At 37.8% G+C, this 288,358-nt stretch overlaps 14 protein-coding genes and 4 long non-coding RNA genes across 36 annotated transcripts; 13 read left to right on the forward strand and 5 right to left on the reverse strand.

Moving 5' to 3' along the window:
• The first annotated feature begins 25,444 nt into the window (after positions 1 to 25,444).
• LOC117992562 (venom protease-like) lies at positions 25,445 to 32,283 on the forward strand. The gene is made up of 8 exons (XM_034980286.2): positions 25,445 to 25,571; positions 26,349 to 26,449; positions 27,695 to 27,831; positions 28,508 to 28,638; positions 29,145 to 29,313; positions 29,947 to 30,191; positions 31,011 to 31,171; positions 32,017 to 32,283. Exons 1-8 carry the CDS (start codon positions 25,505 to 25,507, stop codon positions 32,176 to 32,178), a joined length of 1,173 nt encoding a protein of 390 aa, XP_034836177.1. The 5' UTR covers positions 25,445 to 25,504; the 3' UTR covers positions 32,179 to 32,283.
• Positions 32,284 to 32,670: 387 nt separating this feature from the next.
• LOC117992351 (glutamate decarboxylase 2) lies at positions 32,671 to 39,772 on the reverse strand. The gene is made up of 8 exons (XM_034980030.2): positions 39,457 to 39,772; positions 36,739 to 36,926; positions 35,927 to 36,149; positions 35,307 to 35,558; positions 34,916 to 34,980; positions 34,481 to 34,670; positions 33,973 to 34,206; positions 32,671 to 33,663 (listed from the first exon to the last, which is right to left on the reverse strand). Exons 1-8 carry the CDS (start codon positions 39,562 to 39,564, stop codon positions 33,472 to 33,474), a joined length of 1,452 nt encoding a protein of 483 aa, XP_034835921.1. The 5' UTR covers positions 39,565 to 39,772; the 3' UTR covers positions 32,671 to 33,471.
• Positions 39,773 to 41,151: 1,379 nt separating this feature from the next.
• LOC117992610 (adenylate cyclase type 10-like) lies at positions 41,152 to 48,059 on the forward strand. 2 transcript variants are annotated; one of them, XM_034980338.2, is made up of 4 exons: positions 41,152 to 41,494; positions 41,590 to 46,270; positions 46,947 to 47,111; positions 47,637 to 48,059. In XM_034980338.2, the coding sequence occupies exons 1-4, from the start codon at positions 41,196 to 41,198 to the stop codon at positions 47,829 to 47,831; spliced, it is 5,340 nt and encodes a 1,779-aa protein (XP_034836229.1). In that variant the 5' UTR covers positions 41,152 to 41,195; the 3' UTR covers positions 47,832 to 48,059. The 2 variants fall into 2 exon arrangements, with proteins under 2 accessions (XP_034836229.1, XP_069361811.1); XM_069505710.1 differs by lacking the exons at positions 46,947 to 47,111; positions 47,637 to 48,059 and having other exon boundaries at positions 41,590 to 43,568; positions 43,789 to 43,879.
• Positions 48,060 to 49,902: 1,843 nt separating this feature from the next.
• Positions 49,903 to 61,340, forward strand: DhpD (guanine deaminase). Of its 2 annotated transcripts, XM_034979884.2 has the most exons (8): positions 49,903 to 50,032; positions 50,639 to 50,899; positions 51,550 to 51,768; positions 52,861 to 52,968; positions 53,450 to 53,557; positions 54,677 to 54,842; positions 55,255 to 55,401; positions 55,866 to 61,340. In XM_034979884.2, exons 1-8 carry the CDS (start codon positions 49,916 to 49,918, stop codon positions 56,132 to 56,134), a joined length of 1,395 nt encoding a protein of 464 aa, XP_034835775.1. In that variant the 5' UTR covers positions 49,903 to 49,915; the 3' UTR covers positions 56,135 to 61,340. The 2 variants fall into 2 exon arrangements, with proteins under 2 accessions (XP_034835775.1, XP_069361751.1); XM_069505650.1 differs by lacking the exon at positions 52,861 to 52,968.
• Positions 50,031 to 103,054, reverse strand: RhoGAP71E (Rho GTPase activating protein at 71E). Of its 5 annotated transcripts, none has more exons than XR_011237954.1 (13): positions 102,581 to 103,027; positions 101,780 to 101,952; positions 100,358 to 100,453; positions 89,459 to 89,550; positions 82,136 to 82,245; positions 79,399 to 79,410; positions 78,327 to 78,510; positions 75,911 to 75,988; positions 73,242 to 73,396; positions 72,875 to 72,997; positions 53,890 to 54,076; positions 52,658 to 52,764; positions 50,031 to 50,260 (listed from the first exon to the last, which is right to left on the reverse strand). XR_011237954.1 is itself a non-coding variant. In XM_069505647.1 (13 exons), exons 2-12 carry the CDS (start codon positions 102,746 to 102,748, stop codon positions 69,850 to 69,852), a joined length of 1,419 nt encoding a protein of 472 aa, XP_069361748.1. In that variant the 5' UTR covers positions 102,749 to 102,777; positions 102,948 to 103,054; the 3' UTR covers positions 64,394 to 66,016; positions 69,828 to 69,849. The 5 variants fall into 5 exon arrangements, 4 of the variants coding, with proteins under 4 accessions (XP_069361748.1, XP_069361749.1, XP_034835771.1 ...); XM_069505647.1 differs by lacking the exons at positions 50,031 to 50,260; positions 52,658 to 52,764; positions 53,890 to 54,076 and adding exons at positions 64,394 to 66,016; positions 69,828 to 70,077 and having other exon boundaries at positions 102,581 to 102,777; positions 102,948 to 103,054; XM_069505648.1 differs by lacking the exons at positions 50,031 to 50,260; positions 52,658 to 52,764; positions 53,890 to 54,076 and adding exons at positions 64,394 to 66,016; positions 69,987 to 70,077.
• Positions 91,047 to 92,067, forward strand: LOC138403793 (uncharacterized). The gene is made up of 2 exons (XR_011237956.1): positions 91,047 to 91,385; positions 91,938 to 92,067. It is a non-coding gene; the product is annotated as an uncharacterized lncRNA (long non-coding RNA).
• On the forward strand, positions 95,931 to 98,240 carry LOC138403792 (uncharacterized). Its single transcript, XR_011237955.1, has 2 exons — positions 95,931 to 97,558; positions 98,111 to 98,240. It is a non-coding gene; the product is annotated as an uncharacterized lncRNA (long non-coding RNA).
• LOC138403794 (uncharacterized) lies at positions 100,191 to 101,989 on the forward strand. The gene is made up of 3 exons (XR_011237957.1): positions 100,191 to 100,340; positions 101,216 to 101,352; positions 101,857 to 101,989. It is a non-coding gene; the product is annotated as an uncharacterized lncRNA (long non-coding RNA).
• Positions 103,055 to 103,452: 398 nt separating the features above from the next.
• On the forward strand, positions 103,453 to 108,549 carry LOC117992315 (probable ATP-dependent RNA helicase DDX43). The gene has a single exon (XM_034979979.2). It carries the CDS (start codon positions 103,637 to 103,639, stop codon positions 105,677 to 105,679), a length of 2,043 nt encoding a protein of 680 aa, XP_034835870.1. The 5' UTR covers positions 103,453 to 103,636; the 3' UTR covers positions 105,680 to 108,549.
• On the reverse strand, positions 108,545 to 115,752 carry LOC117992513 (succinate--CoA ligase [ADP/GDP-forming] subunit alpha, mitochondrial-like). Its single transcript, XM_034980223.2, has 5 exons — positions 115,608 to 115,752; positions 113,554 to 113,921; positions 112,182 to 112,376; positions 111,685 to 111,864; positions 108,545 to 109,693 (listed from the first exon to the last, which is right to left on the reverse strand). The coding sequence occupies exons 1-5, from the start codon at positions 115,642 to 115,644 to the stop codon at positions 109,478 to 109,480; spliced, it is 996 nt and encodes a 331-aa protein (XP_034836114.1). The 5' UTR covers positions 115,645 to 115,752; the 3' UTR covers positions 108,545 to 109,477.
• A 765-nt stretch (positions 115,753 to 116,517) lies between these two features.
• Gmppb (GDP-mannose pyrophosphorylase B) lies at positions 116,518 to 123,729 on the forward strand. Its single transcript, XM_034980221.2, has 6 exons — positions 116,518 to 116,903; positions 118,540 to 118,782; positions 119,236 to 119,365; positions 119,879 to 120,040; positions 120,656 to 120,820; positions 121,370 to 123,729. The coding sequence occupies exons 1-6, from the start codon at positions 116,730 to 116,732 to the stop codon at positions 121,603 to 121,605; spliced, it is 1,110 nt and encodes a 369-aa protein (XP_034836112.1). The 5' UTR covers positions 116,518 to 116,729; the 3' UTR covers positions 121,606 to 123,729.
• Positions 123,730 to 125,887: 2,158 nt separating this feature from the next.
• Msh6 (DNA mismatch repair protein Msh6) lies at positions 125,888 to 142,260 on the forward strand. 2 transcript variants are annotated; one of them, XM_034980218.2, is made up of 19 exons: positions 125,888 to 126,159; positions 127,243 to 127,392; positions 127,784 to 127,910; positions 128,552 to 128,750; positions 128,957 to 129,091; positions 129,437 to 129,572; positions 130,152 to 130,291; positions 130,653 to 130,787; positions 131,190 to 131,379; positions 132,183 to 132,489; positions 133,092 to 133,247; positions 134,170 to 134,416; positions 134,851 to 135,006; positions 135,574 to 135,708; positions 136,168 to 136,389; positions 137,675 to 137,854; positions 138,426 to 138,603; positions 140,556 to 140,707; positions 141,249 to 142,260. In XM_034980218.2, exons 1-19 carry the CDS (start codon positions 126,012 to 126,014, stop codon positions 141,528 to 141,530), a joined length of 3,375 nt encoding a protein of 1,124 aa, XP_034836109.1. In that variant the 5' UTR covers positions 125,888 to 126,011; the 3' UTR covers positions 141,531 to 142,260. The 2 variants fall into 2 exon arrangements, with proteins under 2 accessions (XP_034836109.1, XP_034836110.1); XM_034980219.2 differs by having other exon boundaries at positions 127,787 to 127,910.
• Positions 142,261 to 144,155: 1,895 nt separating this feature from the next.
• Positions 144,156 to 176,916, reverse strand: LOC117992511 (palmitoyltransferase ZDHHC2). Of its 6 annotated transcripts, XM_069505682.1 has the most exons (9): positions 176,682 to 176,916; positions 176,486 to 176,607; positions 171,726 to 171,832; positions 169,866 to 170,103; positions 166,178 to 166,316; positions 162,876 to 163,002; positions 158,775 to 158,879; positions 147,250 to 149,615; positions 144,156 to 146,771 (listed from the first exon to the last, which is right to left on the reverse strand). In XM_069505682.1, exons 1-8 carry the CDS (start codon positions 176,845 to 176,847, stop codon positions 149,474 to 149,476), a joined length of 1,146 nt encoding a protein of 381 aa, XP_069361783.1. In that variant the 5' UTR covers positions 176,848 to 176,916; the 3' UTR covers positions 144,156 to 146,771; positions 147,250 to 149,473. The 6 variants fall into 6 exon arrangements, with proteins under 6 accessions (XP_069361783.1, XP_069361787.1, XP_069361788.1 ...); XM_069505686.1 differs by lacking the exon at positions 158,775 to 158,879; XM_069505683.1 differs by lacking the exons at positions 144,156 to 146,771; positions 147,250 to 149,615 and adding an exon at positions 149,639 to 153,242.
• A 772-nt stretch (positions 176,917 to 177,688) lies between these two features.
• On the forward strand, positions 177,689 to 179,024 carry LOC138403807 (uncharacterized). Its single transcript, XR_011237969.1, has 4 exons — positions 177,689 to 178,174; positions 178,299 to 178,422; positions 178,671 to 178,749; positions 178,862 to 179,024. It is a non-coding gene; the product is annotated as an uncharacterized lncRNA (long non-coding RNA).
• A 521-nt stretch (positions 179,025 to 179,545) lies between these two features.
• Dlc90F (dynein light chain 90F) lies at positions 179,546 to 181,254 on the forward strand. Its single transcript, XM_034979860.2, has 3 exons — positions 179,546 to 179,689; positions 179,765 to 179,930; positions 180,677 to 181,254. Exons 1-3 carry the CDS (start codon positions 179,654 to 179,656, stop codon positions 180,823 to 180,825), a joined length of 351 nt encoding a protein of 116 aa, XP_034835751.1. The 5' UTR covers positions 179,546 to 179,653; the 3' UTR covers positions 180,826 to 181,254.
• A 1,644-nt stretch (positions 181,255 to 182,898) lies between these two features.
• cic (Putative transcription factor capicua) lies at positions 182,899 to 230,888 on the forward strand. Of its 7 annotated transcripts, none has more exons than XM_069505680.1 (30): positions 182,899 to 183,305; positions 198,182 to 198,325; positions 199,651 to 200,346; positions 202,987 to 203,157; positions 203,599 to 203,767; positions 204,236 to 204,335; positions 205,758 to 205,994; positions 206,454 to 206,593; positions 207,082 to 207,217; positions 207,854 to 207,950; positions 208,443 to 209,087; positions 210,074 to 210,160; positions 210,723 to 210,813; positions 211,512 to 211,712; positions 212,212 to 212,351; positions 213,014 to 213,193; positions 213,892 to 213,993; positions 214,753 to 214,875; positions 215,365 to 215,528; positions 216,038 to 216,147; positions 216,756 to 217,115; positions 218,073 to 218,207; positions 219,263 to 219,359; positions 219,884 to 219,981; positions 220,352 to 220,529; positions 221,123 to 221,259; positions 221,629 to 221,775; positions 222,223 to 222,398; positions 222,871 to 222,991; positions 223,566 to 230,888. In XM_069505680.1, the coding sequence occupies exons 2-30, from the start codon at positions 198,227 to 198,229 to the stop codon at positions 223,619 to 223,621; spliced, it is 5,193 nt and encodes a 1,730-aa protein (XP_069361781.1). In that variant the 5' UTR covers positions 182,899 to 183,305; positions 198,182 to 198,226; the 3' UTR covers positions 223,622 to 230,888. The 7 variants fall into 7 exon arrangements, with proteins under 7 accessions (XP_069361781.1, XP_069361775.1, XP_069361778.1 ...); XM_069505674.1 differs by having other exon boundaries at positions 221,629 to 221,774; positions 222,213 to 222,398; XM_069505677.1 differs by having other exon boundaries at positions 206,457 to 206,593; positions 221,629 to 221,774; positions 222,213 to 222,398.
• On the forward strand, positions 191,811 to 194,251 carry LOC117992199 (uncharacterized). The gene has a single exon (XM_034979858.2). The coding sequence runs from the start codon at positions 191,843 to 191,845 to the stop codon at positions 193,289 to 193,291; it is 1,449 nt and encodes a 482-aa protein (XP_034835749.2). The 5' UTR covers positions 191,811 to 191,842; the 3' UTR covers positions 193,292 to 194,251.
• Positions 230,889 to 233,138: 2,250 nt separating the features above from the next.
• Positions 233,139 to 234,618, reverse strand: LOC117992341 (distal membrane-arm assembly complex protein 2). Its single transcript, XM_034980021.2, has 2 exons — positions 234,060 to 234,618; positions 233,139 to 233,676 (listed from the first exon to the last, which is right to left on the reverse strand). Exons 1-2 carry the CDS (start codon positions 234,455 to 234,457, stop codon positions 233,199 to 233,201), a joined length of 876 nt encoding a protein of 291 aa, XP_034835912.1. The 5' UTR covers positions 234,458 to 234,618; the 3' UTR covers positions 233,139 to 233,198.
• Positions 234,619 to 288,358: the final 53,740 nt, after the last annotated feature.

Consider the following 288,358-nt stretch of genomic DNA (forward strand, 5'->3'; position numbering starts at 1 on the left):
ATATTATAAATGCGAAAGTGTGTCTGTCTGTCTGTCTGCTAGCTTTTCACGGCCCAACCGTTCAACCGATTTTGATGAAATTTGGTACAGAGATAGCTTGCATCCCGGGGAAGGACTTTTTATCCCGGAAAATTAAAGAGTTCCCACGGGATTTTAAAAAACCTAAATCCACGCGGACGAAGTCGCGGGCATCATCTAGTAAGTAAATAATAAAATAAAAATATTTTTATTCAATTAAACTTTTACAAGTACTTTTGAATCGTCATATGCATCTACCACTAGTTCGGAATGCCTATCCTACCGAGAAGAACCAGCAAGAAACTCGGTGGTTGCTCTTTTAAAGATTTGATATACATAGTACAGTCTATGGAGAGACACAGTACTCCGACCCGACGGGTTGGATCTTGTGGTAAATGACGATCCCAATGACTCTGCCATATAGGTCCCGAAATTACTGGGACAGTCTCGGGTCGCTCTCTTGCCACAATTGCTCCTATCCTTACTATCTTACATACTATCCTTACTATCTTACATACTATCCTTATTCTGTCCTATTAGCTCAATGTGTTTTACTCTCATACAGTGCCAATTAAGGTTCTTTAGAACCTCAATAACGGCAAAAGTCGCGACTAATTTTACTAAGTACCTACCTACTGTTAGGTAGACGGATTGCTGGTAGTGTAGACACGTCCTAACCCTCTCTGACAGTTCTCTAGGTTCGTTCGTCTATGCTTTGGCCGAATCTAGGTACTGTCTCTGGTGACGCGCAGAATGGCGGCAGTTCATTCATTGGACTTACTTGTAAATTAATTTAATAAGCAAACAGTGATTAAAAGTATGTTAAAGTATATCAAAGTGATTTACCATTTAATACTACCTACTTTTTATACTGGTAGCCATCGCTTTTCTGTAACTAGTTGAGGAGTTCCGTCCACCAGCTCCGAAATTATTCATCAGTACCCGTAGTACAAGATTTTACGTCTCACCAAACCAAACCAAATTCGAGACTCGAAATACTTTCGCGTTACAGTAAACTGGATCTTAAATGCCTTGTTTTAAAGCTCAAGTTTGTCTACACTTCTACAGCCAGCACTCCAAGCGGAAACATTGCGAAATTAAAATCAGTGGCATTGAATATTTGACTTCAATTCAAGGCTGTTTAGGTCCATTTTATTGTAACGCGGAAGTATTTCGACTCTCGAATTTGGTTTCGTTTGGTGAGACGTAAAGTCTTGTACTACGGGTACAGATCTTCTCGAAATTCACGTGATATCTTACAGTACAACAATAATGAAAAAAGATGGCGGAGAGTTATGGAGAAACATCGACAAAAATTATCACTCACAATTTATCATTATCCCTATTAAAGTTTTCTAAATAATGTGCTTAGGTACCTATTTAATGTACAGAAATCACCTACTTAGATACAGTTTGTAATAAGTCCTATAGAATAGCACCTTAATAAAAACTTTGCACAAAATATCGATTACTAGCTCTCAGTCTTGACAAAACGCGAGTTGAATAGTCTTTCTATCATTGTAAATCATTCTAAGCAATAACTTGACTGTAGAATTGTAAAATCGTAATTGCTTTCGACTATTAAAATATAAAACTGTTAATTGGTGTTCGGGTGACCTGTCGATATGGAGTGAGTAATGACTAATGACATTTCTCCGTATTTCGTGTTTATCTTTCTTGACTCAAACTGGTTTGAGCTGGACTACTATCTCTCTCAAAAATAGCGGTGATAGTCTAGTGGTTCAGACGTCGCGTCGGCTGCCTATTCAGTGTGGTCCGGGGTTCGATTCCGGGTACCTATGCACCTAAATTTTTAGAGCAATGTGCGTTATCTAAATATATAAAAGGAAAAGGTGACTGACTGACTGATCTATCAACGCACAGCTCAAACTACTGGATGGATCGGGCTGAAATTTAGCATGCAGATAGCTATTAGGTATGACGTAGGCATCCGCTAAGAAAGGATTTTTTAAAAATCAACTCCTAAAAGGGTGAAATAGGGCTTTGAAATTTGTGTAGTCCACGCGGACGAAGTCGCGAGCATAAGCTAGTAAGAAATGAAATATTACTTGCTTTAACGGTAAAGTAAAATACCGTGAGGAAATCTGCATAAATGGTCTCAAAGTTGTGAAGTCTGCCAATCCGCACTTGACCATTGTGGTGGACTTTGGCCTAAACCCTTCTCATTCTAAGAAAAGACCCGTGCTCAGTAATGGGCGGGCGATGGGTTGAAACATGGATGATGAATAATTTGTTTACTTAAAAATAGCATTAAAAAAAATATCATTGTCATCGAGATCGAAGTCATCGCCGGCCCTCTACTAATCATAGGCCTTTTCGCAGATTGGCAAAATTGACATACTAGAGAACTCTCAGGCATGCAGGTTTCCTCACAATGTTTTCCTTCACTATTAAAAAATATAGTACCTATAATATGTATACTTAAACTCCGAAAGGTTGCTCGGAACTCCGAAACTTTACGTAATTAATTATCAGCGTACATCATGTAACGTACCTAATTACCTACCTACTTTGAATAAATTATTATTTGACTTTGACTTTGAACCTCAACTAACACCACAACGAGTAGTTATCACAATAATTATTGACAAAAGGGTAATGACTACTGTAACAGGATCACACACTCATCCGATCCGAACCGAATCCGTGAAAATACGGATATAAAAAATATCTACGACATAAATGTTATAAGCTACCACACAAATAGTTCGTAAAACAAAAAGGAACGTATTTTCACGGACTCAGATCGGATGAGTGCGTGATCGCTCAAGTCTGTAAAGTAGAATGGCACTAGTTTTATGTTGGTTTGAGCGGAAAGGGAAATAAAAACTACATGTCGGTGCCTAATATTCCTCCATAAAAATATCACAAGCTCGAACCAATGGCTCATTATCCACTGGAGTGTGCAACTTGGACAATTGATGTAATGAGGGTTTCTTGAACTCCTTAATGGTCCGCGTCCGCATGTCACGGGAGGAACGCACGCCGTTGCTTAAGCCAGCCACACATGTACCGTTCCCCTCCGGTCTTCCCACACTTTACTCTATCCATGGAAATAAGTTAGTATGAAGCTCTCTCTGTTACGCAATCCCGTACAAATGATAGAAGCAAAAACCTCAGTGTGCGCTAACCATTTTGAGTCACTAACCAATCACAAACGAAACTCGTGTTTTCTAATTTTATTTCGAATGTTTTTTGAAAACATGTTTGTGATTGGTTCATGACTCAAAATGATTAACACCCACTGAGATTTTTGTCTCTGTCATTTGTATGAGATTACTTTTTTCTATTGTATGGGTCAAAATGATTAACGCCCACTGAGATTTTTGTCTCTATCATTTATATGGGATTACTTTCTTCTATATTATGGGTCAAAATGATTAACACCCACTGAGACTTTTGTCTCTATCATTTGTATGGGATTACTTTCTTCTATATTATGGGTCAAAATGATTAACGCCCACTGAGACTTTTGTCTCTATCATTTGTGTGGGATTACGTAACCGAGGGAGCGCTATACTAACTTCTTTCTGTTAATTTGATTTTGCCCCACGACGCGATGGCTCAATAGATTTTTCGTGATAAAATGGCAAAGTATAATCTGGGTAGAACTAGACCATCGGTAGGGATCACCGGTGCGTGTGTGGCCGCTCTTATTGCACCTATACGCGCAGGAACTCTCAATGAGTGGAGTTGCACATCGTTACCGCTGAAAAAGGGCAAGACGGGAACGCTAACCACGCACTGAATTCTCTAGTACAAATCCGATTGATAAGGAAAAGTTTACTGTATGACAGTACCACGACGCGTGTGGCCGTGTAGAATAAGTGGGCTTGTAAATGTCTTGTAGGATTTACCGCAAGTATATCTAGCAGTAATTTTATTGGCGGTATTAGTTATTACCTACTTTATTTTCTCTTTTCTACTAATATGAAATTGTAATAGTTTGTCTGTTAATTTGATTTTGCCCCACGACGCGACGGCTCAATAGTTTTGTATTGCGTGATAGATTCACGCAAAAAACTCTGGATCGATTGAAAAGAAACTTTTGTAATGTAAAATGAAACTAACTCCATACACTCAAACAGTCACATCAATATCACTTTATACTTTGTGTGTTTGGATTTTTCAATCAGTTTAACCTACTGAAAAATTAATCTAAATATTTTTACTCAAATAGATAGTAGATAGGTAGATACACAAAAAGGTTAGATTCGTGATGCCTTTTTCTAAACAGAATCAATATAGTTACAAAGAACAATCTCAGAACGTAACAAGTAGTGACATTTAAAAATAGGAACCATTTGCGATTTTAAAAAATCTGTACTTACCTGCTTCTATTACTAAGCCATGACAATTCTCTTTTGAAATTTAATTTTCGGTAGATATCTAAAGATTGTTTAAGAACACTTCAAAGTTATACATATACTTAATACGTACCTAAAAGAAAGTACCTAGGGTACTAGAAATATCCAATGATAGGGTAACCAATTTAGTTTTACCTATATGGAGATCACGTCACTGCTTCGATCTAATTTGACATCGACGATTGGTATAGGTACTTATTCGATACCAAGGATAATAATTATTATTAAAACATAAAATAAGAAAGTCCATTTGAATATTTGAAAGTTTATTTTGGAATATAAATTTGAAAGTAAAACATTTCTTCCGGTTCCCATCACTGGAGACAAAAGCAAAAAATCGCAAAAAGTTATTTTGCGACTCTATTTTCATGTCATGTCAACACCCAGTTAATACAAGAGGTCTAAACCCGGATTTCCTTTTTAGTAAGTAGGTAAGTACATGTTACAAACAATTCGTCGAAGTAAAATACAATATAAAGTATAGAATTTATTGGATTTACAATGTACAATGGAATTAAAGATTGCAGATTAACTTTGACCTTATCAACGCGACGCGAATTCAAAAGGCGTGTCTTTTTAGCTAGAACAAACTAGAAAGCAGGCAGTTGACCGCGCTCTAAGCTTAAACATAGCTACCTCATCAAACGACAGACTTTTTGTCTTAAGATTTGTCTACTATCGTCTTCTCGACGTTTAACTTTTTTGCTTCTTTACTTTTTCAGGAGTTACTTATATTGTGAAGCAGTCAAAGTAAAAATATAAAATCCTACATCCCTTCGTCGCACTTGCCCAGCGATGTCAAAAGCAATTTGCTGATGCGATAATATAGGGTTAACTCAACTCAAAAGCATTTAAGTAAGTGGAACCTCCAGGATCCTATTTGAACTTGTATTTGAACACGACGACAATGCACGTTCCCGAATCCAAATTGCAGACCTTTGCACGTGCTTACATACTCGTATTGATAAAGGCTGCAAATTGCAACATTGTAACTCACTTAAGTTGCATAAATTATGGCTCTTAAGCAAAAGAAGCAAAAATCAAAATATTATAACCATGTTAGTCATTTATATCATTGGCAACCACTAATTTATGTGGTGTAGATGAGACGACAACGCTAAGCTGTCGGTGATTTAAAACTAGTTCTCTTAGTAATGTCGTATGCGAATAGATCTGGAAACGCACCACATTATTATCCCAAGAAAACTTCTACCATAAATAAATTATGAAAAGGGGTCACAACCTTCAGCAATGAAGAATGCGATGAAAAAGAGAGATGTGACGTCATTAAGTGATTTTTTTCTATTGATACAAAAGCTTTTTATCACGCCACATGTCGCAAGTACGATCAAAGCGTAGCGTCAAAGATGGCACAATATTGATACATACCAGCGACTCTGATAGGTCTCCTTGTAGAGAGAGAGAAAAGTGACGTCATCTATCAAATTTTTTTTCTTTACAAACTTTTAAGTAGGTAGACATTTTAACGCACCACATGTCGCAAGTATGATCTTTTAGCAAGGCATAGCGTCAATGGCACAATATTGACACATTCCTGTGACCGGGACGGGTCTCCTTGTAAGGAAGGCGCCCTGGACGCACTAACTGTAAACCAGCTTAGTAAAAAGACGTCTAACTGCTAACAATCCTGAACTCTACCGCTACGTACTTATTCCGGCTACTTATATGGTTTTTCTATTGACGACAGGTTTCCGATTGACTGGGTTCTTAGTTCTTGTCTGTACCACTGCTATCACGCTAGTAGGTACCTAAGCGTTGATGCATTCTGATGATGATCGCTAATTAATGTGGATTAACGCTTTTAATGACATAGCTTTGCAGGTTTCAAGACAAAAAGATAAAAGATCAAGAAAAGATTTATTATTTTGTCTGGTTCCCACCCCATCTTCAGGCAAGCTTCAGTGGTGGCTACTTAGCTGTTGCCCTAAGAAAATAGAAATTCTCTGAACCGCACAGAAAGCCTTGGAAACATAAGTTTATATTGAAAGCGTCATAAACGACCTAGATTTTTCGTCAATATCTGAATGCCGCCGTAATAGTAGGTAATTATTTATGGGCGTCTTTAAATCCTTATCTATCTAAAATTTCTAAATATAATACCTACCTATAAAAGGAAAAGGTGACTGACTAACTGATCTATCAATGCACAGCTCAAACTACTGGACGGATCGGGCTGAAATTTGGCATGAAGATAGCTATTATGACGTAGGCATCCGCTAAGAGAGGATTTTTGAAAATTCAACCCCTAAGGGTGTGAAAAAGGGGGACAAAGCCCTAAAAAAGCGAAATTCACAAGATCAAGAATCAGTCATCAACAAGATTTACAAAGATGCAACTTTTTATAGCCCGAGACCAGGATTTATTGATTTCGCACTTTATTGCTGGGCTTGCAATTCATAGAGGCATAAAAGCATTACTTACTCAGGACATAGCCCTAGTTGAAGAAGCTCAATGTTCATCTTAGGATTCCGTACCCGAAGGGTGCCAACGGGACTCTATTACTAAGCCTCCGCTGTTCGTCCGTCCGTCCGTCCGTCCGTCCGTCCGTCCATCTTTCAGCAGGTTATATCTCGTAAACCGTAATAGGTAGAGATGTGAAATTTTCACAGAATGTGTCTATTGCCGCTATAACAACAAATAGTAAAAATTTCAAAATGACTGTCATGAAAATTTAAAATAATAAAGTGGCCTTACGTAAACTTTACGATGCTACGGAACCCTTCGTGAGCGAGACCGACTCGCACTTGACCGATTTTTTATTAATTATGCCTGGCAATAAACAGATACCTTCCCTACTCTGACAACACCAAGCACACCACTGGCTATACCTAGTTGTCAGCAACAATCATTATTTACTAGCCAATACCCGCGACTTCGTATCGTAGGTACGCGTGGGTTTAGATCTTTAAAAATCCCGTGGGAACTCTTTGATTTCCCGGGAGAAAAAGTAGCATAAATGTCACTCTCCAGGTCTTTAACTATACCGATGCAAAAAATCACGTCGATCCGATGCTCTGTTGCGACATGATTGAAGGACAGACCAACAAACAAACAAACAAGCATACTTTCACATTTATAATATGGGTACTGATAGCACCTAAGGCCTAAGCTATGTACAAAAATTACAAAAAATCTCCTTGAATTTCGGCGTTCGTATTCTAATGAAAGCGTCAACAAGTTCCGGCGCTATTAGTTAACACGCATTAGAATAAATAATAGCGACAGCTAGCTCTCACGACTGATTGATCGTGTAATAACTATTCTCGAAGCTTATCGTGTGTAACTTCGTACTCGGTCATCGTTATGCCAGTTTCTAATCTCTCGAATTGAGCGCAAGATACGCAAATTGCATACATTAAAACATGCATAAAAGATTTTTACTTACTTATTAAGAAAGTAAAAGACAAACCTATCCCTACTAACAATGAAACTTCGTTAAAGTTATAAGCTTTTATCATACGTATAGTACGCGATATGTCGAGATGGCAATCGAGGAGAGAACGCCCCAACACACCCGCACAGCCCCCGCACAACCCCCGCGCTAACCCGGTGCGGACGAACGAGAGTTCCGTGTGCGTGTGCGTCCCCCCGCCTTATACCCCGATTATCATCTCAAATTCTCAACTTGTCGCGGACTATAGGTACTAGATACAGAAACTTAAAATACCTAACGAGACTAATTTAGAATTCATACCACACCACACAGTCAGTACAATCGTATCACCATGGTTAGCAAAGATTTAGTCTGCTTTTTATCTTGGAAAATCAAAGAGTTTCCACGCGATTTTTAAAAAACCGAAACTTATACGGACGTATGTATCTAGCCGTGGGCATCATCTAGTTTTAAATTTTAAAAAAAAGTAGAATGGATATACTAATATTAAGTAGGTAGTGATATTAATTTACTATTCTCAAACCAAAACTGTCAAGAATAATCCCGCAGGCATAATACTACCTGCAGCGACGAGCCGAGAGTCGTTATCCAACTTTTTTATTACAATCGTGATTCGCACAATAATGTCCCATTAAGAGGACAAAACCAGTAGCTGCTATAAAGAATCAATGAGCCAACCAATTGAAATTCGGGAATTTAAATGGACGAGACGCGAAACGTACAAAATACAAATACGGCCATCTTAACATTGAATGAAAGATACAGGATGCTACTTTTTACAACCACTAATCGAGACTCGGTAGTTCCCGACTCGCTAACTGAAGGGACACTGACTCTTAAGATCGGTTTCAGACTAGCGTTTTTTGTGCGCGTATCACGCTCGTTTTGGCTTACGCGCTTATACGCGTACTACATTTCGTGCTTCAATAAATCGAACGTACCGCTCATTCCGCTGTGGGCCAGTGAGTAACAATACGTGTGTACAAGAACGAGCTTAAACGTGCAGAAAAGACGCTAGTCTGGAACTGCTCTTAATTTACCTTCTTTAGATTTAGAGGGTAATTTTTTGTACGGAAACTCGCTGTCTACAGTTCGCCTTAAAAGACAATTTATTAGATTACATGGATAAAAGAAGATAATAATTAATAGCACCTAAAGCGCAAGGGCAGGCTATTTTAAAGTCCTACCGATTTGATAGAATCATGCCAATTTCAGTTACGACTTTTTTCAATAGTTAAAAGTAGGTAGCTGAGCATCTCCCCTAGTACCTACTTAATAAGTAGGAAGTGTCTAGCCTAGCTCAATCCATAGAATCGAACGTATCCACCTAAAATCTTAGGTCCTGTTTAAACGCAACCTGTACAGTACGCGGCCGAAAGTAATGTACATCGACCTTTAGAAGGAGATACCAGATTTGTAGAGCGTTGTCTCTGTGGTTGAGGCTGACAAAACGTCATATAGAGATGAGTGACAGAGACAACGCTCTACAAAGCCGAAATGTCACTATAAAGGCCGATGTACATTTATTTTTGCCGCGTACTGTATTACCTAGTTAGTAGGTAAAAAAATGTACATATTATTAGAAGCTACGTGCGAAAGTACTGAAAGTGGGTCACAAATAATATTTCCTCAAATAAAAGGAATGCATATGTAATTTGTTGTCCATCTCATGCAAATGTAATTTTCTATGGGTAAGAAAAAGATGGAATCTTAAAGTCAAGGTAAACTGAATGATGATGAGTGATAATGATGGGACGCTAACGAGACTGGTGGAGAAAAACACTGCGCTTACCGCTAGCGGCTATAGTGGCTACAAACTATCAACTAGGTATCCATACTTGGTACTTTACTTACAGAGTAGGTAATCATCTACTCGTATGAGCACCTTTCTCAATAAGAAATGTCTTTTCATGGGCAGGTCGCTTGTTTGGGATGCAACTTGTGTAGACACTTTAGCTGCATCCCACATTCAGGCGACCTCCTCTATGGCGGGTGCAGCGGCCATCAGCGCCGAACAGGCCAAAAGGCGCAAATATGAAAACCTCGATGGGAGCTTCGTATTCGTGCCTTTTGGTGTGGAGACCTTGGGGCCGTGGGGCCCGGGGGCTCAAGCTCTTTTTGAAGAAATTGCGAAAAGAGTTATCGAGTCAACCGGGGACCCTAGAGCTGGCAGCTACCTTGGCCAAAGAATTAGTTTGGCCATCCAAAGGGGTAATGCTGCCAGCATCCTGGGTACAATGCCTCGCTGCGGTGGTCTCGATGAGGTTTTAGATTTAATTTAATTTATTTTAGTTTTAATTTAATATTGTTTTCTTTTTTTTTAGATTTAAGTTTATTAATAGTTTATTTGTTTCCATCTTCAAGTAATTATTAAAAAATCTTTTCATGTTCATTTTAAATTGTTTTTGTTTGAAAATGTATTAACAATTATTTATTAACAATCTTAATATATCTTCTTATATCAATATATATTATTATATTATATATTATATTATATTATTATATTATACTTATAAGTCAAATTCTGTACATTGAAGATATTTTGAAAAATTTTTTCGAGGGCACTCTATAATCGATACTGAACCCAAAACTGTAATTTTTTTCATTTTTGTCTGTCTGTCTGTCTACCTGTCTGTCTGTCTGTCTGTCTGTCTGTATCACGGCCGCGCATCAAGCTGAAACTACTGAATGGATTCCAATGAAACTTGGTACGATTTGAGGTCATACTATGAAGAAGAATATAGGATACTTTTTATTCCGAAATTCAGCATGGTTCCCGTAGGAGAGGGGATGAAAGTTAAAATGTTTACTGAGTTGTAATTCATTAACGCGTAGTCCGAGTTTATTCATTTTTTTTTGTTAGAAAGGGGATATTTTAAAGATTGTTCCGTAAATATTTCAAGGTCATCGGTTTTTAACCGACTGCCAAAAAGGAGGTGGTTCTTTTTTCTACATCGATTTTTTCGAGGTTTCTGGACCGATTTGCAAAATTTTTTTTTTAAATCAACAAAAAAAGTTTTCGTGGTGGTCACATAAAAAATTCTGGATTCAACTCCTTAATCCTGATGCTGCAGGGTTACTGCCCGCCTGAGTTATCAAGATTCAGGAAGTGTTCATAGTGAATTCATATTGTAGGTACCAAGCAAGGACTTTATTCTCAGACTTCAAGTCCCAACTCCTCAACCCTGATGATGTAGGGTACAGCACTCCTAAACTATAATGTTTCAGGAACTGCGGATGATGCAAAATTAATTTAGGTACCAAGCATAGGCTACATCATTGAACTTCGGATCCTAACTCCTCAATCCTGATGCTGCAAAGTACTTAAGTCCAAAATCGTGGGGATTTTAGAATTTCTGATAGTGAATTGATATTTAAAATAAAAAAAATTTGAATCGACTGTTAGGCGGAACGAAGTTCGCCGGGTCAGCTAGTCTAAATATATAAAAGGTGACTGACTGACTGACTGACTGATCTATCAACGCACAGCTCAAACTACTGGACGGATCGAGCTGACATTTTGCATGCAGATAGCGATTATGACGTAGGCATCCGCTAAGAAAGGATTTTTGAAAATTCAACTCCTAAGGGGGTGAAATAGGTGTTTGAAATTTATGTACGCGGACGAAGTCGCGAGCATAAGCTAGTAAACAATAAAAATACATAACATAGTTTATGTGATAGTAACCTAGTATAAACACATAAATCATTTTAGATTTATCTCCAGGTGGTAGGTTCCTATTATATTTTTATAATTCTAATAGTGTTTTTACAACGCAACGCATCGGCGGCTTCTCTGGTGCTGCAAATGTTCATGGGCGGCGGTAATCACTTAACATCAGGTGACCCGCCTGCTCGTTTGCTCGCTATATCTACTAAAAAAAAAAACCTACACTTCAAGGAAATTTCCAAACAATTTTAAATATTTACATATCAAAAATTGCGGACCGGCAGGATTCAAAACCGCGTCTTCTAGGTAGGTTTTATAGCACAACTAAAGAAAAAATCCGAAAACAGCGAATTTGTGGTTACATCACAAAAAAAATTCAAATGTGTTCATGAACAAATAATTAGTGTTTTCAATTTTCAAAGTCAGATAGCTATGCTATACAAAGTAGGGTATCATAATATTATATAACTGATTTTTATTTATTTTTATGTACAATAGTACAAAATGTCGAAAAAATACCCGAGTACGGAACCCTCGGTGCGCGAGTCTTGCACTGGGCCGGTTTTTTTATTTGTCAAAAAAACCCAATTTCTAACGTTATGCCTAAGTACCCAATAATCTTAGGCAGAGATAGCATAAATGGATGAAGTCGATAAACTCTCCCGACAATCCGACAATCATTATTTCCCTTTCATACTCGTGTGTCAGTTTGAAATCCAATGCAATGGCTAGGTAAATCTAGATTGTGTGGATACTAGGGTCTAAGGTTTTGGGATCAAGCGGGGTCACGGGCGCGCGTGGTCAGGCGTGATTGGACCTCTTGGTTCGTATTTGGAAAACGTGATGCACTACATTTCCTTATGAGCCATCCATTGTTTGAAATGTTATTAAATGATTTTTGATAAGGAATGCTGGTTATTTTTAGGGTTAAGTTTTAGGTTAAATAGTGATGCGTTACTTTAAGGGTTCCGTACGTTGTTACGTCCGAATGAAAAAACGGAACCCTGTCTCACTATTTATATTATGTCTGTCACAGCCATTTGCTCTGAATCTACCTATCAGGTCTTGACCTGGGTTAAAAAATAGACATATTATTATGAATTTCTGTGACTGAAACACAGTCGTGCTACGTAACGTACGTACGTTTTTAAACACTTATTATCCCTAAAGTGATTGCAACCCAATATTCAATTACATTTTGATGAATGATTGCAGTAGAACTCCAATATATCAGCTGCCATCAATTATTGCCAGAAAGCAACACGGCCCTTCTTTTTATGGGAAGACGATATAAGCAATGATCCCGTCTTCCAAAGTATTTGACCAGTGGGTCAGTATCCATGAATTTTATCTTTTTTTGTTCTACTGTCAATGTAAAATGTAGAACAGAGTAGGTACAATGGATTCGGTAAGTAGGATGTTCCACGCTTTTCAATTTAGATACTTACATTAATATTCCACTATTCAATTTTTCCGGACATGTTTTGCAAGTTTCTTCAGAGTATTCACCTTGACTAAAAGTTAAATTTTTAGCTATAAGCACCCAGATAAGTAATTTAATAACTTCTAACTAAAATTTTCTCAGCGTGTTCTATGAATACTATAGTACAGCACAATGCATTGTAAAAAACGTACTACTAAGATGCCATCGTCCCACTAGGGTTTGTACTGCAGATTTTACGGAAAAGAAGTTAAACTAAGTAGATAGTTTGTTATCTTAATTTTATAAGACAAGTGTAACTTATCTTATAAAATTACGATCATGCAAAATGCAAAAAATTATGTACTTATAGGTAGGTACCTATATGATATAAATATCTACCAAGAAATGATAAGGCGCAAGAGTCACAAAACCACACGATTTGATTTTGTCAGTTAGGTATAATATGAGATAGTATCATTCCATTTAGTTCCAGAGTTACCGCCGCGGTTCGAAATGTCGACTTTACTGAGAAGGTACCGAGACACTCTATAGTAAACAGTGATATACGTAGGTACCCAATTACCTATGTGGTAGTTACACTCGTCCTGCCCCATGTCTAGATGTTACGCGTGTCGCTTGATGAGTTAGATATTGCAATTCACCCGCTGAATGCAATCGAGATTCGAGACGGCCTACGCGCTCCCTTCACTGCGTACAGCTTGTAACCTACTGTTCCCACCAAGGACGGCCACTTGTTGCTCACGAAAACCGTTTTATTCCATCATTATCACTAATATCTATTGAAATTTATTAATAACTTAAGTATTGAACGTGATTTTAATCTTGGTCGATAGAGCGGAACCTCGAGATTAACTTTTAACTTACGACTTACGAGCACATAACGAGTTTTCAGGTAGAACAGTATACGTGTCACTCAGAAAAACATGTAAAATTACCTACTATTACACTAGCTTAGATAAGTACCTACTATTTCAATAGGAAAATTAGCAAAGATGATAAATTAAAAACAAGTTTACACATTTGTAACTAATCTCAACATATTAACCACTACAGTGCAAGTATAATTTAATTAAGTAAAGGTCATTAATAGCCTGTAATAAAATGAATGATAAGGGATCATTTAACAAACGATTATACAATTAATAGACAGACGTTAATAAATATGTGACAGCAATTATCATTTTATAAACCTTAGGCCCATTCGAACGGACAAGTAAGATAGCGAACTTTGGTACAAGAACCTACAATTTATTTTCATGGTAAGTGAGCGAAAATGATAATACTTACTTACTTTTTTAAGTTTGTCTTAAATAGGTAAATAAAAGGAAGTGAACATTTGAAATGTAAAATAAGGTATAGACTTAAATATTTTGTATTTTCTATGGCATGTAAAAAAAGCTGTGATAGCCTAGTGGTTAGGACGTCCGCCTTCCAATCGGAGATCGGGGGTTCGATCCCCCACCACCTCTAACTTTTCGGAGTTATGTGCGTTTTAAGTAATTAAATATCACTTGCTTTAACGGTGAAGGAAAACATCGTGAGGAAACCTGCATGCCTGAAAGTTCTCCATAATGTTCTTAAAGGTGTGTGAAGTCTACCAATCCGCACATGGCCAGCGTGGTAGACTATGGCCAAACCATTTTCACTCTGAGAGGAGACCCGTGCTCTGTAGTGAGCCGGCGATGGGTTGATCATGATGATGATGATGATGGCATGTACAATAAGCCATTCATTATTTTTTTACTGAAAGTAGGTACATAATTCTGCATAACGCCATCGCATCCTCTAGAATTCACTACTTGACAGTCATTGTTTGAATATATATATCAGCTAAGTATATGTTCTAATAATAAGAACTTTTAAATTGAAGCTAAAACATATTAAAACATATACACGATAACAACTAGGGTTCGTACACAGACCACGGTTCGTAACTTATTAACTTACTCAGCTACTCTAGTCTGTCACTAGGTCTGTCGTTGTATCAGCTACTTACGCATCATAATAATTTATAACAGATAAATTATGCCGGTTAAAGAAGATATTCACAAGGCTCGTCATAACAAATCAGGATCCAAAAACTCGCACAGCTACAAGCTTGTACTTGACTAAGTTATATTCCAGTCGAGTAACCGGGCAAGTTAGTTCAAAGGCAGCACACATCAGTCATTAGGCAAGCCCTAGACGCCGCCCGCTCTGGCGCCCCAGCTGGAATAAATGTGGCCTGTATTTTAATTGCTACATAATCTACCTGCGTTCTGTACACAATCCACTTGATATTTGCATAGCGATTGCGGTTCAGTGACTATGATTTTGCTAAAATCCAATATGCTCTACATAAACTTGTGGAAATCACTTTAGGTCTTGCGCCATTTGCATCAGCTAAATATATCAGCTAATGTATCGGCAAGCGCGCTTTATCTTAGTACTTCATCAACTGTGGTTGAAGCCACGAGTCCCAAGAGTATCTAAATATTTCTGATTGATCAAATAACATTATCACGTGCCTTCTTTAAAACGAAATTGGGTGATTATCATCCGAAAAGCTTCTCTATCAAAAGTTTAAAGTAATTTCGGGTAACTAAGCCCTGTCCACCCTCTTATAGTCCAACCATTTGCGTCTTCGGTGACCTGGAGCCCTTTTGCCTTCAATTATTCTACCTTCCAGCACTAATCTTGGGAATGAGAGAATTGGGTACCTTTCCTTTGATTTTTTTTATTTGAATTTATCGCATAGAGAAATCCAAACATAGCTCTCGTTCTATCAGCCGCTGAGTTACTTTGCAGAGCTTTCTTGTGCTTGTGTGTCTGGGTCATAGTTTGCAACTATGTCCAGAGCCGTTCTGTCATCAGTCGCACACACTGTTCGAAGGCTTTTGTCTTCAAGCACTGAGGGATGTTGGACGCGAAGTGTTGATGTGCCCAGCTCGAAATATGAAAAAATTGCTTTACTGAGTTGAATTTGGCAGTGTACAAATTACAAAACCGTCCCATAATACTTCAGGCAGGTATTCCATAAAGTTACTCAATAAGTAATTATTATTCTTAATTGGTTTTGTAGAATACATGTGTTTACATTTTTAATATCTTAGAGAAAGAGCGTGCCAGACCTTCCTTTTTTTTATAAAAGCTGACAGTTTCTCTGTGTATTGTCCCTAACACTTGTTTGGATTATGGTGGCTTTGGGCAGTAATAATGATGTAAATAATCTTAGATACGTCTGTTATGAGTATACATAGTCTGTGTCAATCTTGATACAAGAGGTCCGTGTCATTAGTCTTGGTTAGAAAAAGTCATCTTGTGATTTGTGATTATTAAATTATATTATATTTTCTATACACTTGATGCAGGCTATTTTATTGTCATATTATTTATACTAAAGTATTATAAATTATACATGGTGTCAGAAGTGTCGTGGAAAAAACCATGCCGGACACAAAAGTTGAGAGACAGCACGAAGGACAAACAAATGTCACCGAAGTCACATCAAAAAGGCTCAATATAGTCGGAAACGTTAAGCCTATGAGCCTGGAGGGCAATTGTGCAGTTAATTGGAAGAAGTGGCAACAAGCATTTGGCATATTTTTAAAGGCAAGTGGCCTTTCCGAGGAATCTGATGCAAGAAAAGTCGCAGTATTTTTACATTTTATAGGCAGTGAATGCCTGGAAATATTCAACACTTTCAGTCTAGACATAGAAGAAATTACGTACAGTCAACTAATAAAGAAATTTGAAGAATATTTTGTGCCGAAAAGAAACATAACCTATGAATGCTACAAGTTTTTTACAACAAAACAAAATGTAGGTGAAAGTCTGGAAGACTTCTTAACACGTTTAATAAACAAAAGTAAGTCCTGCGAATTCGAGAGTTTACAAGAAAGAATGATAAAGGATATTTATATCACTAACATGCATGAAAATTATCAACATGTTCGGGAAAAACTTTTACTCGAAGAGGATTTGACCCTAGAACGGGCAAGGAATCTGTCAAAAACTATAGTGTCAGCAAAGTCTCATGCAGCCGAATTCAAGGAATCTACTAATGTGTTCTTCCAACGTCAGTCACTCAGTCAGTCTATGTCACAGTCAAGGGCAAGGTCGCAGTCAAGAACAATGGCTCAGTCAAGAAATAGATCACAGTCTCAAAATAGGAATAAATGTACTCGGTGTGGACAAGTTCATCGATTTAAATGTCCAGCGCGCAATGCAAGGTGCAAAAAGTGTTCATTTTTAGGTCATTATGCAGCATTTTGTAAGTCTAAACAAGTGAAATATGTACAACAAGAGGATAATGATACATATGAAGGTAATGAGTCAAACTGTTTATTTGTCGGGCATTTAAATTCAAGTCTATCTACAAATGCAGATTGGAGTGTTAATTTTTTAATTAATAACATAAATGTACAGTGTATTTTAGATACAGGAAGTGATGCTAATGTCATGTCATATAATTTGTTTCAGTCGTTAAATGTCATTGAGAATTTGTCGCCTTGTCGTGCCAAAGTAACGTCTTATTGTGGAAATAGTATCCCAATATTAGGTCAACAAAAGCTTGAATGTACCTATTATATAAATAGTCAATCTCAGTCAAAAATAATTAATTTTATTATAGCAAATGTGTCGTCTCCAACTGTCATTGGTAAAACTACATGTACAGAGTTAGGTCTTATTAAAAGAGTCTTTAATATAGCCAAGTCAGATGATTGTCAAAGTGTATGTCAGAATTATGAGTCAAACACAGTCACAAGTCATTGTCAAAGTATATGTCAGAACTATGAGTCAAATCCAGTCACAAGTGATAGTCAAACTCTGTCCGAGTCTCATAATTGTCAAGTTAACAATAATAATTGTCAGTCACAGTCACATTATAAAAATAATTGTCATGTTCAGTCACATTTACAGTCATATTATATTAATAATAATAATGATTTACAGAGTCTTTTGTCTAAGTATAAATCTGTATTCGATGGATTGGGCTGTCTACCTGGTGAGTGTCACATTACTGTCAATAAAGATGTCCGTCCCAAAATTGATCCACCACGGAAAGTTCCATTCTCATTACATGATAGACTGAAGAAGGAATTGGACCATATGGAAAGTCTGGATGTCATCACCAAGGTTACCGAGCCAACGTCATGGGTGAGTTCACTTATTTTAGTCGAAAAGAAAAATGGTCAACTTAGAGTCTGTCTTGACCCAAGAAATTTGAACGAAGCGATATGTAGATCACATTATCCAATACCTACTATTGATATTGTGCGATCCAAGCTACATGGAGCATCATATTTTTCTACGCTGGATGCTAGCAGTGGATTTTGGGTTATCTGTCTTGATTTAGAAAGTTCAATGTTGTGTACATTCAACACCCCATTTGGCCGGTACAGGTTTAAGAGATTACCTTTTGGTATCAACTGTGCCCCTGAAATATTTCATAGAATTATGACAGAAACATTTGGTGTACTACCTGGAGTCATGGTGTATGCTGATGATATTTTAGTCTATGGCAAGGATCGTCAAGAACATGATGAAAATCTACAAAGAGTGTTTAAAAAAGCTCAAGAAGTCAACCTAAAGTTTAATAAAAGTAAGTGTAAATTTGGTCATACACAAGTCAAATATTTAGGACATATATTTTCAAAAAATGGAGTGTCCCCCGACCCAGATAAAGTCAGGGCTATCAAAGATATGCCGTCGCCTGTCTGTCTCAAGGATCTACAAAGATTTCTAGGAATTTTAAATTATCTGGGAGGATTTATTAAGAATTTGGCAGAGGAAACTGAACCTCTACGTCTATTATTAAAAAAGTCAAGCGAATGGTCATGGAATGAGAGTCATGAAGCTACATTTACACGTCTAAAAAATATTATTTGTCAAGCGCCAGTCTTATCACACTATAATGTCAAAAAGTCAGTAGTCTTGTCAGTCGATTCAAGTCAGTCAGCAGTTGGTGCAGTCTTGCTTCAAGATAATCATCCAATTTGTTATGCTTCTAAAACATTAACGTCAAGTCAGAAGAACATGGCACAAATTGAAAAAGAACTATATGCCATTGTCTTTGGATGTATTCGATTTCATCAATATCTTTATGGTAAAATAGTCACAGTAGAAACAGATCATCGTCCATTAATTACTTTATTTAAAAAGCCTTTAGCTGAAGTCCCAACACGTCTGCAGAGGTTAATGCTGAGATTACAGTCCTACGACCTAAAGGTTGAATACAAACCTGGCACTAAAATGTATATTGCCGATTCTTTATCACGTGCAGCTTTACCTGAGTGTAGTGAAGATGAGTTGGATGAAGATGTCATGGTTCATGTCAATATGCTAGTAAAAAACTTACCTATTTCAGAAGAACGTCTTCAGTGGCTTGTCGAGGCTACGGAAAATGATGAATGTTTGCAGCTACTGAAAAAATACTATCAGAAAGGATGGCCTGATAGAAAGTCAGAAGTCAATAAACTAGTCCTACCCTATTGGAATTGTCGTCATGAAGTCCATGCTGTCGGTAATTTATTATTAAAAGGTAACAGTCTTATAATACCTACAAAATTAAGGTCAGAAATTTTGAAAATAATACACAGTGGTCATCAAGGCATCGAAAAATCAAAGAATTTTGCCAGAGGAGTTGTATATTGGCCCTTAATGTCACATGATATACAACAGTGTGTGGAAAATTGTGAAATATGTCTATCACACAGGAATGCTAATCCGCCTGAACCTCTTATGTCACATAAAATTTGTTCTTTTCCTTGGGAAAAAGTGGGCATGGATTATTTAAAATTCAAAAATCAAACTATACTTGTCGTTGAAGATTATTATTCAAATTATATTGAAATTGCTAATGTCAGTTCAACGGGAGCCAAAGCTCTGATAAATGCGCTGAAACCTATATTCAGTCGCCACGGAATTCCTGTATTTGCGAACACGGATAACGGTCCGCCTTATAATTCCCAGGAATTCAAACAGTTCTTAGAGTCATGGAATATAACTCATACCACATCTAGTCCATACCTGCCTCGTTCTAATGGATTAGTGGAGTCTGGAGTAAAAATTGTAAAACGCATACTTACTAAATGTGCAGAGTCAGGTGATGATCCATATCTTGCATTATTGCAATACAGAACTACACCTAGAAACAACCTACCGTCTCCATCTGAGTTACTGATGTCCCGTCGTCTCAGAACACTTATACCTACTGTTGTAAAACACCTTGAACCTAAAGTAATGAGTCATAGGATATATAAGAAAATAAAACAACAGAATAATTATAAACAAAAGTTTTATTATGATAAAAAGTCAAAAAAATTGCCTAGTGTCAACAAAGGAGATAAAATTATGTTTAAAAAGTCACCAGAGTCAAAATGGCAACCGGGAAAAATTGTCAAGGAATGTGATCAACCTAGATCATTTATAGTTGAAGCTCCAGATGGGTCTACATACAGAAGAAATCGCCAGCACTTGCTATCTTCGCATTCTTCAAGTCCAACTAAGGATACAATTCATGAAAACAAAGTAGAAAGTCCAGTCAGTAATAAACATGTCAGTCCAAAGAAGGAAATGAGAATGGAAGATTGTAAAGAAAGTAAAGATAAGGGAATAAAGACAACAATAAGTGGTAGACAGGTCAAACCCCCAGTTAGATTTCAAGATTGCTATGATTAAGGATAATTTGTGAAAGTAGATTTTAAGTTTTCAAACTATAGTTGTACCACTGTCAGTCTATAAGTTAAAATGTTATGTCAAATGTCAGTATGTAAATTTTTATAAAATTGTCACACATTGTGTTGGTCCTAATGTCTTCATAAGTTAAGTTAATGTTTTAAAAAACAAAACAAAATGAAAAAGGGAGATGTTATGAGTATACATAGTCTGTGTCAATCTTGATACAAGAGGTCCGTGTCATTAGTCTTGGTTAGAAAAAGTCATCTTGTGATTTGTGATTATTAAATTATATTTATATTTTCTATACACTTGATGCAGGCTATTTTATTGTCATATTATTTATACTAAAGTATTATAAATTATAAAGTCAAAGTATAAAGTCAATTTTTAAAAATATTTTCTTCGGAGTAGTATTAGAAATCACGTCATGCGTGGGAACTAAAGAAAATAAGGAAGGTTTGGCACACGCTGGCTCTTAGGCCAATACTTACATGATAGTTGATACACGATGCAAGCCAACTAGTTACGTAATTAAGGAATTCAACAACAACCAGATTGTTATTAGGTAGGTAACGGCCGCTTGTTATGAGAATATTTCCCATTATCTTTAACATTTATACAAATAACTCCCACTCGTCAGCACCAACTGCAGCTAACTAGTCACTTGTAGGCTATCATAATAAAATCTTATTACTACTGAAGTATTATAAAATAGATAATATTATTACCACAGATACAGACAGTGTAGTTATGAAACACAATTGATTCATGCCTCGGGCACGTCGCTATGTTTTTTATTAATATATTTAATGAGGTTTGGTCACATAATGAACATAATTTTACCCCTGTAGAAGCTAAACCATAGGTACAAAAATATTTACCTACTTACCTATTGTTGCCTGAAGGGTTGTATTCAATTCTGGTCTCTGAAACTGAAAGTTTTGCCAATGTACAAACACGCTTTGTGTCCAGAACACTAGGTACTAACACAGAACACTAATTAATAAATACAACCTACATACCTACTATTACTTTTATTGTAAGTGGTTCCAAACTTCTAACATAAGATATGCCTGAAATCCTTATTGATTTTGAAATACTTGCACCTCGAGTATCTAATATCTACTTGTGTGTCGATAGTAAGCACTGGGACATAATATCTAGAGATTTGAGAATCGCTCATTTAGGTTTCGGACAGGTTTCTTTACGTTTTCTACAAAATCGTATTTATAAAATTTAAATACCGACTTATGGTATTTTACAATTTACTCAACGCATATTGGGTCAAGTACCTACCTACCTACCTATCTATAATGCGCTCTGCGGTAAGCATTGTTACATAGTTACATAATTATGATTCATGATCTTGAGAATGAGATATTTATGTCATTTAGGTGAAACATTAAATTCGAGGAAGGTACCAAGGATTAGAATATGAAATAGTACCTAATTAGTTTAGGGTGCCTCTAATTGCCGGCCCTTTCTAATTGCTATAAAACAGAGAACTGTGGCACCTTGTGTTCTATTTATAGAATTTAGTGCGTCCTTAAGTCAACTGAGTTTATTCTCAGCCTGTTATTACGTGCACGCCACCGCACACAATCAAAAACCTGGTGACAAAATAGCTCATGCCAATAACGGCGTTAATTAATTGGGCTAAAGGCCATATCAAAGTGGCATATTTACAGTCGAAATGCCGTCATTTGGTGCGCTATTTGAATGGGCGTTTAAGATATTCAAATTATGCAGTACCAACCGCGCCGTAGCCAAAACAATTGCCTTCAGGAATGTTAACGTAATATTTCGACATGCACATTTTCCAAAAGCACTTAAATTCTTTGATATATACAGATAGATATATATATATATATATATATATATATATATATATATATATATATATATATATATATATATATATATATATAATTTATAATATATACAATAGAATTTAAGCGAGTCCCAGGTGTCCCAGGGAACCGCTGGATTCAGGCGGCCCAAGACCGTAGTAACGTGTGAAAGTGATCTGTGTCCAGCAGTAGAGATAAAAGTCGAAAAAATGTAGGTAAGTAATGTATCAAGATCATAAAAACAGTCTTTCGGTTACAACTGTCACTTAAGTACAATCAGTTTGAAGAAGCTTTTATTGAGAAGAAACATTTCAACAAGAACATTTTCATAGGGCAAGATTGATTATAGCGCCAGAGTCGAAAAGTGCCATGCACTTCTCATATCTCATCAATAAGCAATAGCAATAAGGGTACTTTAAAAATAATAATAATAATAATACAGATAATTTATACAGATAAAGAACAAATAATAACAATTAAGTATCATCATCATCATGATCAACCCATCGCCGGCTCACTACAGAGCACGGGTCTCCTCTCAGAGTGAGAAGGGTTTTGGCCATAGTCTACCACGCTGGCCAAGTGCGGATTGGCAGACTTCACACACCTTTGAGAACATTATGGAGAAATCTCAGGCATGCAGGTTTCCTCACGATGTTTTCCTTCACCTTTAAAGCAAGTGATATTTTAATTACTTAAAAACGCACATAACTCCGATAAGTTAGAGGTGCGTGCCCGGGATCGAACCCCGACCTCCGATTGGAAGGTGGACGTCCTAACCACTAGGCTACCACGGCTTTATCATATCTCATATTACCTACTTATTAAACTTTGGCTTCCATCGAGACGCTTGTGTGGGCGGCTTGGGCGACTGAACGGAAGCATTTGAGCTTAATTTGACCGTTTCATTTATTATTTTTAAGTATAACAATTAAACTCTTTGTTGGATGGAGGTAAAAGCTTAAACAACGCGTCTGTGGGCAACATAGTATAATATGTATATCAGTTCATTGAAACATTCTTGCAAATCATTAACTACAAGTAGGTATTAGAAAATGCGGCAAACGTCTGTCGCAGACATCTGTAGCAAACAACAATTCCAAGGATTTTGATGATCGCCCACGATAGGAATAGAAGATACCTGCATAATTAAACATACATATTATATGTATAATTATTTATATACCTCCCTACTTAATACACGCGTCTATTCTCGCTCGTCTGTTATGTGCGATTGATCAATCAACATAAACACCTACCTGCGAAAGTGTCTATCTCTCAGTATGTCTGTTTGCTAGTTTTTCACGGACCATCTGCATCCGTTTAACCGATTTTAACAAAAGATACAAAGATAGCTCGCATCCCGGGCAAGGACATAGGCTACTTTTTGTCCCTGAAAATCAAAAAATACAACGGGATTTTTTACGTGGATGAATTTTCGAGCATCATCTATTTATATAAATAGCTTGCAACCCGGAAATGGTTATGTTACTTTTCCTCTCATAAAATCAAAGATTTCCTGCGGAGTTTAAACCACAGTCGCGGGCTTCATCTAGTTACTAGTATACATAATATAATATTGCATTTAATGCATAGGCGGGTCAGAATTTGCTCAGTGGAACAGGTTGCTATATTCTTGGAACAACTGCAATAATTTTAAATCAAAGACTGGTTTATAAATAAGTTATCACTATTCCCATTGAGCACATAGCTTTTGAATTAGTTTATTCTCAGACTAGGCGCCTATATAGAATGTAAAGGTACAAGCTAGGTATAGCTTTTGGTAGGTACAACCATGGTAGATTAAAAAAATACAATATTTTCTTCCGGAGTTTCAACCGCATCTTCTCAATAGAATCTGTTTTCCGAATCGGGTGCAATGGTGATTCTAGCATTACAAGCAGTTATCTTAGTAGTAAGAAAATGCTGATTTAACTTTTCAAAATAATACATATTCCTATACTAAACATAAAGTTCTTAGTTAATATATTGATATTTAAAGCCTAAGTAGTTACTTAATATTAAATGATATTTCTTCGTATTTCCACTAAATTTCAACATGAGGCTATTCAAGGGCCGGGTCAACAGATTCCTGAAATGGCTGGCAACGCATTCGTGGTTCCTCTGGAAATGTTTGTGGGCGGCATTTGCAGCGAAGTCCAAAGGAGGGAGATAAAATTAAAAATATACTTAGTGAACCAATGAAACCTCAAGCTGACATAGATGACTACTTAATAGGTAGTTATCACTACCCCTATTATAAATGTGAAAGTGTGTTTGTTTGTTGGTTTAATGATTTGTCCTTCAATCACGTCGCAACGGAGCAACGGATCGACGTGATTTTTCATGATGATTTTTCACGGGTATAGTTTAAGACGTGGAAAGGGACATAGGCAACTTTTTATCCCGGAAAATCAAAAGCGCAATACACATTGAGCCGGCCGGGCCGCCGACATATGTCGGCAACTTTTTGTCGGAAGTCTAGTTGGCGGCTTCACATATTACAAGTCGGAAAATTTGGTCAGCGGCATGTCGGCGGCTTGAGATGAGAAATTTATTTGGCAGTCAGTGATTGCAGCGTGTCAATGCCGGGCAACTGAGCGCAGGCGTACCCAAGCCGCCAACATGTCGGCGGGTAACACGCGCGGGCGCATGTTGCCGACATGACATGATTCTTTTCATACAGGCCACCGGGTTGTGTCACCGGACTTTGTCGGCGGCCCGGCGGGCTCAATGTGTATTGCGCTAAAGAGTTCCCACGGGATTTTTAACAACCGAAATCCACGTGTACGAGATCGCGGGCATCAGCTAGTTCTTAATATTATTCATAGCAACTAGCAAGTAGCAACCAATTTAAAATCACAACTCGTTCAACCAAATTCAATCTAATACCTAAGTACCTACTAGGATTTTTTTCATTAAAAATTGTCAATTTTGCGCATTGCCTATCAAGCTAACATCCTGCGGATTATGTTATATATAATTATATTATCAGTGTTATCAACATCCTATGTCCTAAAGGTCTCGAATTGTTCAGTAGCGGGAAGAGCACCAGCCATGTGGCGTCTCCTTGTTTTAATTTTCGTAACTTCTACGAGTATTTGTGATGGACAGAATTACAAAAGTGAGTAATTAAAATAAAAATATCCTTAATAGGTACCTATACTTTACGTTACGCACCTTTATGTTTTTAATATCCCAATAGCTAAGCTATTATGAAAACCATTTCATGAGAACACAATCATTCTGAAAATACTTATACATAATATATGGATAGTTTTTCTATATGGATTCAATATTCGATCAACTGGTACTTAGTTTCTTTCTACCTTCGGCACTAAATACAACCCTTTGTGGGTCTTGTTGACTCTTGGCCTTTTCTATGGTTTTTTTTCATTCCATTCTATCCTTTACTTCTTTCTTCGATGATGTACATCATTAGGTAGAATAAGCAAACTGTTCATTTTTCTTTTCATTTTTTGTAGATTTTCTTTCACGCATGCATCAAACTTTTTTGGTTTTTTAGCAATTATTATGCAGGATCTTTTAAGCCCAATCGTCTAAAATATCTAATATTTATGTCGTAACTCGTAATCCGTCGCTATATATATCGATGTCGAGGCGATGCACGACTTTTGGTTGTCCATTGGATACTGGATTCTGGATTCGGTCGGTCTTTTGTACTGATTTCCATTTTTCATACTTCAGAGTAGTGAGCCTCTAGCTTCCTATAACTTTTTTGTTACGTAGTGTTAACAAATTGTATTTATTTAGGAACGGAAATGCACAGTAAAGTTTTAGTGAACTCTGATAGGTACCTAATCAACTTTTTTTTATAAATTTTACGTTCACTAGGTTGTTCATAGAAAGGATTAGTAACTATAGTCCAGTTTTTTTACAGCTGATTTGCTGGATCCAGAATGGCAGGAAGTGGTGTCGGCGGGAGGCATGCACATCGGCCACGGACGTACCAAGAGATTCGTAGAGCTAAATGAGAACCAGGTTTATATTTTCATTTACAATTTTTTAAAGATATGTTTTAGAAAGATATTCAACATCAAGTTGTTGCAAATACGTTAACGGATGACAGAAGTGAGTGGAAGAAAGACATATTGTTGTGCCGACCCCACGTAGCGTGGGATAAGGTAAGGAAGAAGTACCAAAAATCTTGAATTTCTATGGACCTGATAATAATAGGTTCCTATAGGACAATGCCCATTACCATCCATCCAGTGTCTATTGTCCATACCCTGACATTTTGAAATAGTCCTGCACCCAGCGGAAATTATAGCTCAGTGATTCAGTTCACAATTAATTTAGATTAAGATTGCCAAGTCTCTACGCAATAGCATCTTTACTCCCTTGAGTACTACACAACTACACACATCGATGGAAAAGAAACAAGACACCATTAACAGAGACATAAAAGAGACGACAAAAGACAGCTATAACATTTTCCTAACCATAAAAACAGCACTAAAAACTCTAGCGCTTGTAAATGGTGGTCATCGAATGACCGTAGCTTCATCACACTTAACCGTTGTGCGAAAGACATTTGAAATTTGAATGATTGTCGCATTCAAATGGGAGAGAGTATACAAATTCGATTATGTGAATTGTGACCATTTTAATTTAGCGAGACGACGCGCGGCGCCTGCGAGTCGCACCCACGCTCACACTTGGTACTTATCTAATACCTACCTATTGATATACCTCGAACAGGGGCCGAAATTTTTATGATAACCAGATTTATTATTTGTAGTTACCTACTACAATATCTATCTGGGTTTATGGTTTGGTTTTATTGCCTCCAAATTTTCAATTTAGATCTTCAATCGTCAACTTTATTTCTTGGCTACAGCTATTAGTTTCGCTCTTATTTATTACAGGTTTCTACTATATTATCTCCTTCTATAATAATTATTTTTATGTTATTTTCTTCACTTCCTTGCTATGGTGAGTTATATCCTAGTTAGGTAATTAGACTACCGCACACAGTTTCTATGCGACTTCATGATTTTCATAACATAACTTATGAATGCATTAAGTACCTAGGTATTAGCTATCTATTGTTAACTATCGTTGTTTCGTAGTTACGTAGTTTATGGCTAGTGTAGATATCATACTTGTAACCATCCAGTCGGCAGTCATCTCCAAAGGTAAGATCATAATCACCGTTAAATTACTTTATTCAATATATTTATATATTTTGCAAAAAGAAGTCAACAATTCAACTTTTGTTCCCAGCCGAATATACCTTACCAGGCCTGTCTCCTTCCCAACGGCGCCAGCGGTCACTGTCGCCATCTGCATTACTGCATTCAGGATGACTTCAAGAAGGATTTCATGAAGTTCATGGATTACCTTTGTATCATCAACCACGCGTAAGTGTCCTTAGTCAAAAACAAAATGTCTTTGTCCTTAGTGTAGGTAGTTTTATTTATTTTTGTACATAGGTACTTAATATTTCTTTCAAACTAATATTGAAATTAAGTAGGCCAAGGTGAACCTTGTGTCTCTAATAGAAGTTCCTTCCAGCCTCCCTTATAATTTGGGTAATTTCTCTATTCTATTACGAACTTATAATTTCTACATTGAGTCGAAATATTATGTCTAATCTGCTGGAAGGCTTCGTCTTTGACAGTACAAAGCTTCGTTGCCAAGCGATGTAGCCTTCCGGTAAAATTACACGTTGAATCGGAATAGGGGTGTTGGTTTAATAATAACTTCCATTTTAGACTGAATCCTTACTTAAAACCAGGCGAGATCGCAGTCAAGGTCACAAGGATTGACACTGAATAAATCAACGATATAACCTGAACTGAAATTCTTTGGTAATTTGTTTGGCCCTATTCCCTATTTTTGGCCGTATTCAAATGCCATATGCATAAACAGGCATAGTCAAGGAACTCTTTGGGCATGGCTTAAATAACATCTCCCGCTAGCTTTCCAGTTCCCGCATAAATTAAGTCGTGGATGAAAATAGCAGGAGGCGCAAAACTTCTTCTTTTCGCATTTGGATAGAGTAATAATTATTATGTAACATTCCTATTTTCGTAGAGCCATCGGTGTTTGCTGCCCTGACGGTAGAGGTGAAGGGAATCCTGACGCTTTAGCAGGAGACCTGCCTGCCACTGCCCCAAGGGAAGAAAATGATCTATCACTCAAGATAGACCGCGCTGAAAACAGAGGTCTGTAATGTTTTGATTAAAACGCATTATCAATTTGAACAGTTGTTTTATTTGAACACCCTGTATGTAATATAAAAAATCGATTAAGTTTAAAAATTATTATCATAATTAATTTATGATGAAAAATAGACAAGCCATATTAGTTCTGAGAAAAATGTGCACTAACAATCGTTCTATCAATTTGTGGCAGGACTTGATAAACAATTAGGATTTAGAGAATCACATTTCAGTTGAATAACAAGACATCATCAAAAAATTAAATATTCAATTATTTAGATACAAATAAAACAACTGGTGATAACGGAAGAATAATAATATTTTTATGAAAGCGAGATAAAAAAAATTAATAACAAATATTGACTTATATGAACAGTACAATTTACTAACAACAGACAAAACTGATATTAACTTCTTAAAAAAAGAGTAAGTTTGTATTTGAATTATAGGCCCTTATTGCTTTCGTCAGTAAATTTGCCTAACTTGTTAGAAGCTCTCGTAAATTGCAGGTTGCGGTTTGAGCACCCGAAACCAAGGCAGGATAACTGGCGCCCAGCAGGCGAACCCTCGCGAGTGGCCCTGGATGGCCTCCATCACCCCTGACGGCTTCGAGCAGTACTGCGGAGGAGCACTTATCACCGACAGACATATACTCACCGCCGCTCATTGTGTCATTAGGTAAACCACGTTTTTCCCTGAGAGAGAGATATTCTATTCAGGCCCTAAAATATATATATATTTTTTTTTTATTCAGATACAAGTTAGCCCTTGACTGCAATCTCACCTGGTGGTAAGTGATGATGCAGTCTAAGATGATAGCGGGCTAACCTGGAAGGGGTATGGCAGTTTTTATTAAACCCATACCCCTTTGGTTTCTACACGGCATCGTACCGGAACGCTAAATCGCTTGGCGGCACGGCTTTGCCGGTAGGGTGGTAACTAGCCACGGCCGAAGCCTCCCACCAGCCGATATCCCCAAGACCAAACGGCCTACAGCCAAATTCTGTACAGATCTGTTTTGTGGTTAGATCGTAAAAAGGTAACAGATAGACAGACAAAAACACCAAATACTCGCGGAAAATGAAAAATATCAGTCTAAGAAGTTCTTAATCTACTTTTTTATTATCAAGAACTTTGTATTTTAACTATTCAATTTATTAAAGAAAAGTTATAGAAAGTTACTGCCCCCGTTCACAAAAATATTCACAAGTTTTTAGAATGCTTTTAAGTACCCCCTTAAAAACATTCCGAAAAACTTTGAAAAATGTCGACTCACACTCGACATTAATTTCCCTTTTCGGATATCTACAGATGGACTGCTGAGGAACTGTTCGTACGTCTTGGTGAATACGACTTCAAACGTAGCAACGATTCCCGCTCCTACAACTTCAGGGTTATTGAGATACGTCGTCACGAGTTGTTCGACAAATCCAATTACCACCACGATATCGCCATACTGAAACTGCATAGGCCAGCCGTATTCAATACCTATGTCTGGCCTATTTGCTTACCACCACGTGGTTTGCCGATGGACGGCGAAGTTGCTACCGTTATCGGTAAGTATGTAAACTGGTAGTCCCCATTTGTGTTTATATTCCGTTTTGCACTATTCATATTTCAAAGATACTAAAACCGATTGAGCGTATGATCATACTAACATTGGTAAGCTATCGTATCATATCATATCATATGTATCTCGCGACAGGCTTGCGACAGGCGTAAATCTCGCTATCATTGCTGTCAAACGTCACACGTAACAGCGGCTAGAGAGAGACAGCAATAGCCACAAATCAAAATAAGAAGAAGAAAAGAAGAAAGAAAGAAAGAAAAGACGTTTATTAATACAAATTATGCCACACATCACAACTTAAAGCTAAGAGCTGGTTGTTCCGGCGCTTCTTCCACCTGAGAACAAGCAAAAGAAGCGCCGGAACAAACTGTTATATTGTGTGGCACAACCCGAAAAAAGGGTCCCAGCTCAGCATTATGCTGTATGCCTTGTTGCACAAGGACATACAGCGCTGATTTTCAGCTGGTACCCTGAACCGGGTGACGCCACGGATTATAAACTAATGATAACTAAACTAATGAAACACACGGAAACATAAAAAATTAATAAAATAAAAAATCACTAACTAACAACTATACTTATTAATGACTATACTAACACAGACTGTAACTATACTAGTTATTACTAAAACAAAGACTAAGCACACATACATAATTATATTATAGGTATATAAATATTATCTTAATATAAATGTTAACACCAGGTTAACAGAAGAGAGACAGCAAATGAATTGTTGCATTGCTACTGCAACGTTTCACGTAATCACCCCGCGGATCTTTTTAACGAGATTGTTTGGTTTAAAAAGGATGGGGCACGCAATGGTATGGAGGTCCACACAGCAAAATATTAATGGAAGTATCTGTACCAATTTGGAACAAAGCAAGCTGTATCACCTCCTTTACTGACTCAGTTTTCAATGAAACTATTTGTGCCGGTGGCAAGGAAGGAGGAAAGGATGCTTGTCAGGTAAGTTTTAAACCTATAGCACAGAATTTATTATTATAGTACTACGTACCTATAGGAGTAATGCGTTACTTATGGGTTAATCTAAATAAGCTTAACCGTAAACAAGGTCAATCACATCGAAATAGAATGTCAATTTAATTAATAAGTCATTATATTACATTACTAACTGCCGTACTCAGAGTCGCTTAATCATTACTTAAGTTTAGTTAAAACGAGACCTCTCACATAAATCCGTCTCGTTTTAACTCAATTTTAAGTAACGATTAGCGACTCTGAGTACGACAGTTAGTAGACTTCGTAATTCTACTCTGCGACTTTGCCTTTTTAAGGCTCCCACTGTAAACTTGCGCTATAGCTTGGGAAATCTTTATTTCAGTCACAAATAACACTGTGTTTAATAAATTAATTTAATAAGTTTCATTGGGGTGATCAAATATTTTTTTTCAAAAACTCTTTCAAATGGTTTGTAAGTATTATGTTGACAAATATAGAATTAAATATCAACACTACAGCAAATTCAAATCTTTGTGTAATTGCTTGTACCATTTACGAAGACAAACACTCAACTCAACAAAGCTATAATCCACAAAAACATTTTTACTAGGAGGATCTAAGACTTTCCCACATAACTTTAGTATATGGGATTATTCAGGGGAAACTGAAGGAAAATATCGTGAGGAAACCTAGTTGTCTGAGAATTCTCCATAGTGTTCTCAAAGGTGTGTGAAGTCAGTTGGCCAGCGCAGCGTGGTGGACTATGGTCTAAACTCATCTCATTCCGAGAGGAGACCTGGGCTCAGTAGTAGGAAGCGATGGGTTGATCACGATGACACACAATTTTCCAGGGTGACAGCGGCGGTCCCCTGATGTACCAGATGTCAAGCGGGCGCTGGGCGGTGGTGGGCGTGGTGTCGTGGGGCATCCGCTGCGGTGAGCCCAACCACCCCGGCCTCTACGCGCGCGTTGACCAATACCTCGAGTGGATCCTCCGGAACTCTATATTTTAAATCCCTTAAAGGGGATGTGTGACAAGTTCATAATTTGATCGCTTACAAGATTCAGTAGAGTCTACAGTTATATTACAATTTTTAGAAGTGCAATAAACAAATAAATAGATATTTGTTTCATTTATTTATTTTAACTCCGTTGTTGTTGTTGTTAATGTACAATGTTCCCAAATCAAGCAGTCGAATCTGAAGTTGTAACATAGCGTTCTGCGCAGGTAGCGCAGGTCATAGACTAAGGATTTTAAATACGCTAGCTCAGCTGAAATCTGTTTATTACAAAGCGTACCTAGTAATACGCATCGTCAGATTGGAGTCTACCTTCAGTAAGTAGACCCAGCACACTCCTATAAATATTTCTGTACTATTCTAATTTGTAAACCTTACCTACAGTTTTCTTACAAGAGGTATACTTGAATATTTTTTTGCTTCTGTAATTGTACGACAACTATTGTACAATTTTGACGCAATTTGGGAACAAATAAAACAAGACTATTTAAAAATAGACTATTTTTTACTCTTTGTCTTACAAAACTTCAGCAATAATATGAAATCAATCAGGCTATCTTATTTAAACAATTATGTAGGTGCCTAGTGCCTACTTAACTTATCTATCTATCTAATCAAATAATATTTATATACAGTTTTTACAGACGGTTAGTTACTACTACTATTATTATTAACTAAAAATGTGTTTGTGTCAACCACAAAAATCTAACTTACCACGATTGCCATCTCGACCTGTCGTATGTATGTATGTATGTACCTAGTTCAACAAGAAACAATTAAATATCTTACCAATTACCTTATGATTATTTAGATTTCAGTGGTTTTAGAATACACATTTAATCTAATATCATGAATCCATCTCAATCAATTCACGTCAGGCGGAAGTTACGTCACATGAGTAGATATTTACTCTTTGGTTAAGTAACGGTTACCGTTATTAGAATACCCGGCTGAGTTTGTTGTGGGCTCTTCTCAGAACTGCTGACATTCAAAAAGTGTACAATGGTACTTACCTAATTTGGATAAATGATTTGACTTTATAATATTGAACTTTGAACATTAAAACAACTAGGTACTTAATAGAAGGAAAATGGATTGTCAGGCTTTCTAAAAGTAGGTAGCAAAATTTTACCTTTGTCAAGGAGCTTTGAAAACTAACTTGCGCTACCCACATTGCTTTTTTGGTGGTCAAAAAGTTAACGGTAACGAAACATTTAGTTTAGCATAGGCTGTGTACAATAGAATTAGCTATAATATGTCCCGTCCCTGAAGTACCTAACGTTAAAGTCACAACGTAGGTAAGGTAATCAGTTCTCCGCACTCCTCTATGGCTTGTAATATGTCGAGCACCTGTTTCTTTTCGAGAATGGGGTGGAAGGTGAACGCCAATCGGAAGAAGTTCTTCCGTTTCCGCAGAGGGGAGTATGCTACCATAGCTCGAGATGTGAGCGTCAACTGTTCCTTGATTTTTGGGATGATCTGAAAGTTAAGAAAAGTTAAGCTGGTTTAAAAGCGCTGCAAATGGTTAATAGCTGATTCCTCAAAATTTCTTTGATTTCGGTAGTTATATTGTATGCTTAGCTAGATTAAAAATTAACAAGATATCCGTAACTTAAAATTCAAAATCTGAATCAAATTCTTTAGTGTTTCGCGTTCAAGCAGAGTGAACTAGTTCAAGTCAAAATAACTTATAGATATATACATGCTGACTGACATATATAAAAGCAGAAGATTTTTACTTGAAGAAAAGGGAACTAAAAAATTGGACAATACTAAATCGAAACCCACCTTATGCATAGTGTCCCACCACTCTTGATTTTCCTCTTTCTTTCTCATAAAACTCGGAATGTACCAGAAGCATACATTAGGGCACTGTAAAGACGCTGAGACAAGTCTGAAACCGTCTGTACGAGCAACAGTTTGGATGCAGAACTCTGCTATTTCCATCACATGGTCTGTGAGGAGATTGAGGCCTATATCTCCACGAGCTTTCCATATCATCCACAGTTTAAATGCATCGACCTGTAAAAATACATTATGACAGCAATTGATTGTGATATTAACAAATTGTGTGTGCGTGTGATATTTAAAATACAAATGTTGGTTTAAACTGAGTATCAGAACAAGCACAGTAGCTAAGAAAGATGTCATAACACTTCCTATAAGACAGGAGGATTCATCTGTCAAAGATTTTACAGAATAGTAAAATTTTTAGACCTAAGTAGTGGTTTAAACTGTATCGTGACTATAGCATGTCAGTCAGACTTCATCCTCGAACTTGAAGGATTATTTTTACCTTTCTTCCACACTGGATGCTCTTATCCCCAGTGTCATAGCTGACGTCATAAAACTTATCTTGTTGAAACAAGTACTGCGCAGCGGCCGCGTTTGCCTCGTGTAGTAAACCCTTTTCTCGAAGAAGGAATACTGAACATTGCAGTGGCACTCCCATCATTTTGTGTGGATTCCATGATATGGAATTGGCACTGTAATATATAAGATATTTACTTACTATATAAAGTGCACCAGAGGTACCTAATATCTCTTGATGAATGAAAAGACTTGAGACTTGAGAGTGGCTGCCATGACCAATGTTTGTTCAGAAGAATATTACTAGATTGGTACCAAACACCAAGCATCAAATAGAACTTAACCTTTAAAAATTAGTTAAAATACTATTTAGCATAAATAGAGCTCCTTAGTAAAGTATTCGAGAAAAAAAAATATTCACCGTTCTATCCCTTGCAACTTGTTTCGAAACTTTTTTGATAACATCAAACTTCCACCCCAGCACGCCTGAAAAATATTATCCGAATTTATTCGTAGGTATCTGAAAACTATTTTGTATTGTCATCATCAAGAAAGATGAAAATGTGCAAGAATCTAGGCTCTCTCTATCAACTTAAGGTAGATTTCAAAGTAGGTATAGGCAATGTTCAGAAATCCAAAAGGTTGGCGGTACAAATCTCCATCTATTACACTGTTGTCATAAGCGTGATATACTTCAAAAGGAAATGATAACAAAAAACAAATAGTCTCAGGTATTGTGAGTTGTGACACAGCATTAGCCACATCGTATAGATATTCGTAAGCGCATTTGATTCTTTTGTTTCATTACTTACATCAACATGCATCCACACACCATATTTTTCACAAATCGCAGCAACAGCGTTCAGATCATCAATGGCTCCAAGTACAGTAGTACCTGCAGTCGCATTAACCATTACGGGATGCTTCCCATTTACCAACTCCTGTTGGAGAGCTGACTCTAGTTCTGACGTTAACATCTGGCCTCGGTCGTTTGTCTTTATTACTTTGACATTCTCTGTACCAAAGCCGAGCCAATGTGCAGCTTTCATTATGGAATAATGGCTCTGAAAAATAAAAATATTTTTTAAATACTTAGTCGATATAATCGGGGCAATCTTTTTTATATTTGTCGACAAGTTAAAGTTCACTTGATCACGATCTCTGTAATGGTACTTAATTTACGATCCAAGCTAAGTTAACTAACAGGCTAACTTTTTGTTTGTACCAGAATGTTGTAACAATAAAGAGAAAAAGAAAGTAAAAGTGGACAGGAAAGCACTTGTTTCTTGTTGTCTAACTAGAAGCGCTTAGTTGGAAATGGAATGCCAGTATTATTTTAGTTAAGGCCTTTTATAGGTTCCAACGCGGTGCGATACCGGAACATTAAACTCGGTTTACACATAATTGATTAGTAAGATAAGATATTTCTTACATCCTCAGAAGTAAAAATGACCATCTCAGGCAAACCACGCATGCCTTTCCTCTTAATGTCAGGGAATGCTTTAAACCGGGCTGCGACTAGCGCGTACAACATCGATATGCTTCCTCCAGGACTGAAGATACCGTCTCCTTTAGGAATACCAAAAAGTTTGAGGATATGATCGAGAACTTTCAACTCTATGAGGGTGAAAACTGGCGCAACTTCAAATGTATATCTGGAATACAAAATTGAATTTCAACATACCGAGTACCTTATACTTACTAATATTATACGCTTTTCTACCTTACATAGTAAAAACCACATTTATTCCTCTTTAGGTATGCATTTGATATTACTTATAAGCATTCATATAAAAGAAACCTTGCATTTTTTCTAAATATAGAGATACTTCTTCTAATTATAATGTTTAAGTACTACCTACTTTCATGCTTTATAATATGTAGGTATCTACTAAGGAAGATTTATTCTCATATACTTAATATCATCTCATCTCTTATAATATTATCATCATCTCAATTCTTAAGCCATCGCCGCCGGCCCACTACTAAGAACGCGTCTCCTCTTAGAGGTCTAGGCCAAGGAGACTACCAGCTGGCTAAGTGCAGATTGGCAGACGTCACACTCACACACTTTTGAGTACATTATGTGGAACTCTCAGGCATATAAGTTTTCTCTCGATGTTTTCCCTTCACCGCTAAAACTTGGTAATATTTGATTACTTAAAACTCCGAACACCTTATCATATTATCTCTAGCGATTTTTTTAACATATAGAACTTGAGTTAATGGGATCACAGCACTTACTGGCTAGTATTAAACGCTTCTGCAATCCATGCTCCAGCGAGGCCGTAAGGATCTGTCCCGCCGTACAGTTGGTTTCTGAACGTTGGCTTGTTCGTCTTCACGCTGTATCGTAGCACTTTCCGCACGGCTGCCTCGAGCTCCCGGTCATTTAGCTGCTTCGATATGTCCAGATCTTTGCGTAATATTTCCTGTGAATCCATACTTAATATTATAAATGCGAAAGTGTGTCTGTCTGTCTATCTGTTTGTCTGTCTGTCTGTCTGTTTGCTAGCCTTTCACGTCCCAACCGTTTAACCGATTATGACAAAATATTGTACAGCTATAGCTTGCATCCCGGGAAAAGACATAGGCTACTTTTTATCCCAGAAAATCAAAGAGTTCCCACGGGCATCATCTAGTTTGTAATAAACTAGATGATACAATAGCAATGCGAGAAGGAAAACATCGTGAGGAAACGTGCATGCCTGAGTTCTCCATAACTACTCTATGTCCATAATGTTCTCAAAGGTGTGTGAAGTCTGCCAATCCGCCCTTGGCCAGGCGTTCCAGACCCTTCAAACATTCAAACCCTTCTCATTCTGAAAGGAGACAAGTACCTACTCAGTAGAGGGCCGTGGGCAGGTTGTGATGAGACAGTTATAGGGTCAGCGTGAGGATACAGTCATAATATTCTTGCTACCATTCCATGCAGCATAATTTGTGTTCCATACCTACCTATCAGTACCGAAAGTAGCGAAAGTGTGTTTGTTTGAAGGTTTGTTAGTTTATTGGTTTGTTGGTATGTCCTTCAATCACGTAGCAACGGAGCAATGGATCGATATGATTTTTTGCATGGGTGATTTTAAGACCTGGAGAGTGTCACGCTACTTTTTATCCCGGAAAATCAAAGAGTTCCCACGGGATTTTTAAAAACCTAAAACCACGCGTACGAAGTTGCGGGCATTAGCAAGTCTACAATAAATTAGATTAGGATATAGCTATAATGTTTATTGTAGGTAACATTTTCAGTAGGAAAAAATGGAATTGTACGCGACAGGTCGAGAATCGAGATGTTAATCGGAGCAGGAGGCGAGGGGACGCCCCGCACTATCTATCCCGCGCTATCCCGCACCGGGTTAGTGGGTGTGCGGGGCGTTCCCACCCCGATTGCTAAATATCGACCTGTCGCGTACTATAAGTACCACGATAAAATAGGTACCTAGGTAATAGTGGGAACCCTGAACCATAGAGGTTGTTGATCTGACCGGGTCAAGAATGGAACAAAGATTTATTAGCTTTAATTATTATTGTTATAATAAACGATATCAATTATATTAATATTATAATTGCATAGCCTTTATCAACCCGGAAATTGGTAGTGCATATTACTACTTATAATTACTATCACTACCCATATTATAAATACGAAAGTGTGTTTGTTTTTTGGTTTGTCCTTCAATCACAACGGAGCAACGTATTGACGTGACTTTTTGCATGGGTAAGTTCACTTACCTAGTTAAAGATCTGGAGAGTGACATAGGCTACTTTTATCCCGAAAAATCTAAGAGTTCCCACGGGATTTTTAAAAACCTAAATCCACGCTGACGAAGTCGCGAACATCAGCTAGTAAGTAAATAAAGTAAACAATCTTTGAGATACATTCTTATCGTAAGTACTTAGATGGTAAGTAGGTAGAACGTATTTGTACTGCATGCGCCTTTTTAGGGTTCCGTACCTCAAAAGGAAAAACGGAACCCTTATAGGATCACTTTGTTGTCTGTCTGTCTGTCTGTATGTCTGACAGACATTCGGGGAAAAATCTGAAAACCGTGAATTTGTGGTTACATCACACAAAAAAATTAAATTGTGGTCGTGAACTAATAATTAGTATTTTCAATTTTGGAAGTAAGATAACTATATCAAGTGGGGTAACATATGAAAGGTCTTCATCTGTGCATTTTGAAACAGATTTTTATTTATTTTTATGCATCATAGTTTTTGAAATATCGTGCAAAATGTCGAAAAATACGACTGAAGTACGGAACCCTCGTTGCGCGAGCCTGACTCGCACTTAGCCGGTTTTTATTTTTATTCGATGACAGTATAAATGTTAGCCTGCTGTAAGATAGGTTGCATGCATGCCTGCATGTGACAATGCAGTCTTGATTGAAGCGGGATAACCTGGACGTGGTATCACTTTCTTTCACCATCGTACTGGAATGCTAAACGCTTGAAGTAAAACCTTTGCCGCTTCTTTGCCGATTGTTTCTAATTTGTTTTATTGTTAGCGGCAGAGATGTGCCTTCGTAGGTAGGTACATAGTACATACAACAATTAGAGTTATGAGTTCAATTAAACTGCCATGCCCTTTCCATGTTACCCTGCTTCCATCTTAGGTGCAACGCACACCAGCAGAGCCAAGGCGCAACGACTTTCTTGATAATAACTCAAACTTACTAGCTGATGCCCGCGACTTCGTAGGTAGTGGATTTAGGTTTGTAAAAATCCCGTGGGAACTCTTTGATTTTTCTTGATAAAAAGTCAACGTCACTCTCCAAGTCCCATGCAAAAAATCATTTCGATCCGTTGCTCAGTTGCGAGGTGATTGAAGGACAAACTAACAAACCAAAAAGACTCCACGTTTGTATTCAATAACCACTAGGTAAAATCGCAGTCAAGGGTTTCTACTTGTCATTAAAAAAAATTAGGAAAAAATTACACTCTAAAATGATTACTTACCTCTAATTCCTTTGGATGCTTGAATTGGATAAGGGGAGTCTCTTGACCTGACTCTTGTTTTACGATACCCAGAACATTGTCCAAAAACGTGTGTCCATTCGCGTCCATTATACTTAAAAAATTTACGCAGCTTAACGTACTCGTACAATCTCGGTAAATTATATTTAAAAGAAACCTAACAAATACGTTAACCGTAAAATATTAACCAGGCTCACTGAATAAGTAAACAAGGAAACGTTTAGAATTCAAACATGTGCGGTTCGACCAAAGAACCGGTCGTGACTGCAGTGCTAAAGAGATGGAGTCGGAAAAGCTCCATTAGCGAGAATATTATACTTAGAACCTAATTGATATTACAATTTACAATCATATTATAAGAGTCGTATTCTTATACAAACTAGATTATGCACGCGACTTCTTCTGCGTGGATTTAGATTTTTTAAATCCCGTGGGAACTCTTTGCTTTTCCGTATCGATATATAAATGACAAGATATGGTCAAGCGAACAAATTCTTTCACGGTTTTGGAACCAAATAAATTAGCGCCACTTCTTAGATACTAATGAACGACCCGTTCGAAATCCAGACGTCACTGCAGAGGTTGCATTGGTGCTAAAGCACCACTGAGTCGGTGCCATTTTGTTTGTTCAATAGCCCTGTCCGTACGAAGTAATATGATATAAGTTCAATGCTTCGGGATTAAAAAAGTAGCCTATGTCCTTCCCTGTGATGCAATCTATCTCTGTACCAATTTCATCGAAGTAAGTCACGGATGAGCCGTGAAAGGACAGACAGACAGATAGACGGGCAGACAGACATACACACTCTTGCATTTATAATATTAGTATGGATATGGATTACGAAAGTGTGTGTATCTGTCTGTCTGTTACCTTTTCAAGGCAGATCCGTTTGACCAATTTTTCCGTTTAACCTGTATTTGCGCACACACTACTTACAATTATGTTCTCTAGAATTCTGTGCTAGAATTTCTTACGTCGTTGTTGTCGTGGTTGGAAATGATATTATGTTTCACTAGCTTATGCCCGCAATTTCGTCCGCGTGGTCTACACAAATTTAATACCCCTATTTAACATTGCATTTTCAAAAATCCTTTCTTAGCGGATGTCTGCGTCATAATAGCCATCTGCATGCCAAATTTCAGCCCGATACGTCAAGTAGTTTGAGCTGTGCGCAGATAGATCAGTCAGTCAGTCAGCTTTTCCTTTTATATATTTAGATAATTTATTTTTATATCCCCAAAAATCTTCCATATACCTTTCACCAAATCACATCTAGGAAATCAAGCCCCAATTATGCGTATATGTGCAAAATTGGACGAAATATCAAAAAAGATACCTGGCATCGACATATTTCATGACTCAGCTACTGCATTCAAAAAAAGCTTTTATCATTTTACGGTGGGTTCATCTCCTAAGTAACTTAGTTATTTGTTTAGTTAAGTAGTTAAGTTCTTTTTATTTGTCAAGATATTTTGCAAATGCTGTGTTCACATTTTATAGATACATTTATTTGCCTGTGTTTGTTTATAAGTGTCGTAGTTTGTGTTAAATTAATGTATTGTATGTGTTCCTAGTAAATAAAATAAAAAATAAAATAATAGGCACGAAAGGGGCGTTTGATGGTCCATCCATGACCATATTGATTTGACTCCATAGGTTAAGTTAAAGTGTTTACTCAATTTGGTTTTTGTAAGAAAAATTATTAGTAAACGTAAAAAAGATGAATTTTCGAAGATCACGCACTCGATCGCGTCGTAACTCAATGAATATCATTGTCACTACTGAAAAGTGGCGAACTTATGGAAAAAGAGTCTCTCTACGACGTGATGAAGATCTGAATGAAGACTCCGAAGACGAAATGCCTAGAGCAAGTGAACTTAAAGACTGGGTCGATGAGTTCTTTGTTCGAAAAAGCACGCTCTCCAACCAATCCGATCAAGATGTTGAAGTTAATCTAACAAAAAAACAAACTTTAGTTTTAGCCACTTTGGTACCTGATGAAATACTGCTCATGGAAAAGTAATATAGAAATCAACTGAGTAATTAATTATTGTTATTAAAGTATTGTTATTCATAATACTTATACTTCATCTCGATTTTGGTTTTAATTGCAGTTTCCAAACAGTCGAGACAAAACGATTCGTTGGAGTATTATTGATGGCCGACGTGTCGGGATATACAGCCTTGTCAGAAAGATACAATAATACAGGAAAAGGGGGCACATATCGGTTGACAGTAACATTAAATACATACCTTGGTTCCCTCATAGAAGTCATATACAGTCATGGTGGTGACATAATAAAATTCGCTGGTGACGCATTTTTAGCTCTTTGGAAGACGGATAAAAGGACTTTCTTATGCCACACGATACACACGGCGATCGCGTGTGCACTCATAATACAGCACTCTTTTGGTTCATATGAAACTGACGTTAAAGTAAATCTTAAGGTGAAGCTAGCAATATCAGCAGGTAATCTAATTTTTTCTCCTATCGGATCGGGAATTGACATGAATTACATAATAACTGGTTTACCTGTAATAGAAGCTAAAATAGCTGAGAGCCTCTGTGATTCCGGTGAAGTAAAGTTAACTCCTACGGCGTGGGGACATTGTTACTCGAGAAATTATGATCATGTTATCAGTGACGATGGACATGTTACAATAAAAGCAATTCTTTACGATCCACGCGAAAAGGATGTAAGTAAACCGTTCCTTGGCTTTGCAACTATGATCCGCCAAATTAATAAACCATTGGTCGCTTTAGCAAATCTACCAGATTTTCTTTTATATGATTCTGCAGAGCTAAGTGCGACCGACATGTCAAAGAAAAATGAGTTGCTTAGTTTACGTCGAACTATATTAAGTGCAGAGGAGAAAAATATTGGTACAGAAATAAGAAAATTTATGATTAGACCGGTTTTAACACAAATCGATGCTCATCAACCCTTGGAATATCTGACGGAAATGAGACAGGTCTCCATTCTATTTATTACCCTTAAGCCCAAAGAATGTCCATTTCCGCAGCTAATAACAATAGTTAATAATTCATACCAAATAACTAGCGATATTGTGTATAAATCTATGGGTTGCGTGAACAAAATTATTCTGTTTGACAAAGACGTTATGATTTTAGTTATTTTTGGTCTGAGAGGTTTTAAACATGAATCGGAAGCCCAAGCTGCTTTAAAATGTGCTTATAGTATTAAAAAAAGCGTCTCAGCTCTTGATGGCGTTTTGGAAGTTTCTATCGGCGTCACAAGTGGTCAGGTATATTGTGGTGTTGTCGGTCATCCATTGCGAAGAGAGTTTACAGTAATTGGTGCCATTGTTAATAAAGCTGCAAGATTCATGTGCAATTTTCGCAATAAAATTACTTGCGATGAGGCCACGTATATTAAAAGTAAAATGTCTAGCAATGGATTTACTTTACAACCACCTACAGAGCTCAAAGGAATAATTCAACCTGGTAAAATTTATGAATATACGGAAGAGATTAGAATTAAGGAATTGTTTAGTATCTCCCTGATGCCGCCATTGCTGAATCGCTGCGATGAAATGGAATACTTTGAAAATTGGCTTGATGATTTTCATTTATCTTATAGGGATTTTGATGCATTCCTACTTATTGGTGAAAATCGGATCGGCAAAACGAGACTATTAAAGTGGATGGCACGCTATGCCAGAAACAAGAATTTCAAAGTTTGCTATTTAAGTTTAACCTCGATACATTCTGCAACACCGTATTTAGCACTAAGTCAAATTATTGACCAAATAATGGATATTAAAGAGCCGATAGTCGGATTCGAAAAGGAAGAAAAGATTGTTCAGCTGTTACATCGGTATAGCGAAGACTTGTGCTATTTAAATAATATAATCAAAGTTCGTTTTGCTTATCATGAAGACGCTTATTCTCAAAATGAAGAGATTCGTAAAGTAAAAGCAAAAAGAATTTTTAAAAAATTACTTTTATCTGTACCTGATACGCATGTTATATTTCTAGATGATTTACAAAATTTAGATGCTTCATCGTGGGAATTTTTGACGATAATATTTGAAATAATGAAAATATTCACCGTTTTAACGGTCACTCGAGGTAAGTTTAGTTCAGAATACAGTTGGCTTTACGCAGTGTTTATTGAACATAATATACGAAAAATCCATTTGGGCTCTTTACATTCTGATTGGATTGCACCATTGGCATGCCAAATATTAGACGTAGAAGCCGTACCAAATGATTTATGTAACGCTCTTAAGGCAAAATGCAATGGAATGCCTGGCCTAGTTGAAAATTTTATTGTTCACTTGTTTTCGAGCGGTGCTTTAGAATTGAAAAAAATCCTTAAAAGTCAGTTGAATGATTGGCTAGATGAAGATTTACAGTTTCCAGATTCTACTTTTTTACGTCCAACTGCTTTGAATGCAAATGAACAATCAACTTTGGACGAACTAATCGAAGAAAACGCAACAGAAGAAATCTCGATATGTTTAGTAACAAACAAGAACGAGCTTCAAACCGACTTAAATATGCAAAATGTTGATGCTTTAATCATGATTCAAATAGATTCATTAACACCTTATCAGCAGCTACTTTTAAAAATAGCTTCAGTTATAGGAAACGTACTTTCAAGACAGCTTTTAGAATATATAATGTATGATAACAACCCTTTAACAACAGCAAAAGCAATCAAGAGATTGTTTGCAATGCGTATATTGTCTTGTGCCAATATCAAAAGAATCACTTCGTCAGGAACTATTATGTCGAATTATTCTGGAGGTTCAAATTTAACTTGCGAATGTTTATTTGAATACGAACCCGATACTTGTGATAATTTACCAAAGTATGCATTTTGCAAGGTTTTGAAATTTCGCAATAAAAAGTCCAGAAAATCTATTTATGAATTATTGCCTTTAAATCAGAAGAAACAATTTCACTCGCGCATCGTTAATTATTTCGAAAATAACAAGCAAAAATGCCCAGAATGTGGAGGTACAATTATGTGTGTCCAGTCAACAACGAATTTAGATAAAGATTTAACTAGTGGGAAACTTAAAGAAGAAGAAGAAGATGATGACCTTGAGTCTGTAATAACCAATACAGATATAACACAATACATACCAACCCTTGAAAAACAAGAAGCAATTGATATCCGAAGATCTAGATCGAACGCATATTCTAAAAGACAGATAAGAACATCAGCTCACGAAACTTCAGTAAAAAGTGAAATCTTTTATAAAAGTACGCCGATTTTAAAAATTAAGCCAAATGATGATAATGATGATATCAATATGCGGAGAAGATCTACTAAAAGGGTTACAATGTCTAATATGGTTTTTAGAAACAAGAGTTCTGAAGAAATAAGCAATCCAACGATATTTGATATGTTAAGAGATGTTACAGGAGCAAACAAAATAAGTCAATGGCATGATTTAGGTGTAGTAGATAGTGAAGACAGTGAGAAAGCTAATAGAAATGAAAACGAAGGCAAATCATTATGCATACATATTGAGAAGGGTGTATCTCAAACAAACTTTAATCGATGTTCATGTGCAGAGCTTAATATCATTATTCATGAGCAGCTTATTTACCACACCAAAGAAGCTGATCTTAAAACCAAAATGGTTCAATTCTTAATACAATTTAGCTATTTAAATATTCTAGCTAATAACTTTGATGCAGCAATACCCAAACTTGCAGAAGCTGAAAATACCTGTCAAGAAAAACATAATTCTGCTATCACAAAGTTTGACAGAGAACGATTTTTAGGCAAAATCTACTCTTTAAAAGCTGCTGCATTTTTAATGAGCGGTAGACTAGTGGCTGCTAAAATAAATATAGTCAGAGCGGCAAAAATTTATCACATTAATTTAAATAAAATATCAGATATTCTACAAATAAAAGGTTTGGTTACTGTCATTAATCTCAAACGCAAAAAGCATCGCATTCATAATGCGCATTTGAAAGCAGATTCGGTTTTTTTTCTGAATGTTGCAGCAGTATTGTATTCCACATTAGATGACGAACAAACGTCTAGAATAGCAGCTCATCGTTCTATTCATTTAGTACAAAGAGTTGAATGCAATGTTATAGACGTGTGTGATGCATTTACTATAGCCATTCAGATGGAACTTGATTGGGGAACGCCTGAAGCTACCTTAGACTTGGAAAAATTAGCTATAAATGCTCTGCGGAAAATACAACGACCTAAACAAGCAGAAGAATTATTTGCTTTCGGAAAGATATTTATGACCATCTTTCGTGCTCGACTGGCACGAGGTCAGCTTGCAGCTTCTATCCGATCAGGTTATCGAACGCTAGTTGTAAGTCGTTTTCTACATGCGCATAATATATCAATGGATATCATACCAGATTTATATTACTTGTTATTGTCAAGATGCCGAATTGAAGAAGCGGTTGCTGTCGTAAAATTATTGATACAATCAAATGAAAACCAAATCACTCTTGAGAATGAAACCTGGTATTACGCACTTTGTATAGATTTGATACTAGATGCTGGAATGCAATTGGAGTCTCCAAATGAAATCAGCCTCTACGCAGAATATTCTATTTATAAAGGGGCAGCAGCAGGAGAAAGTCGTCGAAGATTGGTCGTGGGATTGTGGAATTATTGGTTACGAGCTGATTCTGAGCGCAGAGCTAAGCGGTTTGAAACTGAAGCATTATTTTGGTCAAATCGCCATGAAGAAGACGGCACCCTGAAGACTATGATAAGTGCAATGAGACTCGCGGAAGGAATGTTAGAGAGTTTAGCCAGAAAAATGGATGATTTACGAAAGGTGTGTACATAATCTACGTAATTTTGTAAGCTAAACAAGTTCCTAATCTACACTAATAATCCTCCGTATTTAATACGTGTATCAAAATTATTGATACTTCTTGACGTATTGCAATAACTACGCGACCGATTTCAATTAAAGCTTTAACGTCCTTCCTTCGTTCTCTGTATTGGATAGGATACTTTTTATCCTGTGGAATAAAAGATTCCTACAGGATTCAAAACCCAAGTCTACGTAGAACGAGGTCTACTGAGTAAGAAGCCCGCATTACGAAATTTGTACAGTTCGCGATTTTTCCCACAGAATTCGGTGATAGGTAGTATATAATAACTGTGGAAATTGAGTGCAGCTTCATCTCCTTCTATCTCTATAATATAAAAATGAATCACTAAATGTGTTGCTCATCGCAAATCTCGAGAACAGCTGAACCGATTTCGCTAATTCTTTTTTATAATATTCCTTGAAGTACGAGGATGGTTCTTACGGAGAGAAAAATTTAATTCAACCTCCCTGCTCAATTTTCTAAACTCCACCCAAGCGAAGCCAGGTCAGCTAGTAATACAATAAATTCTACATAAAAATTGTGCGGCGAAATTTCACAGTAACACAGGCTTACCTTTGAAAGTGTTTTTCGAAGTTTCCATAAATGCATAAAATAAAAAAATCATTTTCGAAGGTAGTGGATCTAATGGAGTTACGTTCTTTGGCCGACCGAGAGCTTACAAGGCTAGAAAAAGATGCTCGCTTTTCACGCGTCGTTTACCCACGATGGATCCTGCTTAAGGCCAACTCTCTCGATCTATCCGGTCGACGATCAGCAGCAATGGCACTTTTTAACCAGGTACGATCATAGACTTAAAATCCTTCCCATAAAATTTGGTTTTGTTTTATACACGCACAACAGACGGAAACGTTTAAGTGCAGAAACCAGCCCAGAGCGAAGAATGAAGTAAATAATTACGTTGACGTGCATTTATTTAGCACTAAGTTGATGCCCGTGGTTTCGTTCACGTGGATCACGTTTTTCTTAATCCCGTGGGAACTCAGACTCTCCGTTGTTATAAAGTAATTGTACATCGGCCTTTAGAATGACATTTCGGCTTTGTAGAGCGTTGTGACTCTCCAGGTTTTTAACCGACTTCTTTATGCCCATGCTAAAAATGACATCGACGATCCGTTGCGACGTGATTGAAGGACATACCAACAAACAAACATACTTTCACATTAATAGATAAATTAAGCTTATTACTTCCTTGTGTTGTGTATCATGGACTTCCGCAAATTAACGCCTGTTCCTATCCAGATGAATACCTATCATGTAGGTAACTAGTAACTAGTAACTACATATCTATTCATATCTTTCCAGGCGTTAGAAGAGGCTCGTCGGATCCACAACCGTCTCGAAGAATCTTTAGCCTTAGCCGCTACGTCCAACTTTCACTGTTGGATACAAAATGCGCGAAGCGGCAACTTCTCACATTGGAGTGTTGGCGTCGAACAAGCACGAACATCTTGGCAGGAACTTTTATATAAAATAACAACCGATCGCCAAAAGCCTTAATTACCTAGATAATAAAAATCCTTTATTGACATATTTAACAGAATATTATTCGCTTTTACTCGAGACTACGTCCGCGTGGACAACACACATTTCAAACCACGATTCACACCCTTCGGTGTTGAATTGTCAAAAATCCTTTCTTAGCGGATGCCTACATTATAATAGCTATCTGCATGCCTTTCAGCCTGATCCGTCCAGTAGTTTGAGCTGTGCGTTGATAGATCAGTCAGTCAGTCACCTTTTCTTTTTATATATTTATATATTTTCACACCACTGGCTCTAGAATGCCTTATTAGTTATTACAGACCTGTTAGCTAAGTGTAAAGTACACGTCATGACATTGCTATGATTTAGCCGGGTTATAAATTGTAATGTTGTACTGAAGTCCATTCATTCCATCCAAGCTGTGATAGCCTAGTCGATAGGACGTCCGCCTTCTGATCGGAGGTCGGGGGTTCGATCCCGGGCACGCACCTCTAACTTTTCCGAGTTATGTGCTTTTTAAATAATTAAATATCACTTGCTTTAACGGTGAAGGAAAACGTCGTGAGGAAACCTGCATGCCTGAGAGTTCTCCATAATGTTCTCAAAGGTGTGTGAAGTCTACCAATCCGCACATGGCCAGCGTGGTAGACTATGGCCAGAACCCTTCTCACTAAGAGAGGAGACCATTGCTCTGTAGTGAGCCGGTGATGGGTTGATCATGATGATGATGATGACTTAAATCCATTACGTCTTAACAGCTTCCGAGCTTTAAGGCAATAACTAGTTGAGCTGTTCATGGTTACTTGATCACCACAAAAAAATGGCCAAAAACGTGATAAAGAAAATGAAAAAAAAAACCGCTGCGGATGATAATTATGAAAAAATCATTAAAAAATTCATATCTCCTACACTACTAAAAATCGCTGAACATACAACCCGTCGGAAATATCTGACCACCTCGCTGGAATGTGCTTCCCCTCGCGCTTCTCCGCAGCTAGCCCATTTTCGCCTATCCCGTACCCAAAGAGTATAATAATAAACACTACATTCTACCAGTACCGTTGCCAGTACCGTTGCCAACGCAAGCACGTTGCATGACGTCATTAAGCCAGGTTCTCAGATATTTCTGAAGGGTTGAATACATAGGGGTGATTTGGATACCCAAATATAAGTCATGCAACAGTTCAATTTGTTTCACGGCGCGGCGGCGTGGCGTCAACGAAAGACATATATACATCCTATACTCTATGACTTGGACTGCCCAGGCCCCAGCCCACCGCAATAACTTCCCAACGACGCACGGCGACGTCGATGTGAGTACAGATGCGAAAGAATTCATCTTGTTATTAATATCTATGTATAAAGTCTCAATAAGTACCTACCACTGTTTTGACCACCCTCTAGTTTTTTTTTTGCGCGGTAAAGTAACTACCTTCCTACCTAATAGAAATAATAGGAAAAAATAAATCTGCCATATTATTGTATAGCGAACACTGTGTTCACTGAACACTAACTGTACTCCGGCTGGACTGCAAGTGCGATAAAAATGAATGAATTTTTTTTGACTGATCATGCCCTTGGATCATGCCGCATGATGTGCACGTACACGCATGTCATGCCCCATGACATATGTCGCATGATAATAGGGACCGCTCGGACCGCTTAAGGTAGGTAATGTTCTTTTAGATGTCACATCCCTGATCCCAGCCACACTGTATATCATATCATGACTCTTAATGACTACTTTCTGAACGGTAAATACTGTCAACTTTGTAAATGTCATTTGTCAATCATCTACATCAATGTCACAATGTCACAATTGCTCAATGTCAATTAATTGTCGTGATTGTCAAATAAATGTAAATAAACTCAAAAGTTATCGGGATTATTTTATTTATTATAAATTGTATTACTGATAAAATAAAGTCAAGATGTTAATATAAATATTGTCACTTACACGTACTAGCCTGTTATCTTTTGATTCCATTGTTACTTACCGTACCCACGCTTATGTAAGAATTAGGTAAATAAAAAATACTTTCAAGGCACCACGTTGAATTGGAATAGTCTTAGCCTTTTTATAAGATTTACGTTTTGAAATGAATAGATCTTCTATAAATCATGATGAATTCATCATTGTGGGTGACATTGTCTCGCCAATTTCATTGAAAGAGCTACAGTGCTTTGACGGATACATACAAGTTAAATATGGAAAGGTGAGCTACTTGTTTCTTCTATCTGTTTGTATATAAATAAAATATTGTTATATTATTAAGTATTGTTTGCAAAATTGTATGAAAACACATATATCACAATATTTGCATTCAACAAATTGCAAACTTGTGGTAAACCACATCACAATTTTTGCTCCAAAAATGCAATTCTTCAGGCAGCTGTGATGAGATCATGTCCAGTCAACCACTGTCCCCAGTAGTTTAGTCCATCTAAGTGAAATAAGTGTTAATGTAATTTGCTATCTGCAAATGGCTTTAAAAAAAACTAGATGACACATAGTTTTTAAATTATCATCATCATGATCAATCCATCACCAGCTCATTACTGAGCATGTATCTCCACTCAGAAAGAGAAGAGTTTTGCCATAATCTACCATGCTGGCTAAGTGTGGATTGGCATACTTCACACACCTTTGAAAACATCATGGAGAACTCTCAGGCATGCAGGTTTCATCACGATGTCTGTCTTCAGAATTAAATCAAGTGATATTTGATTGCTAAAAATGCACAAAACTCTGAAAAGTTGGAGGTGCACGCTCAGCATCAAACCCTGGTTGTTATACTAAATTTCTGTTTAAATTTTTTCAGATAATAGAAATTGGCACTAGAGAAACGTTTACTGAAAACAAAAATGCAGGGCATTATAAGAACATTGTAGTTGGCCACTTGTCACAAGGCCAATTCTTATTGCCAGGTTTTGTGGACTGCCACACACATGCACCACAGTTCCCCAACCTTGGCCTGGGGCTAGATCGCCCTCTATTAGAATGGCTTGACAAGTATACATTTCCTTTAGAAAATAAGTATAGCAATAGACAGTTTGCTGCAAATGTATATGAAAAAGTTGTGGTTAGTGTCACATTCAATTATATGTTTTAAAAAAGCCCTGACGGCTGACTGACTCATCAACATTCAGTTCAATCTCTTGGACCTAGAAAGCTTAAGTTTAGGCCAGATGGTCCTTTTATAATATAGACATAGAATAAGCCTTGATTTTTATTTTCGCTGATTGAAACCACTAGTTTTCCTCTTAATGTATGATGAAATGTTTCCTTTTGTAAACTTTAATAGGCACAATTTAGCCTATAAGTATCTTAAAAAAAGATTAATACATAGTATATAAAATTGTCTATATAAATATTGGGGCCGATTCTTTAGTACACAATCTCTAAACTAAACTAAATTAACAGGTCTAAATCTAGTGCTTTCCTTTTCCGCAAGCAACATTATGAAAGGGATAGCAATAGATTTAGACGTGATATTTTAGTTTAGTTAAGAGATTGTGTACAAAGGAATTAGCCACAATGTGTTGTAAAATATTACTTAAATGATAAAACCAATAAAAGTATCACATTTCATCACAGATTAATAAATGATTTTGGTGACTTTACAGTACTTTCCAATTAAAAAACATAATATTTAGCTATTAGTATAAAAGTTATTTTAAGTATAGTTATTAAAATTATGTGTGTAATATTAAATTCTGGGCTATTTTTCAGAAAAGACTACTAAACAATGGCACAACAACAGCCTGCTATTTTGGTTCACTACACTTGGAAGGCACTTTGGAACTTGTGAAGAGTGTCATCGATCACAAACAGAGGGCTCTGGTGGGCAAAGTGAGCATGAACGTGGAGAATAATGCGGGATACTTTAACAAGACTGTGGATGAATTGAGAGATGTTGAAACTTTTGTTAAAAATGTGTATGCATATAAGGTTTGTATTTGTACCAATAATAAATTCCTTATCATATAAACAATAACAACCATTAAAAAAGTGGTTTAAAAAACAGACGTTTAAGACTAATGTCAGAAACACTGACTAAATTACTAGTTATTTTTAGCTTATTTTAAAGAATTGGTTGGAATTCAAAGTAATATGTTTGTAAGTGTACGCAAGTTTAATATGAGAGGACATTTTAACTAAACTTATCTAAAAATACCCAATAATTCGCCTGCTATTCTGACTGACTCTTTTACTAAGGACATTATTTAGCTGAATTATGCATACTGAATTTCTATTTACTCCTTAGTCTTAATATCAAACTTACTAAATGTGTCTCGAGTCTGCTCCACTCTCTACCAATAATAATAATAATAATAATAATTCATTTATTTAAATAATGCAGTACAGTTCATCTCTCTGGAATCCTGACCCCTAAACTAAGAAATCCCGTGTCTTAGGAGCCAGTGCCTTTCCAAACATAGAATATGAATAGTTACAGCTATTTAAAATAAATAAATAAACAAAACACAAGGTTTAAGAGTGAAACAAACTATGGGACGCGTCCGTAAACTGTGGCTAAGAACCGCGATTGATAGGCGTCCACAGTCGTCTTGCGAGATATTACGACTCGGACTGAAGCATCCGTCATCCGCGACTTTGGTTTCACTCTTTAGAATTTTATGTTATTTATGTTTTACGATTATACAAAAAGAAAAGAACATAGGATTAGAATTTAAAGTTTTAAGTTTAAAGTTTAAAAATATTGCATGCTCAATTTAGTGACTAAATAATTATATTGTGTGTGTTTGTGTGTGTGTGCAAGAGTGTGCGCGTGTTTAATAATTAATCAATATGCCTATACTGCATATAAATTGCTTACCCGTTACGTTACGTTACAGTAAGAGTTTGTTTGTAGTATACATCTAGAAAACTTTGGTAGCTTTTGTTGGTTAGTTAGTAGTAATATAACACCATAGTAAAATGAACCTAAAACAATAAAATGCATTATTGTGTGCTACAGATTTTTACTTAAGACCTACTTTATTTACTAACAAAAGTTTATGTTATTTGTTTTGGTTGCAGAATAATCTAGTTGAACCTATAATTACTCCACGGTTTGCATTAAGTTGTGATAGTGAGCTTATGGGAGGATTAGCGCAGATAGCAAAAAAATATCAATGTGCTACACAGGTAAAATAACCATTCCTACCTACACCTACCTGACCACTAAATATATATTACATACTAATAAGTACCTAAATATTTTCTCCTTTCCTACTCATATTCGAGAAAAAGACTGGCTTCCCATTGCACAGGGAATCCTAGTTTGGGGGCCAGGAACTTTGCGTTGCTACTACCATGGTTTATATAGTGCTTACCTTGTAAATTTTTATCAATAAATATTTTTTTTTTAAATATGTAAGTAGGTTTTTTAATGTTTGAGTATTTGCTACTTTTAAATTCGCGTATTGTATCATCCGATTGAGTACAAAACTTTGTAAGGACAGTTATTGTTGCTAGGTACTTTCAACAAATTTAAAGAGACATTGCAAAGTGCACTGTAATTAATTTGATCTACAGTTTAAAATGCAAACTATGTTGACTTTTAGGACAACAGATATTTTTGGTTTTTTCTTTGAATTACAACAATATTTTTTTATGTAAATTTCAGAGTCACATATCCGAGAACAAAGAAGAAATAGAATTTGTGTTAAAAACGAATCCAGTGTGTTCGCATTATACAGAAGTTTACGATCGATGCGAAATCCTGAACAATAGGGTAATGTTTGTAATGTTTATTCGTGAATCGTGATACATTGCGACAATTGCAATTGTTGTGATTGGCTGAATTTATGGTATTCTTGCTGCGACAGGGCATTTCAGCCAATAGTGAGAGTGTGTCTGCCAATTAGAGGAGATAGCGATCGTCTCGTATCTGTCAAACTAAGGCAATGTAACTCCAGCATGCCATATGCACCGCCCGCCCTAAAGAATCTAAACTAAAGAACTACTAAAGAACCCCATGGGAACTCTTAGATTTTTCGCGATAAAAAATATCCTAAGTTCGTTCCTGAGGTGCAGGCTCTCTTTGTCAAATGGTTCAGTACTTACCTGTGACACACATACGTACTCGTACATTTGCATCACTAGGCATACATGCGAAAGTATGTTTGTTTGTTGGTTTGTCTGGTCTGCTGGTCAGTGTAATTCCTCCCTCATCGCTCCTCTGTGACCTCGGAAGATTGCTCTGTCTAGAGTTCCAAACATCTCCGTCGAAAGACTATGGTGTATTTCTTTACTGCAAAAAAAAGTTAATAATATAATCAATCCATCTGTGATCTGTCGAAAAGTTACTTAACAACGTTGTTATTGTGTCAATAAAGCTTTATTGATGAATAACAACGTTGCTAAGTAACTTAAGGTACGCTAACACCGTTACACGGGCAATTGAAATTAGCAATTTCAGGGCAAACTAGTCAATTATGACGTCACGATCACATTAAGCAATTTACTGCAATATCCAGTAATGCTTGAAAATTTCAGCAATGTTATGCGAAATTATAGCTCCAGATTGCTCCACTTATTGCTTCAGATCGATCCTGGATACGTATAGCCGAACGACAATTGCTTTGTACGCGCACCATTACAAAAATTACATATACAGATGGACTGACATTAATTTCAGCTGTTAAGTATGGTGTACACGAAGCCAGTGCGCTGGCGCCAGTCCTACTGGCTTGAAAAATAGATGGGTGCTTTATTCTCGCCAGCGCTGTTAGCCAACCCTAACTTGGCTTGAAAAACCAAGCCAGTGCGCCAATGAGACTGGCAGCCAGCGATGGCTTCGTATAAACAATGCTTAAGACTTAAATTAGTATGGGGTTATTTTTGTACACAGTGCATTATGGCACACGCGGTATACCTGAGCGAATGTGAGATGTCTATTTTCGCTCGCAAAGGCGTGTCCGTGGCGCACTGCCCCGCCTCCAACACGCGGCTCCAGTCAGGGCTTTGCCCCGTCAGGACGCTCCTGGACCACAATGTATGCGTCGGTCTAGGAACAGGTATGCTTCAAACAGTGCATTTAAATTAAGAAATATTGTCATATTGGATTAGTAATGACGTCATATAGTGCGTAAGGGTATAAGGGCCAGCACAGATAGAACTAGGTACAACCCCTTAGCCTAGCGAGTATTTTTCTATGGATATTTGAGTTTTTACCATTATATCTGTACGTAATTACCTATTTTCTAAGGAAGCGGGATTTTGGTTGGGTAGAGTTTGTTAAAAGAAGTTAAATTAAAAATACCAAATTTACCGTACCTAAGTCGCCCAGCTGCTAATCAGTTTGATTCATATAACTTTATATAATTGGTTAAAGTCAATACATATTATTTCTCCGTAGAAAAGTCCTACGATTATACTGTACAATTTTTTTTGCCACAAGCTGATAAACTTGCCTATTCTGAAATCTAGATGTGTCGGGAGGAGACAGCACCAGTATTCTGGACGCGATGCGACGTGCCATGGATGTGTCGGAACATCTACTCATGACGGGAGGCAGTGGACCCACGCTCGACTGGAAAGAGGCGCTCTACCTGGCCACTGTCGGCGGCGCGAAAGGTAAAATTCCTCCTGAAAATTCACTACTACTCATTCTTATCTTACCTATTCATTTGGATTAATTTTTATATTGATGAAAAAAATAGTTCTTTACATTATTAATTTCTTGAAGTCTATCGATAATATCGCAAACTACCCACCTATTCAAGATAAAACTATCACAAGCTCTTATGAAAATTACTACTGTTACATAAATGATACCTGCTGCACAAAATATAATATTTACTTTGTGGACACTACGCAGTGTCACTTGTGTGCAAACACTACACATAATGCATATAAACATAGCATAAATAGTCCCCATAATGGACAAAGACTTTTCCCTTTTGTGCCCTGGTCTAAAACCCTGTGCTGTGCCCGTCACTCTGAACATACTTATATTTTTCTGTACGATCAAATCAGACGGTTAGATGCATACTTTGTTTTTGAGATAAAAATTCTTGACCCATCAAACATTCTTTTAGCTTTGGGCCTCCAAGATAAAATTGGTGCATTCGAAGTCGGCAAATCATTTGACGCCCTGGTCATAGACGTGAGCGACCCGCGCGGGCCCATAGACAACTATACAGATTCGTCGCTCGGAACTGAAGCTCTCGTGGACCTAGCACAGAAGTTCGTCTATTGTGGCGACGACAGAAACATCGTACAAGTGTACGTCAATGGCGAACAAGTTAAACATACACTACCCCCTTATGCGTCAGCGGCGACATATGCATTTTTCCTATGCGAATAAGATGCCCGCGATTTCTTGTTTTTTTTTTTAAATTACGGAGATATTCTTTGATATTGCGGTATAAATAGTCTCCAGGATGCAGGTTATCTCCATGCCAAATTTTTTCAAGATCAGCTTAGCGGTTGAGCCATTGAAAAGGTAACAAACAGACAGATACAATTTCAACTTTATAATTTAAAAAAATATGGATTTGCCTGTTTCATTTTATTACCATGACATTCCGATACCTAATTTAATACCCGTTGTTCTTGTTAGGTATTATACATTAATTGTAGATTTTGTGATCAGTCCCTATATTTTCCCTTTTATCCCTGTGAAAATTGTAAGCTAGTGTGATATTAATTGCATCATTGCATTATGAACTTTTTATAATGTACAAAAATTGTGATAATACAGAGCTATAAAAAAAACCTATTACAATATGATGGCTAATTTTTTAAATTATGTTCACTTATATGAAGCAGAGAAGCTGTAGGTATAATATGATGTGGTTGTGGATACTAATTTTATTAATTATAACTTTATTCAACACCTATATTTTCTTGAGTGATAGGTTAATGTACTATTGTACAATTTTTTATATACCTAGCTATTGCTATTTTAACTACATACTTAAATATTTACATATTTTATAGATTAAATATATTACTTATATTATATTTACGAGTGATTTATTGAGTTCCCGTTACTGTTTATCTGGCTCATATGACTGTTTACCATATTAAAACAAAATAAAGAACGTTGACTTGTATAGAATCCAATATAATAATATAGTATAGAATCTGGTAAACTACCGCAAATGAAAGTCAAAATTCTTTTATATTTTTTTATTTTTGTGTAATTCTTTATAATAATTTGTATAGAAAAATGTGCAAATATAATGTGACAATCTACCTATCAAAACTTAATACACAAAAGCGAATACCATACAATACTTTAAAAATAAATTAAATCTAATACCTACTATCTTTCTGACATAACATCTTAAAGAACTTCTCAGAAACTTTAACCATAAGTTTTTATCAATGTAACAAAATAACTTGAATTATTATTTACTGTAGAATGAGTTATTCAAACACGACAATTCAATTTATCTTATTACTGAATCAATTTTGTTGTAATAACTAAAAACTACTAACGGCCGAAAATTAATGATAGAATCAATCCTATAGGTAATATGTAAGTAACTAATCTGTCCTGTCGTTAAGTTACTTAGCAACATTGTTGATTGTCAAAAATTGTATGATCCTTTTTGACAAATAACAATGTTGCTAAGAACTCATTGACAAACTACAGAAAGTTTTAGCGTTTAAACTATCGTGAGTTATACATGTCTCACACAAGGCTTTACTCACGTGTTTAGTCCCTGTGAAAAATTAATTTTGACCGTTAGTTGGTTTAGATACTGTTAAACCTTCGAGATCTTATACTTCGTTCCGATCCAATTTTGTTTAGGTTACTCTACGGGTGAAATTATTAATAACTCAATCTACCTATCTGTAATCTGCTGATAAGTTAGTTAGCGGCATTGTTATTTGACAAAAAAATACCATACAATTTTTGACAAATAACATAGTTGCTAAGTAATTTATCGACAGATTACAGATAGGATTATTAATTATTATTAATTTCAGCCGTAAAACAATAAATGTATAAAAAATATAAAAAATTATACTACCCATCTCCCCCGAAAAGATCTGTGATGTTTTTTCTAAAATATTTACATTAACTATAGGTACTCCAAGCAAGCATATAGTTTAGTAAAATATTCTCCTTACGATAAGTTTTAGTAATATTGAAATTGGATCGGAACAAATATTGCAACATACTAACCTACTATTTATATATAATACTCAAAGTATCTGATTTTGTTCAATACTCAAGTCGGTGGAATGATTTTTAGAAACTGTAAATTTATATAGCGTATCCTTAAACATGAAGTGTGATATTTCCATACAATGATAGATTTACGCACAGTTAACGTTAACTTGAAAAGTTACACTATTACACTACATCCCTCAAATCACGTTGGCGCAACGCTTTCGCCGAATACAGCTTGTCCGTTCATCGTAACTTGACGCGTGAGTAATTTTTTTTTTTAAAGAATATTAGCTATGTTAAATGACTAATATTCCCCTTTCCTCTCCAATTAAGCGTCAGGCTTGTGCTAGGAGTAGGTACGACAATAACAACGGGCAACGGGCGGGGTTTGAACCGTCGACCTTTCGGTTTTCAGTCCACTCCTTTACCGGCTAAGCTATTGAGGCTCATATGTTGGCACCATTGCTTTGTTTCTTTATTGCTTAGAACTTAGTGTTTATTATTGTGTGATTTGCAATGGTGCCAACATAATTACTCACGCGCCAAGTTACGATGAACGGACAATACAAGTTAATTAGAACTTGCGCAATAAATGTGCAGCTCCCTTAAGCCGGGTCTCCACGCTCATGCTCGACGTGCAAGTTTATGAGAGCTTAGCAATGGAATAAACTTAAAAACGCCAAATACGCATGGGAACCTAGTATTATTCGAGTGTTAATATTTTAAAATTATACAGTAATTGAAAACAGTCTTATGCAAAAAAAATCTTTTTGTTTATTGTACGTACATAACTATTTATATATTTATATATAGTTTATAAATATATTTTATTCTGATATTAAACCCTTAGTGGTTTTCAATCATTGATCTATCAAAATCAAGAACGCAAAATGTCTTTGTCTAAGTCTATAGTCCGTACAAAATGACTCCTTACGCGCCATTTTAACTCTATGGGTCAACTATCATGTCAAAAGTACGGTTTAACTTTAAAATAAGGACTAAAATCGTACTTTTGACATGAAATTTGACACAAAAAGTTAAAATGGCGCGTGAGGAGTTAAATTTTACGCGTTATATAATCTATGGCCAAGAGCGTACTTTGACTTTGCTTAGATTTGAGATTAAATCGAGACATATTTACGTACTTATATTGTCTCTGACATAGACGTTGTATAAGGCGTATTTAACTTCTCACGCGCCATCTTAATTTTTTGTGTCAACGTACGATTTTAGTCCTTTTAAAGGTGAACCGTACTTTTGATATGACAGTTGACCCATAGAGTTAAAATAGCGTGTGAGAAGTCATTTTTTACGGACTATAACTCTAAGTAAAGTCAAAAATACGAAAATTCAATTATCAAAAGTTTCCCAAATAATTATTTATAGATAGGTCGAGAACATTTTATAAAGCAATACTTTCAATTCATGTCAATATAGCCTAGCTTTGTTAATACATATAACTAAATTGGCGTCAGTATACTTTTTAATAAGACCTTATTAGCTTTCGTAGGAGCGCGCCGACAAGTGCTATGCGTTATTTAAGAAAAAGCAACGTTTTATAAACTAAAAATTAACTATTACTCTATACATTTATCAATTAAACTATCCAAATCCTATATCTAATCAATGAACACAGGAACTTGGATGCCAAATATCCAAGAAAACTTTTACAAATAAAGAAAGGTGGGATTGACCTGGGACCTTTAACCCTTGGACTAATACAACGCATGACAACAGACCAACACCTCTCCCGCCTGGTCTCTCTGGTCCAAAGTCTGTCGACGTCGTAACGCATCGTACCACAGTACAGCGATTTCTATGTATGATGACGCAGCGGTACCGCTGAGGCGCCCCGCCGCTCCACCAACCTAACGCATCGTGTGGCTTCACTCTAAGCTGCCCACGAATTTGAGCGGCGCATATGGCACCAGCGGCGTTATGTGCCATTGCCCGCTAGATTACCGCTGATAACGAAAAAGTCGTGGACAAGCCGTAGACAGTTTCCTTTACAAACTTACATAGTAAAAATAATCGCAAACAAAATATGACAGCGTCATTTGATTCGCAATTTCGTATATAACGTAATAACTCGTCACTAAACAAGCAAATCAGGTCATCTCCACCTTAAAACATATATATACATACGCCGTTCGTCAATGACCCAGGCCGAAACCCCAATCATTCGACGACGTAGCCTAAAACACACAACGCACCACGGTAACTGAACGCACGCATTTGTAATAATGTTCAACCAATCCCAATAGCGACTAGCTATCCATAATATAGTGTACAAGTGAGTGTGCCGAGTGCCGACACAGACCCTCTCTATCAAGGCACGGCTATCTGACAAGACCGAAGAGAGATCAGACGGAGGACCAACGACTTTGCTGTCCGCCAACACCGCCAACTTCCCAACTCTGGACTGCTACTAAGAATACCTTGATCGAAAACCCAATATTTTTTGGACTTTCTACCTTCAGCTTTACAGGATGAATTATCAATTTTTTCTTAGTGCTCATATAAAGAAATCCTGTTAAAAACCAGTTTAAGCTGTCATTCAATCATTAAAAAAATTATTAAGTAGATTACAACTTCTAAGAGTCACATAAAAGTTCGATCGCGCGTTGTGTGTTTCAAGCTTTAATTATAATACTTAGGAGTGTACAAAAATGCTGATAAGAATGATTAGGTATCCTATAATATTATGGCCACCAAAAGCCTAACGCGTAGCTGCTACACCACAACCACAAGGAATTCATAAATACATTGAGCTGTCATTCGCGTGACTAAATTAAACTATAGCATCGAACTAAGAAATACTATATACACACATATTTTACTGTGTTGCGTTAACAATAATATAACCTATGAGCGACGAGCTCAAGCAATCGAGGGCTAGGGATAAATCTAACGGAAATGAGGCGAGCGGAATTTTGCGAGCTGAACTCTACTCCAAGCACTATGCAAGAAATCTGAGTGGAAATATTTTGTTGCGCTAAGGCCCGAATACATTATCACATTGATCTACCCATGAAATCATAGCTGGATGAAATATTTGTGATCATAGAAGAAGCATAATATATACTTCTATCATTCATAATTTTTTACAGCTTACATACAATGATCTTTTTTATATCCTGTTGCAATGGAGTCGGGGGTTGGCCATATTATGTGTTAATTTTTATTTTTATTATTAGAAAAATAAAAAAAATGAAGATACCTAAAAAAAGAAGCAGAAGAATTTGGGTAAAATCATGTATTTCAATGCGGAAAATAATGGGATAGAAACTTGTTACAAGGAATCAGAATAAATTAAAATGGTGCACACAATGAAGCGTCGATTTTTGCTATACGCCATCTTTGTCTATTGTATTGCAGGATTCAATCAGTCTTGATCGTATGACCGACCACGTTTAACGACATGCTGTCAAATAGGACAAGAATAGAACCATTAGTATGATAATGTAATATGGGCTTAAGTAAAAATTTACAAAATTTCGCGGTAACCGGACATTTTCCATAGATTTGGCCTTTCGCTTCCCTCTCCCTAGATTCCCTGGCCTTATAAATAAAACCTGCTTAGCTTCCTACTATAAGTTACTCTCATACTGAGCCACGATCACCGCAATGAACTTAGGGTGAGAGTAAATAAAGAAGCTATTTTTTTATTTATATGACCGTCAGTCTTAACAATATTTGACTAAAACATTAAAAACAAATTTTCTAAAAAGTGCATGAAAACTTGTAAATAATGAAAATATTTACACGAAATATTCCAAGCCTGCTTTAGCATTCCTTTAGAATCTAGTTTTCCCTTATATAAAAAACTACGCGACTATATTGCGAAAAGATAAAACAGGCTTTACTGGTACTAGAATTTTATCAAAAAAATTACATATTTATAAAGCTAAGAATCAAATATTATCTTAATAATAATAGTTTACATTAGATAAGTGTATGAATAAAATTAAAGTGATATTAATAACTATGTATGTAATTTATTTTTAAGAGATTTCACAATCAACTAGCACCTATAAATTGTATTATCAGAAAGTTGACACCGTCATCTAAAGCTGGGCATCCACTCAGTTCGCGAACCGAGAGGTCCGGTCTCTCTCTATAATGCGCTCCCAACTGCTCAAAATAGCGTGAAAACACAAAATATTTAATAGTACCTTACATTTATAAAACGACACAAAGACGTTTAAATAAATACCGATTGTTGTTATGATGCAATAAAGTGCAGTTCAGCTTGCACAGTGCTGCGGTCTAAAATTTAATAAACGCCTCTCTATCGTGTATACTCTTCTCTGTCTGTCAAAACTTATAAGCGATAATTAGTGCCGTGAAGGGGCGCGCCGTGGTAGGAATATATCTCTGGTCACGTGACTAAGTGAGCCGGGCCTGCTTATAGGCAGCACCCGCAGTTGCGTACGTTGCCTGCCACCAATAAATTACTTCTGCGCATTCAAGGACTCTACTTATACATGGTTCTATTATTTCGAAGCGCTAAGCGCCAGGATTCGCAAACATAGTGGATATTCATCTTTAGAGACGGTGTTGTTCTTAGAGCACAGTTCCTTATGGATCCTTAAATATCACCTACACGTCAAGAATATGGCGAACAGGGTTTCCGCCTTTTGTTTAATAAAAATCACACAAGGCATACATTTAATTATAATTTTTTACTGACTTTCGAACTTTTCTTGTACAGTACCCAGCTGGAAAGTAAGGACATCGAGCTTTAGAGGGAGATTTGGTCTTCGTAGAGCGTCATCTCCGTCACTCATACCTTAGATGTGACATTTTACAACGACAGCGTTATAAAATGTCACATCTAAGGTATAAGTGGCAAGTTCATACGAAACGTTATCTATTTCTAAAGTTCGATGTGTAATCTTTCAATCAATCAATGAGAGAGCAAGACCTTCGTTTATTTATAAAAGCTGAAAGTTTCTATGCTCATTGTCGCCAACACAGGGAGGAACGATCAGCGACTATGAAGTCCATCATGGTGGCTTTAGCAGATAACAGGTAACAAAGACGTATAAAATCTTTCGTCAAAGTATAAAGTCTTTTTTTATTATACATTTTTAGAAATCAAGTCATGCATTGCATGATACTTAGTATGGGTGTCTGGCAGGGGGTTGCCAGTCCTTCAGCTTTTATAACGAAGGACTGGCCCTCATGGGCTCTTATTTCATAATAATCAACGTCCAATTTCCAGTCAAAACACCGCAACATTTTCAAGCATGTAGGTGGCACCTAAGTTATATAAAACACGGACGCGTAATCGAAATTTGTACTATAATTAATAGACAACATACTGCAAATCCCTGAATTTAACCAGGTATCAGAATAAAGAAGAGAATGAAATTACATTAAGAAATTCGTAAAGATTCAGAGAATAATATTATTTTCATAGTTAATTTTCAGTCTTTCGTATGTGGCATAATTTTAAAAGAAATGTAGTGTATCTATAATTGATGTATGATGCTAAAATGTTATTGTTTATTAGGACTAGCGCAAACTTGACAATACTCGACAATCATATTGTTTATAATTTAAGACTTTGGTGTTCCTTTTATTATTGCTATAAGAATATTCAGTGTTGTTGTAAAATTTCAAAATTTAAATTAGTTTTTATCTACATTAATAAGTCTATAAAACTCCAAACAGATTTTGTTTAAAATGTTGTGTTTTCAAACACGACAGACCCCAGCACATTGTGCAATGGGACTTATTCTCTTATACACAATCTCTAAACTTAAATGACAGGCCTAAATAATAAATTGCTCTCCCTTTTACAGTTTTTCCTGCGGAAAAGGATAGCATTAGATTTAGACCTGTCAATTTAGTTTAGAGATTGTGTACAACAGAACTAGCCACAATGTGTGGCATGCCTTATTAAATTTAGTTTAACATTTGACATAATGAACAAGAAAAAATTTAGTTTTAATACATGAGGTAGTCTGAAATGCAGCGTTGTATATAAATACGATTAATTTTAGCAAACCTTATATAGTTATTATCTTCGTCGTCGTCTAAAAATAATTTCAATTACAAATAAACTAACTAGATAAATATATACAGGAATGTTTTTATATCAATAGTCCAAATTTCAGTTCTTATATAAAATCAAATTTTGCCATTGGGTAAGTATAAGTTATATAATAATAATTCATGGCACAGATTTATATAAAAACTAGATGATGCCCGCGACTTCATCCACGTGGATTTAGGTTTTTTTTTAATCCTGTGGGAACCTTTTTAATTTTCCGGAATAATAAGTAGCCTATGTCCTTCCCTGGGATGTAAGCTAACTCTGCACCAAATTTCATCAAAATCGGTTGATGGTCTACTAGTCTACTAGCTTTTCACGGCCCAACCGGCCGTGAAAAGCTAGTAGACTAGTAGACCATCAACCGATTTTGACCGTCACAATTTATTATGGGCCGTGAAAAGCTAGTAGACAGACAGACACACTTTCGCATTTATAATATTAGTATGGATGAATAATTGTGTGTCAATGTAGAAGTATATTTTATCTGTTTTGGTGCAGTCAAAGTTTATTACTATATTTTTTTAATTTCATTGGTAGAAATAAATTTATTTAGTTTTCTTTGGAGGTTATCAATCAAAAATCGGTGACTAAAAAGAAGCCTGTTTCTTATTACTTTGCTTGTCACTTTATAGCAAAGGCTAATTCTGTCGTTCACAATTTGCCTAAATTGACAGGTCTAAGTCTAGTACAAGCTATTTCCGCTGGGAGCATTATGGAAGGGATAGCATTCCATTTAAGGACCTGTAATTTTAGTTTAGTTTTGAGATTGTGTACAATAGATTTGCCACAATGTATGAGTTTAGAAAACTACTTGTTTATTAATATTTAACCCCTTGCAGACATGAAAAATTTTACCTGACAGTTTATTTTATTGTATATGGTAATTATTTATCAATTACGATTCTAGTCTAACCGCTAGAAACTAAGCACATAACATTATAATCCATAGACAATATTTTAAATTTTTATACTGAAAATATTAAGTTACCAAAAATATAATGAACAAATTGAGTTGTAAACTTTGTTTTTGCTGATTCTATGTAACCACAGAAATCAGAATAGGTATAGAAGTGTTATATTAAATTAAAAAGTGTCTTGTACATATCTGTCAATAACCGTTTTGTACGAGATGACAGCTGCTCGCCACTCTTGTGCGAGAATCGCTAAATTACAATTTACGATAACTTTCCAGCTCTGTGGTAGTTATATTTTGCATTTTGGAGGGCATTTAATTTATAGTACGCGACAGGCCGCGCTCGCCCACATCGGGTTAGTGAGGAGATGTGGGCGAGTGTGAGTGTGGGTGTGCGGGGCGGGGCATTCCCACCCCGATTGCCATCTCGACCTGTTGCGTACTATAGTTGTACAGTACGCAAAGTGTCCTAGAAATAACTGCCAAACTCATATTTTGTTAATGGGTAACTTGGGTTACCAAATAAGATAAAATCAATTTTTCGTGTCTCACGGAAAATACACTGAATGTGTGTTTATAAGTTTTAAAAAGTTATTTCTGATAACCTGCGTATTGTACGCCATGGTCTAGAAATAACTGTCTAACTCCATTTTATGTCCGTCTGTCCATCCAAAGCACTTTTCCGTGATAGACACTGAAAGGGGTAGCATGGACAGTGGACACAATAACACAGTTGTTTGCTGGACACTGGGTAGTCTACAACTACATAACATGTCTATTGACTATTGAGATCACGGTCAGCATACATGGAATAAACCTGACAACATCGTATAAACAAGTGTCATTTTCTTGTGTGACGCGTATGAAAGTGTGAACTCGTGTGACATGATGGTGGGGTGGCATGGTTACCGGTGACGGATGTGCGTGCGAGTGCGGCGATGCTCCGTGAGGGTCAGCCGGTGCGGAGGTCAGGGTCAGGGTCAGGCGGTCACTTGACGAGGCTGGAGAGCGAGCGGGACTTCAGTGTCGGAGTGCGTGAGGGCGCGGCACACGCGCGCGCGCCGAGAGCGACGCCGCGAGCCGCCTGCACACACGGACACGTGCGTTAACACGTTGCGGTCGAACGTGTCTATTGTACACGGGGACGGTCGATGTAAGATCACATAAAGGGTGAGGCAAATCGGAGTAGGGATATCAATGCGTAACATTAACAACATGACCAGTGACAACTCTTTTGCGTCGAGGTGTGACACAAACCGAACTTTTACAGATAGTCCAGTCCACGTTGACGCGGCCCGGTCTTAATCGGTCACAGTGTAAGTGTGCTGCTAGAGTGTGAGTGCTATCAGCGATGTGCGCACACCAAGAAAAAATAAATTACATATTATAGCGATTACCCCCGAAACACCGTGGTTACCCTCAGACGATAAATAGCGAGACACGTCTTCGTGGATTGAACTATCTGTAAGTATATAAAATCGAAATTAACGTAAATTATACAACTGGAAAAACGTGCCGTAGTTCATTATGCATTGCGTTTGAGCGCATCTAATACACTATACGTCAATAGTTTTTTTTTTTAATTTTTTTATTCAGATCAATCTCACTTGTGGTAAGTGATGGTGCAATCGAAGATGGAAGCGGGCTAGCCTGGAAGAAGTATGGCAGTTTTTATTAAACCCATACCCCTTTGGTTTCTACACGGCATCGTACCGGAACGCTAAATCGCTTGGAGGCACAGCTTTGCCGGTAGGGTGGTAACTAGCCGTGGCCGAAGCCTCCCACCAGATAAAATTCATCTTCTGCCTTTGTACGTTGCACGATAAGCACTGCGTTCGTACGGACCAAGGACCTCCTAATTTAATGCGTGCCAAACGCAGCGCATTTTTATTACTAAAAATGTAAAGACGTGAGCGGCATAAGTGCCTTGAGTACTTTTAAAGTTTTTTTTTTAAGTAAAAAAAATGCAAAAGCCGAGTATCAAATCACGACGTTTTCCAATCCATATTACATGAATCTACATCAACGCTCTCAAATATAAATAAAAACCTTAATGTGATCTTACGCTGAGACAGACCAATGGGCAGAACAATATGCAAGCAGTGTTCAATTTTATATCCAATTTGGGGGGGTCTATTTATTAGCCCAGTGTACTCCTCAGACCCCACGTCAAATAGACTGCTCGTATACAGTACAAGAGTGTACCAAAGTTTACACAAAATTACTACACACAACAGAAAAAAAGCTGTATATATTACGTCACAAAATTAAAGCTTTTTATCCCCGTCTTACTATAGATTTCGAAAAACGTTTCAACTCACATCAAGTCAAAATTCAATAATTATGAACAAACTGATTACCAGCTGAGCGATTACGGTAAAATTAGCATGTCGCAACTCGTATTGCAAACAAATATTTCAAATCATTATGGGGGCTACGTATGACGATCGCAATAACCTGTGATTGGCCGACACTCGCCCACTATTGGCTACAATTCATTGTTGCAACCAGCATACCATAAATGCAGCCAATCACAACAATTGAGATCGCCATAAATTAGATATTTCTTCTGGGATGCGACATGTCACTTTACCATAACCGCCAAGCTATTCACAATTTTTCAATTTTGACTTGAAAGTTGGTTGGAACGGTTTCAGAAAATACTTCCAACTGCAGGAACACAAAATAATTAATTTAATTTTCTGTGGGAGTGAGATTTTTATGTTTTTATTTAAGATAGCTGTGACGCAATAACTCTTAAGCAAATAGCCCGATTGAAACAAAAAAGTAGAGATTTAATTGCTGATAGTTAGCACATAAACTACTGTTTTGAATCTCAATCCATCGGACAAGACATGGCTAGAATAAACATACTCAAAAAGCGACTATAACATGTCAGAATATCGGCTTTACACACCAAAAATGACAAAAGAATAATATGATACACAAAAAAATCGATGAATGAAGGTTGTAAAATCACGATATTGATTTTCAGATGGTCAGGCTTCATTGTCTTTGTACACGACGATATTTTCACGCACAGTTGCCTGTTTACACGGCATTAGCACTAGGTACACGTTTTTTTGCAGGATAAGTCTTACCAAATACGTAGTAGCATATACTTTGAGTATAGAACCATTCACACGTTGTTTTGCGGCAAAAAACGTACAATTTTAACCGCGAGTACTGTTCTGTACTCAGTACATGCGCTACTACGTATTCGGTAAGTTTTATCATGAAAAAAACGTGCGCTGTTTAATGCCGTGTGAACGGGATTTTAATTGCAGCAGTTCCAACTAAATCGAATTGCTAATGCGCATAATTTCAGGAATCCAATCTACAATTGCTGCACTCACGCCTCGACTACGCGCGAAATTTTCGTCGCGTGCAAAGGCAAAAATAACATTAAAAACTTGCGCACCAAGCATCTATCTATGGGTCGATTTATATGTATGACAGATTTGCCAAGATGCAAATCATGCTATGAAGTTTGAGCAAAGATGTAGTGTATAACTTAACATTAGACATACATACACAACATAGTTAAAAACGTTTTAAATATAAAAAAATACCTAAACGATATAATAGTATAGTAAATAATGATGTTTTTACATAGATTATTTTTTCGAGTTATTTCGCTTGGTCTAATTAAAGGTGCTAGACAAAACTGAATAATATGATACGATAAAAATAAGCGAAAAATTCTTTTGTGACACTATGTAAGTATTACTGTCTAAAAAACATTTTACTAAGTTTACTATTAGAATAATTCAAATGATATAGTTTACGAAATATATATATATATATAATAATCACACTCACTTGTCATGAATTCAAACCAAGATGTCAAGAGATGATAGATTTATGTAATATAAACATTTTTAATACATTTTCAGTTATATAATATAAGATATGCCAATGATAAGTATTAGAAGATATGCTAATGATTGTACAAAAAGTTGTGAACAAAGTATAAAAAGTATGCCAATTTTGTTTTACAAATAAATGTTGCCAAACGTGCAGAAAACGTGCCTCACAGAATGTTACTCGGCATGCACAAGCTGAATAAGGAAAAGCAACCACCTTCGCCCATTTATTGTGTTAGTGAAGCGTTAGAGACGCCTCCCTTTCGATTCAAACATAGGTACAACCAAAAACATGGTACACACTAAGTAAAACATATCCACATCTATCATTTATGCCGATTCTAACTACCACAACCGAATAAGTAAATCAATTACCGATATTTCGGACTACTATTGTCATAAACAGTACCCGTATCCGTACTAGTTTCTTTACCACGCTTATTTACATAAATGCTTCCGTTGAAAGGCTACGTAAAAATATACAAGTAATAGATTTCAGCCCATATAGAGGAAAAGTGAAAAGTTAATGCCTGTTCCAGCTTTAAAGAAATACGTACATAATATTAAACAGACGGGAAAACCGCTTCATATAAAACCAATTCTCTCTTCAAAAAATTTGAATAACCCACAAATATGTAAATAAATAAAATAATAAAACTATTTTTTCTTTCGCTTTAAACGACAGTCTACAAACACTAGCAACATGACGAATAAATTCGTCATTCCAGAACGAGGAGGAGGAACTTCAAAGGAGATCGGCACAAAAGCCGAATTTTTAGTACTGAAAATCAACGTCAAAACTTCAGCACCGACGCCGTAAAAACGCGCGAGCTAAGGTAACGTCAGCTCTCAGCAATGATCTCTGTTGAGTTTTTTCAAGCATTTTCAGTATTGAAACAAAACGTCGAATCTTTTGCGGAGTCTATGGGTATGCGATCACCTTAACCGTCCCAAACAAACAAAATAAAGCGTCCGAAAGAGAAGCGTCCCCACCGTTAGTCTTCAAGCGTAACACATGATCTCAAGTACCGGTGGCACGAGGCATCCGATCTCAAAACAAAAACTCAAGGCAGGCGACGAGCACGTAGAGAGCCGTGCTCTCGTCGCGCTCGGCGCAAGTCACGCGCGGGCGCGGCTGGGGTGGCGGCGCGGGCGGCGGGGGCGAGGGCGGGAGGGGCGGGGGCGTACTTGCGCGCGCGCGAGCCGCATCCAGCGAGGCGGCGGGCTGCAGGAACCACTCGGAGCGCGTCCGCATCCGCGCCCGCTGCCGCTCGTGCACCTACGCACCGGGCGCCCGGGGACCGCCCTACCGTTACCGCTACTCGCTTGTCCGTTGCTACCCACACCCGCTCGCGACGAATAAATAAACAACCACAGTATGGATTGAATGATTGTTATTTGCTTCCTCTCAAAAGTTATTTAACAAATCATATTATTTCCCTTTGCCAAAGTATAACACCATTAGCTCCCAAAAATTATTATTATGTAAGTATCATGGAACTGTGCGTGAATTGCTGAAGTGTGTGGATGTGATTTTAAGTAAGCGTTCGTCTAGCAAGTAGCCGACTCGCTAGGCGAACTGTACCCGTAATTATCACGATTATAAAAAACAGTGTTGAAAAACAATAACTTTTGTATCGGACATGACTAACATATGATGTATTCTATGCTTGTACTGGATATATGGCAATACAGAAAAGGTTGTTTATATATTCGGGCGAGTTATATTTACAGTTAATTATAATTTTCTTATTTATTATTGGTTATATACATAACACTGAATGGATATTTAAGCGACATATTTCAGTGTCTTAACTAATTTAACTTCTTTCATATAAATTTGACTTGCTTATTTAATTTCAATATTATAAATATATTGATAGTAATAGTATTGTATCTATTTTATTCATCATAATTTATTATTGGTTTCGAAAGGTCAATTTATAGTTTAATCTAACCACCTTACAAGTACTTTTGTTTTTCCTAATTTAGTATGTTAAAATCAACCACATGTTAGAAGCATTAGTTAGTTATTAGATTAATATTAGAAAATAGTAAAAATTGACAAGTTAGGTTATGGACAGCAGAAAGAACCAACCACTACCAATTAAAATATTAACATAATTGTTAATAATAATAATGATTAATAATTATTAATATTATTCGATGATTTTGTACGAGACACAACCACAAATTGACATCAATTTTGGAATAAATTTTAAAAAACCGTAATTTTTCTAAAATACAATGCAATTGTATGTAAATACTCGTCGGAAAATAATATAAGTACATATAAAATTCACATATCAACTATAATAACAAGCGTTTCTTTTAATCCAATCCACACAAGTGTCTAACTAAAGGACAGCCAGCTCACCTTAAATACGTCAAGAGTGAACAGATATTTTACATGCTTTTCTGAGTATAAACCATAGTATGAGAACAAAACCGAAATAAATGAGTTAGAACCTGTTCACACGGTATTAACACCGCACGTTTTATGCAGGACAAATCTTACCGAATACGTAGTGGAGCATACTTTAAAAATATAATTATTCACACGTTGTTTGTACCGGAAAAAACATACACAGTTTTAACTATGTCATTGGTTTTTTACTGAGTGTATGCGTCACTACGTATTAGGTAAGATTTATTCTTTATTAAAAGAAACATGTGTGTTAATGCCGTGTGAACGACGTCCACTGCAATATATATCCATACGGCCATTTGTTTAATTTATACTACTACTACACAACTTAATTTTATTCGATGCTCGTAAAATGATTCTTATTTTAGCATTGTAAAAACTATTATTGCACTAGTACGATAAAGATACACGCACAATTGGTAGACTAAGACCGTACTGTCACTCGACCCTCGATCAATCGGTTATTGTCACTCGATGCTATGAGTACATAGAGCCCTTGGCGTGCGTCTCTCGACTTATTTGCGCACTAGTAACATAAATTAAATAAATAAATATGTTGTAATTTTATAAAAGTTAAAACCACAGATCAGATAATATTAAAAAACATGAATTTAAGTTCCCTTACACATCCAGTGGAAGTTAATATTGATCCAGTAAAAATTAACAATGGTCCAGTAAAATGCAATAATGGCTGACTGCCAAGACGCGCCAATGGTTCATACTCAGAAACAGAGAACACAAGAAATAAATAGAGTTCGCTTTTATTTATCAGTGTTTCTACAGGAGTTTACAGGTCAAAATCTCATCACCGTTTCTTTAAGAACAACCAATCCTTTAGTGTGCGCTAGAAGTCAAACATATCATATTTATAATGCCCGTTAAAAAATATTACGATTAAAAGAGTTAAAAACCTGCACATCAAGAACTTTTTCTCAAATTATTCGAAAGCTATAAAACCGTAGTACAATACTTTCAACTAAATCCTAACAATACTGATAGAATCTTTCAACTCTACATTTGATACAAATAGTAGGAGTAGCGATAGGAGTTCAAAATCTAAATAAAGGGAACATCTAAAATGTTAACTCACTTTTATCTACCAAGATCATCGGATGCAACAAAATAAAAAGATATTTGATCCAAATAAACCGTCTAAACTCCTCAAACACTACATGACTGGTTAAGACGCAACGCACACCAGAGTGGAGCAGAGTGAAATCTATACTTTGGCATAACATCGGGACGCTTTGTTTTGGCTCCATCAACCCCAAAAATTATTTGTGTTTTAATTAGTCTTTCAGTTAAATTATTTATTTCAACGTCCCGCACCAAACAATTTGCGTACACTCACTATCCCGTTATGCAGTATGTGTTCAACGACCAATCGTACGTAGAGAACGCCCGATTGCCATTTCAACCTCTTGTATACTATATATGTGCTAAGTAATATACTTTTATCCAATGAAAAATTGAATAAGTCACAATACTTTCAATTTTTCAACTATTTGAAGTACTGTACTTATTATAAGAGGTTATACGCGTCGAGCAATCCCTAGTCTGAAATTTGTCGCATCCGATGACCGCTGCAATGAGACGTTAGTCTACGGAACACACTCGGTCACAACAGCAGCCTGGAGGCGGTGGTTACCTGCGGCAGGTAGGAGAGGCTCTTGGTGCTCTCCGCGTACTTGTTGACGGCGCGCAGCTCGTCCAGCGTCATGTGCGGGCTGGAGTTGCTGCGCGACGACTGGGACGACGAGCTCACGGATATCTGCAACAGGGTATTTTAAAAAGTTGAAAAGTGTCATACTACTAAAAATTTATTCGATCGATAGGTATGTGCAATAAAAATGTGCATTTATTAAATTTTGCATTTCAAATCTCGCCGCGAAAACGCTACCCGCATCTTTTTAAATTCATGAGTACTTATAGTGGAGGAGAAAACTGATGCTAGAAGGAATTTCGACTAAGTCCCGGTGGAAACCTTGGCGATGCCTTGCGGTACGATAACTTACCTTAAAAATGCTCTCCTCGAGTGAGATGGAGAGACGCGTGCAGGAATCCAGCAGACTGTGTTCAGGGATGATGCCGAGCCCAGCGCCCGCGCCCGTGCCGCCCACAGCCCCCATCAACGCTGGCATTGACTGACACTCCTCCGATTTTGACAACCCTGGCCAGAATTAAAATGATCCTTAGAATACTCGACAGCATTTCTCTGACACCACGGCAGAAAAAAAAATCTAAATTTTGCCGAAACTTTTTAAAATATGTCTTTAAAATATATTTTTTATATTTTAAAAGATTTTAAATACTAGTGCTATCCTTTTCTGCAGAGAGCCTTATGAAAGGGATAGCAATATATTTAGACCGTCAGTTTAATTTAGAGATTGTGTACAACAGAATTAGCCAGACTATCATCTGCAAGCAAATCATCTTTCAGTGGATACTGGAAATGCGTGCTTGTGACGTCATCTACATTTATGTAAAATTATGAATGCGAAAATATGTCTATCTGTCTGCTAGCTTTTCACTGCCCATCAGTTTAATAGATTTTGAAGAAATTTGTTACAGAGGTAGCTTGAATCCCGGACATAGGCAAATTTTTATTCCGAAAAATCAAAGTTCCCACGGGATTTACAACCTAAATCCACGCAGCAGTCGCAAGCATCATCTAGTGTAAAATATAACAAGGAGTGTCAAAAAATCATCGGAAATTTGGTATTTAACAGTGGGCCAAATATACAATACTAGCATATTCCCGCGACTTCGTCGGCGTGGACTACACAAACTCCAAACCCCTATTTTACCCCCTTAGAGGTTGCATTTTCAAAAACCCTTTTTTAGCGGATGTCTACGTCACATAATAGCTATCTGCATGCCAAATTTCAGCCCGATCCGTTTAGTAGTTTGAGCTGTGCGTTGACAGATCAGTCAGTCACCTTTTCCTTTTATATATTTAAGAAGATTATCTTCGAATTTAATACGGCAAGAATCGAATAAATAAAACTGCACATTTGAAACGTGATGTTTAAATACATAAAATGTCTACCATTATAATAAAAGTGTACTTAATTCAAAACGGTGCTTAATTTGTGAAATGTTATTATTAGTAATACAGATTCTGATGGATACGGATGTTACTTGTTGTTTTTGCTAAACGATGAACACAAAATACAAAGTGCTACCATTTCCACGCCCAGTTAATTATGAAACTATGTGAAATATCAATTCAAGTATAATGCGAAATGATAACGGAAACTTCTTAACTCACCAAACTTTATATTACTATACGAAAACTTAACAAAACTTGCATTGTTTAACTTAAAACGTGGACTACTGTGGGTTTGGATTGTCACGACCTGTGAAAATTTACGATCTTTTGATGTTCTTACATTTACTTCCACTAAACATATAGGCTCTTTATGAATATGTTAACCTATTGACTCTACATCGTCCTAGTAAAGTTTTGACGACGATAGAAGTCTATAAAATGCTGTATGTTATAATCCTTCCTTTCTCTTTTCGATTTACAGCGATTACGCACTCATCCGATCCGAGTCCGTGAAAATACGTATAGGTATAAAAACTCGGACCGAACTCGGATATTGCTTACGCCCTAATCCGATCTCTGATCCAAATCTAAGCTAATCAGTGGACATTTTTAACATATCTACATCATATGTCCGATTTGAATCCGAGACACATCCGAGATAGACGGACAGAACTCTGATGACGGAAGTGCAGTGCGTAATCGCTATTAGGGTTTGAAGAATATTGCTATAAAAGGGTCGCTATGCGCAGTAGCTTAGTCGATATTAAAGCGTTTTAGTACTGCCTCAGAGTACACCTGCATTGATCATGAGGCCGTCAACACCGACCGAAATACAGCCCAAAGTAAAGCCTAACAAAGCTGATACGCTTAGTAGTATTTTTACAGCAGCCTAATTAGGATATTGACAATATTTAAAATCATTTCCAAATAAATGCCCGCAAAATAACATCCAATAACGGGATTGTCTAGAACTGGAAAAAAAAGGAATTTTTTGGTGCGTATCAACGCAACGCATATAATTTTATGTTGCGTAGGTTATATGCAGCGTTACGGTCAGCGCACACTAAGCAGCAAGATGTACGAGAAATTTTAATTGGTAATTAATCTAAACTTACTTCAAAATAAGTGCATCATCTAAATATATAAAAGGAAAAGGTGACTGAATGACTGACTGACTGACTGATCTATCAACGCACAGCTCAAACTACTGTACGGATCGAGCTAAAATTTGGCATGCAGATTATGACGTAGGCATCCGCTAAGAAATGATTTTTGAAAATTCAACCCCTAAGGGGGTAAAATAGGGGTTTGAAATTTGTGCAGTCCACGCGGACGAAGTCGCGTGCATAAGCTAGTTAGGTAATTATTTACCAATGAAAATTACTTGAGCATTTTGCTGTTAGTGTACGCTGACGCTCACGTTACGCAGTAAATTTGAGTTATCAAACAACCGGACTTATAGTATTTACTTCTGGTTGGTTGGAGTTGGTTTCTGTACGCACCAAGGAATCCCTACCTTTATTGTATAAAGTATGAATTTTTATCCAATAAGATGCAACGTGGTGTCACAATATCGGCTTACTGCGATCGCCTTGGGCTGTTGCAGTATATGGGATTGTATGGTTTCTTTACCTTCTAAATTAAACTTGTTGCCCCAACGATCACATTCGCACTGAAGCCATGTTTTCTCCGCCTCTAATGACAACTGTCCTGTAACAATCGAGAATGACTTAACACAATAAGAAGACAAAAGATCATCATCATCAGCTATCAGCTTATCATGATCAACCTATGACCGGCTCACTACAGAGCACGGGTCTCTTCACAGTGTGAGAAGGCTTTTGGCCATAGTCTACTATGCTGGTCATGTGCGGATTGGCAGACTTCGGACACCTTTGAGAACGTTTAAATAAGGTTTCTGTGGTGTAACCGTAGATTTTTTCCCCTTACGTGTACTAAAAGACCTACCTACCTGCCAAATTTCATGATTCTAGGTCAACGGGACAGACACGACAGACAGACAGACAACGAAGTGATCCTATAAGGGTTCCTTTTTCCTTTTGAGGTACGGTACACTAATAAGAGTAACTAAGAAGAATTCCGTTACTATGTTTCTATTTAATTTTTTTTTTCATTTATATTAAGTAAAATATTTTTAAAAAAATGTATTTCTCTGAAAGACAAATTACCTATCTTTCAGAGAATTGCAAATAAAATTAATTTCTACTTAGCCGTTCCCGTTCCATGAAAAAAACAGTAACCTTGCTCACATTACGGAAAAACTATAAAAAATTAGTGAAATAAAAAATTGTAACGCTCGAATAATTATCTCGAAACAAAAAGATCAAGGTCGCAACGAAATCTTTATGGTTCTGTAGATGCAAGCAAACATAAGATTAGATAAAATGAATATCTACTAAAACCAAGAAATGTATTCCGTTAACGCTGAACGCGATAATGTTGGAATCAGATTAATTATTGGTTTCGCTAGTTGGAATAAGATATCGTTTTAGAGTTCCCACTTTTTATTTCTCCTAATAACTTAATCTGATTATTTTCCTAATATAAATTAGTCGAAGTCCACTTTAGAGAAGGCGAAAGTTTGATATGCTGTTTTCTCAATTCATGCAACCAGTTCCAGGGTTCTGTACCCAAAGGTGCCAACGACCGTATTACTAAGGTTGAAATTTATAGAGCGCTTTTTGAGTTTGCTTAGAACTAAGTTTCAGTTAAAACAAGACAGATTTATGCCAGTCGTATAGCGCTATCTTGTTTTAATAGTGTCTTAAGTCTGAGCAAAGTCAAAATGCCGCCTCTAAGCCTCCGCTGTCCATCCGTCTGTCTGTCAGCGGACTGTATCTCATGAACCGTACCATATAGAGTTGAAATTTTCAGTTGCAAAAAAACTATAAAAAACCAAGAAGCCGAATTTCAAAATAGCCGCCATTCAAATAAAAAAAAGTACAATATCGTGTAATAGTCCAACTCGCACTTGACCGTTTTTTTTATTTGTTACCGTTTATTTTGATGAAGATTTAGCGTTTCATACCTATGTGCTAAATTCTGGTGCTATGTAACTCAAACGTCTGTAATTATGTTTGTGGAAACACGGCAATGTTGAGTTTCTTTCCGAGTAGCATCAACAGTTTCACAAGAAAATTGCACTAAGTGTCCGTAACAATTGATCCAAAACAATTGCGACAACAGGATTTGATCTCTCCGGCTATTAACTCGTTAATTGTGATAGCCCAGAATGTTTTACGACTGCACCAAATAACTCTTTATATACCGTCGGAATCGGCTTAAAACTGACTTTTCCCAGGGAAAATCGTGAACACAATATTTTCAGCACCATTGTAAGATACACATTCTACATAATAACCTATGGGTTCGACTATAACACGTGAGTAAAGCAGGGTGTGAGATAGGTATGTAGAATGGAAATCACTTACGATAGTTTAAACGCTAAGATACACATTATTTTAAAAGTACTTAATCCCGCATTTTTTCTGAGAGTCATCAAGAATTTCACAAGAAAATTACCCAAGTGTCGTGCCCAATTAATCCGATGCACTTTCAACAACTGGATTCGATGATTGTGGCTATTAACTACTTAAATTGATGTCCCAGAATGTTTTAATACGATACTCGAACGTATAGTACGCGACAGATCGAGATGGCAATTGGGGAGGGAACGTCCCGTACACCCGCACAACCCCTGCGCTAACCCGGTGCGGGCGAGCGCGGGTGACTTGCGGGTGTGCAGGGCGTCCGCCTGCCTCATACCCCGATTGCCATCTCAACCTGTCGCGGACTACACAAGCCAATCATAATTGACTTATGCCCATATTTACGTGGTTCTTATAAAGTAAGAATGATAATATTAGTGTTGCGCTTTAAGAGCTTATCGCGGAAAATGATCATACAGGGGCATATAAAAAATAAAAATAAAATTCTTGAAGTATTCACACATGCTCATGGTGCCAAGACGCTGGCGCTATTGGCAATCTAAAGCAAAGCTATATAAACTATATAAAACACTACATACTAGCATAAGCCTCCTGGTCCCGATGGTGACGCGGCGGCGGGGGGTCGCGGAACGAGCAGATCCATTCGTCCCTAACTCGCAGGATGCGGCCCGTGACCCGCGCGTAGTACTCGTAGTTATCCCTCCCAAACAGATCCCCTGCACTGAACTGCTCGATGAGTTGCCGCATTATACGCGTCGCCACCTGGTAGTAGTTGGACTACTGTTACATTTGAACCACTTGAAATATTGTCAAGTACTTCGTTTATGCTTTTACGTCACTAGTAATATTAAGACCTTTTACACACGGCATTCACGTGCGTGTAAATGATTTTATAGGTACTCAGTGTATGCGCCACTACGTATTCGGTAAGATATATCCTGAAAAAACGCGCTGTAAATGCCGTGTGAATGAGGTTTTAAGTAATCAGGAAATTCAATTTAGCGGAAAAAAATTAACAACTACAAATTAAATACAGGTAAAAGTTTCAAGATCGCTTTTTTGCTCATCGTTTAAGTGTATCTACCTAAATTGTATTTTTAAGGTCAAGTGACGATTCTTTGCAGATAACTAAAAGCTAACAATATGATCCGACAATTAATTAGTGTACCTATCTATACTATACACAAAGGCTTAATCGTGAATGCATAACATCTCACTTTACGCAATCTTATAAAAAAGCTATTTTGTCCTTTAAAATGAATGTCCTGATGTGAAATGATAAGTCGTATGGAATGGTAAAAAGACTATCCGTCCTGTGCAAGTAGCTCAAATTAAATCTACCGAGCCAGATGACTCAGGATGAGATGGGAAATGAGTAACTAATTCAATTTGGTGAATCAAGCGCTTATCTACACTACAGAATGTTGCAAAATTATCATGATACAAGAAAAAGCAAATCGTGACTAAAGTATGTGTGCGTAAGTATTTGCGTGGCTATTCGCTGCTGTCGCACGTTGTATATGCCCAAGCCTTTATAAGACTGGATTAATTATCTAACATAACCTTGTCGGCTTCAATAACATCTATATAACTAATTACGTACATAAAACTTATCCTATGAAGGTGTACAGTGCGTATTGTGGTACTTACAGAGACTTCAGCCTTTAGCAGCGTAATTTAAATTGATTAGTAAGCAAAACTATGTTAAGCTATTTACATATAAAATGTAGTAGTTGTTAGTAGGTACGTTAAATATATAGTCGCATTAAATGCACACTATTTTTAGGGTTCCGTACCTCAAAAGGAAAAACGGAACCCTTATAGGATCACTTTGTTGTCTGTCTGTATGTCTGTCTGTCTGTCAAGAAACCTACAGGGTACTTCCCGATGACCTAGAATCATGAATTTTGGCAGGTAGGTAGATCTTATAGCTGACATTTGGGGAAAAATCTGAAAACCGTGAATTTAGGGTTAGATCACACAAAAAAATTAAATTGTGGCCATGAACTAATAATTAGTATTTTCAACTTTCGAAGTGAGTGACTATATCAAGTGGGGTATCATATGAAAGGTCTTCACTTGTACATTCTAAAACAGATTTTTATTTATTTTTATGCATCATAGTTTTTGAATTATCGTGCAAAATACGACTGTAGTACAGAACCCTCATTGCGCGAGCCTGACTCGCACTTGGCCGGTTTTTAACTTTATACTTATTTAATTTACCTACATATGGAGAAACTCAACTCAATAAATAAATAATAAGTTTTTTAACTTCATCAAATGCGACTATATTTTAGAAAAAAAAAAATTATTCACACATAAGTAAAAATATATCACACATAGAATATAATATTAGTCATGTATATTTTTTATTTTACAGCCATATCCATACAATACATGTTTTGTACATTTTTTTGTACGGAAATTCTCATGTTCCTATTTTAGCGTTTTTATGTTATAACTAGCAACCGCCCACGGCTTCGCTTAGCGAAAATATAAATCAAATGGATTTGAGTATGTATTTTAATTATTATTTGATAGAATATTCCGTTGGAGTTTCGAAAAATCCGGCCTCAGACTAACGTAACGAAATGTGTTTGTAATTTGTATACCTTCCAGGAACCATTCCAATTAGACTTATGGATTCCAGAAAAATCCAATCTAAGTTTCCTATTATCTTAAAACATATAAACATCTGCTGAAAACTGGTCAAGATTGCAGTTATCAGATTACCTCAAGCGTTATAGCCATTAATAAGGCACTTTGAATTGAATTGTGTTGTCTGATAACAGGAAGGTACCGACGATCTAACTGTAACTTCTGATAAGGGAACTAAGACATTACGAATTTTTTACAGACCCGTCGAGAATACATACTAATATGATAAATATGAAAGTGTGTATGTCTGTCTACTACGTTTTCACTGCCCACCCTTTAAACCGATTTTGACGAAATTTGATACAGGGATAGCTTACATCTTGGGGATGAATATTGGCAATTTTTCATCCCGGAAAATCAAAGAATTCCACGGGATTTCTTTATACGTGCATCAACGTGAATCAACACGAATGAAATCGCGGGTATCATCTATTTGGAATAGAGATAGCTTGCATCCCGGAGACCACCATAAGGTCCTCCAAGAAAGTCCAAAAGTCATTTGTGGGTATGGATATAACCTTTTATAATTAAATCCCGCAAACTATTTTGGACTTACCTTTGCACAAGTTTAAAAAATCTATTAAAAATATGCTTCTGAAAAAAGCATATTACACAATTGAAGATTATCTAAATTATATAAGAGCGTGGATTTGACCTGCAGCTCATTCCAGCAACGCACAAGACTGCAAATACTATTTTATACATGGCATAACCTTGTACTTATATCAAATATTTGAAAAGAACAACCGCCGAGTTTCTTGCTGGTTCTTCTCGGTAGAAAAGGCATTCCGAACCAGTGGTAGATGCATCCGACTATTCGAAAGTACTTGTAAAAGTTTATTTGAATAAAAAAGATTTTTATTTATTTATTTAAATTAGGTATGTTGCGATAAAGAATTTTCTAGTTTTATTGTCAAATGGGTGTTGTATTGCTCATTGCTGACTAAGCCGTTTTACATTTTATCTAACGGCGAAATTCCACGGTTGAATTCAAAACTACTTCCGCTCATAACTGCAATTTGTATTGTCTGCTAAAAGTCCATGCTTAATGACTAGTGCTAAGTAATTTGTTTTTCTATTAGTCTGTTTTTTTTTAATAAAAATAGCGAGCCAACGAGCATACGGGTCACCTGATGTTGGTTTGTCCTTCAATCACGTCGCAACGGAGCAACGGATCGACGTGTTTTTTTTTTGCATGGGTATAGTTAAAGACCTGGAGAGTGACATAGGTTGCTTTTTATCCCGGAAAGTCAGAGTTCCCACGGGTATTTAAAAAACCTAAATCTATGTTGACGAAATCGCGGGCTAGTTTTAAATAAATGCTTTGATTTTGAGGGATTGTTTGACGAAATAGACACCCCCGACGACGTTGTGACTTATGCCTCACTGTGTATAAGACCCGCAAATTGCTAATGTGCGTGGACGCCATTTTAGTGACGTCAGCACTAGACCGAAGTGTCGAGCTGATGGTATATTTTATCAAATGACGTCAAAATGACGATGTTAATGAGACATGGTTCCAGCGCAATAACAATTTGCGGGACTTATATCACCAAAAATAGTTTCAAGCAGATTCAAGGACAACAAGTGTACATTCCGTCCCTATCAGTATCAATACCAGTCACACGGGATCGTCGCATTATCCACTTAACGAGTCAATAGTTGCAGCGGGTCGCGGGACTCTGTATCGGAGCGATATTGAGTTGCATCGGAACAATCAACTGACCTTGAATCTCTGAACATCCTCCATTGTGGCGGTCTTGCCGTCCGACACGCACGAGTGGAAGAACGACGGCGCTACCGACACGCCTAGGGCCTCTGATGTCATACCGGTGCCTATAAATTATTGGAAATGGGTTAGTGTTGCGTTGTGTAACTTTGTCTCTTGGTTTTACTAAGTACATTAGTTGCCTGTGACTTCCTCAAAATTCAAAATTCATTTGTTTCATGCCACGATTTCTACGTACGAGTAACAGACACCATGTTTTAAAACATGCTTGTTGCTTGTATTTAAGTAGTATGTTACACTACTCACATGGGTGCACAATTGCACATACACAAGCATTTCAACTTGTCGTCACTCTTTAAAATACGAATGTATGAGCTTTGCCAATCTGGAGATTCGTAATATGTTTGATTTCATGTAGGACAATTACCAGTTTGTCGTATGTTACGTCTGGAATTCTACAGCCTTTTGGGAAAGCAGAGTCCCGTAGTATTGTGATATTTCCGGGATAAAGATTAGCCTGGGAGCAAGTTGCCTCTAAGATTAGTTTAGTGATTGAGCTGTGGAAGGGTAACAGACAGCATTTCTAGCATAGAGCACTATGATTTTATAAGTGGAAAGTTTTGGGTTGAATTGCCGACTGAAAATTCGGGAGTTATAATTCACTTGCGTTGATAGATCAGTCAGTCAGTCACCTTATCTAAATATATAAAAGGAAAAGGCGACTGACTGACTGACTGATTGATCTATCAACGCACAGCTCAAACTACTGGACGGATCGGGCTGAAATTTGGCATGATAGCTATTATAACGTAGGCATCCGCTAAGAAAGGATTTTTGAAAATTCAACTCCTAAAGGGGTGAAATAGGGGTTTGAAATTTGTGTAGTCCACGCGGACGACGTCGCGAGCATAAGCAAGTCCTTTTATATATTTAGGTTTCGAAATGTTCTTGTAAAACCTTATCAGAGCTGAAATGTTACCGGCAATTTTAAATGAAACTCGAATTATCCAGGTAAATAACTCGAACATCAGTGAAATTGCAAGTAATTTGGCCACTTACGCAACCTAACCATATGCAGTAAGAATGATTGTTATTTATTATTCTTCGTATGAGGAAAATCCATAAACATTCTCGCGTGACCGCGGTTTCGCGTGTGAACAACTGATTGTTGGTATAATACTTTTCATGTTCCTGCTGTCTTGAATCATGTTTTAATAAATTTTTCAGTGGACTAGATTAGTTGAGTTAGCATAAAACTGATACAGTTCTTGCAATTCACGACGGCGAGTGAACTTTACTTGTGTGGTTACGTCGTTTACATGTGCATTCCGTAAGTGTGCGTGCATGTCGGACCAATCAGTCGCGAGCAAGCGCTCGCAAACGCACACATTTACTTTATTTACCTTACTGATACCGATACGACTTAAACATAAGCATGAGCCACTCGCCCTGGTAAAATGCAAGAACTGTACCTTGTCAATCTACTCGTAAACTATGGTTACTAATTACCGGGAAAAACAGTGAAAAATTAAAGCTTCAGCAAATCCCAAGTTTAGGCACCAAAATATTTTGAGCGCCTTTGAAGTTTCGTCAAGATTACTTACCAGGTTTTTGGAAGATTACGAGTATTGTTATTTTTATTAGTAGACTCACACTGTTCACCAAATCTTTAAAGCCTATGTTAAAGGCTGAAGCACTCTAGTCTAGAAGATGTTATTGCCTATTGTTGCAGGGGTCTGGTCTGATAAGACTACTAGGTAGATATAAAAAATGCATAAATATCTTTTTTTCGTATAATTAAACATCGAGTAAATGGTCATGAGGTCACCTGCTATTAAATGTAGGTATACCATGAACATGTTGCCGGCTTTTCATGAATTTGTTGATCCGCCCCATAATAACCCCATGTTGAAAACTGATAACACCGCCGAAGGGAGTTGGTTCCCCTATTTGCATGTGCGTGGAAATATTGAGCATTATTTTATTGTTTGGGATGAAAAAAATTACCTATAGTAGGTACACAGATCGAGATGGCAATCTCGACCTGTCGTATACCCCGCGCTATCCCGCACCGGGTTGAAGCGGGGCCTGTGCGGGTGTGCGGGGTATCCCCACCACAATTGCCATCTCGAACTATCACGCACTATAGTTATAGCGCCTGCATCGACAAACTCTCGTGTATTTTGCCGTAGATAACGATCGACTGTCATTCAGTTGTGTAAGGCTATAAAAGCCCACAGTATTTTCACACTAGATAACTCCACGATGTAGATGCACGCTCCATTAACTATGTCATTCAATCCCCCTATTCACTCGCTCGCCATTGGATGGCATTTCGTTTGAAATGTCGCTTATTGTTACATAAACGGCGGGTTTAATTCAATAAACCGAGGAAGGTTTATTGAATTTAAAACGATAATGCACGCAAGTGAAACGGTAAACATGCAGCATTTTCAGGCCAAGATAAACACAATGTACGGGAAAATAAAACTATAGTTACTTGAAGCTTAGATATTAAGAAATTAATGCATACAGCTTATAAATGTCTAGTTAACAAATTAGTTAATTCTATATATTATAAGAACTAGATGATGCACGCGACATCGTCCGCGTAGATTTAGGTTTTTTAAAATCCCGTGGAAACTCTTTGATTTTCCGGGACAAAAAGTAGCCTATGTCCAACCCCGGGATGTACCTAAGCTAACTCTGTACCAATCATCAAAATGGGTCAAACTGTTGGGCCGTGAAAAGCTAGCAGACAGACACAGTTTCGCATTTATAATATTAGTATGGAACACAGACATATATTGTACCTACGGCACTATGTCTGTGGTATGGAAGTATGGATAGTATGGATGACGATGCGAACAATTCCCTTTCGCCTTCCGTTTTACCGTCACTTATGAAATATCACCATCATCATCCCTACCGATCACCGGCTCACTACTGAGCACGGGTCTCCTCTCAGAATGAGAAGGGTTTGGCCACACTTAATACACAACACTGAATGATATTGAATTGCTTAAAACGCATATAATTTTCGAAAAGTTAGTGGTGCGTGCCGTCTCTTCATTTCGAATCTTATCCTTCAGGGAGAGTCCTATAACATAACCTCCTCCATAGCTCGCTGAGCGACTTTAAAGCGGTAGATCTAAGTTTCTATCTCTGCGCTCCAAGTCCTTTGTCATGTCCACGTTTTAGCGCCTTAAGTGAGGACGGGAAGGACACACTAATTAAAGACTAGTCTTCAGGCACGATATGGGTACTGAAATAGATTTGAAATAGGATCATATCCCAAGAGATTTTTTGCATGTATTCATAGCATTTCGTCTAACCGTGACATAATAAATTTGACGCAAACGAAAATAGTTTTTCCGAGAGCCGCTTAACATATCCGCTATTGATAATAACCGCCTATTAACTATAACAACATCCTGTACATTGAATAGATACTTACAGCTACATAAAAAAAATTATATAGTTTATTTTCAGAATTGGCGATGTTGCGATCTCCCTGCTGTTCCTGCTGTTGCTGACGAAACTGTCATGAAATTAAAATTATCATAGTGATAGCATATCTATGAAAACTATCCAATTTTGAGTTTTGAATTGTACTCGAAAATCCATCATCATACGCAATCAAAGAATTGTCACAGCCTCAGAAACTGTTATGATAAAAATAAAGCTACATATATTATCATTAATAATGCGATCTTTATACCGATCTAGTTCAACTAAAACTAGGTACAATGACTCTAATACAAAAAGACAATAGAAACTAAATAGGTAAACGTAACTTAACGAATAGCTAATTAATATGGAATTGTTCACTGAATTGTACACACCAAATAAAGTAACAGGCGGTATGAAATAAAAAAAAAACGGTCAAGTGCGAGTCGGACTCGCACACGAAGGGTTCCATATCATCGAACAAGATAATATAACACTATACTAATTTTAAAAAATACCTTGCATGGCGGCCATTTTGAATTTTGCCATCTTGGTTTGGCAATAGAATACACACTCTGTGAAAATTTCAATTCTCTACCTATTACGGTTCATGAGAGACAGACGACCGGACAGCTGAGGCTTAGTAATTAGGTCCCGTTGTTCAGATCCGGGTACGGAACCCTAAAAAGAATTGTGGCATACCCACGCAATAGATGAACTAATTAAAATATTTCGTTTGGCAATAGGACATCAAGTGGATTGACCCATAAATATGTAAGAACATCCGGTTTCTGTCACTAATTAGCGGTGCAATCTCGGATTTCATTTGATTTCTAATTATAATTTTTTACAGCTTCAATACTTTTAATCCTGCGACTGTAATGTATTCAACGCTCTTCTTACAAGTTGCAACACAAGGAACAACGTAGTCATTGACGCGAAACGCACGTAGAAGCCGCGCGCCTGCAGTCGCACTCGCATCGACGTCTTTGCCTCGTCGATCAGGGGGAACTGTGACATACGGCAAATCCAATTGCTCTTGGTTACAACTTACAATATTTTATCTCGTACAAAACTGTCATATTGACACCAACCACACCACAGTGCGTGTTGCCAGTGATGACATATGGATCCGAGACATGGTCGCTAACTATGGGCCTCATAAGAAAGCTCAGAGTCACTCAGCGGGCGATGGAGAGAGCTATGCTTGGAGTTTCTTTACGTGATCAAATCAGAAATAAGGAGATCCGTAGGAGAACTAAAGGAACCGACATAGCTCAACGGGTCGCGAAGCTGAAGTGGCAATGGGCAGGGCACATAGTTCGTACAACCCATAGACGTTGGGTTCCCAAGGTGCTAAAATGGCGATCTTTGCACCGGAAGATGCAGTTTGTTCATAAGAAAATTCACACGACCTTTAACCTAAAAGTATTTATTTGTACCTACTACTGATATCATCGTAATCGACGTATATCAAAGCTATCGTGAGATAGTAGGTATTGATTACTAAAAAAAATCGTAAAAAGTAAGAAGATAGAGAAAACAGCATACAAACACTACAGGGGGCTTTATGGTCCGAAATAGGCCAAACGGGGCATTAGCAGCCAACTCGCAACTAGAGATTATTTAATTGCACAACGCATGCTAAGTGTAACGACACACTAGGATCATGATACGCGATTTTATTTCAAGTAATTTTAGGTAGGTATGCGATAACCTTGGTATACGACGATAAGTTTTGTAGTCCACGAAGACGAATTGGGCAACCGTTTTGTCTGCCTGGATGTATGTAATCAATAAATAAAATAAAATATAAATAAACTATGGGTCTTATGAGAAAGCTCAGAGTCACTCAGCAGGCGATGGAAAAAGCTATGCTATGTAATCAAATCAGAAACGAGGAGATCCGTAACCAGAGCAACTGATATGGCTCAACGGGTAGCAAAGCTGAACTGTCACTAACTATGGGCTTCATAAGAAAACGCAGAGAAACGATATTGATGAAAACCTGACTGCAAAATACGCGACAGGTCGAAATACCAATCTTGCGGGTTACTTGCGGGTGTACGGGCCTTCCTCTTGCCTCATACCCCGATTGCCATCTCAACCTGTTGCGGACTATAGGTGCTTAGTTGCCGGAGTGAAGTGATCAGTCGAGCGATACAAATGGGCAACAAGATCTTATTGCCTAAGCTAAAGGTCACGCCACATTATTAAGTCACTGTTGTCCGATAAGTGCGCGTTAAAATGATAAGCCCAGATGCCCATACAGTGTTATGTGATATGTCAAAGGTCTGTCCATTTTTAATGATAATTGAATGTAACAAGCTAACAACCATTCAGATCCGGTTTTATACTGAGAAGCAGGAAAGCAAACTCGTCGGTCGCACTTTTTAGATTTTATATTTTAACTAGCTTATGCTCGCGACTTCGCCCGCTTGGACTACACAAATTTCAAACCTCTATTTCACCCCTTTAGGGGTTGAATTTTCAAAAATCCTTTCTGATGCCTACGTCATAATAGCTATCTGCATGCCAAATTTCAACCCAATCCGTTTAGTATTTTGAGCTATGCGTTGATAGATCAGTCAGTCAGTCGCTCATCTTTTCCTTTTATATATTTAGACTTACAAAGAAAGAAATTCAGAACTTCCCTCATTTCTCATGGAACATAATATGAAAGACAGTAAGTATTTTCAATAGGGGTAGGTAATATGCAAACTTATTTGCAAAAAAATAATCTTGAAATATCAGTCGCGTATCGTCCATTTGGTGTGTCGTTACACTTATGTTGTACAGTTGCATCATTAACGGGCTATTCTACACCTACGCGGGTTAATTGGCAAAGTTAGTCTCATTATTTTCATGTTCGACGAGCTCATGGAATGCATAGTTTTTCTGTAAGCGCATACAGCACGCGAATGAAATTGAGCGGCGCGAGAATATCGACATATTGCAGTTTTTTTTTCGATGTTTGAAAATTTAATCGTTTTTTTTTCAGCGATATTTGAAAACTAACGATGAATTATTAAAATAGTTATGACTTATGATTGACAAGAACTATGGTCGTTTACGCTTTTCTCCCGGTATTACGCACTTTTAATCGATTATTATTTATTTAGACTTGCAGTTTGCAGCAATTTAATGATTGTGATTACAAGCTGCGATGGAAATGCGTAATCTGGAATAAAACCTTTTTATAGAGCCATAGAGTATTTTTCTTTTCCCAGAAGATATTTTTTGAAAAATTCAACAAACCAATCAAACTCACTCAGAGTCACTCAGCAGGCAATGGAGAGAGCCATACTCGGAGTTTGTTTACGTGATGAAAAGTACAAGAGTAACCGATACACAATTCAACAAGTCGCCAAGCTGAAGAGTACTGATAGACGTTAGGGTCCCACAGTTCTGAAATAGCGAACTTACATAGGATAGGCAGGCCACCCCGCTAGGTGGACAAAGGACATCAAAATGAGTCACAAAGAGCTGCTAGATGCAGGCGGTCAAAACTGTGGCTTGTGGGAAGAAGTTATGTGCAGCACTGGACGTCTATCGGTTGACGAGGATGGACGTGATAATTTTATCATGCGAAACACAAACGTCTGCGCTCCGCTCTGAACTGTTTTGCTTCAGTAGAAACGCACAAAGCCTAAATGGACAAAGCGCGACACGCTGTAAGCGGAATCTATACCTATTGAACTGAAAATAGAGGTGCAGGAATTGCATTAAGCACGTCACACTGCTGAGCGCGACAGCAACGGGCGTGACGTCAGAGACTGAGCTACTATGCGCTTATTACTTCTAAAAGGGGCATTGGGCACCCATTAGGCACCTTTCTGTTTGCTCAAGCCTCTCCTTTGGACAACTTACCAGCTTTGTCAGCGTTGGAAGCCATCACCCGGAACGTCCCGAAGAGTAGCACCAGTAACTTCTGCGTACACACTGGCAACGCCAACAGAAGCCTGCGAACAAAATAAACGTTATTTCGTTGAGATTGCAGTGTACCACTTTTTATAACTTATTTGGCTTTGTTAAAGCTTTCAAACTACAGGATACCGTATACGTTATACCGTAGTGTGTAATAAGCTTAAGGTTAATGTATAGGCTTAAGGCAAACAACTTGTTTTGTATTGTAACTTAGATATGTATTTACATATTTACTAACAGAGCAATGCCTAGAATTTCAGATACTTTGAACAATTAGGATCTAATTTTTAAAAACTTTTTTTTGGAGAGTGACTAGTTTTATTCATGACTTGTATTACTTTATCAATTACTGTCATAATCTGTTTTGTGTCCAATAAATAAATTAAAAAAAAAAAAAAAAACTCAATTTTGACACCTCAATTTTTTCTAATAGATACTTGACTTATTTTAAACAGGTATGCGATGCCGATATGCCCCATGCAAAAGGTATTATCTAAAAAACTAAACAGGACAAAGTGCCAGAAGATCGATATTGTAGAACGTGATTATCTGCATAATCTTATACTTTGTATTGGAAACATCCTTTTTGAACTTGACTATGTAAATAACTGATTGACTGATTGATACATCGGCGATCCAATTTACCTATCAATCCGCTATTACATAGCCTAAGAATAAGATGAATCACAGTCATTGAATTTTGGTCTCGAATCGTGATATGAATTGACTGTGTAGCGTACGGGCGTCTTAAAACTGTACTGTTTGTATTGTTAATTTACGACAAAATCAGCTCAAAGCGGCAAAATATAATACGATCGTTACGACCTACTTTATAGGGAAAATTAAAAGATAGACACAACATAAACAAGGGGGCGACGACCTGACGCCATCAAAAACCCACACAAAATTACGTTAGATGAGACAAATAACATTATAATTGGATAATGGAGTCATATCTCAAATCAACGACGCCACAAACGCAAAAAGAAAAAATTACAAGAGAATAAATAATAATAATTGTTCTCGTCAGAAAAAATACTAATAAATGTTTAGAATTTTTCAGAATAATTATTTACAGACTTTCCAAGGTTTTAAATCTTCTTGTCATACTATGATTTTGAGTTTGAGTTTGATTTGTTGTAGACATTTATTTTAGAGAATAAGAGAAATTTTAGGATTTTGTAAGGCATTTATTTGATTTGGAAAATTGCATTACTGTTTACCTACACGGAATAATTCAGAGAATCATGACCATTATCAACGTACACATAATAACATCAGCGAAAACAATGGTAGATCTTATCAAATCAGAAACTTTAATGCAAGATAAAGAATAGGGTTGCAAGTTGCAACTTGCAATCGTTGCAACTAGCAGTTATCCGCGACTTGGTTCGCGTTATCATGATCACATCGCGGGCCAACACTGAATACGGGTCTCCTCTCAGAATGAGAAATGTTTAGATCATAGTCTGCCACGCTAGCCCAGTACGCGGATTGGCAGACTTCATACACCTTTGAGAATATTGTCGCGACGAACGTCGCGAAATAGTTAATTGTACAAAATATAAATAGTAATCATCGTAAAATTAAATCATCCAATTATAATATCTAATTACAATAACGAGCAAAACGAGATTAGAAGGAGAGGAATCCAGAGCCGGACGCTTAAAATACTATGGTAAGTTGTCTGTGACTTTACTCTGTGGGTCTAATGGTCTACACTTGAAACGCGACGCCGACTGTCTGTGGTCGAAGCCTCGAACCACGGCGCCCACCATTTTGTTAACTGACTGGATCCGAGCACGGCAGCCTCGCCTCAAAGCACGCCTGCCGTCATCAGTTCGGTGCCTCGCATCCTGTATTATTACTCGTAAGTGGCTAACTATAAGTAACTATATTTGATTGCTATTAATTGTGTGCATAAGGAACGTTTCCATGTAGCCAACGTCGAGAGTCGTAAGGGCCCTTTATTGGCAGGCCTTAGTCGGAATAGTAAATCGTCAGCGTCGGGAGCCATTGGGACCCTTGTTGGCAGGACTTGGCTGGGAGAAAGTAATCCGTCAGTATCGAGAGTCGTAGGGGCCCTCGGGTGGCAGGCCTTAGCGTCGAACCGCTAACTCTCGATACAGATGACGAGACCAGCTAGCTCTCGACGTCAGTGACGACCCCGGCTAACTCTCGGCGTAAGTAGCAAGCAAAGGTGTGGCACTTTGAGCCGGCACGAATAGCCAGTTACCTGACCGAAACGCGGTAGGTCAATGGGACCCAATTATAATCCTAATGGCTGGGCTAATGATGGAACCGTTCCTCCTTTAATTTAGCGCTAGTCAGCACTGGTCTTCCCCGCTTAGCGGCGAGGAAGACAGTAGCCCCGGCAGATTTCGTCTAGGCGAAATCTGCCCGTCCCATATATGTATTACAGAGTGCGAGGCAGTGGATTCTGTCCTATGCGACGGGGAGGAAGGCCGCTTCCTCGCCCGTCGCCTCAGTGCCGCGGAGACGGCGCATTAACCTGGTGTCGCACGCGCAAGCAGACTGCGCATCGAGCAAGGGTGAGTGCATAATCAAACATTCACAAACTAGCCTTCGTGACGTCTCTGGTTTCAACCCTCAAACCCGGGCGGCAAGCCGAGTCTAACTAAGCATAAACAGGAGGCGCCACGACATGGTGGAGATGCTGAGGATCTGATAAATCAGTAAATGAGCTTTCAGCAAAAAATGCTAAAAGAAAGAGGGTTGTCAAATAAGTTGTGAATGTTATTATGCACTGACCTAAATCAGACATGTCTCGACAAGTCTCGACACGTATAGAGCGGCAAAGACCATTAGACCTTAATAGGTTATTTTCATGTCTTGTTTTCTCGTAGCTATGTGATTTGTTCTGAATATGATTATTCTTAAGCGTGAATGACCTACCTACCTACACATGAAAATTATTTTTCCTACTATTGAGTTTTGATACCTACCTACAGGTGATGAATAATTCTACTTATAACTAACACTTTAAACTCTAATACCTACTTTAAATAAGCAAAGTTATGTTGCATTTCACTGATGATTTTAACGTTTTCTTAGACAGTTTTAATATAAATACCTACAATACATTGTAGTGAATAGTGACAAATGTTCAATGTTTAATTTAATAAAGGATAGGTACCTACCTAATGTAAAGAATAAAGGAGGATGCTGTGCGCATAGTCCTATAATAGAATAAAGGAAACCGAAAATTAAGAATAACCTCATTCTCTGTTAAAGTCTAATTGTAAAGATGCGACGGTATTACCAATGTTCTGAATTATTATATTCACAATAAAGTGACACTGTTACTGCAGTTTAGTGGAATAATTATTATAATTATGTTGATCCATGTGGGACTAAATCAATTAAAATAAAAGTTTGAGCTCGCATGAACTTTCTGACAAATTAAGATTATTGTAATATCATATTCAACTGAGACTTAAAGATGAGTCAATTTCAAAAGTGTTTAGGGTTCCGCACCTAGTAAGAAAGAAAATCAATTCTAAAGGTTATCGTTTCTTGTATAACAGTTATAAATGTGAAAAAACCCTTGGTTTCGGTGCGCAAGAAATTCTTTTTTTTTTCACAAATTTTATGAATGAAACAGTGAAGTGATATGGACATTAACAATAAACGATAGGTACCTAGAGCAGTCACCTGCGATAGTACACTGACCTTTGCCGGTGCATTCACACTGGACTTGCTAGAACGGTTAAATAGTTACACACACATACCTACCCGACTTGAGATTGCTATGATCATACAATTTTGATACGAAGGGGTCAATCATTGAATGCTTATACTGAATGGTCACACAGTGTGTGTGCCCACGCATACCTAGTAACTGAGATGATTAAATACTAAAATTGAGACCCGGTTTAGCAATGCGAACCTTAGGCATGAAATAAAAGCCAGTAGAATGTACAGAGATTTAAGAATATTTGTAGAAGTTTATTGAATAGAGGTATAATGCTACTCTATTTTACTACATTCTATATCTTGTTGCAAGGGTAGGCATAACCCTTCTAGCATGTTAGTGGAATTGTGTACACATCTGTGGGCAGATGACTGACAATTATTGATAAGGTCGTTGTCACACTATGACGACAGGGCCGGACTATGAAATTGATTTATGATAAAGTCGGTTACTTACTTTATCCGCGATACTAATTAATTTCATTCTACAACAACAACGGTACAAAATTATTTCGTTATAACTAGTCGTTGAAATTTATTTGATAAATTATTTGATGAATATATGAGATTTATAGAACAAGGGTCACCATGAATATTCAAACCATAGGACATTGATGTAACACAACAACTAAATAGAAGTTTTAAATGAACTTTAAAGTGAAATAAATGAAAGATGAACGATCATTTGAAAAATAGATCTACGATACTGACACAGATAAATAAAATTAAAAAAAAAAAAAATTTTTTTTTTTGTTTTGGCCAATCCGCTTCCTTTCTTTTTCTCTCGCTTTTCTCCTAAGCGGTGCTATTTCATTTATAGAGAGACGAGCCACGAAGTTCCCGGTCACATTGAAAACATAAACTAATAATCTAAAAAACCTTAAACCACTAACCCGTTTAAATGAAACTTTTATCTACTAATATTTCGAACATACCGACAAGATGGATCAAAGTCTCTTGGTGATGTTGCACTCAATGAAAACAAAATTACAAAATTTATCAACCAACGCATCTCAAATAATAGAAACTCTTGATGATCCAACCACTCAATCCCCAACGATCATACAAGAAGCAGAAATTATTTCTTCGAAATTACAAACTTTGTTAAATAGATTGAGCTCCGAATTGACCAACTACTTTCGATTAAGCAACGATCCTACGCCTGATGACATATCCGAGATATCTACAGTACAATTAGAAGCAGAAGATATATTGTGCGAACTTAAAGTCAAAATCAAAGAAAAAATTAAAGTAATTGAACGTGAAAATCAAGTCAACAGGGACACGAATCCGAATCCTATTTACGAAATGAAAATCGAAATGAGTACTAAATCCATCGAGGAGATAAGGAAATGCCTCGAAGTCATTATCACGGCTAGGGAAGACGCAGAGAGAGTTATCCAGGGAAAATCTGAAGACAATTACACTACCCAATCTCTACACGCGAATGCATCCGACGACAATAATATGAAATTAAAATCCAAAGGGCCAACAAGTAAAGAAATGTCCACAAAGAAACAAGATAAAAATCGGGGACTATTTCAAGGTCGTCAGGGAAGTTTTAGGAAACAATTCAAAAGAAAATGGGAAGAGCCAGTAGGAAACCAAGAAAGGCAACACGAAAAGAAAAGAAAACTTCACTGCATCTTCTGTCAGGAGAACCATTTTAACGATCAATGCAAAGCCTTTACAACGTTACGAGAAAGGAAAAATAAATTAATTAACCGATGCTACGCATGTCTTCGCATAGGACATACCGTAAAGATATGTGAGAGAAAAATAAAATGTGCACACTGTAACGAGATTGGATCTCACAATCGGGCACTTTGTCCTAAAAATCTACAAAAGGAGAGTGAAACAACTAATAAATAAATAAAAATAATAAATAAGAATGTAAATAATAAATAAGAATAATAATAATAAATGATTATATAAATAATAAGAATACAAACGAATCAACTAATAATTTAATGCAATTAGATACCAAGGATACTACGATACTTCAAACAGCAGTTGTGAACGCGAAATCTGAAAAGGAAGAACATCCTGTTCATTACTTGCATCATTGTGTCCATCAGAAGGAGAAAACCATCAGAATTATATACCGACTCCAAAAAAGCGTTTAAACAAATGTCTATGAACTTAAGGGAGTGGAGTTCTAATTCTTATGAATTTATGACACAAATCCCAGACTCGTCAAAGGAAATCCGTGTTAAGATATTAGGACTTGATTGGGATTTAAAGGAAGATCTACTTCAATTGAGATACAAGATCGACTCTAATGCGAACAATAAACGGGAAGTATTGAGAGTGATCGCTTCAATCTACGACCCTTGCGGATTTGTCGCACCACATATTCTACCTGCTAAATTATTTCTGCAAGAGCTTTGGAAAACCAAAATTAAATGGGACACCACCTTTTCAAAACAGATGAAGGAAGAGTGGTCGACAATACGTGAACAACTAGACAAGATTAAAGAAATATCAATACCCAGATGTTATATGGCGAATGCTCAAAATAACGATGTTCAATTGCATTGCTTTACCGACGCGTCTCTTAAAGCTTATGCAGCTACTGTATATATAGTGAATGAGAACAAGATCAGTTTCGTCATTGGAAAATCTAGACTTGTACCTATAAAGGATCAGGATAATTTGAAAATTCCTCGATTAGAATTACTCGGAGTATTAATTGGAAGTCGTCTTATAAAATTTATTCGGAACTTTCTTTCTGCAAAAGTAACACATAAATTTCTTTGGACCGATAGCCAAATTGTAATCGGATGGTGCAAGTCTTCTAAACTTTTACCACCATTCGTAGCAAGGAGAATCCAAGAAATTAAACGAAATAAAGAATTGATCATAAGATATGTTCCCTTAGAGCTAAATGCGGCAGATGTAGCAACAAAACCTTACAGCACTTGTGAAGAGAAAGCGAAATAGTTAGCTGGACCTCAATATTTGTTACAAGCATCTGATACATTGCCACAAAGGGCAACGAATAGTGATCCCTTTTTGTTTCGGGAGGCTCTTCCGAATGATAGTGAAGATGAGGAAGTTGAAATTAATGAAACTATTTCTGTAATATAGAATAAACGAAAAGGAACAAGAACATTATAAAAACACTGTCTTAAGGATCACGAACTATCTACAGTAATGAAGGAAATTGAAGCCGTGGTAAATACACGTCCACTCACCCATATAGATGCCGAGCTGGATCATATATTGAAACCAGCTGATTTCTTGGCTGTAGGAAAATGTATAACAGTAGAGACTACCCGGAAGGAACCTTTAGCAGAAGGAACCGTTACAAAAAGGTAACTAGTTAAAGGTTGGAAAAGAGCTCTTAAAATCCAGGAAGAATTTAGAGAAATGTTTTCTAATCGTTACCTTCTCAGCCTTCGAGAAAGATACCAGCATTCACATAGGGATCCAAGAGTCACTTCGAAATTAGAACCTCAAGAAGGACAAATAGTCCAGATAAAGGGGGAACATCCCAATCGGGAAAGCTGGCGAGTTGGGAAAATAACAAAACTTATGAAGGGGAAGGATGGATTTAGCAGAACAGCGAAAGTAAAAGTAGATAATAGCGAATATATTAGATCCATTTCACACTTATATCCACTGGAAATGGACGAACAAGAAGCTCACGCTCTAGCTGACAAACCTAGACCAAGTTACAACTATATACCTTCCGAACGCATAACAAGAGAAGTGCACGAAGAAACCACTGGAGAAACCAGTGAGATACGTAGTGGTGAAATCGATACACCTGAAAAGGAAAATGATCACACCATACAAGACCATAATGAGACGATGTTAGAGGATCAACTTCTGCCAGAGGAGATTACTAACGAAAACGAAGTAGACCTTTCTTCCGAGGAGCCAAGACCCAAGAGAGAAGCGGCTGTCAGGGCCCTCGAGAAGATTAAGGAATGGACGCAGAATCTTATCGTCTTATTGTAACTTCCGTTGTTGGGGAGTGTCGCGACGAACGTCGCGAAATAGTTAATTGTACAAAATATAAATAGTAATCATCGTAAAATTAAATCATCCAATTATAATATCTAATTACAATAACGAGCAAAACGAGATTAGAAGGAGAGGAATCCAGAGCCGGACGCTTAAAATACTATGGTAAGTTGTCTGTGACTTTACTCTGTGGGTCTAATGGTCTACACTTGAAACGCGACGCCGACTGTCTGTGGTCGAAGCCTCGAACCACGGCGCCCACCATTTTGTTAACTGACTGGATCCGAGCACGGCAGCCTCGCCTCAAAGCACGCCTGCCGTCATCAGTTCGGTGCCTCGCATCCTGTATTATTACTCGTAAGTGGCTAACTATAAGTAACTATATTTGATTGCTATTAATTGTGTGCATAAGGAACGTTTCCATGTAGCCAACGTCGAGAGTCGTAAGGGCCCTTTATTGGCAGGCCTTAGTCGGAATAGTAAATCGTCAGCGTCGGGAGCCATTGGGACCCTTGTTGGCAGGACTTGGCTGGGAGAAAGTAATCCGTCAGTATCGAGAGTCGTAGGGGCCCTCGGGTGGCAGGCCTTAGCGTCGAACCGCTAACTCTCGATACAGATGACGAGACCAGCTAGCTCTCGACGTCAGTGACGACCCCGGCTAACTCTCGGCGTAAGTAGCAAGCAAAGGTGTGGCACTTTGAGCCGGCACGAATAGCCAGTTACCTGACCGAAACGCGGTAGGTCAATGGGACCCAATTATAATCCTAATGGCTGGGCTAATGATGGAACCGTTCCTCCTTTAATTTAGCGCTAGTCAGCACTGGTCTTCCCCGCTTAGCGGCGAGGAAGACAGTAGCCCCGGCAGATTTCGTCTAGGCGAAATCTGCCCGTCCCATATATGTATTACAGAGTGCGAGGCAGTGGATTCTGTCCTATGCGACGGGGAGGAAGGCCGCTTCCTCGCCCGTCGCCTCAGTGCCGCGGAGACGGCGCATTAACCTGGTGTCGCACGCGCAAGCAGACTGCGCATCGAGCAAGGGTGAGTGCATAATCAAACATTCACAAACTAGCCTTCGTGACGTCTCTGGTTTCAACCCTCAAACCCGGGCGGCAAGCCGAGTCTAACTAAGCATAAACAGGAGGCGCCACGACAAATATTATGGGGAACTCTTAGTCATGCAAGTTGCCTCACGATGTTTTTCTTCACTGTTAAAGCAAGTGATATTTAATTGCTTAAAACGTACATAACTCTGAAAAGTTAGAGGTGCTTGCCTCGTAATTACCCTGACCGATGTTGTGCCACTGTTATTTGAAAAGTAAGTGAATACTAAAATCATAGACCGAGATTTAGAGCGTACTTAGACTCGCTCAGACTTCAGTGTATGACATAAATCTGTCTCATTTTAATCTAAGTAATCTCGAAATAAAATGGCTGGGGGCCCAAGGTGCTGGAATGGCGACCTGGCACCGGAAAGCGCAGCGTTGGAAGACCCCCCACAAGGTGGACGGACGACATCAGGCGAGGCCCAGAGAGCCGCTGGATTCAGGCGGCGCAAGACTGTGGCGTATATGAAAGTCCCTACAAGACAAGAGACCTATGCTCAGCAGTGGGCGTCTATCGGTTGATGATGATGATGAAAATCTGAGCAAAGCCAAAATGCGCTTCATAGATCGAGTCTTACAACCCTAGAGCGCAAAGTCATTAAAATTCAAGTAAGTAAACACTCATTGTTCTGCCCTGACACTGCGTGGATATGACGTGCAACACCATCTCCCATTGTGGCAGACAATGACCGAGCGCCATTGATGCATGCTTATTAAGTTTACGCAAAATATTACTTTTATTAACGTAAATACATTACAGTGAGACGACGCCCTTTGATGTTGTTTTTTTTTATTCTTTACTAAATAATGCCCCCGACTTCATCCGCGTGGATTTAGGTTTTTATAAACCCCGTGAGAACTCTTTGTTTTTCCGGGATAAAAGTCCTTATGTCCTTCCCCGGCATGCAAGCTATCGCTGTACCAAATTTCGTCAAAATCGGTTGAACGGATGCGCCGTGAAAACCTAGCAACCATCAGAGTCCGGACACAGGCACACTGTCGTATGTAAGATTTTTTTCAACAATATTAAGTAGGTATCTATCGTTAATTAGAAAATAACAATTAGCATGGACAATGGAAAAACTCAGAAGTCGTCAACATAAAGTAATTATTTAGGAGGAAACACAAGGCCAATGTATGTTAATGAACTCGTATGGCGTGATGTGCTAATTATCGTCGGCTATTGATATAACGTGAGAATTAACCAAACGGAATGATTGTTTTATTAATATGATAATTGGAAATGATATGCAATTATTTTATCATTTTTAGGGTTCCGTATCTCCGGAGAAAAAAGGAACTCTTATAGGATCACTTCGTTGTCTGTCTGTGTCTGTCTGTCGTATGATTCGATAATGATAATGATTGTATATACAATCACAATAAGGACTCAAACAACAATAAGTAACACAAGTAGAAAAATTAAAAAGTGTTATTCTAGTACCATGTATAGAAGATTACTAGTCTAAATATATAAAAGGAAAAGGTGACTGACTGACTGACTGACTGATCTATCAACGCACAGCTCAAACTACTAGACGGATCGGGCTGAAATTTGGCATGCAGATAGCTATTATGACGAAGCCATCCGCTAAGAAAGAATTTTTGGAAATTCAATCCCTAAGGGGGTGTAATAGGGGTTTGAAATTTGTGTAGTCCACACGGACAAAGTCGCGAGCATAAGCTAGTATGTACTAAAGTAATATACTTAGGTACTTATTAAGTAGGTAAAATACATTAATCTACTTACACAAGTAAATAAGTACATAGATGAATGTATGTAATGTTCACACTCAGTCCAAAATCTAGATAAGCGCATGTTTATCAAGATCTTCCACTGAAAGTGTAGACACTATTGTTGTGGCGTGTTGCAAGTTGCAACACAATCTATCGCAACCATCGACCATTCGCAAGTCGGAACACAATGCGCACCTCGAGCGAAACGCATTTGATCACCACAACAACCTTCTTACAAGGAACTTGATCTTTCTTTCCTGGGTTTCTTTTACGCACTAGTCGCAGCGGAATCGAAATAGTAAGTTTGTCACCAACCTTCTGATAGCGTCAACTTGCTGTTCAGCCGGCAGCTCCACAACGGCAAACAGTTCCATCTCACCATCTCTCCCGAACACACCTCCAGGTATTTTCCTACAATACAATATTTGTGTGACAAAAAGCTCATCACCAGCTTTTCTACCCCTTTGTCCCAATCTGTCACACATTTATAGATGTACAACTTGAGTGCGACAGCTTGTGGGGCAGAGTGCAGGTTGTGAAAATGCGACAGTCATTTTGGAAACCTCGATTTTTAGGGTTCTATAACCAAAGGATGCCTCCACTGTCCGTCCATCTGTCTGTCAGGGGACTGTACCTCATGAACCGTAATAGTTAAAATTTTATCTGAGTGGGTATTTTTATTGCTGCTACAAAACAATAAAAACCAAGGAGGCGAATTCCGAAATGGCACTCATACAAATTTAAAAAGTACATAGTTTTATATCTTTATGATGATAGAGACTCACACTTAAGCATTTACTTCAATGGGCAACCTGTGACTTCATGATTTTCCACAGTGAAATGGCATATATATACCTATAGGCTATAGCCCCAAAGTTGCATATACCTAATTATAATTTTATCATGCAATTTTTATGGTGGCACAGTTGGTAACCTTTTTTAATTTTCTCTTAGCAAGTACAGTTAATTCATTTACTTAAATAAATATTAATAACAAACTAATGATTAAAAATTTGGTGCTAAAGGAGTTGACGAACCTGTTAATTTCATCATAAAATAATTCATGTAAATACAGAGTAAGCCTAGATAAGCTAATATATTATGTTAATCTTTAATTACACATAATCCTTGCTTATTACCTTTACTCCATATTATCTAGATTAATGCTTTCAGATAAGTCACTGGAGTACAAAACACTTCAATATTACTGAGGAAGGAGATTGTTTGGTTAATTTTTGAAAGAGCTTCAGCTATCAATAAGTTTTTTATTCTATGAAAAGCTAACCCCTGACTGGAATCTCACATGGCTGGTAAATACAATGGATTCTGGAATGACAAAGCTAAACAGTGATGGAAGGGAGCTAGCTAACCTGGAAGGGGTGGGGCAGTTCTATTGAGCCAATACAGAATACCCCTTATGGGTTTCTATGCTCCAACAATAGTAATTAATGTTTAAGCAAGTTCATAACTAGCCTCAATCTTAACATTATATAAAAAGTCCCGACTAAGTGACGGACTCATCAACACCCAGCCCAAACCATTTGACCTAGAAAGCTGAAATTTTGCACAGATCTTCTCTTTATAATGTATACAATGAATAAGGCTGAACAAATTTTCAAAATTGGCTGAAAATTCAAAATTTGAACAAGGTAGTGATAAAGAGTATTTATATTTCTGCCAAGCTAAGCTGCAGGCAGTTGGTAGTTTTATAATAATAGACAAAGATGATTAACTTACCTTAGAAACTTTTTGAGTACACTAGCAATAGTGTAAACGGAATAATTATCAACATTGACTAGCCGGCCTGTTTGCAGAAAGTGAATCAACTTCTTCATGGCCCCCTGGTGGCCCGGAGCGCGGAAAACATCACGGCGGAGAGGAGCCTCTTTGTTTAGCTTTAAAATCAGCACCTACACAATACAACCTATACTAGTACTAGTATTTTATGATATAAATAATGGGTACATACCCCAATACTTAATGAGTCTATCTAACCTTTTCATGACCCATCCATTGAAACAATTTTGATGAAATTAAGTACAGAAATATCAAAGTAGCATTCAAAGGAAAGACAGTTTATTTTTTATACCAGAAAATCGATGAGACTTTCTGGGACATGGATTTAAAAAAAAATTAAACTCACTTGGTCATAGTCCATAGGTATTATTTGATTAGTACAAAAATATAATTAAATTTTCGAGGTGGATATAGACGAATTTTAGCCTGGAAAATCAGAGTTACTGCAGGATTTTAAAAAAACCTAAATCCAGTCTGACGAAATACTGGCACTCAGTCATTTCATCATTATCTGGATAATTAGTACTATACTTGACATAAAGCTACAGTAAAGTGTACAACTTGAAGTTATTAGTGCAATACAGATCTTTTTCGTAAATTTATTTTATAAGATTATACTTTAATAAATTAAATTTTAATTCAAAAACTATTTGAACTTCTCATTATAATTCAGAGAGAAAGAACTTTATCATACTCAATTAATAACTAAGCACAGAATAAATACATGAATAAATTACTAACAAGCAAGGGACCCGGTAAGTCATCCTTGCAAACTTCGTGGAGAGGTACTCCAAACTTTACTTTTTCAAGTCTTCGTGGATACGGCAGAGAGTTCGGATGCCCACAAGATGTGACTACATTGCTTAATGTAGCCGCTCGCCGGTGCATGCGCCTCGCCCAGTTGCTCATCTTACTTGAAGAAGTATTTATCCTTCGTACTGGAAGGATGAATCCGTTTAGTGAGTCGACTTGATTACAAGCATTTTCTGAATTCTTAACTTCACAAACAATACACCAGCTAATGCCGTTGTACACACATATTTACACATACAGTTTTATTATAAGTATTGATAATGAAAGGAATTCATAGTAAATGTTTTAAATCCACCTTCATTTTTGTTAATTTTTTACACTTTCGATTAGTTCCGATTCAAAAATCAGCTCGCTCGATCAAAAGAACAATTTCAATGGTTTCAATTCAATTTACTTTACCAAAGAGTAAAATAATCACTACATTTATACTTTACCACAGAAACAGATCACTTTCGTAGAGTGCAAAGAGCACAGAATACAGATCAAAGAGTGGCAAAGTCATATTTGTAAACTGGGTAAACTGGCTTTACGGCTCTGGATTCTAGCTCTTTTGAGTCTAGTAGCAACCAAAGACACAGCGGAGTCATAACTAGTCTGTGGTCCCTATATTTCGTATCCAGAAAATTGCATCAATCCCATCTAGTAGGTACTTACTTTGGTTCCATGACTGTACATCAGTGGATTTTATTAGTCTCTGGGTGATCTCTGGTGGATAGCCCATAGATTATCTACTATGGATAGCCGTTCAATATGGTTGAATCCAGACCCAGAGCCGTAAAGCCAGTTAAAAAAAACTACCAAGTTTATTAGTCTGTGAATACGATCAATCCATCTAAAAATAAAGCTTGTGGTGCTTTTGCCAAGCTTGTGCAACGATAAAAATATAATAATTTCGAACTCACAACAGTTTAATAAAACTGAAATCATCAACTTTTCGATTTAATTCGCGAAAATTAATATTCTGTGAATAGCAATTTTTAAAACATGGCGGACTTGGAAGATGATTGGGAAGAGAGCGCACCAGTTGCCGTAGCACCGGCACCGGCTACTTACAGCCACAATACAAGAGTGTACAGTTCTAATGTTTTTGTAGGGCGTGGAAATCGTAGAGGCACTGGAGGAAGAGGCCAAAGCAACGAAACAAACTGGAGAGCACGTGGAGGAGATGACGGTCAAAACCGGCGAGATGACGGTCAAAACCGGCGCGATGATTGGCAAACCCGGCGAGATGACGGTCCAAACCGGCGCAATTTTCGTCAAGACAATGGTAACAAAAAAGTTATATCAGTTCCCTCCAACAAAGTCGGTCGTATCATAGGCAAGGGTGGATCCAAAATACGTGATCTCGAATATGAATCTGAAGCTAAAATTAAGATTGGAGATTCAAATGGAAATGACACGCAAGTGACCCTTATTGGTACAGATGATGCGATATCTAAAGTAGAAGGCTTGATTGATGAGCTTATGCGAGATCGCAAACCTCCTCCACCTACATCTAATGCAAGCAATAATGATGGTGCAAGTGGCACTTCTAACTTTGTAACGGTCAATGAAAATGGTGATGAAGTAATTGATTGGGACAGGTTGAATGCTGAATATGATCGGAATCAAAAAGAGAGATGGAGTAAGTTGCCACCAATTAAAAAAGATTTTTATATAGAGGACCCGGAAGTGAGGAATATGCCAGCATCTGATGTAAAACGCTGGCGTTTAGCTAACCATGACATACAAGTTAAAAGGACATTCGATGACAAGCCTGATTTGCGACCTATACCAAACCCAGTATTAACGTTTGAACAGGCATATCAGCATTACCCAGAAATCTTAGATGAAATCTATAAACAAGGTTTCAAACAGCCATCCCCTATTCAGAGTCAAGCCTGGCCTATACTATTGAGAGGAGATGACATGATCGGCATTGCCCAAACTGGTACTGGAAAAACATTAGCCTTTTTGTTGCCTGCCTTAATACATATTGATGGTCAACCGACACCCAAGGAAGAGAGAGAGGGTCCCACTGTTCTCATTTTGGCACCCACAAGAGAACTGGCTCTGCAGATTGAGAAAGAGGCTTCAAAGTACCAATACAGAGGGATAAAATCTGTATGTGTTTATGGAGGAGGGGATAGAAAAGAACAAATCAAAGTTGTTGCTAAAGGTGTAGACATAGTTATTGCCACTCCTGGACGATTTAATGATCTTGTAATGGCCAGACATTTAAATGCAATAAACTTCTCATATATTGTATTGGATGAAGCCGATCGAATGTTGGATATGGGCTTTGAGCCACAGATAAGAAAGTCCTTGTTTGATGTGAGACCAGACAGACAGACGGTGATGACTTCGGCAACATGGCCATCTGGTGTGCGCCGTCTGGCAGAGACTTACATGAAGGATCCCATTCAAGTAAATGTAGGATCTTTAGATCTAGCTGCAGTTCACACAGTTACACAGAACATTATATTTGTAGAAGAGGAAGAAAAAGAAGCGGTACTATTTGATTTTATCAAAAATATGGAAGCGAATGATAAGATTCTCATCTTTTGTGGTAGGAAGGCAACCGCCTCACATATCTCTACTGAACTAATTGTGAATGGAATAAACTGTCAGTCCTTACACGGAGACAGGGACCAGGGTGACCGTGAAGCTGCACTGGATGACATGGTTGACGGTACAGTCAACATACTGGTTGCAACGGATGTTGCATCTAGAGGCATAGATATAAAAGACTTGACGCACGTAATAAATTTCGACTTTCCGCGTCAAATCGAAGAGTATGTTCATAGAGTAGGCAGAACTGGAAGGGCGGGAAGAACAGGTATTTCCTTGTCATTTGTCACAAGACAGGACTGGGCGCATGCCCGTGAACTCATAAAGATATTAGAGGAAGCAAATCAAGAAATACCTGATGAGTTATTGTCAATGGCTGAAAGGTTTGAAGCTATGAAAATTCGTAGAGACAGAGATGGTGGTGGTGGGAGAGGTGGGAGGGGGCGCGGCGGCAGAGGAAGAAGAGATAATTTTTAGTGTTGGCAATACTATTCATTTCTTGTATTTATTTTGAATTTAAATAGTTTTTTGGCATTCTTGTAGGATTATCCAGGACTTGGCAATATTTTAATTGCCTATAATTAATGTCTTATTTAATAACTATGGCTCATAAGCAACATTTGTCTCCCACAAGTCTGTATAAAAGTGTGACAGGCTGTTACTTTTCATGATAAGCCATAGACGTGTGAGATAAAACTGTTACAAAGACAATCTTGCTTATGTATTTCCTGTATTTATTACAGAACTTTCATAATATACTAAGTCTCAACAATTTATAAGATACTAGATGATGATGAATATCATCAGATATGGAACCCAAAAAATGAATATGAAAATTATTAAAGTTAAATTAAAAACGTCATATTTATGCTGCAATATAAGGTGTGATTGCCTAATGGTTAGGCCGGAGGACCCCAGACTCTTAATCGGAGGTCGGGGTTTGATCCTGGGCATGCACCTCTAACTTTTCGGGAGTTATGTGCGTAACGTTCAAATAATTAAAATATCACTTGCTTTAACGGTGAAGGAAAACATCGTGAGAAAACCTGAAACAATTAAACATTTAGTTTTAATAAACTTCGTTTTAAAGCTCTCCTTTTATTTGAAAAATGATGTATCAGGTCCAACAATGGATAGCATAATATTTATAAAACCCTGATAGTGTTCTTCCATGACGCGTGAATTTTGATGCATATGCTCAGTGCTCACCCTGCTCCCTCGCTCATATCTCCTAGATTTTCAGAAAATCTGTTTAGTTGACTGTGGAGAAAGTGGAATTTTATGCTCATATTGCATCCTAAATTTTTAATTGTGAAAGGAAGTGTTCCACAAGCCCAATATAATTTTTTAACAATTTTTTTCTTAGTAACTACTGGGGCCGATTCTCTTGTACGCAATCTCTAAACTAAATTAAAATAATACGTCTAAATCTATTGCTATCCCTTTCATAAAGTTGCTTACGGAAAAGGATAGCACTAGATTTAGACCTGTTAATTTAGTTTAGTTTAGAGATTGTGTACAAGAGAATCGGCCTCATTATCTGAAACTCAAAAGCTAGAGCTAATCAAAAAAAATTAATTGTATATTTGAACTTAGTATATCATAATATTTGCCTCAATAGCTCAACCGGTATAGGAGTGGACTGAAAACCGAAAGGTCGACGGTTCAAACCCCGCCTGTTGCACTATTGTCGTTTATTGTCGTTCCTACTCCTAGCACAAGCCTGACGCTTAATTGGAGAGGAAAGGGGAATATTAGTCATTGAACATGGCTAATATTCTTTTTAAAAAAAATATGTAGTCAGCAACTGCAAAAAAAATCCCGGCAACAGATGCACTGTAAACTAGTGTTATACTTAGATCAATGACTGCAGCATATCAGGCAACAAACGAGTAGGTAATAGACCCTGGAGAGATGAACCAATTAATTTATTTAAACTGCTTGCAAGGATCTTATTAAATGGAAATTAACCTGGTTTTAACTGTGATAAAATAAATACTTTAAAATTTTTAGTTTTAGGCAGCATTTGCAAATACCGGCGTCCGGCACGGATCTAAAGGCACGATCTTAGAAAGCGTCGGGTTCCCAGTCATTAGTTTAAATCAAGTCAAATAGATAATTTCAATAAGTACCTACCCAGTTTTTCATCAGGTCACAATTCGCGACTCGTTTTTCTTCCTTTTCAAGTCCTTGTTATTATGACGAGTATAAGGGATGATTTATGCCAACACGTGGCGGGCACGTACGAGACGTGGGCGGAGCACGAATTTAAAACATCACGAACATTTTATATGGAGCAGTTTATGCTTCACCGTGTGGCGTCCGTGCACCGGGCACGGTGAAGCATACACTGCTTCATATAAAATGTTCGTGATGTTTTGAATCCGTGCCTCGTCCGCGCCTTGTACGTGGTGCGGCTCGAGTTCGCCACGTGTTGGCATAAATCATCCATTAGGGCGCGCAACTATCGCCAATACCTCGAGATCCGTGCCTGTACATCTTTCAAGTATTTAGTTCACCTATAAATTAAGTTTAATAAAATTCGAATAATTTTATAAGTTCGCCGCCACAACATTTCGAGCCGGCACGTTCCATTTAGTATCAAATGGACTAAAAGTCAGCGCGTGCCAGACCTTCGTTATTTTATAAAAGCCGAAAGTTTCTCTGCGTATTGTCCCCAACACTAGGAGGAACGTTTGTTTGTGTACAACTAAACTAATTATTATGTATATTTTTGTTTCTTTATATTTTAAGACCTTTTGAGAGTTAAGTACTCCCTTACTTTCAGCGTTAGAATTACCGTTTCCCTCCCACGTGCATCTCTTTCTAAAGATCGATGTACACATGCCGGGTATTGTGCTCCCTTACTTTTAGCGTTAGAATTCCCACCCATGTGCTCTCACGATGTACCTACCTAACGGCCAAAATAAATAACCAACAATCATATCTGTAATCTATCGATAAGTTACAATACTTACAGTACCCGGCGGGAAATATTGTACATCGACCTTTAGACAGAGATATCGGTTTCGTAGAACGTTGTCTCTGTCGTTGAGACCGACAAAACGTCACATAGGTATGAGTGACAGAGAACGCTCTACGAAGCCGAAACCTCTTTCTAAACGTCGATTTACTATAATTCCTGCTTGCTGCTGTAACAATGTTATATTTGCCAAAATTTGTATGGTCGTTTTTTTTATACACAACTGTTTGTACCTAAGTTACTTATCGAGATAGATTGGTTATTATTATTAATGTCGCCGTTAATGATTGAATAGTGTAATGCATCAATCATTCCAAGTGATTAGAAATTTAAGTTTTTTCTTCAATAAAACCATTAAATCTAATATTTGTTTTTATTATTTCACATCAATAAAGTTTTAAACAGGTCTTAAAAGGCTTTATGCATGATTAGAATATACACATTATAATATTTAAAAATACAACAAATTCAAGCGTCCCCTACAATATATTGTATGGTAACTGAGGGTGTCTGTCCACTGAAGCGAAGATGTGTTGAACAGACCAATCAGATTGTCGGAAAATAATGTGATAATTTTATTTCGTCATCTAACAAAACTGATCGGTCAACTATACACATCTCCGCTCCGCTTCAGTGGACAGGCACCCTAACTGGAAATATACTAGTACGTCGTGATGCGTCAGAACTCAGAAGCATATCGTTTTCATAGATTTATATTATGGTTGCTTCTGATGCATCCCGACACGTCAGTATATTTCCGTTTTTAGGAGTGGATATTTTATCAGATTATGTACCACTTTAGGTACGTTACAATTATAATAATTGAGTGTTTTTTTATTAGGTAAGTATACCGTGCGTTATATAATGAGATTTTGAAATAAAATATTCAAGTATATCATGAGCGTAACCTGGCCAGATACCCAAAAACTGTAAGACGATTATAATACGATGATGGCAGTTTATAGCACCTATAAGTATCGCGTGTGCTTGGGCGCTAACGTGTCCCGCAAAATAAGTAAAACAGACCAAAAACATTTTTCGTAAATATTAAATTCTTATACATAACAACCATCAAATACGTTTTTTACACATCATGGCCCATCTCGGCTTGCCAGGTACGCCCATGACTCAGTTTCACAACTCGCACATCAATCCATAGATCCAAGTCATCGGATACTCGCGGACAGACAACGGTGGATAATAAATAAATTCTGTATAATTACTAAAAGTCTATACAAAGAAAATGGACAGAGCGTGTACAACTGTATAGTGTATAGTTTAGTCGCTATGAGTTAGACAATTTCTAATCGTTTCATTTCCTTGAATAGTTCGACGCCCATTTTAGCGGGCGAGCGTGTGACTATGACGTTGGCTTTCTCGAGCGCTTTGATCTTGTCCATGGCGCCCCCTTTGCCGCCCGAGATGATGGCCCCCGCGTGACCCATCCGCCGGCCCGGCGGCGCCGTGAGGCCTGCGATGAACGAAACCACGGGCTTGGCCTTTTGTCCCTGTAATTAATTACCACACGTGACAAATATGTTCGTCCATGATTTGCCGATATTTCCACCAGGTGTTAGTGATCGTTGACTACAGCAAACTTTGTCAGACACTTGGATGCCTTCATTGATGAAAAAGAGTTTATAGCTGCTAAACTATAAAAATTAAATCATGTTTAATACTTACTGATTTTTTACTACCTATGGTGGGTCGAAATATCGGCAAATCATTTTGAATTAAATTATAATTAGTCTCAACTAGTGGGAAACAAGCACTAGCACGGTATGAAACGGTGTATTCAACGCATTTTCTAAAAGTTTGTGATATGTTTTATGATTATTTCGAGTCTAAAATACAACACATCAAACAGTCAGGGTTTATCAATGTTCATTGGTAAGAGATGGGTAACGGTTTTGCGAAGCTCAACCAGCTCAAACATGCCGAGTTGTAAAAGTATTCTAACGCTGGCCATACACGATCTTTACCGGTCAAGTTTGCAGCGGACATTAAGCGGCGTCCAGTAAACTTGAGAGGATGCTGCCTCAAGTCTGTTGCAAACTTGACGGTATACTTGACCGTGTATGGCCAGCGTAATAAGTTGGTTTGATTATAATATTAAGTGAAGGATAAGTCCTTGCTTGGTGCCGACATGTCCGTATGGACGAAAATGCCTAATAAAAAATCATGTTTGGTAAAAAGAGCCATTGTCATTGTAACCTTGTGATTGACGTCCGCCTCCTATTCGGGAGGTTGGTCGGTTCGAACCCGGCCACGCACCTCTAACTTTTCGGAGTTTTGTACGTTTAGAACAATATTAATACCACTCGCACTTGGCCGGTTTTTTCTACCATAAAGTTTATTAGTTACCAATATTTACCTCCTAACACACTATTATAGTGTGCCTTAAAATACATCCAAATACCATTTTTTTAGAAATTGTACAATGCTGTTAGGTTGATAATTGATTCAATTTGACATGTCAACATACAAATGATAATGATATTTACATACAAACTATTATGTGATGTTCAAATTCACACCTAACAAACTTGTACTAATCTACTTAAATGGACTTATTTGAACTATGTATTCTATTTCAAATGAAATAAGGATGTAAATGCAAAATCAAGGAATTGTTGAATGAAACCTTTTTCTCCGAGCTATTTCCTTCTTACCTTGCTCTGTTAAAAGAAAATATTATCGTATAAGAAACTTAACATTGAGAAATGGAAAATATATTGAATTTATGCTGTACAAGAACTAGTAATATTAAAGTATCATTAAAGGTGAACGCACACTTATCCGAGCCGAACGCGTCGAACGAATCGAATTTTGGAATTCTGTATATAAAATCTCATTAAACCTTGCACACTTCTCCGCGTCGAATCGTTCGAATCTGCAAGAACCCCAGAAATACTAGACGAATTCAGATGACATCATCAGATTCGGCGCGGTTTATGCAGTTGACTCGACCGATGCGCTCACATTCTATCAGTTGCGTACGACAGAGCAACGCGCGGGTACTATTTCTTCGTTGTTTAAAAAAATTAGTGATTCTAATTTGAATAATTCTTTCGGCGCGGTCGATTCTTCTGGTGCGGATATGTGTACGAGGCCTCCTTAACTTCGATTCGTTCGATGCGTTCAGCTCGGATAAGTGTGCGTTCACCTGAAAGGGCTTCCGAGATGGCCAAATGGCTTGATGGCAAGCACGTAATTTTACTTTGCTTGCTTAAGCAGCTTGATACGCCCGTCAAGCAGCTTGATCTAGCAAAAGGCATTTTTCTCATTTCTCGAACACTGTCGGAACATGGTCGCGTCAACCAAAAATATAAAATCGCAACGATCACTGGCAAGCGCGTAAATGCTTGATTCAAGCATCAAGCAAACATTAAAAACGTTCAAAATGCTTGGTTCAAGCAAAAATCTAGATGCTTGCCATCAAGCCATTTGACCAAAAACTTAATGTTTATAATTAAGTATTAAAAACCTTGCAACTTACAGTGTTATTCTGAATCAAGTATTCAGACGCGAGTTCCTCCGCGTTTCCTCCGATCTCACCAATGAGAATAATCCCCTTCGTCTCTGGATCGTTCAGGAACACTTCAAGGCAGTCAATGAAGTCTGTGCCGTTGAACGGGTCACCTCCGATACCCACGCAGAGGGTTTGACCTAGACCAGTCTGGAAACAAATCAAAGAATTGCCGTAGATTAAACAAAAATAAAATAAGTCAGTGAAATGGCAAATCAGAAAAATAGTCTTGGAGAAGCTGATTTAAAAAAAGGATCATCATCGTCATCAACCCACCGCTGGCTCACTATTAGGCATGGGTCCTCTCTCAGAATGAAAAACTAAAAAGTCTGTCATGTTTAGTCGACGTCGACGAGAGTTGACTAAGTTCCCTTAAAAAGAACCCCGAATGGGTTTGAAACTAGTCAGGCTAACGTCGACTAAACACGTGAGTAAAGAAGGGTGTGAGACATGTAAGATATACTTACTTCAGTAGTTTGATGGCAAGCTTCGTACGTTAGTGTACCAGATCGAGAGACAACTCCGATGCAACCTTTCTTGTGTACCGCCGCCGGCATGATACCAATTTTACATTTCTCCGGAGCAATGATCCCTGGGCAGTTAGGCCCCACCAATCTGGATTTGTTCTGACGTAACAACGCATGCTTTACACGCACCATGTCCTGAAATTATTTTGTCATCTTATATTTTTAAAAAGGCATTTTTAAAGTTATGTACCTCAAAAGAAAAAAGGAATCCTTTTAGGATCACTTTCTTCTTTGTGTCTGTCAAGGTCCGTTAAAGGTATCGAAACCTATTGGGTACTTCCCGTTAACCTAGAATCATGAAATGTGGCAGGTAGCAATGTCTTATTGCACAAGTAGGTAAAGGGAAAATCCGAAAACCGTGAATTTGTGGTTACATCACAAAGAAAATTAAAGTGTTATTTTTTGTACGAAACTCTTCGATTGCGAGTTCGAGTCGCGCATGACTGGTTTCTTTTTTAGACGTGTTGGGCGATTTGGGATAGGTAAAAATCTTGATGGTTGTGCTTGTTGTTAGCTTTTAAAATTTGTTCCTTAACTCTAAGCATTAAGGTTTAATACACGCATGGTTACCACCTTTTCCCGCGACTTCGCGATTTCGTCCGCGTGGGTATAGATTTTTACAGGAATGCTTTGATTTTCCGGGATAAAAAGTTGCCTATGTCTTAAGTCAGGGCATCAGCTATCTCCATTCCTTTCAGGCAAATTGATTCAGTCATATTGGAAATAAAGCTAACATTTAGATTATTGGTTGTAAAATCTTTAAAATATCTGTGCTTCTAACATCAACCCCTATTGTTGCTTGCTTTTATGATATAGCAACATATCCATATTCATATAGTTGATCATTCAGCATTACGCAAATCAATAATCAACCAATTCAGAGCAGCCTCTAGGAATAGGATCAATTGGCTGACATTTTCTTGGTATTTACTAGTTCCATTTGTAGCTCAATTTAAAACCACTAATTATTGTATTGCAACTACAACACTGCAAGATAGACCTCATCATTGCACAAGCCTATTTTGCATTAAAACAATACAAAAGTCCCTTTATAGATAGTTCGATCCACGAAGATGTGCCCCACTATTTTTCGTGCAGGGTAAACCACGGGTTTGGGGAGTGATCCCTACCTAATTTATCTTTTTGTGTGTGTGCCCACATCGCCGATCGGTGCAATACGAATTCCGATAGAACTCACACTCTAACTGTACATAGCACATTTGAATTGTACCCGATATTGTGAACAGAGAGTGGGGCGCGTCATCATGGCTTGGACCTTTTACAAAAGTAAGGATAAAAAGGAAATACTCACATGCTGTGGCACTCCCTCAGTGATGCACACAATTAGAGGTACTTCAGCCTCAATTGCTTCTAAAATGGCAGCCGCAGCACCCGGTGGGGGCACATAGATAACACTCGCCTCTGCCCCTGTCTTTTCCTTCGCCTCCTTCACCGTACCAAACACTGGCCTACCCAGATGTTCAGTGCCAGCCTTCTTTGGCGACACACCACCAACAATCTTGGTTCCATAATCAAGAGCTTGTTGGCTGTGGAAGGTACCCTGTTTGCCAGTGAACCCCTGTACAATGACTTTGGTCTCGCTTGTTAGTGCCAAGTTTTTCCGAGTCTGAGTGTATGGTGTGTTACTTGAGTATCTAATGTTGCCAAGCTTTAAGCCATCTGGAAAAAAATATTAGTAAAGAAACTTTATCAAGTGATAACTACTGAAAAAATCTATAGAGAAGTCCTAATTATTAGCTATAGTTTGCAATTGTTATCTGCAATTTAAAGAATTGCAGGCAAGTGAGCTCAAGGTTGCCAAAGATGCAAATGGTTGGACTATATAAGGGGGTAGACAGGCCTTTTGCTCAAAAATATTCCGACGAATTGAGAACCTCCTCCTTTTTTTGAAGTCTGTTAAAAAGGAGTGGCTTTTTGCAAGATGACTGTCAAATTGCATTCTGAATTTCAGTCTCAGTGGAATTCATATTTTTATTTTCCCATAGGACTGCTTAACATAAATAAAAAATAGTCTTCATATATCTAGAACATAAGCTATCTCTGTTTCTGATCTCGTCAAGATTGCTGAAGCAGCAGCTTAGTCATGAAAATAGAAACAGATAACATATTATTATAGAAACACACAGGAATATTTTTGCATTCTGTCAAATCCTATTGCTAACGCCTACTCATATTATAAATGCAAAAGTGTGTTTTTTATTGGTTTGTCCTTCAATCACGTCGCATTGCAGCAACGGGTCGACGCAATTTTTTGCATGGGTATGATTAAAGACCTGGAGATTGACATAGGCTACTTTTTATCCCGGAAAAACTAAGAGTTCCCACAGCATTTTGAAAACCTAAATCCACGTGAAAGTTTGGATAATATTTGTTACTCCTTCACACCACAATGACTGAACCGATTTGGCTGAAATTTGGAATGGTGATAGCTAATAAGCTATATTCTGTCTCCCTGATTTAACACAAGCTACTTTTTACAATGGAAAATCCAAGAGTTCCTGCAGGATTAAAAACCTTTATCCAGTGGGAAGAAGTTGTGGGTATGATCTAGTTAAAAATAATAAGCTGACCTTAGAACATTACAAGAGTAACTATAATGTCAAAGAATGTTAGTTGCATAAAAAGTTTTATGTTTTACATGTTACTTAATTAATGTGAACTTGGTTGATTAATTAATAATGATCCAGTTTACTATAGAATACATAATAAATTAATAAAGTAAATAATTAAATCAATCCCATATTGTTTTCATTTAATTAAAGAATTTTAACCACACCCATTAAGTAACACACACCCTCTTAAGTGTTTACTTGTTGTGATAAGTAAAACTGCTAGTTATTCTTGAGAGAAACAATAAAAACAAGGTTTATCAATATGCAATACAACAAAACATATAGTAAACTATACTGTCATAATGTTAAAGGTTATTGATCCACTAATGAATACATTACATTGCTAGACCTGTTCTATTGCTTCAGGAAAGTGTAATAACCTCAAGATTTTCCCCTCATATGTTGCACTAAAAATTATCTAAGCGAATACATCAATAGATTGTATTTTTAGATGAAGGTTAAACCCTAATAAGAATGACATTGATGTCATGAAATTTAGCAACAAAATTGCTGTATGAAATGTGGTGCCTATTAATAAATAAATTAGTTCATATAAACTACTGTATTATAAATTAATCAATCATATTATTACAAGGTTACTATCACGGTGTAACGGTAACACAAAAAACATCAAAACGTAGGCAATGGCTAGGCAAAAGAGATCATGATTTCGCCTATCAAATTCTTAGTATATTGGCAGCTTGAGGCTAAAAATTAATTAAAAAACACTTACCTTTGCAACGAGATAAAATCCGCACCGGCAAAGCCATTGTATAAAAAGTTATGGGGAATTTTTTAAAGATTTTAGTGACACACTGACAAACTACCAAGTTTCAGCCATTACGTAATGTCACAAACTGACAAAATTGACATTTTATCAAAAGTGTCAAAAAAAAAAACCATAAAGCTGTTTTTTAAACTAGCTTTACAACTCTGGGATCTAGCTCTTTTGAGCCTCCATATATCTGATAACTTTGCAAAACAAAAACAACACTTGATATACCTCTGGTATAATTTGAGTATAATTATGTATAGTGATCTGGTGGTGGCTGACCACAAAATTCAATAAATGCTTAACTACTGTGTTTTATAATAGTTTCGCTGTTTAGATTAGTTTCAAACAACTGAAATAAAGAAATCAAACACGCGGACATCACTCAATAGAGTATGTTTAATACCATTTAATACACACTTTATACAATAACAGTTGCAGTTTTTACAAAATTAAACAACGATAACTTTATATTTTAAACCATAAAAGGCAAGAACTCTAAGCATTAAAGTCAATTAAAAAAACAAGTGACATTGACATTTGACAGTTCGCTTTGCTGACGTTTCAATACTAGGTATTAATTACGAAACTTAATGTTTATTAATGCTATCAATCAATCATTGCGACCATCGCAATCATGTTTGATTTTATATTTTACTTGTTTTGCCTTGGTTTTCGTGCTCATGGACAGATTTCATTTTAGAAGGCAGTTACGCTCGCTATTTAGACCGTTGGATTCAAAGAGAATATAATCACTACGTTTTAGTTGGATTGCTTTGAAGGCCCGCCGCCCGTCAGAAGTTGCCTTACATAATATTTTTCATTCAAGTTCAACCAATAACAACGATTGCGATCACGATTGTTGCAATGCACAATCACAAGTTTCGTAATTCATTTACTGATAAATTGTTTATTGCATGAATTCCATTAACTATTTGTATTTTTGTTACGATAATAATTAATAAAAGAACGCCACGTAAGCTCATGACAGAGAAGAATATACGAAGCATTGTGAATAGTCCGTTTGTGGTCCGTTTAAACTTCCAGAGGACTTGGTTAACTTGTAATATTCAAGAATAAAATATGTGCGGTTCAGATAAGAAACTGGGTGATATCCGGGCTCTCATACTCGTTGGGGGCTATGGTACCCGCCTCAGGCCGTTGACGTTGAGTAGGCCTAAGCCACTCGTGGAATTCGCAAATAAACCTATTCTATTGCATCAGATTGAGGCCTTAGTGGACGCTGGAGTAACCCAAGTAAGTTTACGAGTATTACGTCTATTTATTTACCGGTTCTACCATTTGTTAAAAAAGTACTCGTGATATTTCAAGTTATGCTTTTGCAAGGATCTCGAGTCTTGTGCTACTTGCGACAAGTGACTCAAGATCGTCAGTACTTAATAGCGAAGAACTTAATTTTTTATTTTCAGATTTGAATACCTACTGCTGTCCTGTTTCTAAAAAGCATTAAACTGCATTAAAGTAGTTTTATGTATGTACGCTAAAACGTGAATGTTTTGAAAACTGATGTATCTAAAAAAATTGTATGTAGGACCAAGGTTTTTAGTTAGTTTTTAGCTTGGCGCCATTTTTTTTTAATAGATATAGCGAGCAAACGAGCAGGCGGGTCACCTGATGTTAAGTGATTACCGCCGCCCATGAACATTTGCAGCACCAGAGGAGCCGCCGATGCGTTGCCGGCCATGTAGCAACTTATTTAGAAACATAATTTTTTATACATTCCCACATTTATTAATGATACCACCTTTTAGTAGTACCTGATTTGGACAATTTTAATATTAATGGCCTGATTTAGTAACATTGTCAACCCATCAATTATAGTCCATACAAAATGACTCATGCCATTTTAACTCTAATCGTACTTTTGACATGAAATTTGACTCAAAAAATTAAAATGGTATGTGAGGAGTTATATTTTATGCATTATATAAATCAGCATGTATATGCACTGCACAGATCTTATTAACTCCAACCCCAGGCTAGTTTGTGCCATATATTATTTAGTCCGATGTAATGAAGCTTTTAAATCTGAACATGAGTTTTTGCCAGTTTTTCATTGCTTGTCTGGTTTAGTTGAAATCATTAAACCAGTGGCCCTACCGCGGTTGTTTGACAGCTACAATGTCACGATCACAATCATCTCTGATTGGTTAATGCTCGCTCACTGTTGGCCACAATGCATTGTTGCAACAAGAATCGCACAAATTCAGCCAATCAGAACAATTGAGATTGTAATAATGATTGATGCAGGTTTTAGACAATCGCCCTACAGGTTGATTAATACATCAGTTTTTGTGATAAGGTTACTTTTACACCCTATTCTTATTCACTCTCTTATCATGTTTTATTATTGTGTTTGACATAATGTATTTCTAAGTGCAATAAGAAATCTTTATCTTATCATTTACCAACGATGTTAAATAGGCCAAATCCATATATATAAAGTCAAAGAAGAATTCTGATTGCAATCAACCTTGATTATTCTTAATAAAAAAATTATGGTCAGTTCTACTAAACTGACAGGTGTAAATCTATTGATATCCCTTTCATAATGAATGAATGAATGAATTCACTATAATTATACACGGCCATCAAGAACGTGCGAACTGGGTCATCAATCATTTTTATTAGACCTCTCGCTTGCACTTACAGGTCTTATGGAACTGTTACCTGATGCTCTGGTGTTGTGTGTAACAGTAATAAAAAGATTTGTCAATAGTTGATACAGTTCTTGCAATTCACGAAGGCGAGTGGACTTTCCAGTCCTTCCACATGATTTATTACTTTTTAAGTGTGGAGGAAATAAAATCATAAATGTCTGGTAGAAAATGAATGTTCTAATGAAAAAAACTATCATAAAATATTTATTCAGGTTATTCTAGCAGTCTCCTACAGAGCAGAGGATATGGAGAAAGAGTTAACGGAGCAGGTGTCCAAACTTGGTGTGACTCTCACATTTTCCCATGAGACAGAGCCTCTGGGCACAGCGGGGCCTTTGGCATTAGCTCGTGAGTTGCTCAGTGCAAGCCCTGAGCCATTCTTTGTACTGAACTCTGATGTTATATGTGAATTTCCATTCAAAGAGCTGGCTAAATTCCATAGAAGTCATGGGAAGGTATTACCAATTTTTATTTATAATTTTTAAAGTCTAGCCTAATAAACTCTTCTCATTGTGAGAGGAGGCTCATGTTCAGTAGAGAGGCGGCAATAAGGTTGAGATGATCATCATCATCTTCATTATCAACCTCTTCTATGAGTTCTTTTGTATAGGGCTTTCTTTACGCCACGGTCTTGCACCACCTGAATGCAACGGCTCCCTGAGACTCCGCCATTAAACTTCATAAAGAGTAAAGACTAGAAAAACAGTCACTTCTGTTACTTAATATTTAAGAAGCACTTAAATCTTAAATCCTAAAACACAGTATGTGACGGTTGCGCGTGACGCGACGGCGACGTGTCTCTGCCGTAGCCAAAGAGAATATAACCACTATGCTGCTATTATGCATGCTTTGTATAAACCAAAAGGCAAAAAACTTATAGTATAAAGAACAATTCTTTTTTTTGCAAGGAAGGGACCATAGTAGTGACAAAAGTAGAAGAACCATCCAAGTATGGTGTGGTAGTGTACAAAGAAAATGGTGAAATTGAACAGTTTATTGAGAAACCACAAGAGTTTATATCAAACAAAATTAATGCAGGTTAGTGTTTTTCAAGATGATAATTTTTAAAGGGTTAATATGGCTTATATACACATAGTGATTGAGCCCCACGGCAATTTGGGCGGTCCACTCGTCTTCTGGAGCGAGCTTGGATGGCTGGAGTGAAGACATCAGCGGGGAGGGGCAATGCACACACAACAGACGGAAATGTTTGAGTGCGGAAACCAGCCCAGAGTGAAGAAGAAGATAGTGATTGAGCCATTCCAGAAATAGGAATTTAGCCGACTAGTCAAATCAGCAACTTTTTTTCAAATTGCTTGCTTAGTATGGGAACTTGTATCTGAATAAAAAGAAAAAAGAGCTTGTATGAAATACATAGACGTGACGTCACAAACATTTGAGGATTTTGATGTACTTTTTAAGTTAAATCGACAGATGTGGATATTCTGAATCGATTCTCTATCTAAGAAAGAATTTAATTTTTGACATAGGTATCATGCTATTTAGTTACACTATAATATTATGTCAAAAAGAACTTTGATTTAATTTCAGGCATGTACATACTTAATCCGTCAGTCCTTGATAGAATACAGTTGCAACCGACTTCAATAGAAAAAGAGGTGTTTCCGTTTATGGCTAAGGATCAACAGTTGTACGCTATGGAGTTGCAAGGTTTCTGGATGGATGTCGGACAACCAAAGGATTTCTTAACAGGTATGTAGTTAGTAAACACAATATACCCATATTAAAAATACAGGGATTAACCAGAACGCTTCATTTCTACCATATTCCCAAAACTCGACAAAAACGTGAAGATTAGATCTAACTATGGAGATTTGCGTTGCGACTGAGTTCCAACCACGAAATGGGGAGTTTTCTAAATGAAATAAGTGGGAATTAATTAGTTAATTAATTAATTCATTGTGGATGTCAAAAAGTAAAATTGGAAGTACGCAGACCTCCGTCGAGTCTTCCGTGAATCCCTGGGGGTCTGACCACTTTGGGAACCAATGCTCTAGTCCTTCAGTCTCGTAAAAGACCCCTTCACTTCCACTGGGTTATTTTATTCAAGATGTTTTTGCCTGTAAAAATGTGTAAATATAATATATTTTAAACGTATTTACTCTTGTTATAAAATCTCGTGGTAAAAGTTGACTACTTAGCACAAACGTCTAAATAAAATAATGCAATCACAGAGTACCTTCGCAGTAATAATAATTATCGCACATGTGCGGTAATCGAAAGTGTAATATGAACGAATAAGAACCACTTTTTGAACAAAATATGTATTGAAAAACCAAATAATAACTAATAATATTTATGTTACAGGCATGTGCCTATATCTAAACAGTCTGCGGCAGAAGGATTCAGACATGCTTCATGTAGGAGGCGGTGTGGTGGGCAACGTGATAATTGACCCGACTGCTACCATCGGCAAAGGGTGTCGGATAGGCCCCAATGTGACCATAGGACCCAATGTAGTTGTTGAAGATGGTAAGTTCAATTTACCGTCATAGTAAGATAACATGCACCAAAATCGAAATAGGAAAATGGTGACTGACTGACTGATGTGTCAAAGCACAGCTCAAACTACTGGACGGATCTGGCTGAAATTTGGCATGCAGATAGCTATTATGACGTAGACATCCGCTAAGAAAGGATTTTTTAAAAATTCAATCCGTAAAGGGGTAAAACAGGGGTTTGAAATTTTGTGTAGTCCAAGCGGACGATGTCGCGGGCACAAGCTAGTCTAGATATCTTTTTGGACTCACTTGTAATAATAGAGTAATAGTTGACGTTATCATTTTGCATTATAAACTACTCGTTTGCTCGCCATTTTTAAAAAATAAATTAAAATAGAACTAGAGGCGTTAATGGGCCGCAGCGCTGTGCGAGCTTAATTGCAGTTTTTTGAGACGTAACAAGAGTCGCTGTATATTTAAATGACTTTGCGGAGTGGTCCTTCTGTATCTGGAAGGTACTAAGTATTCTGTGATACTCTATGGTACATTGTTTTTCAAGCTCAACTCCTATTATTTTCAGGTGCGTGTATAAAGCGTAGTACAATCCTTCGAGGCGCATGCGTGCGTCAACACGCGTGGCTCGACAGTTGTATCGTCGGCTGGAGGTCCGTTGTAGGGCGCTGGGTCAGAATGGAGAACTGCACCGTACTGGGCGAAGACGTTATAGTGAAAGACGAACTCTATATCAACGGGGGGCAGGTCCTTCCGCACAAGTCCATCGCGTTATCTGTGCCCGAACCACAGATTATAATGTAGAAGTGACAGACAAACCACAGATAATATTTGAATAAAACAGACCAAGATATATTTAATACAGATGACAGATGCTAGAAGAAACAGATTGTATGAAATTAATTGAGTTGATTTTAAAAATTAAACATGAACGGATCTAATACTAAATGACCCTCAATGACTATCGCCGCATAGCACACATCTCGTCATTGCAATATTATAAAAGTTCTATAATAGATACTAAATAGGCATGGTGAGTGATTGAAAAATGTACTTAGGTACAGTTTATTTGTATTTACAGTTGGGACTTTTTGAATGATGTAATTTTGGGTAAGAATAAAGAACGGTTTACTATACAGTGCTGGGCGGACACATCAGAGGGAAGAAGCAATTTATAATGTCAATGGGTTGCTCCCTGTTCTTCTGCACAAGTCCATTATGTTACCTGTGTCCAAACCACAGATTGTAATGTTGGAGTGACAGATGAACCATAGATAACTTAGTACCACAGACTAATTCCGTAGATAGAGTAATAAAGGTAGATGCAAGAACGTTTGCTTTCTCATTCGCACTAAAAAGAGAGCACAGATAAAGTTACTAATGTGATAAACAGAGACGCAGCTAACCTATTTTTTGTACCTTATCGTGTAACTGGTTTTTTTCAAGAATACATACAAGAAGTTGCAAAACAAACTTTGAGAATTCGTGGCGTAATTGTATTTCTCATGAGTTATTTACTTGTTTTCACATACAAAACGTTTAATACAAATATTGTTGATCGGTTAATACAAATATTGACTACTAAACAATGATAATTGTCGTGTTATTCATCGTTACGTCGTGCTATCGCTATCTCTTACGCGGTTACACAGTACTTAAATCTACCTATTATTCTATCTACAACTAATTCAATTCAATTTTGTTTTATGGCGTGCGGCTGCACCAGACACCACAGACTAAACACTATCTATATAGAGTACAGTTTATTTTGTGATAGATTGTGTCACAAAATCAGCTTGTAATCTATGTTTATTCCAGATTGAAAACAGTGTTTGATTCCTATTTATTTTATTCTGGACTATAATAGCTTTTTTTGTTTTGTAATAAATTTTTTATTTCATACATTTTAATTTTAGTCTATTTCGTCTTCTTTGTTCCTTATTATCATCGTATTTTAGAAATTAGATATTTAATAGAAGTGTAGATAGATTTTTCTAATTTCTAATTTTATATACTTACCTACTTATGTAGCTTTATTGAATAGTTCTTAATTTTTGTAGTACATATTACATAATTATTTTATAACTGGACTTATTTGTGACTTTGTATATATACAAGACGTAAAACATTCCATACATTTATATAGTGTGTGTGCCACGTGTGCGCAAAACAAGTAGTCAAATCTGAAGTTACAACATGACGGCACAGGTCATAGACTAAGTTTTAATCCGTATTATAATCGTATTTATTCCACATTTTGCACGGTAAATCAAAAACTATTTTGCACACCTGGTATAGTTATCTAACTTTGATAATTAAAAATACTAATATATATATTCATGAACACATTTTAGTTTTTTTTTCACAAATTCACGGTTTTCAGATTTATACCTTTACTAAGTGCTATAACTATAAGACCTGCCTACCTACCCATGATTCATAGGACAATGGGAAGTACCCTATAGGTTTTCTTGACAGATACGACGGACAGACATGTACAACAAAGAAATCCTGTAAGGGTTCCTTTTTCCTTTTGAGGTACGGAACCCTAAAAAATACTACTTACGCGCTCACGCGCCATTTTTTGTGTCAAAAGTGCGGTTTTAGTCCTGATTATAAAGGTGAACCGTGTTTGTGATATGACAGTTGTGAGTTGACCCATAGAGTTGAAATGGCGCGTGAGGAGTTATTTTTTAAACTAAAACCCGACTAAAATCTTTGTGTACAATACGCAGTCATACGTGGTCATACGCCTCGTGGTCAGATTGGGCTACTCGTATTGCACACACTATACGAATAAACTACATTTTGGCTGCCATTTTTTGTGTAACTTGTAATTTTGGATATATGTTCCAAAACAAAACGAATATAAGTCTTTAAAACTTGTGTAAGTATTTCATGCTGTGAAATAAAATGGCATAATATACATTTCTTTACTATTTCTGTAATCCAATATTCCCTTTCAACTATTACAATTTCTTGAAATGTTACATCTTGAATTTTAGGAAAGTAAAAACTACATCAACTTTGTCAATATTACTTAAGAGCTTCCGAGATGGTCGAGCGGCTTGACGTCAAACTGACGAAACTCAAAACTCAAACACGTACATTTTTGCTTGAGTCAAACATTTTGTCCCTTTACAAAGTTTGCTTGATGCTTGAGTCAAGCGTTTATATTTTATATTTTTTTCGGGACGAAAAGTAGCCTATGTTCTTCCACGGGATGCAAGTTAACTCTATACCAAATTTCATCAAAATCTGTTAAACTGTTGGGCCACGAAAAGCTAGCAAACGGACAGACATACCTACACTTTCACATTTATAATAGTAGTGTACGGGAGCGGTGTGCAGGCTCGACCGTACCAAAGGGGAGATCTCCCACCGAGCGGTTGGTTGTGCTCGGTAGCGCCAGCTGGGCCGACGGTTCTGTCTTGAAACTTCTATATATAGTCCAGATTGCCGAACACTGTTAGTGCGAGTACTGTTGGCGGTACATTTGTTCGGGACTACGTCATTGATTGAACAGCGCCATCTAGTTTGTACTGTGGCAAGCGCCACATCACTCCCCTCCGAGACGAACGCGTAGTGTGAAGCAGTAAAGAGAGGTGGCGTTGTAGCGTGAAGGCGTGTGAAGGGCAATGGCTGCTAATCATCCAGAGAAGCAGTGGACCAGGACGCTTGTAGCTGGTGATGGAGTGCAGAGCCATTGTGCCCCGAAGCTGTGCTACATCCGTCTTAAAGGCCTCGATGTGATTGCTGTTGCTGTAGACTTGGAGTTGGAGGAGACGTCGGGCTTGCGGTGTGTGATCCAAAGGTGTTGCGGTGTATGCGATCACCCTTGATCACGTTATGTGCGCAGTGGGTGGTGGGCGGTTGATCTTCGATGACGACGGCTGTTGTAGTGTGTGATCACTCTTGTATCAACGTCGGCTGTTGTTGTGTGCGAACCACTCTTGATCTCGTCGGTTGTTGAGATGTGCGACCATTCTTGATCACCTCGGGGTCACCAATGTACGGGAGCGGTGTGCAGGCTCGACCGTACCAAAGGGGAGATCTCCCACCGAGCGGTTAGTTGTGCTCGGTAGCGCCAGCTGGGCCGACGGTTGTGTCTTGAAACTTCTATATATAGTCCAGATTGCCGAACACTCTGTTAGTGCGAGTACTGTTGGCGGTACATTTGTTCGGGACTACGTCATTGATTGAACAGCGCCATCTAGTTCGTACTGTGGCAACCGCCACAGTAGGTAAGTATGGATGAATTACTGAGCCAAGTTTAAATATTTTTTCTTTAATGCTACAAGACCAATAATTTACATGTACACGACTATACTTAGTCATCATCATCATCATCAACCGATATACGTCCACTGCTGGACATAGCGACTTCCACACACCACGGTCTTGCGCCACCAGGAATCCTGCGACTCGTCTGATGTCGTCCGTCCACCTAGTGGGGGGTCTTCCAACGCTGCGTCTTCCGATGCGAGGTCGCCATTCCAGCAGCTTGGGATCCCAACGTTTATCGATTTTCCGAACTATGTGCCCTAACTATGTGCCACTTCAGCTTCGCAATCTGTTGTGCAAAACTATTACAGTGCTGTAATGAAATAAGCACAAGTGGTACCTACCTACCCCTAAAGCGGGTATTTTTTATTTTTCTGTCAATGGTCAGGCGTTTCTTAAAAGTTTTCAAAGTTTTCTTAAAATTAAATATGAAAGATTGGGTCTTTTCTAACGTCCGCTGGCCTCTGCTGACCTTCAATTCAAAGAAATCGTAATAAAATAAGACAAAAGTAGACAAAGCTAAACGCCTGTTGTGGGTAACTTTGGTCAATGAGCAGTTGACAAATAAAATATCTGTACCTTTTATCCTGTTCCTATCCAGTTCCAAATTCCCGATTTCTCATTTCATTTAGTTAGTTAGTTTCCCTGAGTTTCCCTAACTTTTAACTTTAATAAATATAACAGACCTGAGATTGGCTAATGTGCAAAGTATTTTTGACATTTCAAAGCACTTTCATTCAAAGAAGTTGGAAGTACCACTACGTTTCATTTCCTTGTGTGACATTTTGCTGACAGATGACATCTTTTATCCATTTTGTGGCGCCAAAATTGGTGGCTTATTTTTTTATTTCACTCGGGACGAACAAGATTAGAAATACGTGAACTTGTGAATGGTTATTGAATAACATTTTTAAAATTGAAGAAATATGTCTAAACGTATTGCGGCTTCAAATACATTGTTTAATTATTTCACCAAAACACCTCCCAGTAATAAAAAAGCAAAGCTGAATGGGGAACCTGATAGCTCAACCAAACTAAACTCTCCTGTGTGCAGCGAAGAGAAAATAGTTGAAAGTAAGTGTTTAGTGTAATAGATTTTAATAAAATGGAAAGTACCTACTAAAAGCTATAAGACTGTGAGGTATAATCTTTATTGAAAACATTTCTTGTTTACCAAGTCCTAGGATAACAGCTCAATATTTAGGGGGTAGATTCCTTATACATCAATAGGTATAATCTATGACTACAACTTACAAATGATTAGAGTAGAGAACTTCATTTTTGTTGTTAAACGACAAATAATATGCGAACCTGCAAGGTGTATGGCACCCAAACCAACATTGAATCGGTACGCTGAATTGCTTAGCAAAACTAGCCGCGACCAAAGTCTCCCACTAGACCAGGCCAGAGCCAATGTAAAATTCTTAAATTGCTGTAGTTGAGAATGGAATCTTTAATCCTCATGACCATCCGAATCAGAATTGAATAGTTCCAGAATCCAACAGGCTAAAACCTGAGGCTTTCAAAAAGCAATAAAGTACCCACCATGTTGGCTTACCACTACTGCTGTGGACTGACTCCTTTTCCTTCTATTTAAACCTTCTCCTTTCTTTCTATTATGCCTTCCATGTGTTTGTTGGATTATCAGCTTTCTCCTCCAGCACTGTACAAATGAGGCTCTTCGAACTCTCCTTTTTTCCTCATTGAAGAATAGCATAGACTAGAAATGTTTTTTATTCAAATAAATTTACAAGTACTTTTGTATCTCAAAACTGGTTCAGAATACCTTTCGTACTGAGAAAAAGCAGCAAGAAACTCTGTGGATGCTCTTTTTAAAGATTTGATTTACAATATTATGCTGGATATACAAGTAGGTAATTGCAATATAGACCATTCAAAGTCAAGTTATTTATTCAGAATAGGTTACATGTTACGCTTACTGATGGTCAGAAATTGTTAATTTGTAAGATGATATAGTGGAGATAATTAATTACGTACTTAAAACTAAAGACTTGGACATGTTTGGAACCCACGTAGGGTTCCAAACGCGTCCAAGTCTGAGAAGAGGCATTAAAAAGGTGAATCTTTTTACTTATAAGATCACATCAATGTGTGAGGGAGACCATCAAAAATGTTAATTGGTTAATAATCTTGCAGATAAGAAACGAGAAAGGCTGCCCACTAAATCTCCAGAGGTAAATAAGAACATAAGTGACAGTGAGGATGAGGCACCAATATCTGTCAAGAAGAGGAAACGGATCCGACTTAATCCACTGGAATCTGATGACTCAGATGTTGAAAACAAAAGTAAGATGACAAAGTTATAATTTTTGGAGTTCAAAACCACAAAAGGTAAAAAGGAACCCTTTTAGAATGACTTAGTTGCCTGACTGACAGACAGTCAGTCTGTGTATCTGTCAAGACCTTTTTTCTTAAAAGTTTTCAAGGTGGAGATATCAAGTTGAAATTAATCTCAAATACTTTAATCTGCAGTCCATAGGAGGTGCTTCATATTTTGACATAAAAATAAATAAACCTATAAGCCACAGGGTACTTCTTGACCTAGAATCATGAAAAGCAAAAAGCAAGGTCTCACAGCACAAGTAAAGGAAAAAATCCGAAATTGTAAACTTGCAGTTATATCACCAAAAAAAAATTACAAACTTTCAGTTGTTTAAAATAAGTTCATATATTTCAGCAGATAATAAAATTGGGTCATCAAAAGAGACAGTGTCCCTTGAGAAGAAACTGCAAGAAAGTTTTAAATATGAACCCGGAGACTCTCCAAAGTGCAGTAAAACCAAGAGAGTTGTTCCCAATGATGTGTAAGTAATCAGCATCATCATCATCATCATGATCAACCTATCGCCGGCTCACTACAGAGTAGGGGTCTCCTCTCAAAGTGAACAGGGTTTGGGCATAGTCTACCACGCTGGCCAAGTGCAGAATGGCAAACTTCACACACCTTTGAAAACATTATGGAGAGTTCTCAGGCATGCAGGTTTCCTCACGATGTTTACCTTTACTGTTAATGCAATTGATATTTAATTACTTAAAATGCACATAACTCTGAAAAGTTAGAGATGCGTGCCTGGGATTGAATAAAATCACAATTTTCCAGGAAAAAAGTAGCCTATGTACATCCCTGGGATGCAAACTATATCTGTGCCATATTTCATCAAAATCGATTATACGGATGGGCTGTGAAAAGCTAGCAGACAGAGACACACTTTTATATTATTAATATTAGGAACAATGCAGTAAACATAAACTATTGTGAGGTGGATTGCGTGTTAGATGAATTGCTGATAGCCTGGACACGTTTTCTAAGGGTCTATGGTTTTTAGTGGAGTCTGGACACTCTCTGGGTCACTTAGAAGAGGAATAGTCGGTTGTACTCACTTGTATTTATGTTAAAGTATATCAAAGTGGTTTTCTATTTATTACTATAAATCAATAATTTCAGTCCTCAAATAAAAACTGAGCCTCAAGACACTCCAGCAGGACGCTCAGCATCAGCAGATGAAGGCAACTGGATACACTGTAAGCTAGATTGGTTGAAGCCGGACAAGATTAGAGATGCTCACAAACGCAAGTCAGATCACCCTGACTATGATCCCTCCACATTATATGTACCTCCCGATTTTATGAAGATTCAGACACCAGTAAGTAAATATTCTCAGAAAATCCTCAATAGGGGTAGTAATAAAATGATGTGATTTTTTGTGTAGCGGTAGTTTATGGGGTTAGAATTCGTAAACGACATTTTTTTTAAATTTTTAACATAAAAATTGGCCAATGTCGCTTACCTAGCACAATCAATTGATACGCGATGTTGCAACACATGCTTCAGTAATGTTTGTAATTTTAGGCGCACAAGCAGTGGTGGGAGATGAAATCTGCTCATTATGACTGTGTGTTGTTCTTCAAAGTGGGAAAGTTCTATGAGCTCTATCACATGGACGCCGCGGTCGGGGTCAACGAACTCGGCTTTTCCTATATGAAGGTATTGTAAGGATTACCTATTAACTAAGAGTAAATAACTAAGTAACAAAATTCTCGAATCCCAATAAGAACCGATCGAATGTCTGTAATTTATCCTCTCTTACCAGTATGGAAAGAGGAGTTCCAGCTTACGGCGATTAGGCACTGCACTTTCGTCATCCGAGTTCTATCCGTCATCCGTGAGAATACCAGCGATTATCTACAACATAATATGTCATAAGCTACCATACAAAACAAAAAGGAAAGTATATTCACGGACTCTGATCGGATGCAGGTCGTGTCCGCTCTTAGGCAAATTTTTTAAAACTCTTACGGCTGTGGGCTATAGTGCTAATATATATTTTAGGGCGAATTCGCGCACTCTGGTTTCCCTGAAAGCGCATACGCGCGCATGGTGTCCACTTTGGTGTCCAAGGGATATAAGGTAGCGAGAGTGGAACAGACTGAGACACCTGATATGATGCAGGAGAGATGCAAAAAGAGTAAGTCATATTTGAAGAGAGTAAAGACATGCTATCATGAAACAAAAACAGATTTAGCGGTCTGATGGAGGCCTTCGACCGTGGCTAGTTACCACCTTAGCCGCCAACGATTTAGCGTTCCAGTACAATGCCATGTAGAAACCAGAGGGTTATGGGGTTAATGAAAACTGCCATACGCCTTCCAGGATAGCCCACTTCCATATTAGACTGTATCATCACTTACCACCATGATGAAATGCAATGCAATGTGAGATTGCAGTGAGGGGCTAAATAAAATAAAATAAATGTTCTACTAGATGGAGCCTTCATAGTAACGTCGTGTTCCAACGAGCATCGGCACTCCTGTCAAGCGTAATCCGTTTTAGACTTAGATACGTTATAATAGACTATAGGTACTAAACCTACCTATGTAAATAATTATTTCGACTTATCGTGCAAGTTCAAATTTTTCGTTTACGATTGAAAGGAGTATGGACACCGTTGTTTGTTGGAGCATGTCTTTATGAAACGCCCCATCAATATACACATATTGAAAAAAACATATCTTGTTTGTATAGTTGAAGTTTATATTTTTTGCAGATGGTCTAACCAGCAAATATGACAAAGTGGTGCGTCGCGAAATCTGCCAAGTGAGCCTCCGGGGCGCTCAAGCCTTGGGGCTGCAGGACAGTGGTCCTGCGCAGGCGGCCTCCGAACATATGCTTGCGATTGCTGAAGAGGTACCGCTTACATGTTCCAATTGTCCATCTAGAATCTTCTATAAAAAGGGATTCTGGGATGGCGTACAAGCTATATAGTATATTTATTTTATTTATTTATTTATTTATACTTTATTGCACATAACACAAAGTAAACATTGAAAAAACATAGGAGGATACAAGGATCTTAATCTAATAGCTGTAGCATGCAAAGGCCGCCTTATCGCTAAAGCAATCTCTTCCAGGCAACCTTTGACGAAAGGAATCACGAAAGCACGGGTTGGTGCGGCAGCCGAAAATGTATATTATAAGTATGGACTAGATTATTAACTAGATGATCAAAAATAATTATATTTCAATTGATTTAATGTTTGTTATACAGGAAAATAACGGTCGCAGCACATACGGTGTGTGCTTCATAGATACCACAATAGGGCAATTCCACATCGGGCAGTTCAGCGACGACAAACATTCGTCCAGGCTGCTCACTACGCTCGCGCACTACCCACCAGCTTTGGTGAGACATTAAGTTCTTGTAAACACTTTTTCTGTTTCAATGAATGCAATTTCACCTATTGGTAAATAATAATACTGTCTGAATATAAATTTTTTGAAGCGAAGCTTCTTAACGAAGGCTTAGAATGGAGACCTAACTCGTAAAAAAGTTAAGCGAATGAACGCAGCTATAAAATGCATCCTATTGACTGGGCAGCGCCATATTGTATGAGCGAGACAAGGTACAAAGTATATACTTCTAGCTTCTCTTCTGTCAGGTATCTCACAACCAACAACAAAAAAATTGTAGTCACATTAGGTATATAGGCGAGATACTGTACATACACGGAAGGTCAACTTTCTACCAGATCAGAACTTTGGGCCAGCTAAATCATCAAAATCTACAATTATATCTTCCTTTCAGATCATCTTCGATCGTAAACACACAACCTCACGTACAAGCAAGCTCGTAAGCACACATTGCCACAACGCACGTAGAGAATCTACCAATATGTGGGCGCCGGAGAAAACGCTCAAAACACTCGCCGAGAAGTATTACAAGACTGATGCGGATGGCGACTGGCCGAAGGGAATCAGGCCGTTTCTGCATGAAGGTAATTTTTATTTATATTAAAGGGTATACTGAAAAGATGTGGGAGTCCACCGCATTATTGTCCCAGGGAAATCTCCGCACCACTTACAACTCCGCGACGTAACAATGTACAGAGACATCTATGATTAAGTTTGCGAAAATACGTACGTAGAAAGCGCACCAAAACACTAAAAATACTCGCAGAGAAGTATTACAAGATTGATGTGGATGGCGAATGCTGGAGGGAATCAAACCGTTTTTGCATGAAGGTAATATTTAAGAAATTAAATATCACTCGCTTTAACGGTGAAGTAAAACATCGTGAGGAAACCTGCATGCCTGAGAGTTCTATATAATGTTCTCAAAGGCGTGTGAAGTCTGCGAATCCGCACATGGCCAGCGTTGTGGACTATGGCCAAATCCTTTTCATACTGAGAGGAGACTCGCTGTAGTGAGCCAACGATGGGTTGATAATGATGACGATGAATATTTCGACAGCTAATCGTACTAGGGAACTCATATGCAAACACACGCAAATGCAAACACAAAGTTTGACGCACTAGGAAAAACACGGATAAATTAATCTTCCAAGTCACTGAATTAAATGACTTATTTTATTACCGCGATGTAACTATGTACAGCGACATCTATGATTTAGCAAACATTTGGGCGTAAACCCATGATCACGACACACGTAAAGACAACGCACGTATTGATATTTGGATGCTACCGACAACTTTCAAAACACCCTGAAAAGTATTATAAACCTAATTAATAAACATTTATATGACAAAAACATAAAGCTCATCTCACATTGTATTACAGGTGATGCATTAGGTCTAACTCCAGCTCAAAACTGTTATCTAGCGATCAAAGCCCTAGGAGGCTGTGTATCCTACCTCACACACTGTCTGTTAGACATACAAATTCTTGGCATGGCACAATTCGAAGAGTATTCACCCCCCGATGTACTAAACACCACCTTAACACCGGAAGATAAGGTTGAGAATCAATGGAGAGGCGGCAATACGATGGTGTTAGATGCTATAACGTTGAGGAATTTGAGGATAGTCCAAGATGAGGGATGTTTGTATGATAAGTTAAATTTCTGTTCAACACCTATGGGTAAAAGGTAAGTACATATTAATTACGCTTGTGTATATGACACGCATGCGCTTAGCGGCACAGGCCACAGACTACATAGATACTGACGCGGTGTATACGCAATTTGGCTTTGGATAAAACGACACCTACAAGCATGCTTCAAAATGTGGCAGTCCATTACCAGTTTGTAGGAGTCGTTGATTATTTCACACTACATGATGCCTGCGCCTTCATCCGCGTCGATTAAGCGTTTCTTAAAAATCCCGTAGGGACTTTGATTTTTCGGGATAAAAAGTAGCCTGTGTCTGTCTCCGGGATGCAAGCTATCTTTATACTAAACATGAAAGTCGGAAACTCTTATCTCTCTCTCTATCCCTGTCCCTCCCCCATCTCTTCTCCCATTCCCTTTATCTCTATTATCTCCCACCCTTTTCCTCTCTCTATCAAAACCTATAGGGTACTTCCCGTTGACCTCATCCCCGATTACATCAAGATGGCGCTATTCGTCATTATCTTGCAATTTTCATTATTTTGGTTTGAGATTTCTTATACGATGGTATGGAACACTTCGTGTGAGAGTCCAACTCTCTCTTGAGCAGTGTTTCAAAAACTTTTGTATCTTATTTTCAGGCTGCTCTACCAATGGGTCTGTTCCCCGAGTTGCAACTTATCAGTAATCAAGGAGAGACAGGAGGCCATAAAAGCGCTATTCGAAAACCAGGAACTCTGCCAAGACGCTAAGAATATATTGACTACTTTGCCCGACTTGGATAGACTTTTAGCTAAGTTAGTGACTATTTTCTTGTGTTATTTTATAATAAAATAAAGAGTAAGTATCTGAATTTGATTTGGTTTCTTCAAAAAGGGAGTTGACAGAATGAAGTGCAGAATATTTGGCACAATTCAAACTTACAATGTTTTAAAAAAGCAGAGGCAGGGGTTCTAAAAAGTTGGACTACTTATACTTATTTCGAACTGTACCTGAAAAGATTTAACTTAGTTATTAGTGCCTTGGATAGATGTCGCGCTTTGAGTTTACAACCCAGGAGGATTATTATAATAATGCTTAGGAAAGGTCTCCTAATACTTCAAATCTTAACAATTCTTTTCTCTGGACTTATCGTCCATATTAGATCAGTGACTGCAAATGGTTGAATTTTGTACCCCTGTCTGTGTGTACGAGGATTTCTTAATTCCCTTTATTTTAGGTTATATCTAGTCTAGGAAAGGTAACGTTTCAAAAAAGTAAATATGGCCATTTCTAAAGAATTAGAAATAGAAAGATTTTTTTATTCAAATCAACTTTTACAAGTGCTTAATAAATTATCAAAATAATTTATCGTTGGTTCGTTATGCTTTTAGACACCATAATATGTGTTAAATTTGAAAGAGATCATCGTGAGAATTCAGAAAATAATTAATTAATGAAATGAAAATATGAATAGAGCCTCAATAGCTCAACCGGTATAGGAGTGGACTGAAAACCGAAAGGTCGACGGTTCAAACCCCGCCCGTTGCACTATTGTCGTACCTACTCCTAGCACAAGCCTGACGCTTAATTGGAGAGGAAAGGGGAATATTAGTCATTTAATGTGGCTAATATTCTTTTTTTTTTTAAAAAAAAACCTTTTTCTGTGGTAGTATTTTTAAAAATAGCTATCAAATTTTGGAGTTTCTGGTTAAACTTTGTTTTACAAAACGCTTTTAGAATACACGCCCTGGGAAACTTTAACAAATCAAAGCACCATCCAGACTCGCGAGCAATATTCTACGAAGAGAAAACCTATTCAAAGCGAAAAGTACTAGACTTCATATCCGTTCTCAATGGTTTCACTGCAGCTCTTAAAATGGCCGAGTTATTTAGTGACACAGAATCTGATATGCTAAAGAGGATAACACAGTTCAGTCCGGATGGAAGGTTTCCTGATTATAGAGATACCTTGAAATTCTTTAAGGTAAGATAATTTTACTACTAGTTTACTACTTATATAGTTACCTTAGGCTGCATCATCACTTGCCAGCAGGTCTGATTGCAGCTAAGCGCTAGTCTATCTAGATGATGCAGCCTAAGATGGAGCGCGCTTGCCTAGAAGATGCCTATTCACTCTTGTTTTGAAGGTATCCATATTAAAATTGGAGGGGAAAACTGATGCTGGAAGGGTGTTCCAAATCTTAGCGGTTCGAATTAGAAATGAGGAGGCAAATCGTTTCGTACGTATCCGTGGAATTTGGACTACGTACAGGTGCAGACCTTGGCGTGTAAAAATGTGTCTCTTTTCATCTTAGAGTTATTTCAATTTTAACAACTGACCTCAGCAACTTTTAGCTCTACCCTCCCCTATCGAACGTCTGCTAAGAAGCTTCGCCTTATAAGTTTTTCTGTTACTAGGGAGCTTTCAATCAAAAAGAGGCGGAGAAGGAAGGTCGCATATTGCCCGGTGAGGGGGTGGATCAGGAATATGATAGCACGCTACAAGCTATCAAAGAAATTGAGGGCGACTTGAAGGAGTACCTCGCTGAACAAGAGAGGCACTTCAAATGTAGGGTAAGTGTTCAACATCCACGTAAGCAAGAATATTCTGTAAATTATTTTGGAAATAATTCACAGTAATATTATAAATACAAACGTGTGGCTGTCTGTCTGTTTGTTACTGTCTCACGGACTATCAATTTAACCGATATTCATGAATAGGTACCTACAGAGAGCTTGCATCCCGAGGAAGGACAGACTATATTTCACCTGGCAAAATCAAAGAGTTCCCACGGGACTTAACTTACGCGGACAAGATTACGGGCACAGTAATATTATAAATTCGAATGTGTGTGTCTGTCTGTCTGTTACCTTTTCACCCGTTTTCACGAACTGATTTTCACGAAATTTGGTACAGAGATAGTTTGTTTTTGGAGATGAACATGAGGTAATTTTTATTTTGGAAAATCAACGAGCTCCCACGAGGTTTTTAGAGGACCACGCTTTTAATCAATTTTAACGATTTAGATTTTGATAATATCTATATTATTAATTTTCCATACTTATAATAATAATAGTATAGATTATGATATTAATAATCCATACTTATAATAATAATAGTATAGATTATGCTTTTTTTAGCTCCATTACGTGGGTACAGATAAGAAGCGTTACCAAATCGAAGTGCCACAGAACGCCGCGTCGAGAGCCGGCTCAGAATATCATTTGGAAGGAGCAAGGAAAGGATTCAAGAAGTTTTCCACATCCGAGACTAAGGTAAAACGGACATTTTAAGCCTTGAGTGACCTACCTATGAAGAGTTTAACGGTCAATCCACTAACCAACATGATTGAACGGTACTTAACTAAAACAATAGATATGCGCTGTTATTGTTACAAACACCATCCCAAAATGCTATTTAATACTTCGATACCTCCCACGTAAGTCGTATCCCTAAAACTGCATTTTTTCAACAAAGTTTTCTAAAAGTCGTAACGATGTTTTACATCGTTTTTGAAAAATACAATATTATGCGTCTTATACTCGACTTAGCTAAAATACAATTATTTTTACTTTAAAAAAATATTGTACTTAAGCAATTTTTTTTAATTATGAAAGCGTAAAATAAATAAAAATAGACGTTATTTTTAAAACGTCCGACACAAATGTTGTGGCTTACCACGTAAGTTGTGGTAAGCCACAAAATTTGTGTATTTACTTATTCTTTCACACCAGGAATTCCTGGCAAGAATGAGCGCAGCAGAGGAGCAAAAAACTAACGTGTTGAAAGATTTGAGTCGTCGAATATTCGAGAAGTTCTCATCGAGTTACAACCAATGGGAGTGTGCCATAAAGTGTATAGCGACATTAGATATATTGTTGTCCTTCACCGAGTTCGCGAGGCAGCAGAGTGGGGATGTGTGTTTACCTGACGTTACGTTTGAAAAAGCGGAAAAGGTTAGTTGATTTTGTTTAAAAATTGGAAGCTTGTTTTTCGTAGAATGTTATGCAACTGTAATTTCAATTTATGCTTAATTTCTCAAATATAAATTTAATAAACAACCTCACAATTTGGAAAATTAAGGACGAGTTTATAATAACTTGAAAACCAATAAAATCCGATTTGAAATGCGGCAGCTGCCGATTTGGACATGAACTTATAAATTAAAATTTGCGTGTCCGTATTGATTGAACTAGGCCTAATTCTTCCATCTTACTGAACCAGACCTAATTCTTTCATTTTACTGATCCTGACCTAATTCTTTTATCTTTCTGAACCAGACCTAATTCTTTCATTTTACTGAACCTGACCTAATTCTTTCATCTTACTAAACCTGACCTTATTCTTTCATCTTACTGAACCAGACCTTATTCTTTTATCTTACTGAACCAGACCTATTTCTTTCATTTTACTGAATCTGATCTAATTCTTTCATCTTACTGAACTATACCTAATTTTTTATTATTATAACTGAACTTAACCCAATTCTTTCATCTTACTGTACTAGACTTAGTTCTCTCATCTTACTGAACTAAACTTAGTTCTTTCATCTTACTGAACTAGACTTAGTTCTTTCAACTTACTGAACTAGACTTGATTCCTTCATCATACTCACCTATAGCCAATTACTTCATTTTATAGCTGAACTAGACCTCTTCTTTCATCTTAATAGAGACTTACTTCTTTCATCTTACATTTCAGAAGGATTATAAAAAGCTAAATTCATACAAATAAAAACTATTTCTGATCTGTATAGCTTGGACAAATACTGAAAATAATAATAACTAGCTTTATGCTCGCGACTTCGTCCGCGTGGACTACACAAATTTTAAAATCCTATGTCACCCCTTAGGGGTTGAATTTTTAAAAATCCTTTCTTAGCGGATGCATCATAATATCTACATATCTGCATGCCAAATTTCAGCCCGATCCGCCCAGTAGTTTGAGCTGTGCGTTGATCAGTCAGTCACTCACTCACCTTTTCCTTTTATATATTACTAGCTTATACTCGCGACTTCGTCCGCGTGGACTACACAAATTTCAACCCCCTATTTCACGCCCTTAGGCGTTGAATATTCAAACATCCTTTCTTAGCGGATGCCTACGTCATAATAGCTGTCTGCATGCCAAATTTCAGCCTTATCGGTCCAGTAGTTTGAGCTGTGCGTTGATAGATCAGTCAGTCACCTTTTCTTTTTATATATTTAGATTTAGATTAAAAAATAAATGTTATGTTAACAGCCATACATCAATATAGTGGAAGGCAGACACCCGTGCATTCCCATCGTGAACGATTTCATACCGAACGACACTCAGCTGGGAGTGGACAATGCCAGGTTGCTGCTCCTGACGGGCCCCAACATGGGCGGTAAATCCACTCTCATGAGGCAAGTGGGACTTCTCACTGTTTTGGCGCATTTGGTAAGTTCACTTCACGATCAGTGCATTATTTAGGTTTTCTATAGATGGCGTAACACAACACAACAATTTTAACACGACTCTCATTTTTAAATATTTTAAAAAGATTTAGTTTAGTGAAAATCAAGAATACCCGCTGCGCGACTGCGGTAGAATGACAGCTACAATGTCATGATCGCAATCACCTCTGATTGGTTGATGATCGCTCACTATTGGCTACAATGCATTGTTGCAACAAGAATAGCACAAATTCAGCCAATCACAGCAATTGAGAATGTAATAATGATTGATGTAGGTTTTACGAAATCGCCCTACTGAAGAGTATAGTGGTGCTGCTATAAAATACCATCATAGTACAAAGCTCAGAATTACAATCTCAAATATTCTATGGTTTTTTTACGCTAACTTACTCTCAGGCTGAGATCTATAGAGCGCACTTTGACTTTGCTCAGACTTAAGATTGAGTTAAAACGAGACAAATTTATGTGAGAGATATAGCTCTGTCTCGTTTTAACTCTATCTTAAGTCTAAGCTAAGTCAGAGTGCGCTCTATAGATCTCACCCTCACTCTCAGGGCAGCTACGTACCGGCTCAGGAGTGCCGCCTCAGCCTGGTGGACCGCATCTTCACTCGGCTGGGCGCTTCCGATGACATCTTGTCCGGCCAGTCCACCTTCCTCGTGGAGATGAACGAGACGGCTGCCATCGTCAAACACGCTACCTTGCACTCGCTTGTGTTGCTTGATGAATTGGGTATGTGCGATTCATATTTGTATTGCATTTGTGCCTGTGAAGCCGCGTGAAATGTACGATATCATACGCTCGCTAAAAAATAAAAACAGCTGCGGAATTGACGAAGTGCCACCCTCGTTATTAAGAAAATGTGCAAAAGAGCTGACACTACCACTATACCTACTTGTTAACCAATCTTTTACAGATGGCGTATTCCCAGACCTCCTTAAAAAATGCATTATAAGGCCAGTTTATAAAAAAAGGGGGAAAAAACGGACCCAAGCAATTATCGTCCTATAGCCTTACTCCCTGCAGCGTCAAAAGTCTTTGAAACCGCTATGTGTCGACAACTAAACTCGTTTTGTGAAAAGTTTAAAATTTTTGACGAAAGCCAATACGGCTTTCGAAAAGATCGGAGTACGACATTAGCCGTTTATAAATATATTCAAGAAGTATATAACACCCTAAATGACAAAAAATATGCAATAGGGATAATGTTGGACATGTCAAAGGCGTATGACAAAGTCCAATATGACATATTATTGAATAAACTATACGGCATAGGTATACGAGGTACACCACACGAATGGTTTAAATCGTATTTAGAAAACCGCGAACAGTACGTTGACGTTGAAAATTGTGACCAAAAAACAGGACTAGTAAGCTACATCAGATCTGACATGACAACCATGACTAACTCAATACCCCAAGGAAGTGTCCTTGGGTGTATTTTGTTTTTAATTTATATAAACGACTTGCCGAAAACGTTTGACGAATATTGTATATTATTTGCGGATGACATCTCTTTATTATTTCCTTCATCCAAAAATTATAATTTTAATGAAAAAATTACTAGACTATTAAGTGACATTACTGACTGGATGAATGACCATAAATTAGAAATAAATTATAATAAAACAAAAATAATCCAATTTCGACCGTACCAAAAGGAATCATTAAATATTAAATATACTTTTAATGACACGGACATCGAATGTACTGACAGGCTAACATTTTTAGGCATTGAAATTGACAGCAATTTAAATTGGAAGAGCCATATCGAAAAAACAAAAACAAAGCTATCTAAATTTATATATGGACTCAGAGAACTAAAAAGAACTACCAACTTAAAAACCGCACTAGCCGCGTATTACGCTTATGGCTACGCATTTTTGAGCTACGGTGTTATTCTCTGGGGAAACAGCACAAATGCCCATGATCTGTTTATACTACAAAAAAAGTGCATACGCATACTAGTCAATATAAAAATTACAGACTCATGTTCACCCCATTTCAAAAAATTAAAAATTCTTACCCTACCTTCCATATATATCCTCGAAATATGCAAATTTGTAAAAAGAAATATACACTTATACACAAAAAAAGAAATCAAATCCCGTCGATTTCCCGAAAGACATGCAAATAAATTAAACCTTCCGCAATCAAAATTAGTACTGCATACCTCGAGTCCCTACGTAATGTCTATAAAGATATATAATAATTTACCAGACAAAATTCGTAACATAAACAATGAAAATAAATTCAACAAAATATTAAAAAACTTTTTATTAGAAAAGGGCTACTATGCCGTAAATGATTTCCTAAACGACGAACATAAAAATAAATAATAATATCGGTCTCCCTACCAAGGTCTAAGGACCAAATTGCGACACCCAAACTGGGTATCCATAATACTTTATACATGCTTAATATGGTGTAATGAGTTATGGAAATGCAATAAATAAAAATTGAAATTGAAATTGAAATTGAAATTTGTCTTCGTGGAAAGTCGCATCGGCAAAATTCATTTGAGCAGAAAAGCGCTATCGCTGACTTAAACCGAATGTACACCAATGAAATACAGACCTTATTGCTAGACATTAAGATTTTAAATATAAGAACAACAGAGACCCGTGCTATCTCGCTCATAATTCGCGGGTATGCATCACAAAATTTTGTTAATACTTCTCCAGGTCGCGGCACATCAACGTATGACGGCACGGCCATAGCGTCGGGCGTGTGCGTAGAACTCGCGGAGAGGAGCTGTCGCTGTGTGTTCTCCACGCACTACCACTCCCTGGTGCACCATCTGGCTTCACACCCCAACGTGCAGTTGGGCCATATGGTACGTTTTAGCCAATTCCAAATTAAAAGAGGTTTTTAATTATTCTGTATAATCATCACTGTGCCCGCCCGCGATCGGGCCTCGATCCCGATTTAAGAGGTCTTTTCGGAGTTATGTAAATACCACTTGCTTTAACGGTGAAGGAAAACGTCGTAAGGAAACCTTGCATGCCTGAGTTCTTCATAATGTTCTCAAAGGTGTGTAGATACTACTAATCCGCACTTAGCCAGCGTGGTGGACTATGACCATACCATACTCTTCGCATGCTGAGCAGTAGTGAGCTGGCGATGGATGGGCGATGATGATGATTTGTACAGTTCACCATTTTTCTATAACATGCGCATGTACCTACTCCGCCTCGCTCGCTCATATTATGGGCAATTTATCGCTACATTCATTTGTTTTACCTTTTTCCACTTAAGACCTCATCACAAAAGTTCGCTAACTCTTCAAAAACTTTTTCATAAAAACAGCTTTTGACGCTATCTTTATACACGCGTCCAATATTCATTATTGTAATACGAAACTTGATTGCCAACAGGCCTGCATGGTAGAGACAGATGAAACGACACCCGACAACGAAGACAACATTCCCGAAGAAACCATAACCTTCCTCTACAAACTGTCCCCCGGCGCCTGTCCCAAGTCGTACGGCTTCAACGCGGCGCGCCTCGCGGGCATCCCGCGTGACATCACGGCGCGCGCACACTGCGTGTCGCGCAACTTGGAGAAGGAGGCCGCGTGTGTGCGCGCCTTTAGGGACTTGTTCAGGATTAGTAATGCTTCGGAATTACGAAAGATACTGTCGGGTTTAAGCATTTGATATGTTTTTTTTGTGTATAATAAATATTACAGACTCGAATTTTTAATTTCTATCTACTTTTAAGGTAGGGGAGCCTTGGTGTGTATTAACGCAATGCATCCTGTCGATTCACACTGACAGAATCTTATGAATATAGACCTCTATCTCCACAACAAAATTCACAAATAACGAAAAAATTGCGTCTGTTTTTCTCGGTAAGTGCATTACGTTGTTGCGGAGATAAAAAGTCGATATCAGTGTGAATCGACCTCACCTTCATTACTAGTGCGAGTAAGGGCTTGCACACGCTGGAGGACGGGACGGCAGATGCTTTTAAATTTATTAATTGAATTTAATATTTATCCAATCGAAATAATGTATATTATATTTCAGTGATAACGTCCTCCAGTGTGGGTAGGCCCTAATTTTACGTGCCATGTTTTAAGATCTTTTTTAATGCAGTGACTCTCTTCAATTATTTCTTGTTAAGTAACATTAAGTTGATTTATGATTATTTTCACAATTTATATAAAAACGACCGCTTCACAATCCCACCAAGTTATCTCTAATTAATTTTCGTAATTTTTTGTTTTAGTATTTCATTATTATTAACCTCAATAAAATCTGTGATTTTAAATAATATAGGTACCAACTAGACAGGTTTAAAACAATACAATAGCCTACCTACTGTGATTATGCGATTTAATTGAATAACATTAATGTTGTCTCTAATTATTTCAATAAATGTTTTATAAAACTACTGACTTTTTATTTTTATACAGAGGAATCAAAAATTAAACAACTTACTGTAGTTTCTCATTCTTTATTAGGTACTAAAATCACAAATATCTTATACACACTTTAAGATGAGCTTATAATATTATGGTGTTCTTTCCAGGGTTTTATTAATGAATTTATTTCGATAAAGTAGGTATTAATTTTAAGTAACGCGATCTAACAAGTGGGTTGTAAAATAAATTCAATATTTCGTTGTTATACTTAATTTTATTATTTTAAACGCAAGTGTGTTTTAGTTAGGATTCTCTTATGACGAGAAACTGAGATGCAAGTTATTACATCCTGGGGACGCTTCATAGGGTAGGTACAATATCCTGAAACAATTCGGTATTTTTAAAAACCATAGATAACATTTAGCTTATTACAGAGCCAGTGATCAGTATAGATTTTTTCGTATTTACAGCAAAATTATCTTGTATTCCTTTGGTCTCTTACCGGAGTATAACATATTGGTCATTAAATTAAAATTTTCATGCAAAAATATGAGTAATATGTCATTTCTCCCTGCTTTAGTGGTAACGCACCATGCGTTGCCACTAAAGTGGGCGGAGCCGAGACTAACTTAGTAAACCCGACCAATTAGGTTGGTCGATTGGTTGACATATGAAAATGAAAATATTTTTTATACAAATAAACTTTTACAAGTACTTTGGAATCGTCAAATGCATCTTCCACAACATCATCTGCATCTACAACATAATGACTACGCCCCACTCTGCTTCTGTGGAAACTCACCTTTAAAACTTATTTGACTGAAGACACCTATATATTTGTTACTGTAATTCGCATTACTTTACAACCCACTTTAGAAAAATTTACAAATAAAGTAAGTACATGCATCTTAATAAATAATTATGTCCTAAACTTATTAATATTATAAAACAAATGTCTGTATAAAAATCTTACCTATATTTTATTAAGTATACTTTATACTAAATATAAATTAATTAATTTGTAACAATCATTGACTAGGCATTATACTAAATCCATTACCTATAAAATTAACATTAAACATCAAGGATTCTGTATTATATGAATAAAATTCAACATGCCTCTTAATAGCTTAAAACAATAATAATATATCGATCACCATTCTTGTGTATATGTAATATCCCGAAACGTAAAGCCGCGTTGACACTATGTACTGTAGGTATTTGAGTATTTTTAAAATAACTTTTATCATTGTTGTGATATAAACAGATGACAAGAACGAATATGTTGAAAACCGCAATCAAATCCACTTAGAAATTCAGAAGAAATAGAATAGAATGGAATTGAATTGAATATATTTTATTCAAGTAAATTTTTACAAGTGCTTTTGAATCGTCAGGTAGTTTAATTTACCACTAGTTCGGAATGCCGGAAATGAGACAGACAAATGTAGAAATGAGACCATTGTCGTGTTGAACCACTCACAGTCTTGACATTGGTTCAACACGACAAAAACCTACAGCTGGCTTTCGCTTCATTGAGGATATTCTTTATCACATAAATTATATTATTTTGCAAGGGATGAATACCTACTATAACATTTTTTCTATATATAATTTAGCTAAAATGCTCGTACTTAAGGCACCAATGTCCATTAATGGATAAGCCCGAGTGCAGGCACAAAGTTAGCATGGTTTAGTAAAAATTCAGTTATTGGGTTATAGAAAAAATCGACGGGTATAGACTGGTTTGTAACATGCAATGTAACTAATTTTAAATACATATCAAAAATTGCGAAACCACCGGCGCGGCGTCTTCCTAGATATCGCGCCCGGAGCGCCTTTGACCTTCGCATCGCTTGAGTACTGAATGAAAATACAATCTCAAATTTCGGCACTTGGCAGTAAGTGAACCATGGCTTAGTGCGAGTCAGAGGCGCTCCGCGCGCAATACCCAAGGAGACGCACATTCGAATCCTGCCGGTTTCGCAATTTCTGATTTGCAAGTTTTTAAAATTATTTAGAAATTTCCTTGAAGTGTAAATAAAAACTAAAAAACACTATCATAAAAATTATAAATGCAGTGTAACATTCTACACCTATTAAGTACATCAGTATAACCCGACATATTTCGATGGATCGCTCTGGGGAATGTTCGTACCGTGCATGACAAGGGCAGTTGTATCGCGCAAGACATCCAATCTATGAGAATTTGTTACAATGTGTATCACCTTACATGTTGCATTGCATCAAAGTATATGGCAAATTCTTGAACTGCACGATTTATTTCAACAGTGTGTACGCGGCATAATACAATCTTTCAGTTGTATTGTAGTTAGTAATATAAACATATAAAATGGATGATAGGTATTGCAAAATGAGTTTTTCATTTATTTTACACATTGCAAACAAATGATGATGAATTTTTACACTAAAAAGTTGGCAACTTACACTTAAACTACCATTTATGATGATTCTAAAACCACACATTTCGATTTAGCACACTTTTGTAGTTACTATTGCACACATTACACTAAAATTCATACTAGCCATTTACCCTAAAAAATGCTATAGGTACCTACCTAAGTAATGTTTTTGACAGGTTAGGACTTAATATTTGTGTGAAATAAAATATAATTAAGTAAGTATTATGGAAGAAAATGTACAGTACAGGTATTAAGTAGGTACCTACTCAGTTAATTGCACGATACCTTTTGGTTTTTCTTACAATAATTTTAAAATGTCTCGTAGCAGAATGTGGTCATAAGTGAACTTATATTTAGTTAAGTAGGAGATTATCATTTTTAAAAGTCACATAAAAATTAGAACCAAACTTTCACATTGCCAGCTGTCTTATTAGAAACCTAAAGAACTATATTATGTACTTGTTACACCAGATTTGCGTCGTCAAAATATCGTGCATGTCGCTCTTGAGTGTGTCCCGTCCGTAAATGTTGATTGAAAGAGCATGCCCTCAAGCTAGGCTTGGAGCTATCGTGGAAAGCACCCTTAACTGTAAGGTAAGCCTTGTGTATGAATATCTTTTTAAAAGTTTAACCGACGAAGTTAAAAATTTGCAAAGTCAAAGTCAAATGATTTATTCAAAATAGGTAATAAATTACTCTTTTTGATAGTCAGTTGCTGGATTTGTAAGATATAGTGGTGATAATTATTACGCAGGTTTGCAGGTTTGTAGAACTATCTAAGAAATGTTTTATGAAAAATCGAACTATATTTATTTTAGCCTACTTATTCATAACTGGAAAAAGCATTTAATATCTATAAATTCATTTTTCTTATTAGTTACCGTACCATTTATACATAAGTTATCTTTAAAAATAAAGAATGCTCGAGTAAAACAATGGCTCCTTGAAGTTGCAATACAACTTACAAGACAGAACTGTGTGTTTAGCATGAGACTACATCTCACCAACGTTTATAGAATTCGAGTGTCGAAACAATCGTCAGAGTAAAATGAACCTAAAGAATCTTAATTTACAATCAATAATTTAGTATAGCAACGCCACAATTTTAATTTCACAAGGTTTTAGCTTGGAGCGCTGGCTGTTGATGTATAGATGAACTTGAGCGTTAAAACAAAGCAGTTAAGGTCTATTTTAGTATAACGTTAGTGAGATGTAAAATCTTATACTAACCCTACAATATGAACGAAGTGTACACAGAGCGAAGTGCGCGTTGAAATCGCGCGCCATCGGCATAAGAGAGAAGCCACACGATGTTATCCCACATGAAAATCGCTGTACTATGTCACACGTTGCGTCACGACTTCGTACGGCGCCGCGCCGCACGCGCAACGGACTTGCGACCAGAGTCACGAGGCGGAGAGGGGTGGTGCGTTGCAACGCAATACTTGCTAAAGTGGTAACGCAGTGCCCGTGTGGCACTCAATACTCAAATTTACAGCGGAGCGACGCCGCAACGCACCGGAAACGCATCGTGTTTTTTGTCGCATTACATATAATGACTCCGTACAAAATGACTTCTTACGCGCCATTTTAACTTCATGTCAAAAGTACGATTTTAGTCCTTATTTTAAAGGTGGTTCGTACTTTTGACGTGCCAGTTGACCCATAGAGTTAAAATTGCGCGCGAGAAGTCATTTTGTACGGAATATACACGCGTACACGCGCTCTGTGTGACGCGCTGTCTTTGTGTGTAGGTATTCTAAGGTTCATACAATGAAAACACGTTTAGGATGATTGTTTTCTGAACTGGTTATGGTGAAATAGCCAGTTAGAAATTAGAATAAATACTTTTTCATTTGTTCCTGATAGGAAAAACATTTCCTTTGTCTTTTTCTCTAAACAATCACTATAATACGATTACGACAGCACCAGTAACTCTATTCATAAAACTATCACACCTTCATAAAGGGATCATCTATTAATTACATCACACACTAAACTAAGAGGTGGAAGGGGAAAAGTAAAAAAGTAGTGATGCGAAGAGTTGTGTCAAAAATTATAGAAATAGAAAACAGAGCAATATTTTAAGTTTTGCGCCAAGTACAAAACTTAAGGGGACTCAGTTCGGTGCTTTCTTCATACAAACGTAGGAGGGAAATTACAACAATATTTGATATTGTACGCACAAAACTAAGATTTATATCGATTTATCTCGTCATTATCTAGGTTTATTGATATATAAAACATTGAAAAAAATATTGATTTAAAAGTTACGAGGCTCAAAAGATTCCTATTTTAACACTAAATTAATGACAACTTTGGGCGTAAATAAATAAGATTAGGTATATGAAAATTCTAAAACAATTTATCATTAGACGTAGTTTATTTATTCATTAGTTGAAATAATTTTACTTTGCAAACATAAATTCAGCAGTTTTTTCTCAAAAATACTTTTCCTGAACCCTTTTCGCGCGCTTGATTTTGGTGAAAATCATCGTGCCTCTCAACTTTCTCATACAATGTCAAGTGAAAAGCAAACATGTTACCCACGTGCGCTGCCAATTTCGGTCGAGCGTCCTGCGTCACCTTAAAGTCCGAAACAGGCGTCACACAAACATGACAATGTGGCTAATTCACAATCTGTACACCACAGACCACAGATACACGCCTAATAGCCAGACTGCCCCGATCGCCATTTTTTCCTACATAGACGCATTAGAGGTAAAGTTTTGTATGAACTTTGCCTTTGTTCTTTCGTCTCTGGCAGCAAGCGAACCGTGGCTTAGTGGTCAGAGCGTCGGGCGCAATCCCAGGAGACGCAGGTTTGAATCGTGTCGGTTTTTGATATGTATTTAAAAACTATTTAGAGGTTAAAATGCTTGCGACGCAATTAATGGAAGGTCCCACATTAGCATTTATATAAAACAATCACATATAATTATTTACAATACAGACTTGCCCTTAAAAAAACTACTCGTTGGAAAAATGTAATGCGATAAGTAAGTGAATAGGTAAGTATTTCGTAGTAATACAGAGATCGACTTGAGCTTAAAAAAATCCAAGTATTACCTAAATAATAGATACGAATACAGTGTTCAGAGTCACACAAACACGTTAACTGTATCTTATTGTTACTACTTATTTAGTAAATTACAAAAAAAGATAACACATTAAATCAATTATATTAGTTACACAGATTTATAAAAAATCTTAGCTCATTAAGTCACAATACCATATAAAGAAAAAGAAAATCGAGACTAAAAAACATGTTCATAAAAAGTAAATTCATAAAAATGGAAATCTGTAAAATAAGCATGTATTTCTTTCACAAGCATAAGGCTCAAGGCACTAAATGGGAGAATAGAATCGACACGTCTGTTCTGAAATGGTATAAACTACACTGAACATTATTTCGACTATTTGTCAGGATTAAATCCAATATTTTTTGCTTCACACAAAATAAGTACTTACCTTCTGGAGATAAGGTTCAGTTTACTTTGTAACTTTCAAAAAATCACTTTGCACTGCCTTGACCCTAAAGAAAAATCATCAAAATCATAAAACGTTTCAGAAACAAAGACAATGATACCTACCTATCCTACATTTTTTGAATATTTTTTAAGTAGAATCATAACATTGCTAAAAATATATTACAACAATATTATAGTAACATAGAAAGTTAAATATTGCTTTTGAACCTATAGTCCGCGACAGGTTGAGATGGCAATCGGGGTATGAGGCGAAGGGACGCCCCGCACATCCGCACGTCGCCCGCACCGGGTTAGCGCTGGGGCTGTGCGAGTGTGCGGGGCGTTCCCTCTCCGATTACCATCTCGACCTGTCACGTACTATGCCTAAACGTGCGTCCAGATTATATCATGTTACCATGATACTATATCTGAGTTAAAAAGAAATAGATACCTACGTCATATAGGTACGCGTCTAAAGTGAAGACTTAAAACTACCTTTGGGTCATATTAATGTAGAGCACTATCTCTTCTACTCTCGTGGGTTTGTATCTTCTGTCTTACTCATCAAGGAGCACGGATTTATCAGCTATGTAATATGAACGTCGTACCTATCATACGTCGTATCTATTTAAATACATTGCCATGTTTTATAGTGTTTGTCACACACACCATAGGTCCACATGTTTTAATATACTAGGCCCGATTTACGATTACTAACGTAAAATAAGTCTCATCCAAGAGTAAATTTGATATTTAGGCAGGTTTCCAATACAAAAACTGTCATTACGCCTAATTTATATTTCGGTAAAACGTCACTCGACGTTGGTGAAATCGGCACTTAACCAAATTATTTTTTTAAACGTCATAAAACCGTGAAACAAGACAAAAACCAAGTTTTATAATATGTTATAATATAGTCTGGACGCACCGATAGAGATCATATAGATAAACGAGCATACGAAGAATATAAACTGCGTATAGACTGTGCAATGTAACATTGTATACCTATCTGTTGCATCAGTCTGGACCGTGCATTTTAATCGAACACACTGTGCGCCCTTTTGCATCTCAGAAACGGACAAACAGAAACTTCTGATGTTCTTTGCGTGCAGGACATTGCAGCAATGTGTACGGTAAATTCTTGTATTGCATGTTACATTGCATCAGTCTGGACGCGACATTAGATACATCTGCAGCTGTTTATTCTTTTTATCTCCTAAAAGACGCAAACACAATTAGAATACCTAAATACAGCAACTGAAAACTTTTGATCATTTCGTACCTACCAGGAAATCATAGATCACATAGCATAAGCCTGCATCGAGTAGTGCCACCTACACTCATAGCTCGTCGAAGGAAGAACTCTCGCGTTCGTCGAACGGTCTCGCGCGTTCGCCCCAGCGGTCCCATCGCTCCGAGCTGAGCAAAGACTCCGTGTCTTCGTCTTGCGCGGGTAGGGGATAGATGATGCCGTCGCCGGAGCTATATTTTAAGTCGGTTTTTCAAATTAGGTAATCTTAACACTGTCTCAGCAATCTACATTCTACGCAATTTTTATAAGCTTCAAAATATTTTTTTTATAACATATACATGAATGTTATATTGATAATGATAAATGAAACTTATATTAATTTATAACTTGTATGTCAATATCAGGGAGTCGATTTAGATTGCGAGCGAAATTTGTGCTTTTTGAGGATGGAAATAGAGGTCAAACAGCTATATAAAATTTCCGAAATTCCTTTCAATTCGCTGCCAAATGCAAATGACTTTACTTTGCGCGGCCAGTATGGACGCGCCTCTACGCTTCCTCGATCGAGCCTACTGATTCGCTAACATTGAGCTCATTTTGACATAAATTAATTCTTTTTAATCCATTGACGGTTTTCTACGAAAAATTATTTTAATATGCAGCAGTGAAGCAGCAATGTTGAACCAACTAAATTAAATAAAAATTAAAATTAAATGAGCTCGGTGGTTGTCATTTTGTATTAGACACTGAGTTAGCGAATCACCCTGGAGGAGTTCATGACTCAGTCGAGACGCGTCCACGCTGGCCTGCAACGGAAAACAAAGATCGCGAAACTGCCGAACTTAGTGTGAACCTTGCTTAATGATTCAAATCAGTGATTGATACCATGATACTAACTTAAACTGGTGCTTGGTAGTCAAAACTTTTCTACTATACAGCTGACACAATTTTGGCCAATCACAGAAAACCAGGACACCAGTGGTGGCTCAACTGGTGGACTTGCAGGGTTCCTTACCTGGTGTGTATCATCCATAGAGCTGTATACGTTTTGTTGGTAGCGCGACCTGGTTGCGCCACCACTAGTGTCCTAGTGAGATAGCACTAACGATCACTGAGTAGTTTCACCATTGAAAATTAGGGATGTCGAAATCACAATGTGCTGCAGTAGGGCGATTGTCTAAAACCTGCATCAATCATTATTACAATCTCAATTGTTCTGATTGGCTGAATTTGTGCGATTCTTGTTGCAACAATGCATTGTGGCCAATAGTGAGCGAGCATTTACCAATCAGAGATGATTGCGATCGTGACATTGTAGCTGTCTAACAACCGCGGTAAGCCACTGGTAAACAATAACGATGAAATGTAGTGATTTATATAAGTAGTTAAAAATTGTTAAAATCTTCTTGTTATTAATATTTTTCAATAGTTCTATTTTTTACTAATGATTTATAGCCAAAACTAAAATATAAGCTTGTTTTTCATTCTACCAGTATACTTACCTATAAATGCTTTAGTAATTGTTATAAAATGCATACTTAATGGTATATAAATAGGCATATGTAATGGTAATCAGTTTTTACTGCGGGTGATCTACTTAGTACCTATTTTCTACTATAAGTGTTAAGTATTCAATCTACACTACTACATTGCAGGCAAATAGCCAATGAAATATTATTTCAACAAAGGTAATCTGTTACACTATGATTTAAAAGTTCAAATCTTCAAAGTACCTTTGCTGCGTATTTTCAAACAAAACGCTCCACAATGGTTAAATTTTGTATATTCGTTTCATACATTTTCTATGAACTAGAGCAAGATAGCAATAGTTAAGGCTACATAATATAACTATATCCAAAAGCTGCGTATAGGCATATAGCCACGCCCCCTTTCCTAAGAAATTTGTGGGGCTTTCCTCAATTTCGTGTTATGTCCTGACAATGTGGCTAATAATTCTGCTGAACACAATCTCTAAACTTAATGCCGGGTCTAAATGTTTTGCTATCCCTTTCCAATTCTTCCTTCGGAAAAGGGGAGCACTAGATTTAGACGTGTCATTCAATTTATAGAATCAACTGCAATGACATACTCATTGTTTTAAATGCGAATGAACTATGATATAAAAATAACTCATGTTAAATGTATGAAAGTAATCACAGACACCAATCGTCGCTCTTGACCATTGCTGAGTTAGGTACAAACATAATGCAACTCACCAGAGGCCAAGAACATTTGCGACGATTGTATATTTTAGCAAATATATCTATACCTATACAAGTGCAGCCAGAACGCTAGCAAAAACTTAGCGTTATTGTCACACTACCTAATCACAATCCAATACCAATAACCATTTGCCTCACTGTGTAGACCTAGTATTTTTCAAACCCGCAATGTATAGCGTAAAACTCGGGTCAATGCTACGACGCGGTATTGACTCCGAGTGGCCTACTTACGTAACGTTCGTTGACCTATAGCGTTAGTCAGATGTTTTATTTGCAATATATCGTGAAATTTAACAAAATATATGATTTTTTTTCGCGTTTTTTTTTTTGTGGTATCATATCACTGATCATCAGTACTATCACCTGTCTTCGTTTTTGTCAGAGTTCTGGTTACAACCTATATAATATGTGCTTTATAGTGCGGCTCGCAGGGTTTGATAGGGATGATGCCAAACTACTTTGCACGCACTATCATATACAGTAACCGGCAAGAAATATTGCATACCGAATTTTAGAATGAGATAACGATTTGGTAGAGCGTTGTCTCTGTCTTTGAGACCGACAAAACGTCACACAGGTATGAGTGACAGAGACGGCGCTCTACGAAGCCGAAATCTCTTTCTAAAGTTCGATATGCATTATTTCCTGCCGCGTACTGTACTAGCTCTCAGAACTCAATTGTAAGACTAGAAACGTACTTATAAAACGCCACGCAACCCAACGCGTCGTTGTCTCGCTCTCGAGTCCTTATCAAATTAACTGACGGACATGACCGTAAATCTAATCATCTGTCATTTAAGTAGTTGATATGAACGGACAAAAGTTGTAATTACTGATAAATATAAGTAACACCTGCCGCCACTGGGATCTTGGACCATGATTTGATATCTCTATACTCGTAGCTATATAAATAGTTACAAACCTTAGCATTCGATTACGCACTGAGCACTTCCGTCATCCGAGTTCTAGCCGTCATCCGTAAGAATACCAGCGATTATCTACGACATAATATGTCATAAGCTCCCATACAAAAGAAAAAGGAACGTATTTTCACGGACTCGGATCGGATGAGTGCGTAACCGCCGTAAAGCGTACCTAAATTTGTCATTTAATATGGACGGAAAAGTTTTCTGTCCTTTTACCGTCTATACTGAATGACAGATACGCACAGAGTAATTTGAACAGTTATACTCGGGCCTCAGGGCCCTTATCTTTGTTAAGCATACACACGATTTGCTTTCACTACTCGCAAACGTCGAGTTGAATGGCGTTTTGTATGTATGTGTGTTTTCGGCCTTATCTATGCATTTGCTAAACAAAATTAGCATGCAAAAGGACACAGGTCTAAATCTTATGTTAAAAAAAAAACAAATCTCAACCGAGTACGACAAAAGAAGTGAATGACGTTACTGAAAATAAATTTTGGTTCTCGGATGTTTGCCAATGAATGAAAAGCATGTTTCTTCGTTTGTATGGTTTTATTTAAATATATACTGTTGTAAAAATATTGTGAATAGAAGAATTAATAAATTAAGTATATTATGAAATATGAATTTTCCTTATACTAATTGCGGGACGGTCCGGCCCCTTCTGGGGCAAAGTCTCCATCTCTCACTCTCGTGTGCCATCTCCACGCTAAAATAGTAAAAAGCCCATTCGAAATTGTACTTTATTCTTATTGTGCTTAAAGTATTAATTAGAATAAATTTGGAAAAGAAAATATAATCTCAGGGTGCTTCCGTAACTGTAAAAAAAATACTTATAATATGTGTGTGTTGAAACGACAAATGTGAGATGTGTCACTGTCACGTACTTAAACAAAAACTACTATATAGTCATATTATGCAGCGAACTACGAGTAGGTGGGGGACTAGGTACTTTAAAAATTCTTAATCCATGTTCTCCTTCACCATCAAAAGAAGGATTTTTTACTAGTAGGTACCTACTTTTATTTTTATTTTTTATTTTTAGTAAATTTTTATATTAGTTTTAATTTTTATTACAAATGCTTTTGAATCGTCACTCGGCGGTTGCCGAGAAAGAAATTAATTTGGGTTATTAGCTGTTATTTATCTCGGCCGCGCGCTTACTAATTTAATTTTCTCGCTACCACAGCTAAAGTTGCGAATAAACGCATGGGACAGAGATAAAAATATACGTGACAGTGAGTGAAATTTTTTGTTTCGTGCGCGTGCTTTTGTGCTATAAAGTTACCTATTCAATTATTACTGTACGCAAATCTCTAAACTTAACTAAACTGACAAGTCTGTAGATAATGTAACATCCTAAAGAGATACTTTATCTATACAGTAGGACGGCAGAGACGACGTCTAGACAGAGCAGTTAAGAGGGATTAGAGCTACAGGGGAGAGATTAAACCAACTGGCAGAAGTCAGCAGAAGAAACTTTAATTATTTTATTGCAGTGGATTAAATGTTTGGGTAAGTTGGTGCTACGACCGTAAAGCCGGCTCGTCTGCAAACACGAAGGACATCGTCTCACTTTATGACTGTATGGTAATATACACTGTGACAATGCTATCCTTCTTCGCAGAGAATATTCTATAACGGTATTATGTCATATAACACGGCAATTTTAGACCTGTCAATTTAGTTTAATACATTAGTGTACAATCAAATTAACACCAAAGTCATAAAAAGTGTCTTCATAAGTTAACAGAAGCACCATAAGATTTAGAAGATGAAAGAAAAATAGAAGAGTGAGAGAGAATGAGAAAAGTATAGAAAAATAGTTGGTCGGTTAATTTTGTGTCGACAACTTTTGCTCTTAATCGGCTGCAAGTGCCAGAAAGCAAAACTAAATCTAAAAAAGTTAAATTTACTTGCAAAAAGTAAACTTAGGCATAAAGCATTTACTAAATACTCTTAAATACTTATGAAAAGCGTTGAGCATAGATAAAAATACTTGGTATAATAATATGTACGATTACACATTTTTCAAAGCCTCAGAAATATGCAATGCTTAAGCTTAATATTGCGTTTCTATAACTATTAGTACTTAATATTAATGTTAAATAATACTATCATCACAGTTTTTATCAAAATTATGTTTGTAAAATACCTAATGCAATAATAATACAGTTTAGCTTAAATTAAATTAATTCACTCTGTTTTTGAATAAAATAATTAGAATTGCCATTTTGAAGGGATATAAATTATTCAATAAAAAATAATTAAAATATACAATGCAAACTTAACAAATGTTAATTCGGTATTCGGTATACAAAATCTCTAAGCAGAAAGACCTGAATGTAGTGCTAACCCTTTCCGCAGGGGCATTAAGAAAGTGACAGCATTACACTAGACCTGTTATTTAAATTCAATTTAAAGATTGTGTTATACTGAAAAGTCTTAGAAGTTTATTCGACGTAACGCGCTCGAAACAGAGTTTGGTGGACGTTTGAATATTAACCAATCAAACTCAATGAAACTTTGTAAATACTTTCTAGAAATTAATATATTTGTGGTTTTCGAGATTTCAGTAAAAATGTTTAGTCACACGGCCTTAAAATGTACAAATTCTTTGAACCCATATAAGGGATTATTTAGGGCATTTAGGGATGATTTATAATGATGTTTTGAATCCGTGTCTCGTCCGCGCCTCGTACGTGGCACGGCTCGTTTCGCCACGTGTTAGCATAAATCATCCCTAAGTATGAAACTACACATTTTACAGAAATCTGGCAAACCCCAGACATAGATATTTATTTCTAAAATGTGTACAAAATTTGATTGAATTTGATTGGTTAATATTCAAATGAGAAGTTCGGTTGCATGGAGAGCGTGCTAGTGAAACTTCTCTTAACAAACTATAATATTGCAGCAGCCAACTAAGAGCAAAAGATCATTGTGCTTATACACCACACAGACCGCAGATATAAAGTAAGCAAAACATCGTATCCATTTGCGTGCTTATTTGTGAGTGCTGAGATTGTGTTGAATATGTGTTAATGGGCGCAGCCAGGTTTCCCAACCCACCTCAAATAACAGAATAAAAATTAATTGTTCACATCGAAAATCAAGATGTTTATGTTATATGATGATAATCACACCATCAAAATATGACATCGCTTATCAAATAATTTTCATTATTTAGATATGTGCAAAAAAAAAAGTTTTACTATCCTCGTTCGTTATAAACAACTGATACTACGGAAGTGGAAGCAACCCTTAAATCTAGAAAAAATAAAGATCAGCAGCTGTTCTACACACTTTGTTAGAGGATATTGACATTTTTGTATGGAAGAGCTTGATTGTTATAGAATAGAATAGAATAGAATAAAATTTATTTTATTCAAGTAGACTTATTACAAGTTCTTATGAATCGTTAACTAGTTTAATTTACCACTGGTAGTTCTTATGAATCGTTAACTAGTTTAATTTTCCACGTATTAAGGGTTGGTTCCATAGGAAAAGTAATCTATAACGATAATCGCCTTTTTGATAAGAACCCCTTTTCCGCATTGCTTGGTATAAGTAAGACTATTATTTTACTCCATCGCGGTACTTAGGTATATTACTGGATACTTACTGGATACGCCCACGTGTCCGTGTTAAAAGATTAAAATATAAAAAATAAAAGAACCAAAAATGAACAACAAAACAAGTTTATTGTGCACAAATACAAACTTACAAAATACAAACAGAATTCATTCTAACTTCATCAGTCTTGTGTGTTGTATAATAGCTCCAAAAATAAATGCGTTAACAAGCAATCTGCATATAACCATAGATTAAAGATATAAATTCAATTATAAATTCATTATCATTATTGTAAGTTACAAAAATATCAACCTCCCTCCAAACACATACTTGAGGTATACCAGCGAAATAAATGTCAAACGAAAAATAAACTTTCGGATTTTTAATTTATCAAATTCGGATTTATTATTTTTGGATATTTATTACATTCATAAACGGATACAACACATGTAAGTCATGTAATTATTCATTAAAGAATAATAAAATAAAGGTCTAAATTGGAGTTTTGTACCATAAATGATACTTATATCGATTTTACTCAATTTTATGGTACAAAATGTGATACGCCTTAATTACTAAATTACTAAGTAATTTCATTGAGACAAATATATTCGAAATTATTAACAAATATTTTAACTTTAAGTAACTTACTGAAAAATATTAAAAATATTTTAAGTAGGTTTACTAGGGTTTACTGGACGTATTGAATAGGTACCTAAGTATATTATAAAAAGCTATGTTTGGCACGTGATGGCAAGTTGAATCTAATTGATCATTTTAATATTCGATATTTCCTTCAATACTAAAAAACTTTAACTTCTTCTGAAATAAGTGTGATTTATTTGTGACATGAAAAACGATTTTGTCTATCTAATATTTTTTACGCACCAATTCAATGCAAGATTTATCAATTTAACTAACCTAATATTATTGTCATATTTCTAATCATTAATACTACGTAAAGATTATTTTAAGGTGCGCGTTAAGGAATTATTCTGTTTAAAATAACGTATTGCTAAAAACGTGGATAGCATAAAAAGTGCGTATTTTTGGAATATAAAAATAATTTCTAAAGTCCATAAACAGGAATGCAGCCAAATTGCCCGAATTTAAAATGGGATTATTGAACAATATTTTAAGTTCATAAAAACAGACCGTCAATAAACGTATAGTACGCGACAAGTCGAGATGGCAATCGGGGTGGGGATGCCCCGCACACCCAAACAGCCCCCGCGCTAACCCGGTCCGGGATAGCGCGGGTGACGTGTGCTGGGCGTCCCCCCGGTCTCATACCGCAATCGCATAGATCTTTAGCATCTCATAAATGGCAATCATCTCGACCTGTCGCCTACTATATAGGTCTGCTATATCGACAAAAAACTTCTTCAGAGAGATTATTAATATTATATTATTTTGCACATTTCAAATGAACAAAAATAGACTGAATATATTAGTTGAAAAATAAGATAAAATGGACTTCTTCAATCTTAGACTTTGCTAGAATAATACATAGTAAAAGGAAGTTCAGAAATACCGTTACGTTCCCTCCTGATTTGTATGTGCGCTATCGCCGATAGCGTAAACATACCGATAGCCTATCGGTATGTTTACGCGGTAAATAATTAGTTTACTGAATCACATGTAGATGGCGCTCTCCGTCACTAACTTGCAGTGTATAACTTACAGTGTACGAAACCCTTCATGTGAGTCCGACTCGCACTTGACTTGGTTTTTAGTGTTCCGTACCTCAAAAGGAAAAACGGAACCCTTATAGGATCACCTTTTTGTCTGTCTGTCTGTCTGTCAAGAAACCTACAGGGTACTTCCCGTTGACCTAGAATGACGTAGACCATGAAATTTGGCAGGTAGGTAGACCTTATAGCTGACATTTGGGGAAAAATCTGAAAACCGTGAATTTAGGGTTAGATCACACAAAAAAAATTAAATTGTGGTCATAATTAGTATTTTCAACAACAACAACAACAACGAAGTGAGTGACTATATCAAGTGGGGTATCATATGAAAGGTCTTCACCTGTACATTCTAAAACAGATTTTTATTTATTTTTATGCATCATAGTTTTTGAATTATCGTGCAAAATGTCGAATAAATACGACTGTAGTACGGAACCCTCATGCACGAGCGTGACTCGCACTTGGCCGGTTTTTTTTAACTGCGACCCTATTCACAGTAAACAAAATAGCAGTAAGAAACAATAATTTAAAAAAACCTGATGAAGACAACGCACTATCGTTTCGGTAACGAATAGTGATCGCGTGACAGTTTAAAATTATATCAGAAAAATCTCGGTGAACATTAAAAATATACCGATATTGGAAACACGATATCGTTTCGGTAACTGAGAGTACCGAATATCAGAAAAATCTAAATAAGATTGAAAATCACCCGATGAAAGAAACGCTATTCTTCCAAGAGCTACAAATACGATTCCAATAAAATAGCAGATGTAATCTAATTTTTACCATGAACTAAACGCGTTATTTCGCTTCGGTAACTGAGGATACCGATTCCGAACTGCTAGCACTATAATTATCAGAAAAATCCGAAACAACGGTAGGCTTCCGAGTATTTCCCGGATAGACGTCAAGGTATGTGTTTGGAGGGCGCTAGCAGCAGCGGCGCGGGCGTGTCGCCGGGCTCTGACCTGGCGCGCGTGGTGCCCATGGCGTCGTAGCCGTGGTCGGGCGGCGCGCTGAACGGCTGCAGCTGGTGCTCGCGCCGCACGGGGAACTCGCACCCGTCCCCCGCGCTACGGACACCACCATACGGCGTTACCATCATAATATAGATATTTCAATCCACGCTGACGCGCCCCATTCTTTGTCCCTACAGGTCACAGTGTTATATATATACTACTATTGTGCGAGCTCTATCGAAATACACCCATCAGCGATGTGGGCATACAGGAAGTTAAATTAAATAGAGAATACTCCCCGCACCTCGTGGTTTCCCAGCACGTAAATAGTGGGACGCATCTTCGTGGATTGAACCATCACCTAGCCGAACTGCGGCCACGGCAGCCAATATAAAAAGATTAGACAACGCAGAAGATATAGAGCACACCACGTGTGCGTATTGTGGCAAACACTGATTCTCGTGGTTCGATAGAACGGCAATGCAACACGACCGGACTCCGGAGAGAGATCAGGTACAGGGCTTTACGTGCTCTAGTGGGAAGTGGCGTGGAATAAAAACAATTAATTTTGTTAAAACAGCAAATAGGTATATTATAAAACTCTAGATAGACAAAGCTCATGCAATTTGTGTTTTAAAAAGTGAAGATAAATTCGCACGCATCGCATCGCACTTGCTCTTCGCACATCGTATCGCGTCTTGAGGTACCTGTAGCCAGCACAGACTACATATTATAGTCCGCGACAGGTCGAGATGGTAACCGGGGTATGAAGCGGGGGACGCCCCGTATCCGGTACACATGAGATAATTCAGACTAGAAAGACTTTGTTGCTGGTTTTTGTGACCTGTTTAAAACACTAGCATGATTGGGAATATTATCTCATTACTACACATTTTCATTTAGTATTTTCTTGCGAAAAAATTTCACAAACAAACGAAGAAAGATTGCTTTGTCATCTGATCCGAAGATAACCTATGTCACTCAGGGACAATGTAGCTTTCTATTGGTGAAAGAATTTTCAAAATCGGTTCGGTAGTCGCAGAGATTACTTCCTACAAACAAACTTACAAACTTTACCTCTTTAAAATATTAGTATAGATTGTGAAAATTATTTTGTTCCACACCACTCTGTTTTATTTATTTCTAAGGAAGCTGTTAAAAACCTACCTATATTATGATAATTAAATAAACATAAATGATAAAGGATAATATGAACTATAAGAGTGAGTAATAGTTATATCCGCTTAATACAAATTACGTTATTGTTTGCTGATAGCGTGAATCATGATTGTGTTGCTACGAACTAATGATGAAAACCTATTCATATGAAATGATAACAAAACACTCCTTTACACCAGAAATATGATTAGTTTCATGTCAAAACGCTCTTTAGCACACCAGACATATTAGTTAAACGTAAAAGTAAAAATACTTTTATGTATATACAAGACAGTTGGTTAGTTAGTACTTATGCTATAAATCCATTCGTTGATTGCAGACACTTTTTTAGGATACCAGAATATATGATGCGTAAAAAATTAGTCTCGCGCCATTTTAACTTTATATGTCAACAGTCATGTTAAAAAATAAGATTTTAGTCCTCATTTTAAAGGTGAGCCGTACTTTTGACATGACAGTTGACCCACAGAGTTAAAATTGCGCGTGAGAAGTCATTTTGTACGGACTATAATACGATTATTAAACTGCCGAAACACAAGCAGAAATATATATGAGTTAAATACAAAAACACTAAATTATGAATATGAATTAATTTCAATTGTTCACAATCTAAAAATGCAATATCACCGCCCACTACATAGTTTCCGTTTCCTTAATTGGCGAATCATTAAAACGTTTAAAGATTGTCACGTAACGATTTTGTCATGCTATCGACTAGAATAGTGTATTGTAATTTATACAGAACAATGTCGTACGCAACCTTAATTAGAATCAACTTTTACCCATCTGTTAACCAAACGAAAAATGTTTTTATCAATCAAGATACATGAACAAACATACCATTACCATGAATGGGTTGCCTAATTAAATAATGTCCAGATTACTCTTATTAGATAGAGATTAAGAGTAAAAACTTTTTTAAATATAACTATCATAACCATTTGTTAATCAAACGATTTTATACCAATTGAGAGCAGGAGGCATAGGGAACAAGAAAATGTAAGGTTGTCTAAAGAAAATCGGTCAAAGGTCGGGGTTGGCGTGTTATATAAGATTTTCAATATTTTTTAATATAACAAATAGGTTAATAGATGGGTAAAGGTCGACCCTATGCGGTATCTTAGATCAATAGTAATTCAGCTTCCACGTTGTATCAGAGATTATGAATATGAATGAGTGAAACACAATGAATAAATGAGAACATAATATTTCAATTGCAAATGCAATGGTGCCTTCGAATTATACAATCACTCATAGCAGGCAAAACATGTGACTAACATAGGCGTTTGAAGTGGCCACTAAAACCATAAACTTATTATGGTCGATTATTGCCACCACATAAAAAACTAAAGGTATGGTTAAACTTTACATACCCTATCTTCAAATTTGGCTATCTAACAAAAAAAAACGTTTTCGGCCCTAGGTAGTGGGCGGAAACCTTTAAATTACCACCTTTAATGCAAAATACCAGTTCCAATTTCATTTAATTCAGACATATCCAGAGTTAGTATTGCGATTTTTTTAAACTGGTATTATGGCTTAGTATTGCGATCGCATCCTCAACCCTAGAACTAAAACTACAAAAACGAATTGGTTAGGATATGTCATTCACTTCTTTTCTCATACATTTGGACATGCTCATGTAACACACAAATGTCTATGTACACGCACACAACTCCGTTTGGCACACATGCACGTAATTTACATGCGTTAATATATTTTTCCTATTAATTTATTATATCATTAGTGGTACCTACACAGGTACAGTAGCATACCAATCTAGCATTTTGAAATATATAAAACGTTTTAAAATTCCTATAATTAACGTAGGGTGTAAGAAATAAAAAGAATTTTAATATGTGAAAATATAACACAATATATAATAATATCCACTATTATGTCGTTCACAGAATATGAAATTAGGTATGTAATATGAAGCGGGTAGGGTTGTATGTGCTTAAAATATTGTCGAAAAACGGCTAACGAATTTGATGAAATGAATGGTTTTTTTTTATTTCCAAATCTTTAGAGTAGCAGTTAGCACCAATCTTAAATATTTTAATATATCAACACGAATTATAATAGAAACCCGAAAATCCGGACTTTTTTATTTCACGATTTCCGATTATAACCTATCAGATTTTAATTCAAAGAAAATGGTTTTTTTTTATAGAACATGCAATAGGTACACTGTTTTCATTATTCCACGTCAATCTGAACATCCAATTTGTAAATTTTTCAGTTTTCTTTTTCATAAAGTCAATCAAGACAATCCGAATTTTAGATTATATTCAAGGGACTTACGACAATAAGTCTGGTTTATCGAGTTTTTACTACACTCACCTCAACCTGCGGCACGCTTTATTTTACGAAGGCGCTTTAATATAAATTAGAACTGTGGTTTTTCACTCAAAGGCCATAAAAGACTCTTCGACAAATCTGATGAGGGTTCATAATGATACGACATAACAAATAATATCATATTGTATAAAATAAAAATAAAATAAATACGAAATTAATTTTTGTACTAAAGTAATAGATTCGACGAGCTTATGCCCGCAATTTCATCCACGTGGGCTACTCAAATTTCAAACCCTTATTTTATCCCCGTGGGAGTTGAATTTTCAAAAAGCCTTTTTAAGCGGATGTCTACGTCATAACAGCTATCTGCATATCAAATTTCAGCCCGATCCGTCCAGTACTTTGAGCTGTGCGTTGATAGATCAGTCAGATATACATAGATAAATCATAATTTTATGACGTAGGACATTTTATTTTCTACTAACATTTTTTATTATAACATCTTTTATTTTGTGTTCAAAACGCCTTTATAGTGTACCGCAGGTACAGTATCAAAACCAATAATAATAGCTCATAACGATATAATAATATACACATAAATAATATATAAAGTGATAAGAAATAGTTTACCTGGTGAACACAGGCACTATCCAGAGGTTGGGGCTGGCACCGAATACTTCCTTGAAGTTCTTGAAGGCACCCATGGAAAAGCCGTTCTTGTCTGCGCCGCCGCGGAACATAGGCGCTCGGAACGCTTCTGAAAACGTCAAACAAATTCTTTGAACCAAGTAATTATTTTCTTCTTCTTAATCGTTCACTCTTGACAGAGTGGTCGAAGCTATGAATTTTTCACTGCTGCTCGTGCGATCTCCCTCCAGCGACTTCTGTTGGTGGCATTACGTGCACACACGGAGACAGGCGAATTCGTTACGGAGCAGATTAAGTCCGTCCACCTAGTTGGGTGGACGGACTACACGTGGACACGTGCCCTCCACTCGACCTTGTACCTACCTGTCGAGTAATTATATTAGAAGTTTGCAAAAAAATCCTACAACTGTACCGTCCCGCCCGTCTGCATCATATTGTAAGCAATTTGTACCCAAATACGGCAAAGCCAAAAGTAAGAGGTTATGATTTTTGCAGTCTATGTATGTACAGTAACCGACAGAAAATATTGCACATTAACCTTTGGAAAGATATAACGGTTTTGGAGAGCGTTGTCTTTGTCGTTAAGACCGACAAAACGTCATATAGGTATGAGTGACGGAGACTATTTAAAATATACCAAGCAAAACTAACCCAATTTAGGAGCCTCGATAGCTCCACGGTTAAAAGAGCGGACTGAAATCCGAAAGTTCGCCGGTTTAAACCCCACCCTTTGCACTATTGTCGTACCTACTTCTAGCACAAGTTTTACGCTTAGTTGGAGAGCATTTCAGCATTTCAGCGTTTATTAAGACGATCGTAGTCGGGTTTTAGTTTTCCTACTTTTTTATTGCCTGATAGGCTTGCGCTTGACGACAATCATGCTTTAAAGAAAGCAATGATGAGGTCTAAGTTGGAGCGCGCTTGCCTAGAAGATGGCCTATTCACTCTTTATTTACTTTTCTGAATAACCGTCTATGAGTTCTTTCACGTGTCCTATACTAACGGCTTCCTTCTACGATAAAATGCTGTACGATACAGTCTAGCCCTAGACTACTAGGCATAGGTATTTTATACGCTGCGGCCTTGTGCCACCTGTATCCAGCAGCTCCCTGCGATTCGTTTAAAGTCATCTATCCATTTAGTGGGTGATTCAAAAATAATGCCAGAAATACTAGACTTTCTGAATTTTTTCATTCCATTACTTACATCCATAATACCATTACTATTACTTCTACCAGTACAGTTAAATAACGTCAACTAATATCTAACCTCCATTATACTAGTATGTTTACGAATCTACAACAAAGTATAATGCATAAAATTAAAGAACTCACTCGCCACTTTAGCTTTATGTGTCAACTGTCATAACAAAAGTACGGCTTACCCTTAGATTGAGGACTACAATCGTTTTTTGACATGATAGAGCAAATATGGCGAGTGAGTTCTCAAAATGTACGCACTAAATAATACACTAAAATACCCAGTCTACGTTGGTAAAGTGACTGCAATTACCATTGATCATGGTTTTAAGCATATGTTTTATAATTTGACCGGTGGGGCTGCCTGCCAGCCTGTGCATTAGCAGCGCATCTGAAAAACAAACTCATTATAGCCTTATAGCCTTGACTGTACCATAGTTCACTACAGTTAGGGAACTTCTAACAAAACGTCGAAGCTTCGACGTCACAGGCAGGCGTTAAACGTTAGTGCACTTTTTTTTTAAAGAATATTAGCCATGTTAAATGACTAATATTCCCCTTTCCTCTCCAACTAAGCATCAGGCTTGTGCTAGGAGTAGGTACGACAATAGTGCAACGGGCGGGGTTTGAACCATCGACCTTTCGGTTTTCACTCCACTCCTTTACCGGTTGAGCTATTGAGGCTCTAACATTTGATGCAGGAAGCCTTAAAGTAGCCCTATTTTTCACTGATTTTACGTCACAATAGCCCAATATTTGACATTTCGTTCAGGATCAAACCGAGAGGTCCCTCACTCTAGTTCACTCTGACTTTACTATAACTAAAAGTTCTTTCAAATCGCAAACTACTAAACATCATAGAAGCCGAGGCGGGAGTGGTCTGGGGCGGCCCGGATTTTTTTCAATAGTTACATAGTAGAGCTAGCACCGTTACAATCACGATTCGATCATCGCAATCGTAGTTATTGGCTGAACTTATGTCACACTTGCCAAAACTATACATTTCAAAAGGCCTCAGCCCACTTTAGCTACGATCGCAAAATAAGTAGCCCAATCTCAAAACGAGGCGTATGAGTGGCGCAGTGTACAAAAACAGATCTCTCTTGGGCTTGTGTATTTATCCTTAATTTATAACCTGCGCAGACTACTACGTTGCAACTTCAAATTGGTCTACTTGTTTTGCTATCACTGTATGTTGATGCTTCACTTACTGTATGCAAAGTACCACAAGTGTGATAGATTTCTATCCGGGGTTCAGGAATGGATCCCTAAATAATGGTCATTGAAATTCATAATCAACCCAAATCAATGTATGGCTATTGCAGTCACTTTACATTCATCAAAAGCTTACCGAGCATTTAATATTTTCCCGATTGACGCATTATATGTGAGTGGAATTAAAATACCCTCAAATACTGTAACAAGTTCTTGGACTTCTTGAATAAGCATCAGGCCTTTTATTCTCTACAAGCTAATGGCCCAAGACTTTATTCGTGTAGATTTAAGTTTTCAAATATCCTGTGATGGGAACTCAGATTTTCCAAAATAAAAAGCAGCATATTTCACACATACAAAAACGCCAATCCGATGCTCCGATGTGGCGTGATTGAAAGACAAACCTAACTAACAGACTTTCGCGTTTATAATACAAGTAGTGATTTCATTCAAATCGAATCTGTACACCGCGACGCGCAACAACACACTGTGGAGCGCCGCGGCTCTAGTGCGATATGCACCATACGAAATCTTCTACATATATATAAAAGGAAAAGCTGACTGACTGACTGAATGACTGGCTAGCTAGCTGACTGACTGATCTATCAACGCACAGCTTAAACTACAGGACGGATCGGGCTGTTTGGCATGCAGATAGCTATTATGACGTAGACATCAGCTAAGAAAGGATTTTTGTGAATTCAACTTTAAAAGAGATAAAATAGGGGTTTGAAATTTGTGTATTCTACGCGGACAAAGTCGCGGGCACAAGCTAGTGATTGATATAATATTTTGACGCTTGTGCCGCGCTGAGCAGCACTGCGCCGCGCCCCTGTAATGCGGTCCGGCTTTTATTAAATATTAACTTACCTAAGGTAGTTCTATTGTGCGCGACGAGGTAACAATGGTAGCCGAAGAGCGAGCCGAGCGAGATCGCAAACATGAGCGCCACGAAAAACGCGAACACTATGTGGTAGCGCCCGGCGCTGCCCGAGATGCCGAATTCTCCCTGTGTAACAACAAAATATTTTTTAAGCACAAACTTAACCATAAAAAAACTCATAAAAAATCGGTCAAGTGCGAGTCAGACTCGAACAAGAAGGGGTTGTTGAAACAACGAACTTTAAAAAAAAAAAAACATTAGCCATGTTAAATGACTAATATTCCCCTTTCCTCTCCAACTAAGCGTCAAGCTTGTGCTAGGAGTAGGTACGACAATAGTGCAACGGGCGGGGTTTGAACCGTCGACCTTTCGGTTTTCAGTCCACTCCTTTACCGGTTGAGCTATTGAGGCTCTATATACTATAAACTCGTTTTTCATGTTGTATAAAGACATGAAACCCAGATAGGAAGAAAAATCATTTGACAAATATTTCATAATCACAATCATCATGATCAACCCAACATCGCCGGCTCACTACTGAGCACGAGTCTCCTCTCAGAATGAGAAGGGTGTGGCCATAGTCCACCACGCTGGTCATGTGCGGATTGGCAGAGTTCATACACTTTTGAAAACATTATGAATAACCGGTAGTCAGTGGCCCTACCGCGGTTGTTTGACAGCTACAATGTCACGATCGCAATCATCTCTGATTGGTTAATGCTCGCTCACTATTGGCCACAATGCATTGTTGCAACAAGAATCGCACAAATTCAGCCAATCAGAACATTTGAGATTGTAATAATGATTGATGCAGGTTTTAGACAATCGCCCTACAGGTTTCCTCACGATGTATTCTTTCACCGTTAAAGAAAGTGGTATTTAATTTCTTAAAACGCAGATCATTTGAAAAGTTAGAGGTGCGTGCTTTCGATGCGTGATCGAACCCCCGACGTCCCGTTTAGGCGGACGTCTTAACGAGTAGGCTATCACGGCGTAATATTAAAGGATTCGGAAAACAGATGTTCCAATTAAAAGATAAGGTTATTTTGAAGCATAAGAGGAAAAATGTATGAAATCTACGAATGTGTATAAATTGCTAATTTTCCGTGCATGATAATGTTGTTACATGATTCTATTCTATACGTGAATCTACACCAAAACTACTTACTCCACTAAAGTATTGACATACGAACTCTAATTAACCGCCGTACTCAGAGTCGCTAATCGTTACTTAAGATTGAGTTAAAACGAGACAGATTTATGTGAGAGATATAGCTCTGTCTCGTTTTAACTAAACTTAAGTAACGATTAAGCGACTTTGAGTATGGCTGTAAGAGTCATAATAATCGAATAGGAATTTAAAAATAGATATTGGCTCAGTATTTAAAAACATGTGTTGTTTTTTCGAGAGCAAAATATTAAGTAGGTATATATATATGTATATATACATCATATATATATACATATATGTATATGTATATATATATGTATATATATACTCATTAATTGCAATAAAACATCAAATACAGTTTAACAACTATGAACTGAGTTCGTTCTCGTTTAGACGATATAGAACAACTATGAACTCATCAAGATGTCTGATTATTGTATAATGTACTAGCTTATGGCCGCGACTTCCGCGTGGACTACACAAATTTTACACCCTCAATTTTTTCTTTTGTACTCAATGAATTTTGCAATTAATGAGTACATGCAGTACCGACGATAGTAAGTTTTCCACACTGTTTAAATATTGGGTAAATACGATGATATCTGAAAATGAAAATGGCTTTTTATTGGCATTCCCACTGCGACAACAATAAATATTATAAGTGGATGGTGCCTATGTCAAAAATAAATTATTTGTTGTTAATTATTTATTAAATATAGGGTCTTCCAAAATTCGTAAAATATACGTCCACTGAAGCTCAACGGAGTCCTTACGGAGTCCGCTCCGCTCGCAGTGGAAGGCGGGCATTAGTTTTAAGTTTGCTAACCATTTAAAGTTATCGATTTGATTAAAAAATAACGACGATAAAAAGACCAAATTATGACATCACATCTATGTATTTCATACAAGCTCTTATACAAAGCGAGCGTTTTGACGATTCATAAAAAAATTACTAGTAGGCACCATCTCTATCCAAACAATGTGGATTATTTTCCAAAAAAATCGAATTCACTTTACTAAAAAAGGAAATGTTGGTAATGAGATGTGTTATAAATTTTACTGTACCTACTGGTTTCGTACTTTGAACTAAGGGAAGCTAATAATTAATCTACCGCGTTTATTATGTAGGTGACCTAGTGAACCTAAATATATTATACTATCATAATAGGTATAGCTAAAGAGCGGGTGTTATATTTAGAGGAGGTGCTTGATAAAAATTGAAAGTATGTACTTTGCGTAGTTCTCCTATTTACTTGAGCGTTGAAACCTAGACCTGCTAACAGATATAGTTGTATCGTTTGATTAAAACGGCTTGTGGTAGGATGCGTGTTGCGGGAGGGTAATAGCGATATTGAGACCCTTGATTTTTACGTCAACTGTCACTCTCACGCAAGTCGCAACCCGCACCCCATCTTGAGAGCCGCCTCAATGAAAAGGATTAATCCACAGTAGGTTCACGTTCTGTGAAGTTTGGGTTGACCTGCCTGGTAATTCTACTTACTTATTTAAATTTTTTTTTGGAACAAATATAGTAGATATTGTTTTCATATTCAATTTTTATTTAAATATGAATTTCGGGCTTTTTTATCAAACTCTTATCATCTCATCAGGTTCTAATGTATTGTGCTGTAAATACCTACTGAGTTTCACTAATAAAGATTTTCTAATTTCATTATCAAATCATACAAATCCATCATGGACAACCGTCAACCTGGCACGTATAGTTTATTACGCTCGGCGAGCTGTAAGACTCTGACAATATTAGAAACATTTATCGTGATATAAAAGTTTATCAAGCGACTCCTTAAAATTTCCCACAAGCTCTAAAGCCACTATGAGATGTCTAAGCTAAATAAACGTTAGTAGGAAGAGTTACATTGATTATGTCCATGCATTGTTTAGAATATGTGCGGGTGCCAGACATGCGATCGCAGTGGGCATGCTGGTATGCCTGATACATCTGTAAGGATACCGTCAAAGTTTTATCGAAATAGGTCTTGAGATTTGCCAACTAGCTACTAGGAGAAGGAAAATCAAAATTGGATCCTTTTCCTTTGGTATGAAGATTTATTTGTTGTTATTGTTATTGTTGTTGCACTTCACCGGAATAAAGGCTCTTTCACAATATGTACTTGCAGTGCGACATCGAATCGTAAAATTCTTCGTTAGCGCACAACGCATCGTGGGCATTTTATTGGGAAAACGTTGTTTTTGCGATGCAACATCGAACATCAATACATTGTAGAGTTATTCAAGTACAACCGGTTAACCTTTCGGCAACTCCCCCAACTCTAAATCAAATCTTGAGACTCCAACAGGCTCGTAATAAATGATCATCTAGCAAAACAAAACTCACACAAAGATTTCTATTGAATTATTACTTATAAAAAGATTTACTTTAGCATACCCACAATATTTTTACAAAATTATGCAACATTATATAATTCTACAAAACATATTAAACAAGGAAAAACACACACACAACAAGTGAAACAAATAGTTACCTTCCAGAACCTGATGAAGTAAGGCAGACACGTGGTCATGATGAAGAGACAGTAGAGCAGCGCGTAGCCCAGGAAGAGCATAAAGAACTTGTAGTTATGGAAGCAGACGCAGTTGTTGACCCAGGGGCAGTGGTGGTCCATCTTCAGCACGCAGCGTGCGCAGATGCTGCAGTGGTGCGCGCGGTCGGGTTTCACTAATACGCAGCGGTTGCAGTACCGCACCGACCCAGACATTGTCCTGGAAATGGACATCTACTCTAGCGCAACATAGTAATGGCACAGCCCAGATATCCACAGTCAAGTTGTTAAGACCAGGGTTGTTGCGGATGCCAGTATTTTGACATTCGCGGATGCAGATTATTAGAATTTCTGATGAGGAAAACATTGTGAGGTAACCTCCGTTAGGGGACTACCCTATAGGTTTTGATTTCCCTTGTCTTGACAGACACGACAGACTGACAACGAAGTGATCCTATAAGTGTTCCATTTTTTAGGGTTCCATACTTCAAAAGGAAAAATCTATACCTAGAGTACTTCCCGTTGACCTAGAATCATGAAATTTGGCAGTTAGGTATGTCTTCTAGCACACGTAAGGGGAAAAATCTGAATACCGTGAATTTGTGGTTACATCACAAAAAAAATTAAAATGTGTTCAGGAACAAATATTGCTATTTTCAACTTTCAAAGTAAGATTACTATAGGGTATTATATGAAAGGGCTTTACTTGTACATTCTAAAAGAGATTTTCATTTATTTTGAGGCATAATAGTTTTTGATTTATCGTGCAAAATGTCAATGAAAAACGATTGTAGTACGGAACCCTCAGTGTGCGAGTCTCACTCGCACTTATAAAATAACATAAACAATGGATCATGTACACAATGACAAAATATTATAAGTTGTAGGAATATGTATATTATGAGAGCAGTTTTCTCAGTTCTAGCTACAATAACAATAAACAAACCTCGTTAAAACCGGGATAGAGTTACCAAAATTCTCTAAAATTTCTTTTTTAGTTTTCATCTTAAAGAAACGCTGGCTGTATTTTCTTATTGTTAGTTTGAGTCTAGGATTGAGAAAATTTACATTGCAATCATTTATTAAGGACTAGCTTATGCCCGTGACTTCGTCGGCGTGGACTACGCAAATTTCAAACCCCTATTTTACCCCTTTACAGATTGAATTTTCAAAAATCCTTTCTTAGCAGATGTCTTAGTCATAATAGCTCTGTATAATCTGCATTCCTAATTCAGCCCAATTCATCCAGTAGTTTGAGCGTAAGTTGATAGATCAATCAGTCAGTCAGTCACCTTTTATATATTTTAGATAATACAATAACAATGTGATGTTGTTATTAACTGTAAATTTTTTTAATCAAGAGAATCTATCTTCACTATATTGCTTTACAGTTTAGAGGAAAACATTTATATGTTTTGTTTGTTTGTTTCGTTGTAAGATAAATCAGTGATATACACAAGGTATAAAGGTGAGTACAGTACGCGGCAGAAAGTAATGTAAATCAGCCATTAGAATGACATTTCGGCTTTGTAGAGTGTTGTCTCTGTCACTCATACCAATATGATGTTTGATCGGTCTCAACGACAGAGACAGTGCTCTACAAATCTGCTATCCCTTCTAAATTATGATGTACATTACTTACTGCCGCGTACAGTATCTACTATTAAAAATCTTTACAAGTAATAAATACAATTATGTGTTTCCACGTTCTGGGCCATGTAGGATATGTCAGTTCAGTAACTTGTGTAATTTTCTGACAGCAGACACAGTTCAGGAGCTTCAAAGACCACAGGTTCAGAAACGTAGTGGATACCCAGCCTAAAAGCTATAAAAGAATAATACCTAGTTACTATGGAGAGATCTTTTGCAAAGTTCTCTAAAATTGTCCTTTGAGCATCCTCTGTTTCTGCACTAAGCAACTTTTCCAACTCTGCCTCTGGTAGTTTGTACTGTAAAAGAAACAATTTTTTATAATTCAACTAGATTATGCCCACCGGGGGTTTACTGTACACGGGTATTTTTTTCGACAATGTACATACAAGTAAAGCACTTTCATATGATACAGATACCCCACTTGGTATAGTTATCTTACTATGAAAATTGAAAGACATTTTCATTTTTGATATAACCACAAATTCAAAGTTTTCGGATTTTTTCCTTTACTTGTGCTATAAGACCTACCTATCTGCCAAATTTCATGATTCTAGGTCAACGGAAGTACCCTATTGGTTTTTTTGACAGACACAACAGACTGACAGACAGACAGACAACGAAGTGATCCTTTTTTCCTTTTGAGGTACAGAACCCTAAAAAAGTGGAAAACCATAACATATTACACTCAAACAAAGCAGCAAGGCAAGATAAGTAGTTCTAATACAATAATTAGAATAAATAAGTAGGTATGGGGGTCAAGAATTTGATGGGTACTTGTGAACTTTCTAATACCAATAAGGCATGCAGCTATATTGAGTAAGTCCATGATTATGCAAGAACCAATATTCTTACTACCTTTCCTTTACTGTCTTATTTCAATATCGACACCTCCCACGTAAGTTGTTGTAAGCCACAAAATTGGCATTTTGCGTTTTTTACATAAATTTAAAAAATGCTAAAAATGCTATTTTTTAAGGTACTTATGAGATGTATAATGTTGTATTTTTCAAACGACGACGACGTAAAACATCACATCGACCTTTACAACGTTTTACGTAGGACGAGGTCACGCATTTGCGCCTTGTATGTAACACATACAACAGATCACGCCGGACTTCAAACACCAGGTTTGTGAGTCAAGTCTCCGATATATCTCGGTTGTCTAGGCATTTTTTTATTCTATTATCATATTTTACTAAGTTAATAGTGATGCCAAGCTAAACTATTGTATAGATCACTTACAACAATTTACGTCGTTGAGGATAACCAAAAACTGTGTTGTATAATGACATACAACCGTTTAATTATAATAATTTTTGTGTTAAGTAATACATACAACATTTTACATCGGTATTTGTTACTCAAAATTGTATGATCACATGCTATATTTTACGTTGCTATGACTTTTTTTTTCTTACATACAACATTGTACGCCAGTAAAACTAAGCTAAAGTTTAGTTTGATGACGATGTAAACCTATGATAGATAGTGAAATAAGTACTCGCTAATAATACCACTAGGATATCATGTAAGTAACAAAAAATCAACACAATATTGTATTATTTCAGAGCCTACCTTGCCAATAATAGGTTGGTAGAGACTGTCCAGGTGGTTGAGACTTTCTTTACGACCTATCGTCCGAAAATAATAAATAATTTCTATGACCATACTCTCAAGCTCATGGAAAAAAGACAACAAATGAAACTACAATCTAGAGCAGATGCATTTGCCTACCGGTAGATCTCTGATACACAAACACGCAACTTCGGAACTTTAACGCCGTATTAAAGATACCATACCAAGTGCATTGGGCACATTACGAGGAATAGTGGTACCATCGAACACCACGTGGTATAAAGTCAGGTGGAGGGCACACGGCCACGTGGGCGTTCCCCAACTAGGTGGACAGACTTAATCCACTCCGCAACAAACACGCCTGTCTCCACGTGTGCACATAATGCCACCAACAGAAGTCGCTGGAGGGAGATCGCACGAGCATCAGTGAAAAATTCATAACCACGACCACTCTGTCAAGAGTGAACGACTCAGAAGAAGAAAGATATCATAGAGTGGAGCAGGAGCTTAAAAATATTGGCAAAATATAAGAGCATGGCACAGGAGCGTAGTGGTTCTTATTATTTTATTTTCTAAATTTTAAAAGATGGTTTGTTCGTAGTGCAACGGTCCTGTTCTTCAAAAAGGCGATAACACCTTAATAAATAATAGTTTATTTACTGGAATTTGCATACAGAAGCAGTTTTTGTATTAATTGAGTCACCTTACACATTCTACTAGGTACCTTCTGGTGTGCGAATTAATAGTGAATCTTATATTCAAGTTAATTTGGTTTATAGCATACTGTAATTACAAAGTTAAACATTACTCAAAAAGAAACATAGACTCATTTCGCTTTAGAGACATGTCTACAAGCTGTTGTTATCGTAAGTCAGTCTTATAGGTTCGACGACTATCAGCATCCTGAACAAGCTTGATTCTCAAATAGCTTAAGCACCATAGATCACATTCAGAAGCTGCAACATTTTATACATATAACTGAAGACTATAATCGGCCACTTTGCTAAGCGTTTGTGAACTTTGAGAAAGCTTTCGATTCAGTGGAAATTTGGGCTGTATTAAGGTCACTATTGAGATTCCGGATTGACTACCAGTACATACAAATGCACAAGTAGGTACCTGTACGAAAAGACCACCATGTCAGTCCACATACAGGGCCAGACGAGGAGGCCAATCCAATTGCAGCGACAGAGAGTAACACTTAACGGGAGACGCAACTCTCCGATTGGAATGAACTTGGCATTAATATCAATAGCTACGCACCTTCGATTTTTCGATGACATAGTTATCGCAGAGACTGGGAAACCGGATATACTGCACAGTGACCTTATTAAAGTTTCATAACAGGTGGGCCTGAAAATGAACATGACTAAGACGAAAAGCATGTCTAATACCTATGTTTCGGCCCACCCAGTAGTCGTTGAGAGCTCTTTGCTCAAAATTATAGAAGAGTGTGTAAAACTGGGACACACAACCAAGTTAGGTAAGTCCAATTTCAAGAAACAGATCAGCCACCGAGTCCGATTCAGCTAGGCAGCGTACGGAAACTAAAGTCTTCAAACAGCGCATATTGCCAGTGATGACATAATATTATGGATTTGAGATGTGACACATAAGAAAGTTCAGAGTCACTAAGTGGGTGATGGAGACAGTTGCTATACTTGAAGTTTCTCTACGTGATCAAATCTGGAATGAGGATATTTGTCCAAAAGCCAGAGTACCCGACATGAACGGTTTGGGAAGCTGAAGTGGCAATGGCCAGGGCACATAATTCAAAGAACTCATAGACGTTGGGGTCCTAAAGTACTTGAACCTCACACCAGAATGCGCAGCGTTGGCAGACCCACACTATGTAGACAAATGACATCGAATGAGTCTCAGGGAGCCACTGGATTCAGGAAACGCAAGAGCGTGGCGAGTGAAAGTCCCTACAAGAGACCTATGTCCAGCGGAAGACTTCTATTGGTTGAAAATGATGAATAGTATCACACATACAATACTATTTTTATAATTTAAGCAACGTACACTGTTGTAATTAACACATACAATGACACACAGCCCTTGTTTTCCCCTGTAAGTTGTAAGTATCACATACAACATTTTCCAAAGATAAAACACCACGTAAAATGTTGTATGAACAAAATCTCAGAAATTTGAAGTATTTTTATAAAGTATTTTTCAGAATAGTTAAAAGTACTGTAAATTATAACCATATACCGAATTTCACAAAAAAATATTGAAAAATGAAGCTTTAATTTCAATTTGTATCTTTAAAACGCTCTACTGAATATTTGCGGTTTTGGGGATACAACAACTTACGTGGGAGGTGTCGATATGTGCAAGACTAAACACTATGCATACTAAAATACATCTTGTAATGAATGTATAGTGGCTTTTAATTTCGCCAATGTTGCATAGCTTGGAAAAACAAAGGAGGTTGTAACGCCACTATCAGTTCTGGCATCTAATTGGCATTGTTCAAACCAAAATCATTACAATACTAGCTGATCCGCCCCGGCTTCGCTCGGGTAGAGTTTAGAAAATTGAGGGGGAGGTTGAATTAAATTTTTCTCTCCGTAAGAACCATCCTCATACTTCAAGGCATATTATAATATTATACTGTTTACTAAGCTATTACACTGATCGCGAACAATTTACTCTTATCCGTTGAGGAGTTCCAGTATCTATCTTCGAAGATGTTCATCAGATCTTCACCAAATTTAAATGGGACCAACTTTGAAGTATACCCTTTCAAACAAAAAAAGAATTTTCAAAATCGGTCCAGGCGTCTTCGAGTAATCAGGGAACATACATAAAAAATAAAAAAAAATAAAAAAAATAAAAGATTCCGACGAATTGAGAACCTCCTCCTTTTTTTGAAGTCGGTTAAAAAAAAGAATTAGCGATCGGTTCAGGTGTTTTCGAGATGAGCAACACATTTAGTGAGTCATTTATAGATAGAAGTCACTTGATATATTTCGCATTGACCTTAAGTTTCGATCTTTCAGCATTCAGCCATTATACACTGACCAAGCCATTGCTACGAGAGCTATTTTGTGGCTACTTTTTATACAAAATACTGGCCAATGCCATCTGTATGGATTTAGATTTTTAAATGTTGTTTTAACACTCTTTGATTTGCCAGGGTAAAATGTGGCCTATGTCACTTCATTCCTAGAACTGTATCCATGCTAAAAATTACACAAATTTGTTGTAAGTGCACTGTTGCACTTTATCAAGAAAAACTCATGGCATCTGATCTTAACATCATAGATTTTTTAGTATTATAGTTTCATGCTCATACAGGGCATTCAATCATAAGATCAGAAATTAGAAACAAACGTAGGATTATATAAAAGTAGGTACAGTCTTACCTTGTCTGGAATTGGTTTGATATCAGCAAAAATAGTTCGCCAATACGACCACGCAAACATTATCAACAATACATGATAAAGAAATAAATATATACATTGCTGAACTGTACTCTCAATGGTACCTGAAAAGGGATATTTTTGTTTTAAATCAGCTTAACTTTTATAATACCATTTACCTAGTGATTCAGTTACTTACAAAAGCACAACTGGTAAACGTAGGCATAGTATGACCATGTCACTATAGCCACTATTAACAGTACTGGGAGCCATTTGAAAGCCCTCCAGCACCACATGTTGCAAGTTCTGCAATACACGCAATAACCTGGAGGCGACACTCTATTATTTTGCATCGAAGAAGCCATTTAATTTAAATGTTAATTTATTATCAAAATATCCATGCTCAACTTGACCAAAGCAGACCTTACAAAGCACAGAATACCACCGCAGAATACTTACAAAGTACCACACAAACACAAAGTACTCTGTGGTGCAGACCAAAGAGTACTGAGTTTGAGTACCACAGACCAATAACATATAGGATACTGATTGAGTACCTAGGTACTTGACTGATGATTGAGTAGGTACTTGACTTGATTCATAGATATTTGATTGAACCTTCTCTATGGATTGAACTAAACGACCATAGACAAAAACTTACAGATTCAGGGGCTCAGGGCCACAGACCAATAAGATATCTGGGGGCGCGGAATGTTGCCATGCGCCTATCATCTCTTTACTCTATGGTCATCACCTATGTTGTAGCCTATGATTCACAGCTGCACGCTAGTGCACGCTGCACAGCTGTGATTGTAGCACAAACATCGACATAGGCGGTAGGTAATCATACTTTGAGCACAAATGCCACAAATGTTAGATGTTTATTTCATGATTTGCCGCAATTTGTTCTTGTTGCTTATCACTCGGTGCCCATTCCAACGCAGTATCCCTTTCTGAATAATTCTGCGTCGAAAGCGACGCCTTGTTTGAGAAACGTGTTTGACAAGCCTATTTGACAAACGTGTTTGAATGGTGTTTGCACTGTGCTCTTGTGTTTGATGAAACAAAACGTAAATTTTGATCAACATGCTTGAATGTTTATGGGGCCCTTTAAGCGCGTAAAGAAAAAAAATTGACTCTGGTTGACTTTACTCTATGGTGAATAATTGTGATTGTCTGTGGTCTGTGGTGGTTGAGTCAGGGGGTGGCAACTTTGTATGGGGCCACTGCAGACTTTTTTATGGAATCATTTAGAATGAAACAAAGAAATTCTTTGTCTCATTCTAGACTTCAAAGTCAGAGACAAAGTTTCAAACTATAAACAACTGGCAACTATCTACTCTATGGTACGTTTGTTTTTAGGTTGTTGGTTTAAATGTGGTTTAAATATGAAAGTTTTCTTTCCCAACAGTTGTGATAAATTTGTATATTTTTAGTTGTATTTCATGTGGTTTAGTGTTTTTGCTTCTATTTTTCTCTCCCTGTTAGCTTGAAGAAACTCGCAGCAGTGTGATTGAGACTAGAGAAAAATAAGGACAGTGACTTATTGTTTGTGACTCTTTTCGTTTGTAAGATTAAATTTATCATGTCTGATAAATATAGAAAGCGTGTTAAGTGCTGTGCATTGGCTTTCGACCCAACACTTACTATCCACTCTTTACCAAGAGCCGGAAAGGCATCTAATTATGCAAGGTAAATATTGTCGTGTCCCTTAAGTACCAGCTGTTCTTTTTGTCTACAAACCGGCTAAAGAAGTCAGAAACGCTGGTGTTTTTGATATTTTGGTTTATTATATAGTATTATTATAATGTTTCAGGCTTCGAATTTGGGCAGAATATTGTTTTGCCAATGTAACTGAGTAGGTGTTGAAAAGCTTGCACACCAGCTGCAGTGTGCCTGGCTCACCAGCAGAAACATTGCAACAACATTCAATTTCAGTGGTATGTACCTAGTTACTATACATTTCTATTGCAATTTGTAAAAAATTCTCAGAAAAACATCAATTGTTCATTTTGCCTTATTTTAGAACCTGTCCTAATGTGCCTATCTTGTCTCTGCCAGCAGACACATCACAGCAACATTTAATTCAAGTGGTACATAATATAGATTTCTATTGCAATATGTACCTACTTAATACATTCTCAGTAGAGAAACCAATATAATGATTGTGTATTTTGCCTTATTCCAGGAACAGTCAGTGTGGCTTCCGCAACCCACTAGGTACCAAATGTGCCTATCTTATCTCGGCCACCAGATACATCACAGTGGTATGTAATAAGATACATCACAGTGGTATGTTATATAATGTTTCTATTGCAATTTTTTATAAATCATCAGTTAAAAAAATATAATAATTTTGTGTATTTTGCCTTATTTCAGGACCTGTCTGTGCTTCCACAAACCACTACCAAAATAATATGCCTATATGCCTATCTTGGTTCTGTTCATTATTTTATTTATGATATATTGAATAAGTAGTTCTTGCTATGTAACATTCCCTAGTTTGAAAAACATTTCAGTATTAGATCTTTAATAATAATTAATCTGTTTAAAAGATAATCATTCTATTAAGATTTATTACTGTAATCCAACTTTGGTTTAACTTTAACCTGTTTTTGTAATTTCTTCATTATGTATGCTGTGGATTTGTAATAAAACATTTTTAAAGTACAATTTTTTTACTTCATCTAATAGCTTAGAAAAAAAATAAGTAAAAACATAACTTAAATCTTTGTATGGTTTTCACAGTATAATATAAAAATTTATTTCTAAAAATTATAGCATTTTAAAAAGTTTTTACTTGTTTTATTCCAGTTTTGTTATGGCCGCTTTCCAATCGCCATAAATAATAATCTTTAACTGTGGAATAAACTCCTCGGTTAAAGATTATTTGGCGATTGAAATGCGGGCCTAATATAGAAAAAAAAAAAAAAAAACGGGGTTCGTAATTTCGCGCCAAAAGTTTAATTCTATGGAATCACTAATAGATGGCGTGACGGTGCATAGTCTGCACTTTATTTGTATGTAGTTGGGCTTCTTCTCCTGGAGTAAATGTGTTCTGTGGGTTGAGTTGAATTTGTAAATTTGTGATCCTACAATAGCGTCAAATTTTGCTGTTTATATTTTCTAGAATTCTCATAAAACGCTCTATTTATTTACAGTTTTTAAACTATGGAGGTGAAGGAGTGTAACGATTTATCTGAAGAAGTAAGTTAAAATTGAATTACAACTTTTCATCAGAAAGTTATCGATTGTTGTACTAACCGACATGGCGTGTTTCAGAATCAATTCATTGTAGACGATGTGAGTAAAATTATAAAAGAGGCGATCGAAAATTCCATAGGAGGGACTGCATATCAGCATAATAAAGTAAATCAATGGACTTCGGCTGTCGTGGAATCTTGTTTAAGTCAACTCACAAAGTTGCAAAAACCTTACAAATACATTGGTAAGTAGAAGTTCGAAGGGAAACAACTGGTACCTACTATGTACCTATGGTTACCAAACTTTCATATTAATATTCATCAAAATCGACCGAAAGTAGTAAGTACCCACTAGGGAAATTTTATTGGTGTTACATATTTAGGAACATTTTAACAAAAATATGCCTATCCATCTAAGAAAAATATCGCGGAAGTGCAGTCATGTATGAAAAATAGATAACTCCATTGTATACTGCAGATAGTTACTATTATTCCATTCAGTAGATTTTGTTTCAAAAAAAGCTTTTTTACCTAATTACACATTAAGGTAAGTTATAATTGAATTAATCATTTAAATAATTCAATTATAAATTTAACTAAGGGACATTCACTGCTGTACATTGTTCTGTTGACGGGGCTTCCACACGTCACAGCCTTGCGTGACCTGAATCCGGCGGCTCCGTGTGACTAGTTAGAAGTCATCAGTCCATATAGTAGCCTTCCAACACTGCACTTTATGGTGCGAAGTCACCATTCCAACACCAACATCTATTAGTTTTTGAACTCTGCCATGGCCATTGCCACTTCAACTTTGGAACCATCTGAGCCATATCGCTTACTCTGGTTCCCCTATTGATATATTCATTAGATTTGTTTGATGTTGTAGAGAAACTCCAAGCCTATGCTCTTTCCATGCTATAAGTAATAAGTATGATAAAATGAATTGATTTTGATTTCATTGAAAGTTTTAGCTGCTGATGTTTCATTACAGTGACATGCACTATAATGCAGAAGAATGGTGCTGGTCTACATACAGCTTCCTCCTGCTTCTGGGACAACAACACTGACGGCTCCTGCACTGTGCGCTGGGAGAACAAGACCATGTACTGCATCGTCTCTGTCTTCGGCCTTGGCATATAAGACCATACTTAAATCTCTCTCAATTTATTCCTACCTTCCATTTAAACATTGTCTATGCACACTATATAAATTATTAAGTTTTATTAACATTACAGCTTTCGCTTGTAAAATGTGGGTTTTAATTTCGTTTAATCATACATAAATAAAAATTTGGAGCTTTTAATTTTATATTATAGACTGCATTGATAAAATAAATGCGAAAAAAGTAGTATTATATTTCTATAGTGTATTTTAAACCATGATATTAAAATTAATCGAATTGAACTGTTCAAAAACATTCTCAGTCTAGGTTTATCTGTATTTTATACAGATAAAATTGAAAAGTCTTATTTTATCAATCGAAATTAAGTATAATAGTCATTACTTAATTTTAAGTAAGTAGGATGTATTTTCGTACACAATAAACATAATTATGAAAACCCTCTTGTATGTTTGGTTTTTATTTCTTGTGCTATACCACCTATAGTCCTACTTACCCTACCTGGTATAGACCTATAGTCTATACCAGGGGTCGACAACCTTTTGAGACAAGAGCCAAAAGTTACAATTTACAAAATTTCTCAATTTTTAGAGCCGCTAAAAATGTTGTTTCAATATTATAGTACTTGCTTATAGGTACATGTTGTTAAAAATAAGCTACTTAAAATATGAAATTATATTTATCGATATACTTCAAACATACAAATATTTTAGCACAAAACATATTTTAGCTATAATAATGAAATAGATAATCCAAAGTTATTGAATAGTAGATAGTTACATCAATGTAAGCATTGGCTTTGCACGCCTTTTAAAAGTTTTAGGTAAATCTGGCTCTTGACTTTTTGTTTTGAGTTTGAAGCACAACTAGATTTTCATTTGTTAGTTAACTAGTTAGTATTAGTTCGTTTCTTAGTTTACTTTTTATTAAGTACTAGCTGATGAAGAAGCCCGCGACTTTGTCCGCGTGGATTTACATTTTTCAAAACCCCGCAGGAACTCTTTGATTTTCCGGGATAAAAAGTAGCATATGTGTTAGTTAATCCAGGGTATAATCTATCTCCATTCCATATTTCATCCAAATCCGTTCAGCCGTTTTTATTATATTCATGCAAGAGAACGCTTGCTCGCACGAATATTATGTTGACCTAAAGATCTTAATTAAGGATAGATTGCACGATTTCAAGGGTTTTGATAGAAAGGTATTAAATTGTATGAAACTGGAGAGCCGCAAAAGTTGCCGACCCCTGGTCACAGTTACTTACTAAAGGGCCTTCGACACGGTCAAGCACATAGATTTGTTTTGCTTGATGCGCCCGTCAAGCTTGATCTGCTTGCCTGGCTTGATCAAGCAAACGGTACTTTTCTCATAAGTACATCGAAAACTGTCCAAACGGCGCTAAAAAAAATATAAAATCGCATCAATCACGCGTCAAGCTTGCTTGTAAATGCTTTGCTCAAGCATCAACTATCAAGCATACATTGTAAAGGAAAGGGTCAAAATGCTTGACTTGAGCAAGAATATACGTGAGTGACCATTTGTTTACAATCGTTAAACTTTTAAAACTACTGAACCGATTTTAATAATCCTTTCACTATTAGAAAATATCTACTTTATCCAGAAGTAACGTGGGCTATAAGGGGCTATAAATTGCATTTGTACCACAGACAGTCATGGGCAAAAACTAGTCTGAAATATAATAAGCGTCTGTAGTATTTTAATTCCTACAGTGTACAGTGTCCTAAGGAATCCCAAAGGTTATAACGGTCAGTGTGCAATACCACAGTTCAACAATACAAGGATCAAGGAAAAGCTGTTTTTAAAAATCGCGGGGCGTAAGCGCCGCGCGATTCGCGATGTATTTATGTCACGTGACTATCATCGATCCAATGGTTGAGCGCGTCTCGGGTCCATTCAACTCTGTTTCGGGCAGTGCCGGGGAGGGACACTTCACAACACCAATTCTATTCATACATAGGAAATATTTATATATTTCCATCTCTCTCACTCGTATTGAGAAATAATTAAATGAATGGTGAATGAGCGAAATAGGAACACGTTCGAGTGGAAATTATTATGGGCCAGGCGGCAGTCACCGTGTAGTTGCCATGTAGATTTTTTTTAGTGTGGGTGTTTTGTCTCGATTTGTCAAACGCTGCAATGCAATGATTATTATTTTCAAGTGGACATAAAATTGGTGCAGAACGCTATTTACCTATTCTAATCGTGGAATTTTTCGGTGCAAGTGTACATATTTCTTTGTGATGGTGAACGATTAATGTGCAGTGAAGGCAGATAATAAATTGGTGGGGGGCTGCTGAAATACTACGACAGCAGGATAGTAACAACGTTTTACAACTATAGAGGTGTTCGGACTTCGGATTCGGGTTGCTCATAAAATTTCTCATCTCGGTGCGGGCGAGTCGGACATCCATTTTGTTTTATTATGTGGTTTAGTTGTTTACAATGTGCGTCGTGCTCGCGACAATGGAAAGCGACGGTGAGTTGATTCGAGGGAGTAGCACTAGTAGAACAACGAGACGTGCGCATGTAGGCCGCACACGACAATAATCTTGCATCAGTAAATAAGTAATGGTATTCGATTTTGTGCATCGTGTCGCGCAGCCGTGGTTTACAGTCCACTGTACGCAGGGCTAGGGCGACGGCATCACGGCACGCTGCTTATATCATTAGTCATAGTGTTGAGCCGCGAGGTGCAAAAGCCAACTCGACGTATCGCGTCGAGACTTGAGTGCAGGCCGGGCAAAATTGATTTCGACTAGAATCTAAGCATGCGCCTACAGTATGCAACCTGCCGTACGTCGCTCGCGGCCAGTCGCCATATCGCGCTTATCAGCTGATTACACTACAAAATGCACTGGCAGCCTTGCTACATGAAATGTTTATAAATAATCATGCACTAGCTGTGGAGTTGGTGACTGCCCTGTACTGTAAGTGCAATACTTTCTTTCTGCAGCTCTTTTGTTATTATTATTATTATTTATTATTATACCATAATGTGCACTGTCCTTACAGGGGAGTCCTAATGCGACAGTGTACTCTAATCTATCTTATACCTATTAACAATAATTATACTTAAAAATAAAAATAAAATTATTTACAACGACCATTATTAATCTACTACTTAACGGCTATCTTATAGTTATGTGTAGCTAATAATCCACATTGCTATCCTTGTGAGCTCAGTCAGAGAGCAACAAAAAATATCTATTTTTTCGGCTACAAAGTTAAGGGTGCGGAGTGCGTGCGTCAGCGGCGCCTGCCTGAGCAAGTTGGTACGCCCGTACGGCACGGCCAGCAGCGGCAGCCGGCGTCTCCGCTCCACGTACCTCTCCGGGGCACACAGACTAACCTGCGCCAATATGTCTGCATCGCAAACCTTCCCTCTCAATATCTTGAAGATATATATAACGAGCGCAAGTTCCCTCCTTACCCTCAGCTCGTTATATCCTACCATCCCACTATTGTGATGATAGTCAAACCATGCACACATACAAGCCATAATATTATTCTGTGCTAAGTACCATGAATAAAATAGCTCGCCTATCTATGTTCATTTATAGCTACAAACAAACAATTTGATTCACTAGTTATTATCACAGATTTACTTATATTTGTAAATATTATTTACCCACTGAGAAGGAAAATTGTTACGCTATTGTGATTAACATTGTATTAAAATATTTCTATCATATTACTTAATAATTGTTAATCACATCTACCTATAAACTTATATCTATGCTTATAAAAGGAGAAAAAGATTTAAAATACAGCTCAAACCTCAAGGTCTAGAAGTTTGAAGTTTTGTATGGTTATAATGTAGACTCCCACTAAGGAAAAGGAAGGATTTTGAGAAAATTCAAAATGATCTTTGAAAAACATAAATCAACACACAAAGTTGCAGGGAAAAGTTAGCCTATCCTTTTCTTTAGAAGAAGAAGAAGAATAGAATTTATTTGCTGAATATGAGTCATTACTCAGATTCTGTCAAATATTCCCTCCTGTGTGGTGATTCTTATTACAATTTTCGTAAGGATCTAATTTTAAAAACTATATAGCCTATCACTCACTCAGGAATAATGTAGCTTTCTACTGGTGAAAGAATTTTTAAAATCGGTTCAGTAGTTCCAAAGATTACCCCCTACAAACAAACTTAACGACATTACCTCTTTATAATATTAGTATAGATAATAATAAGTATAGATTAGCCTGCAGGAAATATTGTATCTGTCACTTAAACCTATATGACGTTTTGTCGGTCTGAACGACAGAGACAATGCTCTACAAATCCTTCTAAAGGTTGATGTACATTATTTTCTGCCGCGTACTGTATAATCCAATTCTTACAACTGCTACATAGAGTATTTTGTTCACTGTCTCACTGTACCTATCATTCGTCCGGAAATGATTTAACTTCTAGGAATGCTCTTTAGCATTATAAATATTGTAAGGTGGTATTTTTTACGCACGACAACTTGCGTCATTCTACACGTTAGCTCAGAGATAGGCAAGGCAAAAACCACATCTTAATGATTTAGTCCTGTCCCTTTTAACAATAGTTTTTAGTTACTTACCACTAGACCTACCTATTGCTTCAAACTTATTTATTTTTAAACAGTGAAACTCATTTAACACAATGCATTATAGTTAGGTAGGTATACAGTTATTGTTCTGCGGTATTCCTAAAAGCTTATATAGAGAGAGCCAGCGCGTGCCAGACCTTCCTTATTTTGTAAAAGCTGGATGTTTGTCTGCGTATTGTTCCCACTATGGGAGGAACGTTTGTTTTAATGTTTGTTTGGATCATGGTGGCTTTGGAAGATGAAGAAGAAGTGACTTCAGATTTTTTACACCTGTATTACCTGTTATCTCCCTAAGCCACCATGATTCAAACCATCGTTCCTCCCAGTGTTGGGGACAATACGCAGAGAAACTTTCAGCTTTTATAAAATAAAGAAGGTCTGGTACGCGCTGGTTCTTCAGCCATAAGTATAGAGACGTGGTAGCCCGTAAACTTATTTTAGTACTTTAACGGTGATTTGGGTTGTCTGATGTTGCAATTAGCATTTTTCTCAAGCCCTTGAGACTTGTAACAGTATTTATACATTACTTATAGATCAAAATACGAATCAAACAAGTGCACAAGCGTAAACGTACGTTTTGTATGACGGCCACTTTGAATCATTTTTTCACAAATCACGAAAACTAATCTAATACGAATGAGTGCACAAACGCCCTAAGGGCGTTTCCTCCCCGAATGCCATCTCGACCTGTCGGGTTCTATACCTATTCAACAAATTTTACTGTGTTACTGCGAACCATATTGAGTCAACTTATGGATACCATATGTTGGAAGTTTCGGGTTTCCCGGATTTGAGCATCGTTGTAACTTGTAAGACTTCGTGTTCTTTAGTCGACCGTTCATTCAAGCTTTATGTTTTTCGGTCAATAACTTCAATGAGGATTTCAGCCTGACATCATTTGTGTTAATATACCTTCAAGGCCTGGATTTACTCATAGGTATTGTATGATGTTACATGGCGCGTTGTGCGCACCAAAAAAAAATATTATGCAGAAAAAATCACAGTAGGTTTTTAGTCGATTTTATGAAAGACTAGCTGATGCCCAAGACTTCGTACGCGTGGATTTAGGTTTTTTAAAATCCCTTGGGAACTGTATGTCACTCTCCAGGTCTTAAACCGCGAACTATATTAAAAGTTAAAAAACTGTACTTACCCACCTACTTACTTAAATTTTTTTTTGCCTCAGTCATAAAAACGTAAACCAATATTTAGATGCATTTGTTATCTCGTAAATAATCCTTCACCCATGACTAAGTGAGGATTTATAAACAAGCTAGCACATTATCAAGGCCTTTTCGACTTGCTCTATAATGTGTAGGCTAACCAAGTATTGTTGTGAGGTCAGGTTTTCCCATTCCGATAAACAATCTTTTCTAAGTTTTGTGTCGCTGGCCGCTGCCTCTGGTTCATGTCTGTTGCCCGAAATATTTTTAATATGGACCAAATACAATTTCATCATATTAGGTCACAAGTTCACTACAGGAAACTTGTAATAAAACGTCCCGTCGTCCAGGCTGCACCTGCACTGGCAGGTGTCAAAATGTAGTCGACTTTTATGTCTTTGATCATTACTTCTTTCTTTCCGCTTCACTCTGCAGGTCTTTAAGTACTTGGTACCTAAGTTTTAAAAATTATGAACGCGTCGGGCTAGATTTTACGCGTTTCTCTTTTTCGTCTCTTCTCAAGAGAATGCTCTCTCCGTCATGTTTTAGTTTGCCTTTTTGACTCTTCCCTGTTCCCAATCTTCGATATTTATTTCGCCTTGTACTTTTTCTTTAAATTCAGGTTCTATTTGAATAATTCTATCACGGCATTGTATGGTTGATAAACTTGATATTGTCATGATCACTAGTCTTGATTTGATTCTAAAGATGATGGTTAGCAGAGCAGGCACACTGTAATAATGAACATGTCGGAACTTGCCTCAGCTCGCTAAGTTCTGCGAACTACTAATCTAACTAGGCGATTCCATTGTGAAATAGGTATTACATCGATTATTCCTATGTTTTTATCTGTATTGATAAGAATTTATTTCAAACTTGCATGAAGCTTGCATCATTATTATAATTTTTGTGCTTTATCAAAACGTGTCCTTTTTCGATGAGAAACAAAGAAGAACCTTTCAAGTAAGTCCACATTTCAGGCTCGTTTGTTCGTCAATTCTTTCTGTTAGATTCTTATGTTAGGTTTAGAAGATCGATTAGGAGTGAATAAATCACAGGATCGGAAAGTAGATTAGTAGATTACAAGCTGTGATAGCCTAGTGGTTAGGACGTCCGCCTTCTAATCGGAGGTCGTTCGGGTTCGATCCCGGGCACGCACCTCTAACTTTTCCGAGTTATGTGCGTTTTAATTAATTAAAAATCACTTGCTTTAATGGTGAAGGAAATGTCGTGAGGAAACCTGCATGCCTGAGAGTTCTCTATAATGTTCTCAAAGTTGTGTGAAGTCTACGAATCCGCACATAGCCAGCGTGGTAGACTATGGCCAAGACCCTTCTCTCTCTGAGAGGAGACCCGTGCTCTGTAGTGAGTCGGCGATGGGTTGATCATGATGAACTGACATTTAGAAAGTAAATAATATGAGACAATTTTTAGAAAGCTACATAATCTGTTTACAGGTTTGAGCTCGATATTTATCACCTAAAACAATTAAGTAAGTAGGTACTAAGTAAGTAGTTAAATTAAGATGGAAAACACTTACCTGGGAGAAATGGCAATTAAATCGAAGTCCTCCTATAAATAATTTCAAGAATTGATAACTATGAATGCACCTCGGTACTCGGTAGTACCTACCTAGCAGTATTAACGCAACTGTTTTAAATACTGGGAATGTTGATCAATTTAATGGGTAGGTATTGTAGCTTGTTGTATCTTGAAACGTCGCTCTTCACTAGGCAGGTGTTAAGTTACATTGTAAAGAATCATCATCATCATGATCAAGCCATCGCCGGCTAACTACAGAGCACGGGTCTCCTCTCAGAGTGAGAAGGGTTTTGACCATAGTCTACCACGCTGGCCATGTGCGTATTGGTAGACTTCACACACCTTTGAGAACATTATGGAGAACTCTCAGGCATGCAGGTTTCCTCACGATGTTTTCCTTTACCATTAAGCAAGTGATATAACTCCGAAAAGTTAGAGGTGCCGGCCCGGGATCAAACTAGGTTATCACAGAGTAGAGAGAGTATCACAAGAATAGTCAATAGCGGATTGCTTTCTAGAAACAGCACACGTAATTCTCTATCGATTAGATTACTATTAGACATGTACACAAGAAAGCTCCAGTCTCAGCCGCCCCTTTTCGAAAAAAAGTCGCAAAAAACCACAAAGAACGGTCCCACCCTTTCGTTGCTAAGCAAGAGCGTACAGTGCGCGGCAGAAAATAATGTGCATCGACCTTTAGAAAGAGGTAGCCGTTTTGTAGAGAGGGGTTCCCAATTTTATTTGGCCATGGAATCCTAATTGATCATACTTTTGTTAGCGGAATCCTAGCTGGCTATTTTGATAATGATAAATAATAATTATTATAAGTATTGCAAAAAATTTATTGTGACCAAGAAATACTATGACGTTAATTACCTTCGTGGCGCAGTGCGTGCACTATTGTATTAAAAGTTGGAGGTCCCGGGTCGATTTGAGGCTTCGGCCGCGGCTAGCTACCACCCTACCGCTAAAGACGTAACGCCAAGCGATTGAGCGTTCCCGGTAAAATGCCGTGTAGAAACCGATTAGGAGTATACCTACCGGGTAGCTTCCATCTTGACTGCCGTGTAGGCGTGCCGGTGCGGCGCGGTTATGGGTCTTTTCCACAAACGTTTTATTTAGATAGCTCTCGGACAGACCGTGGAACCCCTGTGACCCTTCCACGGAACCCCAGGGTTCCGCGGACCACCAATTGGGAATCGCTGTTGTAGAGTATTGTCTCTATCGTTGAGACCGACAAAACGTCACATAGGTATGAGCATAATATGAGTGACAGAGGCAACGCACTACAAATCCGAAATCTCATTCTAAAGGTCGATGTACATTATTTTCTGCCGCGTACTGTACGTTTCGTGTTTCATAAAAATAAAAAAATCGGTCCATAGCGAGTCGGACTCGCACTTGAAGGGTTCCGTACCATCGTACAAGAAATAACGCTTTTTAATTTAGTCTTAAACATGGCAGCAACAGATGTTAGGACGTCCGCCTTCTAATAGGAGGTCGGGATTCGATCCCGGGCACGCACCTCTAACTTTTCGGAGTTATGTGCGTTATAAGTAATTAAATATCACTTGATTTAACGGTGATGGAAAACATAGTTAGGAAACCTGCATGCCTGAGTTCTCCATAATGTTCTCAAAGGTGTGTGAAGTCTACCGATCCGCACATGGCTAGCGTGGTAGACTATGGCCAAACCCTTACTGTGAGAGGAGACCCGTGCTCTGTAGTGAGCCGGCGATGGGTTGATCGTGATGATAATGATTACGGTTCATGAGATACAGCCCGCTGACAGACAGATAGACGAATGACTGGACTGCGGAATCTTAGTAATAGAGTCAACGGGACTCTACGGTCACCCTTCGGGTACGGAACCCTAATTACTAGAGCTACCTGTAGTTACTTGCTCGTAGAAGTCAACGCTCACGCATATGTCATTCAAAATAATCACCACCTTTTGTGGTGTTCTAATGTTTTTGTAATGCGAACTTTTGTATGGTTTTAAAATGTCGGAGATTCTTTTGTGTTCGTCATGTTTCAACAACTGGCAATTTTAACGGATTTCTATAAATTAATGCAATAATATTTCCCCCGTCGTAGATTCAGATGACACGATAATAAAAATAAGAAGCTACTAGCTAGGTATATATATATAATATGTCATTACTGGCTGCCCTGGCGAACTTCGTTCCGCCTAACAGTCGATTAAATTTTTTAAATTTTTCTCTCCGTAAGAACCATCCTCATACTTCAAGGAATATTATAAAAAAGAATTGGCGAAATCGGTTCAGCTGTTCTCGAGATTTGCGATGAGCAACATCACATTTAGCGATTTATTTTTATATATATAGAGATAATTTAGAAGAAGATCTTTTACAAAACTGCTTTACCTCAGAAATTTGGTACAGAGGTACCCGACCCGTAGTCAGACATAGGCTACTTTATATCCCGGAAAATCGAAGTTTACACGGGGTTTTTTAAATACCTCAATCTACGTGGACCAAGATCGCGGGTATCATCTAGTTAAGTAATTATAAATGTGGCCAAGAATGTCATTCTTGTTTAAAAGGGGCATCCTCTTATCCCAGGTTATTGATTCACGTGGACCAAGATCGCGGGTACTAATTATAAATGTGGCCAGAATGTCATTCTTGTTTAAAAGGGCCATCCTCTTATCCCAGGTTATTGATCCAGACTAAATCTATTTCGAATTAAACCAAAATAGCTAACTCACATCTAAGAGTTAGTACTGGAAAATTTTCATACATATATTTAAATTATATCAGGATTGATGTTTTGTATTTTGATGTGGATATTGAACTAGTTAGATACCTATTTACGTTTGTAAATTCGTACCTGATAGTGATAAGCGTCATTCAGAAAGTTGCCAAATTGTTTTGATAAGATTTTATTATAAATATGGATAGCATCGTTTGATATGACTAATTACAGTGTGCTTGTGATTAGTTGACGCCAATAATTCTGATGTGTAAAGTATAGTGCGCGATAGGTTGAGATGGCAATCGGAGTATGACGCCCCGCACACCCGCGCGACACCCGCGCTCGCCCGCCCCGGGTTAGCGCGGGGGCTGTCCGGGTTTGCGGGGTGTTCCCTCCCCGATTGCCATCTCGACCCATCGCGTACTATAGGTACGTTGTACATAATTAGTAGGTACAAGTAAGACACGTGTCATACGTAACACGGATACTCTATCTGTGTTCTTTCAGGCTGATCTTAAATCGGCTTTAAAGCTTGGTGTTTGGCCTGGTTTGGTCATTTCCACTCGACAATGATGTCAAAAACTCGTTTACCTGTCTATTATTTCATATTAGTTTTACTAGGTACATAGGTAATAGGTATATTCTATGCTAGATGTATCTAGATATATCTAGATATATTTGGAGTCTATCATTTCTATCTATACGTAGCATAATAAGGCACAGTCTGTGTTTGCATGAAATATAGTTACATATTTGAATTTAGTTAGTTATAAGTTATTTCTGTACTACTTAAATCTCACGTAAATGGTAGGTATCTATTTAAATAATTAAGTACGTCAAAACAAACCTGAAACCGCCAATTCAGTCGCGCGTGAACCGCGTTAGCGAGCGCTAGTTTCAAGATATTCGTGCGATTACGTGAAAAGTTATTTCAAATTACCCACTTGTAAATAATATTAGCTATGGCAATGGATGTTATGAGTGACGGTAGTAAGTGTGACGAAATTCAAATGTATAGTGACCAAGAACTATGTGTGGTACAAAGTGGCGAGTGTGTAAATAATGAGTTAATGCTGAAAAAAGTCGATAAGAGACCGCGGGAGACCGAAGACAGTAGTGAGGACGGATTTATAACAGTGTCGAGAAGGAAATCAAAGAAACATGTTAGAACCGAGTCTTTTGAAAAGGACAGGTCATGCAATGAAAATACAGAAGACATGAGCGGTGTATATTATGAAGTAAGTTTATTTGGAGTGCAAATTCTTCCAAAACAGATGGCTTTTGCTAGATTGTTAAGAGACGAAAATATTTCGAATGTGCTTAAAATAAAGTATAAAAGTCCATACAAAATTTTTATACATTTTAGTGACAAAAATCAAGCCGAAAGACTTATAAATTTAAGAAAACTAATAGATTTGGATATAAGAGCTCAGTTTACAAATCAAGGTAATTTATCTTACGGAATAATTAAAGGAGTTGATATTGGTACAAGCGAGAAGGAGCTTTTAGAAAGTTTGACGTGTGACTATGATATAATTTCAGCTAAACGATTGAAACGTCTAAATAAGGAGGGTAAGTGGGTTGAGAGCGAATCTGTACGATTATGCTTTAGAAACCCCGTTGCGCCGTTATCAATATATGCATATGGATTTAAATTTGACGTCGAACGATTTGAGTTTCCAGTAACTAGGTGCTCTGGGTGCTGGTCTTTTGGGCACATTAAGAAATTCTGTAAGTTAAATAAGAATGTTTGCCCGAAATGTGGTGGAGCTCATGATAATTGTGAAATCAAAGAGTATAAATGTATTAATTGTAAAGGTCCACACATGGCACTAGACAAGTCTTGCCCCTTTTTTAGAAAAGAAAAAGAGATTCGATTTATAATGAGTGAGCATAATGTTACATACAAAAATGCGTTAGAAATATATTTGAAAAATCAGAAAGAAGAGAAGACAAACAACTTGAGAGAGGAAGTACACATAGATCTTGACAGAAGCTATACAGATCCGGTATCAGTGAATACAATGGGTAGAACTTACAGTAGCGTGCTGAAAACGACGGCTATAGTACACGAAAATGGAAATAAGGATGACCGATCAGATAAGATAATAATAAATCAAAAAAATAAGGACAAAAAGAAAAAGAGAGTTAAGAAAACGGATACTGTGAATAGCAGCGAATCTCAGAACGACAGAATAGATTATGATGGAAGTGAGGAAAGTGATCAAGATACACAAGATGAATCTACAGAAAAAGAGGGGAAAAGAAAACAAAGTAGATTTAATATTTGGAATCTGCTTAACAGAATTAAGGAAATTGTACTATCAAAAGAAAATTGGTATGATAAAGTGATGTTAGTGGTAAGAGCTGTTTTTGAAGAGTGTAAGTTGTTTTTAGTTAATTTTTTGAGTGAAGGAAAATTGTATGACATTTTTTCAAAGTTTCTTTTTAATGGATAAGGACTTTTACTTAAATATCATTCAGTGGAATGCACAAAGTTTGAAACCTAAGTTATTAATGTTAGATAATTTTTTGCATCAAGAAAAAATACATATAGCTGTTATTTCTGAAACATGGTTGGATGCAGACACTGCGCTCCATATTAGTGGATATAACATTTATCGAAAAGATCGGCATGATTCTTATGGGGGGGTTGCTATTATTGTTCATAAGTCTATCAGATCACACCTTTACTCTGTTGATTCGATTAATCCAGGAATAGAAGCTGTTCACATTAAAATATTGAACTGTAAATATTTGGAATATGTTGTATCTATTTACTGCCCCCCTTCTGTTCAAACCCGTCAATCGGATTGGGATTGTTTTTTTTCAGAAACTACCAGAAAGACACTTATATTAGGTGATTTTAATGGGCATCATTCGAATTGGTCAAATAAAATAGACCAAAGAGGAGTACATTTATTTGACTCAACACAGGAAAGTGGATTCTTATCTCTAAATAACGGAGATGCCACTAGAGTTAAATTAGTAAACGGTGTTTTACAAAGTTCGACTCCTGATATAAGTTTTGCTTCGTCGGATATAGCTGTAAACTTCAGATGGCATGTTGTTAACGAAAACTTGGGAAGCGACCATCTTTTAATTAAAATGTCGACAAGTTACCAAGATAATTTAAACCTCTCTAAAAAATTTAATTTTAAAAAAGCAGATTGGAAATTATACAATAATGACTTAATCAATGTATTTCCAAACATCGATAGTTGCAGTTGTGCGGCAAGTGACGTGCAATTATATTATGATTATTTATTGGAAGAAATTAACATCTCAGCGAATAAAAATATTCCTCAAATCATTTTTTGTACCAATCCGACGAGCAAATTTAAGCCTAAAGAATATTGGGGACCCTCATTATCTAAAATCGTAGGCGAACGTAGGCTGTCATTGAGCACTTTTCGAAGAAATCCAACTCCAGGAAATCTTAAAAAATTGGAGGAAAAAACTAGGGAATCTAATATTCTATTGCAGAAAGCTAGATCTTTGGATTGGCAAAAATTTTGTATGAGTGTCAATGAATCAACTTCTACATCGATCATGTGGGATAAGATGCGTTGGTTTGAAGGTTATCGGAAATCAAAGTTTTGTCCATCCAACGATAAGGCAAAAGAATTGCTGTATTCTTTAACTTCAGATTCAGTCATTAATTGTCCACCCATATTTAATTCAAACAACGAATTATTACAAAGATCATTTACAATGCAAGAGTTAGAATGTTGTTTGAAAAAGAAAGATACAGCTCCTGGTAGTGACGGTGTAACTTATTCGATGATTTTTAATTTACCGCCAGCTGGTAAATTATATCTATTAAATATTTATAATGCTATATTTAGGTTAGGTGTTGTACCAGATCAATGGCGGAAGACGTTGATAGTGCCAATTCCCAAAGCCACGACTAATGAAAATACAGATCCGAAACTTAGGCCGATAGCACTTATTTCTTGTCTCTGCAAAATATTTCATAACATGTTAGGCAAAAGGATTGAATGGTATGTTGAAAAACATAAAATTTTGTCTCCACATACAGTTGGTTTTAGGAGAGCCCAATCTAGCCTAGATTGCTTATCAAGACTTGTGACATATATACAAATAGGATTTTCTCAAAAAGTATCCACAGCAGCTTGTTTTCTGGACATCGAAAATGCCTATAATAACATTTTAGTTGATAGAGTAGTTAAAATTTTAGATGAACTAGACATAGGAAAAAATATTTGTAAATACTTATGGTCATTTTTGAGTGATAGACAATTAATGATTAAATATGAAAATGATGGTCAGATAACTGAGGATAGACATGCAAATAGAGGACTCGCTCAGGGAGATCCCTTGTCACCATTACTTTTTAATATAACCACATATATGATTTGCCATCAAATAAAAAATGTTTTTATCTCGCAATATGCAGATGACTTTGTAATTTATCTCCATCATAAAGACTTAAATATGTGTGAAAAATACCTACAAGAAGCTTTAAATTATATGGTTAAAAATTTAGATGAAATAGGTCTTCAGTTATCGACTAGCAAAACAAAGGTATGTATATTTGATAGAGGATTCAGAAGAAAACAGATAAAGCTAGTCGCTAATAATAATATTACAATAGGTATAGATGAATATATAAAGTATTTGGGTTTGTGGTTGGATAGATCGTTGCGCTGGAGTAGACATATTAAGGAATTAGTAGAAAAGATATTAAAATTTTTAAATGTGTTTAAAGTGTTGGCTGGTCCCGGTTGGGGTATACACCCTAAACACTTACGGAGTCTTTATATATCACTAATTAGAAGTAGGTTGGATTATGGGAGCTTTTTGTATGATGTTAGTGCAAAGACACATTTGTTGAAGCTTGATCGAGTTCAGAATCAGGCCCTTCGAATCATTGGAGGCTTTATTAAAAGTACACCTATCCACGTCATGGAGAGCGAGGTGTGCATACAACCATTGTTTTTAAGACGTTTGTATCTTGCGTATAAATATGTAATTAAAAATATGACTTGGTCAAATAATGTAACTGTTAATCTCTTAAATGATCTTGGCTCAAGCTCTCATGATAGATATTGGCGGTCCAAAAAAAAGCCATTATTGTTAATCATATATAATGAATGTAAACAATATAACATTTATTCCACTGATTTACTAGACATGTATCAATCTGAGACTTGGGTGTCTTATATAAATTTAAATAGGGTAATCAGGACGTATTTAGATTGTTTATCGGTAGCAAAAAAAGAAGTTGAACCTGGATGTTTAAAATACTTGGTAATTAATGAACTACAAGAAAAATATGAGAGCTGGGTACACATTTATACAGATGGGTCCAAAAATAATATAGGTTTGGGAGCAGCTTTTTGCCATTTGAGTGAAAGGAAATCAGTTATGTTCAAAACAAATCAACAAATTTGTATTATGACGATGGAGCTCGTTGCAATTTCCGAAGCTCTAAAATACATTTCTGGCTTAAGCGGGCAACATTTTGTTATCTTTTCAGATAGCAGAAGTGCCTTGCAACACTTAGCTCGATGCGCCTCTGGATACAGCAGAGGTCTACCGATAGCTTTCGAAATCTTGAAACAAATATATGATTTTAGGCACATAAATCTGCGATTGCAATGGGTTCCTTCTCATATAGGCCTAAGAGGAAACGAGGAGGCTGATAAACTAGAAAAATTAGCAATTAATGTTGGTAAAGAATTGTCCATTGTACCATTTTTTACAGAAATCTTAAATAGTTTTAAAAATAAATGTGGTGATAAATTTAAGGAATATTTTGACATAAGAAGTAGAGAAAAAGGAATTTGGTATAAAACTATACAATGCGAGCCTCCGTGTTTCCCTTGGTTTGGTAATACTCGTTTAAGTAGGAAATATATAGTTGTAGCTCATAGGTTGCGTTCTGGGCACTATCCTTCTAATAAATTCGCATTTTTGATGAAAAAAGCTGAATCTGACAAGTGCGATATTTGTGGTATGGCAGATGATGTCCAGCACGTACTAGTGGAGTGTAGCAGATATAACTTGCGGAGGGAGATGCTGGTGCAGAAATATAACATGAATAAATATGACATAGGTGGTTTTACGAGTCTTCTCAGTGTACCGACAACAGAAAGTTTTAAATCAATTATTGAAATATTCCTGCATAAGCAGTAATATCTCTTCGGGTCTATCTGTTGCACTCCATTTTGAAATTTAGATTGTAATTTAGGTTACGATGGGGCTGGCGTGTCCGTGTCGGGCAAAAGTCCCAAAAAAATAAAGATTTAAAAAAAAAAAAAAAAAACCGCCAATTACTAAATTATTACGTTTCTATATTTAGTTTTTCTATCTACAATATAATATAATATGAGGAAAGCATATTTTTAAAGTTATTTACCTACTACCGGTTTATGGGATGGATCTTTTACTTTATAATTTGTATCTCTTTTTGTAACCTGTCATTTGTGTTTTGTGGTGCAATAACGAATATACGTATACATATACTTACCTATTCTTATATCATAAAAATAAAATAAAATAAGTACTTACCTGAGTAAGTAATAATTAAGTAACTAACGAAGTAATCACTGATTTAGGGTTAAAATCAGAATCGATAATATTATTATGGTAGACGTATACTAGGTACATTTGAGTACCTACCTATTGATATTATGGTCTCCGGGATAAAAAGTAGCTTATGTCACTCCCCAGGTCTTTATCTATACCCATGCAAAAAATCACGTCAATCCGTTGCACCGTTGCGACGTGATTGAAAGAGAAACCAACAAACCTACAAATCAACAAACCAACAAACAAACACACTTTTGCATTTATATAAGGGTACGGATTATAATTATTGCAAAGTGATAATTTCATTCATCATCTTTCGAGGCTTGCTGAGATGACATTAAAGGGTGTTACACTAGCTAGATCAATACCGTATTGCGATTCTGGTGTAGCAGAATTTCAAGAACATCCGGATATTATATTGCGATACTATCAATACCATCAATATTTCCTCAATACTGGATCGCGATATCGCGTATTGCGTGATAATAGTATTGGACTAAGAGCCAGCGCGTGTCAGTGTCACCTTTGTAATTTTATAAAAGCTAAAAGTTTCTCTGCGTGTTGTCTCCAACACTGGGAGAAACGTTTGTTTGGATAATGGTGGCTTTGGGAGATAACAGATATTAAAAATTAAAAAATCTTACGTCAAAGTATAAAGTTATTTTTTTTTATATTTCCTTCAGAATAGTATTAGAAATCACGTCATGCATTGCCAAACACTTAGGCTGGCTGGCAAGCTGGCTCTCTCTATATGTAATAGGCCCCATATACTAATATAGCTTTTTTTGCAGGTTATAATTCGCGAGCAATGAGCGACCCCTGGTAGCGGCAAGGTGATGCAGCGGGCTCACGTGGGCGGCGCCTTGCAGCCGCAGCCGACCGCCCCTCGGCCGCTTTACCGCTCGCAACACCTCTACCCAGACATTGATGAGCAGGTACTATGATCATTGATATTTGATACTTACCTACGTGTTAGCATGTACCTACTATGAATATTTAAGCTCTTACTCACGAGCAATGAACGATCGTGGTAACGATAGGGTGATGCAGGGGGCTCACGCGTGTGGCACCTTGAAGCCGTAGCCGGCCACCAATTGCCACTCTACCAGGGAATTGATAAGCAAACAATTAGTATGAAAATGAATACTTACTGAAACTCTACCTCAGTAGCAATGAACGATTAGTGTTAGTGGCAGTAGTGCAGATATTCACTCAGATGACGCCTTGCAGTAGCAGCCGACCGCCCCTCGGCCGATTTACCGCTCGCATAACACGTATACCTGTGCCCCCCCCCCAATTGTGTAAGGAAAACGTATTTATCATTATCGTAATCGGTGGCAAATCCTTGATTGGCTGTGAAAAAATGTAAACAGCGAATCAACCAATCAAAAGGCAGAATTTGCTGTCGATTACGATAACGATGAATACGTTATTCTTACACGATCGGGGGGGCTGGTCTTTGCTGAGAAGATACTATGAACACTGATGCTTTAACTTACGATCAACCAGCGACAGGGTAGTGCAATCGGCTGCGCGCACCTTGTCCTGAGCACGGCAATCCGCTAGATTTATCCCTGGCCTAAATGACTTTTAGGCATACAAAGATTACAAAGTAAAACGATCACAATATTGTATGTGAAATTAGTTTAATTCAACTTCAGCGTTTATGAGACTAGCGTATTACGAAGCCATTAAAGCTAAGTAATGCATCGATTTCCATTAGATATTAATGCTGCACACCTTCGCCAAGGACTCGATAGTTTTTCTTATCGATTTGGCAGACGAGCCTGCTCGTAGTCTGCCTTAACTAGCCAATTACGCCGGTCATCGTAGGTTTTGTTGTCTGCCTGTCTGTCTAGAAACCTATAGGGTACTTCCCGTTCGATCTAGAATCATTAAATTTAGCAGGTAGGTAGGTCTTATAGCACAAGTAAGGGGGAAAAAATACAAAAACCATGAATTTGTGGTTACATCACAAAAAATAATTAAAATGTAATGTGTAAAAGTAAGATTAATGTACCAAGTGGGGTATCATATGAAAGAGATTTACCTGTACATTCTCAAAAAAGATTTTTATTCATTTTTATGCATTATAGTTTTTGATTTATAGTGCAAAATGTCGAAAAAATACGACTGTAGTGCTAAACCCTCGGTGCGCGAGTCTGACTCGCACTTGGCCGGTTTGTTTTCCTCTCAGAATTGATAGCGTATATTTAATGAATTGATCTTTATTTGCTAATTGTTTTTTCTTATTTTATAGATACCAGCATCTGTAATCAGCAGTGTCGGGACGGTGAGCTTGTCTCAATCCACGACAAATCCGACGCCAAACATAACGATGGCCAATCCAACCAACCTAGGCAATGCCAGCAGTAACAACAGCCAACCGCAGCAACAAACACCCGTACAGGCTCCTGTGCGGAATCTACCCAAGAAGCGAAAGTTCAATCCATCCGAGTTGGAGGAAATAGAGCGGAACTGCATGACCAGCATACCCGAGAGGACGTGTATCACTGTATCCGTATCAGCTCCTCCGCCGATGGAGTACACGCCGCCAACATACCAAGCCACAATTCTCCAACCATCGCCAATAGTCCAACGATCTTCGCCACTCGATTTCCACTATCCAAACATCGACCTATCCGAATGGCGGGACCATCGAATCTTGGCTAAGCAACGTGGGCTGTACATCCCAGGGGTGATACGGCAAGCGGACGGCTGCAAAGTGGTTGTGGAACTAGACGGACAGGAGAATGAACCGCTCGAGTACAGTGATATATTTGGTGGGAACAAGTACGATGTGATCAGTGACGCGAGCCCTCAGCTCAGTCATTTGTTGATAGGGTCTCCTTGTGTTGTGAGGACTACGGACCTGAGTCGGGAAAGTGTGCAAAATGTGTTTGTTGAGGGACTTGTGTTTGAAGTGCTCAGTTCGCCTATTAGGATCAGAGTTAAGGTGAGTTGGTGACACGCTATATCTCTGCTTTGTATCTATTTGAGCAATCTCAACTTGAAGCAAACTGAGGCTACTCAAATGGATAAACTATTAACCAAAAGCTTAATTTGCTATAATCCGCTGAAACAGATCAAATCTGTATGGTGCAACATGCAGCATGCGACATGCACCGACCGCTCTCCCACTGCTAAACATGCAGGAAAAACCAGCCACCGGGCAAGCAATACGCACCACCGGAGATGTAGACCTGCTGCATGGTGGTGGTGTGTATTGCATGCCTGGTGGCTGGTTTTTCCTGCATGTTTACCATACAGATTTGATCTGTTTCAGCGGATTTTAGAAAATCTTTTGGTTTATTCTATATCATGGATTTCCGCAAAGTAACGCCTGCTTCTATACAACATTCAAATGGATTCGTCATTGCTATGTGATCTGTCATGCGATTGCCTACCGAAATAGACTCAATCATTATCTCCAAAGCTGTTAAAGTTGGGTACCGTCGTAAACAAGTTTTTATAAGCGGAAATTTAAACGGTCAGTTAGGTCACCTGTTGTCTTACAATCTTGACAATAATATTGTCCTGCCCGAATGTCGACCACCGCGGCATGGGAGACAAGCCAACTATGCGGGAGATTTTATAGTATGTGTGTAAACAAACATACGCGCTCTCAATTCCATCACTGTCAAATCCGATGGAACGGCAATCTGATACGACGGGTGATCAGAGGCAAGACTAACGTGCTCTTCAAGGAACAGGATATAATCATCATCATCAAGCAATTATAGACGCCCACTGCTGGACATAGGTCTCTTGTAGGGACTTCGACACGCCACAGTCCTGCGCCGCCTGAATCCAGCGGCTCCCTGCGACTTGCTTGATGTCATCCGTCTACCTAGTGGGGGGTCTTCCAATGCTGCGCTTTCCGATGCAAGGTTGCCATTCCTACACCTTGGGACCCCAACTTTTGCTATTTCACCTTTGTAACCCGCTAAGCTATGTTGGTTACTCTGGTTCTCCTACAGTTCTCGTTTCTGATTTGATTATGTAGAGGAACGCCGAGAATAGCTCTCTCCATTGTCCGCTAAGTGACTCTGAGCTTTCTTATGCACTTCAAGGCATAATACTGCCACCTTTTCAACTCCAGGCTTTTACTGGGAATTCCTTGGCAGAAAAACATGACTTTAGGTTCTGTCTGGGAATTCAGACTTGGACCAAAAATTGGGTTGAGATGAAACATTAAATACCGGCCAAGTTTGCACCATTAATCAAAAACTTTTATGCATGAAAATAATTAATAAAACTTTGTTTTAGAATGTACACTGTACAGGTAAAACCCTTTCATGTAATACCCCAGTTGGTATATTAATCTTACTTTGAAAGTTGAAAATACTAATTATTTGTTCATGAACACATTTTAATTTTTTTTGTGATGTAATCACAATTTCATGGTTTTCGGATTTTTTCCCTTATGTGTGCTATGAAACCTACCTGTCTGCCAAATTTCATGATTGTAGGTCAAGGGGGAGTATAGGTCAGACAGACGAAAAAGTGATCCTGTAAGGGTTCCTTTTTCCTTTTGAGGTACGGGTCCCTAATAAGCGGTGTAGTTTTGGTCACTCAATACAATGCAATCAATACAATAGTTTTTGGGCATTAGGTGAAAACTGAGACGTCTTAGGCGCTTAGCTGAACCGCATCACAGAACTGTTTGTACAAATGACCTTGTGAAGCGCAAAAAGTAGCTGTGAATAATTCCGCCTTCTACATTTTGAAAGGGATTTTTTTGTCCCAACTCACGAGGTATTCTTTTAGGAAATATAGTTTTAGCCTCGATTCTAATTTCTAGCTAGTAAAATGAGTTCTTAATTGGGCATCAAATAACTTCATTTTCAATTAATTCGTTAACTCAATGATCAACAACCTTTATAGTCCGTAAAAAATAACTCCTCACGCGCCATTTCAACTCTATGTGTCAAGTGTCGTGTTTAAAGTACGGTTCACCTTTAGAATATCTAAAATCGTCCTTTTGACATAAAACTTCACACAAAAAGTTAAAACGGCGCGTGAGGTGTTAAATTTTAGGCGTTATATCAAAAGTTCTCACTAAGTACTTGGCAGGCTTGATAAAGACAAAAATATTTTATCCTGGGAAGTATAAAAAGCCGCAAGAAGTATAGTATAAAGGATAGGAAATAACGCCAGTCAAACAAGTACATTTAAAAAAAAAAATTGTAAACTACCCCTTGGCTGCAATCAGACCTGCTGACAAAATGATGATGTAGCCTAAGATGGAACGCGCTTGCCTAGAAAAGTGAGTGAAGTAGTCTTGGGCAATCTTAGTTTGCATATTATTATCGGCCGAAATTAATGATCAATCTAATCCGTAATCCATCGATAGCAACTTCGTTATTAATGCAAAATTGAATATCTTTTTTGACAAAATATAAGGTCGAGATGACAATCGGGGAGGGAACAACCCGCACACCCGCACAGCCCCTGCGCTAACCCGGTGCGTGCGGGCAGCGCGGGTGCTGTGCGGCGCCTCTTACCCCGAGTCGCAGACTATACCTACTTTATGTATCTATGGAGCTATAAAGATTTCTTGATACATCGCTTTATTAGATTATATTATTTCAAGCAGGTGGCAGACGGCGATAACATTTGCAAGGAGATGGTGGAAGTAAAGCGGGCGGATATCCGTCTCTTACAACCGCCGTGGGCGGACGAGCTCGAAGACGCCGGCTCGCACGCTTCGCCCGCGTTGATGACGCAGCATAACATGAGGGTGCATCATGTGTCTTCTGGGCCGGTAAGTGGTTTATAATTAGCAAAAGAAGTGGCGTCGAATTTGATTGATTCGTGTTTGTTTACAAATAATCGTAGTAGGCACTGTGGAAGCGTTTGGGGTCCGTTATGACCACTTCCCGATATGTCCACTTCCCGTTACGACTATTCGCGGGTCCGAATGCCGAACGATAGTATATTTGCAAAACAAACTTTGAGAATTCGTGGCGTAATTGTATTTCTCATGAGTTATTTACTTGTTTTCACATAAAAAACGTTTAATACAAATAGTGTTGATCGGTTAATACGCGGTTACACAGTACTTAAATCTACCTATTATTCTATCTACGATTGTTGCCCATAGAGTGAGCGAGACAGAGTACAGCTTCGCTTCTGTTGGGTATCCCACGACACCACACAGCTTTATCTTTTCGGCCCCGAAATTTGCTAGAACATCCCATTTCAGTACACGCTGGGCGGGGACCACTTTGTGACGTCATCGCCGATGCCGAGCTCGCAGATGGTGACGGTGGGCGCGCTGTCCAATGGCTCGCGGCCGTTCGATGACTACGGCGAGAGCGACGACGACCTGCCCAGCGAAAACATCATGTTTCCCACTGACTCGTCGCATATGGGTGAGTTCTATTTATGACAAGCAGGTTACATCAGTGTTGTGACGTTATCGTGACGTGACGGTGGGTGCGCTGTCCAACGGCTCGCGGCCGTTCGATGGCTACGGCATGACCTGCGAAATAGTAGATTATTCAACAAGGGCATAAAATGGGTTTTACTACTACATTATGGTCATTGCGTATACACTTAGCGCTGTAGCTAAATCACCCACTAGATAAATCACTCACTGTGCAGGTATAGCGCCAGATCCATTTTAAAGAAACGCAATTATATTATATAGAATTATATATCACCCATTGCGCAAGTTCAAGATAAAGGATAAAGACAGACGGAAGAAGGAAGGATTTACAGGGATAAAGTACCTGGAGAGCATAGTAGCACAAGAGAATCACAGTTAAGGCTAGGCTTAGGCACTACAGAAGGATTAACTATTTAAAAGTAAATTAAAAATTCATCATATTGTTGTACAGATTGCAGTAATAGCAAGCGAAGCAGTCTACAAAGTCGAGGCAGTACGTCCAGTCTCATCGAAGGCAGCCTCACACCACGATCTCAACCCCCTACTCCTGGGTATGTGATTAAATCTATTTCTTTCTTGATTAGAGAACTATAGGAAAACTTCATGTCAGTCTGTGGATGTCCACTTTTGGACTGATAATGAGTGCAAAACACCCCGTCCTCGGTTTTGAAATGAAATGATTGATTGATTGATTCAACCACTTCCCGTCACCCTCTTTATATTGTGCTGGAGGAAAACTTACATCTTGTGAATTTAAATTCGTAACTAAAGATGAAAACTTTAATTAAGTATGGAATTGTGACTAATTACTTTGATTTGATCTGCCAAGACTTGTTTAATTATGACTTTGCTATGGCATATTTGATGAATTAGAAAAAATTATAATCTTGGTTTATTTTGCTTATTTAAATCGGCTTTTAAAACAAGAAAAAACTTTTTAATTTTCCGGGATAAAAAGTAGCCTGTATCCGCCTCTGGCATGTAAGCTATCTCTGCACAAAATATATGATGCCCGAGACTTTCTTCAATGTAGATTAAGTACGTTTTTAAAAATCCCGTGGTATTTTCCTCTGATGGGCTGTGAAAAACTATCAGACACAGACAAACAGATAGGCACACTTTCCCATTCATAATATTAGTATAGATAAGTATATTCATATATTGACATATAATATTGACAAGATGCTTTTAAATAAGATAAAAATGTTTATCGATAATGTATACCAGATAAAAGGATGAAAATTCCATTTAATGATCGACTGATATCATTACTTCAAGTCAAGAGTGAATAGGCATCTTCTAGGCAAGCGCACTCCATCTTAGGCTGCATCACCACTTGCCAGCAGGTCTGTTTGCAGCCAAGCGCTAGTCTATAAATTTAAAAAAGTTACCGAAATTACTTATAATGAATACTTTACCTGAATCAACAATAAATACTTATTTTAGCTTATTTCGTTTATCTAGCCATCCTAGGGCTCATCCTAGGGGACTCAGAAACGTTTGTCCGTCTATCCACCCCAGACTAAAAAATTGGTCAAGTGCAAGTCGGATTCGCACACGAAGGGTTCCGTACCATCGTACAAGGTACCAACACTACTGCAAGTTGCGCCATCTATATGTGATTTTGTAAATTAGCTTTTCGTGAACTCATTTTAACTTTTTTTTGTGATGTAACCACAAATTCACGGTTTTCGGATTTTTTCCTTGCGCTATAAGACCTACGTACCTGCCAAATTTCATAATTCTAGGTCAACGGGAAGTAAGTACCCTATAGGTTTTCTTGACAGACACGACAGATACACAGACAGACAGACAGACACAACAAAGTGATCATATTAGGGTTCCTTTTTTCCTTTTGAGGTTCGGAACCCTAAAAATACAAATTTGCCCCCCGGGGTGAATAAACAGTCACGTTTCCGACTGCACAACCTACAGTGGCTGTTTTGGTGTGGATAAACGGAATAAACCAATAGTTTTAGATCTCAAGCGGCAACCCCGCACAAATACAAGAAAGGCGACGTTGTGTCAACGCCGACCGGTATAAGGAAGAAGTTTAACGGCAAGCAATGGCGACGGCTCTGCTCTAAGGATGGGTGCACGAAGGAGAGCCAAAGGAGAGGATTCTGTTCAAGACATCTATCTCTTAGAGGGGTCACGAGGTCTTCTAACACTCCACTGGCTCAAGGGTCTACTCATACACCACAACAAAGGTAAGAAATTTTTCAATAACTAACTTTTTTGTGTCTTCAGCCGTTTTAGGGTTCCATACTAAAATGGTTAAAATGGAACCCTTATTTTCAGGTGATAATTGCTTTGCTATCAGTTCTGTATTTTATGGCCCATTTTATACCAGAAAGAAGAAGAAGAAGAAGATTCCTCTTAATAAAGTTCGAAATACGAGTTGTTAAATGTTAAGTTTAGAGAAACGAATAACTTTTTGAAATTAAAAAAGGAGATCTAAAATCTAAATCAACAATCCAAACTAAAACGTAATTGGGTTTAAACTGTAACTTTTTTAATATAACAGCAAATCCCCTTCCATTTCCCCTTTATCTAGAATTTATAACTTCTCTCTCTCTCTATGTCCCCCCCTCTCTCTGCCCCCCCCCCCCCCCTCTCTGTGTGTCCCCCCTTAGTTGTTTTGTCTAATTAAACCGCATTTGTTCCAGAAGCAGCAGCAAATCACTGTCGTCAAGTGGTACAGGTGTGGAAGGGGACGAGACATCGCGGGAGTCTGACACCACACCGCCTAATTACCGAGTCACGGGCAGGTTCGATCCCGATGAGACGGAAGCTGCTAATATGTTGGGTGAGCGAGCTCTTATACATTGTGTCAATAAAGAAACGAATCAAAAATGGCGGCGTTAATCATTTCTTCTCACTTACACACTATGCTTAGGTATAGTTTGTGGGTGAGACGAAATGATTAGCGCCGCTTCGTTTCGATTCGTTTCTTTATTTATAAGCACATTTTGTATCCCTGATGGCCCGAAAATGCATTATACTGAAAAGTACCTTAGAGAGTCAAAGGTGGCCTCAGGTGACAAGTCCTCTCTTAAAATTTTTCTACTATACACACTACTTTTCCCAGCTGGACATCGAATTAAAAAAATAGCAACTCAGAATTTGATACTTTTGCCAACTCAGTGATGGAATGATGTACTTCCACCACACTTAAATATAAATCAAGACCGTAACATTGTGTTATAGGCAGTTATATGTGTTAATGTTAACACATGTTATATGTGTTAATGTTAACACATGTTATATGTGTTAATGTGGTCCATGTGTGTGCAGTGTCGCTGGGCAGCTCGCGGTCGGGCAGCCCGGGCGCGTCGCCCGTGGGCGGCTCCCCGGTGCTGCGCGGAAACGTCTTCGTGCCCATCTCCTCGCCGCAGCCGCCTCACGCGCCCACCTATCATCACCTTATCAGGTTAAATCATAATAAAATATTCTCTAAAACTTATATTACTACTCACATTATAAACTAGCCGCGAATTCGTCCGCGTGGACTACATAAATTTAAACCCCTATTCCACCCTTTTAGGGGTTGAATTTTCACAAATCCTTTTCTTAACGGATGTAGACCGCATAATAGCTATCTGTATGCCAAATTTCAGCCCGGTCCGTCCAGAAGTTTGAGCTGTGCGTTGATAGAATCAGTCAGTCGGCTTTTCCTTTTATATATTATAGATTGAATTGATTTTGCATGTATAAAGACCTAGAGAGTATTATACGGCTACTTTTAATCCCGGAAAATCAAACTTTATGTAGTATTTTTAAAAGCCTAAATCCACGCGGACTAAGTTGCGGGCCTCAGCTATTAATCAAATTATTTGTGATCTTTAAGGTCAAGGCGTATTGATGTGGAGACAAAGCGACACAACGCGTCTTTTGTAAAATGTTACGCATGACATACGCGTACTGCGATATCCACGCAATATCGCAGGCATCAACTAGTAGTAGTTGATGCCTGCGATATTGCGTGGATTTAGGGTTTTTTAAATTTTGTAGGTTTGATATTAATACTGCCCGAATGTAAAAACAAACTTTTTCCTTTTCCACATAGACCAGAATTAGTGCGACCGGATAGAGTCCGATCGCCAGTGGGCAGCGTCGCCACCAGCGTTATACGAGTGTCACCGGCGCCGACCTACCACTATCAGGTATTTATCACGACGCAAAATAATTGTGAATATACCTCTGCTGTTTGAAGGCCCCTAAAAAATCAGTGTTAGTTAGAAAGAAAGAAAAATAGTGCATGTAATCTTTACGAGCGGTTGAAGAAAAATTTTATGTGCGCGGGATTACATTAAAACTTTATTCAAACTATCTCATATTATATCCACTCATGTCTGGTTTTCGTCGTTGCATACCTGACTCAAATCAAACCATCTAACCATCAGGAAACTAAGGGCGCACTCTGAAGTAGCTTAGACTTAAGACAGAGTTAAAACGAGACAGAGCTATATCTCTCACATAAATCTGTCTTGTTTTAACTTAATGTTAAGTCTGAGCAAAGTCAAAGTGCGCTCTATAGATCTCAGACTAAGTCATGCATGGATCAAGGAAACACTGTCGAAAAAAGACTCGAGTGCTCCTTATTATATCCCACAATAGAGTACAGAATAACAGGCAAAAGTAACCTCTGTTTGCAGGTAGACAACCGCAACGGTCCATCTGGGCTACAATCAACTCAGCCGAGCACGATAGGTCTCCAACCGTCTATCAACATTCAGAGCACGATACAGAGCAATCTAAACGCACCGACATCCATACAATCATCCCTAAACCTACCATCCAGCATCTCAATCATAAACAGTATCAACAGCCAGACCCTACAGACCAGCATTGCGTCTATACGCAGCAACAAAGTCGATGATATTCCCCACAACCTAGTCGTCCATCGTATGCCAACGACGAACGGCATCGACTTAGACCACATCTACAGAAATCCGTTGCGACGAAACGGTATACAAGACCAGTACAGACGGGAAACAGATTCGTCGCCGTTGAACAACCATGAAAATTTTGTGAATAGACGGGTCTCGGAGTATGAGGAGGAGGACCATTCGGCGCCTCAGAACGACCACAGTGGCCGTGATCCGCGGTCTTTAGAACTCTCCGAGGCTCGCTTTCTGGAAGACAAAAGGATCATAAAACCTGCCCCTATACAGGCTCGGCTCGTATCGCTCGTGGAAACCGATATGAAAGAACCGATGAAGAGGTTCTATGTGCTCCCGTCGAACAGTCTCGATAAGAAAATCGTGTTCATAAAGAACGAACCGTCTGAAGCGATTCAAGTAAGTACTAAAGTACAATGTAGATTTTTTCTTGAATAATGCATTTTTTCCTCCTATTAAGCGGGTCCGGGGTTCGATCCTAGCACACACCTCTACCTTTTCGGGCATTTAAGCAATTAAATATCACTTGCTTTAACGGTGAAGGAAAAAGTGACGAAACTCGCATGCCTGAGAAATTGAATATCTTAGTCTAGCTTTACATACAAACCGATAAGAGATGAATAGTCTTGCATACCTTACAAGGTAAATACACGTTGCTTGTCGGGATTGTAGCCAATCCCGACAAGCAACGCGACGAATATACAAAAAGGCCCAAAAGACTTCCTACTCATAAACTACCTCAAGGGAAAAGGTTTTTGGCATCAAGCCAAATAGATCATATCACATTTAAATTGCTGATTCCTGATAACCTTGTCTACTTTCTTGGTAACAAGAACTTACATAATTCGGTGCTGTTGTTAAACTTTACTTCAGTGTAGGTATATAATATCTCAAATTACGCCGAGACGTTTGAGGGGGTGTGGAATGTGGATGTCGTAATATGTACATTTACCAAGTTGAGGCTATTATACAATTGATGAATTACTTATAAATGACAAAGTTGTTAGTTTTCAGTTTCCCAAAATATGGATGTAACTTTTTAAGATTTGAAAAGAGCAATTGCTGAGCTTCTTGCTTTCTCTTCTCAGTAGAATAGAATAGAATGGAATATATTTCTATTGAAGTTAACTTTTACAAATGCTTTAAAATCGTCAACTAGTTTAATTTACCACTGATTCGGAATGCCGTTCCTACTGAGAAGAACCAGCAAGAAACTCGGCGGTTGTTCTTTTCAAGTGACCAATTTACAATATTAGAATCTTCATTCCGAACTGGGTGGTACAGTCACAGAGCATAAGAGTGGGATAAGAGAGACTAGTTGTCCTACTCGTACATGATTGAATAAATTTTGATTTTAATTGATTTTGATTCATTTTGTTCCATAGATTGAGCACAAACAGCACCAGATGCCTCAACAGTTGAACAACAATGAACCTGAACCCGAACAGCGCACCATGGATAACGGCGATCATGTATGCTTGGATTTGGTCATTTTAACAATCAATTCATTTTCTTTATAATTGTAAAACATACTTGGTCAAACTTGGACCAAATCTGTCAGCTTTAACCTATTTGACGTAAAGAACTATCACAATAATCCTAAAACATACTTGGTCAAACTTGGACCAAGTCTATCAACTTTAAACTGTTTTATATAAAGAGCTTTCACAACAATTCCAAAACATACTTGGTCAAACTTGGACCAAATCTGTCAACTTTAACCTATTTGACGTAAAGGGCTATCACAATAATCCTAAAATATACTTAGTCAAACTTGGACCAAATCTGTCAACTTTAACCTATTTGACGTAAAGGGCTATCACAATAATCCTAAAATATACTTGCTCAAACTTGGACCAAATCTGTCAATTTTAACCTGTTTGATGTAAAGAGCTATTCACAATGATTCCAAAACATACTTGGTCAAACTTGGGCCAAATCTGTCAACTTTAACCTGTTTGAAGTAAAGAGTAAAACTTAGCTGATAAAATTTCTGTTAACTTTTTTTTTTTTGAAATCGTACTGCTTTTTCAGGTAAATAACGTAAACAGCAGTGCCGTTATTGTCCATCCAAGTCAATTACTCCCAGTGTTGCCTCCACCTACTTCTCATACCGCTATTATTGGTGAGTTCTGTTTGTTGTTAGCTAAAATAAAATATCTGTCAAAATGATGTCATAAATAAACCTTGCAGACCCTGAACTGCAAGAAGCAAGGTCTCACCGTATAAGTAAAGGAAGAAATCCAAAAAACGTAATTTTTTTTAAAGAATATAAAGCACAATACACATTGAGCCCGCCGGGCCGCCGACATATTATGTCGGCGGTCTAGTTGGCGGCTTCACTTATTACAAGTCGGAAAACTTGGTCGGCGGCTTGAGATGAGAAATTTATTTGGCAGTCAGTGATTGCCGCGTGTCGATGTCGGGCAACTGAGCGCAGGCGTACCCAAGCCGCCAACATGTCGGCGGGAAACACGCGCGGGCGCATGTTACCGACATGATTCTTTTCATACAGGCCGCCGGGTTGTGTCGCCGGGCTTTGTCGGCGGCCCGGCGGGCTCAATGTGTATTGCGCTTTAGCCATGTTAAATGACTAATATTCCCCTTTCCTCTCAAACTAAGCTTGTACTAGGAGTAGGTACGACAATAGTGCAACGGGCGGGGTTTGAACGGTCAACCTTTCGGTTTTCACGGTAAATAACCGTATTATGAACCGTAACATGTAGCCTTCCAAGGTACGGAATCCTTGGTGTGCGTGTCTGACTCGCACTTTGGTGAACATCTCGCCCGACGAACTATGTGGTCTGACATCTTTATCCACAGTGTCAACAAGCGGTGTTCCCAACGTGTTTCCGTGGCAGTCTCTCGTGCCGCTGTTCCGTGCGAGCTCGCCCCCCGCTGCGCCGGCCCCCGCGCCCCCTTCGCCCCGTACGCCACGCACCCCCCACACGCCGCACACTCCACACACGCCGCACACTCCACACACGCCGCACATCAAGAGCGAAGACCAGATCAAGACTGAAGGTAAGAGAACACCTGCAGTGTCAGTTGAAGTCTCCGTTGCCGCTAATTCGCTCAAGCTCAGGATGGTTATAATAATACGAGCTTATGCTCGTGACTTCATCCGCGTGGACTACACAGATTACGAACTCCTATTTCACCCCTTTAGGGGTTGAATTTCAAAAATCCTTTCTTAGTAGATAGATAGTCCAGTAGTTTGAACTGTGCGTTGATAGATCAGTCAGTCAGTCGGCCACCTCCTTTTATATATTTAGATTAGCTAATGCCCGCGACTTCGTCCGCGTGGAATTAGGTTTTTTAAAAATCCCGTGGGAACTCTTTTATTTCCGGGATTAAAAGTAGCCTATGTCACTCTCCAGGTCTTTATGTATACCCATGCAAAACATCACGTCAATCCGTTGCACCGTTGCGACGTGATTGAAAGACAAACCAATAAACCAACAAACAAGATTTGAAGGAAAACATAATTTTACTCAAGGTTTGTAACTTTTTGATTTGAAAGATGGTGCGACGTCAATGTGCACGGACGAAGACGACGAAGTGTTCGAGGGTGAGGAAAGTGGCGGCGCCAACGGTGACAACAACAACCGCCGGTCGCAGAGCCTTTCCTCCCTCAACCAGCAAGCCGCTGGACAAGAGAAAGTGAGTGTAACTCAGAGCTATATCGCATTGCTGCCTCCATATCAACACCTAAGCCGTACCCTAATCGCCACGTAAGAAGTATTAGAAACTAGCTGATGCCCGCGACTTCGTCCGCGTGGATTTACATTTTTCAAAATCCCGCGGGAACTCTTTGATTTTCCGGGATAAAAAGTAGCCTATGTCTATCCAGGGTATAATGTATCTCCATTCCAAATTTCAGCCAAATCCGTCCAGTAGTTTTTGCGTGAAGGAGTAACAATCAAACACACACATACATACAAACTTTCGCCTTTATAATATTAGTCGGGATACAGTTCAATTTTTATTGGCATGTTATCAAATCGGCGGGGTGATAACGTAAAACGTTGCAGTAGCGACAGCAACGCGACAGCAGTAGCAATCCGACAGTTCATTTGCTGTCTCTCTTCTTCTTCTTTTTTTGCTTTGTGGCTATTGCTCTGTCTCTCTAGCCGGACGTTTGACAGCAATGATCGCGAGATACGTAATCACCCTGCGGACCTCCTCCCAGACTGAAAATGGTCGGACCATAGTCTCGCTGGCCTGACTGCTGCTGGGATTGGCAGACCCATATTGTTTTCTAGTGACTTATGACACTATGCGCATCATTTCGTTGGGATTCTAATGTTTTGTACGTTTCGCAGAAGGAGCGTCGTATAAGGCGTCCTATGAACGCGTTCATGATATTTTCGAAGCGACACCGGCAAGTTGTCCATCAGCTACACCCTAACCAAGACAACCGCACCGTCAGCAAGATACTGGGCGAGTGGTGGTACTCGCTCAAGCCAGAAGAGAAACAGCAGTACAACGAGTTGGCCAGTGAGGTGAGTATTTCACATGAAATTCAGAATCATGATCATTATCAACCGATAGACATCCACTGCTGGACATATAGTCGAATTTTTAATTAACAACACTTCGACATTCATCATCATCATCATGATCAACCCATCACCGGCTCACTACAGAGCACAGGTCTCCTCTCAGAGTGAGAAAGGCTTTGGCCATAGTCTACCACGCTGGCCACGTGCGGATTGGCAGACTTCACACGCCTTTGAGAACATTATGGAGAACTCTTAGGCATGCAGGTTTCTTCACGATGTTTTCCTTCACCGTTAAAGCAAGTTATATTTTAATTACTTAAAAACGCACATAACTCCGAAAAGCTTCGACATTAGCTAATGTCAAATCGTAAAGTAATGATACCATATTTAAGATGATAGTGATGTATGTAGTTCAGTTGAGTCATGTGAATGAGTCAATGAATCAGTTCCTGCTTCTCTATTTTGTATTGAGCTCACACAAGCAGAGTAAAAGGGAATTTGTTTCCAACTCAAACTACTGAACGGATCGGGCTGAAATTTGGCATGCAGATAACTATTATGACGTAGACATCCGCTAAGAAAGGATTTTTGAAAATTCAACCTCTAAAGGGGTAAAACAGGGGGTTGAAATTTTTGTAGTCCACACGGATGAAGTTGCGGGCATAAGCTAGTAATTTTATATGGATGTTATGTTAAAGGTAAAAGAAGCCCACTTCAAAGCGCATCCAGAATGGAAATGGTGTAATAAAGATCGACGCAAATCATCCAGTAGCAGAGACCCCACTGGTTCCATGCCACAGGTAAGTTAATATTAGGTCCTTACTCCTTACATACGAAATTGGCGTTTTGTCGTACTGGTCACTTTGTACTCAAATACAGTACGACTCAAACGTAAATGCGCCCCTGAAGTTTGCGCACGACGTTGCGCGGAACACACATTTTGGGTGTCCGAGGTCGCCCGAGGTAGCGGGGAGGGTAACTGCGCACGTCTCGCTTCTACATTCCCGCCAGTTCCTTGATGTCTCTCTCTCCCTATACGTGTCTTGTTTGTTTGTACAGTCGAGTTGATAAGTTACTTTGTTTAAACTGAGGTGGAACCTTCCGCCGCCCGTTGTGATTTAGTTCTCGAGTGTACCATGCGCAAGATCGCAAAGCTAACTTCACGCAGACGCATTTAAGTTTGAATCGTACTATATCTCCTCTTTGGTTAGGAATTCCAATTTCTTTATATGGGCAGTCCAAAGCGCCTTCTTAGACTTAGATCCTGTAATACGGTATTTGACAACTAGTCAAATCAGTAACGCTTCATCATTATCAGTTTTTATCAAACGTCAAAACGCGCGCTTTGTATGCAAGATTCTATAAAATACCGGTGTGTGACGTCACAATCATTTGACATGCTTTGTTTAGTTTAATCGATAATTTAAAATGGTTATAACACTTAAAACTAACAAAGGACGTGAATTTTACGTATTTTGGAAGACCCTCTATTTAATAATCACTGAGAAATAATTTATTTTTGATGTAGTCAAATACCTAATTGTAATTTAATGTTTCAGAGTCCCCGCACACCGTCCGAAGGGCCGAAGCCCTGTGTGCCCACGAGTGGCGCGGAAATGTCTGTTAGCACGCCGCAGTACAACCACGTGGGATCGCCGCAGCTTAGCGACGACGAACCGATGGTATGTACTGTTCACATTATTCGCTTCGATTCATTTATTAATCTTATCATCTTGATCAACCCATCACTGGCTCACAATTGAGAATGGGTCTTGGTACAATTCACACACCTTTGAGTGTATTATGGGAGCTCTCAGGCATGCAGGTTTCCTCGCGCTGTTTTCCTTCAACGTTAAAGTAAATGATATTTTAGTGCTTAAAACGGACAACTAAATTATTGGACTTGAATTTGACTCCGAAAAGTTAAGGGTGCGTGCCCGGGATCGAACTTCCAGCCTATCGAATAGGAGGTGGACGTCTTGACCTAACCATACCGCCTTACCAGTAGCCACCATCTCCTAACCATAAGCCAACACCTCCTAACCACCAGCCACCACCTTCTAACCACTATGCTGTCAACGCTCAAAAGCTATATTGAAGCTGAATTCAAATGATGTTCTTTAAATGAATGGCACTTAAAATTAACTGACGTGATTTTTTATTTTTTACAGCAAATAAGCCAAACAATAGACGAGCCGGCAGCCCCGGTCCAGAACATCGAGATCGATCTGAAATGCGGCGAGAAAGTCACGGACTCAGACTCTGAGGGTCTGGACACCCGTGATTACCTGCCGCACCACGACCACACGAGGCGTCCTAAAGCCATCAAAGCGAGGTATGTGCCTAAAATATAGCTAAGTAATTCATTATTATTATTATATACACAACTACAAGAAATAAAATAACAATACAAGAACAGAAAGCACTGACAGAAGTAGAATACAAAAGTCTGCCTTCCTCTGCATCTCTACCAGGCAACCTTGGGATAAATTCATTCTTACAAAAAACCTAAAACCACTACTGATCACGGGTCTACTTTCAGAAAAAGAAGGGTTTTGGTTATAGCTCATCATGCTGACCAAGTACGGATTGCCAGACTTCACACACCTTCGAGAACATTATGGAGAAGTGTCAAGTCTCAGGCATGCAGGTTTCTTCGCGATGTTTTCCTTCCCCGTTAAAATAAGTGATATCCAATTGCTTAAAACGCGCATAAATCAGAAAAATTAAAGGTGCGTGCCCAGGATCAAAGCCCCGACCTCCTGAATAGGAGGCGGACGTCATAAATACTAGGCTATCATGGGCATGATGATGGTAATAATTAAGATTCATTTTGTTTTACAGGGCTGGGTCATCTGATAATCTGCTTGGAGGCATCACAGCTTCGAGCCCAGGTGGTTCAAAAGTATTCCAGCCCACTGGTGGAGCTTTTAAATCCACACATGCTGACAATGGTAAAGTACAGCGATTTTCTTTGAATTACCTTAGTCTAGCAATTTGTGAGCCCAAAAATGAGTAATTGCATTGTAGTATTATTATGAGGCCATAAGAACCATGGTGTCCTAACTAAATTTTCTGCTATATTGAGTTATGATTTATAACTGTTAAAAATTATCATTTTGGTTGAACCGCAGTGGCCTAAAAGTCAATAAAATTATTCAAACTGTGGATCAGCTATGGGTTCTTATATTAAATATTTGTGCTCTTCTAAAACTGTATTATAGCCAACTAGCTGATGCCTGCGACTTCGCCCGCGTGGAATTAGTTTTTTTAACTCCCGTGGGAACTCTGATTTTCCGAAATAAAAGTAGCCCATGTCACTTTCCAGGTCTTTATCTATACCCATACAAAAAGTCACGTCAATCCGTTGTACCGTTGCGACGTGATTGAAGGACAAACCAACAAACCAATAAACCAACAAACAAACACACTTTCGCATTTATAATAAGGGTACTGATAGTAAAACAGTGATAGGACAGCAATTATCGCATTGACTTCGTCTAAGTTTGGTGCTAGAGAACTGGTCATTAAAGGCTCTTTAAATCGTTATATTTTTTTATAGGCGATAACCTCAGACAATGGACAGCGTTCACGTCAATAAACAAGCCGAACATGAACCACGTACCGAGTTCGCCCCATCTGTCGCAATCTCTAACTACCAACACCCAGAGTCTTACCAACAGCGTCCAAGGAATATCGCTGAGCACGCCCAATCTAGCCAACCAGACGGCACTAGATAATGCCATCGCATCGATAATGAGTCCTACCACTAGTGGTGTGCAAGTGTTGACGAGTTCATTGTCGATACCCAGCGCGTCGATGATGAGCACTCCAACGTCCGCTACGTACGCTACGTCCGCTTCACTGAATAACACGCTGTTGAAGAGCGTCACATTGGTCAAGAGGAATATTGGGGACAATGCTACAGGCTAGTGACGTTTTCATTATATTATTATCGAGAATGGCACAGATTCCGTTGTCTTTCTCTAAACTAAATTTAGAGTGTCTGCATCCTTTTCTTTTTAACAATGCTAAAATGGGGCAGAACATGAACTTTACATTTAAAGACTCTAAATTTTAGTGCACGCTACGAATTTAAACAGTAGGCTCGCGACTGTGCGCTAAAATCACGGGTTTTACCATCTAAAAATTAAATTTAAAACTGTCAAACTGCGTCTGTCCTTTTCATATTACATTAGTAAGAAGAGGATGTGAATACTCTAAAATTAGGTTGTGCTCAGAATCAGTACCATTGTTTTATGATATCAACACAGACATCACTAGACATCGATAATGAGCTCAAGGTAATTTATGTTTTTCCATTGTCGAGTTTTTTTTTTAAATAAAATTTCTTTGGGCGATCTTTTTCGGACGTAACGTGACTATCTTCTGTCCGTAATTAAAATGGCCGCCAAACAGTTTTGCTGCAACTGCTGTTTTGAGGCCGCCATCTTAAATCTTATTAAGATTACTAGCTGATGCCCGCGACTTCGTACGCGTGGATTTAGGTTTTTAAAAATCCTGTGGGAACTCTTAAATTTTCCGGGATAAAATTATAATATATAAAATTTTAAATATAAATAGCCTATGTCCTTCCCCGGGTTGCAAGCTACCTCTGTACCAAATTTCGTCAAAATCGGTTAAACGGAAAGCCGTGAAAAGCTAGCAGACAGACAGACACACTTTCGCATTTATAATATGTGTATGGAAGTATGGATTGAAAGCTTAATGATGATTAGAGCTGTATTTTTTACTTACTACATGATATAAAAAACCATTTGCCGGCTTATTAAATCCCGTTCGCGGTTAGTTTCACTTCAATCACGCGTAATGGTTCACACAAGATATTTTTTGTATATTTTGAAGTTGCATTTTGTACCCACAGGCCCAATAACCCTATCAGTGGACGCGTCGGGCAACCTCGTCATAAAGACGAGTCAGTCGGACTGCCAGCCCAGTGACCAACCCCTACACTGTGTCCAGTTGCAGAGGCTCTATGTACCTTTTGCCACCGGTCAGTACTCATAATAGCTTAATTTTAATAACTATACCATACCATAAAGAATCCTTCCCACAGCCAGTGTTCTTGAGTTTTTGTTTTAAAAAAAAAAATGCAAGCGAGCAGGCAGTTCACCTAATGTTAAGTGATTAACATCGCCCATGAACATTATAGGAACCACCAATGCGTTGCCGGCATTTCAGGAATTGTGTGCTTTTATTAGTCAAATAATGACTTACAGTACGCGGTCGAAAGTAATGTACATCGACCTTTAGAAGGAGATAGCAGATTTGTAGAGCGTTGTCCCTGTCGTTGAGACCGCCAAAACGTCATATTATAGGTATGAGTGACAGACAACGTTCTACAAATCAGAAATGTCGTTTCTAAGGGCCGATGTACATTATTTTCTGCCGCGTACATTATTTTACCATTTAAACTGTCGTAAGTGATTTACATTGTAAATATAGATGCTTACAGCTATACATATTCACGACTTTAAAATAAAATAAAATAAAATTTCTTTATTTCAGACCGTGGTCCATATGGTGTTAGTAAATAGTAGTAATATTTAAAGACTTAAAACTATGTTAGTACGTATAACTTACATGTAATTTAAAAAATAAAAACCTTAAATTAAATATAATTATAACCTTAATTTAAATATAATTATAATTAAAACCTTAATTTAAATATAATTTAAACTTTAGTCTCAACCGCAAACGTTGCGTGCTGAGTCCCTGTAAAAAAAATCCCTGGATGGGTTCGAAAATAGTCGCACTTACGTTGACTTACATGTTTGTTTTTGATAGGCCGTTTTTACAGCGGAACTGAAAACTATAGTTAAAACTATTTCTGACGATTAAAGCTCACAAAACTCAAGAATAAATGAACATAAGAATATACTTTTATGTGCTAGTACAAATACATAATATTAATAATATTATCTTGCTTGATTCTAAAGCTGATCTTTATTCATCACTTATTATTTTAAAACAATTACGTTTTTCTTTACTTACTACTACTCTATTATGTTTTTTAATACGCGTATAAAGTATTGGTTTATTTTACAGAGGCGGATATCAATAAGAGCCAGAATCAGAATATACAAAGTGCTCAATCTGTGATTGTGTCGCAAAGTAATAACCACGCAGTGCCAAAAACTAATACGTGAGTACCCCTCATTATCCTCAACAACTCTATGATTTTCCGGGATAAAAAGTAGCCTATGTCCTTCCCGTTGGATGTAAGCTTACTCTGTACCAAATTTCATGAAGATTAGTTTAACTGTTGGACTGTGAAAAGCTGGTAGGAAGACAGACAGATAGACACTCTTTCGCATTTGCAATATTAGTATGGATTACTTTACCTTCGCAATCATTTAAGCATATCAATAGAACCATCCTATTAAATCTTCCTCTTAGATTATAATGAAGATACCAACAAACCCTGAAGCGCTGCGCTTTGTTCGGGTGTGCTGTGTTTAAAACAGCAAGGATCACGCGATACGTGCTGGCTCAGTCGTCCGTCTGTCTCACTTGCACTTGTGCGCATGCATGTCGCGCAGTCGCAGTCGCACAGAACACCGTGCAGCCCAATGTTTGTAGAAAAAACAGCATCAGAAAGTTAGCTGAGCACAGCACAGCTCTATGGTGATTGGTCACCCTAAGACAGCCATATTTGTATTTCCACAGGCAATGGGATGCTCCGATCGAGGAGGCCCGTCCGTTTCCTCTGGCGCCCACTCCGGCGCAGCTTGGAAGAGCACCTTTACAGAAGAGACTCAGTCGAGGTATGTGGATGTTGAAAATCGTGTTCTTTCTGGGCAAAAAAGTATTGTATTTTTTTTAACGAATATTGGCCAAGTTAATTGCTGACTAATATTCCCCTTTCCCCTCCAATTAAGCGTAAAGCTTCTACTAGGAGTAGGTACGACAATAGTGCAACGGGTGGAATTTGAACCGGCGACCTTTCGGTTTTCAGTCCGCTCCTTTAACCGTTGAGCTATCGAGGCTCTGATATAGCCGAGAATATAATCACATTAGAGAATAGAATAGGATAGGACACTAGCCGAGTCGAGGATGGTATAGTGATTGCAAAAGAAATAGTGATTACAAACATTCGCTAGTAAACCTCGTTTCAAATATTAAATTTTCATAAAGGTACATCTACTGGCTCGACCGGCAGTTGTGAACCCAACATACCGCGTTCAGACAGCGGGCCCACCACTCCGCATGAAATCGTGGAACCGCTCCAGTCTCCCAAGAAGATGGAAAACTTGCCCAGCCCCTCGTCCAAGAAGTGCCTCTTCAAGAAAGGCAATGAGGATGGACGGGATAAGTAAGTATCTTTAAAATTGGTTCCATATTCTTATTTCAGAAAGCAATCTGGTCTTTCCTTTTTTGTATAAAACATTTGTCACACTGTGCATTGGATTACGGCCACTACAGGTCTTGGCTATTTCTGTCGTTTTCGCATTGACTTTTGTGACACACCACCTTATAGCAAAATGAATTAGATTGATAGATTTGTTAGGTTCACGTTTAAAATGTCAAACTGCACAAAATTTTTGGTAGTCACAAATAGGGTTAAAATGGGCTACTGAGATATATCCATAGACAATAGCTATTTATGGATATTCCATCCAAAAATTATACCTGTAGGTAATGTTGGGAAATGAAAGCCAACTTTGGACCGTCCAAATATTATCTGAAATTGTCAGTCACAAAACTTTCTGTCCCACTCACTCTTAGAACAGGTCTGGGCTAGTAATATTCTGACAGTCTGTGGCGTGGTCTAGTACAAAATGTATGAGTAGAGTACCTTCTGGCGAGCATCAAAATTTTATATGCAGCCGGCCTGAAGGAGCACAAATTGCCTTCTAAATGGTCTATTAAAAATTCTATAACTAATGTATTGCTTTTTACTATCAGGGTGCTAGAGACGGTGAATTTCGAGCAAAAGTTCAGTACACTGCCGCAGTTCAAGCCCGAGGCGTGCAGTCCCAGCGCCTGTGTGGTGCCGCGCAGCCCGCAGCTCTACGTGCGCAAGAAGCACAAGACCTCTCTAGGTAAGTGAATTTTGTGAAGTAGGTAAAGTGAGATATTTTATCAATAAACATCATCGCGTGCCTTCTTCGAAATGAAGTTTGGTAATCCTCATCTGAAAAACTAAAGCCGCTTCTTTTAACTTCGGTTAAATAAGCCCTATCCACCCTTTTATATCCTCGCAACTAATTGTGTCTTTGGTAACCTGGATCCCTTTTGCCTGCAATTCTACCTTCCAACACCAATCTTGGGAATAGTCGGAAAATTTCCTTATAATTTCTTTTGCAAAACCTAAATCCACGAGAACGCAGGACGCGCTAGTACAAATATTTCTCACCGTGTAAATTCCATCGCGAATGTCTTTTGAAATGTTCTCTTTTATCTTTCAACAGATGAAGAGTCAACAATAGTGACGCCGCAGATCGAAGCGGAGGTGATCAACGGCAACGGGATGCCGACGCCGCACTCGTACGGGACCCCGCACAAGCTGGTCGGGAACACGTTCTTCGGACCGGACTTCAATATTGACAGCTTTAGAGGTGAATTTTATAGTTTTCTTTAAATTCAAAAAGATTGAGGAAACCATAGTACGATTACATTACTGTATATAAAGCAACTGTCGCCCGAGCAATATTGTCGTAGCAAGAATAGCTACTATTATACTATATAGTATTTATTTAAACGTCTTTGAAAAGTAAGCCTTTGATACTATTGAGTATCTTGTTGGGAGGAAGTTAGCAATGTACCAAGGTTTCCTACACGCTGTACTGATTTCTAGTAGCACCGTGTTCTCTATCAAGGTTGTAGTGAAATATAACAAAGAGATCACTCAGAAAAATTTAATGATTATTTCACTCGCAAGTTACAAGTTACGAGTGGACCAGTGCGAGCGGCGGTTACGAAGCAACTGACTGACTACATCAAATGTGGTTTTATAATGTGTTAGCGGTATTTATCAAAGTCCATTCCCCCTACGGTGCCCGCAGTGGCTGAGAGCATGGAGGACATGTCGCCGCGCACGCCGTGCTCGGGCGCGGGCGGCGTGGGCGCGCGCGGCGAGGCGGGCCACCGCCGCGTGCTGGAGCAGCGCCGCCATCTGGTCATGAAGCTGTTCCACGAGCACGGCATGTTCCCCACCACACAGGCCACTACGCACTTCCAGGTAATTGCGCCTTGCCGGCAACTTTACGCCCAGCGATAAAAAAAAGTGATGACGGTCACTTGGCAGCTACATGATGCGTTTTTGGGTGACAAAGTGCATCGGCTATAAACTTGCCGGCAATTTTAGCTCAGCAATATAAATTCAACGATGAGCGTAACACGGAACATGACTGCTAGTTCATGTAACTGATTGCATCGGTTATAAACTTGCCGGCAGCTATTTAGGCCAGTTATAATATTAAATTCAATGACGATAGTAACTTAGCGACTATAGTATGACTTCATTTTCAGATAGCTTTAAATTTGGTGGTAACTGCCAGCCAGCAGCCAAAAATGATCGAAAGTGTCAATAGAAATTATCTGGAAATAATTATTAGCGCATATTATCTAATTCTACTCTTCATGCACACTTGTTTTCCCACCATCTGAAGAGTTTATGACGGAAAATATAGGCTGCGTTTATTTTTCGACAGGCGGCTCATACAGACATATTCCCGACAAAGACTTCCCTGCAACTCAAGATACGCGAGGTGCGGCAAAAGCTGATGGCGCAGTCCAACCTTACGCCGCACTCCGAAGTCAACACACCTACCAGTGAGTTTTAATTGCTGCTACAAACTAGGTTTCACCCTCATGTTTATTCTTCTTTATAGTACATCAGCCTAGTAAATTATAATTTTACAGGGTGTTTTGTTATTGTCATTAATACCCATATCGAGTACTGTTCACTGTTCGGACCAATAAAATGAATTGTGTCCTTGTAGAGAGAGAGCCAGCGCGTTCCAGACCTTCCTTATTTTATAAAAGCTGAAAGTTTCTCTGCGTATTGTCCCCAACACTGGGAGGAACGTTTGTTTGGGTCATAGTGCCTTTGAGAGATAAAGGTGTAAAAAATCTAAAGTCTAAATTTTTATATTTTTTCACGTGATTTCTAATACTATTCCGAGGAAAATACAAAAAAATTTGAGTTTATACTTTGACGTAAGATTTTTACATCTTTATTACCTGTTCCAAAGCCATCATGATCCAAACAAACATTCAAACAAACGTTCCTCCCAGTGTTGGGGACAATACACAGAGAAACTTTCAGCTTTTTATAAAATCAGAAAGGTTTGGAACGTGCTGGCTCTTAGGCCATTAGTCTAATCCGAAGGTTTTTAATTCACAGATGTAAATTCTCCAATAGTGTCCGCTGCGTTGCAGCCAACTTCAACGGCTAGTTAGCGATGCGGGTACACCATCTCCATTGTGGTACGCGAGTAAACTGCTGGCCCACATGACCGATTTTATAATCGGCTGATTCAAAAATCGGTCAGGAAATCGGCAATCTACCTGTTCCAGTAATCGTCCTGTTCTTGAAATCAGCCTGTTCAAGAAATCGGTCTGTTCCAGAAATAGATCTGTTTCAGAAATCGGTCAGTGAAAGTGGAGTTTGGAAATTTCAATATTACGAGAACTTTGGACACGTGCTAAATCAGATATATTCATAGATTCGATAATTCAAGTGCAATTACAAATGATTAAATCACCGTTTCGATTAATATGTCATGTGGACTAATATAAATCTAAATTCTAAATTATCTGTAATGTCCAATAGAATAATGTTCAAAATTTTGCCGATAATAATACTGCCATCCTTTTAGCAGTCTGCGTCTATAAGATTACACAATGGAGTTGTGAATGTACGAATTCTATATATTATGAGTACCTAATTTGACATAGTTGTTATGATGTACACCGAGAGCTGTCGAATGAAATGTATAAGTATAATGAGTGCCTGAAGCGGAACGGAGTGGAGACGACCAAATTATTGATACGTGATAATTTTATCGCGTCATTTTTCAATAATGTGATTGGTCAGTTGAACATCGCTCCGCTTCAGTGACAGGCACCCTAAAACAAACATTGTTCATTAGCTCTTTTACAAACTTATGTGAGATTTCAATGTGAAAAATGCCTAGATGCATTTAAGTATAGCGTTTTATTTAGGCGCCAATTGGTTATAATGTTATATATTAACAAACATATATTTAAGAAACAAAACGAGAAAAAACAAATAAAAATTGCTGAATTGTGTGTGGGATGTGTTTGCGATGTGAGATGGACTTTGAATAAGGGCGTATGACAGATTTTCTAAATAACCGATTTAGAAATCGGTTTCTTAAAGTTGTATCAGTATGATTTCTAAATGAGTGTTCCAAAATCGGTTGTACGCACCTAAGCTTGTATGACTTTAATATTTTATACATAAAATAATATATGCACATTATGTATTTTAAATGACACATTTTATTTTTGGTAGTTGTTATCCGCGTTTAAGATTTTATTGGATTCATTATTGGGGGTTAATATGGATTGAAGTCAGTTAAAACACGTACTGATGTATTTGGAGGAAAATACACATAATATAATATAATGTTCACGTAGATCGCGGTCGCGAGTTTCTTGTGCGGAAGCGTGTGTTTTATACATGAACACTGGTGTTACTTCATATGTTTGGAATTTCGCGATCAAATCCGGAAGTAAGCACGTGAAACAGAAAACAAAGTCATCGCGTGCGATGTTTTTGTCAAGTTCAAAAAGAATCTCAAGACTATAAATAGTCGGGATATCTTATCTTTCATACACGAGTTTTGCCGCGATAATATTTTCAACAAGAAGGGGATTCACAGAAGTTTCAATTCGAAAAGATATAGATTTTATTCATCCTCTTTTTCAATACTAGCACATTAATCATATGGGCACGATCTCAATACATTTAATTGTATGTAATTTTTATAGTCGATATGTAAGATTTTCATTTTAGTATTTACTGTGTGTATGGATGGAGTATTTCATTGAATATTTTCTTATTTAATTCGAGTAATAAATATTTATTACACTTGAGATATTTCGATGGGGAAGCGTTTCATTTTGCTAGAGATTTCAGCCTTAACCGTTGCATTTACAGTACCAAATGCTAAAGCAATAACATTGTGTACTGTTTTTATATACTTTAAGATGGGGTTTGCAATACGAAACAAAATTTATTTTCCTTATTTTTTTTTATTAAAGTTTTTCAAAATTAAAGCAATATCGTGGTCGATTAAAGTTAAGTTTAATAAAGTGTAAGTTATGCGATCATAACTTTGGTGCAGACATATTGATTATTGTTTAAGTCTTTAAAGTGTATCGTTTTTCTATTTATGTTGTGATGTTGGTCTTCCACATGTTTTAAAAGAAATCTTTTTTATAAATGGATATCTACTTATTTAATTTAAAATCTTAGTGTACAGTGATTTAAGTTAAGTTGAGTGGTTCGAGTTATTGGATGCCATGTCTGTTCGGTTAGGTCGTAAGTCGGACTGACGGACGTATAATCCGCGACTCTCGCCATCTCGACCTGTCGCGTACTATAGATTACAATTTATAGGCTTGTCGGTTTTATTTGCTCTATTACGTTATTAACTCGACAAATAGAATTTTGATGTGGAATAAAGGTGCAGATAAACTACTGTATCGTGGTGCGATGTGACGCGATAAAAGGCGATTGGAGTCATATATTTTTTTATTTATTTATTGGTAACATAGTATACCCGGGGAGACATTAAAGTTGCCCAATACGTGTCTCGACTGGAAAAAACGGACACATAAAAATAAAAAGAACAATAAATAACGAGCACGAGAACAATATAATCATTTTATATGAAGATATCACACTATCTACATAACTATCGTGGCGCTCTACGCTTTGATTCAAGGCGCACTCCGATTTGTCGATCGCCAGAGTGTGGTTGCATCACATCGCAACAAAGTAGTTTGTGTGCACCTTAACGCACAAGTCTCTAAATACTGGGTCTAGAAATCTGTCAGTCCGAATAATACTGTAATGTATGACGAACTTAGAAAAGAGTACGATAGTTTGATAGTAAATTCAGAGCCTTAATACGTCTTTTCTAACTGTAAGTTGTGTAGTGATTTTTCGTGTTTTTCAATTATATCGGCCGATCGTGGTTTACGGAAATCAGCTCAAATCATTAACGACATTAGATAAATCAATATTTATACAATAACAATCTCAATGTAAATAGGTAATTAGAGTTATATTATTATCTGTAGATGTAAGCGTTCCTGGCTCTCAAAGTAATTAGGGTTTTTTTATCTAGACAATCCTAATTTGTAGACGAAAATGATGCATTTTGTACAATTAATCGTCGAGTTTCGGCCAATACAAATATTTTATATGTATGTATGTACAGGATGTTTTATTTATCTGCGACAGTAAGTTACACTACATTAAATATTTTATTCAATTCACCAAATGAAGTAAACCTAATAGAAATCCACTAAGAAGTTTAGAAGTTGAAATGCTGCCATACTCGAGTTTCGGCCAATACAAATATTTTATATGTATAATGTATATATGTAAAAGATGTTTTATTTATATGCGACATTAACTTGCATTACAGTAAAAACTTAATTCAACTTAGCAAATAAAGAAAACCTTAGAAATCCAATAAGAAGTTTAGAAGTTGTAATGCTGCCATACTGCTATTACACAAACTCAGAAATTGAAACATTGCTTAGGCCAACTTGAATATTATGGCCCATTACCACAAGGACACTTAAATTGATTTAGTATTTTTTTTTTGATGCTGGCACTTTTTGGCATCCACATTAAGCTCTTGCCAAAAACTGACAGCATTACAAAAAAAAACAATGGCCCTACCGCGGTTGTTTGACAGCTACAATGTCACGATCGCAATCATCTCTGATTGGTTAATGCTCGCGCACTATTGGCCACAATGCATTGTTGCAAAAGGAATCGCACAAATTCAGCCAATCATAACAATTGAGATTGTAATAATGATTGATGCAGGTTTTAGACAATCGCCCTACTGTTTAACTATCCTTGTGCAAGTGGGCCTAAGTCCTTGTTTCTTGACATTTGTTGTATAACACATATCAAATAAAACGTTAAATCTACCTTCTACTCACATAAGTTTTTATCTTCTGTCTCACTCATCACCAAGCACAAATTATATGCGACGTGATAATATTATAGTGTGATTGTCCCTAATAAATAAAACACGCTGTATATCAAAATTGTATTTTTTAAATGATCTCTTTTTGGCGTACTTTATTATATATCGTTACGTATTAGTAATTGCTTTAGGAGTCCGGAAGTGAAGAGAATTTATTAATAAAAATAAAATAAAAATATAATTAATGTCTATAACCTAAGAGATATTTTCGCACTGTTAACTCTTATCTTTGATAGCGTAGTTTGGTACTGACAAAACGAAATTATAACGAAATTTTTGGGATTTTTTTGGAACTTTCGGCGTTTATCCGTACTCATAGAATAAATATTGGTGTCAATTCGAGCCTTCCAATATGAAACCAAATCTAGAATCAGTTAATTTTCTTAGCACAATTTCAATGAATAAAAGGAGAGATACCTAGTAGGAGTTCTATCCTTTTCTTCCTGTAATATATTTTCATATTTAATATTCATTTATATTATTGCATAAATAGTGTATATACGTAAATACACGGTATTTTTAAATAGGGCTTTTTATACTTTGATATGCTTGAATTGACACGAATATTTTGTATAGTCAATTATTGTTTAAAATCATTGCTGGCACATATTGAAACCAATACATAATATTGTTACCATAGTAGTATAGATAAATATCATTATGCAGTTTATTAAAGACAACGTTCCAATTCATCAAACGGTAGATTAATGCTGTGGTATCGCTCTCTCGCACATGCAAACGGTTATGCGTTATCTGCAAGCGAGAGGTATATATTACGTGCTAAACTAGTTGCCTGAAAATCGGGAGTTGGCTAAAGGTCGGAAACATACTAACAACAATCTGCGACGCATATTGAATTAATAAAATCGTAACAGTTTTTATGTCGTCAATCTCATAATGCCTTGTCTCGTCCGATGTTTTCGCCTTTAAAGTATGCTATATAGTTTCTTTTTAATTCGCATTTTAATAGTGTCACGTGGATTCGTGTTTTTTTCCTACTTTGTTTAAGGATGCATAGCGATATCTTCATCTGTATTTCGATTCGAGCGAACTAAGTAGTAGTGTACATCGAACGAACTTTTTTATTAAGAAAAATAAAAAATAACGATCATTCTGAAAAATACGGTCTATGATTTTGGTAGCTTTTAAATTCCTTGTAATTTTTTTTCAACAGATTTATTTATTGTAGGTACTGGTTTAAAGCCGAAATGTTGAATAAAAATATAAGTGCCATTGGACTGATTTTGCAAAAAAAATTTTTAGGTATGGAAACTTCATGAGGATTCTTATGTACTTTTTTATTCGAAATTTCTTAATTTTACTGTCTAGTAGGCATTTCGGCTCTTTAGTTTAGTAGGTAATTAGTACTAATAAATAATTTCATTGAAATGCTAATTTAATAATACCTAATATTCAAATTAATTAAGAATCATGGTTCTAATGTAAAATAAATTTTAATTTTATGATGATAAAAGAAATTTTAATTGATGAATGATATTTGAATCGATTTCCTTTATTTGAACACATTTTATAGGTATCAACCTGGTTTATCGGTTACATAATGCACAATTAATATAATTTGATGATGGATTTTGTTGTTTCTGTTCATTTTACATGTATGTTGAGATGTTATAGGTATTGTTTTTATTTTAACATCAAATTGTGAAATAATCACATTTAAATATGTATTGTGGCTGATTCTCTTTTGCACAATCTCTAAACTAAACTAAATTAGCAGGTCTAAATTTAGTGCTATCCTTTTCCGCAAGCAACATTATGAAAAGGATAGCAATAGATTAAGACGTGCCATTTTAGTTTAGTTTAGAGATTGTGTACAACGGAATTAGCCACAATGGGGCCAATTCTCTGGTACACAAATTTCTAAACTAAACTAAATTAACAGGTCTAAATGTAGTGCTGTCCTTTTCCGCAAGCAACATTATGAAAGGGATAACAATAGATTTAGACGTGCCATTTTAGTTTAGAGATTGTGTACAACAGAATTAGCCACATTGTCTTACTGTCTTTATTAAGTTTTATCTTGATTTTTGTGTACTGACTTCATCCAATTTAATAAATGCTGTTATTTTATTCATACTTTACTGTTGCAATATTTCAATATGACATAATTACTTATCATATTTTGTTGCTTGTGATCGTTTGTAGTGATGTTTCAATTTGCTTTAATATTGTCCATACTTATTTTTAAGTTTGTCTCTGTTAGTACAGTATATGGTATATGTTGAAATGAATGGGCGTCTTTCAGCGTGTTAGCATAATAACAAATATGAAAACTCATGCTGCATATTACTAGTGCCTTATTGACTTTCAGAACTTAGTTACAAGCTGTACAATACAATGTTGCAATGTTTGTACCCAGTGTCACCAAAGTATAGGTCTAGGCTTTGTCAGTCAATAAACAGTGTGTAATAGGCGGTTTCTTTTAGACTGAATTAACTTTGTTGCTTAATAACAAGTTATAATGTTATATTTTAAGAATATTAGCAATTATTTCAAAAGGACATTTTAAATGAAGCATTTCATATTCGTTATTTATTTCTTTCTAAATAAGGCATTAGTCTAATTGTTTAGTCAAATGGCGTACATGTAAATATCTTGTTTAGACAGTTTATTTAGATTTAAGTGTTCAATTTTAATGTATACTAGATTGAATTAGATAAAATGACCTTAAGAGGGATTTATTCGTAGTGCGCACCAAACAAACGTAGTTTCGCTCTCATTTGCATATTAGCTAATCAAACTCAATGAAATCTTGTAGATATGTTTTAGGAATTAATATCTGTGTCTGTGGATTGTCAGATTTCCGTTATTACGCGTAAAATTTAACTCCTCACGCGCTATTCTAACTTTTTGTGTCAAATTTCATGTCATAAGTACGAATTTAGTCCTTATTTTTAAAATGAACCGTATTTTTAACATGATAGTTGATCCATAGAGGAGGATGATGCCACGTGAGGAGTCAATTTGTACGGACCATAAAATATTTTGTTTTAAAGTTACACCAGGCTCACGGATTTACACATAAATCTTTAAACCCGTGTAATTTTAAAACCAGACATTTTTACGGAAATCTGGTAAACCACAGACACAGATATTAAGTATAACCATATTGTCTACAAAATTGCATTGACTTTGGTTGCTTAGGATTAATGAGAATTAAACTACGTTTGTATGGAGCAAGTGACGGAGGGTCCTCTGTTAAGAGAAATATCTGAAACGGTAATCACTCATAGTTGACAGGGGAAGTTTTTCTAAACGTTTATGAATCCAATTCAATGGACCAATACATAGCAATTTAGCGATTGTACCTAATCAAAGACACCGAGATGAAACTCGCCTTGTGCAGGGTGCAGGTGGACAACCAACCCATAGAAATGTGGACAGATTGTTTAAGCATATTGGATCATTGTACGAACTTATGTTAAAACATAAAAACCTCGAAAACATTGCCGACTTTTATTTCTTATCATCATCCCTTATTTCTACACACTACAAATATGAGATACTAGCTTCGTCAGCGTGGATGTAGGTTTTTAAAATCCCGTGGGAGCTCAGAATATCCGGGATAAAAATTAGTCTATGTGACTCCGTCCTAACTATACCCATGCAAAAATCACGTCGATCCATTGCGGCGTAATTGAAGGACAAACCAACAAGCACACTTCCGCATTTATAATATGGGTAGTTTTTAGGGTAGGTAGTAGGTACAGTACCCAGCAGGAAATATTGCTATATTATTATCTCTTTCTAAAATTCAACGTGCAATATTTCCCGATGTATAATGTTTATACGTTTTTCTTCATAAATATTGTCATTAAATCATAAAACAAATTAATGTAAGAGTCGAAATATATGACAATCGGGGTTGGGACGCACCCACCCCGATAGCCACACACCCGCATAGCCCCCGCGCTAACCCGGTGCGGGATTGTGTGGAGCGTCCTCCCGCCTCACTCCGATTGCGTAACTATACTTATGGTTACATAAAATCAAGTAGGTACCTAAGCGAAGACAGGTCGAAATTACAATCGGAAAGGGAACGCCCCGCACATGCGGTGCGGGCAAGCGCGGGTGACGTGCGGGGCGGCCCCCTGCCTCATACCAATACCTGCCCAATTCCCATCTCAACCTGTCGCGGACTATACACCCTGAAGCCATGGATCCAACGGTCTATCCCCGTTTGGGCATTTAAAATTTTTCTCGAGTCGCCGAAGCTGAACAACAGGAGCATACCATTCTCATGCGAGGTCAAATATCTGGGCATCACTTTAGACCAGAAATTGACCTGGAATCCGCATGTCGATGGAGTGCTAAAAAAGGCTAAATCGGCTTTAGGTATATGTAGTCGATTTGCGGGAGCGAGATGGGGACTTAAACCAAAAGTGACCTTCTGGCTCTATACAGCCATTGTGAGGCCGATGATATCGTACGCCTCCGTGGTTTGGTGTAGCAAATTGACGCAGGTTACAGCCCAGTATAAACTTGGCAGTATCCAAAGAACTGCTTGCCTACTTATCACTGGAGCTATGAGCACCTCTCCGGGGGGCAGCCCTAGAAGCTCTTCTCAACTTACCTCCTCTCTACCTGTATTTGATGAAGGAGGCGAGAATGGGCATGTATAGGCTGATTAGCCAAGGAAAGGTGAATTGGCTATCTAGAACACTGAGGGACTTGCAGAACTCAGTACTCGAGATTCCAGTTTTGGGAATGCCGTCAGACACGATGATCCCAAAATACAACTTCCAGAGATCCTTCTCTGTGGAAATCCCAGATAGGGAGGATTGGACAAGCAACAAAATCACATGGCCATCGGGCTGTTTGAAATGGTTCACCGATGGCTCAAAGTCAGGCAAGGACGTAGGATGTGGAATCTATGGAGAGAAACCCAGGATCAAACTGTACCGTAACCTGGGGGCCTATACATCTATTTTCCAGGCGGAGGTATACGCCATAATAATATGTGTGGAAACCATCCTGCAACACAACCACGTCAATAAAACGATTTATATTCATTCGGATAGCCAAGCAGCTCTTTACACTACGACACTCTCAACCGCTGGAGAAACCTGCCAGGGCTAAATCACTCGAAAGCGCTGGTTAAATCCTTCAGCAAGAAGGTAGCATCTGAGGTGCTGTCGCTTAACAGAAGTAACATGTGCATCCTGGTGCGAGCTTTAACGGGTCAGTGTGGCCTGAAAAGGCACATGTATAACCTTAAGCTCCAGGGCTCGGACATCTGCAGAGAGTGCCACGAGTCTCCCGAGACTCCGATGCACATTATCTGCTTCTGCCCCGCTCTGATGCACAAACGTAGCGTCCACCTAGGGAGACACATCATTTATCCGGAGGATGTTACTTCAATTCCAGTCAAGAAGGTGCTGCTGTATCTGGCGGCCACAGGATTTGATAAGGGAGTGTGAAGTGGAGGCAAACACAATAGATCGGAGACGGTCGCAGTGATTCAGGGATAGTAAGGACCTGTATAGCCCCAAAGAAGAAAGAAGAAGAAGAAGATGGGTCACCTCAGAATGAGAAGAAGGGTTCAGGCCATAGTCCACTATGCTGACCAAATGCAGACTTCATACACCTTCAAAAGCATTAAAGCAATCTAGAGTTTTGTTCACCTTTAAAGCAAGTGATTAACTGCTCAAATTTATATAACTATAATGAAATTCACTTAAATAAAAAGTCAGGTAAATTATTAATTTACTATTTTTATATTATGTATTTACAATTCCATAAATAGAATTTTAAGACTAATTTAAAGCAATCTTTGTATTTTTATGGCCCTTCGAAACATTATGTTCAATGTCAGTATCTGCAGCCGTTATCAATAAACTAGGCCTTTCTTGTTCAAGGATAGACAAAGCAGCTTGGAGCTCAACATTGTCACCAGGATCACTAATCTTCAAGATCTTAAGAGTTTCCATCTTCGCTATGGCGTGTACACCACCAGGACACAAGTTGCATCCTTCAATATTTAAATACTCCAAGCTATTCCCGTTCTGTCCAGCGATTCTGTCTAAGCACCATACATCTACATGTTTATTGTTCTTCAAGGATAACCATTTGAGGAGACTTAGCCCTGACAAGTTTTGCAGCCCTTCATACCTGATTCCGTTGTGATGAAATTTGGCACAGTTTACAGCTTCAACTAAATAACCATCTACGTATGTATTGGGGAGGTTTAACGTCGTTATGTCACCTTCAATCCATTCTGTCTGGCCCTTTATCCTGAAAAACAAAATATTAGTTAACACTTATTTGTATTAGATTCTAGAAAATTGTCTAACATACTCTTGATTTAACCATACTTAATATTATAAGTGTCTGCTTGCTTTTCACCGCCCATCTATTAACCCAATTTTGACAAAATTTGGTAAAGGCATAGCTTGCATCCCAGGAACAGCCATAGGCTGGTAAAAGATATCTTGTTGGCATATGTAGGGTACTTTTTATCCCAGAAAAGTAAAGAGTTCCCACTGAATTTACTTACACTTATGGAGCACTGTTTCAATGTTAAGTCTATGAATACAGACATCGAATATTTCCATAGAACATAAGGATTGTGTAATGATGAAAAGTTATAAATACACAAGTAATAGAATCTGACTAACTTGACTGCACAGTGTCGATAAGTAAAAAAGTGTACTGCCCCCAAATTTGTACCCAAAGCGGCTACTCTTTCAGGTAAATATCTTTGATTTTCGATCTCTTGTATCATTTTCATCTGTCCCCACCATTCCTTTACATCTTGAACGGTTAAATTAGGTATTTTTTGCATGGCGTTTAGGACGTGCATACTAGGACTTTTTTCCACGAAAACAGATAATTTGCTGCTCCATTCGCCGTCACGTTGTATCCAAGGTCTTCGCCATTCTGGGTATAACTTCCCGTGAACTTTGCGCGGCTGGGGGCCTGCTTCATCACGTTCGTAAATCGATTTGTGATCGCAATAACTGCGACATGTCGGGTACAGTGATCGAAGGTAGCGCGATTTCAAATTTAATGACATGGTTGACTTATCTTTTTTAATTAAAAATCTTGATTGGTATCACTGTTTGACGTACCTACACATATTACTTAAAGATTACCACATAAATATTAGGAATTAGATCTTATTTCTTAATGTCTTAAATTAGAGGTTATGAAACAGCTGACAATTGACATTATTGAATTGACCTTGACATTAAAATGTGACAGCTGACATCTATTTCACTTATCTGAGTCTATTCCTTTATTCTATAGTCTATTCTCATTACGATTTCTACATTTTGTTACGTTAAACAGTAGATACCGGTAACATTGATAAACAGTGCGACGAGGCTATCTTGGCGCGTGGCGAAAATCTAACGTTGCCGTCAAGACGTCTCCCCTTCGTTCTTGTTTCAATACCTATTCTAAGCATCTAAGCCTCTGTTCTCCAATAGCGCCCCCTGTTAATGTCATTCAAGTGCCAAGAGAGCCTTGCTTTGTCGCTATCTTGTCGCACTGTACTTAATAGCGAGGATTAATTATAAGATGCCATTTTGAAAGGTCGTCAGTCCAGCGGGTTCGAGGTCGTCCCACATTGTGAACCTAACTGTGAGTAGCTTTCCGCAACATGTTCCTACAACAGATTTCATCAACAAGTTTCCGCAACAAGTTTCAGAAACAAATTTCGGCAAAAAGTTTCGTTAACAAGTTTCTGCAACAAGTTTCATCAACGAGTTTCCGCAACAAATTTCTGCAAAAAGTTTCCGCAACATGTTTTTGCAACACGTTTTGTCCAAGTTTCAAAAGCAAGTTTGAACCACAATTTTCGGCGAATTTCGTCAACAAGTTTCAGAAACAAGTTTCAGCAACATGTATCGTTAATAAGTTTCGTCAACAAGTTTCGGCAGCAAGTTTCCGCAACAAGTTTCTGTAACAAGTTATACCAACAAGTTTTTGCAATAAGTTTCTGCAACAAGTTTCGTCATCAAGTTTAACAACAAGTTTCTATAACAAGCTTCTGCAACAAGTTTCAACAACAAGTTTCGGCAACAAGTTTTGTCTGCAGGACCGCTACAGAGCAAAACATGGCTACGGCAAATACAATTATTAGTAGTGTTCCTGGTACTGCGACTTTCAGAGCGCTTGCAGCATGTCGATAAGGGTAGGCAGAAAATATTATCATTTTTCATTATAATAATACTACTTAGCTTATACTTGATACTTAGCACGTAGGTACATAGTTCTAAAAATCGTAAGACGTTGGTTGGGGTCCCAAAGTGCTGGAATGGCAACCTCATCAGTACCCTTATTATATCAGTAGGTACCCTTATTATAAATGCAAAAGTGTGTTTGTTTGTTGGTTTATTGGCTTGTTTTTTGGACGTGATTTTGAACGGATTGACGTGATTTTTTGCATGGGTATAGGTAAAGACCTGGAAAGTGACATATAAAATCAAATACCTAACGACCTAATTCCACGCGGACGAAGTTGCGGGCTTCAGCTAGTCTCATCATAAAAACATCAATCGGAAATGTGTTGTGTTAAATTCGGGATGTAAAAGTCTTCTTAAATCTACGAATAACATAACAATTAAAAAGACTGAATAAAAGCCGTAGTTGGCGGTTCAATTTAATATACACTACTGTTCAGCTATAAGCAAACGCTTGATGTAACGTGAAGCAGCGCCATCTAGTTTGTAATAAGAAAATTATTGTACAGTACTTTATCGTTGGCGTTTAGACAAAGACATTTCGCTTTAATCCAATTCAGATTAACACCAACGTAGGTACTAGGTACCCACCTAATGTAATCCAGCAGAGCAGTCTAATTCCGACGGCGTCCGGAACGATGTTGGACAGTTTGTCGTTAATCTTGTTCTTAAAAGCACGAAGTGGGACAGGACTGATCCAAACAACGTTAAATCAAGATTGGATTGAGAATATGCGACCGTAATTGAGATGTTAATTTGATTGGGCTCCTGGGAGCTACGGATACTGTCGGTGTTAGTGAGTGGATATAATACTGGTAATAAGTTAGTACTCCTGACTCCCACGCGATATATTATTTTCTGTAGTTCAAGTGGGGGAATAAGTAAATAAAATATGTTAGTGTCAGTTTTTTTTTCGGAATTAAAACGTAGGTATTTGCATTTTTTTAAGGAATGATTTTAAACATACAATTAAGTACCGTAAATCTTGTGCTAAGTAGACTCCTACTTTGTCCAAGATTTAATTATATTGTATTTAATTGGATGTAATTGCATCATCATCATGATCAACCCATGACTAGTAATATATAACTATATTATTATAATATATAATATATTATAACTCATTATACTCGTAGTTTAATTAGTGTAATTGGCTTTATGGCCGTTCTAATTAAATAATAAATAAATAATAATAATAATAATGACTGGTTCACTAACAGAGCACTGGTCTCCTCCAGAGTGAGGTGGGTTTTGGCCATAGTCTACCACGCTGGTCACTGAGAATTGGCAGACTTCATACACCTTTGAGAACATTATGGAGAACTCTCAAGCATACAGGTTTCCACACGATGTTTTCTTTCACCGTTAAAGCAAGTGATATTTAATTACTTAAAACACACCTACCTAATTCCGAAAGTTAGAGGTGCGTGCCCGGAATCAAACCCCCGACTGCTGCTGATTAGGAGGCGGACGTCCTATAACAGCTAGACTATCACGGCTTCACTAAGTAAGAGTAGGTGGATATAAATACGAGTAGGTACGACAATTTAGAAACGGTAGGTACCTACCTACTTATAATATTATTGCCTTGAATTTAAACCTAACAAAATATAATGATACGTGACAGGCCGAGGTGGCAATCGGTGTACAAGGCGGGGGGATGCCCCGCCCACCCTCACGTCACCCGCGCTATCCCGCACCGGGTCAGCGCGAGGGATGTGCGGGGCGTCCCCACTCCCCCACTCTGATTGCCATCTCGACCTGTCGGATACCTACCTACTTATTAACCACTAATACCTATTACTCACTCAATATTAAAAGAAAGAAATGAACAACGGAATGGAAAAGATTTAAATGAAACAAACAAATATAATTTTTATTTTTATTTCGATAATAAAATGAAATGGATAATTTTCATATTTCCGGGAGTTTCCAGTAGCTTTGGAAGAAGATACACGGCTGTTACTGTAACGAGCTTATGTGGAGTCCTACGCGGTATCTTCCCTACTCATCTAGATAAAACAAAATTACTTGTATAATTTTATTGTCTAATTTTATCTCTGGTGTCTATAACACCGTGAATAAAATTACGTTTTACTTAGAAGCCTTAGGCGCGGTTTATACAGAAATGGCGTGTGGGGACTTCTCGACATACGGCATAGGTACCAAGTTGGTATAGCGTTAGGGACGTGACATGGCCATTGTGAAGAATATGATGTATCAACCATCAACGCCACGTCTTTACCATTTGTTCTGCTGCTGCACGTGCTACGTGATAGGTACCTATAGTCCGCGACAGGTTGAGATGGCAATCAGGGTATGAGGCGGGGGGACGCCGCGCACGCCCGCACGTCACCCGCGCTCGCCCGCACCGGGTTAGCGCGGGGATTGCCATTTCAACCTGTAGCGTACCTACTATAGGTACGTCCCTACCACAGGTCACGACAGTTCGGGACTTCTAACAAAACGTCGAGGCTTCGCGACGTCTCTGGCAGGCGTCAAAATGACATATCGTCGATTCAGGATCAAACCGAGAGTTCCCTCACTCTAGTTCACTATGTCTTAGCCATTTGACCGTTCCGGCCTATCTCGGTTGAAATCTCTGAAAAAATCTTTTTACCCAATTACGGCAAAGCCAAAAGGAAAGATTATGATTTCAGCAGTCTATGTACATATGTAGTTATGTATGTAGCTTTCCTATCCGGTTCTGAAAATTTTTTCACTGATTGATTATCCCCGAGTGCTATACTGACCTAGGCTATAAATTAGATATACCAATCACGCGGATGAAGCCACGCTAAAAAGCTTATTAAATAAGTAATCCCACAGAACGAGTGTAGCATACTCCGTATTCAAACAGGAGCATTATTTCTAGTTGGATGGCCGCCAGCACCATGACGTATCCTCACGTTTTCTTCCGAGCAATTAATCATAATTCAATGACTCCGCTCGCTTTTGGTATAGATCTTACGATTTGATTTACGTTGAGCTAAGTTACATATCATTTGTGATCGAAAATTCATTGTGTAACCTAATGCCTACTTATTTATAGAGCACTTTGCTAATAATAGAGACTTATTGTAGGTATTAAACATTCTCCACATTTTCGTCCTTTTAGGTAATATTATTACTTACTTAAAAAGAGTAATATTTAATGTGAGTTGTACTTAGTTTTATCTCTACTTACAAGAAGTAGCAGTTTCGCTTCATTGCCAAAACCATAATTATGATAAAATGTTCTTTATAAATGTTTTGCGCCACTAACTTTAATCAGACTAGCTGTATGTAAGGAATTACTTAAGTACCTACATAGTGTGAGTAAATAAAATTGGTCTCAGCGCAGATGTAGGTAGAGTCAAAAGTAAGTATACGAGTACATGCAAGAGCGAAGAGAATCTCGCAAAAGTTATGTATAGCTACAAAATTGCATGCCACGTTTCAACACATAGACATAGTTCCGCCAGAGTTGATTAATTCCTAGTGTAGTGTTAATTCCGAAGTTTGTTCGAACGTCAAGTCGCGGTTAGTGGGGGGTGAAACGTGCGGTAAGCTTTAGTAGTTTTGTTCGGTTTATGGAACTTCCTGACGGTTCTGAGATTGTCTCGGTATTGTTATGGTCTGAGATTGTGTATAATTAAAATAATAACAATTATGGTGACAGGAAATTATAAAGGGCAATGCACACCTACAGAGTGGAGTGGTTTCGAGGCGCAGCGTTTTGTATGATAACAATTCAAACTAAGCTTGATTTGCTTAGCAATAAAAAATTTTTACAAAAAAAATAAAAACCGACTTCGTTACACAAACACTAAAAATTGAAAAATAATTTAATTTATTACCGATTATATTATGTATACAAGAGTTAATATAGTTCCATAATAATACTTTTTGGTGCCGGTGCCAATTAGCTTTAGCTGCGCGAATCGTCTAGACTTCATATTTTTATGGGACTCCACAATGGCACCTCATTGGCACCGACCCCAAAAAATATTGTTATGGAACTATATTAACTCTTGTATACATAATATAATCGGTAATAAATTAAATTATTTTTCAATTTTTAGTGTTTGTGTAACGAAGTCGGTTTTTATTTTTTTTGTAAAAATTTTTTATTTCACAATTTTTAGTGGCCCCATGGAATTATGCTATGACTGGTTAAAAATCTACTGTTTACTAAGCTATTACACTGATTGCGAGCAATTTACTCTTATCCGTTGAGGAGTTCCAGTATCTATCTTCGAAGATGTTCATCAGATCTTCACCAAATTGAAATGGGACCAACTTTGAAGTATACCCTTTCAAACAAAAAAAGAATTTTCAAAATCGGTCCAGGCGTTTTCGAGTAATCGGGGAACATACATAAAAAATAAAAAAAAAAAAAAAAAAAAAAAAGATTCCGACGAATTGAGAACCTCCTCCTTTTTTTGAAGTCGGTTAAAGAGGCGGCGCGCGGCGCGGCGGCGCGCGGCGGGTCAAAGGGCGCGCTACACGCCCATTTAGCACACTATTTCACAAAATACCACATACCTCCGGGCCCACCGAATAGGAGGCCGAGATACTGTGATAGCTTTCAGAGATTGCATATAAGTAGGTAACAACTAACACCTCTAACTTTTCAGAGTAAGGTATGTGCGTTTTAACTTTTTAAGCAATAGTGATATTTAGGTATATCACTTATTTTGACGGTGAAGTAAAACCTCGTGAGGAAACCTGATCGCCTGAGAGTTTTCCGTAATGTTCTCAAAGACCGTCGGTAATATGTGAAGTCTGCAAATCCGCATTTGGCAAGCGTGGTGAACTATGGCTAAAACTCTTCTAATTCTGAGAGGAGACCCGTGCTCAATCGTGCGTAGGGGTAGGTTGATGATGATGATGACTCGTAGTTTTACAAAAACAGACCAACAGACTGCATTACAAGAGCAATGCGACCACAGATATATAATGAGCTAATTAGTACAAGGCCTCATCCACCGGTGGTTGTGACATGTCATTATGAGACCGCGAGCTGTCACGCCGAGCACTTGCGGTTGCGCGCGTGTGGGAGCCCTTAGGAAGTAATTTTAAGTTGCGCAAAGTTATGATTGTCGAGAATTGATTGAGCTTCGTAGTTCGGAACTTTGTCCATCGTTAGCTCCTGTAGTAGCTAGTGTAGTCCTCGTGTAGTATCCGTTAGTAACCGGAGTGATCGGACATAGCTCACCGAGTCGCCAAGCTAAAGACACCTTGGTATAACCGGTAGACGTAGTGGGTATGTTAGATGTAGCCTTATTTAGTAGCTCTTATTTACTGTAGCTCTCATCATCTCAAAGATGTACAGAAGTACCTACTTAAATTTTGCGCTACGACATCACGGCTCTGGAACTCAAAGCTTATTTGTAATTCCGCAGAGAGTCGACATTCAGAGGGTAACATTTGAGTCATAAAAGAACTGTAAAGGCTTGGGAAATGGGAATATGTACGGTAGGTAAGATAAAAACAAAAGCCCTATGTCCAGCAGTATCTACTTATAATAGTATTTCATATTATTTATATTTATCGTGTAATGTTTACATAGATGAATGTGCAGCACCCAGACAAGTCAACAAGACTTAAAGGTGTTAAGAACCTATGTAAATATCTTTGTTAAATAAAACAAGAAAAGACGACCATCGGTTTATAAAGATGAAGATGATTGACCACTATCACGTAAAGCAAAAACTACCTAGAAAAAAAATCACGCGAATGTAATGGAGATCTTTCTTTCTTTCTTCCTTTTTTCCTGGCAGATTTCCATCTATTGTGCTTGCAATGAAATAGAGGTCAATAATATGCTTTGTTAATTTTATAAATTCGCTTCGATTCGCTGCCAATGCGAATCAACCCTTATTCACAAAAGAGTAACTGTTAGCATCTACATTACCTTACACGGCCTCTGGAGGACAGTCAAGTTCGAGCGGGCAATTTCAAAACAATTTCTGTTAAAGATTTCCCAGCTGGCACGCAGAGCCGCTTGCGAAAATAGCTTATAATATAACGTATGAAAATTCAATTCACGAAGAATTGCAGGTAAGTACGAACTTTAAAGTTAAGTATTACATTTTTGTATTATTAAAATATGCAATTTTTTGGTCAATAAACAAACTAAACACTTGGACTTAATATTATCTACCTATTCATACTAAATACATATAATACTTATCATACACCTTTAAGGTTGCCTGGTAGAGATCGCTAATTAGCGATAAGGCCGCCTTTTGTATCTTCCTTCTGTCCGTGTTTTTTATTCTTTAATGTAATCCTTCTTGTGGTTGTGCAAATAAAGTGTATTTATTATTATTATACACCTGTACAGGAGAAGTTTGTTGTAATTCGACCGTAACGATAGGAAGATCTTCCTCCGAATGGGTCTCGACATGCTCGGGGCCCAGCTGGTGGTAGGCATAATCTTAAACCACTACACCACAAAATAAAGTGACTAAGTACCTAGTTACTTACTTGTTAAATTAAGTACATATAGTCCGCGACAGGTTGAGATGGCAATCGGATTATGAGGCGGGTGACGCCCCGAACACCCACAAGTCACCCGCGCTAACCCGCACCGGGTAAGCGCGTGGCCTGTGCGGGTGTGCGGGCGTCCCCACCTCGATTGCCACCTCGCGTATATAGTCGATACGCGAAATCGGGTGGGTGATTATTTTGATTGCGATTGTCGCAATAAAGCTCGATGGCTGCCAATAAAGCTGTTTAAGCGTACACGCTAGTATTACGACCAGCATTTTATTGAAAAAGTTCGCATGCCTTTGTTACAGAGAGAGGGCCAGACCTTCGTTATTTTATAAAAGCTGTAAGTTTCCCTGAGTATTGTCCGCAACACTGGGAGGAACGTTTGTTTGGATCATGGTGGCTTTGGAAGATGACAGGTAATAAAGGTGTAGAAAATCTTACGTCAAACTATATAGTCTAATTATTTATATGTTTTCTTCGGAATAGTATTACAAATCACGTTATGCATTGCCAGACGCGTAGTGTCGTGGCAACTCTCTGCCAGACGTCCTTAAACTTTTAAACTTTAAGGGTGTCTGGCAGGGGGTTGCCATGATGTCACTGGCTTTTTAGTCCATTACGTTAACCAGTGGCCAGACACACTTGTCTCCTGACTTGTCTCCAGAAGAATCCTGTTTTATGGTGTTTTATTGGTCAATGCAGTGGCATTGACCAATCTGAGTATAACAGGATTCTTCTACTGAAAAACATGAAATGAAATAAAGGGGAATATCGACATTAGGTACTTACTGCAAGCTTCCCGTGTACGCGTGCAATTAGCAATGTGCAACTGAAACTTTTTTACTGATAATAAACCCGTGTTTATTGCTCGCCCCAAGCGGAAAGCGCTGCTAATCGCCCGGAGCTTTTTAATCCTTTCGCTGTAAGCGGATTTTAACGCTCGATCGTTTAATAGCTAATCGTTTGATTTTAACGCAGACTGAGTAGGGCTTGAAAATCGGACTATTTTTCAGCTCCGGAGTCGCGTTTGGATGCTCAGCGTTTCAAATGCAGAGTTCCGGAGTTTCGAAGCTTCATTAAAAAATTAATGTGACTAAATAATGTGTTTCATTTGCATATTTCTTGCGCTTGAATTATGCTCAAGTCTGTTAAGCATGAAATACAACAAATGGTTGGTATATGTAACTGGCTGAAAAGGGTAGATTTTTCTAAAAATATGAAAATCGAAATTCCGGTTATGTTCACGATAGGAGCGGTTTTACGAACGAACATGTAATCTTTCGAAGCTCCGGAGTTACACCAAAACCGGAATTCCGGAGCTCAAGCCCTAAAACTGACGCGATCCTTCTGTTTATTGACTAGCGCAAACACACTAATGTGTTTTGGAATGTATCGCAACCATTGAACTAAATTAGTACCTATATCTTTTAACACCTCATTGGTTGACTGAACACAATATCCGCTCCGATTAGATGAAGCCGCTAAGGTGTCGTTTATCGAACACGTCATGGAGGACAATTATCATAATAATATCACAGTTTACGACAGTTTCTAACAAAAAGTCCTCGCTTCGATGTCACTTGCAGGCGTCAAATGTTTGACGCAGGTAGCCCTAAAGTAAGCCTATTTTTCTTGGATTTCCGTCACCAAAGCAATATTTTAGATATTGTAGATTAAAGATCAAATCCAGAGCTTCCTCACTCTAGTTCACTCTGATATAATAGGTACATATCATAATATTTACCTTAAAATTGATATAAAACTATTTTAAGCTCATTTTAACTACATTTTCGTTCAAAATCAGTGAGCTAGTCTAGCACGAGAGCAAATAAATTATACAGATCTCAACAAAATTGCTCTGCAGCACAAGATGTTGTTACTCGTAGTCTTACAAATGTAGCGGGTGTGAGGCATCACACGTAATTTATTAGACAATTGTAATATCGTTCAGATTTACAACAGGGCTCGCTTCAACCATGCATCATATGAATAATTTGGCATTGGGTGTGTGCACGCCAAACCCACGGGTTAACGCTCGCATGGACGTGCCTTGGGGTTGTTAGGGCGTACGTTGCCTCAACCATCACCTCTGAGGCATGCTTGCAGCAACCGCGTATTTGGCTCACTAGGGTGCCGCGCGAGTTCTCGTTCATGGTGTAGGCTGAGCCGAGTATTTGGCTCAGTAGGGTGCCGCGCAAGCTCACGTTTATGGTGTAAGCTGAGCCGAGTATTTGGGTCACTAGGGTGCCGCGTAAGCTCACGTTTATGGTGTAAGCTGAGCCGAGTATTTGGGTCACTAGGGTGCCGCGTAAGCTCACGTTTATGGTATAGGCTGAGCCGAGTATTTGGCTCAGTAGGGTGCCACGCAAGCTCACGTTTATGGTGTAGGCTGAGCCGAGTATTTGACTCACTAGGGTGCCGCGCAAGCTCACGTTTATGGTGTAAGCTGAGCCGAGTATTTGGGTCACTAGGGTGCCGCGCCAGCTCTTGTTCATGGTGTAGGCTGAGCCGAGTATTTGGCTCAGTAGGGTGCCGCGCAAGTTCACGTTTATGGTGTAAGCTGAGCCGAGTATTTGGGTCACTAGGGTGCCGCGTAAGCTCACGTTTATGGTGTAAGCTGAGCCGAGTATTTAGGTCACTAGGGTGCCGCGTAAGCTCACGTTTATGGTGTAAGCTGAGCCAAGTATTTGGGTCACTAGGGTGCTGCGCAAGCTCACGTTTATGGTGTAAGCTGAGCCGAGTATTTGGCTCAGTAGGGTGCCGCGTAAGCTCACGTTTATGGTATAGACTGAGCCGAGTATTTGGCTCAGTAGGGTGCCGCGCAAGCTCACGTTTATGGTGTAGGCTGAGCCGAGTATTTGGCTCAGTAGGGTGCCACGCAAGCTCACGTTTATGGTGTAGGCTGAGCTGAGTATTTGACTCACTAGGGTGCCGCGCAAGCTCACGTTTATGGTGTAGGCTGTAGAGTATAGAGTGTAGACACTGTCAGTAACAAACATCTCTGTTCTAAAATAATTCTAATATAATGTCTGCCAATGAAGTAGATACATTGTAGCTTTCAACAAACTTGCTCTCCAGTACAAGCTGTACTGGTAGTCTTACAACGGTAGCCGGTATGAGGCATCACAGGTTATTTATTAGACAGCTGTAATATCATTCAGATTTACAACAGGGCCCGGCTCACCCATAAATCATCTGAATAATTCGCCAATTACAAACGGCACGATTCGGCCATTATTCATTTGCGGATTAATAATTAACAATAACAAATGATTGTGTTTGTCACAAGTTGGGCTTAGGACCTGATTGCCGTGTCAATTGGTTACGGTGACGCGCATTGTTTGATCCCAAATTAACTAGGTAATGGTCACACGTCTGAATTTTTTTCTATCATTAGTAGAATCTCAGTACTTACATTCAGCGTTTAAACTATCGTGTGTGATATCCACTATAATAGTACCCACATTACTGCAGCGGCCAGTAAAAGAGGCATTTTCTCAAATAATATGCGAAAATTAAAACTAAGTGGTACTTTTCAGTTCATATCCATATTGTGGGGGTGCATTAAAAAAAACTAGTCCGCAATCTTGCGTCATACAGCTAGTCATGCATTGTCATCCAAACTAAACGTGTATACAAAATTTTAGCTCAATCGTTTGAAGATATCTGCTTCAAAATTGAGTGACAAGATTCCCCCCGAACAAACATACGGACATACATAGTTACATACATTGCAAGTTAAACAAAAACTTTTAATAAAATAACAAGTTTACAGTATGTAGTAAACGAATTTCAGTCACAAATCATTAAAAAACTTCAATTTTCCGTATGTCGTATATCCAAGGCAGCGCCTGTATACGTCGGACTTAGAATATTTACAGCCCTATATCTTTGCGCTCCAAATTTATAAAGTGGAACGGAATAAATTTTAAAATAAACCAACTTGAAATATTGGTAAAAGTTACTAGGTGCTTACCACTACATATTTTTGAAAGTGTATCTGTTAAGCTGTGATAGCCTAGTGGTAAGGACGTCCAACTTCTAATCGGAGGTCGGGGGTTCGATCCCGGGCACGCACCTCAAACTTTTCGGAGTTATGTGCGTTTTAATTAATTAAATATCACTGGCTTTAACGGTGAAGGAAAACATCGTGAGGAAACCTGCATGCCTGAGAGTTCCCAAAGGTGTGTGAAGTCTACCAATCCACACATGGCCCGCGTGGTAGACTATGACCCTTCTCACTCTGAGAGGAGACCCGTGCTCTGTAGAGAGCCGCTGATGGGTTGATGATCTGTTGTTACTTTTTACGTCTCAATTATTTCGACCAACCGATTTCAATGGGCAAAAATAATACGGTATTTGCCTATGTCAAAAATAAATCAAACGCTAATGAGCATCTACGTTGACTCATAGGCTGTTGGTCTGTGTGATAAGTGATATCAAAATCATCATCACGATTATCAACCCATCACCGACTCACTAAAGTTTAAAAAAACACTTTTAAAAAAAAGCACGGGTCTCCTCTCATAATGAGAATGGTTTTGACTATATAGTCTACCACGCTGGCCAAGTGCGGATTGGCAGACTTCACATTTTGAGAACATTGTGTAGAACTTAGATTAGAGGTGCGTACCCGGTATTGAATCCCCGACCTCCGAATAGGAGGCGGATGTCTTAACCATAGGCTATCACCACTTTTTAGTGATATCATAGAGCCGGTCAAATCAGGTCAGAATTAAATTACCACTTAGCAGATCCCAAGCAGTTCATATTCTAATGTTCAAAAAGTTCAAAGGTCATTCAAGCTAACAATTTATTTTATTTGGATTAAATTAAAAACCAAAGTTTAGATATAATAGTGTACCTGCTAAAATTAGTTTAAAACGTTTACGAATCGAGTTCAGTGAACAAAATAGGATCAGTGAACAAATCCAGATTAACTTTTTAGCAATTTAAATTATTTAAATAAAAACGAAGTATTTTCACACTGGTTGCTTTGTATGTAAATGAATGAACACCGAAAAAGGAACTATACCTATAACTGTGTTCACTCATTTGAATAAATATGTAGGTACATTTATAAAAAGCCTTGCATGCACGGTTCTAATTATTATGTCCTTGAAAACCATAATAAAAAAAACCATTGGGCATCCATAAATTACTTTCTCAATTAAATTAATTAAGTAGGTAAATAACCTGTGAATACCTAAATTAAACCTGTGAAGCTCATAGGAAAAAGTTACTTATAAAAGTTACTTTAAAAATTGGTACCTACTAATGTTGGGAACGCCAATATTGACCGGATCGACATTTCCGACATTAAAAGTATTCTGTGAACTTACCTACTAGTCCTTGAAACACATTTACTTCTAGGAAATATATGTAAATCTCTAAAATGCAAATATGGCAGTATCCATTTGATTATTACTACCTACTTACGTCTACTGTAAACAAAACTAGATGTTTATCCTTTTATATGATACAGTGATATTAAAAATAATATTTCTCTAACTTAAATTGTAGTATTCCACGTGAACTCAATTTCATTACTTTTCTGTAATGTACCTACCTACTTTGAACTAAAAGAATAACGAGTACTGCTGTTCGACCCGAAGACTCAATATTGTTACAACTCGATTTACTATGTCTGATTCGGCACTATTCGCCGCCAAAACGAATTTGCAATATTTTCTCCGTCGGCATCAAATCCGAAGAATCAAATCAAACTAGCGCGAAAAGTCTATCTCTGGGGATTCGACACTGAGTTCGGTAGACCGAAATGTATCGTACTAAATACAATAAGACAGTACGTTTTAAAGATCCGTCGTCTAGTCTTCTTGAGTCTACAGAACAAGTTTCATCATAGCTTTGCGACTCTATGCAGGATCGTCATGTAAGCTATTACAAGAGTAGAATATAGTTCCCTGTCTTTACTTTCTAATCAAAAATCTTGACATTTACGAATCACGTTAATCTGGCAAAGTTTATGGGGAAGTTCAATCACGACGTGTGCCATGAATAGATAGTAAAAGTTTACCGCAACAATAATGTTACGACTCCAACGACTCAGTTAACTTGGAAAGTTACACTAGGGCTTCAGCTGTTTGGAGGCTCAGGCGCTAACGTGCTGCCCATGATGAATTCTGCCCTTGAGAAAATCTTCTGGGCGGTAGCCACACGGACTCTGACGCCTGAGCTCCGAAGAAGGTCTACCGCGGCAACCGCCGCTAGCTGGGTTGCTCGTTGACTGACAACGAAGTGATCCTATAAGGGTTCCTTTTGAGGTAAGGAACCCTAAAAATCAGGAGATAGCATTCTAGCACTGATTCTACTGATTGCGGTTAGAAAAACTACTAATCTACCTAAAAGCTAAGGGGCGTATAAAAGTATTGGCTGCAGGTCGAGATTGCAATCGGGGGTATGAGGCCCCCGCACACCCGCACGTCATCTGCGCTCGCCCGCCCCGGGTAAGTGCGAGAACTGTGCGGGTGAACGGGGCGTTCCCTCCCCGATTGCTATCTCGACCTGTCACGTATTAACAAAAGCAATTCACCTATTTCCTGTATCACAGAGACAGTAGCTTCGCGCGCTCTAATTAACAGTAATAGTTTAAATCTACAAGTGTGAGACAAACGCGCCAAGCAACTTCCTATTTACATATGTAATTGCTATTTCTTTTGCTGGCTACATACGCGCTTGTACGCGACAGGTCGAGATGGCAATCGGGGAGGGAACACCCCGCTCACGCGCACAGCTCTTGCGCTAACACTGTGCGGGCGAGCGCGGGTGACCTATGGGTGTGCAGGACGTCCCTCCGCCTCATACCCCAATTGCCATCTCGACCTGTCGCGGACCGTACATTTTATGCAGGTACCTCGAACGTTGAGCTACTTTGGCTCTTTGGAGTTAATTTCCTTTGTTTTTGTAGCGGGTTACCACTGTAGGTACCTAACATTTTATTTAGAAACAGTTATTACAGTTAATTAAAAGGATTTTGGTAGACGTCCTGCCTTTGCAATTAAAAGTGTTGAAAAGCTTTTAATTATTAGAAAGTTGTAAACAGGATATTCAACGTTAAATTATTCAGGGCTCGAATTTAGTTTTGCCACTATAATTAAATAAATATAGCATAAATTATTTTAAACTTCTTATTATAGTTTATACGTGGAAAGTGGGTGGACACGTGGTGAATTCTGCATGTTTTTTTTCAAAATATATTTACTTTATGATTGTGGTGGAGGCATGCCTCAGTGTCACGTGCACGGTGGTTTGTGCGTCCACGCCACGTCTAATTATTTTGTCACTCAGTTTAGGTCTTGAAGTGATTTACAATGATGGCCTCATGCTAGAGTCGTCGTCTACACTCTACAGAAAACTTTAATTTTGATACTGATGAAGATCATCCAGATATATAGCAGTTATGCACTCTTTTCTGCCTTGTTGGTCTAGTGGTCAGCATTTTCGACTGCAGATGACGGGATTCCCGGGTCGGGCTAAAATAGGCATTGAGTTTTTCTGTATAGAAATTGTCAGTACTAGCCCAAAATAAGAAAGTTGGCGGTGTTCCATCCTGACCGTGCCTCGGAGAGCATGTAAATCCGTCGGTCCTGCGCCTGATTTCTCTCCGGTCGTGTCGGATTTCCGTACCATCCCGTCCCGAATAGAGAGCGCACGTGTTTGCGCACAGACTTGTGCACTGTATCTCTCACGCAGGATTAGCTGCCGTGGCCGAAATTCGGTCGGGTGATGGTCGGGAGGACATTATTGCTATTACTCTTTACTCTATGATGCATAAAACATGACTTATAATGCATTCATAGACATTGTCCCGAAATCTCACGTCACGGACAAAAGCCAGTAATTCCCAAAGGGCGCGGCGCGTCTTGCAGCGAGGAGTAATAATATGAATATAAAGTTTTAAATTATGATGCCATATTTTTGTGTTTGAATTTTCCACTTTGAATGCAGATTAGAAACGAATTTCAGCCAACTATTTTATTTATTTATTTATTAGCTATGAATTGGTAGGTGTATCTGCACACATAAATATTGAAATTTAAATCTACTGGGAATCAAAACTGATAGAGTTTAGCCAGAGAGTTTAAAAAAACATGTATCATAGGAAAATGTTTACGAGTAAGTATCTACTCGTACTTGTAAATATTCTTGCTTTCGTTCACTCTAAATTACTATTAAGTATTTTTTTAATCAGAAAACCCCTGATATTTGTATTTCAGGATCCTTGAGTGACGAATAATTACTATTCTTTGAATATGCTGCTTAGTATGTTTGGTGCTTTTACATAATACGTATGAAGTCAGCATTCTCACGGTCAATGAAAACACATTGTAGATAGAAGGTTCATCCACTTTCTGGCTTTATCGACTTTTATGTAGGTATTCATGACTGTATGACATGAAGCAAGCTATTTACTTCAAGTAAGTAGTTCTCAATAGGTAATGCTAAAAGGTGCGTAAAGTCTGCCCAGTCGCACTTGGCTAGCGCGGCGTACTTTGGCCTGGCGTATTCTGAGAGGCGACCTGTGCTCAGTAGTGGGCCGGCAATGGGCTGATCATGGTGAAGTATTAGGATGCTCTATCCTATATGTACCTATATAGATCATATAGATAGGTATGGCACTCGGTTGTAGTGGCAACCACACCTCAACCGAGGGTCAGTGTTGGATTAGTCGTTATTACGCGTGAATATAACATCACAGAGCGTGAGCTGTCAGATTCAAAAACCGAATGCCGCCGCTGGCAGGTGGACCCGCAATTCACGGTCCAATCCGTGTCACGCAATGTAATCTGCACCCATTGGGTGTTTTACATTGGCCGGCAACGGCACGGTATTGCTACGGCGACGACAACGTTACAGCGAATGTATTGGCACTCTGAAACCGTGCCGTGCCAGCCTCTACCGATATTCTAACGCATTCATCGGTAATAATTTTTTTTCATTCTGGTTCTTCTTGGTTTCCTACAGACTGGATTATTTGACCAGTCTTTCTTATACTTACTTTGACGATTCGAAAGCACTTTGTTTTGATTTCGAAATAACGAGGTAACAAACAGGACCTGACAGTTCACCATAATGTTCTCAAAGGGTGTGTAAAGTCTGCTAATCTGCTTGAACCAGCGTGGTAGACTATTGCCAAACTTTTATTCTTAGGATACCCGGTGGTCAGTAGTGAGCCGGCAATAAGTTTATTTCACTCATACTTCGACCATCCCATCGTTGTTGTCGTGACGGTGTCGGTGCCGTGACGTTATCGACCCATGTGAAAACGCCTTGTTCAACCCGAAACACAATATATATGTTAGATTTTCGGAGGCACCACCTAAATTCGTTTCTTCCAGCGGCTTTAGTGGCTTCGTCGAATTTTAATGTTTTAGATTTACCTAGTTATTTTTAGCCACCGCATGGATTTTTAAAATCAGGAGAAGATCTAAACTTTGAATGACTAGAGACTGTTCGCCGGGCGCTTTGCTCAGCGAACATATAGGTATGAATCCTTCTTTATTTACTATCCTGTGGAAATTTAAAAAAATCCAATTTTATTCCTTGACTTGTGTACATTATAATCTAAAGGGAATCTCTGTGCAATGTTTTAAGAATTTGGGATTTTCGTTTTGTATTTAGGTAGATATTAATTTAAAAGCTTCAATATTCCAGTAGTTGCGTCATATCTCGAAGCTGGACTACACTATTTCGTAAGAAACTTTTAATATTTTCTCAACCTCAACCAAATTCCAAGAATCAAATGAATTTCCCGCAAAAGTCACCCCCTCGGGATATTACCGTGTTTGCGAAACTGGGATTTATCTTTTCACATTCAAATGTGTGTTTACGATATTATAAAGGCTGCCTTTAAATTTTCTGGTCTCGAGACTTTTAAAGTCGGTCGCGAATATTGAATTTAATATGAACTTAAAAGAATCTCAGCCGTGGATTTCTGTAACGTTTCATTTGGGATATTGCTTGTCATATTTTGCACTGTGAACTTTGTGGGGCCGAATTGAGAATTTATAGTACGCGACAAGTCGAGACGGTAATCGGGGTATGAGGCGGGGGGACGTCCCGCATGTACAAACATGTCACCTGCACTCGCCCGCTGCTCGGGGTTATAGTCTCGCGTACTATATATAGGTAGGTAGGCAAGCAATTTTTGGTAAGTTAAAAATTAAAAGCTATAAATTATAAATATCTTTTGGAACTTTAATAAAATCCGTCAAAAATTAGAGACATGATCGGAAAAATCCAATAAAATCCAATCCAAAAAACTGCTTCAAAAATGATGTTAAGCATCATATAAATGCGAAAAGTTACAAGTGCCTGCCCGGTTCTTCACTACTTTTTAACTCAATACTTCACAGTTACAGGAGGCCGACGTCTTAACCACTAGGCTATCACCACGCTGCCACTTCTATACTTTTTGTGAATTCTGTGAGCAGAGCAAAAGTATCAAATCAGTGCAAGAGTCTACAACTCGGCATACACTATAAAGCCGTGTTTGCGAGACCGAAATTTATCTATTCACATGCGAAAGTTGTGTTTACTCTTTTTAAATTTGCCACTCTCAAGACTGTTTGAAGTTGGTTGCAAAATATTGAATTTTATACGAGTCAGTATAAACTGGTATAAACTTGAAAAGAGCCACAGCATGACTTCTGTCACGTTCCATTTAGGGTTTTGCTTGTTTTTGCTCTTAAATGTTACTTTGCATTTGCGATTTGAACTGTAAATCAAATCTTTCTGAATTATAGGTAGGTAAGGTAGTTAAGTAGGGCCGTGATAACCTAGTGGTTAAGAAGTCCGCCTTCTATTCGTGAGGTTAAGGGTTCGATTCCAGGCACGCATCTTTCACTTTTCGGAGAACTTACGTGCTTTTTAAGCAATTATCACTTAAAACATCGAGAGAAAAGCGCGTGGAAAAGAGAAAAGTTAGTTTATCGCTAATCCCTTCTCACTTTGAGAGACCAGCCGTGCTCAGTAGTGAGCCGGCGATGGGTTGATGACGAAAGTACTTGAAATTTTCGAAGATATCACTGCCGCAGTGGTGACCGCTAGTCATATAAATGGAAGATCCCAAGGTTGATTCCCAGTACGGACAGTTTATTATTTTATATATAAATGATTATTGTAGTAAATAAAGTATTAAATATTAGAAACATTTTATATTGCATACTGTCAGTTGCAGTAAATAATTGTGAACGGGTCTAACCTTATATACAAATACTTAGCTGTTACCTACAATTTGGCAAAAAAAAAAAAAAGATCGACTCGGTTAAATCGCCTTGGGTCTGGTCTGGTGGGAGGCTTCGGTCTTGGCTAGTTATTATCCTACCGCTAAAGACTAAAGTCGTGTCGCCAGACGCTTTGATAAATAATTAGTACCGACCCTGTACGATGATGCATAGAAAGTGCTAGGGGTGCGAGTTAATTATAAAACTACTGGATTCAAAACTCATGTAAACAAACATAAAAGTCAAATTCAAACTGAAAAATATTTTTCCCACTTCAACATTTTTTTATAAAATTATGCAATAGTATTATTCTATCATATTTGGCTATCGACTTTTAGCCATGTTGCACAACTCAACCAATTGTAATTTATCGGAAACGCAGTGCATTCAAATTCGCTGATAAAATATCTGAAAGCGCTGAACTGAATCAACTGGATCCTATCATTGGTATAATGAACCAGAGAGATGTTCTATGCTAGAGCGTGCCTCTAAGAATCGTTTTTAACATTGCAAAAAGATCTCAACCTGACTAGTGTACCAGTTCACTCGTCGCGCTTTTCGTCACTCAGTAAATAGTTGGCACCGGGACTACTTTTATCCTCTTGTACGGGAGCGGTGTGCAGGCTCGACCGTACCAAAGGGGAGATCTCCCACCGAGCGGTTGGTTGTGCTCGGTAGCGCCAGCTGGGCGACGGTTATGTCTTGAAACTTCTATATATAGTCCAGATTGCAGAAAACTCTGTTATTGCGAGTACTGTCGGCGGTACATTTGTTCGGGACTATGTCATCGATTGAACAGCGCCATCTAGTTTCTATTGTGGCAACCGCCACATCACTCCCCTCCGAGACGAACGCGTAGTGTGAAGCAGTGAAGAGAGGTGGCGTTGTAGCGTGAAGGCGTGTGAAGGAAGGGCAATGGCTGCTAACCAACCAGAGAAGCGGTAGACCAGGACGCTTGTAGCTGGTGATGGAGTGCAGGGCCATTGTGCCCCGAAGCTGTGGCTACATCCGTCTTACAGGCCTCGATGTGCTTGCTGTTGCTGCTTGTAGACTTGGAGTTTGGAGGAGACGTCGGCTTGCGGTGTGTGATCCAAAGGTGTTGCGGTGTATGCGATCACCCTTGATCACGTTGAGTGCGCAGTGCGGAGTGCGGCGGTGTGCGGTTGATCTTTGATGACGTCGGCTGTTCTAGTGTGCGATCACTCTTGTATCAACGTCGGCTGTTGTAGTGTGCGACCACTCTTGATCACGTCGGGGTCACCAATGTACGGGAGCGGTGTGCAGGCTCGACCGTACCAAAGGGGAGATCTCCCACCGAGCGGTTGGTTGTGCTCGGTAGCGCCAGCTGGGCCGACGGTTATGTCTTGAAACTTCTATATATAGTCCAGATTGCAGAAAACTCTGTTATTGCGAGTACTGTCGGCGGTACATTTGTTCGGGACTATGTCATCGATTGAACAGCGCCATCTAGTTTCTATTGTGGCAACCGCCACACTCTACTAGCTTATGCTCGCGACTCCGCGTGGACTACACAAATTTCATATTACCCCTTTACAGTTTGAATTTTCAAAAATCCTTTCTTAGCGGATGTCTTCGTCATAATAGCTACCTGCATGCCAAATTTCAGCCCGATCCGTCCACTAGTTTGGCTGTACGTTGATAGATCAGTCAGTCAGACAGCGTTTCCTTTTATATATTTAGATTTATCACTAGGTATTATGTCAATATTAATGGTATATTTATCATATTACTAGCTGATGCCCGCGACTTCGAATTCGGGAATTTAGGGTTTTAAAAAGAAGAGAAGAGCCAGCAAGAAATTAGTGCTTAGGTTAGATAGCTCTTTGAAATTATTAGTACAAGCGTTCTTTGACGCCTAATGTATGAAGTTTGCTACCTACTCCTAGAGATCATCTCCATGTAATGAAAGCTTAAATATCTGCATTTTTTTTCAATAGCTCCTGATTTGTAAACTTCATTTTCTATTCAATTTAGTAGACGCGAGTAGGTATAGTATACGTCAGGTTGAAATGACAATCGGGGAGGGAACGCCCCGCACACCCACCCAGTAACCCGGTGCGGGCGACCGTGGATGACGTGCGAGTGTGCGGGGAGTTCCCCCGCCTCATACCCCGATTGCCGTCTCAACCTGTCGCGGACTATACATGACTAACGTTTTACAGTCCCAAAAGTGCAAAACCCCGCGCCAGTAGGTATACTTACATAATATGAAATCTATCCTGCTACACTGCGCGTGTTACGTCACACTAAAGCGTTCGAATTTCGGTATGCTTTTAATAAAATATATCATCGTCATCACGATCAACCAAATCACCGGCTCACTCTGAGCACGGGTCTCCTCACAGAATGAGAAGGGCTTAGACAGAGTCCACACACTGGCGAAATGCTGATTGGTAGAAAATACATGCTACAATTATAATATAAGATTTAGGCTACCATTTAAAATCAGTCAATTATATAGACAATGTCGCAGGAAATTGCTGTCACATAACTGTTAATCGCCTAAACGGGCATAACATTTGAAAGCATGGATACTTAAACAGTACAAAGAGCCAGCTGAAGGTTACAATTATAATTTCAAGCGTTAATAGCAGCTCTAAATGTGTACCCAACGACATTCGACTAATTGAGAGTAATATTCTGATACGCCATTTAACATAATCATTACAGACGCTTTAATCCCATTTAAAAGTATTATACTAGATGAAATTTTAGAAGATGAAATTAGAAGCGTTGACAGTTTTCTTTAATATTGAGATTGGTTTCCTTTTTTTTTTCTTTCTTAATCTCTTGTATATTGTGGAATATTATTAAAATATAAGTGTTTTGAAATTTTGTTTGTAAAGCACAATAATTTATATTATGCCCGCAACTAGGTAGGTATAGGTACCTACTACCTACCTATAGGACGTATGAGTCTAAATCCTAACAATCTAATTAAGTTGTTTGAAAAATCCTTAAGGGGATACTTCGATTTTCCGGTATGTAAAGTAGCCTATGTCCGTCTCCGGGATGTAAGTCAATTCTGTACCCATCAAAATCGTTGAAACTGTTGGACCGTGAAAAGCTAGCAGATAGACAGACAGACACACTTTCGCATTTATAATATTAGTATGGATGGATGTCCCGACATGTACCTAAACGTATGTAAAGAGATTCCCTAATATCGATAAAAAATATCTGCGACACTAGACGGCCGGACAGACTGTATACCTAAAACAATACAAGTAAGGGCTCCTAGTTTTACTACGGAATCCTAGAAAGTATACGCACCACTGCGGCAGTGATACCATCAAAAATATTGTGCCATTAGTCTTCATTTCTTTTTTTCATTGTTTTCAGTATTTTTCAGGCATGTCAACGTTTTTTCAATCCGCAATTTGATTTCCCTCGGGCACGTTAGTTGGTATATAATGTTCATTTGGAATGGAAACATTAAAATAGCTTATTCAAAAAAATATTATCATAAACTAGCTCTCGCCCACGTTTGTGCCCACGAATACATAATAATAACATATAATATTAAATTAACGAAACAAATTAACCCACGCAATTTTCACAAATTAGGTAGGTACTTTCAACGTTTTCCAGCACCAACTTGATATTATACCTACTAATAGTCATCAGACTAAAAGGTCTCCCAATTTCAGAGAGGTTTACAAAAATAGAGGCAGCTTTATTAAAATGTATATACCTACCTACATACTAAATTTGCGTTTAGTTTAATACATCCATGGGAAAACTAAAGGTTACATGTTAGTCAGAGGTGGTTCATTTAAATAAGAGAACACTTTAGAACGTTAATCGTGAAATCGACAAAGTGGAAATCTACATATAAATTGTGCGAGTGTCAGACTGAGGTGCATAGAGAGACTGCAGATGTGAAGCAATTTAGCACTAACCGTTGTAAACCTTTGTCTAAGATATTAACATAGCCGTGATAGTCTTTTTTTAGTTATTTACTATGAACAAAAAAAAATTGGTAGCACGCAAAAAAAAAAATATTAGGGCGTCTTGCTATTCCAGGCACGCATCTCTAACTTTTCGAAGTTATGTGCGTTTTGAGCAATAAAATATCACTTGCTTTAACAGTGAAGGAAAACACCATAAAGAAACATTCATGTCTAAGAGTTCTTCATAATGTTCTCAAAGATGTGTGAAGTCTTCCAATCCGCACTTGGCCAGCGTGGCGGAGTATAGTCTAAATATATAAAAGGAAAAGGTGACTGACTGACTGATCTATCAACGCACAGCTCAAACTACTTACTGGACGTATCGGGCTAAAATTTGGCATGCAGATAGCTATTATAACGAATTCATTCCCTAAGGGGGTAAAGTAGGGGTTTGAAATTTGTGTAGTCCACGCGGAAGAAGTCGCGAGCATAAGCTAGTCTAAACTAAACCCTTCCGATTCTGAGAGGAAACCTGTACTTAGTAGTGAGCCGGCGATGGGGTGACCATGATGATGATGAATCTTAATTCACGACTTCGTAAGAAATTCTTTAAATCATCTCGAATTTTTAGTGAGCCGGTATTTCATTGAAGCTGTAGTAAAAAATAAGAGCTTTATGTTTTTACTGCGAAAGATTTTTCTCAATTAGATCTGTAGTTTTTACATAGTAATGTATTTGGTGCTTACTATTTTAAAATAGAGAAAATGAAATAAAGAAAGTCTTTTCTAAATTAGTAAGCAATTTTTGCGTGATGCGTGTACAAACCAATCAGTAGACAAACTGTTAAAACCGAAAACAAAATAAAAATAATATCCAGACAGACCTCTAACTTTGTTATAGTTTTTAGGGTTCCGTAGCCGAATGGCAAAAAAGGGAACCCTTATAGATTCGTCATGTCTGTCTGTCCGTCCGTATGTCACAGTCACTTTTTTCCGAAACTATAAGAGCTATACTGTTGAAACTTGGTAGGTAGATGTATTCTGTGAACCGCATTAAGGTTTTAACACAAAAATAGAAAATAAAACAATAAATTTTGGGATTCCCCATACTTAGAACTGAATCGCAAATTTTTTATCGATGGATAGGTCTTCAAAAATTATTGATATGGAGGTTTCCATTATAATTTTTTTCTAAACTGAATAGTTTGCGCGAGAGACACAACCCCCCCCCCCCCTGCTGGTTTTTGTATTTGCTTAACTAAGTACCTATATAGTTTGGGTTAGTATTATTTGTAATTATATTGAGTAACTCAAATGAAGCAAAACTCTAAACTCCTCATATGTAGCATGTAGTAAATAGACGACGTTGTATTTGGTCATAGAAGTATTAGAAGAGGTGGGCAATTTAGATAAACGCTCACTTTAGAGTGTTCGTAATCCAGCAGCGCAAAGAGTGTAAATCCGCTTGCAGATCGATTAAATCTGCATATAAATCGCGGTGGCTGGCAGTGAGAGGCGACAGCATCGGATTGAAAGTAGATTGGCACCAGATGTGGACCGTTTCATTGCTAACTGCCCCTGCCGGCGACGATGTGTGCAGTGTGCCCGATATCGACTGATGCAAATCACTCATTAAGCTTTTCCGGGCATTGAAATAATTTTACAATACTTATACTTATATCTATATTAATATTATAAAGACTAGATGATGCCCGCGACTTCGTCCGCGTGGATTTTTTTTTAAAAATCCCGTGGGAACTCTTTGATTTTCCGGGATAAAAAGTCCCTGGATGCAAGCTATATCTGTACCAAATTTCGTCAAAATCGGTTGAACGGATGGGCCGTGACAAGCTAGCAGACAGATAGACAGACAGACGGACAGACAGACACACTTTCACATTTATAATATTAGTATGGATGTAAAGTTTGTGAGTTGGTTTGTAGGAAGTAATCTCTGGAACTACTGAACCGAGTTTGAAAATTCTTTCACCAGTAGAAAGCTACATTACTCCTGAGTGACATTATTTTTAAAAAAATTAAAGGTCCCTACAAAAATTGTAATAAGCTACCCATGCGAAGCCGGGGCGGGTCGCTAGCATTAAGTATAGTTCGCGACAGGTTGAGATGGTAATCGGGGTATGAGGCGGGGGGACGCCCCGCACACCCGCATGTCACCCACACTAGCCCGCACGGGGCTAGCGCCGGGGTTATGCGGGTGTGCGGGGCATTCCATACCGATTGCTATCTCAACCTGTCGCGTACCTACTATATTTTGCCAAATCTTTTACGGGACTTTGTTATATTAATTTTAATTTTGCAATCTAAGGCAGAAGGAATAAATTGCTTTCTATCATAACATAACAGCATGTTTTTATGTATGTTTTACGAAAGTTTATTGTAATTTATACAACTACGAGTTGTTTCACCTCGTAGTTTTTTTTTTCATTTATACCTATTGCTATTTAAATTGATTAAAACATAACTTAACTTATATCTAGTGTTTTTTTTTACGTAGTTGTATAAATTCAATCAGCCCGCGACTTCGTCCGCGTGAGTTTCGATTTTTAAATTCCCGTGGGAACTCTTCGATTTTCCGGGATAAAAGGTAGCTTATGTCCTTCCCAGGAATGCAATCTATCTCTGTACCAAATTTCGTCAAAATCGGTTTAACGGATGGGCTGTGAAAAGCTAGCAGACAGACGGACAGACAGACACACTTTCGCATTTATAATATTAGTATGGATAAAAAACACAAGTAGAGTCACTTTAGAACCTTACTTAATAATCTGCAATAGGTAGTACATTAAATACCGTTGCCATACAGAATCTGTTTGCAGATTTTAATCTGCATATAAATCGCAGCGACTGTCGGTGGAGGCGACATGATCGAATTGGAATGTATTGGCAGCAGGCGAGAAGCAATTCATTGACTGACTGACGGAGCGGGGTATGCGGCGGTTGAGGCGTGTGGACAGATGCAAATCACTTATAACTCAATGTGGATGCGACAAAGGGTGAGAATCGAGAATCCTTTTTAGGGTTCCGTACCTCAAAAGGAAAAACGGAACCCTTTTGATGATTTTATGATTTATATAGATAAAAGGTACATTAAATAAATTATACCTTTTTACAAAAATTACTTAAGACCAAGCTATAAATAGGTTGGTTTGACTATTCACTGTACATTTTACGTACGTCTACTCTAAATATATGACGTAAGCAAAAGACGCTTAAACTGCGAAATAAAGTAATATAGCGCCATCTATTATTCTGCCCTCATAAACAACAATTTGGGCATTGGTGCTTTAGCTAATAAAAAGACTGACTGACTGACTGATCTATCAAGGGTTTTGAAAAAATACAAAAATACCTTTTTGATGATTGCCTACGTCATAAAAGGAATAACGGCGGTTACGCACTTGATAGATTATCAGTACCTATATTATCATAAATTCGAAAGTGAGTTTGTTTGTTGGTTGGTTCTTCAATCACGTCGCAATGGAGCAACGGATCGACAGCTTATGACAACGATCGACTTATGGCATATGACGTAGATATTTTTTATATTCGTTTTTTACGCATTCGGATCGGATGAGTGCGTGATCGCTCTATTTCATATTTCAAATAGAATTCAAATGAAAAATCCGGCGAGTCGGACTCGCACACGAAGAGTTCCGTAACATTTTTTTTTTCATGGCAGCCATTTTGAAATTTTTATTATTTGTTGTTATAGCGGCAATAGAAATACACATTATATTATGAATATTTAAACTCTCTACTATTACAGTAGATACAGTACAGCACAGTACAGCCCGCTGACGGACAGATGGACGGACGGACAGTGGAGGCTTAGTAATAGGGTCCCGTTGGCACCCTTCAGATACGGAACCCTAAAAGTCAACTTGAAAATTATTTTATCACCGCGCAATTAGAATCGAGTTTTATTTCACAACTTGTGTGATTGCATGAATTTTTCTGTGTGCATTTTTATATTATTTTGATGCCAGTTCATCAAGCATGTATCATGATTTCCCCATGGTACGTGTACCAGTGCCTATTAATGATTCTCGCATTTTAGCGAAATGGCTAGCAATTTTTACACGTATATGTTTTTGATAGCAATGCTAAATTACGAAATGTGTTAAACATTAAAGAAGAAAAATTATTTGAAAAATATAGCTAATTTTCTTTTTTAAACCATAATAAATTATGAATGTGAAAATGTCTGTCATTTTCCCTATCCATCCGTTCACCCAATTTTCAGGATATTTAGCACAACTTGCGTTCCAGAGATGTACTTTTTATCTCGGAACATCAAAGGGTTCCCACGGGATTTTAAAAAAAACTTAAAAATCACGCGGATGAAGTGACGCAAGCTTATCATCTAATTTTTATTAATTTCAAAGTAGCTAAAACCCTTAAGTCTCCTCCTCCTAAACTCCTACTAGTAGTAAGTTATATACGAAGCCAAAGACATGTGTCAAAATATACGTAAGTAAGTTTGGGAGTTATGAGGGAACAGATTAGCTGTAATTGGGTCAAATGGTTGGTTTATTAGTAGTTCTCTAACAACGATTTATCAAACAAAAGGTTTAAATTTTGGCTAAAAGGTTGAATAAATTCTGTGGCTACGCTCGGCCAAAACGTTTATGAATGCATTGAAGTACCCATAAATCCAGCTGTCATCTAAGCAAACCATTTGAATACTGTTTGAAAACGCCACGCATGCACTATTGTTATAAGTAGGGTCACCATATCCATAGTAAAGATTATTCCTATGACGATATTTTCTTCACAACTTTAACTGCGTGAAGCAATGTCAAAAAAATTGCATACGCGCATAAAACGTCCTTGTCTCACTACACCTCACATGTTGTTCATACTTTTCCACCCGTGTCATATTATATCAATAAATATATTTTATTTATTACTAGATGATACAGGACTTTGTCTGCGTATATTTAGATTTTTAAGTCCCGAAGGAACTCTGATCTCTCTCCGTCCTTTCAACTATCTCTATGGCAAAAATCACGTTGATTACCTAGTTGCTTAGTTAGGGCGTGAAGGAAGGACAAACAAACAAACAAACACACTTTCGCATTTATAATACTATAGTATGGATCATTAATCAGTGACCATATTATAAATGCGAAAGTGTGTTTGTTTGTTGGTTTATTGGTTTGTTGGTTTGTCCTTCAATCACATCATAATGGAGCAACGGATCAACGTGATTTTTTGCATGGATATCGTTAAAGGCCTGGAGAGCGACATCGGCTACTTTATATCTCGGAAAATCAAAGAGTTCCCACGGGATTTTTAAAAAACATAATTCCACGAGGACAAAGTCGCTGACATTAGCTAGTTAATATATAATAGTATTGATTTGCTTAAGGTATCTGGAAAAAAAGTGTCTATTCTATTTTATATTATCATGGTAACCCTAACAGACTGCCCCAGTGCTAGTCGGCCACTCCAAGCGCGTAAGCAATTATGTTTCCGAGTGTACCCTCTCTATAAACTGCCTTTGTCTCGTAGATAAATACGGTTTTATTCTTGCGTACGGTTATTCACTTAAAAGACGAGTTAATATTCTGCAAGACGAGATAAAAGGAGGAACCATAGCGCGCTCTCTGGCACTTTCCAGTACTTGACAGGTCGAGATGGTAATTAGGGTATGAGGCGCCTCGCACACCCGCACGTCACCCGCGCTATCCCACACCGGGGGCTGTGTGTGTGTACCGTGCGGGGCGTCCCCACCACGACTGCCATCTCGACCGGACGCTGTCGCGTACTAAAGTTTGGTTCTCATTTTTGGATATAAACCAATCAAACTCAAATAAATTTTGCAGACACGTTTTAGAAACTAATATCTGTGTGTGGTTCACTAGATTACTGTAAAAATGTGTAGTTTAAAGTTATAAGGGCTCAAAGCTATGGAAAGCGCAGGGGGGCGCGCTAGTTTACTTCTCTTAAAATTGTATGAAAATGGCAAAATGCTAATCACTTCGCGACTACTAAACAATTTTGTGTCTGCGACAGCGCGAGTCGCGACGTGGTCTGGCTGCTACATGGAATCCAAATACAACCACAACATCATTTTTGACACTGTGGTGTGGTCCGCCTGAATAGACACTTACCCTCTAACAAATAAACCTGGAATAGCGGTGGAATAGTTATACTCTGTTTTGTCTTTCTCTCTCATCAATAATTTGATATTTGAACGAAAAAGACAAAACAGAGTATAACTATTCCACCGCTATTCCAGGTTTATTTGTTAGAGGGTTAGTGTTTCATGAGAGCCGTAACTAAGCTCAAATTGAAACGTAAATTCGAAATTAACGTCATTTTGGGAGTCAAATTATGGTGAAAATGCAAATGGATCAAAACAGGAACGTTCGCGCAATCAATTCTGTTTTTGTATGATTTCGTAGCCATTATAGTGCTACGCTGCTACAAATAGCTCTACGCAGCTACAAACAAGTCTACGCTGCTGTCACGGCCATCCCTGTCCGTGACATAGGAGGTTTTTTATTCCGTAACAAGTACTGCGATCTCACCTGGTGGTAAGTGAGGACGCAGTCTAAGTCAGTGAGCGGCATCGTACCGGAACGGTAAAAAATATAGCATTTAAAAAAAAACGCGTTTTTTATGTGGTATCATATTTGGACTGAACTGGACTATTATTACTACTAACTACTTACTACTAATGTATATATATGATTAATATTCAGTGATAGAACTGGGTATTCAATGAATTACATTACACAGTGGAATTGGTACGGCACCGCACGTTTAGATTCTAAAATAATATAAACATTGGTCCTTGCAATAACGGTTTCGCTGAATATTAATTAATTTCGCACATTCGATATACCGAGGCCGTCCGAAATAACATTTTGTGAAAACAGGTGACAAAATGTTAAATAGGATATCGTATTTACCTAATAATGAATTTATAAGTATGTTTTCATAAGAGAAAATGTTTATTGAAAAATGTACTAAACCCTAATAAAAATAAATTGTTTTACTAGCACGATTTCAATATTTTAACAGGTTTTTTTGGGTTTTTGCAACGATCTTTATCTCTCTTTTTATTTTTCTCATATTGTGTTAGGCGAAATTTTAAGGCTGCTTTCACATTGAAGTTTTTTATTTTATTAAGGTACTAGCTGATGCCCGCGACTTCGTCCGTGTGGATTTAGGTTTCTGAAACTCCTGTGGGAACTCTCTGATTTACCGGGATAAAAAGTAGCCTATGTCACTCTCCAGGTCTTTAACTATACCCATGCGTTGAATTCACCCTTCAATCACGTCGATCCGTTGCTCCGTTGCGACGTGATTGAATTACAAACCAACAAACAAATACACTTTCCATTTATAATATGCGTAGTGATAATTTTTGATCTAGATTCGTATATTGCACATTTTGTGATGGAAATGAATCAGTATTTTATAATTAGGTAACGCTACATGTGCAATATGAAATAGTTATATCCTAATATTTAACAAAAAAGTCTACAGTACTGGAAGTTCCCTTTATCCATGCTAGTTTAATCAAATAACTCAACGGAAGAGAATTCATTAGTTAAATATTATTATCATATTCGGAAAGCGTTTTATTAGCCGCCGGTTATACTTTGATGAAAATTTAATGTCCCTCCTCGGGAACTGAATTGAAGCCGAGGTAATATTCAAGAGCAAAATTTTAATTAAACCCGTTCTTCGGCAATAAAAATAAAATTTAGATTCTTAGTAGGTATTTCGATTTTTGTTAAAGCTTCAAGATTTGAAAATTAATTTTCAAGGGAATCCTTTGAAAAGAGCACGAAATATAAATTGTGGCGGCTGCAGGTTAGCTGTTATGCTTTCATTAGCCGACTACGAAAAAAGGAGGCAATTTGAATGTCGATGATTTTTTTTACCATGTCCGTACAGAACGTTCGTTTTTCAGTTTTTCCACTAAAGAATATAGGTTTTGAGAGTGTATGTATAGTCCGCGACAGGTCGAGATGGCGATCGGGGTATGAGGTCGGAGAGGTTCCGCATACCCGCACGTTTCCCGCGTTCGCTCGCACCGGCTTAGCGCGGGGGCTATGCGGGTGTGTGGTCCCCGCCCTGATTGCCATCTCAACCTGTCGTGTAATGTACCTACTTTGCTTCATTTTGTTTAGACATCAATGACTGGCGCTCTGTTAAGCTTTTTTCTTACGTTGGTAGGTCTGCTGCGCGATTGCAAGAGAATGACAGCTACAATGTCACGATCGCAATCATCTCTGATTAGTTTACGCTCGCTCACTATTGGCTACAATGCATTGTTGCAATAAGAATCGCACAAATTCAGCCAATCAAAACAATTGAGATTGTAATAATGATTGATGCAGGTTTTAGACAATCGCCCTACTGATTCATAGCGTAACGTCAATTACATATATCATCGACAATGTGCCTTACCGTACTGTACTGTACCTACCTTTAATGTTTATCAATTCGTCTTTGCCGAAAATATTATATTATCCATTTATTTGATGTTATTATAATACCAATATCGGGCTTGTGCATCAACTCGAACGATCTTCACGAGTCAAAGACACGTGTGTGTCTAGAGGTTGTTAGAGCAACGTGTCTGAAAGCCTGAGGCATGTCCAGGCCGATCGAACACTGACCACGTATCACGAGGATGCCGCCATTATACCTAATCCATACTTCCATACTTTTACTATACTAATATTATAAATGTGAAAGTGTGTCTATCTGTCTCTCTGTCTGTCTGCTAGATTTTCACGGCCCAACTGTTCAACCGATTTTGATGAAATTTGGTAAAGAGTTAGCTTTTATATCGGGGAAGGACATAGGCTACTTTTTATCCCGGAAAATTAAAGCGTTCCAATGGGATTTAAAAAAACTTAAATCTACGCGGACGAAGTCGCGGGCATCATCTAGTTCAGAATAAAAGAGATAGTTATGCTTGCAATTTCTCTACGTGACCAAATCAGAAACGAGGAGATTCGTAGGAGAACCAGAGTAACCAACACAGCTCAGCGAGTTGCAAAGTCGCAATGGGCAGGTCATATACATAGTTCGAAAAACCGATAGAAGTTGGGGTCCCAAGGTGCTAAAATTGCGACCTCGCACCGAAAAGCGCACCTCGGTTGGAAGACCCATTACTAGGTGGACATACAGTTTATATTTCCGTGAGATATTCAAAGGACATACAACTAAATTAATGATTGTGGCCCAGAAAACTGTGTAAGCAATTAAATCAAGCATATACTTAAGTCGAATTAAATTATTCATATCACACACCTATTAAATACCTACCCGTACGGTTTTAACCCTTAAATATTTATTAAAGGTCATTTCATTAAGCCACCTTTGACCGTCGTGTGTTCTATTTACGTGCAAGGTCAGATCGACTGACTGTTTATAATAACAATCATTTAAATTTTATACTAATCGTAAAAATATGGTTTCACTTTTTGTTTGATGGCATTTTTACCGACCATTTTCACTTAAATCCAAGAGCCCGTAACGAGGGAATCCGTAGCAATTCAAAGACCGTAGCACAAAGGATTAGCAAGCTGTGTACCAGTGCAGAGTAGGCTAAGTTTGTCGCAAAACCAATAACCGCTGATGCTTCTGGAATGGAAATCCAGTACCGGCGACCTCCAGATCGCTGGACTGACAACTTTAGGTAGCGGGAAGTGACTGAATTAGAAACGCGGAGGACTGTGTGCAACGTGTCCTCAGAAAGGCCTGCCTCCAGCAGTAAATGGGTTGATGATGAAGGGCCTGTAGAACATTGTGTGGAGGTGCTTGATAGAGACTAAAAGATTCCTCTATGTTACCATTGTAATCACTTGCATTTCTATTGGATCATCGGTCACTGTCTCCACACACCCAGATGAGGTAAATAGGTATAATATAGATATACAGAATAATTATTGTCAAGTCAGGACTCAGGCTTCTTCTACAAAGGTTGTCACTTAAAATTCATTTCATATGCATACTAAATAAAATGAAAATTTTCATATTCTGATGAAATTTTAAACTTCCTTGAAAGTTTTATAACTTTTACGTCAGCGCAAAGCATGTTACCTTTTTCCGGCTTAAATTATCTGAAGTAGGTATATTTCAAGCAAAGACTAAAGGGAAAAATAGATAGGATATATTGTGATGTTTAATATATAACGCATCTTGAGATGGACTATCGGCTTTTTCTCATTAAAAAGAAGCCAATAGCAATACATCAGGACGTTCACTTTTCTGCTTACTTGTTTACTCCCGCACTTATTGCCAAGCATTCTTCACGTGACAGCTAGAAAACGTGGCAAAGCTTAGCTAGAATGACGCAGAGGGACTCTGATACCTACGTGAAACAAACTGCAAATGATTGAAGAACTGCACGGTAAATAGATCATACTAAAAGCCCGTATACGATTTGTAAAACAGCACGTTTACTAAAAGTAACAAAGACAATGGTGTTTAAGTATGTTTATTCACTAATGATTTTACTTATGCACAAATTGTATACTTTCACAATTCTTATATTACGTAAGTATAAGGTTTCTCGAAATTTTTGTATTTACTTATAGGATTTTTTTTACTTTTCAAGTTTATTTAGATATACTTAGGTGTCATCCTTAAGTGCTTGCGGGAATTCAGGGATAATACCTTCATTGGATAAGGCCAATAAAAACGAAATATATCGAGCGTAGTTCAGTCTTGCCTAGGTAATAAGGCGCCTAGTGACACCGGCACGCGTCTACTGGGATACACTTCCTATTTTTAATTGGGTATTACTATATCAAATATAAATTGTTTCTCAGTGATTATCAAATAGAGGATCTTCCAAAATAAGTAAAATCCACGTCCTTTGTTAGTTTTAAGTGTAATAACCATTTTAAATTATCGATAAGACTAAAAAAGTACGTCATTATGATGTGACGTCAAAATCTAGTATTTCGTAGAATATCCTTAGAATATCGCATATTAAGTGCACGTTTTGACGTTTGATAAAAAGTCACTGATTTGACTAGTTGTCAAATATCGTATTGCCTTCAAACAGTTCAACTATAGAAAGAAAGAATCCTTGCAATCACACGTTGACGTTGTTTCAGGCTACCAATTTTTCAGTTAGTTTTCACTCAAGTCTGTGATCGGGTGATGAAATTTGTGTGTTGTACCGTGAAGGCAAATCCTTTCGACCCGTCAATCAGCCGCTGTGACAGTGGCCGCCCCGGGGAAATACACTAAGTGCTTTCACAGTTCGCACATAGTATCTCGTGCCGCGTCCCTACGGGCGAGTTAGCTGGCGTTAAAGCACCGTCTAAAAGCTTGGCCATGGAGTTTAACGTGCATTTACTACCAAGCAAGCTTGCACTCTTGAGATCGTCTGTCCACTTAATGGGGTCTTGGATCAAGCTGTATTTCGGATTTTAGTGGACCAATTTTAATAAAATTGGAGTTGGAGGTCACAATACCTTCAATTTGATGATTGATTTATAGTATCAATAGATACTAGATCGTCAAAACTGTTGCAGGTTCATGGGTAAATAATAGAAAAGGTAGAGCAAACTGCCTTTATTAAATTATACGTCGTAATCTTTGTAATATAATCCTTATTATAATAATTATTAAATCCTGATAAATAATCAGTATATCAGCAGAAAAATATCTTCATAAACCTCAAAAGACTGAAAATAAAATGGTAAAATAAATAACTAGATCAGTTCAAACACAGCACAGTGATATCAGTCTCATCATTGGCTGAAATGTTTTCGCACCAAAGTGTCATTCGACTCGCACTCTAATAGATGTTAGCGTATCATATGTTTCCTGATCATGGTTGCTGAAATAGAAAGTAAGATAATGTAAGTTTGGTTTTGCATTACAGTTTTTGAGGAGTGCCCTAGAACTATGAGAGCCCGATTGATTTGAAAAATACACACGCATAACGTTCACCTTTACATTGCACAAAGAAATTCTGAAAAATAATACTGTAAAATGGTTTCAGCTTTTAAAGTACCAAGTCCCACTCGATACCGCTGAAGCCTGAACGTTTCGCAGCGATGCACATTAATTTTTCAGCGTCGCCCGCCGGAAACTGTCGGTTCGCGGCAAGATAAATTGATACATCATGGCCGGTAGATAACATCTCGACAATGGTTAAGCTTGTAACTATAGGGAGTAATGGCCAGCTTACACGGTCCGGGAAATCTTGTATTTGAACTATCCCGATCCGGATACAAGAAGAAATTGTTAAAGTGCTATTTAAAGTCAATTTTTATCCGATCTCTTGTAAAGGAATTGTTAAATGGAATTCACAGTAGCTATACGAATAGTCTAGAAATATCAGTAGTCAGTACCCATATTATAAATTCGACAATGTATCATTTCGTTTGTTGGTTTGTAGTTCAATCACACCACAACGGAGCATCGGATCGATGTGGTTTTTGCATGGGTATAGTTTAAGACCGGACTATTACAAAGGCTACTTTTTATGCCGGAAAATGAAACACAACACACACACAACACCTAAATCCACGCGGACGAAGTCGCGAGCACAGCGAGATAAGAATTATTCAAGCATGTGAAAAATGCATTTCCATTAAATATACCTAATATTATTACCTATTAGCCCTGACCGCGAATTTGTCCACGTGGGTTTGGTTACTTTGAAATTCTGGAGGAATCCATTATTTTTCCGAGATAAAAAGTATATCCTACGTCCTTCTTCAGTTAGTTAGTATTTAAGCTTTGTGCCAAAGAATGTAAATTTCTCACCGTCTTATATCGGAACCTGTGAGTTAGATGATTGATACATCATAGTTGGTAGAGAACATTTCGATAATGGCTTGGTTTACTTGCATTTGAACTTCCCCGATCTGGATCAAGAAATTGTAAAAAAATACTCGATCTTCTGTAAAGGAATTGTTAAATGGAATACTAAGAAATTCCTATAAGAGTTTGTTTAAAACTTGAGCATTGAAAGATTCCTTTGAATTTTGAAATATTTTAATATTGTAATGTTTTCTTAGTTTGAGAGTAAGTAATAAGAAGTAGGTAACTAAAGTTCAGGTAACATCACAACCCAATTATTATAAACGCGAATGTGTTTGTTTGTTGGTTTGTTCTTCAATCTCGCTGTAACGTAGTAATGGATGGGTGTGTTTTTGCATGGATATAGTTAGAGACCTAGACTTAGAATCCACGCGGACGAATGCGCGGAAATCAGTTATTCTTTTTTCAACAAACAAAACATTAATATTTATTTCAACAAATGAACCGTGAATATTTATTTTCTATTGATTAGGCTCCTGAGGATGCACGTTGCACTGATTTTAATACTTATTTGAGTAAACTCATACTGCAATAAATGATTCCAACACATGCTCATACTGAGTTCCTATGTGTTAAAATGCATATCTCAACCGCTCCCCGGTCAGGAAAATTCGTTAAATCCGTATCGTGTAAAGTGGCTATTAGGTTATATTCTAACTTTGTGTGCGATAAAAATGCAAACCTTTTTAAAGTGAAGATTTAACGTTTATTTTCTGTTTGTTGTTTGCGGTTCATTAAAGCAATTTATGCTGTGTTAACAAACTTTATAAAAAATACACTACATTACTTAGCAACTATAATAGAAAAACTTAGGTTGGACTTTTTGTAAACCAATGCTGTGAAACACTCTGTTAACTTTTTACAGAGTTGTAATATTGCCGTTATACTAGTGATTTCAGAACTATGTATAAGAAGGAAGTTGTCCAAGCCTTCATGATTTGGACACTCTTGAAGAAGTTGTCTATTCATTCTTGCCTTGAAGGTTATATACGTGGAAATACGGATGCCAGAAGAGCATCCCACACCTTAGCGGTTACTTAGTATCAGAAACGTTGAGCAAAAACGTTTCATAGCGTAGATTGGATGTCGACCACAAATAAGGGTGCCAACGAGCTTCCGAAAAACAAGTAAATCACCGATTGCTGATGCTGAAAGCATCGTGTCTGCTATGGTCCTTACATACAGATGTCGTCAAAATTAATGTTCGCTTGCATGATTTATGCTACACGTTACAAAAGCTATGACATTGGACCTAACATATCCCTTTAGGCTGTAAACAGAAATCTGTATGTTGAAAAGGCGGGTCGGCGTGATAAAGTGCCACAATTGGGGCGAGCCTGAAAAATGTTGTAGATTTATAAACGCTGCCTGTATCGCTTGATTGATGTTTGCAGGTAAGTATGTAAATATGGCAAAAAAAGTCTCTAATTTCGCATTAACATATGACGATACTGCGGTGCTGCGAGTGAAGTTGAACTGTCATGGGCAGTTATAGGTACCAATCAACCGTCGCGTCGTGACCCGTCGTGACCTCGAATCATGCAACTGAGTCGAAATATTGAGAGTTAAAAATCGCCTAGTAAATCGTGGTACGTACCCGTCTTTTACAATACAATATATGTATCGTTAAACCACGAAAAAAGCTTGAAATCATTACTATACAAAATATGTTTTTACATATATTTAAGCTGTAAAGTGCCATGTGTCTGTTGAAAAGGCGGGTCGCAGTGATAAAGTGGCCAGATCTCGGCGAGCCTGAAAAATATCCGTGATTTATACCCACTGTGCGTTTTGTTGGACTCAAATTTCAGTCTTGATTGAGATTAATATTGGCCTGGATTGATATTTTAATCGTGATTCAGAGCAGTCACTGACCTACGAAAAAAGCAATCAGTGATTATTATTTCTATTCAGTTATAATTAAAGTTGAGACACGTGGCCTAGTTGTGACAACGTATATCAATCAATTACTTTATGCCCGTGACTTCGTCCGCGTGGACTACGCAAATTTCAAACCCCTATTTTACCCCTTAGGGGTTGAATTTCCATCATAATAGCTCTACATGCATGCCAAATTTCAGCCCGATCCGTCCAGTAGTTTGACCTGTGCGTTGATAGATCAGTTAGTTAGCTTTTACTTTTATATACCTATTTAGATTAGGTTACCCAAGTCGGTAACTAGATGGGTGACCGAATTTGGAGGTTCAAATTTGGCCTTTTTATCTCCTCCGTGCCTCAGAGAGCACGTTAAGCTGTCCCCGTTATTATCCCTGTAGCATCTGCTAATAACAGCTGTAAAACCTAAGAATCGAAATCTCGTTCTCTTAGTGAGTTGGACCCCACCGCATTATTATCTCAAGAGAACTCCTGCCATTATGTGATTAATGAAAATTAGTCACGACCCTCAGCAATGAAGAATATGATTATTTATATATATAAAGTAGTATTTCGCTTTGTGCTTCAACTGCTAAAGCAGCTCTCGAGATGTAATTAAGTTGAATCTACCATTTTGATTATTTTTTCCAGCTCTGTGCCAAATGGATGAGGTTTTGAGTATTTTTTGTTTAAGCAGCCCCCTCTATCTATAATACCCTGCCCGGGCCCCTCAACCATCTTCCAAACCCTCGATCATCATGTCTTTCCATATATTTCTTTGAGAGTTCTCCAAAGAACCGCCTCAAAGCCTCTTCAATATTCGCCATACATTTTCTACAGAACGCTAAATTGTTTAGCGACACAAATTAGAAATTTTCGATCTGCTCTTGCTGACCAGCCAGCATCAAGCCCGGGACCTCTCATTATTATAAGACCATAGTGATCACCACTGTGCCAGCGAGATTGTATGGCTCTAAAATATAACTATCCCGTTATAAACGGACATCTGCATATCCAAAGGCGTGCCTGAGTGATGAAGCGGTGTAATTGAAGGCAGAGTGAAAAATATCGCGGCTCACGAGGGTCACAGTTGCCCCGTGTATACCTCCACTAGTAGATTGATGATGCTGGTCTTTTACAATTTTTCAACTAGGGCTGCTTTTCCTAACTTGTTTAGTTATCCAATTGTATTAAGAGCCATTCTAATCAAACGTGCATATTTTTTTTTTGTTCAAAAAAGTGGTAATAGCGTAGAAGTTAAGACTGTGGCCTCCTGTTAGGGGCTTTGATCGCGGGCACGCACCTTTAAATTTTTGGAGTTAAGTTCTTTTTAAAATATCACTTTATATTTTAATAGTAACATCTCGGGGACGGATATAGGCTACTTTTGTCTCGGAAAACTAAAGTGTTCCCATGGTACCTATTGTTAAAAACCGAAATCTATGCGGACGAAGTCGCTGGTAATTAATATATTATTTTTCATGTCATAGGTCACAACTTTGAGTACCTACCTACATACTATGGGTTCAGAGAATGATATTCGCTAACAAACATTGTAGAATGTAGAGGTTTGGTCAGACCAGCATAAACCGTTTAAAATACAAATAAATACTGTATTTATTTGTTGGACAAAAAATGTTTACGGTAATTGGCGAATTATACTCCACGGCACAGATGTGGGTTCCACCACATTGAATTTAAGACTGTTTCACATATACCTTTCACAAATTAATTATTTCAACAGATACAAGTATTTACTTGCAAATTCACTGATTTGCATTTAATTACATATTTATTTATTAAATCTACATTGTACCAAGTACAAGTTCGATCGTGCATGGAGTACTTGCAGCCACTTATGGGATGGCTCTGCCAAGTCAGCTTGATGCAATGGATTCGGTGGACCGTCGCACTAGAAGACTAGATTGTTGACGAAGCGCTGGTCAATTCTAAACAAAGTTTGGAACTGCATCGGTGCAAAGTTGCCTGTTTATCGGTATTTTACAGGATATGTTTCGGAGGTACCTCCTTCACATTTCTACTATCGTACCACAAGGCATCGCCAAGGTCTGCACGCACGATGCGATTTGCTTCCTCATTTCTAATTCGAACCACTAAGATTTGAATACCCTTTCGGCATCAGTTTTCCCCTCCAATTATAATATAGGTTAGCGCGGGGGCTGTGCAGGTGTGCGGGGCGTTACTTTCTCGATTGCCATCTCGACATGTCGCGTATTATACCTATATTGTTGTGTCTATCATTTCAACCTATCACCGCCACTGGTCCACTACTGAGCACGGGTCTTTTCTCAGAATAATAAGGGCTTAGGACATAGTTCACCACACTGCCAAGTGTGATTTGGCAGACATCACACACCTTTGAGAACATTATAATTTTATGAGAATTGAAACAGTTATTGTATTAATAATATTCTTAGTGCATCGATGTGTAATTAATGTGAAAGAGTGCTTGTCTTTCTATCTGTTACCTTTTCAACAACCGCTAAACCAATGTTGACTTCAAAGAGGTCCCACAGGATGTTCAAAACCTAGTTCTACGCAAATGAAGTTTATTTATAAGTTAATTAAGTTTCAGTCAGTTTAAACCGTCGTCGTCGGCTAGGTAGTTCCTATTATAATAATTATAAAAGTCTTTAGTTTTCATCCACACGAACGGCACGCATGCCTGGGCCGCGGCCCATTGTCTGTTTGTGACTTGATTGTTTTCATTGCAGTCTGCACAGAGCTTTACATTTGTAGTTGTGGAAATGTTGAATTTTATTTAAATGAAAAGCTTGCGGCTGTTCCAGTTTCATGATTAATTGCTTCCTTGTTAACGTGTGGCTATTGTGCTTTAATTTATCAGTTTCATGCGAAAAAGCGTATTGTTAACGATACCGTTGATTTTTTGAGAGTTTTTCATTCTCTCAATACCTTTATGTATACTTACCTATATTACCTACATCAACTCAATCTACCTACTGTAATTTCGCTTACCTACCTGAAGGAGGTGTCCAGCGTGGCAATTAAGGCAGCTCTTATTACTATTATGATTCTGTACCTCAAAAGATGAAAAGGAATCTATATACGATCACTTTGTTGTCTGTTTGTTTTTATGTCTGTCCGTCTGTTTGTTTGTCTCTATCTGTGTGTCTATCAAGAAGATTATTTTCTCCAAGAACGCCTTGCGTTATCAAGTTAGAACAAATATCCTTGTCACACTAAAACTTAATTCTCTCTGCCACTGCCATATACCTACTCGCACTGCTACGGGTCACTTCTCTCGAGATCTCTAATAGCGATAGGTAAGTGCTTCCCTGTCCACTTTGACTTTCTTTTTCTCTTTATTGCTACAACTTTCTGGTACTAAAAAAAATACAAACTTAAATTTACAGTTGGAGATAATTTAAGCAACAAAATTACTACACTATCCTTTTAAGTTGCAGAACCCTCGGAGTGCGAGTCCACCTCGCACTTGGCCGGTTTTTAGGGTTCCGTACCTCAAAAGGAAAAACGGAACCCTTATAGGATCACTTAGTTGTCTGTCTGTCTGTCTGTATGTCTGTCTGTCTGTATGTCTGTCTGTCTGTCCATCTGTCTGTCAAGAAACCTACAGGGTACTTCCCGTTGACCTAGAATCATGAAATTTGGCAGGTAGGTAGATCTTATAGCTGACACTTGGGAAAAAATCTGAAAACCGTGAATTTAGGGTTAGATCACACAAAAATAAAATTAAATTGTGGTCATGAACTAATAATTAGTATTTTCAACTTTTTAAGTGAGTGACAATATCAAGTGGGGTTATCATATGAAAGGTCTTCACCTGTACATTCTAAAACAGATTTTTATTTATTTTTATGCATCATAGTTTTTGAATTATCGTGCAAAATGTCGAAAAAATACGACTGTAGTACGGAACCCTTATTGCGCGAGCCTGACTCGCACTTGGCCGGTTTGTTTGATACTTCTAAAAGTACTACTATGTGGAGTACTGATTATACCACGTGTTGTGATTCGAACGATTTACGCACACGTAGGTACGAGGCAGGTACGAGCGAATGCGTGTGACGTGTAATTAAGAAGATTGCCCGCGCGCCCGGGGACTGCAGTTGATATTAGTCATTTGACTGACTGCTTCAGCCTTTTGGGAGTCGACTGCCGACTGAAATATTGTTCACGCGCTTTCTGTTGTAATGATGTAGGTACATAACAGTTCATACATCTGTGAACTGTTGTTATTGGGTTCATGGGGATTAAATGGGTCTACCTTTAGAGTGATGTATAGTTTATTGTGTACCGAGCGTGTTGATAGCCTAGTGAATAAGACGTCAGCCTGCTACTCAGGTGGTCCAGAGTTTGATCCCGGGTACGCGTCTTCTAACTTTTCGAAGCCATGTGCGTTTTAAGTAATAACATATTTTATCACATAAAGGAAAACGTGAGGAAACCGTGCCTCAAAGTTCTCCACAATTTCATTTTCTGAAAGGTGTGTACAGTATGCCAAGTGAGGATTAGGATTATTAGGTTGCCTTTTTTTAACTATAAGTAGGCTTGCGCTCACGGAGGAGAGAGTGCTTGCGCTTATCTGCAACCAATCGACTTGATTTTTGGCATAAAGATAGTTGAAAGGACAGAGAGTAACACAGGCTACTTTTTATCCCGGAAAAACAAAGAGTTCCCACGGAATTTTTAAAAATCTAAGTCCACACCGATGAAGTAGCGGGCATCAGCTAGTTGTAAGATATGTTATTTGACTGCAGGGTTTGGTACCCTGTAGTACAGTGTGATTAATATAATTAGCATAGCACTATGCGGGCTTATTGTAAAGCGCTGGGAACAATTCATACGGAACCCCGTCTTTGTTCAATTTGTAAACAACGGAGGAGTTCGCCTCACCAGGGAAAGCAAATTATTGTACTTAGCTACTTTGAGTTACATGCACATTGTGTGTATTCCGAAATAAGCAAACTTGTACTTACCTACTTATTGCATGCAAGATTCGAGGGATGATTCGGAAATAATTTTGCGTTCCGGTGATGAGAAGTAGGTACCATACTAATTAACTTCCTACTTACAGTACGCGACAGAAAATAATGAACCTACGTCGACCTTTTAGAAAGAGATAGCGGTTTCGTAGAGATTTTTTTCTGTTGAGACCGACAAAACGTCACATAGGTATGAGTGACAAAGACAACGCTCTACAAAGCAGAAATCTAAAGGTCGATGTACAATATTTCTTGCCGGCTACTGTAAATGATTTTAAATTGTTTTTGGATACAATCTATAGAGTAACAAGATGTATTTCATTGCCAGTGTTTCACAAAACATATTCTTTGGTACAAATTGAATAAAGACGCGGTTCTGCGTGCATTGTTCGAAAAGAGGCAACAATGAGCCCGCATAACGCGAGATAATTGAGTTAATCGCGTCTGAGTTACAGCGTTCAAAAGCAAATTATGTGTTTTGTTTATTATAATTTACACAATCGCAGTGCTTGAAGACTTCGAAAAGTACGTGTTGTCGTGATGACTTACATATGGATCCGAGACATGGTCTCTAAATAGCTCTGGGCCTCATAAGAAAGCTCAAAGTCACTCAGCGGGCGATGGAGAAATATATGCTTGGAGTTTCTCTACGTGATCAAATCAGAAATGAGGAGATCCTTGGGAGGCGGTGCAAAACCCTGACGCGTGGAAGTCCCTACAAGAGACCAGCAGTGGATATCTATCGGTTGATAAAGATGATGATTATAATTTACACAATAACCATATTAAGCAACTATTAGATGAAGTGACAGTGCGCAGGCTATGCTTATCGTAGTAGTAGTAAGTAGGTAAGCGTGATGTTGGGGCGCCCTTTAGCACGATATACAGAGGGTGGTGGGAGGAAATAGCTGGATGAGAAAGGCTGAAGACCGGGTATAGTGGCAGTTATTAAGGAATACATGAAAGTGCGTGAGAGTGTCTTGTAGTGCAGAGCAAGGTGGAGGGCACCAGATGGCGAGGAAGGTCACCCATGCAGTGGATCGAATTAAGTCTGCTAAGAGCGGTGCACGAGTGTGCCAGGCTATCGGCTGGCCGGGAAAAGAGGCAAATGCTTCTGAGGCGCATAACATCTGCCCACTAAAGACGTCACTTCGTGATGAGCACAACTACTCTGTCAAGAGTGTAACACTCTTGACAGAGTAGTTGTGCTCAAGAAGAAGAAGAAGAAGAATTAATAAAGACCTATGTTCTATAGTGGAGATGAACATGATGTAGAATCGGTGTGTATGTTTCAAAGAATCGCCGAAAGAAAAAATCATTACTCATACCAAATTTATGAAGGCCGTTCCCTCCAGATTCCGCTAAATTTGTACATTATTAAACATTCCTATGGCTTTATGGCCGTTCTAATTAATCAAATAATAATTCCTTTGTTCTTCAGTAGGTACATGATCGACCCAAAAAAGATTCCATTGAGTAAATTATTGCAAACACTTAGCTTTAATTATACTATTGTTGAATTTTAACCCTTTTCTCCTTAAAACATTAAAAGTCCTTGAAATTACATTTGTATAAAGATTTACGCCTGATTTTCCGGAATAAAAAGTTTATTTATTTATTTTGATTTGATTACAGCCAAGTGAAGCGCTCTAGTCTAGTCTAGTCTACATATCGCTTCACTTGGCTGTAATCGAACATGTTGGCAAGTGATGACAGAACGCTTCCCTAAAACCATATGCCTATTTCACTCTTGCCTTGAAGGTATTCAAGTTATACTTGGCAGGAAAAACGGACGCCGGCTCATTACTGAGGTCTGGTTTCTTCTCAGAATGAGAAGGATTCGGCCATAATCCACCACTCTGGCCAAGTGCGGATAGGCAGATTTTACATACCATATTCTAGGCACGCGCGTTCCAACCTAGACCTCATGTTGCTCTGTTTCTTAGGCATGATTGTCCTCAAGCGCAAGTCTATCTTACAATTTAAAAAAAAACGTTTATGATTGAGGAACAGTCTTTGTTTCTTGTATTAAAATTATAGAATGTAATATAGAAAGGAAGGAGCAGCAAACGGAAGCAGCTACGTGGCGATTGCTCGCTCCAATACATTATAATCCCGAGTGATTTATATAGAGCAATAAATATCTCCTCTCTTAATTCATGCTACGTTCGTATATAATTCATACCGAATGTGAATACTAATAAAGACGTTGCCTTTACATTTGTTGCTGGTAAAATGAGCACGTGGTAAAGTTAGCAATGCCCAGGTTATGACGTACCTACTGCATGTACCTATACGCTTCGATAGGTTTCCTAAGACAGAGTTCGCAAGTTCAATATCTAAATATAAAAAAGTTCTAACTCACTAAGTGACTCATGAAGGCCTAGACCGAATCCTTGGACCTGAAAGCCAAAATTTTGCACTGAGGTTTCTTTTATAATGAATATAGGGAGTTTGACTGGATTTTGCGAAGCGAAACTGCGGCTGGTTGCTATATGAATAAAGTATAAAGGCCTGTGATTTCGAAAAAAATGCTTTTTAATTAGATCGTATGGTTATGTAATGCTGTACTTAACACTGAAACACCCTTTTTATTTTATCTGTCCATCTGCTTATTTATCAGGGATTATCTTCGAAACGGTTAAACCAATTTTAACGAGACTTTCGCAAGCAGATAGAAAACTGCAAAGAGTATATATTTGTGTATAACAAAGGGTTCCTATAGCGTATTCACAAAACCTAAATCCATGCGGCCCTGGGCATAATCCAATGCTATAAAAACTGAAAATAAAATTTTAAGCATTGAGGTCACAGACATTGAGATGGACACACGTCAATGTCTCAATGAGGATTTTACTAAGTAGACATAGTAAGCAGTAAATCAACCCAAAATACAGCAATTATTATAGATTTTAATTGAGGCGTTCTCATTCTGGCCAGAAGATCTGCAGGCAGTCCAGGCAATCTTTACGTTGCACAATATTCTAACTTTCACCATAACATCGAAACAAAATATAAGTCATTGTTATAACATTTTCTCTGTTCGATCAGTTTGTAACACAATCGTAAAACGAAACATTTTTGGGGACCTTATCGTTATTGCCCCAATATCGATAAATTTCATCCCACCTATGTTCCCTTTATTCTTATGATAGATGCGCTGAACTTTCATTTTTTGGGAAATCCCGTCATTTCTTTTGGGTGATGTATGACTGTGATATAGAGTTGACTCTTGGAGACATTATTGTCGACCCTCTTTTTATGATGTTTCTAACTGAAATGTTTTTATTACCTATTTTCTCGATTTGAAATTGCACCATACTCTAAAAAAAATGTCTATTGAATAGTGGTAAAATGGGCTTAATAAAAAAAACGCGAGTGAAACACACACACAAACACACACACACACACACACACACACACACACACACACACACACACACACACACAAACACACACACCAGTTACTCTAACGCCCGCCTGCATTGCGAAAGACGTACCTACCCGCATTTGATAACATTACCGTATTAATTGAAATTATAAGAGAATAACATCCTCTCTATGTTCGGTGTGTAAGACTCGACTCACAAATCATTTTAATATGTTTTGGGGGATTTGTCGCTAAGTCCCAATATCTGTACCAGTATCGCTATTTGTCCCCACTTCCATACATTTATTCTGGATAGCATGTGGGAGTAGGTAGGTGTGTATCTACTATGGCTAAACTGGAGGGTATATGTTTTAGTTTCTACGCAGCCTGACCTGACCAAACCTGAGCTAATTTAGAAACCAAATGGTCTCACTTTAGTGGTGTTGTAGTGGTGTTCATAAAACTATTTTTTCAGTTCCGTAATATTATTATTATACAACAATAATATTTATATAAGTTACCAAATTGAGCTATAAATTGAAATAAACCGTTACTTCCATTACTTTTGAATATTAATATGACATTAATTATTCACAATTAATTATCATGTCATACATTATCTGTGTGTAATTAATTATTCTAGTGTTAGAGATTCCCTGCGGAATATAATGTGCATTAGTTGAATGATATCAATCGCTCATACTGTGATTCTATTAAATTATAATCCATCCATCAGCCTGTTTGCGTCTACTGCTGGACATAAGCCTTTCCAAGAGCGCGCCACCAAACACGGTCCTCAGCCATCCTCATCCACCCGCTCCCCACCACCTTCTTCAGGTCATCGGTCCAGCGGGCTGGAGGTCGTCCCACACTGCGCTTACCGGTACGCGGTCTCCACTCCAGAACACGTCTGAATTAAATTAAATTATAATGAATAGCTGGTATGTACGAATAATGCGTGGAATTAAATTATAATGAATAGCTGATATGTACGAATAATGCGTGGAATTTGTGCTTTAAATTTTTTTCCTTGAGAGTTTTTTTTGGGAAAATGTACCATTTTTATATCTCCGGGATGAAAGCTATCTCCGTGGCTTTCGTCAAAATCGGTTCAGCGGTTAATATAAGGTCGTGAAATTAAAACAGGCAGGTAACAAATTCAATCTGGAGGGATTTGGAATTTATGTTGTCCACGCGGATGAAGTGGCGGGCATAAGCTAGTTAATAATAAGCAATAAGGCAACCTTTGCATGGTACCTATTTTTTGTGTTTTATTACATCAAGTATGTATCTTTAATTTTGGTGACTATGAATTTTCATTCATTCGCTCATAATTTTAGATAACGACCCGGCCGGGAATCGACCCCGTAACGTCTTTATTATAAGCCCCGCAATGCAGTGTATCAATGTAAATAATTATCATCTGAGAAGGAAAACGCAAAGAGAACTGAAAATGTCAATGAAGTGCTCTATAATACTTCAGTCCATATTTAAATACAAATGGTACCGACGGGGGTTCTCAAAGCTAAAAAGGCAATAAAATATTTAGCGAGTAAACAAATCGTACCTTCCCGAATAACCCGAGCCTTTTAATTTGCATGTTTAAATGCCTGCTCCAGAAGAGCCATCAATCTTTACGCTCAGGCGGAATTTGTGCTGCGTAGTGCCTTTGCACATGGCGTCGTTTGCATGCGTGGTTGAGGCGACGCGATACAGACATCTGTTTACTTTGTGTTTACCTTCGAGTGCAAAGTCTCTTTAGCCTAAATTCCTTACCACGCTAAGGGCTTAGTAAGTAATTATAACAGGCGCCCGAGGCACGCACCCAATGCGCTGCGTTTCAGGCGCTTACTGATTACAGCAAGCGCCCTCCTCTCGCGTTCAATTTCGTTATCGTCACTGAGGTTTTCCGTAAACTTGGCCGAGATACTTGAATGCCGCCACCCGCCCGGATTTCTACTCTATGATGACGATATTATTCGATCATCATAACCTTGTTATAATAAAAAAGAGCTGATATCACGAACAAACAAGTTGGAAGTAGGTAAGTACCTAATCTACAATATAGCTGTGGAGAAACGTATTGAAATCCATGCTTTTCGTTTTCCGATAAAAGCCTTCCTGGTATTTGCTCTTGCTGTAGCGTTGAGTAGGTACCTACTGTTTAGTGCACTCACGGCGGAGTGCCGTGACAAAGTTGGGCAATTTGGGCTTTGACAAATTGCCGTCTTTGATGTATAGTCGGCGACAGGTCGAGTTGACAATTGGGGAGGGAACGCCCCGCACACCCGCACAGCTACCGCGTTAACCCGGTGTGTCCTAGCGCGGTTGACGTGCGGGTGTGCGGGGAGTCCCCCCCGCATCATACCCCGATCCCGCCATCTCAACCTGACGCGTACTATACATACTGTTCGATGTAGGTATTGTAAATTTTATGATTTTGCTATACCTACCCCTTGCATATTTGGAACCGAGCTGGCTTAATGGTTATGGAGAGGGTTGAGTTTTTGTGGTGGACGTTGTAACGTACCAACTTAAATGTTTCGTTTTGTCGTATAATATGCAGCTTTGCTGGTAGAGTGGTCAGCACTCCGCACCCCTTCTGTTGAGGTTCCATCAGACACGCATAAAGCGATTGGATTTCTCGTTTCTGGTTTGCACCGCACAAGATAAGGGAGCACCCTTTAATCCCGATCACCAATGAGTGGTTCCTTTAAATTAAGAGCGAATAGGCATCTTCTAGACAAGCATGCTCGACCATAAGCCACTCCATTCCGTACCATCAGGTGTGATTGCAGATTTAAGTATATACTAGACGATGCCCACGACTCAGTCCGTGTAGATTTAAGTTTTCTAAAAGACGCGTGGGAACTCTTCGTTTTGCGAGATAAAAGTAGTCCGTTTCCGGGATGCAAGTTATTTTTGCACTAGACTGCGAAAAGAACTGACAGACAGGCACATAGTTAAACAAACACACTTTCTTTTATATTGATATTATTAGTAGGTGTGAATGGAATGCATGATTTGTAAGCCAATTTATTTAAAAAGTTTTAGCTGTACAATAATAATAATTGTTTCATGCGCTTACTATTTTTGCAAAAAAGCTTTATAATCTACATAGCTATTTAGCCCGAAATAAAATAGCGCACATTGCTGCGATGAAACTCAGTGATGAAATTATGAAGCGGCATCAAAATATTACGTTGTATCATAAGATCAAAATAAAGGTCTTTCCCAAAAGATTAACTTTACGACACACTTTATTAAACATTCCTTTGTTCGGTATAAATTTGATCGACCTAGAGAGATTCCATCGGGACTGAAAATATTGATAAAATACTGATTGTATAATACTGAATAGTCCTCTAAAGAAGCCCCTATCTTGACTATGGATCAGTGTTAGTATCACGTCATTATCCGTACAAAATGACTATTTACGCGCCTTTTTAACTTTATGTATCAACTGTCATGTCAAAATTACGATTTTAATCATTTTAATAATTATTTTAAAGATGAACCGTACTTTTGACATCACATTTGACCCATAGAGATGAAAGAGAAAATGGCGCGCTAGGAGTCATTTTGTTCGGACTATACACAATGTGTTTGTGCGCTTAATAATTAAGTATCTTATTAATTACAAACTCGATCTCCAATTAACATCAAAAGCAATAGACACGCTGTATTATTCAAACACCAGTTACGAAGTGCTAATTGCGATATTAACTGTAAATGCAAACTCCATTGCATACTAGCTAATCTAAACTGAAACTAACCTGAGGAATTAGCACTCATGCTATATATAATCTAATTTAAGGAATACTCCAACTCTGCTTGTGTGAATTGGATGCAAATCTACTTGTGGAGTGGGATAATATAGTTTATAATCATCCCTTTGTTGCTGGCACAAAGGGATGCAAGACGATACCGACTACCTACTTTAACACAACAATGTAGATATAGGTATTCAGTCTGTTAGTAAAGTCTATTTCAGTTACGAAAATATTGACAAAAGGGCCAGAGCTCTATCATGTAACCACTTTAGTTTTGAAGAAAATGATTGTCTGCACCTGACCTGATCCTAAAAAGTTTCTATGTACAGAATCGGCCTAGCTGTACTGGAAAAGCAGTCATTATTCTTGGCAGCATTCTACGTAGGCATAATTGGTAAAGTGCTAAGATAAGGCTTGTTGTTACAATAAAACTTAGCCTTATCTATCCAAGTAGATAAAGACGCGTGATCTAGTTTTCTAGATAATAGTTATCTTGCTTTTTAAAAATCCCGCGGGAACTCTTTGATTTTCCGGGATAAAAATATTATATAAGGATTAGTATTTTCAAAGACAAAAATAGTACCTACATAAAATCATTTAAATTTTCAGTATTTTCTCATAGTAGCTTTTATTGACAAGTATTTGAGATTATAATACTCAGCATAATTTTAGTTAGTTTCTAGTCAGCAGACTATATTTTATTTACTATCTGTACCTACAACTACTAAATGATACTACGTTTCAGATTCATCTAGTCTTAACTTTTGTTAAATCAGGTCTATAGTAGGTATTCCAAATAAATATTATGTTCTAAGGTAACATTTTGCCATGGGCTAATCGTGATAAAAATAAAATAGCACATAACACAAGCGATATTTCTATTAAAAAAAGTTGTCATGAAAATAAAAACTGAAGCATTTAAATGATCGAGCATTCAAAACAAAAAGAAACACAAAAAGGTACCTATCTTCTCACAGATGTTTGGACAAGGCCGTTCCCTAGAGGGACAATTAAATGAAAAAGATTAACATGGAAATTGAGTTCTACAGGAAAAAGCCGCCAGAAAGCTATTCATTTAGTACGAATATAAAATATATTGTGTTTGATTTTATAATTTGTTTGTAATTTTTTGGAAAATTGTCAAAATCTTTTAGTTTGATTTTAACATATTATATGTTAATCACGTTATTCCTTGCCACGTATCTGGGTATCTTTAAAACAAGAGTGAATGGGCATCTAGTTAAACGCGTCCCATCTTAGGTCACATCATCACTTTTCATCAGGTCTTATTGACCTAAGAAGAATCTAAGTGTGTAAGATCTGTTTTAAGCCAAGCTGTAAGTTCTCTGGTAAGATAACTAAACAGATTGTGATGAAACTTTCCCAATTTGAAATCTGTTATACCTACTAAATTAGATTTTGCCTAATCTTTTATCAAAATGAGTCCACTGGAACCCGACATTATTGTTATTAGTTACTCAATTTGATTTTCTCGTTGGCGATACTGTAAGTACCTAGTTTAATTTTTTTCGCCTAGAAATCTGCTTATATTATTATTTTAAGCCGATTTGACAGTCAAGTTTTTATGCGGAGTTCATGCTATCTGACTTCCTCTACCGGTCAAAAATAAGTAGCTCAGTGACTTACAAGGACTAATATTATAACCTTTCTGCGTCTTCCAGGTCAGCACGGAACTACATAGCATTATACTTCCTCTATATAGTATAGTACGGTATAATAACATTGTAAATTGAAAAATTAAAAAGAGCAACCGCCGAGTTTCTTGCTGGATCTTCTCGGTAGGAACGGCATTCCGAACCAGTGGTAAATTAAAACTACCTGACTATTCATAAGCACTTTTAAAAAGTTTACATGAATAAAAAAACATTCTATTCTATTCTATTCTAGTTATTTCTCTTCTTTTTCCTTCTTTTGTCTTAATTTAGCTGTATCATTGCCACGCTTTTTCGCTCGATAGCATCCATATTATACCTAAATTTTTGGGGTGAGTCAGGAATCAGGATGGCTGAACCATGAGAGAATTTGGAAGTTTAAGTCATCCCAAGATTTTGTACCTATTTACTACTATTTGGTACCTGACATCAAATAATTAGTACCTCGATAAAGAGGGTGCAATATTACGATAAATGTGACCAGCCACTCTGATGTCAGGATGACTGGACCACGTCCATTTACACCATCGCTCAATTTCTGGGCATATGTACTCAAGTTCTATACTACATTTTTGACGACCTCCTGGCGCAGTGGTGAGTGCTGTGGTCTTAATAGTGGGAGGTCCCGGGTTCGATTCCTGGCAGGGGTTTGGAATTTTATAATTTCTAAATTTCTGGTCTGGTCTGGTGGGAGGCTGCGGCCGTGGCTTGTTACCACCCTACCGGCAAAGCCGTGCCGCCAAGCGATTTAGCGTTCCGGTACGATGCCGTGTAGAAACCAAAGGGGTATGGGTTTAATAAAAACTGCCATACCCCTTCCAGGTTAGCCCGCTATCATCTTAGACTGCATCATCACTTACCACCAGGTGAGATTGCAGTCAAGGGCTAACTTGTATCTGAATAAATAAATAAAAAACATATACTATATAATATACATGGCGTAGTAAAGTTTATCCAGAACAATAACTCAGGGCGACGCTTAAGCCAGCTATCGAGTTTCCCTCAATAATGAGGTTATAGGGCGCGACGCCGCCGGTGCCCACCTAACTAACTTATAGGCGCCTACGTAATAATATCGCATCCCTAGTGTCCTTTCCTTGCATCGTTAAATATAAGATTTATCATCCTTATAGGACTTTAGCAAATATTAAAATGAATAAAAATAAATACTTAGTCGATTATTAAAGAGTCATAGATCAATCCATCGTCGCCTCGCCAGCACTGATCTCCTCTCAGAATGAGAAGGGATAGGCCATAGTCCACCACTCTAGCCAAGTGCGGATTGGCAGTCTTCATACACACCTTTAGAACACTATGGAGAACTCTCAGGCATGCTGGTTTTCTCACGATGTTTTCCTTTACCGTTAACGCAAGTGATATTAAATTGATGATGATGAATTCAGGTAATATCAACACTTTCATAATGAGGTAAAAATATACAAAAAATTTCTTATAAGACTCTGTAATTAACCTCATTAACCCTATGTTTGGAGAATGTGACGTCAGCACTTCTCCACGTTAACAAGGGCTCTACTTAACCGATTTACATATTATATTAATTTGCTGTTCTCATCGTTCTTAGCGTAAATATTTAACATCAGCTTTTGGCCTTTCCACGTAGTATAATCGGATATTGTGCATAGGTTTGACTTTGATAAATCCCGTGAGAATATTCTTTCACCCAGGGAAAACCTTTGCTTTTCCGGCTGACCATTTGCAAAATATCCTCAAAATCGGTTCAGTGGTTGAACCGTGAAAAGGTAACTGAAAGACAGACAGGCACACAGAGACCCTTTCGCATTTCTAATATTATTAGTTTTAATTAGATAGTCACTAAGCATAAATAAAATTAATAAAGCGTGAAATCGCGTGGTAATTTAGTTTCGTTATCTTTTTTTTCTACCGATTGTTGAAAATTCAGCTGAAATTTCTAGTGTTGCGTGGTTATTGATTATTATAGTAGGTATTTTAAATACCTATCTACTTAATTCAAAAATTATTTGTGAATGATAAATCAGTCACAGTTTTATTCGCCGTGAATATAGGTTAGCTATAGTGTGTGACAATTGTCAACATACAACCATCATAAAACGTTGATTTTCGAAAAACCTTTTCTGATAGTTTTTCTCATAAAACAGACCCACTCATGATAGAAACCAAGCTTTATTTTGTTTTCACACAACGCCGGCGCCGCGTGGCAAGCCTAGGTGCATCTAAATACGGCGTGCGTCTTCTGTATTTTAATTTTTAGTATACCAATTTCAACGATATAGAGAAGCAAATAAAGTTGAGTTTAAGTTGCTATCAAAAATATTCGATCCACTCCACTCCGTCTGTTTGTGTAGGTCCTACTCAGAGTCGGATGTTGCTGAGCTGTGCTAGTTTTAAACGAACCACAAATCTGCGTCGACGCGCGACGGTACTAGTGCATCGCGTCGTTGTCTCTAATTAGCTGTAAACGCTGCCAGAATAATGACATCCTTCACCGAGTTTCATTAGCGATATATCCGTCTGAGAGACTAAGATATAAACCTAACTCTATTACCTAACCGACAATCGTGACTTCATCTAT

Source organism: Maniola hyperantus, chromosome 21 (assembly GCF_902806685.2).
Source record: "Maniola hyperantus chromosome 21, iAphHyp1.2, whole genome shotgun sequence".
NCBI classification, from domain to species: Eukaryota; Metazoa; Arthropoda; class Insecta; order Lepidoptera; family Nymphalidae; genus Maniola; species Maniola hyperantus.

What these genes read in the sequence shown, in the direction of transcription:
- LOC117992562 (XM_034980286.2), top strand. Translation starts at nt 25,505, where the DNA reads ATGTGGCGTCTCCTTGTTTTAATTTTCGTAACTTCTACGAGTATTTGT. An exon ending in TGATGGACAGAATTACAAAA is followed by an intron (nt 25,572 to 26,348) that starts GTGAGTAATTAA and finishes GTTTTTTTACAG; the next exon opens with CTGATTTGCTGGATCCAGAA. An exon ending in TAGAGCTAAATGAGAACCAG is followed by an intron (nt 26,450 to 27,694) that starts GTTTATATTTTC and finishes TTTTGTTCCCAG; the next exon opens with CCGAATATACCTTACCAGGC.
- LOC117992351 (XM_034980030.2), bottom strand. Translation starts at nt 39,564, where the DNA reads ATGGACGCGAATGGACACACGTTTTTGGACAATGTTCTGGGTATCGTA. An exon ending in AGCATCCAAAGGAATTAGAG is followed by an intron (nt 36,927 to 39,456) that starts GTAAGTAATCAT and finishes ATGGATTCACAG; the next exon opens with GAAATATTACGCAAAGATCT. An exon ending in GCATCCAGTGTGGAAGAAAG is followed by an intron (nt 34,207 to 34,480) that starts GTAAAAATAATC and finishes GTATTTTTACAG; the next exon opens with GTCGATGCATTTAAACTGTG.
- LOC117992610 (XM_034980338.2), top strand. Translation starts at nt 41,196, where the DNA reads ATGAATTTTCGAAGATCACGCACTCGATCGCGTCGTAACTCAATGAAT. An exon ending in GAAATACTGCTCATGGAAAA is followed by an intron (nt 41,495 to 41,589) that starts GTAATATAGAAA and finishes TTTTAATTGCAG; the next exon opens with TTTCCAAACAGTCGAGACAA. An exon ending in CAATGGCACTTTTTAACCAG is followed by an intron (nt 47,112 to 47,636) that starts GTACGATCATAG and finishes ATATCTTTCCAG; the next exon opens with GCGTTAGAAGAGGCTCGTCG.
- DhpD (XM_034979884.2), top strand. Translation starts at nt 49,916, where the DNA reads ATGAATAGATCTTCTATAAATCATGATGAATTCATCATTGTGGGTGAC. An exon ending in ATGTATATGAAAAAGTTGTG is followed by an intron (nt 50,900 to 51,549) that starts GTTAGTGTCACA and finishes GCTATTTTTCAG; the next exon opens with AAAAGACTACTAAACAATGG. An exon ending in AAAATGTGTATGCATATAAG is followed by an intron (nt 51,769 to 52,860) that starts GTTTGTATTTGT and finishes TTTTGGTTGCAG; the next exon opens with AATAATCTAGTTGAACCTAT.
- RhoGAP71E (XM_069505647.1), bottom strand. Translation starts at nt 102,748, where the DNA reads ATGAGCAACTGGGCGAGGCGCATGCACCGGCGAGCGGCTACATTAAGC. An exon ending in CAAGTTGACGCTATCAGAAG is followed by an intron (nt 89,551 to 100,357) that starts GTTGGTGACAAA and finishes TTTTGTTCGCAG; the next exon opens with GCTTCTGTTGGCGTTGCCAG. An exon ending in CAACAAGTTTAATTTAGAAG is followed by an intron (nt 73,397 to 75,910) that starts GTAAAGAAACCA and finishes AATTCTGGCCAG; the next exon opens with GGTTGTCAAAATCGGAGGAG.
- LOC117992315 (XM_034979979.2), top strand. Translation starts at nt 103,637, where the DNA reads ATGGCGGACTTGGAAGATGATTGGGAAGAGAGCGCACCAGTTGCCGTA.
- LOC117992513 (XM_034980223.2), bottom strand. Translation starts at nt 115,644, where the DNA reads ATGGCTTTGCCGGTGCGGATTTTATCTCGTTGCAAAG. An exon ending in GATTTTATCTCGTTGCAAAG is followed by an intron (nt 113,922 to 115,607) that starts GTAAGTGTTTTT and finishes ATTTTTTTCCAG; the next exon opens with ATGGCTTAAAGCTTGGCAAC. An exon ending in CTTGCCATCAAACTACTGAA is followed by an intron (nt 111,865 to 112,181) that starts GTAAGTATATCT and finishes ATTTGTTTCCAG; the next exon opens with ACTGGTCTAGGTCAAACCCT.
- Gmppb (XM_034980221.2), top strand. Translation starts at nt 116,730, where the DNA reads ATGTGCGGTTCAGATAAGAAACTGGGTGATATCCGGGCTCTCATACTC. An exon ending in TCCATAGAAGTCATGGGAAG is followed by an intron (nt 118,783 to 119,235) that starts GTATTACCAATT and finishes TTTTTTTGCAAG; the next exon opens with GAAGGGACCATAGTAGTGAC. An exon ending in CAATGTAGTTGTTGAAGATG is followed by an intron (nt 120,821 to 121,369) that starts GTAAGTTCAATT and finishes TATTATTTTCAG; the next exon opens with GTGCGTGTATAAAGCGTAGT.
- Msh6 (XM_034980218.2), top strand. Translation starts at nt 126,012, where the DNA reads ATGTCTAAACGTATTGCGGCTTCAAATACATTGTTTAATTATTTCACC. An exon ending in CGCACTACCCACCAGCTTTG is followed by an intron (nt 130,788 to 131,189) that starts GTGAGACATTAA and finishes TCTTCCTTTCAG; the next exon opens with ATCATCTTCGATCGTAAACA. An exon ending in AGAGGCACTTCAAATGTAGG is followed by an intron (nt 135,007 to 135,573) that starts GTAAGTGTTCAA and finishes TGCTTTTTTTAG; the next exon opens with CTCCATTACGTGGGTACAGA.
- LOC117992511 (XM_069505682.1), bottom strand. Translation starts at nt 176,847, where the DNA reads ATGGCTTCTTCGATGCAAAATAATAGAGTGTCGCCTCCAGGTTATTGC. An exon ending in TCAAACCAATTCCAGACAAG is followed by an intron (nt 171,833 to 176,485) that starts GTAAGACTGTAC and finishes TTTCTTTTACAG; the next exon opens with TACAAACTACCAGAGGCAGA. An exon ending in ATAGTGCCTGTGTTCACCAG is followed by an intron (nt 158,880 to 162,875) that starts GTAAACTATTTC and finishes TGGTGTCCGTAG; the next exon opens with CGCGGGGGACGGGTGCGAGT.
- Dlc90F (XM_034979860.2), top strand. Translation starts at nt 179,654, where the DNA reads ATGGAGGTGAAGGAGTGTAACGATTTATCTGAAGAA. An exon ending in GTAACGATTTATCTGAAGAA is followed by an intron (nt 179,690 to 179,764) that starts GTAAGTTAAAAT and finishes GGCGTGTTTCAG; the next exon opens with AATCAATTCATTGTAGACGA. An exon ending in AAAACCTTACAAATACATTG is followed by an intron (nt 179,931 to 180,676) that starts GTAAGTAGAAGT and finishes GTTTCATTACAG; the next exon opens with TGACATGCACTATAATGCAG.
- LOC117992199 (XM_034979858.2), top strand. Translation starts at nt 191,843, where the DNA reads ATGTATAGTGACCAAGAACTATGTGTGGTACAAAGTGGCGAGTGTGTA.
- cic (XM_069505674.1), top strand. Translation starts at nt 198,227, where the DNA reads ATGCAGCGGGCTCACGTGGGCGGCGCCTTGCAGCCGCAGCCGACCGCC. An exon ending in TCTCAACCCCCTACTCCTGG is followed by an intron (nt 204,336 to 205,757) that starts GTATGTGATTAA and finishes ATAAACCAATAG; the next exon opens with TTTTAGATCTCAAGCGGCAA. An exon ending in TTAGCGACGACGAACCGATG is followed by an intron (nt 214,876 to 215,364) that starts GTATGTACTGTT and finishes TATTTTTTACAG; the next exon opens with CAAATAAGCCAAACAATAGA.
- LOC117992341 (XM_034980021.2), bottom strand. Translation starts at nt 234,457, where the DNA reads ATGTCATTAAATTTGAAATCGCGCTACCTTCGATCACTGTACCCGACA. An exon ending in TATCGACACTGTGCAGTCAA is followed by an intron (nt 233,677 to 234,059) that starts GTTAGTCAGATT and finishes TTTGTTTTTCAG; the next exon opens with GATAAAGGGCCAGACAGAAT.